Below are 288,358 nucleotides of genomic sequence, written 5' to 3' on the forward strand. Positions count from 1 at the left end.
AATGAATCTCCCTCATTTGCTGATATTTTAACTATATCATCAAACACACAGAGCAAGCAGAAACAGGATTAAGAGTTATTTGCCAAAGTAAATGGTTTGAAATTAATATTTTACATGAATATAATTAATCAACAGAAGTAAAATGGAGTTTGGATTAATAATTTTATCTTTGTTTTGATTAAAATATAAAACAGGAGAAACTGATATTTAACTCACAATTGACATTAAGAATGAATTCAACCTTCAAACTGTTGGTCTGTAGTCTATAATCTCCAGCATGTTTCATTGTGAAGTTTGTGATGGTCAGAGATCCAGTTTGTTTGTCCAGCTTCAGTCTGTCTCTGAATCTCCCATCAAGAACATCATCATATAAAGTGAAGCTGTCGGCCGGTTTATTGATTACAGCGATTAAAGTGTTTTTAAACCTCCAGTGAATCTCATCATCATCATTCAGTTCAGTGAGACAGTCGAGAGTGACTGAATCTCCCTCAAACACTGACTTCAATTCAGTATAATCACCAAACACACCTGAAGAACAGAGTTTTTCACAGATTAAAGCTTTAAAATAACTTGATGTTGGTTTGATGAAGCTTCACTAAAATATTTTTAATCATTTAAATGTCAAATTAATAATATTCTGCAGCAGCACAAAGACAAAAGATGATGAATGAAAAGAGAAATAGATTTATTTATGGAACAATAACTAAATAAAAAAATATTTTCTTCATGTTATTTTAAGTCAGTGTAAACCGACTTAAAATAACAATTATTTTGGCCTCACAGACATGAAAGATGTCTTTACAAAGCTTAAAGTGTCTACGTTTATTTATGTACACTTAAAATAAAAACGAAATGTTGTCCTTTTCGCTAAATTAAAGAAAACTGTAACTCAGCGAATACTTGCCACACACAGACACGACAGATCTCTTTAGAAAGCTTAGGCTGTCTACTTTTAAAACACATAAAAATATATTCTATGTTTATTTAATTCGTATGAAAACAGCGAGAGGTACAGTTCCTCAAGTGGAGCCTCATTATCTTTAATGTGACCACACCCACGCCCGCAAAGCGATTCACATGCAAATCGTCCACCCATCCCCTCAAAACAAAAAATCATCTTCATCATTCTTCTGATTTCATCATTCTTGTGAATTTACCTTGGATTTACCTCAGAAGAAATTTTAACATGACAATTTTTAAGGTAAAACATTTCTTCTTACTTATATTAGCGTCGTTGATGCATAAACTTCACATTGTAGGCTACAAGTTGAACTATTGCCATACTAAAATGTGTGAAATCAATCACAGTTATATGAGAAAAACAGTGAATGTTAATCTTCTGTAACTCAGTTAACCAGTAATTTATCACATGATACCAGAACAGAAACAACTGAAGCCATAAAACACATTTAAAACTCACCAGCCAGACGCCACAAACAGAGCAAAACTAATCTGAGAAACATTTTCTTCATCGGTTCACTGAAAAGCCCTCGATAGTGACTCTTAAAATGACTGAACTGTGATATTTATCTGGTTGTGTGTGAATCCTCCCCTGACCTCCATCACAGTTTACTCTCAGACGTCCATCCTGTTTCACATCATGAAAATCAATGAGCTTTTGCTGATCTTACATTTTCAAACTCAAAACCAGGAACAGTCAAAGTTCAGGCGATCAGCAAACAGGTTTCTGAAGCAAAACACACACACACACACACACACACACACACACACACACACACACACACACACACACACACACACACACACACACGCACGCACACACACACACACACACACACACACACACACACACACACACACACACACACACAGTGAACAAAGTTTAAGTCAAGCCCACTGTAAATCAAGAAGAAATAAACAGGCTTGATTAATGTGTCTCTGTCCACACTAGTGTTTTCAAGTGTTTTCCACAAGTCTGAAAATGCTTAAATAAGCTACTGGTTCTGGTTTCTTTCTAATTTGAAAATAGTATTCAACAGGCATACATTTACTTTAATGTAACATCGTCTATCAGGCTTGTGTGAATTTTATATTATGCATAAAATCATTACTGTGCTCTAAATAATTAATTTCATGCAAAGTACACAGCGGCATGAGTCGCCTAAACTGAAGTTAGCAGTTCTCCCGCTTAACATGCAAACCAGTGGTTGTGTGGAGTATTAGACAAAAGAGAGAGAGGGCAGACTGAACTGGTGTCAGCGTAAGACAGTGCTGGAGGAACTCAGGGCTTTCGGGAGGCTCACCTGAGGAAAATAATCGCACGTATCCAGTCCGTGGAGTGGAATGGCGAGCAAGCAAAGACATCTGAACCTGGTCCATTACCGGCCACTAGTAGAGGCGAGTACAAAGTCGGACACTGGCTCCACTCGGAGATTGTAGAATCTGGCGAATGTGTTAGGTGTCGCCCAGCCTGCAGCTCTGCAGATGTCTGTTAGCGAGGCGCCGTGCGCTAGAGCCCAAGAGGAGGCCACACTCCAGGTGGAGTCGGCCCTAACTCCAAGGGGACACGGTCGACCTTGCTGCTGGTAAGCCAAAACAATGGTGTCTACTATCCAGTGAGACAGCCTTTGCTTTGAGAGAGCTCTACCCTTCCGCTCTCCACCATAACAGACAAAGAGCTGGTCTGAGGTCCTGAACACTGCGTCCTGTCTACGTAAGCGCGGAGAGCGCGTACTGGACAAAGCAGTGCCAAGGCTGGGTCTGCCTCCTCCAAAGGCAGCGCTTGCAGGTTCACCACCTGATCTCTGAGCGGAGTGGTGGGAACCTTGGGCACATATCCGAGCCGGGGTCTCAGGATCACGAGAGAGTTACCCGGCCCGAATTCCAGGCACGCTTCGTCAACCAAAAATGCTTGCAGGTCCCCTACCCTCTTGATGGAGGCTAATGCGGTCAGTAGCCCTGTCTTCATAGACAAGAACTTAATATCGACTGACCGCAAAGGCTCAAAGGGGGACCTCTGCAGAGCATCTAAAACTACTGAGAGGTCCCAAGAGGGTACGAGGGGAGAACGAGGCGGATTTAGTCTCCTCGCTCCCCTCAGGAACTGAATGACCAGGTCGTGCTGACTTACCTTTATGTCCCCCCAAGAGGTCGAGGTGGGCAGATATTGCGGCCAAGTAAACTTTAAGGGTGGAGGGAGACAGCCTTCGCTCCAACCCTTCTTGGAGGAACGAGAGCACAGACCCGATCAGGCATTTCCAGGGGTCTTCTTGGCAAGAAGAACACCAGGTGACGAAGAGGTTCCACTTCAATGCATAGGCATGCCAAGTGGACTCTGCCAGTGATGGTAGCCAACCCTACTCAACCCTGCCGCGTCCAAGGGGTGCCAAGGGGTGCCCCATCTCTGAGTAAGGACGTCTCAGAGGAATGGGCCAGGGAGGGGCTGTCGCAAGGAGTAAGAGTTTGTGGAACCAGGTCCGGCCGTGCCAGTACGGGGCGACCAGAAGGACCTACTCCTGCTCCAGTGAGCCTTCTCGCACGATAACTGCGCGAGAAGGCTCACTGGGGGGACGCATATTAGCGTAGGCCCTGCGGTCAGCTGTGTGCCAGTGCATCCGTGCTGAGCCTCGGACGGGGAATAAAACAGGCAGCAGAGGGAAGAGTCGTGGGAGGCTACAGATCTACCTGTGCGTCACTGAACTGTTCCCAAATCAGCTGGACCGACTGGGGATGGAGTCTCCAATCTCCAGGAAGTGGCTGAGACCGTGAGCTCGTGGGCTGCACGGTTGAGTTCTCCCGGGACATGGACAGCACGAAGGGACCTCAGATGCTTCTGACTCCATAGGACGAGATGGCGGGCGAGTTGAGACATATGGCGGGAGAATATATCTGCTTGGTGGTTGATGTACGCTACTGACCGTGTAGTCTGACCGGACTAGTACATGTTGACCCTTCAGTAACACTAGGAAGCGGTGCAGGGCGAACCATACTGCCAGCAACTCGAGGCAATTGACATGAAGGAGGCGCAGGGGTCCTGTCCAGGAGCCTGCGACAGCACGTCCATTGCACATGGCACCCCAGCCCGTGGAGGAGGCATCTGTTGACACAACAAGATGCCTGGAAACTCGTCCTAAGGGCCACCGGCCCATAGAAATGAGGTTCGGCCACGGGGTGAGGGTCTGCAGGCAGGCCCGAATCACTGGGACCCGGAGCATGCCCGAATGCCATGCCCATCTCGGGACTCGATCGCGAAGCCAAAGCTGAAGCGGTCTCATATGAACAATCCGAACGGCGTTACCGCGGCTGCAGATGCCATATGCCCCAGGAGCCTCTGAAATAACTTCAGTGGGACCGCACTCTTGCTCTCGAACTAGCGAAGGCAAGTCAGCAGTGACTGTGCGCGCTTGCTGGTAAGCAGCACGCACATGGCGACCGAGTCGGAAACCATACTGAGAAAAGAGATCCTCTGCACGGGGCAGAGTCGCTCTTCTCCCAGTTAACCCGAAGGCCCAGACGGGCTAAGTGCCGGAGCACTTGGACTCTGTGTTCGCACACCTGCTCTCGAGAGTGACCCAGTATGAGCCAGTCGTCGAGGTAATTCAGGATGCGAACCCCGTGCTGCCTGAGTGGCGCAAGGGCTGCCTCGATAGACTACGTGGAGTCATGAGGGGACAGAGCTGGCCCGAATGGGAGGACCGCGTACTGAATGTCCGCCCCTCGAAGCAAACCGTAGGAACGGTCCGCGTCGAGGAAGGAGACATGGAAGTAAGCGTCCTTCAGGTTGATCGCTGCAACCAATCTACCGGACGAACGCGTCTGAGGAGGGGTTCGCTACCAACATCCTGAACGGAAGCCTGTGAAGGGATCGGTTCAGGACGGGCAGATCCAGGATTGGCCGTAACCCACCGGTTTCTTAGGGTACAATGAAGTAAGGGCTGAGGAAGCCGGACTTCATTTCGGCTGGAGGGACAGGCTCGATCGCACCCTTCGCCAGTAGGGTGGCAACCTCCGCACGCATGACTGGGGCCTTTTATTGGGCCCCACCATGGAGCGCGGACTCCCCGGAAGCGGGGAGGAGCCTGCGCGAACTGAATCGCATAGCCGAGCCTGATGGCCTTCATGACCCAGCGGACAGTCCCTGAAGCTGTAACCAGGCTCCCAGGAACTGACCAGCGGGGTCACTCGAACCACAGACGTACCCCGGATGGGGCAGCGAGTCAGCGTGACTGGCCCGGACGTGGGAGGCGTAGCGTTCCGGTGTGGGGGCACAGTCAGCAGCTGCGTCCTGACAGAGGAGACCACTGGGATCTGCTCTGAGAGGAGGCTGGCGACAGAGAGGGACGAGAGCGGCGCGGCCCGGGGGGCGGCACACACTGCCATCGCCGGTCTCTGGGACCTCAGAGATGGGGAAACCAGTTCTTTCCAAGTGCCGCCAGCTCGGGGGCCAGCAGCAGAAGGATTTTCCCCCGGCCCTCCACCGGGGGAAGGAGAGGCCCTGCTACCATCCCCTGGAAAGAACTGGGACCCATCTCTGAGTTGTCCGCCTCCAGCCTGGTGTTCATCCTGCAACCACCTCCATGGCGCGGCCCAGATGAAGGCTGCTGCTGGGGCCGGGCGGGAGGAGGGAGGGTGCCCAACCAAGGGAACGTGTGGCCCCCTTCACCGCCCAGAGGGCGGGATCAGTGGCGGCACGCAGCTCATAGAAGAGCCCTAGGTCGGCTCCACCCTTGTGCATGTGCAAAGGGGCGGCGGCCTGTCCCATAGCTCTGCAGGACCACGCCACCGAAGTAGACGAGCCCACAGGCTTTGGGAGGGACAGCCACGCCACGTCAAAGGCCTCTGTGGACACCGTAGTGCGCAACAGAGAGTTCAACAGTGGGGGGGCCCCAGTGTACCCTAGGCCGCAGCCCCATCAAGGGCAGAGAAGGCGGAGGAGGCCACCAAACGGTCGCGGGAAGTACGAGGACTTCCGGGACCGCGTGATCTCCTCATGCACCTCGGGAGCGAAAGGCATTTGGGGCGGGGCCCAACAGCTGTCGGGTGCCGCCCTCAAAAACCGAACACGCAACCACGAGCACTCGCGACAGGGCGGAGTTCCACACCAGCACGAGGCTCGCGGCTGCCCGAGATAACATGGCTGTCAACTCTAGGTCAGATCAGGCAGCGCTGGCACACCCGAAGGCGGAGCACAACCTAATCGTCATCCCCAAAGGACTCTAGCCCACCGTGGGATGCGGCAATCAACATCTCAATGCTATCTGGAGTGTGAATGAAACGAACGAGGCGGCAGAGACGGGCCACTGTTTCAGTCCAGCACTCGCGGGAAGCGATGTGCGAGAGGGGGGCGTGGCCCGAGGAACGTATCATCAGGGTTCTTAATACCACAGCACCGCCCTCAGGTCACCCTGGCCACTAGCCAAAGTACCACCTCACTCAGAGACGGTAGATTGGGGAGTGGCAGAGGGGACTCTCTCCTCACGGAGATCATTGAGTCTCGACCGCGACATCGCGATGGTCACGTTCCCGCTGTGGGAACATGACACATCCACAACCACTGCCCGAACGTTCTGAAGCCCAAACACGTCGAGCAGTCAATGTGCCCATAGACAGCACCGGAGATCGATCGCACCCGGAAGTGCATGGGCGAACCGTCTTGAAAAAGACGTGCCACACGCAAGCTCTTTTTGTGAGAGGAAAGCTCTGCAGAGTGCCGAAGCGCCCAGGGAAACACACACACACACACACACACACACAGCTGTTGCAGATCACTGCACAGATCAGCAGGCAGGCAATGTGAGATGGCTGGAACGCGCCGTTACACCAACACCCTGGAGAACCGCTCGTCTCGAAGACTGAAGAGAGGAGTTCAGAATTCAGGCTTGCAGGAGAAGCCAATCAGTATCACATTTGCAATCATGCTGATGTTCAGAAAAACAGCACTCTTGCGACATAAGTATAAAAAGATATTAAAAACCAACCAGATTTTATCCTCATTTGTTTTTTTCTGGGGGAATTCAAACTGCATCGTAATCATGCAGTGAAAGCGTGCACTCTTAAAGTCGCGTGCAAGACTATATCTAAACACTCCCCAAAACTCCAGCAGAAGCTGCTTATCCACCCAACAGATCAAACCACATTTCTGTGCAGATAACACAAAGAAGAAAACCATTGCAACATTCAGTTTGAGCACGAAACCAGTGAATAACATTTATAATGTTTGCCTGCATTATTAGAACAAAATTCAACATCTAATGTTAATGAGAAAACACAGTAACCTGTAAATGTAATGGTAACTCGTCATAATTTTAACACCAGGCCTGCATCAAAGGGGTGTTTTTTACTTCCTGTTTCGAAAACCAATGCAAAACAACAGACTGTAATGTATAGAGGAAAGGGGCAGTGGCTACTCTTCCTGGGGTCCCAAAAAGTAAAAAATACAACAATTTACTATATATTGTGCCATTAAATATTCCTGTAAAGTCATTTTACTTAAAAAAAAAAAAAAAAAAGACGTAGAGAGGAGAAACATTCACAGACTGTGATGATGTGCAGTTATTAAAGGGATAGTTCACCCAAAAATTAACATTCAGTCATTAATTACACAAATTAAGATATTTTTGATGAAATCCGAGAGCTCTCTGACCCTCCATAGACAGCTATGTAATAAACACTTTCAAGGTCCAGAAAGGTGGTAAAGACATTGTTAAAATAGTCCATTTAACTCCTTTATTCAACAATTTTGTTCTAGCCTGTGTCAGTGTCCTACGCAGTTTCCATTGTAAACGGTGCAGGCGCTTTCCGTACTACGGCAGCTGATGCTGTTCATGTGAGCACCACGACACATGCGTGTGATGATGACGCAGGAGCTGCACTGTATTTAAATAGTCTTGCACCTCCATATCTGTCTGATCTACTCTACTCCTACTGCCCTGCCCGGTCCCTTAGATCCTCTGAGCTTGGTCTTTTGTCCATTCTTCGTTTTCGGTTGTCCACTCTAGGTGGAAGGTTATTTAGTGTTAAAGTGCCTCTATTATGCTATTTTAAAGGAGTAATGAACCGTTTTTTTTGGTGTTTTTTTATACTGTTGTCTGAGGTCAACTTATGACGTCCGCGTGGTTTTTACATTCATAAACCTCATAATGTGAATTCAGGCTTGCAGGAGTGAAGAGATGCTCTTGTCTCCGATGCAGAAACATAATGCGATATTGCCCACGTACTTCCTTATATACCCACACGGTGGGGTGGAGTTACGTATGCAAATTCCGCATGCCCATGGCATTGGCACTGCCATTGGGCGTTTTCTAAGATCTCGAAGATGATTGGCTTCTAGGCGAAACCCCCATTCGTTAGTCACTAACGTTACGTCGTAGTGACTGAATGAAAGGGAACTGGCATTATCATGCTGCAACATAAGGTGATGGTCGTGGATGAATGGCACAACAATGGGCCTCAGGATATCGTCACGGTATCTCTGTGCATTCAAAATGCCATCAATAAAATGCACCTGTGTTCATTGTCCATAACATACGCCTGCCCAAACCCTAACCCCAACGCCACCATGGGCCACTCAATCCACAGCGTTGACATCAGCAAACCACTCCCCCACACAACGACATATACGCTGTCTGCCACCTGCCCTGTACAGTGAAAACCAGGATTCATCTTGATATGCCACACCTGTGAGGTGGATGGATTATCTCGGCAAAGGAGAAGTGCTCACTAACACAGATTTAGACAGATTTGTGAACAATATTTGAGAGAAATAGGCCTTTTTGTGTACATAGAAAAAGTCTTGGCAAAAATGGGGGCAAAAACAAAAGTGTTGTGGTTTTGTTCAGTGTATTTACACAAATTAATGCTCCTCATATATGGCATAAATGCATATGGAAGCTTGTTTCTGCCACAATAAAAATAAATAAAGATAATTGTGAATTTTGATCTTGCAATTCTGACTTTTTTTTTCTTACAATTGCAACTTTATATCACAATAACCACTGACTCATTAAAAAACACAGATTCATTCATTAACAAAACACCGCTGTGTGTGTGTCTCAGACATGTGACTGCTCTTCTGTGTAACTGTTTGGAACTATATTCGCTGTGAAACAGAGCAAAAACAGGCAATATTGTGTCTAAAATGTAACTCAGTGTTGACTTTTTGTTTGTTGAACTCTTGCATAAAATCAGTATCACATTTGCAATCATGCTGATGTTCAGAAAAACAGCACTCTTGCGACATAAGTATAACAAGATATTAAAAACCAACCAGATTTTATCCACGTATGTTTTTTTCTGGGGGAATTCAAACTGCATCATAATCACGCAGTGAAAGCGTGCACTCTTAAGGTCGCGTGCAAGACTATATCTAAACACTCCCCAAAACTCCAGCAGAAGCTGCTTATCCACCCAACAGATCAAACCACATTTCTGTGCAGATAACACAAAGAAGAAAACCATTGCAACATCCAGTTTGAGCACGAAACCAGTGAATAACATTTATAATGTTTGCCTGCATTATTAGAACAAAATTCAACATCTAATGTTAATGAGAAAACACAGTAACCTGTAAATGTAATGGTAACTCGTCATAATTTTAACACCAGGCCTGCATCAAAGGGGTGTTTTTTACTTCCTGTTTCGAAAACCAATGCAAAACAACAGACTGTAATGTATAGAGGAAAGGGGCAGTGGCTACTCTTCCTGGGGTCCCAAAAAGTAAAAAATACAACAATTTACTATATATTGTGCCATTAAATATTCCTGTAAAGTCATTTTACTTAAAAAAAAAAAAAAAGACGTAGAGAGGAGAAACATTCACAGACTGTGATGATGTGCAGTTATTAAAGGGATAGTTCACCCAAAAATTAACATTCAGTCATTAATTACACAAATTAAGATATTTTTGATGAAATCCGAGAGCTCTCTGACCCCTCCATAGACAGCTATGTAATTAACACTTTCAAGGTCCAGAAAGGTGGTAAAGACATTGTTAAAATAGTCCATTTAACTCCTTTATTCAACAATTTTGTTCTAGCCTGTGTCAGTGTCCTACGCAGTTTCCATTGTAAACGGTGCAAGCGCTTTCCGTTCTACGGCAGCTGATGCTGTTCATGTGAGCACCACGACACATGCGTGTGATGATGACTCAGGAGCTGCACTGTATTTAAATGGTCTTGCACCTCCATATCTGTCTGATCTACTCTACTCCTACTGCCCTGCCCGGTCCCTTAGATCCTCTGAGCTTGGTCTTTTGTCCATTCTTCGTTTTTGGTTGTCCACTCTAGGTGGAAGGTTATTTAGTGTTAAAGTGCCTCTATTATGCTATTTTAAAGGAGTAATGAACCGTTTTTTTTGGTGTTTTTTTATACTGTTGTCTGAGGTCAACTTATGACGTCCGCGTGGTTTTTACATTCATAAACCTCATAATGAAAAAGTAATAGGCTATTTTCTACCCTGGTTTTGAGCCTAGCTCTTGAAATGCTTGATTTTTATGGGCGTTAAATTTTTATTTATCTTTCATCCACCTGCAATTAATTGGAATGTTATTTTTTATTACTTGGCTTGATCGGTGGATATCCACGAACCGTGCATAACTAACACATGCGCGCAGGACAATGAACCAACAACACCTCAAATACAAAGGATACTCCAACTTGTGACAACGTGGAAGTTATGTTTAGTTAGACACGTACATAATCCGTAGATATCAAACATAACAATGCAATACTATCACATATAAAAAAAACATTTTTACTCACATAATTGTATTGCATCATTCCTGTCAGATCTAGTAGGGAAAACGTCTCGGTTACGTATGTAACCCTCGTTCCCTGAGGAGGGAACGGAGACGTACGTTAGTGACTAACGAATGGGGGGGTTTCGCTTAGAAGCCAATCATCTTCGAGAATTCAACAGCGCCCAATGGCAGTGCCAATGCCATGGGCATGCGGAATTTGCATGCGTAACTCCGCCCCACCTCGTGGGTATATAAGGAAGTACGCTGGCAACATCGAATTATGTTACTGCTGCAGGAGCCAAGACTGAACTCCGCGTTCCAGGCAGCACAGCTGACGTGGCAAAGGAAACGTACGTCTCCGTTCCCTCCTCAGGGAACGAGGGTTACATACGTAACCGAGACGTTCCCTTTCGTTCAGTCACTACGACGTACGTTAGTGACTAACGAATGGGGGTTCCAATACAACAATGCCACTCAGCTGTCATCCAGTGCCCTGCGTAAGTGAGAGTACCCTGTCGTAAGACTAGTACGGACGAAGGACTCCCACTTATCACAGGATTACCAAGGTACACTGGGAAGCATATCCCAGTGAGGGAATGCCAAGATGCCTACCCGTAGGGAGGGCTTAAGAACACACATATGACCCGCTAAGGGCTGCATATGGAAGATCTCTAGGGTACCAGTCGAAGGTGGATTTTTAACCCTAGGGGTGGCAGGGACTTGCCAAGGGAAAGACACCTGCTCACTGAGGAGGCTTACGGTGGAAATACTCGTGTGGGGGTCGCCGGAGGGGAACCATGCACACGGAGCACCTGGCCGGACATGAGGGTCTGGGCTCGAAAGGGCAGACTGAACTGATGTCGGCGTAAGCAGTGCTGGAGGAGCTCAGGGCTCTCGGGGAGCTCACCTGAGGAAAATAAATCGCACGTATCCAGTCCTTTGAGTGGAATGGCGAGCAAGCGAAGACACCTGAGCCTGGCCCATTACCGGCCACCCGTAGGGGCGAGTACATAGTCGGACACTGGCTCCACTCGGAGATTGTAGAATCTGGCGAATGTGTTGGGTGTCGCCCAGCCTGCAGCTCTGCAGATGTCTGTTAGCGAGGCGCCATGCGCTAGAGCCCAAGAGAAGGCCACACTCCGGGTGGAGTGTGCCCTCACACCAAGGGGACATGGAAGACCTTGCTGCTGGTAAGCCAAAACAATGGTGTCCACTATCCAGTGAGACAACCTCTGCTTTGAGAGAGCACTTCCCTTCCGCTCTCCACCATAACAGACAAAGAGCTGGTCTGAGGTCCTGAAACATCGCGTACTGTCTACATAGGCGCGGAGAGCGCGTGCTGGACAGAGCAATGCCAAGGCTGGGTCTGCCTCCTCCAAAGGCAGCGCTTGCAGGTTCACCACCTGATCTCGGAACGGAGTGGTGGGAACCTTGGGCACATATCCGGGCCGGGGTCTCAGGATCACGTGAGAGTTAGCCGGCCCGAACTCAAGGCACGCTTCGTCAACCGAAAATGCTTGCAGGTCCCCGACCCTCTTAAGCGAGGCCAATGCGGTCAGCAGAGCCGTCTTCATAGACAAGAACTTAATCTCAGCCGACCGCAAAGGCTCAAAGGGAGGCCTCTGCAGAGCACTTAAGACTACTGAGAGGTCCCAAGAGGGAACGAGAGGAGAGCGAGGAGGATTCAGTCTCCTCGCCCCCCTCAGGAACCTGATGATCAGGTCGTGCTGACTTACCTTTTTGTCTCCCAGGAGATCGTGGTAGGCAGATTTTGCGGCAACATACACTTTAAGGGTGGAAGGAGACAGCCTTCGCTCCACCCCCTCCTGGAGAAACGATAGCACGGACCCGATCGGGCATTTCCAGGGGTCTTCTTGGCGGGAAGAACACCATGTGACGAAGAGGTTCCACTTCAACGCATAGAGACGTCGCGTAGACTCAGCTCTAGCGGAAGTGATGGTAGCGACCACCGCAGGTGGAAGACTACTCAAACCTGCCGCGTCCCGTCCAGAAGCCACACGTGGAGCTTCCAGAACGCTGGACGCGGGTGCCAAAAGGTGCCCCGTCTCTGAGTGAGGAGGTCCGGTCTCAGAGGAATAGGCCAGGGAGGGGCTGTCGCAAGGAGTAGAAGTTCTGGGAACCAGGTCTGGCCGTGCCAATACGGGGCGACCAACATGACCTGCTCCTTGTCCTCCCTGATCTTGCACAGTACCCGTGCAAGAAGGCTCACTGGGGGAAACGCATACTTGCGTAGCCCTGGCGGCCAGCTGTGCGCCAGTGCATCCGTGCCAAGGGTGCCCTTGGTCAGGGAATAATATAGGGAGCAATGGGAAGAGTCCTGGGAGGCAAACAGATCTACCTGTGCGTCGCCGAACCGTTCCCATATCAGTTGGACCGTCAGGGGGTGGAGTCTCCACTCTCCGGGGAGAGGCTGAATCCGTGAGAGCTCGTCGGCTGCACAGTTCAGGTCTCCGGGGATGTGGACAGCACGAAGGGACCTCAGGTACTTCTGACTCCACAAAACGAGATGGCGGGCGAGTTGAGACATACGGTGGGAGCGTAGACCGCCCTGGTGGTTGATGTACGCTACTACGGCCGTGTTGTCTGTCCTGACTAGTACATGTTGACCCCTCAGCAACGCTCGGAAGCGGTGCAGGGCGAACCGTACTGCCAGTAACTCGAGGCAATTGACATGCAGAAGGCGCTGGGGTCCTATCCAGGAGCCCGCGGCTGCTTGTCCATTGCACATGGCACCCCAGCCCGTGGATGATGCATCTGTTGATACAACAACATGCCTGGAAACTCGTTCTAAGGACACTCCGGTCCGTAGAAAGCTGAGGTTCGACCACGGGGTGAGAGTCTGTAAGCAGGCCCGAGTCACTTGTACCCGGAGCGTGCCAGACCGCCATGCCCATCTCGGGACTCGATCGCGTAGCCAGTGCTGAAGCGGTCTCATATGAAGCAATCCGAGCGGCGTCACCGCGGCTGCAGATGCCATATGCCCCAGGAGCCTCTGAAATAGTTTCAGTGGAACCGCACTCTTGCCCTCGATTTGACGAAGGGAAGTCAGCAGAGACTGCGCGCGCTCGCTCGAAAGCTGCGCGCACATGGCGACCGAGTCGATATCCATACCGAGAAAAGAGATCCTCTGCGCGGGGCAAAGTTTGCTCTTCTCCCAGTTGACCCGAAGGCCCAGACGGGCTAGGTGATGGAGCACCAAATCTCGGTGTCCGCAAACCTGCTCTCGAGAGTGACCCAGTATGAGCCAGTCGTCGAGGTAGTTCAGGATGCGAACCCCGTGCTGCCGAAGGGGCGCAAGGGCTGCCTCGGCAATCTTCGTAAAGACGCGAGGGGACAGAGATAGCCCGAATGGTAGAACTGCGTACTGATATGCCCGCCCCTCGAAAGCAAACCGTAGGAACGGTCTGTGTCGAGGTAGAATGGAGACATGGAAGTAGGCGTCCTTCAGGTCGATCGCTGCAAACCAATCGTCTGGACGAACGCATTCGAAAAGGCGTTTCTCTGTCAACATCTTGAACGGAAACCGGTGAAGGTAACGGTTCAAGACGCGCAGGTCCAGGATCGGTCGTAACCCACCGGTCTTTTTGGGTACAATGAAGTACGGGCTGTAAAACCCGGAATTCATCTCGGCTGGAGGGACCGGTTCGATCGCACCCTTCGCCAGTAGGGTGGCAATCTCCGCTCGCATGACGGGGGCATTGGCCCAGATCATAGTGGAACGGACTCCCCGGAAGCATGGAGGAACCTGCGCGAACTGAATCGCGTAGCCGCGCCTGATGGTCCGCGCGACCCAGCGGGACAGCCCTGGAAGCTGAAGCCAGACTCCCAGAAACTGTGCCAGCGGGGTCATACAGAGTACAGACGTACCCGGTGTGGGTTTGCAGCGATGCAGCGTCACCGGCCCGGACATGGGAGGCTGAGGGGCGTCCCGGTGCGGGGGCACAGTTGACTGCTGCGTCCTGACAGAGGAGACCAGGGAAGGACGCACATTCCACTGGGGTCTGCTCTGCCAGGAGGCTGGTGACAGAGTGGGATGCGAGTGGCGGGACACGTGGGTGGCGCGCACCGTCATCACCGGACTCTGTGGGCTCAGGGATGGGAGTGTTAATTCTTTCTTTGACCAACATAGGGTGCTGCTGACCCGGGGGCCAGCAGCTGAACAAAGGATTCTCCCCCGGCCCTCCACCGGGGGAAGGAGTGGTCCTGCTACCATCTCCTCGAAAGAATTTCCCATCCCTGAGCCGTCCGTCTCAGGAGCGCCGCTTGGCCTGGCGTTTAGCGGGGCGCGGGGCGGCCTGAGGGGACTTGGACGCCTTCCTACGGCTTCCTCCGCGACCCGGCCCGGGTGAAGGCTGCTGCTTGGACCGGGTGGGAGGAGCGGGAGCCTTAGGAGGGCGTCCTCGGCGTGGAGCAGACTGAGACGACTGTGCCGGCGGCTGGGTGGAGGCAGCAGCTGGCCGCCGGGGCAGTACGTGTTTTATAGCCTCAGTCTGCTTCTGGGCGATTGAGAACTGTTGGGCAAAGTCCTCAACCGCCCCGCCGAAGAGGCCGGCCTGGGATATGGGGGCATCGAGGAACCGGGTCCGCTCGGTGTCCCGCATATCGGCCAGGTTCAGCCATAAGTGACGCTCCTGGACCACGTTTGTGGACATCACTTGACCCAGGGAGCGTGCGGTCACCTTCGTCGCCCGGAGAGCGAGGTCGGTGGCGGCACGCAGCTCATTTAAATGCCCCGGATCAACTCCACCCTCGTGCATGTCCTTGAGGATCCTGGCCTGGTAGACCTGAAGGATCGCCATGGCATGCAAAGAAGCGGCAGCCTGCCCCGCGGCTCTGTGCGATTTCGCCACCAAGGTTGATGTGAATCGACAGGCTTTGGAGGGGTGCTTAGGATCACCGCGCCAGGTTGAAGCGCTCTGAGGACACAGTTGCATCGCAACAGAACGTTCAACTGGGGGGACCCCAGTGTACCCATTAGCCGCCGCCCCATCAAGGACGGAGAAGGCGGAGGAAGTCAACGAACGGTCACAGGAAGACAACGGGGACTTCCAGGACCGCGCGAGTTCCTCATGAAGCTCAAGAAAGAAAGGTATTGGGGGCGGGGACTGACGGTTGTCAGCGCGCGCTCCCAAAAACCAATCATCGAGCCTGGAGCGTTCGGGACAGGGTGGAGGGTTCCACTCTATCCCTAAGCTCGCGGCTGCCCGAGACAACATGGCTGTCAGCTCTGGGTCCGACTCGGGCAATGCTGGAGCGCCCGAAGGCGGCAGCACAGCCGAGTCATCATCCTCAGAGGACTCGAGCCCACCTTGTGATGCGGTGACCGACATCGCATCTTCCTCCGGAGCGCCAAACGAGATGCGCGAGGGGGCAGGAGCCGGCCCCGCGATCTGCGTCTGGACACTCGCGGGTTGCAGTGTGCAAGACGGGGGTGTGGCCCGAGGCATGAGCGTCGGGGCTTTGTTCCACACCGTAACCGTCAGGTCACCCTGACCACCAGCCGAAGTACTGAGCCTCTGGGACTCAGTAGATCGGGGTGTGGTAGAGGGGACTCTCACTTCTTTACAAAGGTCATGGAGTCTTGACCGCAACACCGCGATGGTCATGTTCCCGCAGTGGGAACATGACTCATCCACAAACGCTGTCTGGGCATGCTGAAAGCCCAAACATACCAGACAGTGTTTGTGCCCATCAGAGGAAGATAACAACCGGCCACACCCAGAAGTACACGGACGAGACATCCTGAAAAGGACGCGTCACGTGTAAGCTCTTTTATGAGAGGAAGCTTCGCAGAGAACGCCGAAGCGCCCAGGGACCACACACCAGCTGTCTAGCGGACCACTGCGCAGATCAGCAGGCAGGCAGTATGATGATCACTGGAACGCGCCGTAACACCAACGTCTCTGGAAAGCTGCTCGTCTCGAAGGCTGTTGAACACTCAGATCAGGCTTGAAGGAGTGAAGAGATCCTCTTGGCTCCAAAGCAGAAACATAATGCGATGTTGCCAGCGTACTTCCTTATATACCCACGAGGTGGGGTGGAGTTACGCATGCAAATTCCGCATGCCCATGGCATTGGCACTGCCATTGGGCGCTGTTGAATTCTCGAAGATGATTGGCTTCTAAGCGAAACCCCCCCATTCGTTAGTCACTAACGTACGTCGTAGTGACTGAACGAAAGGGAACCTAGTTTTTTAATCTCATCATGTCAACAAATCCAGTCTCTTGTTTACAAACGAATCCACAGTGAAATGAAGCAAACAAATGCAATGTCTTCCCCACGTAAGCTGGATCTTCAGTAACAAAAAGTTCAACCACATTCCTAATATTTGAATCCGAAGGAAGCTTATGGTATGTTTGAAACATGGAATAAACTTTATTGCTTGGAAGTTTGATCCGGTTTAGCTCCACGTAGGCCTATGTTATTTATCTATAACATATCATGCACAAGTCGGTGGGCGGAGCTACAGAATCAGGCGTTCATCTTGAGGCGATGTTTCACTGCTCTCTGACGTCACAGGGAAGAACATTCGCTGATCGATCATTTGCTGAGCCAGCTGTCAATAAAAGCTTTTCTTTGACTAACAAGGAAGTTTTCAGCTCTGAAACTTACAGGATATTCTTATATTAAGATTACCTTTTATATGACCTTTTATATATCACACTGCATGAAAAGTGGGATTTTCGACGGGATTAAACGCCTGTAGACTCCCGGAAATCTCCCTAATTTTCGGCAGTTTTCGCCAATTTAGAGGCAGCGAACGTCGCATTCGTCTGTGCCACAAATTGTCGTAAACAAACCATGACGTAGGTGGAGAGCCCCCCGCTGAGACCGCGCGGAGGTGTGACACATCTAATTAGCATATGAACAGCAGCGAAACCAGAGAGTCAACGGCCTGTCTTGAATTTACTCACTCAGTATTGGCTGAGGCCACTACTTTTAAACAAGAAAAATCCCTCGTGATTGGTTGGCAGATCACAATTATTATTGGTCCCCCTGGCTCATTATAAATGTAAACCCCAATAATAATAATAATAATAATAAATATATAATTTATGTTGTAATAATTTATGTTTTATATTAATGTTATTGTGCTATGAAGTATTCATACCATAAAGGAATATATGGGAAAATGATACGGACCGTGCCGTTTATTCAAAGAAAGAGCTTCATTTATAAACACACAGCTGTTCATTCAAAGAAAGAGCTTAATTTATAAACATACAGCTGTTTATTCAAAGAAAGAGCTTTATTGTTAAACACACAACTATGTACAGTGCAGCAGTAATGTCTCGTAATGTAATGTAAAGTTCGGCATGCTCCAGGCTGCGAGAGGGCGGTGGCCACACAATCCATCCAGACACCCCGTCAACAATGCCGTCTTCCTCGTCAGATATGAGTTCAATGGTCGCGGACTTCCAAATGTCCACCTCATCCTCAGCCAGCACACTCTCGCTTCCAGCAACTGTAATACAATCCATAAAGACAATAAGCAACCTGAAAAATACTCACATTGACAAAAAACAGATCTAATATAATAAATTTTACCCATTTTCTTCTTGATCGACTCCGAGCTAAACTTTGCAGTTTCCGCCTGCGATGTAAGTTCAGGTTGTTTGTATCTGAAGCTCCGGCATGTCGATTCATAATACATCTTACAGGCAGCTGGAAAACAATTACATGAGACTAGTATTAATAAAAACAGTCACGGTAAAATTAAACAAGGAATGAGAAAAATATTAGAAGTTATACTTACACACAATTTCGTCGTGATCAGTGGTTAAATCTGGACTCGCGGAAATCGCTCCAAGCAGATAAGAGGTCACGGCTTCGTTATGAGGCGAGGATAGTCTGTGTAAACAAAATGTGCAGTTTTAAGCTCAGATCTATTAACGCATCCATTTCCTCATACAGCTAAATAAAAGCATATTCTTTAAAGCGTAACGTTACATTACCCATGCTGTGGTTCATAGCGCCTGAGTTGTGAAGACGAAGACAGCCTCCTGAAAATGAGTCCAAAAAGTTGGTCGCGTCCATGCAGAGATTGAGTTGAAGACGGTGTCCTGTCATTGTTGATCACGAAAAAGGAAAGCAGCAAAAACATAGGAAATGTAAAAAAAAAAATAAGTTTAAAGCTCGTCTTCTACGCGTCATGGCCATGACCTCGACCTCGCACGTGATTGGACTAGGGCTCTACTATGGAACGCGCCCGGGGCCAAATCTCTTTATACGAAACGCGTGACTTTTGACCGTGTCAACGCAGCAATTTTTTACGTGTTTCTTTTGTATGTGTAGACACGCACATTCTGGTCGTATAACAGGCATACACGCACAGTCGACGCACAGTTTTAACATGTTAAGAAGACACATTTGAACGTGTTTCTTAACGCGCACATTCTGTTCATGTCGAAGTGTAATATTTTTTTTTTTTAAAGCAGACTTACCTTTAGATGTAGCCTAGGCTATATTTTAGGCTATATATTAATTAATTGCTTAACTGACTACTGTGCTAGAGTAAAGTAGCCTAATGTTACAATGTATATTAAGTAAATGCTTAATATTATACAATTATTATAATTTATCTATATGGGTTATTGTTTGTTTTTTAAATTTAGGCTATATATAATTTCTAAAAGTATATATAGGCTAATTTACACAGCACATATTTATAACTGAAAACACACACACACACACAACTTTATTCACTTTCACATAATAATGTTTTTGTAATTTGGTGTTTAGTTTGTTGTATAGTTTGTTTATACTGTTCTGTCTCTGTTTTGTTTCCAGGAACATCTGATGAGTGCTATAATAAAATGACTTCATTATATTTAAAATATGTTTTGATATTCATTTTATTTATATTATTAATATTTTATTTACCCATAAACGTGTCTTTAGGAAGCCATAAGTTATAGAGACAAGAATAACTTTTGCCATTTAAATGCCACATTAATTTACTGAGGACCCATACAGCCAATGATCATGTGTGAAAACACTTATACATAAATTGATCACTTAGAAATCAAAACTAAGGTTTGAGAAAGAAAGAATATGCATACAACAAAATATATTGTTTCATAGCAGCTTCAGTAACAAGTTCAAAACAAATTCTGCTGTAAACCGGCTCTAACAAGCCAATATAGTGTCAATATTCAGCTCAAGTGACTTCAGTGTTGATTCAGTTCAGCTGATTTCAGTTCAACTGTAAAATTCCTCAGTTGTGCATATTTGTGTGTAGTTAGATATATGCAAAAACAACATTTTTGAAAGAGTTAAAATAGTTTTGCACAAAGTGTTGCTTTTGCAAGCGATGTCTGATGTTTTGTGTGTTGTGTGTTTTGTGTGTAGAGTTACAAGAAATGGAGCCATATTTTCAGAAATTGTGTGTAAGCAATTAGATAAAACTGTAAATGAATCCAGTTTATTTTAGTTCAGGACTCATAGTCCAGGTGTTAGTAATCTGTGCTTAATTTTTGTTCCAGGCAACAATTTTTTAACTCACGATTAAATAGATTAAGGCCTACTCTTGGCATAATTTAAACCCTGTCCAGGAAACCACCTCTTGAAAATCTGCATTGATAATTCATAAAATGTGGTGTGAGCTCAATTTAAATGACAATTACAGAAAAACACAATCTGACTTAACTATAAACAAACAAACTTGTACTTTTCACATTTATGATTAATAGCCATTTAAAAAATCATTCACAGTGCAGGGTGGAAAAATTAATTTTGGTATGTAAACTGTATGCTTTACTTGATTTATTTGTGTGCTTTGGTTCATTGTCTTGTTGCATCACATAACCTCTCTAAAGGTTGAAGACATGAACTGCTGTCCTGTATTTTTTTTTTTTACATAACATTGGTTATTGCTAATGACATACAGAGTAATTAATCTACACTGTGAGCCCGGACAAGTTGAATCTACTTAAAAAATTGGAGCAAACTGGTTGCCCTAAAAATTTAGTAATGTGAACTAAAACGAGTACATTTAACTTAAATGTAAGTTAACATTTTAACTTAAACTTTAAACTTGTTTTAGTTAAAAAAATTCAGAACCTAGATAAAACCCCCCCTGCTGCTATACTCGGATTTGCATTTGTGTAGCTCATAGCATGTTAATTTACATGTTAAAGCCTCCCCTAGAATTAAGGGGAGGGGGGGGGGGGGGTCATGGGGGGACAACTGCCAAGCAAGGCCCACGCCAATTTCCGCCAATTTCCGGCAGTTTTCGGAGTTGCCTGCAAATTGCCGTGCACAGTCGTAAACCTGAAGTTTCACGGCAATCTTCAGTGCCACATACTGACGAAAATCCCACTTTTCATGCAGTGTCAAAAGCTCAAGGGAAAGTTGATTTCTCAATTCATGACCCTATTGAAGTTTCCTAATTTTCTTTTGGAGGTCTCCAAGAACAGGTTTACATGCACCAAAGGTCAAAAAAACATTTAATTTTCAAAATTACGCGAAGATCAGCGGCGAGTCCAGCTGCTTGCAGGTGAAGGCGGCTTCAATCCGAGTTCCAACGAAGAGATGCTATCTGCGTTGCTGAAGGAGAATTAATCGATTTGCCATGGTGAAACGGCCGCTTTTATAGCCCGAGTCTCCATCCATTTTGGCGGGCTCGAGCGGGCTGGCCGTCATTGGTTCAATTTCTTTAACGTTTTTAACCAATTTACGTGCAGTATTCACTGCATGATCGTATAAAGCAGTCCCTCCAGGATTTAGCGATATTTTTTATTTATTTTTGCGATCAAAATGACTCATTTTGTGATGGTCCTTTCCAGAAATGTGTGAAAAATTTGCAATGCTTTTTAAAAATAATTAGGATAAATCATTTACCATATGATGTTTTATGTTAGATGCACAATACTCATACATGACAATAGGACAAACAAAATGCACAAATCTTTGTAACAGATTTGTATGTTCAGGGAAGAAGGAGGCGGGAACCGGCAACCATTTAAAAGACTTTAATCAAATAAATGAACAAAATGAAAGTAAAAGCGAATCCCGAAAAACTGGAGGGACTGATAAAGGCTTCAGAATCGGAGAAAAAGGAGTTTTCGCCGTAGCGTCTTGTCTTATTTATATTAATAAGACGAACGACACAATTCTCGTGTAGTATCACAAGGGAACTTCTTCTTAAAAGAATGTTTTTAATAATAACAAGCTTATGTGGCACACTGCTGAAATTGTTAGAATATACATCAAGTCTGTATTCCTCCAGGAGGCGCTCATCATAATAAATGTAATAAAAACATGGAGAGACTCTTGAACTTCAGAGTGAGAAAAATTTATTGATAAAGGCAAGCAAATACATATGACAGATATACAGCAGTAAAGTGAGATCTGTGTGACTTACAGATAAATATAAACAATGAAGCCTTTCAAAAAAGATTTTTAAAAATCTGAGACTGAAAGAGCAGAAGCTCAAATAATCATCAGTATTTATTATGACAAAAACACACTTGAAGAACCTTTAAAGTTCAGCGTTCTGCTTTAGATTTCAATACTTTCTGAAAAAGATGAACACATTAAGCCATGAATTGATAAATATCACAAACATTAATATATGCAAAATCAGTATGTGAGAAAACTGTTTGTGAGAAATTACATCATCAATCATGTACCTGATGTGTGAATATGAGCTTGATCTCTTTCAGCTCTTCTGGATCTGATTTCATAAACAACAAGAATGACAGTAGCCACGCCCACCAGAGCAGAGAGGACCAATCGGATCACAGCTTCAGTGGGACCACAGCAGTGGACTGAGGAATAAAAACATCAAACTGAGATCAGCTCAGTCAATAAACGCTAATATCAGCGCTGACATCAACTAATATCAGCCGTGCTGCCGTACCTGCACATGTGTGACAGAGTTGAGTGATGTCCAGATGTTGAGTCTGGTGGCTGATGGGATTGTTCAGCACACAGCTGTAGGTGTTTTTATCCTGATATTCCACCTCCAGAGGTAGAGAGAGACTGATGCTGAGATCAGACGCACTGATGCTGGACAATAAACTGTTTCCTTTGTACCAGGAGAGAGTCACATGACTCACATTCACCGCTGAACACACCAATGAACAATATGATGATGCAGATGATGATGATGAAGAACAGTTTGAAGAGTTACTGCTGATGACAGGAACAGGCAGACGAGCTGGAAAACATGAGAGAATAAAGAGAAATGAGGATGAATGAAGATATTCAAGCAGACGAGTAAGAAGCATTGAGAGGAACCAAGACTGATCAAAAGTAGAGCATTTAAAAACAGTTTAATAGAAAGTTATAAAACTGCTGATATTGTAAAAAAAAGTAAGGTGATTAGACATTTTAACTAATTAGTCATGATGAGATACTTCTTATTCTTATTCTTATTCTTATTCTTATTCTTATTCTTATTCTTATTCTTTACTTAATGACCACACAGCCAGGCTGGTGGAATTTGTTTTCAGTACAGCTCTATGTACAGGTTCCAACATTACATTAAACAGTAACAAATAGGGTGGTCATGCCTACTCCACAGTACTCAGTGTTCGGAGTTCAGTATGCTTATTGCTCTGGGGATGAAACTGTTTTTAAAGCGAGTTGTTCTGGCAGCGATTGTCCTGTAATGCCTTCTAGAGGGCAGTAACTGGAAGGCGTAGTGTGCTGGGTGGTTGATGTCTGAAATTATCTTGTGGGCTCTGCGTAGTGTCCGTTTGTGGTAGAGTGATTCAAGTGATGGTAGAGGTGAACCAATAACTTTGGATGCTCTGTTGATGATGCGCTGTAATTTTTTCTGGGAAAGTGTGTCTAGACTGCCAAACCAAACTGTGATGGATGTGGTGAGGATGCTCTCAACGATGGCCGTGTAGAAGCGGAGCAGGAGATGAAACCTTACTCTAAACCTCTTAAGCTGTCGGAGATGGAAAAGTCTTTGCTGGGCTTTTTTGTAGATATGATCTGAATTGATTTTCCATTTGAGGTTATTGCTGATATGGATTCCAAGGAATTTGAATGTGTCAGTGATGGAGATAGGTTCACCGTCAATGAGCACAGGAGTTTTGGGGGATGGCCGATGTCTTAGGTCGATGATGAGTTCTTTTGTTTTTGATGTGTTGAGTAAGAGATCGTGGTCTGTGCACCAGGTCACTGTTTGATTGATCTGTGCGCGGTATTCGGTTTCTTGGTTGTTGGTAATGAATCCTACGATAGTTGTATCGTCCGCATATTTGTATAGGCTGACAGAATTGTGGTGTGATGTAAGGTGGTTTGTGTAGAGAGAAAATAGCCAGGGTGAGAGAACACAGCCTTGTGGTGCGCCTGTGCTGAGGAACAGAGGGGAGGATGTATTATTTTTAATCTTTACCTTCTGTTGCCTATTACAGAGAAAACTGTGAATCCAGTGACAGATGCATGGGTCGATATTCATGTCCAGTAATATATTAAACAGTTTGGCAGGGTTTATTGTATTGAATGCAGAACTGAAATCCATAAACATGATGCGGGCATATGTGTTTGCGGACTCAAGGTGGTTCAGTATGTGATGTATTGCCAAGTTGACGGTATCCTCAGCTGACCTGTTGGCTCTGTATGCAAATTGGAAGGGGTCCATTAGGGGGGTGGTGACGCTTTTTAGGTGTTTGAGTATGATGCGCTCAAATGATTTCATGACTGCTGATGTCAAGGCAATAGGTCTGTAATCATTGAGGCAAGAGATGGTCTTGGTCTTGGGAACCGGGATGATAATGGATTCTTTAAAGCACTTGGGTACTGAGTTTTCACAGAGGGAGTTATTGAAAATGCTGATGAAGACTCCAGCCAGTTCTGCAGCACAGTGGTAAAGAACGGTGGGGCTGATGTTGTCTGGGCCGGGGGCTTTATTCCTCTTAAGTCCCCTAAAGGTGCTCCTCACCTCCTCCTCATAAATGATATAAGGGGGGTGGTGGAGGGGGTCGGTGGTTGATGGTGGTGTAGCCGGTGCCTGCTCAAACCTCCCATGAAAGGAATTAAGTGTTTCAGAAAGCTGGTTATCGTCATCAGGTATGGGAGCTGTTTTTTTTTTTTGTAATTAGTCATATTTTGGAGTTTTTTCCAGATGAGATGTGTATCATTAGTGGCGATTTGTTCTTCTAGTTTAGTTGCACAGTTGGATTTGGCTCTTCTTATTGCAGATCTCAGTTTGTATTTGGCAGCCATATATTGTTCTTTATTTCCTGATAGATGAGCTGCATTTTTCTCCTTTCTTAGCTGTTTAATGTCCTTGTTGAACCACGGTTTGTTGTTTTTGTAGTGTTTGATTTTCTTGAGTGGTATGCACAAGTCCACGCAGTAGTTGACGTATGACGTTGTTACTTCGGTGACGTCATGGAGATCACCTGCAGCATGGAAAACTTCCCAGTCTGTGCACGCGAAGCAGCCACGAAGTTTCTCAATGGCCTCAGGGGACCAGCACCGGACAAATTTCGTTGGTGACTTGGAGGATTTAACTTTTTGTCTGTATCGTGAAATTAGCAGCAGCATTGCGTGATCGGACCTGCCCAGCGGAGCCCTCGGGAAAGCACGGTAAGCGTCTTTGATGGTAATGTAGCAGTGGTCCAGCGTGTTGGTCCCTCTGCTAGGGCAAGTTACCTGCTGATGGTAGTCGGGGAGCTCAGATGACAGATTAGTCTGGTTAAAGTCCCCGAGGACAATGACTGCCGCGTCCGAGTGTACATTTTCCACTGAGGAGACGTAGTTGGCTAACTCGGCTATGGTGCTAATAGTGTTAGCCTCAGGTGGAATATACACACAGATTATGATTACTGACGTGAACTCCCGTGGGAGAAATTATGGTCTGCATTTGACAGTGAGGTATTCTAGGTGAGGTGAGCATACATGGGTGAGTTCTTTAGAATTTGTACACCAGCGTTCATTGATCATAATGCAAATACCACCACCTTTAGACATGCGCGATAATTTGGGTGATCTATCGGCACGGAATAATGTGAAACCTGGAAGTGTTACCGCTTGGTCCGGTACAGATTGATCCAGCCAGGTCTCTGTCAGGCAGATGGCAGAGCAGTCACTATAGTCTTTGTTGTTTTGTAACATAAGTTGGAGTTCGTCCATTTTATGCCGTAAGGATCTGACGTTTGACAGCAAAAGGGCTGGGAGTGGTGGCCGATAAGGGCGTCTCCTGAACCTGGCAAAGGTTCCTGAGCGGCGTCTTTTTTTGATCGGCAGCCATGATGTTGAATGGCTTGATATGTTTAATTCCCGTAATTTCTCCAGCAAGGACGTAGATAAACCCAGATCACTGTGAGAAGTGTATCTGAGGTTTAAGAGCTCTGATCGAGTATACTGTATTAAGCATGACACTTCACAAACAAATAACGCAGATATTAAAAAGACAGACAGGAACACTGCATGTACTGTGGCAAGCCTCACGGCCGCCATCTTGAAAAATCTGCTATTAGTCTTCCTATACTTCCTATACTGCTATACTTCTTTAGATCTGGCTGTATAAGTAAAAAAGATGAAACTGATATTTAACTCACCGTAGACAGTGAGATGAATATAAGAACGCTGAATGAAAAAGTTGATCAGTTGTTCATAATCTCCATCATGTTCAGTTGTGGTGTTTGTGATGGTCAGAGATCCAGTTTGATTGTCCAGCTTCAGTCTGTCTCTGAATCTCCCATCAGCACGTTCATCATAAACAGTGAAGCTGTCGGCCTGTATAACTATTTCAGCTATTAAAGCATTTTCAAACCTCCACTGAATCACATCATCATCCTTCATTTGAGTAAGACCAGAGTTTAGAGTGACTGAATCTCCCTCCGTCACTGACACTGAATCATCAAACACACAGAACAAATGTCTCGGTTATGTATGTAACCATCGTTCCCTGAGGAGGGAACGGAGACGTTACGTCAATGACTGACGAATGGGGGTTTCGCTTAGAAGCCTATCATCTTCGAGATCTTAGAAAACGCCCAATGGTGATGCAATGCCATGGGCCTGCGGAATTTGCATAGCGTAACTCCACCCCACCTCGTGGGTATATAAGGAAGTACGCTGGCAATGTCGCATTATGTTACTGCTGCGGAGCCGAGATCTGAACTCCCGGCCATTCCAGCGGTACAGCGGAAGTGGCAGAGGGACGTAACGTCTCCGTTCCCTCTTCAGGGAATGAGGGTTACATACGTAACCAAGACATTCCCTTTCGTTAAGTCACTCCGAGTAACGTCAGTGACTGACGAATGGGGGTCCAGTATAATCACGCCACTCGGCTGTCGTCCAGTGCCCTGCGCAAGTGTGAGTTCCCTGTCGTAAGACTAGTACGGACGAAGGACTCCCACTTAACACAGGAATACCAAGGTACACTGGGAAGCATATTCCACATGGACACATGCACCAAGTGCCTGCCCACAGGGAGGACTTAGAGACACACATATGACCTGCGGAGGGGCTGGGAGTATTGTTGACAAACAGGTCACAAGCTGTTAAATTTAATCATGTAACATCTCAATCTTTAGTCTGTGATATGGGCGTTCCTCAAGGCAGTTTTCTTGGACCTTAAATTTTTCTTTTATACATTAATGATCTCCCTCAAGTGTGTAAATACTCAGAATGCTTACTGTATGCTGATGATACGCATTCGAAAAGGCGTTTGGCTGTCAACATCTTGAACGGAAGCCTGTGAAGGGATTGGTTCAAGATGCACAAGTCCAGGATCGGCCGTAACCCATCGGTTTTCTTGGGTACAATGTAGTAGGGGCTGTAGAAGCCGAACTTCATTTCGGCTGGAGGGACAGTCTTGATTGCACCCTTCACCAGTAAGGTAGCAACCTCTGCGAGCATGACAGGGGCAATGGGGCCCACCATGGTATAGCGGACTCCCCGGAAGCAGGGAGGAGACCGGGCAAACTGAATCGCATAGCCGAGCCTGATGGTCCTTGCGACCCACCCCCACGGGGTGGAGGCAGCAGCTGGCCACCGTGGCAGTATACGCTTGATAGCCTCAGCCTGCTTCTGCTGTTGGGCGAAGTTCTCAACCGTGCCGCCAAAGAACCCAGCCTGGGATATGGGGCGTCGAGGAAACGTGTCCGCTCGGCGTCCCGCATATCAGCCAGGTTGAACCACAGGTGTCTCTCCTGTACCACGGCTGTGGCCATCACCTGACCCAGGGATCGTGCGGTCACCTTCGTCGGTGGCAGCACGCAGCTCTGTAGGTCTTCCACACCAAGGATGATGTGAATCTACAGGCTTTTGGAGGGGTCGCCACGCCATGTTGAAGCACAGTTGCATCGTTCAACCGGGGGAACCCCAGTGTACCCTTTAGCCCCCAAAAACCGCGCGAGCCCTCAGGACAGGGCGGAGGGACAGGGCTGCCCGAGAGAGCATAGCTGTCAGCTCTGGGTCCAACTCGGACAATGCTGGCACACCTGAAGGCGGCAGCACAGCCGAATCATCATCCTCAGAGGACTCGAAACCACCTTGAGATGCGGCGATCGACATCTCACCGTCCTCCGGAGCGCCGAACGAAACGTGCGGGGCGGCATGAGCCGGACCCACTGTTTCAGTCCCAACGATTGCGGGTAGCAGTGCGCAAGAGGGGGCGTGGCCCGAGGAACTACCATCGGGGCTTTGTTCCACACCGTCACCAGCCAAAGTACCGCCTCGCAGAGAGACGGTAGATTGGGGTGTGGCAGAGGGGACTCTCGCTCCAGGACGGAGTTCATCGAGTCTCGACCGCAGCACTGCGATGGTCATGTTCCCGCTGTGGGAACATGATGCATCCACAAACGCTGCCTGAGCGTGCTGTAAGCCCAAACACGTCAGGCAGTGATTGTGCCTAGAAGTGCACGGACGAGACATCTTGAAAAAGACGTGCCACGTGCAAGCTCTTTTATGAGAGGAAACTCCACAGCAGTGCTGAAGCGCCCAGGGAAACACACACCAGCTGTATGCAGAACACTGCACAGATCTGCAGGCAGGCAATGTGCGATCGCTGGAATGTGCCGTAACACCAACACAGACTTGAGTTGCTTGTCTCAAAGGAGCTGACAAACTCAGTCTTGAGGAGTGAAGACATACTCTTGGCTCCGAAGCAGAAACATAATGCGACATTGCCAGCGTACTTCCTTATATACCCACGAGGTGGGGTGGAGTTATGCTATGCAAATTCCGCAGGCCAATGGCATTGCATCACCATTGGGTGTTTTCGAAGATCTCGAAGATGACAGGCTTCTAAGCGAAATCCCCATTCGTCAGTCACTGACGTAACTTGGAGTGACTGGACGAAAGTGAACAGGGTTAATCAAAGATAAACAGATTATAATGGTTTATTAAATTAAATAGTTTAACATTTAAAGAATTGAAAGAATATCATAAAACAACCAAAAAAGAAGCAAAATAGTGTATGAATTAATTTTACTTTTGTCATTAAAAAACAGGTACAAATGTTTTTGAACTTACCAATGACAGTGAGATAGAATTCAATACTCATATAGTTGATCTGTAGATTATATTCTCCAGCATGTTCAGTTGAGATGTTTGTGATGGTCAGAGATCCAGTTTGATTGTCCAGCTTCAGTCTGTCTCTGAATCTCCCATCAAGAACATCATTATATACAGTGAAGCTGTCGGCCCGTTTATTGATTTCAGCGATTACAGTGTTTCTAATCCTCCACTGAATCACATCATCATCCTTCACTTCAGTAAGATCAGAGTTTAGAGTGACTGGATCTCCCTTCGTCACTGAAATTTTAACTGTATCACCAAACACACACACACATGGAGAACAAACAGAAACAACATTTTAAATGAATATCATAATTAAAAACAGAAGCAAAATGGAGTTTTGATTAATATTTGTATCTTTGTGCTGATTAAAATATAAAACAGGAGAAACTGATATTTAACTCACCAAGGACACTGAGCCTGAAACTCTTTCTCCCACTGTTGGTCTGTAGTTCATAGAGTCCATCATGTTTAGTTGTGATGTTTGTGATGGTCAGAGATCCAGTTTGCTTGTCCAGCTTCAGTCTGTCTCTGAATCTCCCATCAAGAACATCATCATATACAGTGAAGCTGTCGGCCCGTTTATTGATTTCAGCGATTACAGTGTTTTCAAACCTCCACTGAATCTCATCATCATCCTTCAGTTCATTGAGACGGGGGTTTAGAGTGACTGGATCTCCCTTGTTTACTGACACTGGTTGAAACACTTCTGAAATTTTTTTTCACAGATCAAAGCATTAAAATCTCTTGATGTTAGTTTGATGAAGCTTCACTAAAATACTTTTATTCATTTAAATGTGAAATTAATAATATTCTGCAGCAGCACACACACTAAAAGTTTATGAATGAATAGAGAAATAGATTTATATAGTGAACAATAACTAAAAAGACACTTTTACTTTAATGTTTAATGTCACTCAAACTAATGCTGTCGAGTATCTGAGCTTTATATTTATTTTACATTTTTTAATCAGATTTCATTTGATCTGACAGTAAAATCACAGTTGAATTATTTTTATATGAGACGAACTGTAACGTGTTTGTTCTGTTCAGGTTTAGTTTTCTCTCTGTTTGCTCTGTTTCCATTGGCCTGTGTTCTCTATCATTAGTTCATTAATCCCAGACCTGTTTCTGTTCTTCCCATGATCTCCCTGTTATTTAAACCCTGAGTTCTGTTCAGTTCATCGTCCGGTATCGTCTGCGTTACATGCTTGTGTTTCTCCCCATGATTCTCCTGTGTATTGTGTGGATTATTAGAGTAAAGACTGATCTTTGAGTTATGCTGACCGTTGCTGACACTAACAGTGAATGTTAATCTTCTTGAACACATTTAACCAGTAATTTATCACATGATACCAGAACAGAAACAACTGAAGCCATAAAAACACATTTAAAACTCACCAGCCAGATGCCACAAACACGAACAGAGCAAAACTAATCTGAGAAACATTTTATTCATCGTTTCACTGAAAAGCCCTCGATAGTGACTCTTAAAATGTCTGAGAGATTGATCTGAAACACGACTGAACTGTGATATTTATCTGGTTGTGTGTGAATCCTCCTCTAACCTCAGTTAGTTTCCGCTCACATGTTCGTCTCCTTTAACATCACGAACATCAACAAGCTTTTGCTGGTCTTACATTTTCAGGTAAATTCTGGCCCTGAATGAAAACTAATAGCAGAAGAGTGAAATATTGATATCATATATCTGCATCTACTAGGGGTGGCAGAGACTAGTCGACTTTAATGCCCTGCCATGACACTTTAAGCATGACGTCAACTAGTCGCTGGGAACAAGATAAGCCATTTCCTGACACGCATGCTCCGTTTTCAACAGTTAAAATTACAAATAAATGCATACTCAACAAGACATGTTTGATTATGCCATCTGGAGGATCGAAATTGATCAGGAGAATGCATGTTTTAAACAGCTTATTGTACAGGTCAGTTAATCACCGTTCTAAACTAATGCAGCGCTGCATTGTAAAGCACACACACAGAGATTGTGCACAGCCCACAGAATCATTCAGTAGCATGGAAATGTATTGTCAACACTAAAAAAGCTGTAATGTAGAAGCAATAACTTTATGGGCAGCGCTGTGTTATTTGCCATAGCTGTCCTATGCACAAGAAAACCCGCGTTCACGTCTCAGCTCAAGGTTCAGACTTATTTCTTAATTAATGACAGCGTTGGCGACAAGTTGATGTCGACTTGACGTCATCACATAAATGTTGCAAAAAATCTGAAGTCGTTCAACCCCTACTGGAGTGTTATTTAGTGCTGTGAGGTGTCAATCATATTTGACCTCTTTGACCTGTGACTCTTATTTGACTGTTGATGGATTCACTTTATTTCAGTGTAAATATGTTTTTATGAGCTTCTTATTAGCAGGAGAGAAAATTATGAAACGCTTCACCCACAAACTGCTGACACGCACATCAACCACAGACATCCAGCAGACGCTGTTTATCATCCGACAGATTAAACCAGACACACTGATGTTTGTACTGATAAAATAAAAGAGAAAAACCATTGCAGGATCCCTTTTGACTCAAAAACGAATTAATTACATTTATCTTATATTTTTGCTTGTGTTGCTACAACAAAATTCACAAGTGAGAGTTAAAGATCCCATGGCATAGATTGTTTTTTATTTTTTTATGTTTCCTGAGGTGTACTTACATTGTTAGTATGGTTTTTACTTCAAAAAATTTCATAATTTAGAAATAAAAAGCATTTTTTCTATACTGATATTAGCCCTCTGGCTTAAATGCTGTTTCAATGGGCGGGTCTGATGTGAGACTTCAGTGAAAATGGCCACTGTTGTGATTGGCTGACATCTTTACATTTGAAATGAGTATTAGATTATGTGGCGGAGGGGGTGTGGTTTAGCGAGGTCTGCAAGCGCTGCCGAAGAGAGTGAGAGCGACGAACTGCATGTGGACCAGAGAGACCTGGAGCAAGACAGCTGAGAAAGTTTTATTGTACCGAGTTGTTGAGAGCGCAAGTTTATTTTGTTTGCATCTGAGAGTTCTGAATAAACACGAGTCCCAGTCACACCGACCCTGCATGTCTTCTTCCTCCTTATTCTATGAACTTTGTAACACATGTGAAACCCTCTCGAATACTTTTACTATGTTTTTTTTACCATCACAGCCGTCGAGATGAACGAATCGTCAAAGTGTTGATTATAGCATTATTTTTCGATCTTTTCCCATCACATGAAAGGCTGCAGTGATCAGCATTGAGCACACATGCAGTCTGTTGATCGTGTGAATGCGGTGATCTCATCATTGTAGCGTGTTTTCTCTCACAAAACGCTTTCACCACAACTAACAGCAAACACGACCTCGGCATGAATACAGTAAGAGCTTTGTGCAGCATAACAGTCATTCATATAACGGCAGTTTGGACAAGTGTGCAGATACACTCGCGACGTGTGATTGACAGATCCGAATATTATAAAGAGAGTGTTCTTTGATCGCTAGCGTCTAATCAAATTTGAAATAACAGATTTGTTTCATGCTACTAACAGAAACGATGTGAAGTTGATTGTTTTAGTCACTGGCTTGATTCACTGATGCATTAAGCTTAGGGCATCAAGACAGCCAGCAGCTGGACTGACAGTATTAAACGATTTAGAGAGAAAGTGTGTGTGAACTTGAATAATTAGCTACACATCAGAAATCACTGATCACAGATCAGGCATTAATGAACACTGTTACTCACTGTTTGTGGCAGTACTGTCGAATCCATATGGTAAAAGTCTGTTTGTAAAGCCTGTGCTGACGTCGCGACTGATAAACGGAATCCATTCTCTCCAAATTCTCTGGGCGGGAAAGCATAGGAAGGGGAAGTAACCGTTCCTCGTATGACGACATACAGGGAAGATTCCAGATCGGCTCATCTGAGCTCTCATTTTCTGAAAGGCAGAGCAGGACACCCAGAACTTGGTTTACACCTTTGGTCTTCTGCTCCGCTGTGGGTATTAGTAGTCCCGTCTACTCTGCTGTGGTGGTCATCTGCTCCGCTGTGGGTATTAGTAGTCCCATCTACTCTGCTGTGGTGGTCATCTGCTCCACTGTGGGGATCATTAGTCCCATCTACTCTGCTGTGGTGGTCATCTGCTCCACTGTGGGGATCATTAGTCCCATCTACTCTGCTATGGTGGTCATCTGCTCCACTGTGGGGATCATTAGTCCCTTCTACTCTGCTGTGGTGGTCATCTGCTCCACTGTGGGGATCATTAGTCCCTTCTACTCTGCTATGGTGGTCATCTGCTCCACTGTGGGGATCATTAGTCCCATCTACTCTGCTGTGGTGGTCATCTGCTCCACTGTGGGGATCATTAGTCCCTTCTACTCTGCTATGGTGGTCATCTGCTCCACTGTGGGGATCATTAGTCCCGTCTACTCTGCTATGGTGGTCATCTGCTCCACTGTGGGGATCATTAGTCCCATCTACTCTGCTGTGGTGGTCATCTGCTCCACTGTGGGGATCATTAGTCCCATCTACTCTGCTGTGGTGGTCATCTGCTCCACTGTGGGGATCATTAGTCCCATCTACTCTGCTGTGGTGGTCATCTGCTCCACTGTGGGGATCATTAGTCCCATCTACTCTGCTATGGTGGTCATCTGCTCCACTGTGGGGATCATTAGTCCCATCTACGCTGCTGTGGTGGTCATCTGCTCCACTGTGGGGATCATTAGTCCCATATACTCTGCTGTGGTGGTCATCTGCTCCACTGTGGGGATCATTAGTCCCGTCTACTCTGCTGTGGTGGTCATCTGCTCTGCTGTGGGGATCATTAGTCCCGTCTACTCTGCTGTGGTGGTAATCTGCTCCACTGCGGGGATCATTAGTCCCGTCTACTCTGCTGTGGTGGTCATCTGCTCCACTGTGGGGATCATTAGTCCCATCTACTCTGCTGTGGTGGTCATCTGCTCCACTGTGGGGATCATTAGCCCCATCTACTCTGCTGTGGTGGTCATCTACTCTGCTGTGGTGGTCATCTGCTCTGCTGTGGGGATCATTAGTCCCATCTACTCTGCTGTGGTGGTCATCTGCTCCACTGTGGGGATCATTAGTCCCATCTACTCTGCTGTGGTGGTCATCTGCTCTGCTGTGGGGATCATTAGTCCCGTCTACTCTGCTGTGGTGGTCATCTGCTCCACTGTGGGGATCATTAGTCCCGTCTACTCTGCTGTGGTGGTCATCTGCTCTGCTGTGGGGATCATTAGTCCCGTCTACTCTGCTGTGGTGGTCATCTGCTCCACTGCGGGGATCATTAGTCCCGTCTACTCTGCTGTGGTGGTCATCTGCTCCACTGTGGGGATCATTAGTCCCGTCTACTCTGCTGTGGTGGTCATCTGCTCCACTGTGGGGATCATTAGTCCCGTCTACTCTCCTGTGGTGGTCATCTGCTCCACTGTGGGGATCATTAGTCCCGTCTACTCTGCTGTGGTGGTCATCTGCTCCACTGTGGGGATCATTAGTCCCGTCTACTCTGCTGTGGTGGTCATCTGCTCCACTGTGGGGATCATTAGTCCCATCTACTCTGCTGTGGTGGTCATCTGCTCCACTGTGGGGATCATTAGCCCCATCTACTCTGCTGTGGTGGTCATCTGCTCCACTGTGGGGATCATTAGTCCCATCTACTCTGCTGTGGTGGTCATCTGCTCCGCTGTGGGGATCATTAGTCCTATCTACTCTGCTGTGGTGGTCATCTGCTCCACTGTGGGGATCATTAGCCCCATCTACTCTGCTGTGGTGGTCATCTGCTCCGCTGTGGGGATCATTAGTCCTATCTACTCTACTGTGGTGGTCATCTGCTCCACTGTGGGGATCATTAGCCCCATCTACTCTGCTGTGGTGGTCATCTGCTCCGCTCTGGGGATCATTAGTCCCATCTACTCTGCTGTGGTGGTCATCTGCTCCGCTGTGGGGATCATTAGTCCCATCTACTCTGCTGTGGTGGTCATCTGCTCCACTGTGGGGATCATTAGTCCAGTCTACTCTGCTGTGGTGGTCATCTGCTCTGCTGTGGGGATCATTAGTCCCATCTACTCTGCTGTGGTGGTCATCTGCTCCACTCTGGTGATCATTAGCCCTATCTACTCTGCTGTGGTGGTCATCTGCTCTGCTGTGGGGATCATTAGTCCCATCTACTCTGCTGTGGTGGTCATCCGCTCCGCTGTGGGGATCATTAATCCCTTCTACTCTGCTGTGGTGGTCATCTGCTCCACTGTGGGGATCATTAGCCCCATCTACTCTGCTGTGGTGGTCATCTGCTCCGCTGTGGGGATCATTAGTCCCGTCTACTCTGCTGTGGTGGTCATCTACTCTGCTGTGGTGATCATCTGCTCCGCTGTGGGGATCATTAGTCCCTTCTACTCTGCTGTGGTGGTCATCTGCTCTGCTGTGGGGATCATTAGCCCCATCTACTCTGCTGTGGTGGTCATCTGCTCCACTGTGGGGATCATTAGCCCCATCTACTCTGCTGTGGTGGTCATCTGCTCTGCTGTGGGGATCATTAGTCCCGTCTACTCTGCTGTGGTGGTCATCTGCTCCACTGTGGGGATCATTAGTCCCGTCTACTCTGCTGTGGTGGTCATCTGCTCTGCTGTGGGGATCATTAGCCCCGTCTACTCTGCTGTGGTGGTAATCTGCTCCACTGCGGGGATCATTAGTCCCGTCTACTCTGCTGTGGTGGTCGTCTGCTCCACTGTGGGGATCATTAGTCCCGTCTACTCTGCTGTGGTGGTCTTCTGCTCCACTGTGGGGATCATTAGCCCCATCTACTCTGCTGTGGTGGTCATCTGCTCCGCTGTGGGGATCATTAGTCCCATCTACTCTGCTGTGGTGGTCATCTGCTCCACTGTGGGGATCATTAGTCCCGTCTACTCTGCTGTGGTGGTCATCTGCTCTGCTGTGGGGATCATTAGTCCCGTCTACTCTGCTGTGGTGGTAATCTGCTCCACTGCGGGGATCATTAGTCCCGTCTACTCTGCTGTGGTGGTCTTCTGCTCCACTGTGGGGATCATTAGTCCCATCTACTCTGCTGTGGTGGTCATCTGCTCCACTGTGGGGATCATTAGCCCCATCTACTCTGCTGTGGTGGTCATCTACTCTGCTGTGGTGGTCATCTGCTCCACTGTGGGGATCATTAGTCCCATCTACTCTGCTGTGGTGGTCATCTGCTCTGCTGTGGGGATCATTAGTCCCGTCTACTCTGCTGTGGTGGTCATCTGCTCTGCTGTGGGGGTCATTAGTCCCGTCTACTCTGCTGTGGTGGTCATCTGCTCTGCTGTGGGGATCATTAGTCCCGTCTACTCTGCTGTGGTGGTCATCTGCTCCACTGCGGGGATCATTAGTCCCGTCTACTCTGCTGTGGTGGTCATCTGCTCCACTGTGGGGATCATTAGTCCCGTCTACTCTGCTGTGGTGGTCATCTGCTCCGCTGTGGGTATTAGTAGTCCTGTCTACTCTACTGTGGTGGTCTTCTGCTCCGCCGTGGGTATCATTAGTCCCATCTACTCTGCTGTGGTGGTCATCTGCTCTGCTGTGGGGATCATTAGCCCTATCTACTCTGCTGTGGTGGTCATCTGCTCCACTGTGGGGATCATTAGTCCCATCTACTCTGCTGTGGTGGTCATCTGCTCCACTGTGGGGATCATTAGTCCCATCTACTCTGCTGTGGTGGTCATCAGCTCCGCTGTGGGGATCATTAGTCCCGTCTACTCTGCTGTGGTGGTCATCTGCTCCACTGTGGGGATCATTAGTCCCGTCTACTCTGCTGTGGTGGTCATCTGCTCCGCTGTGGGGATCATTAGTCCCGTCTACTCTGCTGTGGTGGTCATCTGCTCCACTGTGGGGATCATTAGTCCCGTCTACTCTGCTGTGGTGGTCATCTGCTCTGCTGTGGGGATCATTAGCCCTATCTACTCTGCTGTGGTGGTCATCTGCTCCACTGTGGGGATCATTAGTCCCGTCTACTCTGCTGTGGTGGTCATCTGCTCCACTGTGGGGATCATTAGTCCCATCTACTCTGCTGTGGTGGTCATCTGCTCTGCTGTGGGGATCATTAGTCCCGTCTACTCTGCTCTGGTGGTCATCTGCTCTGCTGTGGGGATCATTAGCCCTATCTACTCTGCTGTGGTGGTCATCTGCTCTGCTGTGGGGATCATTAGTCCCGTCTACTCTGCTCTGGTGGTCATCTGCTCCGCTGTGGGGATCATTAGTCCTATCTACTCTGCTGTGGTGGTCATCTGCTCCGCTGTGGGGATCATTAGTCCAGTCTACTCTGCTTTGGTGGTCATCTGCTCTGCTGTGGGGATCATTAGTCCCGTCTACTCTGCTGTGGTGGTCATCTGCTCCACTCTGGTGATCATTAGCCCTATCTACTCTGCTGTGGTGGTCATCTGCTCCGCTGTGGGGATCATTAGTCCTGTCTACTCTGATGTGGTGGTCATCCGCTCCGCTGTGGGGATCATTAGTCCCTTCTACTCTGCTGTGGTGATCATCTGCTCCGCTGTGGGGATCATTAGTCCCATCTACTCTGCTGCGGTGGTCATCTGCTCCACTGTGGGGATCATTAGTCCCTTCTACTCTGCTGTGGTGGTCATCTGCTCCGCTGTGGGGATCATTAGTCCCATCTACTCTGCTGTGGTGGTCATCTGCTCCACTGTGGGGATCATTAGTCCCGTCTACTCTTCGGTGGTGGTCATCTGCTCCACTGTGGGGATCATTAGCCCCATCTACTCTGCTGTGGTGGTCATCTGCTCCACTGTGGGGATCATTAGTCCCTTCTACTCTGCTGTGGTGATCATCTGCTCCGCTGTGGGGATCATTAGTCCCTTCTTCTCTGCTGTGGTGGTCATCTGCTCCACTGTGGGGATCATTAGCCCCATCTACTCTGCTGTGGTGGTCATCTGCTCCACTCTGGTGATCATTAGCCCCATCTACTCTGCTGTGGTGGTCATCTGCTCCGCTGTGGGGATCATTAGTCCCATCTACTCTGCTGTGGTGGTCATCTGCTCCGCTCTGGGGATCATTAGTCCCATCTACTCTGCTGTGGTGGTCATCTGCTCCGCTGTGGGGATCATTAGCCCCATCTACTCTGCTGTGGTGGTCATCTGCTCCGCTGTGGGGATCATTAGTCCCATCTACTCTGCTGTGGTGGTCATCTGCTCCGCTCTGGGGATCATTAGTCCCATCTACTCTGCTGTGGTGGTCATCTGCTCTGCTGTGGGGATCATTAGTCCCATCTACTCTGCTGTGGTGGTCATCTGCTCTGCTGTGGGGATCATTAGTCCCATCTACTCTCTTGTGGTGGTCATCTGCTCCAATGTGGGGATCATTAGTCCCGTCTACTCTGCTGTGGTGGTCATCTGCTCTGCTGTGGGGATCATTAGTCCCTTCTACTCTGCTGTGGTGGTCATCTGCTCCACTGTGGGGATCATTAGCCCCATCTACTCTGCTGTGGTGGTCATCTGCTCCGCTGTGGGGATCATTAGTCCCATCTACTCTGCTGTGGTGGTCATCTGCTCCGCTGTGGGGTTCATTAGTCCCATCTACTCTGCTGTGGTGGTCATCTGCTCTGCTGTGGGGATCATTAGCCCCATCTACTCTGCTGTGGTGGTCATCTGCTCCACTGTGGGGATCATTAGCCCCATCTACTCTGCTGTGGTGATCATCTGCTCCGCTGTGGGGATCATTAGTCCCTTCTACTCTGCTGTGGTGGTCATCTGCTCCGCTGTGGGGCTCATTAGTCCCGTCTACTCTGCTGTGGTGGTCATCTGCTCCACTGTGGGGATCATTAGCCCCATCTTCTCTGCTGTGGTGGTCTTCTGCTCCACTGTGGGGACTATTAGTCCCGACTACTCTGCTGTGGTGGTCATCTGCTCCACTGTGGGGATCATTAGCCCCGTCTACTCTGCTGTGGTGGTCATCTGCTCCACTGTGGGGATCATTAGTCCCGTCTACTCTGCTGTGGTGGTCATCTGCTCTACTGTGGGTATCAGTAGTCCCGTCTACTCTGCTGTGGTGGTCATCTGCTCCACTGTGGGGCTCATTAGTCCCGTCTACTCTGCTGTGGTGGTCATCTGCTCCACTGTGGGGATCATTAGTCCCGTCTACTCTGCTGTGGTGGTCATCTGCTCCACTGTGGGGCTCATTAGTCCCGTCTACTCTGCTGTGGTGGTCATCTGCTCCACTGTGGGTATCAGTAGTCCCGTCTACTCTGCTGTGGTGGTCATCTGCTCCACTGTGGGGCTCATTAGTCCCGTCTACTCTGCTGTGGTGGTCATCTGCTCCACTGTGGGTATCAGTAGTCCCGTCTACTCTGCTGTGGTGGTCATCTGCTCCACTGTGGGGCTCATTAGTCCCGTCTACTCTGCTGTGGTGGTCATCTGCTCCACTGTGGGTATCAGTAGTCCCGTCTACTCTGCTGTGGTGGTCATCTGCTCCACTGTGGGGCTCATTAGTCCCGTCTACTCTGCTGTGGTGGTCATCTGCTCCACTGTGGGGATCATTAGTCCCATCTACTCTGCTGTGGTGGTTTTCTGCTCCACTGTGGGGATCATTAGTCCTGTCTACTCTACTGTGGTGGTCATCTGCTCCACTGTGGGGATCATTAGTCCCGTCTACTCTGCTGTGGTGGTCATCTGCTCCACTGTGGGGATGCATTAGTCCCGTCTACTCTGCTGTGGTGGTCATCTGCTCCACTGTGGGGATCATTAGTTCCATCTACTCTGCTGTGGTGGTCATCTGCTCCACCGAGGTGGTCTTCAGCTCCATTGACATCGTCTTCAGTCCCGACAGCTCCAGTCCAGCCTCACTGGACCTGGCCCACTGTCCCGTCCACGGGTCTGCCTCCACTCCACCTCCCTCCTGGATTTCTGTTAAGGAGCCTCTGGAATACGGAGCCTCTGGAATATGCTCCTTAAAAGGGGGAGGGTGGCATGTCACATCCACCAGATAGAGTGCCCATAATCTCCACCAGAGGGCACACCTCCCGACCCCTGTGTCTGAACTCATTATTTTGTGATTAGGTTCATCTGTGTGTCATTAAAATTGAAAATTGACAGTAGCCACACCCACCAGAGCAGAGAGGACCAATCGGATCACAGGTTCAATAGGACCACAACAGTGGACAGTGGAGTCTGAGGAATAAAAACTTCAAACTGAGATCAGCTCAGTCAATAAACGCTAATATCAGCACTGACATCAACTAATATCAGCCGTGCTGCCGTACCTGCACATGTGTGACAGAGTTGAGTGATGTCCAGATGTTGAGTCTGGTGAATCTGATGATTATAACGATGATGAAGGCCAGTCTGATGTGCTGAGAACAGGAACAGGGAGATGAGCTGGAAAACATGAGAGAATAAAGATAAGTATGAAGAAATCTAATGAAGAAAACAATCTTATTGTCAGTTCAGTGTGTTGAGTGAGTGTTTATACGGTCTGCCATTTCAAACTATAAAATAATCAACAATAAACAAATATGAATATGTTTAATGAAATAAAAATATATTTGATGGACAGGACAAATGATCTCTACTCACTATAGACAGAAACTCTCAATGTTTTTGATGACAATTTTGCGCCTCTTATCAGTACTTCATAATCTCATGTTCATTTCTGGTGTTTGTGATGGTCAGAGATCCAGTTTGATTGTCCAGCTTCAGTCTGTCTCTGAATCTCCCATCACGAACATCATCATATACAGTGATGCTGTCGGCCCGTTTATTGATTAATATTCTGCAGCAGTACAAATGCTAAAATTAAAAAATATGAAACAAATATGAAAAGACAAACTCTTCAAAACGGGTTCAGTAATAAAATGTCAGATGTGCTGATGTGAAGATGTGAAACTCCACCGTGAGCTAAAATAACCGCACATCTTTAAGTGTTAATGCATGTGACGTCTAGATCTTTCCTTCTGATTAATTCACATCCCCTGAACATTGACACTTTGAGCTCCAGTCGCCTCAACTTCCTGTAAGTCAATGGTGTCATTTTCAACAGAAATACACTGATCCATAACATGTTAAAATGTCTTAAAGCAACAGTTTGTTCTTGTCATGAGATCCTGTGAGTGTTTGGCTCTGCTCTCTCCTCTGTCTTCAGGACGATTGTTCTTAATTTCTTATCAAATGTCTCAATAGTTTCTCCTCTCAGACTGATTTCAGAGTTTCTCTAATGGCTTTATGGAGTAGGAACAGATCACCTTCTACAACTGTGTGTATGAAAGTGTTCTCTGATATCTTCATATGATTAATATTAAACCGTTACAGATTATGACACTGCTGTGACCCTCTAATCAGCACTCGCAGGTATTGAGTGAGTGGAGAATATCTCTGATGATATTATTATACTTGCTCCAAACCAAGAGACACATGATCAGAGACCACATGCAGTCTAGGGGAGGCTCATAGACTGTGGATTGACTCTCAACATAATACAATGTGAGCTAGAGTTCATGGGAATGCTGCTTTCAGAAAAGAGGATCGGCCCGACCGCTGAAAGGATTCATGCTGTGGTTGAGGCCAGAGAATCAGAGAAAAACAGAAGTTCAAGTGCCTTAAACCTGGAATATTGAGGAAGGGAGGTGCTGTTCCACTGGTAGTTCTCAAAGCAAGCATTAACACCTTACATTTAAATCTGGCAACAAATGGGAGTCAGTTGAGTGAGATCAGGAGTGCTGTGATTGGTTCTATTGAGGCCTGCACACGATGTTGAATATCGTTTGCGCTTATCGCCAGCGTTTTCTGTGACGTTTTTCGCCGCATCTTGAGTGTCCACACCCAAACGATTTTCACTGGCGATGCGCTGCGAGTGAATGTGCAAATTCAGTAGATAGCGCTCCCGGTACACAAACTGGTGCTGTGGCACTTCACGCTTCTGATACTCGCTTGTCACAGAGAAGAAGAAGAGAGACAGTATTTATGTGCTTGCCAAAATCATTCACACACTTTTTGCTAACTGGCAAGCAGCATTAGCAGCTCATCTTCTTTTTCTACGTACTACTTCTTCGTTGTATCAGTGTGTGCTCGGCAAGTTTTGTGCTTGAGTGCCACCAAGTCCTGTTTTACTGTAACTTCAGCAGCTCCCGGCACGTGAACAAAATCGCTGATATTATTGGTCGACCAGTTTTTAACTCGCCGCGTCAAAATAAAAAAACGAACCAGAGGCCTTTTTTTTTTTCAATTACGCTTTTACGCCTGGGGCCAGTTGCATAAACTTAGCCATTATGTTTAGACTGTGTCTTAGAACTAATTTGACACACTAGCAATTAGTCAAGAGGTAATCGGTCTTACTTTACTGTTTCAAATTAGACCAATCTAACTTTTTATGTAACTGACTTTAAAAAGTTAAGAACAGTCTTGAAGAAAAAAATAGACGACTAACTTTAAAGACTAGTCTAAGCAGTTTATTCAACTGGCCCCTGGAGTTTTGCGCGCCGGTGTTAACACTCACAATGGCGCCCTTTGTTTAGTCACGAGGCGTTAAACGTCAGCAATAAAAGCGCGCGAAAATCGTCCCGGTGTGAAAAGGCCTTTAGGCTGGTTGAAGACCAGACGTGCTGCTGCTTTCTGGATCTTGAGGCACACCAGTAACTAGCTCATAAATGTAACTAGCTTATAATAAAGGCAATAAAGCATGGAGAGACTCTTGAAGCTCAGACTTTAACTTTATTCATGAGGGCAAGCCGAAACAGAGAATTTTTTTTTAATACTAAATAATCTAGCAAAGCGTTCTTTGGTAATCAAGTCAAGTCAACTTTATTTATAAAGCGTTTTTTACAATGCAGATTGTTTCAAAGCAGCTTCACAGGAGAATAATGCAACAGAATTTGATTCGGCCGTACAGCCGCTCCGGAGAAAACGGTGATGTCATCAGTTCATTTCAATTATCATACAGTGACAATGTAGGCAGATCTGTAATTTAGTTTATATAGTTAATTTAGTTTACTTAATTAGATTTATTTGAATATTTAGTTGAAAATTTAGTGTTCCCAACTGAGCAAGCCAAGCCAAAGGCGACAGTGGCAAGGAAACCAAAACCCCATCAGGTGACCTAATGGAGAAAAATAAACCTTGGGAGAAACCAGGCTCAGTTGGGTGCCAGTTCTCCTCTAGCCAATTAACAAACAGCGTATGATTATTATTCTGGCAACTTTACAGGTCAGGGGTCGTATTAGATCGGAATATTCGAAAGATCGGAGTCGTCACACCGGAGACGGGTTTATTGAGGATGACATATCGATTAAACAATTATTAAAAAGGAATCTTTGAAAGATCGAAGTCATTCAGTATGTATTATTCAGGATCACAATAAACTCATTAAGGATCACTTAGAGGAAATATAAATGATAAAACACCACATCAGATGATATTTGACAGTAATAGTGTAAAGACGGATGCAGATGTTGTGGTCAGAACATCATTTGTGAGGAAACAGAATCTCAGAGAGTTTGATCATTGTTCTGTGGTGAAACACGTGTACATCCCCTCCAACATCTCAGATTCCTGTCAGACAAACACAAAGAGTCAAAGGAGAAAAACAACCCTGACATATGAAAATTAATAAATGACAGACATTTGATGCCAATTCAACAAAACGATTGATAATGTACACCTGACCATCATTAGGAAAACAATGAGCAAACTGAGTATTATGGGATATAAATCAGTGAGTAGTATGGGATAAAAAATAAGTGAGTATTATGGGATATGAGTCAGTTAGTATTATGGGATATGAGACAGTAGCCCCTTTTACACATACCGTATTTACTGGTAAACTACCGGTAAATTAGAAATCATGAAAAATAATTTTTTTCAAAAATACCGTTAAATCAGTTCCGGCAATTTACCAGTAAGGGAAGTTATAACATTACCAGAAAATTACTGGTACTCTGTGTTAACGCAGAATGAAAATTAACATTATATTCCGGTTATAACATTATAACATTATATTCACCTATAAAGTCAGAACACGCTGATGTAGGAAGTCTGCTTTGGGCCAGTCATAAAGTTCTTATGGAGAGGATGTGATTACTCTGCGGTGTTTACAGTAAAGGATTTTAATAGTTTTTCTAAATAAATATGCACTAAATGATCATCTTTGACTGTTGCGCCACATCTCACAGCTTTTTCAATGAGTCACGCTCAAGCCTTCTTTTCCATTCATCAGCATTGTGGCTTTGCAGTTGGATACTATTATGCGCATCTCTTTAAGAGAAAAAACGCGGTGTGTTTGATCATCCCCTTATGCCTGTCACTCCAACATCAAAATATTTTGTCAAAAAGTGCATCTTCTCATGCGGGCAAATGAAGACAACGGCACAGCGTGTAAAGATGACTGCCATCACAGAATGTACCAGTATTTTCTTGCTGATGTGTGAACGGTCTTTTACTGGCAAAAAGCCAGATCGCCATTGTTTGTGTGAACAGCATATTTTTATATTTACCGGTAAATATGTAAATAGATGGTAAAACCAAGAATATTTTAACAACATTGCACTTTATCTCTATTCACCATGGATAGAAACCCTGAAAGCTTTCAATGACCATTTTTCTCCAAATAATATAAAAGTTCCAGTTTGTTATAAATTGGTTTTGTTATTTCATGTTTGTGTTTTCCCCCCTCGTGGGGTTTTGTTTTGTACTTTTGCTTGTTTGGTTAATAAATTCCTTTTCCCGCATTTGAGTCCTCACTTCAGTTTTCCTTCCCTGAAAAACTCATCGTAGACAGAGAGATGGATAAAAGAAGGCCTTCTGTAAAAGTTGATCTCTGATCTATAAAGTCCATCATGTTTAGTTGTGATGTTTGTGATGGTCAGAGATTCAGTTTGTTTGTCCAGCTTCAGTCTGTCTCTGAATCTCCCATCAAGAACATCATCATATACAGTGAAGCTGTCGGCCGGTTTATTGATTTCAGCGATTAAAGTGTTATTACATCCAAACCTCCACTGAATCACATCATCCTTCAGTTCATTGAGACGGGGGTTTAGAGGGCGACTGAATCTCCCTCATTCACTGATATTTGAACTGTGTCGCCAAACAGAAACAGAGTTTGAAGTGAAGAGAGACTTTTAAATAACTTTATGATTGTTTATAAAAAGTAAATAATTTGACAATTAAATTTCAAATTAATAATATCATAACACAAAAACAGACAGAAAAGAAGAAAAAGTGTTTGGATTAATACTGTATCTGGTGATTAAAACAAATATTTAACTCACCATTGACAGCAAGAACGAATCTCTTGATCACACTGTTCATCTGTAGTTTATAATCTCCAGCATGTTCAGGTCTGGTGTTTGTGATGGTCAGAGATCCAGTTTGATTGTCCAGCTTCAGTCTGTCTCTGAATCTCCCATCAAGAACATCATCATATACAGTAAAGCTGTCGGCCCGTTTATTGATTTCAGCGATTACAGTGTTTCCAAACCTCCACTGAATCTCATCATCGTCCTTCAGTTCAGTGAGACCAGAGTCTAGAGTGACTGAATCTCCCTCAAACACTGTCATTAACGCTAATCCTGTAACTCCTGAAGAACCTGAAGAACAGAGTTTTTCACAGATTGAAGCTTTAAAATCACTTGATGTTGGTGTTATGAAGCTTCACTAAAATACTTTTATTCATTTAAATGTGAAGCAAATAATATTTTTGCATCAGTACAAAGATAAAATATGCTGAATAAATGGATAAATAGTTAAACAGATTTTTATATAGATCAATAACTATATTAAAAAATAGACCTCAATGGTATCTTGCAGTAAAATCACAGTTCAAATATTTCTATATGAGAACAACAGTGAATGTTAATCTTCTCAAACTCATTTAACCAGTAATTTATCTCATGATACCAGAACAGAAACAACTGAAGCCATGAAAACACATTTAAAACTCACCAGCCAGATGCCGAAAACACAAACAGAGCAAAACTAATTTGAGAAACATTTTCTTCATCGGTTCACTGAAAAGCCCTCGATAGTGACTCTTAAAATTTCTGAGATTGATCTGAAACACGACTGAACTGTGATATTTATCTGGTTGTGTGTGAATCCTCCCCTGACCTCCATCACAGTGTGTCTCAGACGTCCATCCTCTTTTACATCATGAAAATTAACAAGCTTTTGCTGATCTTACATTTTCAAACTCAATACCAGGAACAGGCAAAGTTCAGGCGATCAGCAAAGAGGTTTCAGAAGCAGAACACACACACAGTGAACAAAGTTTAAGTTAAAACCAGTGTAAATAAAGCAGAAATAAACAGGCTTGATTAATGTGTCTCTGTCCACACTAGTTTTTAAATGTTTAAAAACGCTTAAATCATCTTTGCATATGTAAAATGTAATAAAAGCTCACTGATGCTATGTGGGAATCCAAATGCAGCAATAACATTTATTGAAGACAAAAACAGGGAAAATCCAAAAACAAAAGTAAATCCACAACGAACAGGCAGGAGCGACGACCAGCAAACAACAACTTAAGCACTGGGGCATGTTAACACAAAGAGAAAAACCAGATACACCTGGGGAGACTAATCAACATGAAAAACTACAAAGAACTACAAAAAAAAAAGAGCACAGGAAACACTTTGACGTAAAAGTCCAAAGACAGACACAAAGCATATATGACCGGCAACCAGGGGCCCGTTCTTCGTACGTTGCTTATTACATCTGAGATGATTTGACAGATCCCAGATATTTTAATCGTGATAACTGATTTTAGGCTAATTTGGTTCTTCAAACGAATTTGCGGATTGGATTAAAATATCTGGATTAAATGATCTAAAATCACTGCACGTTCTTGTGTTCCCTGAAGAGGGCAGATGCATCAATACTCGAAACCACGATCAGCAATGCAGCGATTGGCTGGCGTCAAGACAGCAACGTAATGACATCATATAATTAAAAAAGCCACCTGGCAAAAAACTTGACAAATTATACAATAAAAACCCCACAAATTTCTGGACCTTTATAAGGAAACAACTAAACAACCAAACCAACATAAAGGTTATAATAGATAAATGATAAATGTTTTTTTAACATAATTACCAATTATTTATATTCACGATTTTATACAGTATTTGTACACCCTTTACATTTTTATTTCAATGTTGTAATTTAATTTTTAAGTCAATGTGGAGCAGATTTGTAACGTGACAGTATTAAAGTTTCTTAAGGGTCAAGATCAAATTATCTGCATCTCTTGCGCTGCATCAAGCCATCCCATAATATCTGTGATCACTTAAATTAATGCACGGCTCAGAGTAACTGTACAACATGTGTGTAAACCTCCAATAAAATTATAAAGTAATTATTCCATCACAAATAAATCGCTCAATCAAGTGGCTGTGTCTATATTATTATATACAACATTATAAAATTATATACATTCTCATATACATAAACAATATAAAATTTTTATATTATTATTATTATTATTTAAAATTATTATTATTGCCCCTGGTTCAGTAATGAACTCTTGTAATAAAGTAGCAGTGGCTGGGACAGATTTTAAGTATCACCTCAAGATGCAATCTAATCCTGTTTACACGAAATAAGCCGCTCATGAGCAGGTTTAAGCTTACGGACCTGTTGCTATGACAGCAAGTCCAGGATGAGCTTCGAAGAACCAAACAATCCGAGATCATGTCAAATCGTCAACAATCAAATCCAGCTAACTGAGTTAGCGACGTACGAAGAACGGGCCCCTGGTCACAGTCAATATTGCCATTCCATGTCCAAAACGCAGATCATGTTTTGCTCATGTTTTCCTTAAATCATTTTCTCATAGCTATATTTATGAATATTTTTTATCTGTGTATATTGTATTTATATGTATATTTTCATCTCTGTTGTATTTTTAATTGTTCTTTTTTTTTCTTTTTTCTTTTAATATTGCACTGTCCATGGAGCGGACCTGACTTTCATTTCACTGCTGGTTATATATGCTCTATATAATTGTGTATGTGACAAATAAATCTCTTGAATCTTGAATCATGTAGGACTTATTTACAGACGCCGCTCCATCTACTGGTTTCTGCAAGCTACTGCTGGTGGTTTCGTTCTCATTTGCTCCTCTAGTTCAACTGGCTTTAGTCTTTTTTTTAAATATTATTCAACATGCATACATTTACTTTAATGTAACATCGTCTATCAGGCTTGTGAGAATTTTGTTTTATGTATAAAATCGTTACTGTGCTGTAAATAATTAATTTCATGTAATGAACAGGGACACGAGTCCTAAACGAGTGTTGCATCAGTCTTTTCACATGATGGAAACACCTGATGCCTTGCATGAAATAAATCTATCTAGAATATGCTCTATCATATCAAACTATAAAATGATTCAACAAATAATAAATATGTAAATAGATGGTAAAACCAAGAATATTTTAACAACATTGCACTTTATCTCTATTCACCATGGATAGAAAGCCTGAAAGCTTTCAATGACCATTTTTCTCCAAATAATATAAAAGTTCCAGTTTGTTATAAATTGGTTTTGTTATTTCATGTTTGTGTTTTCCCCCCTCGTGGGGTTTTGTTTTGTACTTTTGCTTGTTTGGTTAATAAATTCCTTTTCCCGCATTTGAGTCCTCACTTCAGTTTTCCTTCCCTGACAAACTCACCGTAGACAGAGAGATGGATAAAAGAAGGCCTTCTGGAAAAGTTGATCTCTGATCTATAAAGTCCATCATGTTTAGTTGTGATGTTTGTGATGGTCAGAGATCCAGTTTGTTTGTCCAGCTTCAGTCTGTCTCTGAATCTCCCATCAAGAACATCATCATATACAGTGAAGCTGTCGGCCGTTACATTGATTTCAGCGATTAAAGTGTTTCTAAACCTCCACTGAATCCAGTCATCATCCTTCAGTTAATTGAGACGGGGGTTTAGAGGGCGACTGAATCTCCCTCATTCACTGATATTTGAACTGTGTCGCCAAACAGAAACAGAGTTTGAAGTGAAGAGAGACTTTTAAATAACTTTATGATTGTTTATAAAAAGTAAATAATTTGACAATTACATTTCAAATTAATAATATCATAACACAAAAACAGACAGAAAAGAAGAAAAAGTGTTTGGATTAATACTGTATCTGGTGATTAAAACAAATATTTAACTCACCATTGACAGCAAGAACGAATCTCTTGATCACACTGTTCATCTGTAGTTGATATTCTCCATCATGTTCAGTTGTGATGTTTGTGATGGTCAGAGATCCAGTTTGATTGTCCAGCTTCAGTCTGTCTCTGAATCTCCCATCAGGAACATCATCATATACAGTGAATCTGTCGGCCCGTGTAGAAAAGGCCCCGAAGTTATGTTAGTGTTGCTATTATTTAGTACAGTTGACCATAATGTGCTTTATGTTTCACTTTCACTCCCGTTTATTCAGTGCGTGTAATAGGGTAGCGAGAGCGCGCGCTGGTTTGTATACTATATCTGATGTCACGCAGTTAGTATGCAGTATGATAGAGATCATCGGTCGGTTGGATTATTGTGAGTGACATTTTCCTCAGAGTGTGCGTGAATGAAAGAAGTAAGTAAATCTGCTGCATTACTCGAGATATTGTATTTCTTTGTCAGCTGTTATTTTGATATTCGATATGGATGAGAGTTAGGAGTGTAAGGGTCGCTACACGACCGTTGTGTTAATTATACCCACGTTCGCACGTTACTTTCTAGCTTCGGTCCATCAGACTGCGTCGGGTTAAATGGGTTTAGACATGTTTACTTCATTCAATACTTGATGTGATGAATGTTAAGTATTCTGTAGTTGAATAAAATATTAAGTGATGTTAGATATCATTATCTGGACCGCTATTGATGCTTTAAAGTATATCATAGACGACAGTAAGTTCTATCTACATTATTTGTAACTTAATGCATGGTAGAAAATCTGATAAGTATTTGAATCCTTTCTCTCTGCTGACATTTAGAGTTTAAGAGATATAGTTATATTCTGACTACTGTTTATTTTATGTTTGTAATGTGTATTAGTGCTTAAGGAAGAATGAGTGTATGCATATGTTTCCTTTATTCATTTGTATTCGTTCTATCTTTATAGAAACCACACTCGAAATTATACTCACCTTTAAACTCACTTATACAAGAAAGAGGAAGGAATAAACAGAATAAAAAGAACAATCTCTCCTCTCTTCATTTCATACTCTGGAGATTTGGCCTTAAGTGGTGTTCTGGCCGACACACCTGAGTGAACCTGGTAATAAACCCAGAATTAGCACCTAGACTGAACGTCTACCCATTATCTTCACTTCAGCCCGTTTATTGATTTCAGCGATTACAGTGTTTCCAAACCTCCACTGAATCTCATCATCGTCCTTCAGTTCAGTGAGACCAGAGTCTAGAGTGACTGAATCTCCCTCAAACACTGTCATTAACGCTAATCCTGTAACTCCTGAAGAACCTGAAGAACAGAGTTTTGCACAGATTAAAGCTTTAAAATCACTTGATGTTGGTGTTATGAAGCTTCACTAAAATACTTTTATTCATTTAAATGTGAAGCAAATAATATTTTTGCATCAGTACAAAGATAAAATATGCTGAATAAATGGATTTTTATATAGATCAATAACTATATTAAAAAAGAGACCTCAATCGTATCTTGCAGTAAAATCACAGTTCAAATATTTCTATATGAGAACAACAATGAATGTTAATCTTCTCGAACTCATTTAACCAGTAATTTATCTCATGATACCAGAACAGAAACAACTGAAGGCATAAAACACATTTAAAACTCACCAGCCAGATGCCGAAAACACAAAAAGAGCAAAACTAATTTGAGAAACATTTTCTTCATCGGTTCACTGACAAGCCCTCGATAGTGACTCTTAAAATGTCTGAGAGATTGGTCTGAAACACGACTGAACTGTGATATTTATCTGGTTGTGTGTGAATCCTCCCCTGACCTCCATCACAGTGTGTCTCAGACGTCCATCCTCTTTTACATCATGACAATTAACAAGCTTTTGCTGATCTTACATTTTCAAACTCAATACCAGGAACAGGCAAAGTTCAGGCGATCAGCAAAGAGGTTTCAGAAGCAGAACACACACACACACAGTGAACAAAGTTTAAGTCAAAACCAGTGTAAATAAAGCAGAAATAAACAGGCTTGATTAATGTGTCTCTGTCCTCACTAGTTTTTAAATGTTTAAAAACGCTTAAATCATCTTTGCATATGTAAAATGTAATAAAAGCTCACTGATGCTATGTGGGAATCCAAATGCAGCAATAACATTTATTGAAGACAAAAACAGGGAAAATCCAAAAACAAAAGTAAATCCACAACGAACAGGCAGGAGCGACGACCAGCAAACAACAACTTAAGCACTGGGGCATGTTAACACAAAGAGAAAAACCAGATACACCTGGGGAGACTAATCAACATGAAAAACGTCTCGGTTACGGATGTAACCCTCGTTCCCTGAGGAGGGAACGGAGACGTAACGTTAGTGACTAACGAATGGGGGTTTCGCTTAGAAGCCTATCAACTTCGAGTTTTGAGAAAACGCCCAATGGCGTGCCAATGCCATGGGGCATGCGGAATTTGCATACGTAGCTCCGCCTCACTGCGTGAGTATATAAGGAAGTACGAGGCAATATCGCATTATGTTACCTGCTTGAGGAGCCAAGACTGAACTCCTGCGTTCCAGGCAACACAGCTCGATGTGGCAAGGGGACGTTACGTCTCCGTTCCCTCCTCAGGGAACGAGGGTTACATCCGTCTCCGAGACGTTCCCTTTCGTTCAGTCACTACGACGTAACGTTAGTGACTAACGAATGGGGGTCCCAATATAATCCCGCCACTCAGCTGTCTTCCAGTGCCCTGCGTAAGTGTGAGTACCCTGTCGTAAGACTAGTACGGACGAAGGACTCCCACTTAACACAGGATTACCAAGGTACACTGGGAAGCATATCCCAGTGAGGGAATGCCAAGATGCCTACCCGTGGGGAGGACTTAAGAGACACATATGACCCGGAGAGGGTTGCATATGGAAGATCTCTAGGGTACCAGCCGAAGGTGGATTTTTAACCCTAGGGGTGGCGGGGACACGCCAAGGGAAGAAACCCGCTCACTGCGGAGACTTACGGTGGAAATACACATGTGGGGGTCGCCAGAGGGAACCATGCACATGGGGCACCTGGCCGGACATGAGGGTCTGGGCTCGAAAGGGCAGACTGAACTGATGTCGGCGTCGACAGTGCTGGAGGAGCTCAGGGCTCTCGGGGAACTCACCTGAGGAAATATCGCACGTATCCAGTCCGTGGAGTGGAGTGGCGAGCAAGCGAAGACACCTGAACCTGGTCCTTCACCGGCCCCTCGGGGGGGCGAGTACATAGTCGGACACTGGCTCCACTCGGAGATTATAGAATCTGGCGAATGTGTTGGGTGTCGCCCAGCCTGCAGCTCTGCAGATGTCTGCTAGCGAGGCGCCATGCGCTAGAGCCCAAGAGGAAGCCACACTCCGGGTGGAGTGTGCCCTCACACCAAGGGGACATGGTCGGCCTTGCTGCTGGTAAGCCAAAGCAATGGTGTCCACTATCCAGTGAGACAGCCTTTGCTTTGAGAGAGCACTTCCCTTCCGCTCTCCACCATAACAGACAAAGAGCTGGTCTGAGGTCCTGAAACACTGCGTCATGTCTACGTAGGCGCGGAGAGCGCGTACTGGACAGAGCAATGCCAAGGCTGGGTCTGCCTCCTCCAAAGGCAGCGCTTGCAGGTTCACCACCTGGTCCTTGAACGGAGTGGTGGGAACCTTGGGCACATATCCAGGCCGGGGTCTCAGGATCACGTGAGAGTTAGCCGGCCCGAACTCCAGGCACGCTTCGTCAACCGAAAATGCCTGCAGGTCCCCGACCCTCTTGACTGAGGCCAATGCGGTCAGCAGAGCCGTCTTCATAGACAGAAACTTAATATCGACCAACCGCAAAGGCTCAAAGGGAGGTCTCTGCAGAGCAGTTAACACTACTGCGAGGTCCCAAGAGGGTACGAGAGGAGAGCGAGGAGGATTCAGTCTCCTAGCTCCCCTCAGGAACCTGATGACCAGGTCGTGCTGACTTACCTTTTTGTTCTCCAAGAGATCGTGGTGGGCAGATATTGCGGCCACATATACCTTGAGGGTGGAGGGAGACAGCCTTCGCTCCAGCCCCTCTTGGAGAAACTCAAGCACGGACCCGATCGGACATTTCCAGGGGTCTTCTTGGCGGGAAGAGCACCAGGTGACGAAGAGGTTCCACTTCAACGCATAGGCATGCCGAGTGGACTCTGCCCTAGCGGAAGTGATGGTGGCGACCACCGTAGGTGGTAGGCCACTCAAACCTGCCGGGTCCCGTCTAGGAGCCACACGTGGAGGTTCCAAAGGTCGGGACGCGGGTGCCAATGGGTGCCCCGTCTCTGAGTAAGGAGGTCCGGTCTCAGAGGAATAGGCCAGGGAGGGGCTGTCGCAAGGAGAATGAGTTCGGGGAACCAGGTCCGGCCGTGCCAGTACGGGGCGACCAAAAGGACCTGCTCCTTGTCCTCCCTGATCTTGCACAGAAGCTGTGCGAGTAGGCTCACTGGGGGAAACGCATATTTGCGTAGGCCCCGCGGCCAGCTGTGCGCCAGTGCATCCGTGCCGAGCGTGCCCTCGGTCAGGGAATAATACAGGCTGCAGTGGGAAGAGTCGTGGGAGGCAAACAGGTCTACTTGTGCGTCGCCGAACTGTTCCCAAATCAGCTGAACCGTCCGGGGATGGAGTCTCCATTCTCCCGGGAGAGGCTGAAACCGCGAGAGCTCGTCGGCTGCGTGGTTCAGGACTCCCGGAATATGGACAGCACGAAGGGACCTCAGGCGCTTCTGACTCCATAAGACGAGATGGCGGGCGAGTTGATACATGCGGCGGGAGCGTAGACCGCCCTGGTGGTTGATGTACGCTACTACGGCCGTGTTGTCTGTCCGGACAAGCACATGTTGACCCTTCAGCAACGCTCGGAAGCGGTGCAGGGCGAACCGTACTGCCAGCAACTCGAGGCAATTGACATGCAGGAGGCGCTGGGGTCCTGTCCAGGAGCCCGCGGCTGCTTGTCCATTGCACATGGCACCCCAGCCCGTGGCAGAGGCATCCGTCGATACGACAACATGCCTGGAAACTCGTTCTAAGGGCACACCGGCCCGTAGAAAGCTGAGGTTCGACCACGGGGTGAGTGTCTGTAAGCAGGCCCGAGTCACTTGGACCCGGAGCGTGCCAGACTGCCATGCCCATCTCGGGACTCGATCGCGAAGCCAGTGCTGAAGCGGTCTCATATGAAGCAATCCGAGCGGCGTTACCGCGGCTGCAGATGCCATATGCCCCAGGAGCCTCTGAAAAAGTTTCAGTGGAACCGCATTCTTGCTCTCGATTTGTCGGAGGCAAGTCAGCAGAGACTGCGCGCGCTCGCTCGAAAGCTGCGCGTACATGGCGACCGAGTCGATCTCCATACCGAGAAAAGAGATCCTCTGCACTGGGCAGAGTTTGCTCTTCTCCCAGTTGACCCGAAGGCCCAGACGGGTTAAGTGGTGGAGAACCAGATCTCTGTGTCCGCAAACCTGCTCTCGAGAGTGGCCTAGTATGAGCCAGTCGTCGAGGTAGTTCAGGATGCGGACCCCGTGCTGCCAAAGGGGCGCAAGGGCTGCCTCGGCGATCTTCGTGAAGACGCGAGGGGACAGAGATAACCCGAATGGGAGAACTGCGTACTGGTATGCCCGCCCCTCGAAAGCAAACCGTAGGAACGGTCTGTGTCGAGGAAGGATGGAGACATGGAAGTAGGCGTCCTTCAGGTCGATCGCTGCAAACCAATCGTCCGGACGAACGCATTCGAAAAGGCGTTTCGCAGTCAACATCTTGAACGGAAGCCGGTGAAGGGATCGGTTCAAGATGCGAAGGTCCAGGATTGGCCGTAACCCACCGGTTTTCTTGGGTACAATGAAGTAGGGGCTGTAGAACCCCGACCTCATTTCGGCTGGAGGGACAGGCTCGATCGCACCCTTCGCCAGTAGAGTGGCAATCTCCGCACGCATGACGGGGTCATGGTATAGCGGACTCCCCTGTAACGGGGAGGAGCCTGCGCGAACTGAATCGCGTAGCCGAGCCTGATGGTCCGGGCAACCCAGCGGGACAGCCCCGGAAGCTGAAGCCAGGCTTCCAGAGACTGCACCAACGGGGTCATACGGACGACAGACGTACCCTGGGTGGGGCAGCGAGGCAGCGTTACCGGCGCGGACAGGGGAGGCTGTTGGGCGTCCCCGGGTCGGAGCACGGTTAACGGCTGCGCCCTGACAGAGGAGACCAGGGAAGGACTCGCGTTCCACAGGGGTCTGCTCTGCCAGGGGGCTGGCGACAGAGAGGGACGAGAGTGGCGAGACCCGAGGGTGGCGCGCACTGCCGTCACCGATCTCTGGGGGCTCAGGGATGGGTTTGTCAGTTCTTTCTTTAACCACATTAGGGTGCTGCTGACCCGGGGGCCAGCAGCTGAACAAAAGATTCTCCCCCGGCCCTCCACCGGGGGAAGGAGCGGCCCTGCCGCCGTCTCCTGGAAAGAACTGCCCATCCCTGAGCCGTCCGCATCAGGAGCGCCGCTTAGCCTGGCGTTTCTTCGCGGGCTGCGGGGCTGGAGCGGACTGGGACGCCTTCCTGCGGCTGCCTCTGCGCGGCCCGGGTGGAGGCTGCTGCTTGGGTGGCGCAGAGGCGGAGGAAGCCGCGGGAGGGCGTCCTCGGCGGCGAGCAGGCTGAGGCACCTGCGCGGGCGGTGGGGTGGAGGCAGCAGCTGACCGCCGGGGCAGGATGTATTTTATAGCCTCAGTCTGCTTCTGAGCGGCCGAGAACTGTTGGGCGAAGCTCTCGACCGCTCCGCCGAATAGCCCATCCTGTGATATGGGGGCGTTGAGGAAACGTGTTCGCTCGGCGTCGCGCATATCAGACAGGGTGAGCCATAAGTGTCTCTCCTGGACCACATTTGTGGACATCACCTGACCCAGGGAGCGTGCGGTCACCTTCGTCGCCCGGAGAGCGAGGTCGGTGGCGGCACGCAACTCATTGCTGAGCCCTGGATCAGCCCCTCTCTCGTGCATATCGCACAGCAACTTGGCTTGGTAAGCCTGAAGAGTTGCCATGGTATGCAAAGAAGCGGCGGCCTGCCCCGCAGCTCTATAGGACTTCGCCACCAGAGATGACGAAAACCTACAGGCCTTGGAGGGGTGCTTTGGGTCACCACGCCAGGACGAAGCGCTCTGTGGACACAGTTGCATCGCAACAGAACGTTCGACTGGGGGGACCCCAGTGTACCCATGAGCCGCGGCTCCATCAAGAGAGGTGAAGGCGGAAGAGGCCGCCAAACGTTCACGGGAAGACAACGGGGCCTTCCAGGAACGCGCGACCTCTTCATGCACCTCGGGGAAGAAAGGTATTGGAGGAGCGGCCGGACGGGTGTCCGAACGCGCCGCCCCCAAAAACCAATCATCCAACCGCGAACGCTCGGGCTGAGGCGGAGGGTTCCACTCCAGTCCAAGCGCCGCGGCGGCCCGAGACAGCATGGCTGTCAACTCTGGGTCCGACTCGGGCAATGCTGGCGCACCCGAAGGTGGCAGCACAGCCGAATCTTCATCCTCAGATGACTCCAGCCCACCTTGTGATGCGGCGATAGACATCACTTCCTCCTCCGCCGCGCCAAACGCCACAGTCGGGACAGCAGGAGCCGGCCCCGATGTAGACGCCTGAGCGCGGACCGGGTCAAGTGCCTGAGAGGGGGGTGTGGGCCGAGGAACTAGCGTCGGAGCTTTGTTCCACACCGTTACCCTCAGATCACCCTGGTCACCAGCCAAAGTGCCGCCTCCAGAGGAGACCGCAGATTGGGGGGTGGCGGAGGGGACTCTCGTTCCGGCATCAGCACGGAATTCACGGAGTCTCGATCGAAGCACTGAGATGGCCAGGTTCCCGCAGAGAGAACATGAGTCATCCACGAGCGCTGCCTGAGCGTGCTGAAAGCCCAAACACATCACACAGCGCTCGTGCCCGTCGAAAGAAAAAAGCGATCTACCGCACCCAGAAGTGCACGGACGAAACATCCTGAAAAGGACGTGTCACGTGCAAGCTCTTTTGTGAGAGGAAACTTCGCAGTCGATGCCGAAGCGCCCAGGGAAACACACACCAGCTGGATGCAGACCACTGCACAGATCAGCAGGCAGGAAGTATGCGATCACTGGAACGCGCCGTCACACCAACACCGACTGGAAAGCTGCTCGTCTCGAAGAAGCTGACAGAGTCTCAGAAGGCTGTAGGAGTGAAGAGGTAGGTACTCTTGGCTCCGAAAGCAGAAACATAATGCGATATTAAAATATCTGGATTAAATGATCTAAAATCACTGCACGTTCTTGTGTTCCCTGAAGAGGGCAGATGCATCAATACTCGAAACCACGATCAGCAATGCAGCGATTGGCTGGCGTCAAGACAGCAACGTAATGACATCATATAATTAAAAAAGCCACCTGTCAAAAAACTTGACAAATTATACAATAAAAACCCCACGAATTTCTGGACCTTTATAAGGAAACAACTAAACAACCAAACCAACATAAAAGTTATAATAGATAAATGATAAATGTTTTTTTAACATAATTACCAATTATTTATATTCACGATTTTATACAGTATTTGTACACCCTTTACATTTTTATTTCAATGTTGTAATTTAATTTTTAATTCAATGTGGAGCAGATTTGTAACGTGACAGTATTAAAGTTTCTTAAGGGTCAAGATCAAATTATCTGCATCTCTTGCGCTGCATCAAGCCATCCCATATTATCTGTGATCACTTAAATTAATGCACGGCTCAGAGTAACTGTACAACATGTGTGTAAACCTCCAATAAAATTATGAAGTAATTATTCCATCACAAATAAATCGCTCAATCAAGTGGCTGTGTCTATATTATTATATACAACATTATAAAATTATATACATTCTCATATACATAAAGAATATAACATTTTTATATTATTATTATTATTATTATTTAAAATTATTATTATTGCCCCTGGTTCAGTAATGAACTCTTGTAATAAAGTAGCAGTGGCTGGGACAGATTTTAAGTATCACCTCAAGATGCAATCTAATCCTGTTTACATGAAATAAGCCGCTCATGAGCAGGTTTAAGCTTACGGACCTGTTACTATGACAGCAAGTCCAGGATGAGCTTCGAAGAACCAAACAATCCGAGATCATGCCAAATCGTCAACAATCAAATCCAGCTAATTGAGTTAGCGACGTACGAAGAACGGGCCCCTGGTCACAGTCAATATTGCCATTCCATGTCCAAAACGCAGATCATGTTTTGCTCATGTTTTCCTTAATTCATTTTCTCATAGCTATATTTATGAATATTTTTAATCTGTGTATATTGTATTTCTATGTATATTTTCATCTCTGTTGTATTTTTAATTTTTCTTTTTTTTTCTTTTTTCTTTTAATATTGCACTGTCCATGGAGCGGACCTGACTTTCATTTCACTGCTGGTTATATATGCTCTATATAATTGTGTATGTGACAAATAAATCTCTTGAATCTTGAATCATGTAGGACTTATTTACAGACGCCGCTCCATCTACTGGTTTCTGCAAGCTACTGCTGGTGGTTTCGTTCTCATTTGCTCCTCTAGTTCAACTGGCTTTAGTCTTTTTTTTTAAATATTATTCAACATGCATACATTTACTTTAATGTAACATCGTCTATCAGGCTTGTGAGAATTTTGTTTTATGTATAAAATCGTTACTGTGCTGTAAATAATTAATTTCATGTAATGAACAGGGACACGAGTCCTAAACGAGTGTTGCATCAGTCTTTTCACATGATGGAAACACCTGATGCCTTGCATGAAATAAATCTATCTAGAATATGCTCTATCATATCAAACTATAAAATGATTCAACAAATAATAAATATTTAAATAGATGGTAAAACCAAGAATATTTTAACAACATTGCACTTTATCTCTATTCACCATGGATAGAAAGCCTGAAAGCTTTCAATGACCATTTTTCTCCAAATAATATAAAAGTTCCAGTTTGTTATAAATTGGTTTTGTTATTTCATGTTTGTGTTTTCCCCCCTCGTGGGGTTTTGTTTTGTACTTTTGCTTGTTTGGTTAATAAATTCCTTTTCCCGCATTTGAGTCCTCACTTCAGTTTTCCTTCCCTGACAAACTCACCGTAGACAGAGAGATGGATAAAAGAAGGCCTTCTGTAAAAGTTGATCTCTGATCTATAATATCCAACATGTTCAGCTGTGGTGTTTGTGATGGTCAGAGATCCAGTTTGTTTGTCCAGCTTCAGTCTGTCTCTGAATCTCCCATCAAGAACATCATCATATACAGTAAAGCTGTCGGCCCGTTTATTGATTTCAGCGATTACAGTGTTATTATATCCAAACCTCCACTGAATCTCATCATCGTCCTTCAGTTCAGTGAGACCAGAGTCTAGAGTGACTGAATCTCCCTCAAACACTGTCATTAACGCTAATCCTGTAACTCCTGAAGAACCTGAAGAACAGAGTTTTTCACAGATTGAAGCTTTAAAATCACTTGATGTTGGTGTTATGAAGCTTCATTAAAATACTTTTATTCATTTAAATATGAAGCAAATAATATTTTTGCATCAGTACAAAGATAAAATATGCTGAATAAATGGATAAATAGTTAAACAGATTTTTATATAGATCAATAACTATATTAAAAAATAGACCTCAATGGTATCTTGCAGTAAAATCACAGTTCAAATATTTCTATATGAGAACAACAATGAATGTTAATCTTCTCGAACTCATTTAACCAGTAATTTATCTCATGATACCAGAACAGAAACAACTGAAGGCATAAAAACACATTTAAAACTCACCAGCCAGATGCCGAAAACACAAAAAGAGCAAAACTAATTTGAGAAACATTTTCTTCATCGGTTCACTGAAAAGCCCTCGATAGTGACTCTTAAAATGTCTGAGAGATTGGTCTGAAACACGACTGAACTGTGATATTTATCTGGTTGTGTGTGAATCCTCCCCTGACCTCCATCACAGTGTCTCTCAGACGTCCATCCTCTTTTACATCATGAAAATTAACAAGCTTTTGCTGATCTTACATTTTCAAACTCAATACCAGGAACAGGCAAAGTTCAGGCGATCAGCAAAGAGGTTTCAGAAGCAGAACACACACACACAGTGAACAAAGTTTAAGTTAAAACCAGTGTAAATAAAGCAGAAATAAACAGGCTTGATTAATGTGTCTCTGTCCTCACTAGTTTTTAAATGTTTAAAAACGCTTAAATCTAGGGAAGGCAGACGCGAAACAGACGTTTCGGGGCTTTGCCGAGATCCCGAAGCGCAGATGTTTCGAAACACTGCTCCGAACTGTGATTCGAAACACCCATGTCACGTGACTATGGCTAAATGAAGCTTCAAAGTGTTTCATCAGGTGGTGCCTTCCGAAACTGCGTTGATTAAAGAGGGCGGGAACAAACCACACAGTCACACATCTGTATAAACCTAATTCACCACAGTTTAAAAGTGAAGTAAATCCATCTTCACCTCGTGGGTTTTTGTGAGAGGAGAGTGATTTTGCGATAGCAGTGATTTTGTGATAGCAGTGAGATTTATAGTGCGCTTTGGTTAGTTATATTTAGGCTAGATTTAAATTAGATATATTGACTGATAGGTATAGACAGTGACATATAGTTAGGATAGATATAGTGACACATTCATATAGGCTAAGTTAGATAGTGACAGATATATAGCACAGCATAAGTTAGATATATAGAATTATATTGATATAGATTCATAGGTGATATATAGATAGATATATTAATAGAATATATAAAAATGGAGGCTGCACGCAAGAGATGCCGTACATCTGTGGTGTGGGAGCATTTCCATTTGGAAGCACCAAATAAAGTGAGATGTGTGTATTGTGATAGGCAGCTAGCCTTCTGCAACAATACATCATCCATGTATTTACATCATCCAAAAATATTTGTGCATGCCAGCAACAAGTGTCCCTTGTGAGAGGATTTTTTCAAAGGCTGGAGAAATTATATGTAAAAAAAGAAGTCAGCTGAGTCCTTCAACAGCAGAGCAATTCATATTTTTGAATAAAAATGTTTTGTGACTAATGTGACACATTGTGGCTTTATTTATTTTATTAATGTTAATTTTGTATAACAAACAAAATATATATAGTTCTTTACAATGACGAGGCTACAGGTTACAAAACCAAGATCATGTAGTTGTCAGACAGATGTTAAAAACAATTTTTTTTACATGGATCATTGTCAAGGTATTTCAGATCAACACATGGAAATGACCACTAGATGGCGCCGTAGAGAGGGGTGTCAGATTGATTCGAAGCTTCGAAACAATATGACACATTTGCTTCAACTGCTTCAGTGCTTCACGAAGCCTCGGTCTGCCCATCACTACTTAAATCATCTTTGCATATGTAAAATGTAATAAAAGCTCACTGATGCTATGTGGGAATCCAAATGCAGCAATAACATTTATTGAAGACAAAAACAGGGAAAATCCAAAAACAAAAGTAAATCCACAACGAACAGGCAGGAGCGACGACCAGCAAACAACAACTTAAGCACTGGGGCATGTTAACACAAAGAGAAAAACCAGATACACCTGGGGAGACTAATCAACATGAAAAACTACAAAGAACTACAAAAAAAAAAGAGCACAGGAAACACTTTGACGTAAAAGTCCAAAGACAGACACAAAGCATACATGACCGGCAACCAGGGGCCCGTTCTTCGTACGTTGCTTATTACATCTGAGATGATTTGACAGATCCCAGATATTTTAATCGTGATAACTGATTTTAGGCTAATTTGGTTCTTCAAACGAATTTGCGGATTGGATTAAAATATCTGGATTAAATGATCTAAAATCACTGCACGTTCTTGTGTTCCCTGAAGAGGGCAGATGCATCGATACTCGAAACCACGATCAGCAATGCAGCGATTGGCTGGCGTCAAGACAGCAACGTAATGACATCATATAATTAAAAAAGCCACCTGGCAAAAAACTTGACAAATTATACAATAAAAACCCCACGAATTTCTGGACCTTTATAAGGAAACAACTAAACAACCAAACCAACATAGATAAATGATAAATGTTTTTTTAACATAATTACCAATTATTTATATTCACGATTTTATACAGTATTTGTACACCCTTTACATTTTTATTTCAATGTTGTAATTTAATTTTTAATTCAATGTGGAGCAGATTTGTAACGTGACAGTATTAAAGTTTCTTAAGGGTCAAGATCAAATTATCTGCATCTCTTGCGCTGCATCAAGCCATCCCATAATATCTGTGATCACTTAAATTAATGCACGGCTCAGAGTAACTGTACAACATGTGTGTAAACCTCCAATAAAATTATGAAGTAATTATTCCATCACAAATAAATCGCTCAATAAAGTGGCTGTGTCTATATTATTATATTCAACATTATAAAATTATATACATTCTCATATACATAAACAATATAACATTTTATATTATTATTATTATTATTATTTAAAATTATTATTATTGCCCCTGGTTCAGTAATGAACTCTTGTAATAAGGTAGCAGTGGCTGGGACAGATTTTAAGTATCACCTCAAGATGCAATCTAATCCTGTTTACATGAAATAAGCCGCTCGAGCAGGTTTAAGCTTACGGACCTGTTGCTATGACAGCAAGTCCAGGATGAGCTTCGAAGAACCAAACAATCCGAGATCATGTCAAATCGTCAACAATCAAATCCAGCTAACTGAGTTAGCGACGTACGAAGAACGGGCCCCTGGTCACAGTCAATATTGCCATTCCATGTCCAAAACGCAGATCATGTTTTGCTCATGTTTTCCTTAAATCATTTTCTCATAGCTATATTTATGAATATTTTTTATCTGTGTATATTGTATTTCTATGTATATTTTCATCTCTGTTATATTTTTAATTTTTCTTTTGTTTTCTTTTTTCTTTTAATATTGCACTGTCCATGGAGCGGACCTGACTTTCATTTCACTGCTGGTTATATATGCTCTATATAATTGTGTATGTGACAAATAAATCTCTTGAATCTTGAATCATGTAGGACTTATTTACAGACGCTGCTCCATCTACTGGTTTCTGCAAGCTACTGCTGGTGGTTTCGTTCTCATTTGCTCCTCTAGTTCAACTGGCTTGAGTCTTTTTTTTTTAAATATTATTCAACATGCATACATTTACTTTAATGTAACATCGTCTATCAGGCTTGTGAGAATTTTGTTTTATGTATAAAATCGTTACTGTGCTGTAAATAATTAATTTCATGTAATGAACAGGGACACGAGTCCTAAACGAGTGTTGCATCAGTCTTTTCACATGATGGAAACACCTGATGCCTTGCATGAAATAAATCTATCTAGAATATGCTCTATCATATCAAAATATAAAATGATTCAACAAATAATAAATATGTAAATAGATGGTAAAACCAAGAATATTTTAACAACATTGCACTTTATCTCTATTCACCATGGATAGAAACCCTGAAAGCTTTCAATGACCATTTTTCTCCAAATAATATAAAAGTTCCAGTTTGTTATAAATTGGTTTTGTTATTTCATGTTTGTGTTTTCCCCCCTCGTGGGGTTTTGTTTTGTACTTTTGCTTGTTTGGTTAATAAATTCCTTTTCCCACATTTGAGTCCTCACTTCAGTTTTCCTTCCCTGACAAACTCACCGTAGACAGAGAGATGGATAAAAGAAGGCCTTCTGTAAAAGTGGATCTCTGATCTATAAAGTCCATCATGTTTAGTTGTGATGTTTGTGATGGTCAGAGATCCAGTTTGTTTGTCCAGCTTCAGTCTGTCTCTGAATCTCCCATCAAGAACATCATCATATACAGTGAAGCTGTCGGCCGTTACATTGATTTCAGCGATTAAAGTGTTTCTAAACCTCCACTGAATCCAGTCATCATCCTTCAGTTCATTGAGACGGGGGTTTAGAGCGACTGAATCTCCCTCATTCACTGATATTTGAACTGTGTCGCCAAACAGAAACAGAGTTTGAAGTGAAGAGAGACTTTTAAATAACTTTATGATTGTTTATAAAAAGTAAATAATTTGACAATTACATTTCAAATTAATAATATCATAACACAAAAACAGACAGAAAAGAAGAAAAAGTGTTTGGATTAATACTGTATCTGGTGATTAAAACAAATATTTAACTCACCATTGACAGCAAGAACGAATCTCTTGATCACACTGTTCATCTGTAGTTTATAATCTCCATCATGTTCAGGTCTGGTGTTTGTGATGGTCAGAGATCCAGTTTGATTGTCCAGCTTCAGTCTGTCTCTGAATCTCCCATCAGGAACATCATCATATACAGTGAAGCTGTCGGCCGTTACATTGATTTCAGCGATTAAAGTGTTTCCAAACCTCCACTGAATCTCATCATCGTCCTTCAGTTCAGTGAGACCAGAGTCTAGAGTGACTGAATCTCCCTCAAACACTGTCATTAACGCTAATCCTGTAACTCCTGAAGAACCTGAAGAACAGAGTTTTGCACAGATTGAAGCTTTAAAATCACTTGATGTTGGTGTTATGAAGCTTCACTAAAATACTTTTATTCATTTAAATGTGAAGCAAATAATATTTTTGCATCAGTACAAAGATAAAATATGCTGAATAAATGGATAAATAGTTAAACATATTTTTATATAGATCAATAACTATATTAAAAAAAGAGACCTCAATGGTATCTTGCAGTAAAATCACAGTTCAAATATTTCTATATGAGAACAACAATGAATGTTAATCTTCTCGAACTCATTTAACCAGTAATTTATCACATGATCCCAGAACAGAAACAACTGAAGGCATAAAACACATTTAAAACTCACCAGCCAGACGCCGAAAACACAAACAGAGCAAAACTAATCTGAGAAACATTTTCTTCATCGGTTCACTGAAAAGCCCTCGATAGTGACTCTTAAAATGTCTGAGAGATTGGTCTGAAACACGACTGAACTGTGATATTTATCTGGTTGTGTGTGAATCCTCCCCTGACCTCCATCACAGTGTCTCTCAGACGTCCATCCTCTTTTACATCATGAAAATTAACAAGCTTTTGCTGATCTTACATTTTCAAACTCAATACCAGGAACAGGCAAAGTTCAGGCGATCAGCAAAGAGGTTTCAGAAGCAGAACACACACACACAGTGAACAAAGTTTAAGTAAAAACCAGTGTAAATAAAGCAGAAATAAACAGGCTTGATTAATGTGTCTCTGTCCTCACTAGCTTTTAAATGTTTAAAAACGCTTAAATCATCTTTGCATATGTAAAATGTAATAAAAGCTCACTGATGCTATGTGGGAATCCAAATGCAGCAATAACATTTATTGAAGACAAAAACAGGGAAAATCCAAAAACAAAAGTAAATCCACAACGAACAGGCAGGAGCGACGACCAGCAAACAACAACTTAAGCACTGGGGCATGTTAACACAAAGAGAAAAACCAGATACACCTGGGGAGACTAATCAACATGAAAAACTACAAAGAACTACAAAAAAAAAGAGCACAGGAAACACTTTGACGTAAAAGTCCAAAGACAGACACAAAGCATACATGACCGGCAACCAGGGGCCCGTTCTTCGTACGTTGCTTATTACATCTGAGATGATTTGACAGATCCCAGATATTTTAATCGTGATAACTGATTTTAGGCTAATTTGGTTCTTCAAACGAATTTGCGGATTGGATTAAAATATCTGGATTAAATGATCTAAAATCACTGCACGTTCTTGTGTTCCCTGAAGAGGGCAGATGCATCAATACTCGAAACCACGATCAGCAATGCAGCGATTGGCTGGCGTCAAGACAGCAACGTAATGACATCATATAATTAAAAAAGCCACCTGGCAAAAAACTTGACAAATTATACAATAAAAACCCCACGAATTTCTGGACCTTTATAAGGAAACAACTAAACAACCAAACCAACATAAAGGTTATAATAGATAAATGATAAATGTTTTTTTAACATAATTACCAATTATTTATATTCACGATTTTATACACTCCTCCATGGACTGCCACCTTAACGTGGTGGAGGGGTTTGAGTACCCGAATGACCCTAGGAGCTATGTTGTCCGGGGCTATATGCCCCTGGTAGGGTCTCCCAAGGCAAACAGGTCCTAGGTGACGGGTCAGACTAAGAGCAGTTCAAAAACCCTTATGATGACAAAAAGAAGGAGGACCGTGACGTCGCCCGGTATGGCGCAGCCGGGGCCCCACCCTGGAGCCAGGCCTGGGGTTGGGGCTCGTATGCGAGCGCCTGGTGGCCGGGCCTTCCCCCACGGGGTCCGGCCGGGCTCAGCCCGAAGGAGCGACGTGGGGACACCTTCCCGTGGGCCCACCACTCACGGGAGGGACCGTAAGGGGCCGATGCAAAGCGAATCGGGCAGCAGTCGAAGGCGGGGGCCTAGACGACCCGATCCCTGGACACGGAAACTGGCTCTTGGGACATGGAATGTCACCTCGCTGGCGGGGAAAGAGCCTGAGCTTGTGCGTGAGGTTGAGAGGTTCCGACTAGAGATAGTCGGAATCACCTCCACGCATGGCTTGGGCTCTGGAACCACACTCCTCGAGAGGGGATGGACTCTTTACCACTCTGGAGTTGCCCATGGTGAGAGGCGGCGGGCTGGTGTGGGTTTGCTTATAGCCCCCCAGCTCTGCTGCCATGTGTTGGAGTTTACCCCGGTGAACGAGAGGGTCGTTTCCCTGCGGCTTCGGCTCGGGGATAGGTCTCTCACTGTTGTGTGTGCCTACGGGCCGAACGGCAGTGCAGAGTACCCGACCTTCTTGGAGTCTCTGGGAGGGGTGCTGGAGAGTGCTCCGACTGGGGACTCCGTCGTTCTACTGGGGGACTTCAACGCCCACGTGGGCAATGACAGTGAAACCTGGAGGGGCGTGATTGGGAGGAACGGCCCCCCTGATCTGAACCCGAGTGGTGTTCAGTTATTGGACTTCTGTGCTAGTTACAGTTTGTCCATAACGAACACCATGTTCAAGCATAAGGGTGTCCATCAGTGCACATGGCACCAGGACACCCTAGGTCGTAGGTCAATGATCGACTTTGTGGTCGTTTCATCTGATCTGCGGCCGTATGTCTTGGACACTCGGGTGAAGAGAGGGGCGGAGCTGTCAACTGATCACCACCTGGTGGTGAGTTGGATCCGATGGCGGGGGAGGAAGCTGGACAGATCCGGTAGACCCAAGCGTACTGTGAGGGTCTGCTGGGAACGTTTGGCCGAGTCTCCTGTCAGAGAGATCTTCAACTCCTGCCTCCGGCAGAGCTTCGACCGGATCCCGAGGGAGGCTGGAGATATTGAGTCCGAGTGGACCATGTTCTCCACCTCCATTGTCAAAGCGGCTGCTCGGAGCTGTGGACGCAAGGTCTCCGGTGCCTGTCGAGGCGGCAATCCCCGAACCCGGTGGTGGACACCGGAAGTAAGGGATGCCGTCAAGCTGAAGAAGGAGTCCTATCGGGCCTGGCTGGCTTGTGGGACTCCTGAGGCAGCTGACAGGTACCGACAGGCTAAACGGACTGCAGCCCGGGTGGTCGTGGAGGCAAAAACTCGGGCCTGGGAGGAGTTCGGTGAGGCCATGGAAAAAGACTATCGGCTGGCCTCGAAGAGATTCTGGCAAACCGTCCGGCGCCTCAGGAGGGGGAAGCAGTGCCCTACCAACGCTGTTTACAGTGGCGATGGGCGGCTGTTGACCTCGACTGGGGATGTTGTCGGACGGTGGAAGGAATACTTCGAGGATCTCCTCAATCCCGCCGTCACGTCTTCCATTGAGGAAGCAGAGGCTGGGGGCTCAGAGGAGGACTCGTCCATCACCCGGGCTGAAGTCACCGAGGTGGTCAAGAAACTCCTCGTGGCAAGGCACCGGGGGTGGATGAGATCCGCCCTGAGTACCTCAAGTCTCTGGATGTTGTGGGGCTGTCTTGGCTGACACGCCTCTGCAGCATCGCGTGGCGGTCGGGGACAGTGCCTCTGGGATGGCAGACTGGGGTGGTGGTCCCTCTTTTTAAGAAGGGGGACCGGAGGGTGTGTTCCAACTATAGGGGGATCACACTTCTCAGCCTCCCCGGGAAAGTCTATGCCAGGGTACTGGAGAGGAGAATCCGGCCGATAGTGGAACCTCGGATTCAGGAGGAACAGTGTGGTTTTCGTCCTGGTCGCGGAACACTGGACCAGCTCTATACCCTCTACAGGGTGCTGGAGGGTTCATGGGAGTTTGCCCAACCAGTCCACATTTGTTTTGTGGATTTGGAGAAGGCATTCGACTGTGTCCCTCGCGGCGTCCTGTGGAGGGTGCTCTGGGAGTATGGGGTCCGGGGTCCTTTGCTGAGGGCTGTCTGGTCCCTGTATGACCGAAGCAGGAGTTTGGTCCGCATTGCCGGCAGTAAGTCAGACTTGTTCCCGGTGCATGTTGGACTCCGGCAGGGCTGCCCTTTGTCGCCGGTTCTGTTCATAATTTTTATGGACAGAATTTCTAGGCGCAGCCAAGGGCCGGAGGGTGTCAGCCCTACAGTTTATCTCACTTATCATATCCACTTATTTTTTTTAATATTTTTATATTTTAATTTTTATATTTTTATTTTTATCTTATTTCCTATTTTTATCTTTTACTTGATTTATTTATAATTCTACTTATGTTAATACTTTTTATTCTAATTTTATTCTATTTCTATTTTAATTTCTTGTAACTGTTATTTGCACTGTCCATGGAGCGGACCTGTTTACATTTCACTGCCAGTTGTATATTGTGTATATAACTGTGTATGTGACAAATAAAACTCTTGAATCTTGAATCTTGTCAGGTTTGGGGACCACACGGTTTCGTCTCTGCTCTTTGCAGATGACGTTGTCGTGTTGGCCCCTTCTAACCAGGACCTTCAGCATGCATTGGGACGGTTTGCAGCCGAGTGTGAAGCGGCTGGGATGGGGATCAGCACCTCCAAATCCGAGGCCATGGTCCTCAGTCGGAAAAGGGTGGCTTGCCCACTCCAGGTTGGTGGAGAGTTCCTGCCCCAAGTGGAGGAGTTTAAGTATCTAGGGGTCTTGTTCACGAGTGAGGGGAGGATGGAACGGGAGATTGACAGACGGATCGGTGCAGCTTCTGCAGTAATGCGGTCGATGTACCGGTCTGACGTGGTGAAGAAAGAGCTAAGCCGTAAGGCGAAGCTCTCGATTTACCGGTCAATCTACGTTCCTACTCTCACCTATGGTCATGAGCTTTGGGTCATGACCGAAAGGACAAGATCCCGGATACAGGCGGCCGAAATGAGCTTTCTCCGCAGGGTGGCTGGGCGCTCCCTTAGAGATAGGGTGAGAAGCTCAGTCACTCGGGAGGAACTCGGAGTAGAGCCGCTGCTCCTCCACATCGAGAGGGGACAGCTGAGGTGGCTCGGGCATCTGTTCCGGATGCCTCCTGAACGCCTTCCCGGGAAGGTGTTTCGGGCATGTCCAACCGGGAGGAGGCCCCGGGGAAGACCGAGGACACGCTGGAGGGATTATGTCTCCCGGCTGGCCTTGGAACGCCTCGGTGTCCCCCCGGAAGAGCTAGAGGAAGTGTCTAGGGAGAGGGAAGTCTGGGCATCTCTGCTTAGACTGCTGCCCCCGCGACCCGGCCCCGGATAAGCGGAAGAAGATGGATGGATGGATGGATGGATTTTATACAGTATTTGTACACCCTTTACATTTTTATTTCAATGTTGTAATTTAATTTTTAATTCAATGTGGAGCAGATTTGTAACGTGACAGTATTAAAGTTTCTTAAGGGTCAAGATCAAATTATCTGCATCTCTTGCGCTGCATCAAGCCATCCCATAATATCTGTGATCACTTAAATTAATGCACGGCTCAGAGTAACTGTACAACATGTGTGTAAACCTCCAATAAAATTATGAAGTAATTATTCCATCACAAATAAATCGCTCAATCAAGTGGCTGTGTCTATATTATTATATTCAACATTATAAAATTATATACATTCTCATATACATAAACAATATAACATTTTTATATTATTATTATTATTATTATTTAAAATTATTATTATTGCCCCTGGTTCAGTAATGAACTCTTGTAATAAGGTAGCAGTGGCTGGGACAGATTTTAAGTATCACCTCAAGATGCAATCTAATCCTGTTTACATGAAATAAGCCGCTCGAGCAGGTTTAAGCTTACGGACCTGTTGCTATGACAGCAAGTCCAGGATGAGCTTCGAAGAACCAAACAATCCGAGATCATGTCAAATCGTCAACAATCAAATCCAGCTAACTGAGTTAGCGACGTACGAAGAACGGGCCCCTGGTCACAGTCAATATTGCCATTCCATGTCCAAAACGCAGATCATGTTTTGCTCATGTTTTCCTTAAATCATTTTCTCATAGCTATATTTATGAATATTTTTTATCTGTGTATATTGTATTTCTATGTATATTTTCATCTCTGTTATATTTTTAATTTTTCTTTTGTTTTCTTTTTTCTTTTAATATTGCACTGTCCATGGAGCGGACCTGACTTTCATTTCACTGCTGGTTATATATGCTCTATATAATTGTGTATGTGACAAATAAATCTCTTGAATCTTGAATCATGTAGGACTTATTTACAGACGCCGCTCCATCTACTGGTTTCTGCAAGCTACTGCTGGTGGTTTCGTTCTCATTTGCTCCTCTAGTTCAACTGGCTTTAGTCTTTTTTTTAAAATATTATTCAACATGCATACATTTACTTTAATGTAACATCGTCTATCAGGCTTGTGAGAATTTTGTTTTATGTATAAAATCGTTACTGTGCTGTAAATAATTAATTTCATGTAATGAACAGGGACACGAGTCCTAAACGAGTGTTGCATCAGTCTTTTCACATGATGGAAACACCTGATGCCAGGGCCGGCCCGAGCCCTTATGGGGCCCTAAGCAGAATTTTATTTGGGGGCCCCTCGGTGCCACCAATACGATTGACTATTGTCAATTCTTGATAATTCGCAAACCCAGTATAAATTGTATTGGTTGTAGTTGTGTTGGTTACATCATGTCTGCCTGTCATGTTTTTATCCTTATACGGTTTTTAATTGTAACAGTAGCAAACCCACAAGAGTGATCAGGCGTTAATATTCAAAGTCACAGTAAGTCTTACAGTACTACAGTTCACACTGGGATATGTACTTTTTTTAAGTCTCTTATGCTGAATATGCTCATTTTTCCTCAGGATTCTTTGATGAATAGAAGGTTCAAAAGAACAGCATTTCTCTGAAATAGAAAGCTTTCAAAAAAAAATCCTAAAAACGTTTTTCAACACTGATAATAATAGATGTTTGTTGAGCATCAAATCATAATAGAATGATTTGTGAAAGATCATGTGACACTGAAGACTGTTATGATGATAAATTCAGCTTTGATCACAGGAATAAATTACACTTTACTATATATTCACATAGAGAACAGTTGTTTTACATTATAATATTATTTTACAATATTTCTGTTTTTACTCTATTTTTAATCAAATGAATGCAGCCTTGGTGAGAAGAAGAGACTTATTTTAAAAACAAGAAATGTTGATTTCTTTCAAACATTAAACAGAGCTTTTATTTTGGCGGAAATAAAATGTTATTTTTTGTATTCCCTTCGACTGTGTAGAAAGAACCTTTTTATTTTCTAAATAAAAACTTCCAAAATGTAGACTACACAACTTATCATTTCAAGGGAGAAACTGGAAGCTATGCTGTCTACTCTGTCCAAAACATGCAGCACGTCAGACAAGAGATTCGAGCTAAACCATATCACATTCTCAAATCCATCCGTCTATTCATAAAAAGGTTACCGGGCAACTGATGAGTACGTTTTGCGATTTCAATCTTCATAAAATAACTTTGCCGGAGAGTAATTTATTGTGCTCTTGGGGGCCCTCTGGTGGCCAAGTGGGCCCTAAGCAGCCGCTTAGTTCGCTTATGCCTTGGGCCGGCTCTGCCTGATGCCTTGCATGAAATAAATCTATCTAGAATATGCTCTATCATATCAAACTATAAAATGATTCAACAAATAATAAATATTTAAATAGATGGTAAAACCAAGAATATTTTAACAACATTGCACTTTATCTCTATTCACCATGGATAGAAAGCCTGAAAGCTTTCAATGACCATTTTTCTCCAAATAATATAAAAGTTCCAGTTTGTTATAAATTGGTTTTGTTATTTCATGTTTGTGTTTTCCCCCCTCGTGGGGTTTTGTTTTGTACTTTTGCTTGTTTGGTTAATAAATTCCTTTTCCCACATTTGAGTCCTCACTTCAGTTTTCCTTCCCTGACAAACTCACCGTAGACAGAGAGATGGATAAAAGAAGGCCTTCTGTAAAAGTTGATCTCTGATCTATAATATCCAGTATGTTCAGCTGTGGTGTTTGTGATGGTCAGAGATCCAGTTTGTTTGTCCAGCTTCAGTCTGTCTCTGAATCTCCCATCAAGAACATCATCATATACAGTAAAGCTGTCGGCCCGTTTATTGATTTCAGCGATTACAGTGTTATTATATCCAAACCTCCACTGAATCTCATCATCGTCCTTCAGTTCAGTGAGACCAGAGTCTAGAGTGACTGAATCTCCCTCAAACACTGTCATTAACGCTAATCCTGTAACTCCTGAAGAACCTGAAGAACAGAGTTTTGCACAGATTGAAGCTTTAAAATCACTTGATGTTGGTGTTATGAAGCTTCATTAAAATACTTTTATTCATTTAAATGTGAAGCAAATAATATTTTTGCATCAGTGCTAAGATAAAATATGCTGAATAAATGGATAAATAGTTAAACAGATTTTTATATAGATCAATAACTATATTACGAAATAGACCTCAATGGTATCTTGTAGTAAAATCACAGTTCAAATATTTCTATATGAGAACAACAGTGAAAGTTAATCTTCTCTGACTCATTTAACCAGTAATTTATCTCATGATACCAGAACAGAAACAACTGAAGGCATAAAAACACATTTAAAACTCACCATCCAGATGCCGAAAACACAAACAGAGCAAAACTAATCTGAGAAACATTTTCTTCATCGGTTCACTGAAAAGCCCTCGATAGTGACTCTTAAAATTTCTGAGATTGGTCTGAAACACGACTGAACTGTGATATTTATCTGGTTGTGTGTGAATCCTCCCCTGACCTCCATCACAGTGTCTCTCAGACGTCCATCCTCTTTTACATCATGAAAATTAACAAGCTTTTGCTGATCTTACATTTTCAAACTCAATACCAGGAACAGGCAAAGTTCAGGCGATCAGCAAAGAGGTTTCAGAAGCAGAACACACACACAGTGAACAAAGTTTAAGTTAAAACCAGTGTAAATAAAGCAGAAATAAACAGGCTTGATTAATGTGTCTCTGTCCTCACTAGCTTTTAAATGTTTAAAAACGCTTAAATCATCTTTGCATATGTAAAATGTAATAAAAGCTCACTGATGCTATGTGGGAATCCAAATGCAGCAATAACATTTATTGAAGACAAAAACAGGGAAAATCCAAAAACAAAAGTAAATCCACAACGAACAGGCAGGAGCGACGACCAGCAAACAACAACTTAAGCACTGGGGCATGTTAACACAAAGAGAAAAACCAGATACACCTGGGGAGACTAATCAACATGAAAAACTACAAAGAACTACAAAAAAAAAAGAGCACAGGAAACACTTCGACGTAAAAGTCCAAAGACAGACACAAAGCATATATGACCGGCAACCAGGTCACAGTCAATATTGCCATTCCATCTCCAAAACGCAGATCATGTTTTGCTCATGTTTTCCTTAATTCATTTTCTCATAGCTATATTTATGAATATTTTTTATCTGTGTATATTGTCGTGTATGTTTATTTATTTATTTATTTTATTTTTTTATTTTATTTAATATTGCACTGTCCATGGAGCGGACCTGACTTTCATTTCACTGCTGGTTATATATGCTCTATATAATTGTGTATGTGACAAATAAATCTCTTGAATCTTGAATCATGTAGGACTTATTTACAGACGCCGCTCCATCTAGTGGTTTCTGCAAGCTACTGCTGGTGGTTTCGTTCTCATTTGCAAAGTAGAAGAACCTACAGACTGGGTGAATTCTCTCGCCATTGTGGAAAAAAAGAACGGTGATCTGAGACTATGCATCGATCCAAGAGATCTGAATAAATGGATAAAAAGAGAGCACTATACGTTGCCAACTAAATCAGACAGCTGAAGGAATACAGCCAGACCCTGAAAAAATAAGAGCTATAAAAGAAATGCCACAACCCAAAGAAAAGACTGAGCTGCAACGGGCATTAGGCTTAGTCAACTATGTGGGAAGATTTATTCCAAATCTGTCGGCTAACACAAAGGCATTGCGCAGTCTGCTGGAAAGCGGAACCGAGTGGCGATGGGAGCATGAACAAGTGACTGAATGGGACATGCTCAAGAACAGCCTAGTTAAAGAACCAGTGCTGAAATTCTTTGATCCTGAGCTTCCAGTGAAAGTATCTACTGATGCTTCAAAGGATGGACTTGGAGCAGTTCTTCTTCAAAAACATGACTTGGCATGGTTTCCAGTGGCATATGCATCACGAACGATGACTGAGGCGGAAAGAAACTATGCCCAAATAGAGAAAGAGACGTTAGGAGCAGTTTTTGAATGTGAAAAGTTCCATGAATATATTTATGGAAGAGAAGTGGTACTAGAAACGGATCATAAACCACTGATTGCGATCTCAACAAAGGCACTAGGAGATGCTCCTCCTCGCATCCAACGGTTAATGCTCCGTCTCCAGAAGTACAGTTTGACATTTGAGTTCACTCCAGGGAAGCACCTGGTAATGGCAGAAGCACTCAGCAGAGCATCTTTGAGCCATACAGGATCAAGTAACACGGAACATGATGCACAGGTTCATGTAGACTGCATACAAAAACACCTACCAGTGTCTGAGGATAAATGGAGAGAGATTGCTAAAGCAACGGCAGACGACTGTGAGCTACAAGCTGTAATAGACAAAATCCACCTGCCAGGAGATCAGCGGTTGACAAATCCATATCAGAGCTTTAAAGACGAGCTGTCAGTTGTGCATGGTGTGCTCCTGAGAGGGGAACGGATTGTCATACCTACCTCCATGCGCTCACAAATGGCAAAACTCACGCATGAGGGACACTTAGGCATTGAAAAATGCAAGAGACCTGCAAGAGTTTTGATGTATTGGCCACACATGAATAGGGACATTGAAGTACTGGTGCAGCGCTGCGAGACATGTCAGCGGCACAGGTACCAGCAACCTAAGGAACCCCTAATGGCCCACAGTAAACCTGAGGAACCATGGAGAAAAGTCGGAACAGACTTATTTCATCTGGCAGGGAGGGACTACCTTGTCATCATGGACTACAAGTCAAACTATCCAGAGCTGGTGATGCTGACTAATACAACAGCACAGCAGGTGATAAAACACACTAAAGCCATCTTCGCAAGACATGGAATTCCGGTGACTGTGGTGAGTGACAACGGACCACAGTTCAGCAGTCAGGACTACAGAGACTTTGCAGAGACTTATGGGTTTAAACATGTAACATCAAGTCCACTGTACCCCCAGTCAAACGGCTTGGCTGAAAAAGGAGTCTGAAGAAAGCTGCTGAGACTGGAGAGGATCCTTATTTAGCACTGCTAAACTACAGAGCATCCCCTCTTGAATGTGGACGGTCTCCAGGTGAAATTCTCATGAACAGGAAGCTGAGAACACGGCTACCCTCAGCAGAACACCTGCTTCAAAAGAGACACAGAGATTATTCAAAGATAAACCGCCAAAGCAGAGCCTATGACAGGAATGCCAAGCAGTTATGTCCACTGGAACAAAAGGATACGGTACGTATCAGATGCGATGGAAAATGGGGACCTGTAGCGAAGGTCATCAAAGAGACAACACCAAGATCCTATGAGGTACTTACTGAGTATGGGAACACGCTGCGAAGGAATCGTCGTCATCTTCTAAAAGTGCCAGACACCTGTATTGAAAGTACAGACGTAGTTATCAATGATGGACTAACTGAGCAAACACGAGTAGAGGAAAACTCACCAAGCTCTACAGCTGTCACTGAAAACATCACAGAAAACTCACCTTCCACTGAGATGGGTCAGGGAAGACCACGTCGTCACGCAATGAAACCTAAAAGACTGATAGAAGAGTGTTAAGTTTGGTTTGAAATAAATGTTTACTTAGTATTTACTGAGTATTTACATAGTTATATGCAACAAAGTTTTGTGCAGCTAATGCTAGAAATACGCTGCAAGATTGTGTTGAACCTATTTGTTTTTATGTTATTAAGAGTAAGTGCTGTTAAAGTTTACAGACCTAATTTAAGTTATAGTTAAAAAAGGGAGATGTACTGATACTGACTATTGTATCAGTTAACCAACAGAGGGCGCCGTTTAGCTGTGTTCCTTTATGTTGCTTGTAAACTGATGGAGATCAATAAAGCACTCTGAGGAATGGCAGTCTGTGTGAATAGTGCAGTCAATACATCGGTCACAGCATCTGTAGGCCGAAATCTGAAGTTAGTGGTTCCCCCGCTTAACACAATTCCAGCTTCGGCACAAGAACCAGCGGTTTAATTTTTACTTCTGTTGTTTGTTAAACAAGTTTAAATGTAGTAAACACTAATTCATGTAGGAAGTAAGAAATAGTTATTTAATATCTATTTAATTATTAAGAGCATGTCACATAACTGGGATATTTATCAGGTTGAATCTTCTCTCAACAGGATTCAAACTGTTTAACTTCTTATCAGAGGAAGTCATGAAAATCAACAAGCTTTTGCTGATCTTACACTTTATAGTGAATTCTGGCTCTGTGTTACTGAAATGTTGGATTTGAGATCCGTATCTACTAGTGTGTTATTTAGTGCTGTGAGCTGTTAATCATTTTACATGTGAAACATCAACAAAAGAGTTGAAATGTGGCTGCTGGCTCTCTTCACAACAACACAGACACAGGTTGGTTCCTTGAAATGGGCGTTTAATTCTTTGGCTTGTCTTTATACCATGAGAACAGTATTCATAAACTGTATTCATCATTTACATTTACATTTATGAATTTGGCAGACGCTTTTATCCAAAGCGACTTACCTTGCATTCAAGGTACACATTTAAAATTTTTTTGTCAGTTCTTGCTTTCCCTGGGAATCGAACCCATGACCTTGGCGTTGCTTGCGCCACACTCTACTGTACTTTGAGCTACAGGAAAGCGTAATACAAATATACCAGAAATGTATACAATACATGGTCTTAAAGGAAAAGAGATACAAATTATGCTGCCAATACGTTAAACAAGTGAAACAAATACCTCATTGGCAGCTTGCTATGAAAAGGGATCCTTAAGTCCTTATAGTTTTTATTACTCTTTACTATACACTTGACTTGTTAAAACAATTATTTTAAACTTAAATGCAACTTAGCAGAGCCTCGTGAGCGTCTGCTCATCATCATTCCATTGGGGAGTGATTCAGAAGTTTTTCCATTTCCGCTAAAGTTACGCATTCTCAAACCTTTTTTTTTAAAGATCCATGAATTAATTTACATCACAAAATGCACTTTAAATAGCTGAACACATGAAACTGTCAATTATAAATTAATTGATTATGAAACAAATACACAGAACATCTGCCCAACAGCATTAATGAGAAATATTTTAACCATTTTAATACAAGTAGTACATTTTTTTAGTTTATGAAAGTACACCTTGAAATGTACTCTCAGTAAACTACTAGTTACGTAGTAAAGTATACATGTAAGTTTTCTTTAAGCGGACATAAAATTTTACTTAGAGTTTACGATTGATATATTATTTTTGCACTTTCAGTATATTACTATGTTCAAATATAGATATACATTTTTTATATTTGAACTACCTTTAACTGTACTTTAACTAATTTTAAAAACATTTTATTATGGCTTAAAGAGTAAAGTAGATTTTGAGTAAATTCCTATGTACACTACCAGTGGACTAGCCTACACAACAATTCAGATACGCAGAATTAGGATCATATCTGTTTTATATCAATATTTTCAAACAATGTACGTTTAATAAGACAGTATGTAAAACTGTAAAAAAAAAAAGTTCTCAATCAACTCAATCAAAACATTGAACACAGTTACAAGCCAATTATAGTTTGAATACTTAATTATACTTTTAAGTATATCTCGATCAAAATATTGAGTACAAGTATAGACCAAATATGCTTGACCTTTCTGTCAGTATAAATCAAGTACTGTATACTTAAGTGAAATTTTAAGTATATAAAAAGTAGACTGTATACTTTATTATTTTTATATATATATATATATATATATATATATATATATATATATATATATATATATATATATATATATATATATATATATATATATATATATATATAATGTATATTAATAGAACACTTGAATAAACCTCTTTTTCATAAGGGTCAGCAAGGAGTTGGTAGGCCGCTCTGTGTACACACTCAATACAACAGCGATTATACTCTAACACAGATCACTAAACTACGCGGTCCCAGCACTGAGCCCTGAGGCACTCCAGTAGCTAGATATTCTTATTTAGACACCTTACCTCTCCAATTTTGTATTCTACTGCATTTTCAGCTGAAATTCCCATTACTGCAATGCATCCTTGTATGTCTGAATGTTGTGTTCTAACTAAACTTCTAAATAAATTCTAACTTTAGCTCCACACATGGCACGCCTCCTGGAGCTCTGCTTTTTTCCAGAACTGATTGTTATATTGTTTATAATGAATTGAGGAATACTAAGAAGGTTGATGTCAAACTTTAAAAAATGAATGGGGAGGAGGGTAGTAAATGATGTCCCGGCCGGGTCACTAAAGACCCGAGGTATTCATTTAAGGGTTAATACCTCTATTTATTATCACACACGTCCTGCAGTTTAGCAACAGTAGAAACAGCTTTTTACAAAAATCATTGATTGCACTGATTCTGATGTTAAGTTTGGGTTTTAGGGAGGAACGCTTGATTCTGTAGCCCCGCCCACCGACTCGTGCCACTAACATAACACAGGCCTACAGAGAGAGCTAAACCGCATCGGATTTCTAAACATACCGCATAAGCTTCCTTCAGATTCCAATATTATGAATGCATGGATGAACTTTATTTTTAATGAATATCCAGCTCACGTGGGGAAGACATTGCACGTCTGTTCTTTCATTTCACCACAGAGTCGTTTGAGACAAGAGCACAAGAGACTGGATTTGCAGACAGGATGAGATTAACCACACTTATGTGAGTAAAAATGTTTTTCATATGTGATAGTATTGCATTGTTACAGATCGTTTGATATCTATTGATTATGTGTACATGTCTAACTGAACATTAGCATGCTGTCAAAGGCAGAATAATCCTTTATTTGCGGTGTTGTTGGTTTATTGCGAATCAGGATCAGACTCGGACATGTATGGGCCAGGGCTCGCAAAGCCCAACGTCCCAGGGCTATGAGTTTTTCAGACGGGCTACCAAAACGTCTTAAATAGTGAAATAACTCTCTTGACTCGAAGGGCGCTTATATCCATCGATCGGGCAGGCCAAGTAATAAAAAAAAACATTCCAATCAATTGTGGGTGGATGAGAGATAAATCATTGTGTCTGTTTGATAAATACATTTTTGCAAGCTCTGTGGGCGAATCCTTCCGGTTGATGTTTTCCCACACACTTTCACTGACAGGGGAGCAGAAGCTCATTAAAAATGCAAATCTTATCCAATCCTAGCCGTGGGCGTTTACTTCCAAGTCTTCAGTGCGGCACGCTCATCAAAACCCAGTTCTTCAGAGAGCCTCAAAACCAGGGCAGAAAATAGCCTATTACTTATTCATTATGATGTTTTTGAATATAAATACCATGCAAACGTCATAAGTTGACCTCAGACAACAGTATTAAAAAATTAAAAAAGCCAGTTCATGACACCTTTAATAGTTTTACCTCGTATCTTCTTTTTATATTCATTCAAAGCCAAATTAGATTAATATCACAGGCCTAAAGTGTTGTGTTGTGCACAATGTAGCTCAGCGTGAGATCTCTTTCTCATTGGCGGAGCCAGAGGGGTGTCCTGACATCTGACTGGCCACCATGGGTGCCACCCCAAAATTTAGATCGCTACTTCCGTTTCACCTCCTATTGAAAGAAGCATTAATTTTGATGTGCTGCGGCACGGCACATTGTTCAGGTATCATGACTATTAAGAGAATATTAACGTTAGTTGGCAAACAGACGATTAAGAATAAAGGGGGTCGCGCAAGCGCAGAGTTGTTCCAAATCCTGGCCCGTCATTCACATTGTTTTCCATTAAATGACACAATTTGTCTCAAAACGTTATTAATGTATTATGATTTCACCGTAAGCTGCTAAGAGTAAGTATAGGCATTTTTCTGTATTTTACTTTCTGTGTAAAATCTGTGTGACTATGGAAAGATATAGGCTAATATAGATTGCCCTTTCTGTTTCCGTTCGACATCGATGCCACTTTATTAATTCTTGAAGTGATTTTTTTTTGTTGCCTGTATGGTGATTAGATTCATGCATTGCTGGCTTGTGCATGCGTCTGGTGTGCGGCATGGTGCGTCCTGCACTTGAACTGACAAATACACATAGGCCTAAAGGTATGCCAAAAATAGCGTGTATTATAGTTAACACAGTAGGCTATATCTTAACCGAATGTAGGCTAAGCAGTTGACACATTAAAGGATCGCATTTAAAAATAAAACAATCACGTTGTTCATTCTAAATGCAGTATTGTTTCTGCATCTTAATATTCATGATTTTTAAATGCGATCTGCTGAACTCTAAAATTTTTAAATACACATAGAGTCTGTATTCCAATCACTCAACATAATAAATGTAATAAAACATGGAGAAACTCTTGAACCTCAGAGTGAGAAAACTTTATTGATAAAGGCAAGCAAATACATATGACAGATATACAGCAGTATTAGTAAAGTGAGTCTCTATATTATATTTTTTGTATATGAGAGAAATATAATCAAAGCCTTACAAATATAATATATATATTTTTTTTAATCTGACACTGAAAGTGAGCAGGAGCTCAAATAATCATCAGTATTTATTATGACAAAAACACACTTGAAGAACCTTTAAAGTTCAGTGTTCTGCTCAATACTTCCTGAAAAGATGAACATATAAAGCGATAAGTTAATACATTTCACAAATATTAATATATGTAAAATAAGTTTGTGAGAAACGACAATCAATCATGTACCTGATGTGTGAATATGAGCTTGATCTCTTTCAGCTCTTCTGGATCTGATGTCATAAACCACAAGAATGACAGTAGCCACGCCCACCAGAGCAGAGAGGACCAATCGGATCAGAGCTTCAGTGGAACCACAACAGTGGGCAGAGTCTGAGGAATAAAAACATCAAACTGAGATCAGCTCAGTCAATAAACGCTAATATCAGCGCTGACATCAACTAATATCAGCCGTGCTGCCGTACCTGCACATGTGGGACAGAGTTGAGTGATGTCCAGATGTTGAGTCTGGTGGCTGATGGGATTGTTCAGCACACAGCTGTAGGTGTTTTTATCCTGATATTCCACCTCCAGAGGTAGAGAGAGACTGATGCTGAGATCAGACACACTGATGTTGGACAATGAACTGTTTCCTTTGTACCAGGAGAGAGTCACATGACTCACATTCACCACTGAACACACCAATGAACAATATGAGGAGGATGATGATGATGATGATGATGATGATGATGATGATGATGATGATGATGATGATGATGATGATGAAGGACATTGTGAAGAGTCACTGCTGATGACAGGAACAGGCAGACGACGAGCTGGAAAACATGAGAGAATAAAGAGAAATGAGGATGATGAAGATATTCAAGCAGACGAGGAAGAAACATCGAGAGGAACCAAAACTGATCACAAGTAGAGCATTTTAACTAATTAGCCATAATTAGATACTTCTTTAGATCTAGCTGTATAAATAAAAAAAGATGAACTGATATTTAACTCACCATAGACAGTGAGACAAAAAAAAGATGGCCTCCTGAAAGGCGTGCTATGAAGGCTGTTATGTTGTTTATAACATCCAGTGTGTTCAGTTGTGATGTTTGTGATGGTCAGAGATCCAGTTTGTTTGTCCAGCTTCAGTCTGTCTCTGAATCTCCCATCAAGAACATCATCATATACAGTGAAGCTGTCAGCCTGTTTATTGATTTCCGCTAATAAAGCACTTTCAAACCTCCATTGAATCTCATCACCAGCCATTTCAGTACTATCAGAGTCTAGAGTGACTGAATCTCCCTCCTTCACTGGCACTGAATCATCAAACACACAGAACATGGTTTGTCACAGATAAACAGATTATGATGGTTTATGAATTAATTTAAATTTAAATGAAATAAATATCATAAAACAACAAAAAGAAACAGAATGGTGTATGAATTCATTTCACTTTTGTCATTAAAACTTACCAATGACATTGAGATAGAAATTAACAGTCATAGAGTTGGCCCATAGTTTATAATCTCCTTCATGATCAGGTCTGATGTTTGTGATGGTCAGAGATCCAGTTTGATTGTCCAGCTTCAGTCTGTCTCTGAATCTCCCATCAAGAACATCATCATATACAGTGAAGCTGTCGGCCGGTTTATTGATTTCAGCGATTACAGTGTATTCAAACTCCCACTGAATCTCATCATCATCCTTCAGTTCAGTGAGACCAGAGTTTAGAGTGACTGAATCTCCCTCCTTCACTGATATTTGAACTGTATCACAAACACAAACACACACACACACACACACACACACACACACACACACACACACACACACACACACACACACACACACACACACACACACACACACACACACACACACACACACACACACACACACACACACACACACACACACACACACACACACACACACAACACACACACACACACACACACACACACACACACACACACACACACACACACGGAGAACAAACAGAAACAGGGTTCAACACAGATTAAGACAGTCATTTACAAAAGTAAATGGTTTGAAACTAAAATTTGAATTGAATATCATTAAACAACAAAAGCAAAATGGAGTTTGTATTAATAATTGAATATTTGTGCTGATTAAAATATAAAACAGGTGAAACTGATATTTAACTCACCAATGACAGTGAGAGTATAAGACTGTCTCCTTCTGTTGAACTGTCGTTTATAACGTCCAGCATGTTTCATCGTGATGTTTGTGATGGTCAGAGATCCAGTTCGTTTGTCCAGCTTCAGTCTGTCTCTGAATCTCCCGTCAAGAACACCATCATATACAGTGAATTTTTCGGCCCATTTAAAGATTTCAGCTATGTTAGTGTCTCCAAACTGCCACAGAATCTGATCATCATTCTTCAGTTCAGTAAGACAGTCGAGAGTGACTGAATCTCCCTCAATCACTGACTTCATTTCAACATAATCACCAAACACACCTGAAGAACAGAGTTTTTCACAGATTAAAGCTTTAAAATCACTTGATGTTGGTTTGATGAAGCTTCACTATCTATCTATCTATCTATCTATCTATCTATCTATCTATCTATCTATCTATCTATCTATCTATCTATCTATCTATCTATCTATCTATCTATCTATCTATCTATCTATCTATCTATCTATCTATCTATCTATCTATCTATCTATCTATCTATCTATCTATCTATCTATCTATCTATCTATCTATCTACAGTTTCAATGTTGATTTTGAGCATTTGCTTATGACTTTTGTTTGAGGGGGAATTAGTGGAACTTTTGTTGGCCTCTAAGGACTCTTATTATGATGTGCCTAACAATAAGAAGGGAATGGCAGCCATTTTAAAAGTTGTGTGTTTGGGGAGGTGGCATGGGCGAGACACACGGATGGTTTGGAGAAACGCTGGCTATCGTGTATGTCGGATTGCAGTTATTTGTGTGTGTTTTTAATCACATTTCTTTAGTGATGAGCAGACCGAGGGTTTGTGAAACACTGAAACAGTTGAAGCAAATGTACCGTATTGTGTCGAAGCTTCGAATCTGACACCTGTCTCCACGACGACCCCTGCTGGTCAGAACAGTGTAAATGCAACAAACCCCAGGCCAACCATACATTATAACACCTTTTACAAATGCAATTAACTAATCATCTAATAAAATGAAATATTAAAGGACAACTCCAGTGAAAAATGAACCTAGGGGTAATTAACACATGGTTACCGAGTAGATCGTTCTCTGGGATGCGTTTTCATGAAAATCGAATGTAAAGAGTTTTATCTCTAAATACAAATTAGCTTATAACGCTAGATGGGGCATAGAATAAGTAAATCGCTAGGTAATACCACTAACAAGGCTCAAAATAGCCTCACACTAACACGGTAGCATAATGAGGGTCCCTAAATGCAAACCGAAGCATTGAGAACTTTGTAAGTGTACAAACAGTTTAATAAGAAGATACTTTATAAAGACAGTACATTAAGCATATACAGACAGGAGCCATCTTGGAAAACAGTCTCGACAAGTCGAGCCACGGTTAAATAATCCGCCATCTCTTTAGTGTGTATCCATTGAAAGCACTAGTCTCTGTTGCGTTCAGTTTTTAAAAAAAATATTTTTATTTATTTATTTTCTCTGTTGTGTTCAGTGCTTTCTTCCGGAAACAACGGACCATATGAGATTCCAAGTCACAGTTCATTACTTAGCACAGCGTTCGTGGCTCGACTTGTCGAGACTGTTTTCCAAGATGGCTCCTCTCTGTATACGCGTAATGTACTGTCTTTATAAAGTATCTTCTTATTAAACTGTTTGTACACTTACAAAGTTCTCAATGCTTCGGTTTGCATGTAGGGACCCTCATTATGCTACCGTGTTAGTGTGAGGCTATTTTGAGCCTTGTTAGTGGTATTAACTAGCGATTTAATTTGACTTATTCTATGCCCCATATACTAGCGTTATAAGCTAATCTGTTTTTAGAGATAAAACTCTTTACATTCGGTTTTCATGAAAACGCATCCCAGAGAACGATCTACTCGGTAACCATACAACAAACTAAAGCCTGTAAGCAGTAAGAGTATAGAGGGTTTTATTCCTGGATCTAATGGAGAAAAATGAGATATCTATAACATGTCCTATGAAATTTCAGAGGAAGAATAAAAAAAAAAACAATTAAAAGGAGAGAAGGTGATTAAAGCTACCCGCTTATGAAAGACCTCCTTTGAGATGTTATAAGTGTCAGAGGTTTGGGCACATAGCAACAGTATGAAGAGGAAAACCTAGATGTGGAAATTGTAGTGAAGAGTGTGAAAGCCAGACTAAATGCTGTAATTGTGGGGGAAATCATGTGGCTGCATTCAAAGGGTGTCCCTATCATGAAAAGGCTAAGTTAGTGAAGAGAGTAAGAGACGAGAGCAGATGAACACCTGATGATCAAAAAGAAGGCATTTTTAATTTTGGCCTTCTTTTCAGAAGCAGTGTGGAGACTTAAATAGTTGGCAAAGAATAAGTCAGATGTTGCAAGAGAGGGGATTGCAGTAGCAGATAAATCTCTCAAGATTAAAGATATTCAACCAGAGATGTTGTATAAGTATATGCACAGGGCCGGCTCTGTAAATCTGGGGGCCCTAAGCAGGATAATTTTGGGGCCCTGCCTTGCAGTGAATAATGGAGTTTTGCACCGCAAACCAGCAACTGTATACAATCTAACACTTACACATTTCATCTGTATATCTTTTAACATGATTGCCTACAATTATTTTACTGCTTATTAAAGTACACTCACTGAAACAGTAAAAGTAAAGATTATAGATTTGCAAATTTAAGGTCAATTTGTTGTAAACAAATAAATATTAATAATTTAGCATTAACAATATATAGCTAACTTACAACATTAGCCATAGTGGTATGCGGCTCGCTATGCTCTACTGAAGCAGCAGTAGAGTCACCTCCTCCAGCTGTTGAGATTACAATATAATTAATAATAAATACAGTATGCAGAGTAGATAAAACACATTCATTTTAAATTAATATTAAAGTACAATTAGACAACATAGTGAATTATGATTATAAAACTAAATTTTTTATTGGCAAGAGGAAAATTAGCTATGTTGAAGTTGCGCACAAAACTATTCAAAAGAAAGGCAGTGGGAAATATTTACTTGTGTCAGCCTCATGAAATGTTTCTCCACGACCACCAAAATATTTAAGAATGGCTCCTCCTGAGAAAGTGACATTTAGTTTTTTACAATTATGTTAAGGGTAAATTAAAAGAAATCCAATGTTAAATTATATTATTTAATTATTGGTTGATTAACTCTTACATACTGTTCATATTTTAAACCTTCACAGCATGGAGTGAGATATTTTTTTACCTTTTATGATTACATACAGTAATACATTCACTGTAAAAAAAAAAATCAGGTGCCCAATTGAAAATTTTCTAGTGAGCGATCACATCTAAAATTTTCAGTTGGCCAAATTTAATTTCTTGAAATTTAATTGAATTAAAATGCATCAATTCACATTAATTCAATTTGGCCAACTGAAAAATTTAGATGTGATCGCTCACTAGAAAATTTTCAATTGGGGACCTGCTTTTTTTTACAGTGTTCTTTACTAAAATTGACCACAAATCCATTTTGCTTTTAGGTGTCTTGTATCGATCATCATTCAATAATGTTTCAGAGAGGACACTGTGTTTTCTTTAGGTTTAAATGGTCTGGGCGATTTAGCTTAACAATAGCCTATATAAAATATTTCATAATAGTATATAGATTAATATTTATTAATAATCTTTAATTGCCTATTCAATTAAGACCATAAGAAAAAGCTTGTATTTAACCGCTTTATTTTAAACTTCATTTTGATTTTGACTGTCAAATGATTGCTCTTTCTCTTCCTATTACTTTCTTTCTCTCGAATGTTCTTAAACTATTTTTTTATTGTAATAAGCGTCTATTGAGACAAAGATTTTTCGTTTTTTTCTTTCCCAGAACTAGTGTAGGTCATGTAACGTTAACTGTTAAAAAGAAAATACATTCATAGGAGGTGGGTCTGTCTCTACACGTTCTGTAGCCCAGAGCTGGGGCCGACGGCTGGACCATAGCGCAAGCAATGTTGATTCAGCATAATCGACGGACAGCTAACGTTATGCTGCGTTCACACCAAACGCAAATAGAGTGTCTGGCGCGAGTGATTTGATTTCAATGTTAAGTCAATGGAAAGGCGCGTTGACGCGCGTCTAGAGGTCCCGCGGCGCGGAAGGCGCTTTTCGCGCGGTGCGAATGACGCGAATTGAGCGTCTTGCGTGATAAACTGCGGCGACGCTGGCGAGTGCAATCTGTAGTTAGGGGGCCCCCTAGTGGCGGCGGGGCCCTAAGCAGCCGCTTAGTTCGCTTATAGGGAGAGCCGGCTCTGTATATGCATGAAGGATTATCAGGGAGTCAGCAGGTTCTTATCAGGCAGGGGAGGGACTGTTAAGTATATATTTATCTGTATGCTATATGTTTTATGTTCTGCAATGGAATGTTAGAAGACTAGTAGCCAATGTTCAAGAATTCAAGAGATTTATTGATGCATTTGTTGAAAAACCTGACTTGATATGTGTTCAGGAGTCAGGGCATAAACCTTGTTAAGATTTTGTTATACCAGGATATGAAAGTTTAAGAGCAGACCAAATAAATAGGGTTGGAGGTGGGTTTGCCACTTTTTTATTAAAAATGGGGTACATTATAGAATAGTAGAGATCAGCATAGAGCTTGAATGTATGATTGTTATAGTATGGACTGAGCAGGGAAGGATTTCTCCCATTGGGGAAGTGTCCTTAAACGGGGGTACACACGCTGCAAAATTGACGCCGTGTGGACCGCAGTTCGTGATGGGGAGGAGGTCCCGTGCCTCTGGCCCCCTAGGGGCCCCGCAGCGGGGGCCCGACCGTCCCTGTGCAGAACTGCCCCCTGGCGCAGTTCGGGCTGTGGCCACAGGGTGGCAGCACCAAGTCCCAATGCTTGCCTTTTCGTTTGGTGCAGAATAGGTTTTGGCTTGGGGTCCACGGAGTGCGCGTTTTGTCTGCTTTTGGCCTTTTTCGCCCCCACCCCCTGTCCCGCCTCCAGCCTCCAGCCATTGGCCGACGTAGCAGGATGGGGCAGGGATGTCCATGGAGTGCGCATTTGTCCCCTTTCGTCCTATTTCACCCCTTGTCCCGCCTCCAGCCCCCAGCCATTGGCCCCCCTCCATGGGGTCCTTTACCCAGGTCGACCTCCAGGGTCGCAGGCGAATATGACCATGGCTGGGGAGGGTGAGCCTTCCTTGGCTTGGCTGAGAGCGGCGGAGGGGGTGGAAGTCGGACTCTGTTTGGATCTTTGGACTTTTCACATCCTCCATAGGCTCCGAAACTCAAATGGCTATAACTCCGCGACCAAGCTGCTTAGAAGCACTAAACTCGGGTCAAAGTAAGGTCTCTAGGGGCCTCTCAAACACGCCCTAGCCCGAGCTTCTAGCACCCCTACGGTCCGAGATACAGGGCCCAACAGGAAAGGGTGCGCTTCGGAAGGAAAGGTCCCAGAGGGGGTGTCAAAATGTCCTTTCCGAGATAAAGGCAGTTTTGTCCAAAAGTCCCTTATGTATAACCAGGTGTATCTCGGGACTCAAGCTGACTTGGAGCTCCAAACTCCGGGCTTGGAGAGAGGCCATAGGGCCCCTTCTAACCCCACCGTCCCCAGCTCCTGTGACCTTCCAGTTCCGAGATATGACCATTTCCAGTCAAGGTTTGACCGGGTGTATCTTGGAAACCAAGCCGACTTGGAGCTCCAAACTCTGGTGTAGGGAGGTACCCATGGGACCCCCATGACCCCAGAGTATGGAGCCCCAAGACAGCTTGGCTTTGGAGTTATGGAGTTGGTCTACGATGGGTCTTTGACCGGGGGTATCTCGGAAACCAAGCCGACTTGGAGCTCCATACTCTGGGTTCCATATTGGACCAACTGTGGTGCATCCCACCTGTGATCTATTCGACAGGGCCCCTGTATGCAGTCCGTGTACTGTTCAATTTTAGGCTAATGATGCATAATTAATAGCTGTAATGTACATCACTGTGTTGTATTGCGTCCCGTGCGGTGTACAGTTGATTTTACCTCATAAAACCACTGTAAATATGATATTGTCCACTTACTGCATACAGGGACCCTGTCGAATAAGTTACAAGTGTACCTTATGAAGTTTCCTAAAATCAAACAAAAAGTTTATGAGAATTCATCCGCTGAAGATTAGGCAGGAATGGGACACTTTAGGCTATTTGCGGAAAAAAAAGAAGATTAGGTAGTCAGGGGGCACTTTTGGCTACTGATGGACAAAAGGATGAAGATTAGGCAGGAATGGGACACTTTTGGCTACTGATGGACAAAAGGATGAAGATTAGGCAGGAATGGGACACTTATGGCTGCTCGTGGAAAAAAGGATAAAGATTAGGCAGTCAGGGGGCACTTTTGGCTACTCGTGGACAAAAGGATGAAGATTAGGCAGGAAGGGGACAATTTAGGCATTTCATAGACAAGAGGAAGACTACGGTAAGGAATAAGCAGTCAGGGGTCACTTTTGGTTACTCATGGACAAAAGGATGAAGATTAGGCAGGAAGGGGACAATTTCCACGCACTGCTTAGATTCCCTTACTATAGTTTATTATTATAACAGGACTGCAGTTAGAGGAAGAAAACTGGAAGGAATAATGGCTAAAGTTGAGCTACTAGTGATTTGGACTGGGGATTTTAATGCACACAGCGGAATTTGGGGGAGTAGTACTTGAGATAGAAACGGTTCAGTCCTGGAGGATTTTGTAAGGATTTTCGTCGTCCCAATGACGGTTAAGTGGATGAAGGTTTCTGCGTGTTCAGTCTTTTCAGCGTGGCAAATTAATTGTAATTCCATTTTATCATGACCTCGAATTTAGGTTAGAAGGCCGATTGGTATGTATAATAGTTTAACTACACATTTGATCATTCTGATTAACCCTTTGTTGAAATTATCACTGCATGAAAAGTGGGATTTTCGTCAGTATGTGGCACTGTAGATTGCCGTGAAACTTCAGGTTTATGACTGTGCACGGCAATTTGCAGGCAACACCGAAAACTGCCGTAAATTGTCGGAAATTGACGTGGGCCTTGCTTGGCAGTTGTCCCCCCATGACCCCCCCTCCCCTTAATTCTAGGGGAGGCTTTAACATGTAAATGAACATGCTGTGAGCTACACAAATGCAAATCAGAGTAGCAGCAGGGGGAGTTTTATCTAGGTTCTGAATTTTTTTAACTAAAACATTTTAAGTTAAATGTACTCGTTTTAGTTCACATTACTAAATTTTTAGGGCAACCAGTTTGCTCCAATTTTTTAAGTAGATTCAATTTGTCCGGGCGGCATTGTTGACGGGGTGTCTGGATGGATTGTGCGGCCACCGGCCTCTCGCAGCCTGGAGCTCGCCGAACTCTGTGCCACTTTGCAATCCAGATTAGAGGCGATACCGAAATACTGGGCAGATCACCATATACGCCTGTGTTTCCCGAATGTGTTGGGCGCTTCTTTTTGACGTTTTTGGAGGACAACATAAGAGACATTACTGCTGCACTGTACATAGTTGTGTGTTTAACAATAAAGCTCTTTCTTTGAATAAACTGCTGTGTGTTTATAAATGAAGCTCTTTCTTTGAATAAACGGCACGGTCCGGGCACATTTTCCCATATATTCCTTGATGGTATGAATAGTGTAGTTCATAGCACAATAACATTAATATAAAACATAAATTATTACAACATAAATTATATATTTATTATTATTATTATTGGGGTTTACATTTACAATGAGCAACGGGTGACCAATAATGATTGGTTTGCAGTGATCTGCCAACCAATCACAAGGGATTTTTCTTGTTTAAAAGTAGTGGCTTCAGCCAATACTGAGTGAGTAAATTCCCGTTGACTCTCTGGTTTCGCTGCTGTTCATATGCTAATTAGATGCGTCGCACCTCTGTGCTGTCTCAGCGGGGGGCTCTCCACCTACGTCATGGTTCGTATGCGACAATTTGTGGCACAGACGAACGCGACGTTTGCCGCCTCTAAATTGTCAAAAACTGCCAAAAATTGGGGAGATTTCCGGGAGTCTACAGGCGTTTACAGGGTCGAAAATCCCACTTTTCATGCAGTGTATACCTGTTCATCCGGATCCCAATAACACTTTGAGTCTCGCACCGGCCGGATTATGATCTCTTTATCACAAACTCGCCAGTCTTGGTAGACAGAGGCGAATAACTGATATCCTAGACGGCCATGCTATACATTGCTCAATCTAGAATATTTTTTATTCAGTACCCATAGATCTGAACTCACTTAATTAATGCAAGACTATTGTAACGGGGTATGTTCATATGGGAAGAAGGAGGCTGGAACTGGCGAGCGCTCAAAAGACTTTAATAAATAAATAAACGAAATGAAAGTTAAAACGGACGAATGCTGCACACGCATAATAAAATGTAAACCAAACAACATAAAGTCCAGGCCTGTCCTCTCTCGTCCTTCACTGTCGTCGCTCATCCTTTTATGCTTCCGAGCTCCTACGTGAGAGAATTCGAGACTGGTGTGATGCGCAGATGGCGCTCATCTCTAATCACGCACCGGCCTCGCAACGCTCACTCACGGCTCTGGCCCACCCTGCTTGTCACAGTGATTTTAACAGATACAAAATGATTACCATAAAAAGGCCTAACATATAGCATAGTGTTGTATTTTAATATGAATAAAAATGTTTATGTTTAAAATGTGCTTTTATGCTCAAACAAGTCATAGGATCAGTGTTTTTAACCAATCAATGTCAATTAGTTTGTTCAACCAATCCTTTAAGCTCATTACCATGTGATGAGTGAAATAAGTGCTTTCCTCGCTGTCTTTTAATTAAAACAGCCATCAATCATAGAGTAGAGATGGACGTATGAAATTGGTTAACAAGACCCCCATCTAAAATTTTGGTGCATCACTTGACACTAGAACATTTTGCACAGGTGTCTGAGATCCAATTTTCACGATCAGGGAAGTTTGGGACTGGAAACATGCCTTATGAACAGAAAAGGGATTGGAAAAGCATGCTAGGTCAAAAGAGCTCACTAAGAGGAGACCAGGATGCATTTAGTAGCTTGTCCGATGGTGGCAGTGGGCTATTTTTATCCCTCTTCGAGTACATCCTCAGACAAGTGGAACTGAAAAATGCTGTCCAAACAATTCCCTGTAATGCAGCTTACACTTGCCAAGAAATCCAGAATCAGGTCATTGAAATAAGGTGCACTTTAGTTACAGAAGAAAAAAAGTTATTATCAGAGAAGTAGGGGGGTGCATTTTATACAGTCAAAGTTGATGAAACCAGAAACCCAACAGGGGCCTAAAATGTCTGCATTGTGATTCGATATGTTGATGACAACTTTGAGTTTAAAGAACGTCTTGTATCTGTCGCACCGCAGCTCACGGAGACGCTACAAACAGAACAGAAATGATTATCACAGAGCTCACAAAGGCCGCTTCTGTCGGGAAAACATGGAGGCATACAAAAACACTTCCTCACACACACTGTTTTAATCACAAACTACATCTAGTGGTTGCTCATGTGCTGTCGACTCAAAGTGAAATTCAATACTTTTACAGAGTTTGTGATCTACTTTACAAGTTCATCAGAAAGCCCACAATTGCCGTTCCTGTGCGAGATGCTAAAACGTCTCTTGGATCAGCAGCTGTCTAGACACAGTTTGTGTTATTCTGAAGTTCCTGGGAGATATACATTCGTTGTTGGCGGACGTAAGTAATGATCGAGCTCATGGCACAGACATTCATGTTGAGGCTACAGGACTGGTGCGATCAGTGACAGAACCAAACTTCAGCTTTATTGCTTTTATGGTACACAAGATACTGAGACTTCTTGACCAGCAAACAAAACACTTCAAGCTGAAAACACTGATTTACTCGCGGCCATTAAGTTTGTAAACTGCACAGCTGATTGTGTTCAAAATATTTGATCGGAGCAAGAGTTCAATGAACTTCGAAGAATCAGCAACTTGATAAAACTCATTTTTGAGCCTTGAGTTAGAAATGCACAAATGAGCGAAAGCACAGCAGAAGTTCAATGCTGATGTCTCCAACTCTATTAGTTGTACTATTTTTTTGTAAAAATTATATATGGATATATACCTTTATGCAGCATTGTGGTCTGTAGTGAATTCGTAAATTATATTGTGCACTTAATTGCAATTGTTTCCAGGATTACGTGTTGCTGAAGTCTCCCTTATATACAAATTTGATATAAATATGTCACCTGCTGAGTTTGGATTTTTCTGTCAGTGTGAGTTTGCCCACCCTTAGCATTTAAATGCCCCTCTATCAGTATTGGCCTGTAACAGTGAATGTCTGAGTAATTTAACCAGTCATTTATCAGATGGTACCAGAACAGAAGCAACCAAAGCAACCATATAAAAAATATATTTAAAACTCACCATCCAGACACCAGAAACACAAACAGAGCAAAACAGTCCAAAGCATCTTCAATGGATTCAGTCCACAAATATGAAAAAAAACAAACTCTTCAAAACTGCTTCAGTAATAAAATGACAGATGTACTGATGTGGAGTAAAGATGTGCTCTGTAGTAAAGTGAAGTGAAACTCGACCTTCATCTAAAATAACTGCCTATTTATTCAGTTTTAATGCATGTGACCATCCAGCTCTTTATTTCCGATAATTCACCTTCTGAACTTTTGTCACTTTGAGCTCCAATTGCCTCAACTTCTTGTAAGTCAAATGTGTCATTTTCTAACAGAAATAAACTGACCCATGAAGCAACAGTTTGATCTTGTCATGAGATCCTGTGAGTGTTTGGCTCTGCTCTCTCCGCTCTCTCCGCTGTCTTCAGGACGATTGTTCTTAATTTCTTATCAAATGTCTCAATTGTTTCTCCTCTCAGACTGATTTCAGAGTTTCTCTAATGGCTTTATGGAGCAGGAACAGATTACCTGCTACAACTGTGTATGAAAGTGTTCTCTGATATCTTCATATGATTAATATTCATCCACTATGGATAACGACACTGCTGTGATGCTCTAAATGCTCACTTTGTTCAGAGTGAACATCACATTAGTGAGATGCTCACACAAAAACACTGAGAGACTGTGCAACAATTTCTCACACGGCTTCACGAGTTCACACTTACATATAATTTATAGAGAGTAAATTTAAATGCGTATTTGGCGTGCTGTCCGGGGGGAGGGCTTCGAGCTCGGACTTGGCCTGAACCTAGAGTCCCCTCCCCCCCCCCATGTATGTAAGTGGTATAGAATTAAAAGTGTGGAGAAGGGGTGGTGGAGGGATGTGATAAACTGTCAAGGAATGGAGGTAAGACTGCTGCGTATATATACCTCTTATTGTTGATTAGCTGAGTGCTCTCCGCTTGTGTCAATTATCTGAAAGTGCTCCTGCCAAACCTTGTTAATAAAACATAATTTAGACAAGCTGCTAAAGACTGTGACTGTGTTTCTTACGAGTTACGAGAGGCTGTTTTGAGCAAATGCTTGGATATGAGGTGGGCAAATAAAGCAATAATTCGATAATTCACTCAATTTAAAGCACATAAAAAGCTGTCAGTCATCTCAGACTCAGTTCATTGCGTTCTCCAAAGTTTCATTATGTACATCGTGTCTACACTTACGTGATCATACAGAAATCAGCACTGAAGCGTTTTGAGCAGTGAGTGGATTCTGACTAAGTCAAGCACCTCTGCCATTGTGTTCAAGAAATCAACAGATGTCTGTGATTGGCTACATTGCTCAACTCTGCATACATGTTGTACAATAGACACCCTTTGACCGCTTTGAGTTTTTCCTCCGTTTAAAAAAAATCTCTGTCCAAATGAAACCGCTAAAACACACTATGAAGCGCTGTCAAGAGCACGCCAAACCAACATGTGGCCATATAACCCTAACTGTAAAGCCATGTTGGCCAATCAGAAGCCTGAAAAAAGGTTATTACTGGTTCCGGTAGGTGTCGAACAAAGGAGATACCAGCACGCACTCTGACGTCACAAAACAAAATCTCTGGTTTCACTGGCTACACGACAACACCGCAACCAGAGTTTCTGAAAATCTTCACCCTGTCAGGAGTTTACAAAAAGGTTCAGATTCAGTGACCAGATACTGCGTTTGCATGTGGACAGGCGGCCAAACCGCATGGAAAAAGCTGCGGTTTTGAAAATCGTGTGGACAGGGCGATCTCCATGTCTGGAATCTCCATGTCTGGTCCCTGGATTGGATGAGAAGGAACTTTGACGTCTATCACCAGCTGTGGTGAATACATTCACTCAGGCTAGAGCCTCCTCTACAAGGCTGTTATATGCCCTGAAGTGGTGAAATTTTGTTCCTGGATAAATTAAAATCTGAAGCGAATCGACGCGTTTGTGAAAGAAAAATATTCATATTTAAAACTGTGGGGAAACGCTAAATGGCCGCTCTGCAATTCTCCGGTGGTGAAGATAGTCAGTTAGTGGGGGGTAAATGTGTTAGATAGTCAGGGGTATAACCGCTGGCTAGGAGAGCTCCTAAAGGGTGCAAAGAGAACTGTCAAGTAACCCTGAGACCCAGAAACTGAGCTGTGGATTATGCTGAACCTGAAGGACGGATTCTTTCTACTGCAGGATTTAGTTGACAAAGAGTATCTTTCCTGCTGATGTGAGCCCGTCTACGTGTGACTGTACAGGCTGATAAAAGGGGGGGTAACGTGTTTTATGAGGTTGTATTGTATTTTAATAATTAACAAAGCATTGTGTGTAAACTACAAGTTATCTCTGAAAATGTCAAGATTTTGAAATAATCTTCCGGATACTTATTTTAAGAGGCATTTATTAAACTAGGTGTTAACAGCACATTGATAATATACATAACCGTTAGAATCTATGCACTGTTTCAACGTGCACTTCCGGTGTTCAATTCTGCTGTGATAAAGGTCTATTAAACAGCATATAAATCAAAACTGATGTTAGTGAATGAAATGTCGGCACAGGACGAACTATAAGACTGTGAAGATCCTGTAATCAATCTACATTTCTTTCCTTGTTTGGAAAATCGTGGAAATGCTTTTGTGGATTTTGTCTTTTGCTGTTTTATCAAATGAAAACACAAAAAGGATCCCTGCTGCATCTCCCGTTCACCACTGTAGACGTTTTTAGCGGTACATGGAGAGACTCTTGAACCTCAGAGTGAGAAAACTTTATTGATAAAGTCACGCAAATACATATGACAGATATACAGCAATAGTAGTAAAGTGAGGTGTGTCTTATAGAGAAAAAGAAACAATAAAGCCTTTAAAACCGGATTTAAAAAAAATCAGAAATTAAAAATGCAAAGAGAGAGCGCTGAAATATCTGATCTGAAGATTAAAAACACTATGAGACAGGCACAGTCCCTTAAAACCTTATCAAATATTAAGGATTACATTGTAAGAAAAGGGTTTTAAAAAGCCTGGTAATCTTGATGAATCATGTTTTTTCTCATGACAAAAACTTACATTTGATACTTTGAGCATAAATGTTATTGTTGCTTTTTGTTCTCAAGAATCTTTTAGGGTGGAAATGAGGCACCGATAAATGAAAATCAATACCAGCATATGAATAGATGACGTGCAGGTATGATGTATTTTTGTAGGTTGACCCATAGGTTCGCATCACGCTCGTTCCCTCGACATAAACCCAATAGGATTTTTCCATTGGATTATTGCAGAAAATAAACTCTGTGATCAACAAAAGTTTGATTCTTACACGTTTTGTTCATCCTGATGCTCTTCGCCAATAAACACAACTTTTATGAATTTTGAAGTAGGCAATAAATGAACTACACCACAGTCACATGACTTCAACGTCACACCATTAATCTTTAGACAACTCATTCACACTTTGTTTAAAAACATTTTCCCTGGAAGTTCGAGTTATAATAGTTTACAAGAGAGCGATTATATACACAATGAGGCTGTAAAAGCGACTAGTGAGTAGATGAGTTTATCTGTTCGGCTGATGATGTTTAATGTCCCTACAACCTATGTAATACCATTTAAACTTGTTAGCAGCAGCATTTTATGAAAAGTTTTAAAAGCTTAAAAAAAAATCACAAGAGGGTTTTAGTGATTAATTTTATGTCATAATAAAACATGGAAATATCTTGAGCTTGTGTTCACCACAGAGCTTTTCAGGCATTTAACCAAAAACCCATTCAAGAAACCCATTGACTTCTGGACAATGGAACCGGAAAACCTAAAATGCAACTTGTTTCCAGGTTTTGGCCTACAAATGCGCCATCCCTGGAGCACTCTATATATAAAGCCATTCCGAGTCAAATAAGATTAGTAAATAATAATACAAAATATATGTTTATATGAAAAATGTACAATCGTTTAGGTTTTCTATGTGGGAATACGTGATTGATCCAGTTCAGCTCTTCTGGATCTGATGTCATAAACCAGAACAACAACAGCAGCCGCTGCAGCCACGCCCACCAGAGCAGTGGCGACCAATCGGATCACAGCTTCAACTGAGTCACAACCATGGACAGAGTCTGAGGAATAAAAACATCAAACTGAAATCAGCTCAGTCAATAAACGCTAATATCAGCGCTGACATCAACTAATATCAGCCGTGCTGCGGTACCTGCACATGTGTGCTGGTGATTGGGATGATATTCTGATGATGATGAAGGACACTGTGAAGAGTTACTGCTGATGACAGGAACAGGCAGATGAGCTGGAAAACATGAGAGAATAAAGAGAAATGAGGATGAAGGAAGATATTCAAGCAGACGAGGAAGAAACATAGAGAAGGAACCAAGACTTATCAAAAGTAGAGCATTTAAAACAATCTTATTTAGAGAGTAAAAATAATTAGTATTTAAACATTTAGAATTAGATCTACTTCAAAGCTGGAGTAAACATAGCTAACAGGTAAACTGAGCTTTAACTCACAGTTGATAGTTAAAATGTAACTCTTTCTCAAGCCGTTGGTCTCTCGTTCATAAACTCCAGTATGTTCAGTTCTCATGTTTGTGATGGTGAACAATCCAGTTTGTTTGTCCAACTTCAGTCTGTCTTTGAATCTCCCATCAAGAACATCATCATATACAGTGAAGCTGTCGGCCCGTTTATTGATTTCAGCGATTAAAGTGTTTTCAGGTAAAAACCTCCACTGAATTACATCATCATCCTTCAGTTTAGTAAGACCAGTGTTTAAATTGAAAGTATATCCCACCATCAGTAATATTTCATCTGTATCTTCAAACATGCATGAAGAGCAGTCTGAAACAGGTCACAAATCAATAACTTTAAGGTGATTTACTAAAGTGAACAGTTTGAAATTTACAATATCAAAATTGTGTATGGATTAATAATTTGATATTTGTGGTGAATAAAATATGAAACAGGAGAAAATACCAACTAACTCACGTTGGACAGTGAGAATGAAACTCTTCCTCAAACAGTTAATCTGTAGTTCATAAAATCCAGTATGATCAGGTCTGGTGTTTGTGATGGTCAGAGATCCAGTTTGTTTGTCCAGCTTCAGTCTGTCTCTGAATCTCCCATCAAGAACATTATTTACAGTGATTCTGCCGTGTGTTACACACATTTTTGCTATGCTTTTATATCCAAACATCCACTGAATCACATCATCATCCTTTATTTCAGTAAGACCAGAGTTGAGAGTGACTGAATCTCCCTGTGTCACTGACACTGGTTCACCAAACACACCTGAAGAATAAACATTAAAAAAGACTTTTAAATAACCATCTGATGGTTTACTAAAGTAAATAGTTTGGACTTCACATTTCAAATTAATAACATCCCAAACAATAGTAATCTAGCCTTATCTGCGGGCGATTTGATTTCGCCCTGCAACTCAGTCTGGAAACCTGTACATTCATTTCTACTGCTTCTGTTACACTTTTGCGGGAACCAACCAAGCGACGGGTCGTTGCCCGTTTATCACGCCTCTTGTGGTCTGATTGGTTGAAGGACTATCCAACTGCAGTCATTTGAATTATGCTCGTTGATAACGCCTCTTGTGCAGTAGAAAATACCGAGCAGACTCCCAGACCAATGTTCAATCTTAAATTGAGCTTGGTCTGGTGATAGCCAGATGACCCAAACAACACAACAGAATCAAAATTGTCAGTGTGGTGATTTTTGATAAGTTGATTTGAGCTCCACATATCATCAAACACAGAAAACACTTTTACTTCAGACGAGAATCATGTCACAACTGAAACTAATGCTGCCGCTGTTTGTTGCTGCCGCCACTGCCGTTAAGTAATATGAGATTTTGTCCATGTTACCATCTGTGTTTACCCATACGACCAAAGACTGGTGGGTAGCTGAGAAGACGCATGTCAAGTCGTGGACACCATTTAAAACAGTCTTTAACTTAAACATTTCTTCAGTCAGTTTTACCTGAAGACCACAAGGTGGAAGCAGAGAGAATGATTAGAGAAAGAGAGCAGGGGGTGGATGAGAACATTCAGTCTATAATAAGAGTCTCTCTGAAGGGACTGTTCCACAGTATGTTATTCATGCAACTGTCAAACCAAACAAACAAATCGGGATGTGACGTGTTATTAAGGCCTATGCACAAATGCACAAATGAGTGGAAAGAACGCGTACTGTGGAAGTTCAATTAAATGAAATGCAGATGTCTTCAACTCTATTGACTCTAAGTTTTTTTTTTTATTATATATGCATACACTATGCACACACTGTGGTTCTTTTCTGTCTGTAGTGGATTTTGTAAATGTCAGTACTGGCCTGCAACAGTGAATGTTAATCCTCTCTGACTAATTTAGCCAGTCATTTACCACATGGTACCAGAACAAAAGAAACTGAAGTCATAAAAACACATTTAAAACTCACCAGCCAGACGCCACGAACACAACCAGAGCAAAACAGTGTGAAATATCTTCAATGGATTCAGTCCACAAATATGAAGACAAACTCTTCAAAACTGCTTCAGTAATAAAATGACAGACGCCCTGATGTGAAACTGCTCTGTAGTAAACTAAAGTGAAACTCCACCCTAAACTTTCCTCACATCTTTAAGTGTTAATGCATGTGACCATCTAGGTTTATTTTTGGCTGAAAATTCACACTCTGAACATTGTAAGTCAAAGGCGTCAATTTTCAACAGAAGTAAACTGACACATAACGTGTCTTAAAGTGTCTTAAAATGTCTTAAAGCAACAGTTTCATCTTGTCATGAGATCCTGCAAGTGTTTGATTTGCGGGTAATATTCAAGATGCTGCTGTGACACTTTAAATGCTTTCTTTGTTCCAACACCACATTAGTCCTTATAGCTGCTATTAGATTTTGTGAGACAGCTTAGAGGAAGTTTTCAGTCTTCATGGTCTGGGCCCGGTTGCATGAAAGCTCTGTGTGATTGCGTCATGAAGCACGTGTGAAATCCGTCCAATAGTGTGATGAGACGTCAGAGGCGGGGAATGTCATGAACCAGGAAACTATAAAGCCTGCCCAAACAGTGCAACGCTTCAGCAAGCGCTATATGTGAAATCTCTGTCATATTTATTGTTGTCTGTCAAAAACAAATAAAATAGTATTGCAAGCAAACAGCAGCAGCAGTATAGGTTGTGTGTTCATCCCTGTCCCTGTTTCATCACGGATGGGGATACACAAAATCTTTGTGTTGTTTGTTTGGGAGTGGAGCATGCACAGTCTGCATTCAAGGGCAATTTACGAAAATTACAATTTACCTTATCTACCTTATTATTTCTCTGTTCTTTTAATTTGCGTGCTTGTTATTTGTGTTTGATTTGTATTGTTACTGACTGTAATACAAAAAAAATTTCTACATTCTTAAAAAATGCATCTTGCTTTAAAGGAGTCATGAACTGGCTTTAAAAAAAAATGTTATACTGTTGTCTGAGGTCAACTTATGACGTTTGTGTGGTTTTTACATTCAAAAACATCATAATGAATAAGTAATAGGCTATTTTCTGCCTTGGATTTGAGCCTCTCTGAAAAACAATCGGATTTGATGGGCGTGTCGCCCTGAACACTTGGAAGTAAACGCCCACGGCTAGGATTGGATAAGATTTGCATATTTAATGAGCTTCAGCTACGTCTGTCCCAGGAATCGTCAGGGGGAAATGCTCAGAGGACTCGCAAAATATCAAACAAAAGCCTCGTTTCCACCGCAGGAACTTTCCCCAGGAACTTTGGGGTGGTACTCGGTGTGTTTCAACCGCAGGAGCCAGGGTCTAAATGAAGTTCCGGGTAAATATTTCCCTCTCCAAACGGCCCTGCTCCCGGGGTAGTACTTTTTCAAAGTTCAGGGAACTTCGGGGGTGGGACTTGGGTGCTGAACATGCTGATTGGTTGAACTCACGCAGTATTTTATTTCAACCGGCATTTTTAAAATTCTTTTGCGAGGTTCGTTCTGCGTTCAGTAAATATTCGTCGTGCTCTTTCTGTCTGATGGCGCATGTTCATCTCAGCCATCTCACGGTCAATGTCCGTAATAATAGCTGATAACATACGTTGTCTTATTTTAAATCTAGCTTTACGAGCTTTCAGAAAACTCTTTAGTATCAGTGCTCGTCTCTTTTCCGCCGTTTTGTTAATGACCTCTGTGCCGGGGGGGGCGTGGTTTAGCGAGGTCTGTGGCGGGAGAGAGAGTCGGGAAACAGGTGCGCCGTAAGTGGGTCAAGTGCAAAGCATAAACACCTGTGTCTTGTTTCAGTAATGGGCGTGGAGAGACCGGATATAAGCCATCCGGAAGAAGGCAGGGTCGGCGTGTTGGAGACTCGGGGTGCTTTTTTTTTTTTTGAATTTTGAATTTGAATTTTTTTATTTCACACACTTCATCATTTTTAAAGACAAAATTAACAATTAACAATAGTTTCAGAAAGGTTATTGTGTGTAAAAAAGGGAAACCCCAAAGAAGCTACTGAAAGCTTTTAGGAGGGGGCCCAATAACACCATACAACATTTAACATACAATAAAGCTCAATCCATAAACATACATAAATATAAATACAACAAGACAAACACTATAACAAACAGACGATCCCAGCACAAATGTAACACATTCAAAGTGATCAAAAAGTATATGTTAAAATCAGTTTATCCTTAAGGTTTTTCTTGAATACGGAGACCGAATGCAACAATTTAAGGTTTTCCTCAAGCTCGTTCCAAATCTGTGGACCTCTACAGACAACACTCAGGCTTGTACATTTCAATCGTCGTATTTTTCCAGTAATTAAATGTTTTTCCCTTGTGTGATATGTATGCTGGGGTTGGCTGATTGGGACAAGTTCACACAACCTGTAATTTAACTTATGAACAACCTGAAATATCATACAGGCATTTTGAAAAGTATTATATTCAGGAAGTCTTAATAGACCAAGGCGATGAAACAAGGGACGCGAAGGGGTATTTTGCTTAGACCACGTTAATACCCGTATCATTTTTTTCTGTAAAGACTGTATCTTTTTCAAATAACTAGTAAAAGTGTTACACCATATGACATTGCAATAGTTTATATGGGACTCAAACAAGGTTTTATATAAGATGACAAGTGCTGACTGTGGGAGAAAATTTCTTATTTTGAAAAATAAGCCAACGTATTTTGATAATTTTTTTATTAGCTGATCGATATGACATTTAAATTGTAGACATTCATCAATAAAGATTCCAAGAAATTTAGTGGTATTTACTCTTTCAATAATTTGATCATTTATTTTAAGACAAAAATGCTTATTTGCCAATTTATTTTGTTTGGAATGAAATACGATGTAATTTGTCTTGTTTATGTTAAGAGATAATTTACTACACCGAAACCAGATAGCCACATTTCTTAGCTCTCTATTTATTATTTCTTCCATTTCGTCTGGACTCTTATTAGACATAAATAAATTTGTGTCATCAGCAAATAAAACCTTGTGTAAAGACATTGTGGAATTTTCAAAATCATTTATATAAATTAAAAAAAGTAGAGGGCCCAAAATGGATCCCTGAGGGACTCCTTTCCTTACTGAAATTAGTTCATTGATACTTACATACTGTTGTCTACCAAACAAATAACTTCTGAACCAGCTAAGGGCTAATCCTCTAACTCCATAATGCTGTAATTTATACAATAGGATGTCAAATGCGCTTTATTTTCTCTCTTTTCGTTATACAACATAAATCACGCCCACTGGCGTTTCACAATAAACTCAAACTGGTACGGACAATCTCAATGTTTCTCAATGTTTCTCTGTGTTCTCTTGTCTCCTTTGTGCGTGTGTCTCCCGAGCCTCCAGACAGTCTCTCTCTCCTCGAAGCCTTCTTCCGGATGGCTTATATCCGGTCTCTCCACGCCCATTACTGAAACAAGACACAGGTGTTTATGCTTTGCACTTGACCCACTTACGGCGCACCTGTTTCCCGACTCTCTCTCCCGTCACAGACCTCGCTAAACCACGCCCCCCCCGGCACAGCCTCTTTATTAAAACAATACATAACTACCAAAAGCAGCGCTGCTAGCATCTCCTCGTTATTGTTGCGGACAGTGTCGTCCGCATGAGGAGCAGCCGCGCACAGTCCTACATCACCGGACTAATTTGCCTAATCTTCACGGTACTCTTGCCTAATCTTTGCGGACACTCACTCACTCGCGCGGACACTCACTCACTCACACACTCGTGCGGACACTCACTCACTCGCGCGGACACTCACTCACTCACTCACTCACTCACTCACTCACTCACTCACACACTCACTCACTCACTCACACACACACACACACACACACACTCACTCACTCACTCGCGCGGACACTCACTCACACACACACACACACACACACTCACTCACTCACTCACTCGCGCGGACACTCACTCACTCACACACTCGTGCGGACACTCACTCACTCGCGCGGACACTCACTCACTTACTCACTCACTCACTCACACACTCACTCACTCACACACACACACACTCACTCACTCACTCACTCACTCACTCGCGCGGACACACACTCACTCGCGTGGACACACACTCACTCACTCGCGCAGACACTCACTCACTCACGCGGACACACACTTACTCACTCACTCACTCGCGCGGACACTCACTCACTCGCGCGGACACTCACTCACTCACGTGGACACACACTCACTCACTCGCGCGGACACTCACTCACTCACTCACTCACTCACTCACTCACTCACGCGGACACACACTCACTCACTCACTCGCGCGGACACTCACTCACTCACTCGCGTGGACACACACTCACTCACTCACTCGCGCGGACACACACTCACTCACTCACTCACTCACTCGCGCGGACACTCACTCACTCACTCACTCACTCGCGCGGACACACACTCACTCACTCACTCACGCGGACACTCACTCACTCACTCACTCACTCGCGCGGACACACACTCACTCACTCACTCGCGCGGACACACACACACTCACTCACTCACTCACTCACTCACTCACTCGCGCGGACACTCACTCACTCACTCGTGCGGACACACACTCACTCACTCACTTGCGTGGACACACACTCACTCACTCACGCGGACACTCACTCACTCGCGCGGACACACACACTCATTCACTCACTCACTCACTCACTCACTCACTCACTCACTCACTCACTCACTTGCGCGGACACTCACTCACTCACTCGTGCGGAAACTCACTCACACACTCAATCACTCACTCACTCGCGCGGACACTCACTCACTTGCGCGGACATTCACTCACTCACGCGGACACACACTCACTCACTCACTCACGCGGACACACACTCACTCACTCACTCACTCACGCGGACACTCACTCACTCACTCACTCGTGCGGACACACACTCACTCACTCACTCACCCGGACACACACTCACTCGCGCGGAAACTCACTCAATCGCGCAGAAACTCACTCACTCACTCACTCACTCACTCACACACGTGGACACTCACTCACTCGCGCGGACACACACTCACTCACTCACTCACTCACTCACTCACTCGCGCGGACACTCACTCACTCACTCACTCACTCGCGCGGACACTCACTCACTCACTCACTCACTCACTCACTCGCGCGGACACACACTCACTCGCGCGGAAACTCACTCACTCACTCGGACAATCACTCACTTACACATGTGGACACTCACTCACTCACTCACTAACACTCACTCACTAACTCACTCGCGTAGACACTCACTCACTCACTCACTCACGCGGACACACACTCACTCACTCGTGCGGACACTCACTCACTCACTCACTCACTCACGCGGACACTCACTCACTCACTCACTCACTCGCGTGGACACACACTCACTCACTCACTCACTCACACACATGGACACTCACTCACTCGCGCGGACACACACTCACTCACTCACTCACTCACTCACTCACTCACTCACTCGCGCGGACACTCACTCACTCACTCACTCACTCGCGCGGACACACACTCACTCACTCACTCACTCACTCGCGCGGACACACACTCACTTACTCTTTCGCGCGGAAACTCACTCACTCACTCGGACAATCACTCACTCACGCGGACACTCACTCACTCACTCACTCGCGCGGACGCGCGGACACACACACACACACACACACACACACACACACACACACACACACACACACACACACACTCACTCACTCACTCACTCACTCACTCACTCACTCGCGCGGACACACACTCACTCACTCACTCACTCACTCACGCGGACACTCACTCACTCACTCACTCAATCAATTTCAAATTTGCTTTATTAGCATGACTGTGTATCACAATGTTGCCAAAGCATTAACATATTATATATAAATAATAAAAACAAACAAATATATATATACTATATATGTACAGATCATGTCACATGCAGCTCTAGAGAGTTAGCGGTCTCTATGGTTATGAATGGCTAACACATATTGTGCAGCGAGTGTGGCTGTGCTCTCATCTTCTCCAAGCATGAAGGACATTTTCTCATTATCACTCAGTTCAGTGAATGATGGATTCAGAGTTTCAAATCTGGCCAGAAATGTTTCTCTCACATGCTGATATTTAGGACAGATTAGCAGAAAGTGTTTCTCATCCTCTATTTGCTGTAAATCACAGTGTCTACAGATCCTCCGCTCTCTCTCTGTCCATGTGTGTCTGTGTCTTCCTCTCTCTATTTCTAGATCATGGTCACTCAATCTGTATTTGGAGAGGATTTGTCTTTCTTTAAATTCTTTAATTACTAGATAATTGGCCAATTTAGTGGTTCTATTTAGGGTTGAATAGCATTGGAGTTTATTTTTGAGTTCAAAATGTGTTTTTAGTTATTTATCATGGGTGTCTTTTAGATTTTTGTCAATTTCTTTAATAATGGTTTTGGGGTTGTAGCTGTGGTCAATCGGGGCTTGAGTTTGATGGACTAGTTGGAGAGCGAGTGTGTTTAGAGGATGAGACTCTGCTGAGGTTTCATTGGCGAGGAGGGCTTTATATTGGACTGACTCTGGATCAGACTGATGGAGGTGATGCCAGAACTGGACACATCTCTTCTGGATCTCGATGTCCAGCGGGTACAGGCCTAATTCAGCCCTGCAGGCGGCGCTGGACGTGCTTCTGTGGACCCCTAAAATGTTTTTGGTAATTTCCAATTGTAGTTTTTCTATTGAAGTTTTATCCCAATTTTTTAAATTCAGTACTGATCCCCAAATTTCACATCCATATAAAAGAATTGGTTTTATTATTGAATTATATAATTTTATCCAAGTTTTTATGGGTATTTTTAAGTGACCGCATCGTGACTTTATAGCATAGAAAGCCCTCCGAGCCTTTTCACTCAGTGTTTTGACAGCCAGACCAAAGCCTCCCGAAGCGCTGATGTCGATGCCCAGATAGCTGTAGCTCGTGCTGTGCTGGAGGACCTGGCCTTTATAAGTGAACGGGTGTTTGTGTGCCTGAGATCTGGCCTTCTTCTGGAACACCATGACTCTAGTTTTGTCCAGATTGACTGTTAGGGCCCACTCGTGACAGTACTGTTCCAGCAGGGCCAGGCTCTGCTGAAGGCCCTCAGGTGTGCGGGACAGCAGGACCAGGTCATCCGCGTAAAGCAGACATCTGACCTCTGTGGGGCCGGGGACAGTAGAGTGACCTCTGACCTCTGTGTGGCCGGACTGTAGAGTGAGGCCGGGGACAGTAGAGCGCTCCAGCATTGATGCCAGGTCATTAATATAGATGTTAAATAGAGTTGGACTCAGACTGCATCCCTGCCTCACTCCACGTCCCTGCTGGAAAAACGCGGTTCTGTGGTGTTTGATTTTCACCGCACTTTTACTGTTGGTGTAAAGGGATTGTACAATATCAAATGTTTTTCCGCCAATGCCAATTTGTAGGAGTTTGTATAGTAAACCATCATGCCAAATTGAGTCGAAAGCTTTTTTAAAGTCTACAAAACATGCAAATATTTTTCTTTGTTTGTCCTTGATGTTTTTGTTGATTAGAGTGTGAAGAGAATAGATGTGGTCAGATGTGCGGTGTTTTGGTAAAAAGCCAATTTGTGCTTTATTTAAAATGTTGTGTGTGGTGATGTGTGAGACAATGCGGCTGTTTATGAGACTGCAGAACAGTTTTCCTAAAGCACTGCCCACACAGATGCCACGGTAGTTATTGGGGTCGAAGCGGTCACCTTTTTTAAATATGGGGGTGATCAGTCCTTCAGACCAGATCTCAGGGAACTGACCGGACCATAAAACCAGATTAAATAGTTTGGCTAGAGCTTGAATCATGCTGGGACTGCTGAGTTTAAGCATTTCATTATTAATGTTGTCTTGTCCGCATGCTTTCTTTAATTTGAGATTTTTTATATGTTCTAATATTTCAGATATTGATATAGATTTATCTAATGGATTTTGATAATTTTTAATAGTTTTCTCCAAGTCTTCTAGTTTCTCCTTGATTTTAATCTGAGGCTGGTTAAGGTCAGCTGGTTCAATTGTTTGATATAGATTTTCAAAGTAAGATTTCCAGATTGTGCCATTCTGGAGCGATGTCTCTAATTTGGGTTTATCAAGTTTTTTATATAAGTTCCAGAAAGTGTTTTGATCTACTGCTTTATCAATTTCATCAATTTTGGCATTCAAATATTTCTCTCTTTTATTCCACAGTAGTCTTTTGTAATTCTTCAGACAGTCTGAATAAGAAAGGCGTAATGTCTGGCTGGATGGGTCGCTGTGCTTTCGGTTGGAAAGTCTCCTCAGCTCTTTTCTGAGACCTGCACATTCATCATCAAACCACACATCCTTTCTCATTCTCTGATGATTTGTTTTATGATTGTTTTGCTGTTTAATGTTAGATAGAGTCGCCAATGTTTTGAATATATAATTTAAGTTTTTTGTTGCTAGATTTATCCCATTACCATCTAAAGTGAACTCAGTGGACATAAAGCAATCCAGCATTTTTAGTATAGTAGGGCTGTTCATATTTTCTTTGAATTGGTCGGAGCTGGGTTGAGTCCACTTGAGTTTAGGTTTCAAAGGGAACAGTTTTTCAGATTGGAGGGGAGACGTTTTGGTCCTTTCCCGTGGTGGTTTCAGATAAAGCACAGTTTGGCAGTGATCGGAAATCGGAAGCTGAGGTCTGACTGTGAAGGCATTAATAAAGTTTGGATCAATATCTGTTATTGAATAATCAACCACACTGGTTCCTAATCTGGAGCAGTACGTGAATCTGCCTAGTGTATCTCCTCTAGTTCTGCCATTGATGATGTACAGCCCTAACCCTTTACACAGCTTTAGCATTTGTTTTCCGTTCATGTTGACTGAACTATCATAGCTGTTTCTTGGTGAGATATTTGAGCAATGAAACGTGGTGTCATTGAGGATGTGGTCATTTTCTACAATATTTACATAATCAATTTCTCTCCCTGTCCTGGCGTTTAAATCGCCGCATATGAGGATATTTCCTCTGGACTGAAAGTGTAAGATGTCAGTCTGTAGCCTTGGAAAGCTTTGCTCTTCGTAATAGGGAGAGTCGTGAGGTGGAATATAGACGGCACAGAGGTAAAGGTTACACTGTGATATGACGGATTTCACTTCAAGCCAAATAGATGATTTTTCAATTTTAACAATTTTAATTGAATGTTTCAGATTGTCTTTGTGCCATATAAGTATTCCACCTGAGTCACGACCACATTTAATTTTAGGATTTTTTAAAGAAGGAACAACAATTTCCTTGTATCCTATTGGACAATGTAATGTGTCATTACTGCGACACCACGTCTCATGAAAGATACAGATGTCCATATCTGTGACACTGCTGAGCAAGTCTTGGTCTGCCGTCTTGTTACCAAAAGTAGAAGAGTGCAGACCCTGTATGTTCCAACAACTGATTTTAAAAGATTTCATGGATAGTTTTTTCTGTAGTGCGTGTGTGTGTGTGCAGGTTAAGTCCTCAGTCTAGAGCAGACTATGTTCAGCAGATGTCTTATCTGGTTGAGTTCAGCAGCTGCAGGGTTTTGTGGTTGTTGAACTGCTGCTGCATAACTCTGGTGTTGTGATGGAGGTCCTGTGGCCGGTCTGGGCTCTACTGGAGGACGGAGGGTTCTTGTCGTGGTGTAGCTCTGGTGTTGTGATGGAGGTCCTGTGGTCGGTCTGGACTCTGCTGGAGGACGGAGGGTTCTTGTCGTGGTGTAGCTCTGGTGTTGTGATGGAGGTCCTGTGGTCGGTCTGGACTCTGCTGGAGGACGGAGGGTTCTTGGTGGCTGAGAGCTTCTCTTTTGATTGGTGTTTCTGCTGTTGTTTCTTGGTGTGTTTCCAAGGGCTGTGCTTTTCAGCACGCTGGCGAAGACTTTCACTCCTTGTTTGTTGAGATGTACATGGTCATACATATGATGGGGTTGTATGTCTTTGTGATGGGCGAGATGAACATTAGGAATAAGTGCGCAGCTTCTGGAGAGCTCCACATTATTTCCATGGATCACGTGGAATGGCACATCAGAGCGTGGCAGTAGTGTAGACAGGGTTATTTTAGCCTCTGGGAAGCGTTGTGTGGCTCTGATTGCCACCTCTCTGATCACAGGAGCCACACGGCCCTTCATGGCCCTTAGATCGTTTGTCCCTGTGTGGATGATGATGTGCTTATAATTTTCATATGGGTTTCTCTCTGACAGGATCTGAAAAGCGCATCTTGTGTTTGGGCACCAGATTTTCTTGACTCTCATATTTGGGAGTAGAAGTTTCTCACTGATGTATTTCCCATTTGAGTCGGTCAGGATGAGAGCGTGTGTTTCTCTCGGGTCCTCTGCTGCGGAGCTGTGGATCTGGGCTGCTGGATCAGGTGAGCAGTGACACTCTTCTTCCTCTGGTAGCTGCTCAGGTTGAGCATTTTCCATGAGCATCTCTGGATGTATCAAGGGTTTAACAGAAGACTCTTTGGGTGCTGCTGACACAGAACTGAGTTTTTCTCTCAGATCATTGATGAGTTCCTCTTTGCTGTGAAGTACTGACTTCAAGGCAGAGAGCTCTTCCTGCATTTCTGTTCTAACTTCTGCTAGTTGTCTTCCTAGCGTTGCTTTAACTTCACTTAATTCATCTTTAGTTAGCTGAAGTTCCCTTGATATCTCTTCTCTGTGTCTTTGAAGACATTCAACCTCTTGTCTTAAGTTCTTTATGTCGTTTGTCCGCTGTTCCATGTCGTTGTCTTTCATGTGGGACAGTATCAATTCTTTTAGCTCTACTACTTCTACCTCCAGGAGTGAAAAACTGTCTTTCGTTCTTGACATTGGAGATGGAATAATAGTTGCTGAAGCCATTTTCATCTTTTGGACTGATCTTCCAGGAGAGGCATCGGTGTTCATGTCCTTGATGTCATCTTCATCAGACAGTGCCAGTGTTCTTATTAGATCAAAATCCTCAATGAAGACTTTGAGAGCAGACTCTGATCCCTGGACCATGACAGTGCCATTTTGGTACAAGTTCAGGGTTAAAAATCTTGTTTCAGCATTTTTTTCAGCATCTTCGAATGCTAAGATCTGCCTGCCTTTACAGATGCCTCTTTTCTTGGTAAAGGGGAAATGTTGACAGAAGGCAGTGTGCCATAGCGGGCTGTGTTCAGTGTAGAAGAGCAGGTTGGTCATGACACTGTGATGTTGTTCAGCGAACAGTGTTTCAGGCCTTTCCTTCACCTGCTTGTGTCTGAGCAGCTGCCTGGAGTGTTCAGAACTCTTCTGAGGGTAGATGAAGGGGCGGGGCCAGGATGATGATGATGATGCACTGGCCATCGCTGATTTAGAACGTAAACAATCAACCGACTTAACTGCCAGTTTTTTGTTTATTTTTGTTTGTCTTCTCTCAGTGAAGATATTAAGGGATAAAAATTAATAAATAAGCCCAAAAAGGGGAAAAATATGACTTTCACTGATTTTTAGAGAAATGTGTTTCTTTAAAGTTCCAGTTTTGTCTAAAATGTCTCTCTGTCCTGTTCTTCTTAGCAAAACTCAAGGAGAGGTATGACATAGCGCTGTCTGATCAAAATGTCTTTACCTCTATTTTCTTGTAATTTTTCTTCTTAGTTGTTGTTGTTTTGTTGTTTGATGATATCCCTTTCAGCATAAATATCCTCTTCTGCAGAGGGGAATCCTGAGGTTATCCTGTGATTCTCTTCTTGTTGTGAATTTTCCTCAAATTCAGGTGTGACAGTTAAAAAAAAAAAAAAACTGTCCTAATTCAACAAAACCTTTGAAATCTTTGTCTAGATGTTGTTTTATGTTGAATCATCTACTTTTCTCTCATTTGTTAGTAAAATTATTCTCATTTTTTCATCATTTAACTGGAGCTCAACTCAAGTGTGACCATCTCCCACGGAATCTTCTCTCACCAATCACTCACTCACTCAATCACTCAATCACTCACTCACTCACTCACTCACTCACTCAATCACTCACGCGGACACTCACTCACTCACTCACTCACGCGGACACTCACTCACTTACTCACTCACGCGGACACACACTCACTCATTCGTGTGGACACACACACACACTCACTCACTCGGACAATCACTCACTCACTCACTCACTCACTCACTCACTCGCGCGGACACTCACTCACTCACTCGAGTGGACACACACACTCACTCACTCACTCACTCACTCACTCGCGCGGACACTCACTCACTCACTCGAGTGGACACACACACTCACTCACTCAATCACTCACTCACTCACTCACTCACTCGCGCGGACACTCACTCACTCACTCGAGTGGACACACACACTCACTCACTCACTCACTCGGACAATCACTCACTCACACAGACACACACTCACTCACTCACTCGCACGGACACACACACACGCACACACACACACTCACTCACTCACTCGCGCCGACACACACACACTCACTCACTCACTCGCTCACTCGCGCGGACACACACACACACTCACGCACTCACTCGCGCGGACACACACACACTCACGCACTCACTCGCGCGGACACACACACACTCACTCGCACAGACAAACACTCACTCACTCACTCACTCGCGCGGACGGACACACACACACACACACACACACACACACACACACACACACACACGTTTGTTTTTGTGAAATGTGAGGACATTCCATAGGCGTAATGGTTTTTATACCGTACAAACCGTATTTTCTATCCCCTTACACTGCCCCTGCCCCTAAACCTACCCATCACACACACACACACACACACACACACACACACACACACACACACACACACACACACACACACAGCCCCTAAACCTACCCATCACACACACACACACACACACACACACACACACACACACACACACACACACACACACACACACACACACACACACACACACACACACACACACACACACTGCCCCTGCCCCTAAACCTAACCCTCACAGGAGACTGTGCAGTTCACTTTCTGTGAAAAAAACCTTGTTCTGTGTGATTTATAAGAATTTTTAAAAGTGAGGACATGGGGAACGTCCTCATATTTCACCCTCTTTTTGTAATACCTATGTCATACCCATGTCATTATACACATTTGTGTCCTGATATTTCACAAAAACATGCCCACACACACACACTCAGTCACTCACACGGACACACTCACTCACTCGCGCGGACACACACACACACACACTCACACACTCACTCACTCGCACGGACACACACACTCGTGCAGACACACACTCACTCACTCACCCGCGCAGACACACACACACACTCTGGCCCATACCGTTACAAGTCCGATCACGAGTGAACCAATTAATAACAGCTTCTCCACCCTGTGACAGTGCTAAGGTATGTAATCAATAGATTTCAAACGATCTGTAATGTTATGCAAAACTAACACATATAAAAAAACATGTTTTAGTCTACTCATATAAGTGTGTGTTTAGAAGGAAGCTTATGCAAGGATTGCAACGCCATGTTTATAGCTTGGTAGCGATCCTTAGCTCACGAGTCAGTGGGCGGGGCTACAGAAGCATAATTATCTGTAGAGGCAGTGTCTAGGTCCTATTATGTAAGAGATCCGCATATTCTGAGATCTCTCGTTTGTTGGCCCTGGTGTCAATAAAAGCTTTTCTTTGACTAACAAGGAAGTTTTCAGCTCTGAAACTTACAGGATATTCTTATATTACTATGACCTTTATATAGCAAAAGCTCAAGGGAAAGTTGATTTCTCAGTTCATCACCCCTTTAATGTTTATTGGGAAATTCCTGAATAAAGTTATAACATCATTTAACAGATTTCTTGAAGTGCAAGAGACATGAACATGAGTAGGAATGTCACACTGCACACAGCCCATGTCTTTATCCATCAGTGCTTGCAGAGCACATTTCTCTTTTAGTATAAGCGAAGGAGGATGAAGATGGACAATTTAAAAAAATTATAACGCTAATAAAGAGATTAAGGTCTACATAAGGTGAATCTGCAGCTTTAAAGGGATAGTTCAACCTGAAATGAAAATTCTGTCATCTTTTACTCACCCTCAAGTTGTTATTTGTATTTCTTCAACTGAACACAAAATAAGATATTTTTATGAATGTTGGTAACCGGACAGTTTACGGTAGCCATTGACTTCCACTGTATTTTTGCTACTATAGAAATCAATGGCAACGGTCATCTGTCTGGTTACCAACATTCATTAAAATATCTTCTTTTGTGTTCAGCAGAAGAAAGACACTCATACAGGTTTGGAACAACTTGAGGGCGAGTAAATGATGACAGAATTTTAATTTCAGGTTGAACTATCCCTTTAAAGAATTTTTTGTTGAAAAACCTAAGCTCTTTTATTCTTCAAGATTAACTTGTTATTTGAATGCTATGGTTTCACAGAAAATGAACTGAGATTAATGTAATGGTCATGGTGTTTATTCCTCTACATGTTAAGCTCAACACACCTGCCTGAAGTTCTCATTGATCCTAATGACCGATCAGCTTCTTCAGGTGTGTTTAATTAAGGCTGGAGATAAACTCGGTGGGAAAAATCAGACACACTTTCTTTTGATATTGAAGCATTAATAGATTTTAGAAAACTAGAATAAATATACAGAATTTAACGGTACTATAATCATAGTTTGAATATTTTGTGTTGAGCAACTTGTGAAACTCATTTTATTTTTAAAGGTTGTAATGCTTTTGTCCTATTTTTAAAGAAAGATCTTTTATATCTTTTTTGTCACTGATTGTGGTAAACTGTTAAATAAAATAAATTGACTCAACTGCTGAGAAGGTGTCATTTATATTGGAAAAGGTTTTCTCCAAATTTGAAATGGTCCAGTGAAGTGTAGTTGAAATATTATTGTTGTTTCGTCAGATCATCAGATGGCAACATTGTTTTATGTTGTCATTACATTTCAGTTGTATTTTCAGTTTCAACAAAAGTGATTTAGAATCAACATCACATTGTAACCTTGATCAAACAATATTACCAAATATGTTTTTCTTAATTTCAATATTGATCCAACATCAGTGATCCATTATAACGTAACGTTGGTTCAACAATATTATTACCATTGATTATTTTAGTTAAATTCAGTGTTGAGTCGTCCGTGTACTTTTTCGTTCATTCGATTTTCCTTATAGAAACGGTATTAAAAAACAAAAAATGGCTCCTTTTTCGCTTTTTCGTTTTTTAAACAAAACGAAAAACAAGAATTCAACTTTATTTTTTGTTTTTCGTTCAGAGGTGGAAAATTAAAGGTCCCGTTCTTCGTGATCCCATTTTTCAAACTTTAGTTAGTGTGTAATGTTGCTGTTAGAGCATAAATAATACCTGTAAAATTATAAAGCTCAAAGTTCAATGCCAAGCGAGATATTTTATTTAACAGAAGTTCCCTTTCAAAGCCTACAGCGAACGCCCGGTTTGGACTACATCCTGGTATTTCCTGCTTTAATTACGTCAGTAGAGCAGTTTGTTGACTAACCTCCGCCCACAAGGGGGCGTGGTCTTGTTGCTCCCTCGTGGAGAAGAGGGAGTGTTGCGTTCGGTTCGGTTCGGTTGCGTTTGTCGCCATCAGACGCTGTTATTTTCATCCCGGAGTCAAATCACCTTTGTTTGGCCTTCAGGGGCTGTAGTTTGAGTGCGTTCATCTCCCCGTTATGGTAAGAGACCTTCTCGGGGAACGTGCGCTAAGCTGCTGTCAAATCACAACACGGGAACCGCTGGCACAATCAGAACTCGATACGTATTTCTGAAGGAGGGACTTCATTGAACGAGGAAATTCTCAGGCCGTTTTGAGGACAGTGAAAACAGCAGTATACAGATAAGTAAATTGTGTGAAAAATACTGTGTTTTTTTACACATGAAACATTAACACATGTTATATTGCACACTGTAAACACAATCAAAGCTTCAAAAAAACACGAAAAACGGGACCTTTAATAAACGGCTTGAATTTTCGATTTCTAGACGTGGGCGGGAATTATGCGCCCCTTTCTGCTGATTGGTCAGCCGAAGATCAAATTGTTCCATCATTAGTTCTTCCTCAGTAGCCTACGGCACAGCAGAATAACAGTCCTGCGCTTCTACGGATTCTTAACGCGTTTATTGCAGCTACATTTCATATTTTATTCCTAAAACAATCAGATTAACGAATGGCTCGACACAACCCGTCCCGAGGCAGAGCCTATAGACAGCGTTATTCTCCTGTGTAGATATAAATTCACATCAGCTGGGTATGGCAGGATATATGATGGCTGTCATAGCCTACCCTGGTTGTCCAGTAAAAATAAATAAATGAAGATTTAAATTAATTTAATTAGTTGTAAATTAAATAAACACTAATAAAAATAAATAGATTAATCATTAAGATTTAAATTAATATCAATTAAATTTAAATTAAATATTTTAAACTTTAGACTTGGGTATTGGGCCTATTCACGCAAGAACTGTCATTCTGACTAACTGAAAACCAGAGAACAACAGTTCACACAGTTCCAATAGCCTAAATTGCGATGGGTTAATTAAACTGAATGAACTAAATAAGCAGATAAACGCCAAGCGCAGACCAGTAGGCCTAGTGAAGTGTTCAGGAGATACGCGGCAGTTATAGCTACCTTTTGGTTTTGAGTTTATTTCATTAATAGTGAGAAATAATTGATGTCAAACAAAACGGCGCGTGTTATTTTCTCTAAAAAGTAAATTTCCAAAGCACATCATGTGCGTTCTTTCCGCGCTGTTCTGTGTCCCGCAGCTTTCACGCAGATTGTGAGAGTTGGTCATCCAAAAAAAAAAACAGGCCAAATATGTAGCTAATAACAGTTATTCAGGCCAAAATTAATGTGGTCGGGGCAATGAACACAATGTTTTTTGTGTGTCTGTGTGCACAAAAAAAAACTTATTGTAGCCTATTCATTGCCTCCATCCTATGATTTTTATAATCGACCGTTGCTATTTGCCAGAAAATAAGTCGCACCTGAGTGTCATGTTGAGAGAGACGCGCGCGTCGCATCGTTGTTAAAACTGCTTTTTATTATTAGCCTACATTCAGAATTAGTATAAAATACAGGTAAATAAAATACAACAACACTGGGTTATGTGCGTACTTGCCCAACAACAGATCAGTTGCAACCATTGTACAAAAGACCAAGCAGAATATTTTTTTTAAATGTTTTTATTGAACATTATTACTGAAGTTTTATTTTGATAATAATGTACGCGTGAGTCGCCGGCGTCAACGTGATTTTTTTTCCTCAGCAGAGGAAATAAATGTATCATCATACTGATGAGTAGGACATCATAATCATCATCGTAAAATGTATACTTTTATACATTCAAAATGACTACAATATGTAGCCTAATGCCTTTGAAAAATAAAGAAAACACCAGGATGCGCTGCGAGTCTCTGTCTCCTTGAACATCTTCTGGCGCACACAACAACATTAACCAAAATACAATGAATACTTGACGAACCTACTTTTAAAAGTTTAGATTATTTTACGTTAAATGCATTATTTATGTCACTTTGGAATAAATCACAGCATGTTTCATGATAATCTATTTTAATTGTTATTGCATACTCTGAACTGTACCACAATGTCTTATTTCTGTTTTGAAATTTGTAATTGAACTAATTAAAAAAAAAAAAAAAAAAAAAAATCACGATAATAAAAAAAAGTGACGGAAAATGTTGTATGATATAGCAAATTCGCGGACCCCCTGGCACTTTGCGCAGGACTAAAGCCGCTGGTCTACACAGAAGAAAGCCCTGTCTAGGCTCTGCCCCGGTACGGGTTGGGTCGAGCCATTCGTTAGTCTGGTTGTTTGATGAGAAAGAGATGAAATAGGCAAGTTGCAATAGGCTAAACGCGTCAGTCCGCATTTGCCCAGTTGTTTTTTTCAAGCGGATTAAAATGTGTAAAATAATCCTTTGCAACTCATGCCGTAGGTTATATTCCTAGCGTTCTGAAGGTATAGTTACTGTAGGGCTTTCTGGTGAGAAACAAATGGAAATGGCAAGTGAAAATGTTGCAGTCATTTGTGCGTGCGCCGCAGCTCGCTCCGCACGGAAGGGCATCCTTTTGAGATATCAATTATAATACATTTTAATAAAACGCAAGGCCTACATCATAAAACTCAGAAGAGTATGTAGGCCTATTTTAACATATCGGTTGTTCTGTTGTCAGTTAGTCAGAATGACAGTTCTTGTGTGAACGTTACAGGCCTATTACATGTCAACGCGATATTCTTTCCTTTTTGTATTAGTGTTTAAAATATTTAATTTGCAACTAATTATATTAATTTAAATCTTAATTTATTTATTTTTACTGGGCAACCAGGGTAGGCTATGACAGCCATCATATATCCTGCCATACGTACCCAGCTGATGCGAAGTGTATGTGAATTTATATCTACACAGGAGAATAACGCTCAGTCTGCTCTGCCTCGGGACAGGTTGTGTCGAGCCGTTCGTTAATCTGATTGTTTGCGCAGGACTCTTATTCTGCTGTGCGACTGAGGAAGAACTAATGATGGAACAATTTGATCTTCGGCTGACCAATCAGCAGAAAGGGGCGCATAATTCCCGCCCACGTCTAGAAATCGAAAATTCAAGCCGTTTATTAATTTTCCACCTCTGAACGAAAAACGAAAAATAAAGCTGAATTCTTGTTTTTCGTTTTGTTTAAAAAAAAAGGAAAAAACGAAGGAGCCGTTTTTTGTTTTTTAATACCGTTTCTATAAGGAAAATCGAATGAACTAAAAAGTACACGGACCTTGAGTCAACATCAGTGAGGTAGAATCCATCATAGTGTAATGTTGATTCAATAGCATTACCATTGATTTTTATTTCACCATTGATTCAACATTAAATGCGGGTGCAAACATGATATTGAACTAACATCAATTCATAATGTTGATTCAATGATTATTACAATTGATTTTTTGTTGAAATCTCAACATTGTTTAAACAGTAACTGAGGGCTACATGCTATCTGGGAATGTGATTTTCGTTGATCGAGATCTCTTTTTTCCTCTTGGGCGAGCAATCCGCTCACAGCTTACCCTGCTCATGAAATCCAGCATATGCCAGCGAACCAATGAGAACGCGGGACAGTGATGATGATACATAACAACAGAGCGTAGGCGCAAAAGCTGTCCGGAAGTATTAGTGAGTGGCAGATTTGAAGAAACTTGGCAAATAAATAAATGATGGACAGTTACATACATATTACCAACATTTTATCACGTAAGTTTTATGATACACCTTAAACAAGTATTTGTTATTCTATATTATTCTATATGAAAATAACAGTAAATGTTAATCTTCTCTGACTAATTTAACCAGTAATTTATCACATGGTACCAGAACAAAAACAACTAAAGACGTAAAAACACTCACCAACCAGACGCCAGAAACTCAAACAGAAGAAAATTACTTTGAAAAACATTTTCTTCATCTGTTCACTGAAAAGTCCACAACTGTAACTCTTAAAATGTCTGAAAACTCTCACGACTGAACTGATATTTATCTGGTTGTGTGTGAATCCTCCTCCAACCTCAGTTTCCGTTCACACGTCAGTCTCTTTTAACATCACGAAAATCAACAAGACTTTGCTGATCTTAGTCACGTGTAGAAGAAAGGACACCTGACTGTATTCTAGGGTTTTACATATCAAGACATTCTAAACAAGGTCTTAAAATTAGGAAAATACAACCTCAGATGAACAACTACACATGACATATGACACTGTGTCGTTATCTATTTAACACAACTGCCGCTTTTACTTTCATTTTGTGTTTATTTTGGATTAAAGTCTTTTAAATGTTCGCCGGTACCCACCTCCTTCTTCCCATGCTTTGAAACTATAGTCATTGTAAAAAGCGCTATACAAATAAAGGTGACTTGACTTGACTTAACACAATGCCAAGGAGCAGCAATGATCTTAGAAACAATTGTTGCTGCCATCAGTTTGGGAAAGGTGTACAGCCATTTCCAAACAATGTGAAGTCCATTATTCTACAGTGAGGAAGTTTTTCTACAAGTGAGAAATTGTAGTCACTGAGGTACCAACTGACCTTTTTCCAGGATTTACAGGAGGAGAGTGGAGCTTTAATTTTGATAAAAAAATTTCCATAACTGTTTATTTTACACCGACTTAATGAGTTAAGTAAATTGTAGTAAATTGTCCTAACCAATTCTGCGGGAGTGTGGGCGGGGCCTTGATAGTGCGGCTCCACTTCACGCTCAGATGTCAGCACCATATTGGGACATTGGCGGCTCAATGTAGCTTCGTTAAAGGCAGCAGAACGACAGACGGAATTCAACGTCGCCCGACTCCAAGACCCGGTTGGACAAGTACAGAATGTGGCTCTGTCAAGAAGACAGAGTATATGGAACGCGGGCCTCAGACGAATGGAGTCATCGAAGATCTGAAGAAGGCGACTGTGGCGAGGTTGACGAGCGAGGGACATGGGAGGAGCGAGTGAGATCGGTGTGCGTGATTGAGCGTCACCTGCGAGGCACACCGGTCTCGAGTCCACTCATGAGGGAGCACAGAGGCATATAAGGACGAGCGACACCAGTGAAGGACGAGAGAGGACCAGGCCTAGAATTTACGTTGTGTTTTGTTCACGTTTTGTTGTGTGTGTGCGCAGCAGTCGTCCGTGAGGGGCTTTCATTTTGTGTTTATTTTGGATTAAAGTCTTTTAAATGTTCGCCGGTTCCCGCCTTCTTCTTGCCATACGAACAAACCACGTTACAGCGACTATTCATTATCAGCAGCGACGGCAATACCCTCCCAAACGCCAGAGCCTGAGTCAATGCCGCCTGGATGAAATGACGCCGGCATCCTGTGCGATCAGTGAATGACCATTCAAATGAAGGCCAAAATTTATAAGAACGTGGTACGCTCAGTGGCCCTTTACGGATCGGAAAGCGGAATTCCGGCAACATCTTATCACAAGCAGGCCCTCCACGTGATGGAACTGCGAATGCGATCGTAGAGAAGATGCGAGACGGATGGCTCCGGTGGTATGTATGGATCGATAGCGAGAACAGCGCTCTGACTAAGCCCGCACGGCCAGTGACCACGTGGAAAACCAAAAAATTGATGGCTCAACTGTTTGATGGATGATATGCGGCACGTGAACATCGGCCCAGAAGATGCCCTGGATAGAGCCAAATGGAGACGACCGTGCAAAACAGCCGACCCTGGGATGTGGGAAAAAGCTCAGACCGAGAAATTGCTCAGTGAAATTGCAAAGAAATACAAAACAAGAACTACACCTCAGACTCTACAGGCATCAGTTAACATGTTAAATGTTTAAGTTCATAGCAGTACAATTAGATAGACTGTTTGGAAAGGTTGCGAGGAGAAAGCCTCTTCTCTCTAAAAATATCTTGGCAGCTCGTCTTAGGTTCTGAACAAATCACAAGACTTCTGGAAAAATATCCTTTGGACAGATGAGACCAAACACAGCATCTCAGCACAAAAACCCTCAAAACAACTTTCCATCACAGCGGTGGAGGGGTGATGATTTGGGTTTGTTTCGCAGCCACAGGACCTGAAAACATTCAGTTATTGAGTAGCCCATCAACTCTGTCCAACAGCTAAAGCTTGGCCGAAATTGGGTCATGCAACAGGACAATGATCACAAGAACATGAGCAAATCTACAACAGAATGGCTGAAAAACCCGAGAATCAAGCTGTCGCACTGGCCCAGTCAAAGTCCATGCCTCAACCCGACTGACATACTGTGGTGAGAGCTGTGCATAAACAAATGCCCACAAACCTCAATGAACTGAAGCAACGTTGTAAATAAGAGTGGGTTAGAATTTCTCCAGAATGATGTGAAAATGAAGAAACGCTCATGAGAAAATGAAGCCACAAACTACTGCCACACACCAAGACGACAAACATCCAGCAGACAGCGTTTATCCACCCGGCAGATCAAACCAGACACACTGATGTTTGTACAGATAAAATAATGAGAAAAAACATTGCAGGTTTCATTTTGACTTTATAATGTTTGCCTGTGTAACTAAATTCATTAGTGAATGTCAATGAGAAAACACAGTAAACTGTAAATGTAATTGTTAGTTTAGAGTAAAAATCATTTGGTTACCAGAGATTTGGTCTTGGGAAATGTTTGAGTTCAAATTGAGATCTCTTGCGTTTGATTGTAGACTTTGGTATTTTACTGAATCATAGCACAATAACTTTAGTTTTGTAACTCTAGATTACCTTTTACAAATTTTTACCATTGCCTTTTCTTCTGGAGAAAATAAGAAGTGTAGATTTGCTACCAGTGTGTAGAAGAGATAGCAATCTTTCTTTTGAAAGCCACATCTCTGGCATTTGTAAATAATAATAATAATATTAAAATAAATAAATACACTTTTTTAACTGGAACTCTATTTACAGTGCACTTGAATGTCACCATGCAACATTATGAGCAATTTTACTGTATCATTATTGAGTTATGATGCCATGATTCTAAGAGATATGACATACAGTTACATGTGAAATTGCACTATTGGCCCAATTGGAGGTGCTATATCTCCGCTGCATTTGAGGGTACATTAAAATTTTAACTGGATCCTTATTTCTAGTGCACCTGACTGTCACCATGCAACATTATGAGCAATTATACTGTAGCATTATAAAGTTATGGATTTTCTAATTTAACAGATGTGAAAAAACAGTTACATGAGAAATTGCACTATTGGCCCAATTGAGTCATAATCATACACTCCCAAGGTTTTTTTCAGCAATGATCTTAGAAACAATTGTTGCTGCCATCAGTTTGGGAAAGGTTTACAGCCATTTCCAAACAATGTGAAGTCCATTATTCTACAGTGAGGAAGATTTTCTACAAGTGGGAAATATTCAAGGCAGTCATCCCAAGGTCACCCAGACCTAAGTGTGCCGCACAAGTGCTGAAACTGAAGCCAAAATGTTTGAGTCACCCCCAGGTGGCTGGACCCAGTATAGGTCCTAAGCCCGCCCCCTCAGTGTTTTTAAAAATAAGTTTGATTTTAGTTTTATATAAAAACAGGAGTATGACGTCATGATTGACAGCTGTGATTGACAGATTCTCTGAGCGTAGTCACTGAGGCACCAACTGACCTTTTTCCAGTATTTCCAGGAGGAGAGTGGAGCTTTAATTTTAATTAAAACATTTCCATAACTGTTTATTTTGCACCGACTTAATGAGTTGTTCTGCAGTAAACTGTGCTAACCAATTCTGCGGGAGTGTGGGCAGGGCCTTGATAGTGCGGCTCCACTTCACGCTCAGATTTCAGCACCATATTGGGACATTGGCGGCTCAATGCAGCTTCGTTAATGGCAGCAGAACGACAGACGGAATCATACGTCACCCGACTCCTCGTTGAGCGTCACAGAGAGAAGAACAAGCGAGTCCACGTGACTCTCCTGGATCTCGAAAAGGTGTTCGACAAAATCCCGCATGACCTGATCTGGCACACCCTCCAGTCCCAAAATGTCTCCGAGGCCTATGTCCAGTGGATTTAAGCGCTCTACTGTAACGTCATCAGCGTGGTTCGGGCCCCGGCCGGAACATCACTGCCCTTCGCCATCACCATTAGATTCCATCAAGGATCAGCCCTCTCACCGCTCCTATTCATCCTCTCAATGGATACGGTGATGGCCGACTTCCAGACCGCCCACCCATGGTCGCTCCTCTTCACTAATGACTTATTCCTGGCTAGCGAAGACTGTCAACAGCTGCAAGGTGCAACAATGGAAGACCCGGTTGGACAAGTACAGAATGCGGCTAAACATCAAGAAGACAGAGTATATGGAACACGGGCCTCAGACTAATGGAGTCATCAGCATTTATGGCGAAGATCTGAAGAAGGTGACTATTTTTAAGTACCTCAGATCCATTATCAGCAGCGACGGCAATACCCTCCTGGATGCCAGAGCCCGAGTCAATGCCTCCTGTATGAAATGACGCCGGCATCCTGTGCGATCGGCGAATGACCATTCAAATGAAGGCCAAAATTTATAAGACCGTGGTACGCCCAGAGGTCCTTTACGGATCGGAAAGCCGAATACCGGCAACATCTAAGCACAAGCAGGCCCTCCAAGTGATGGAACTGCGAATGCGATCGTAGAGAAGATGCGAGAAGAATGGCTCCGGTGGTATGACCACGTGATAATAAGCGAAGAAGGATCGATAGCGAGAACGTTGCTCTGACTAAGCCTACATGGCTTGACTGTTTGATGGACGATATGCGGCAGTCAACATCAGCCCAGAGGATGCCCTGGATAGAGCCAAATGGAGACGGGTGTGCAAAACAGCCGACCCTGCACCGATGCAGGGAAATCTGCCTATCACAGCAGTGGAGGGGTAATGATTTGGGTTTGTTTTGCAGCCACAGGACCTGAAAACATTCAGTCATTGAGTAGCCCATCAACTCTGGCCAACAGCTAAAGCTTGACCAAAATTGGGTCATGCAACAGGACAATGATCACAAGAACATGAGCAAATCAGAATGGCTGAAAAACCAAAGAATCAAGCTGTTGCACTGGCCCAGTCAAAGTCCAAACCTCAACCCAACTGAAATCAGGATCCATACGGCATTTATGAGCCTCAAAGGTTGAACCGACAGACAAAAAACCAGGGAAACCGCTCAGAAATGCAGTTATACAACAAACAAGACTTCACAATGAATGACAGAATAGACCAGGCTTTTCTAGGGTTAGCTAACAAGGTAAATGAGACACAGATGCATTTAATCAGGAATGATGTGTCCGGGCAGTGAGTATTTTGGGTAATATAGTCTGTGGGGATATGGCAATAGTCTGAGATGGAGTGCCCTCTGGTGGACTAGACAGGTACTCTCACTGGTGATCGTGACACCCAATTATAGTCATTATTAGTTGTGCATTGCTGTTTTAGCTGCATGCGCTGAAGATGATCACAGGCAAGCTTTACTACCGCTCATTCTTAACCAATTGCATCATATATGAGAAATGTATATATATATATATATATATATATATATATATATATATATATATATATATATATATATATATATATATATATATATATATATATATATATATATATATATATATATATATATATATATATACAGGGAGTGCAGAATTATTAGGCACATTGATTTTCTGATCATATTTTTTTTCCAGGCACATTTGACCAAGTCCAAACCACAGTAATCCTAATAACTACTATTAATTTAGTATTTAATAATGTATAAGTGATATATAATAGTTCATGAAGGCTGGAAATGAAAAACACCTTATATTCAGGTGTGCAGAATTATTAGGCATGTTTTCTTTTACAAATAAATTGAGCCAAAAAAGAGATTTAACTCAGACTGAAAAGTCAAAAAGTATTAAATGCCCATGAGAAGGATGCAATACTAATGCAATACTAGACATTGCAGTTAAGGCATGACCATTGGACAGTGAAATGCTCGTTGGGTCAGCAGGGTCAGACAAAAACATGTGGCGGAGAAAAGACACCTGTTAACTGCAAAAGAATTAAGAATTAAGGTGAAGAATTAAGGGTGAAACCATCAGGAACCCTTTAGTCTCCAGCGCCACCATTTTCCAGAGCTGCAACCTACCTGGAGTCTCCAGAAGTGCGAGGTGTCAGGATCTCAGAGACTTCAGTTAGGTAAAGAATCCTAAAAAATTACCCCCACTAGATAAGAATCACAAGCTGAAGTGTTGTAAAATACATGAAGCCTGCTTTTTTATAGGCTTTATAGGTTTTATAGGTTGAGAATGACTCTTGAAGGACCAGCACCACATCCTCTTGTACCACTGTTTGAAGAATTCATCTTCCAGAATCTGGCAGTACGTTTTGGGAGTTCATTTTAGTCCATCCTGAAGTCCGTTTTGCAGAGATGGACTAAAAATGAACTCCCAAAACGTACTGCCAGATTCTGGAAGATGAATTCTTCAAACAGTGGTACTAGAGGATGTGGTGCAGGTCCGTTATTAGGATTACTGTGGTTTGGAATTGGTCAAATGTGTCTGGAAAAAAAATATGATCAGAAAATCAACGTGCCTAATAATTCTGCACTCCCTGTATATATATATACATATATATATATATATATTAGGGCTGGGCAAATTAACGCGTTAACGCGGGCGATTAATTTTTTCAGCTTAACGCATTAAAAATATTTAACGCAAATAATGCAGCGTCCGTTTTTATATCCATTTTTGCTTAGCGTTACATGATCATCACGCTCTTATTCATTTAAATGCTTCCAAGCGTGACAAGATACAAGCGAACGCGCTGTATGCCAATGTCCTGTGTGTGTGTGTGTGTGTGTGTGTGTGTGTGTGTGTGTGTGTGTGTGTGTGTGTGTGTGTGTGTGTGTGTGTCAGTGTCCTGTCTGTGTGGATGCGTCTCATGTCAGCTAACATTAATCAAGGGACGGACACACACACACACACTCGACGCATAGATAGACTCGCGTCAGTTTCCTGCTCACATCGAGTTCTCTTTTGCTCTAGAACAAACAATAACACAGAGGATTTTGAGTATTCTCATATTAGGAGTCTTAAATTAGTTAAATAACGTCTTAAATTAACTTAAAGAGTTGTGAGGAAATGAGATGTGCGGGACAGCGCGTGAGATCCGCGGCTGTTCTTAAAGTGACAGGAGCACTGATGATGATGTCATTAATGTTCATCAAAGAACAACGGGAACAGAGAAAATTGTAGCTTTAATGATGATTCATCTATATTTAATTGATTATTTATGCAGTTAAGAAAGATAACTATTACATTTCTGTATATGTATAACAGGGAAGGCCATGGGTAAATATAACATGTATTATTTTGGGTTTATGTAAAGATTGTTTTAAGTTCACTTAAATTAAAAGTTGTTGTTTTTTTAAAGCCTAGTAAATGTTGAAATTGGGAGCTTTCAGTCATACTGTAATGTAACGTCATTAATGTTTCATAGACACTTTAGTATCAGTGATACTGGCCTTCATTCATAAAAAAATGACAATACAACACATATTTAAAGTATGTTGTCTTTAAATTGTTTATACATTAATTTGGAGAGTAACTGAAATTATTACAATATAAAAATATTAAAAACGTACAATATTAAAAACTTGCGATTAATCGCGATTAATTACAGAAAAAAGTGTGATTAATTAGTTAATTTTTTTTAATCGATGCCCAGCACTAATATATATATATATATATATATATATATATATATATATATATATATATATATATATATATATATATATATATATATATATATATATATATATTAGTGCTGTCAGTTAAACGCGTTATTAACGACGTTAACGCAAACCTATTTTAACGGCGTCAATTTTTTTATCGCGAGATTAACGTTCTTTTTGGTCTAACAAACTTTGTAGTTTTTTCACATGCTGTTGCAGCAACTAGTAACGTTAGAAAAACTACAACACCACTCCGGATGTAGCTAGACCGGAAACAAAACATCAGGCACGCTGCGGCTGCCCACACTTGTTTGGGCCATTAAAAGAGTAGACGTGGATGGCAAGCGTGAGACGCCGAAATGAGAAACGTATTATGCCATGGTTTAACTCAGGGGTCTTCAACTAAAAGTGCTTGTCTTGAGCGCTGCTTTCTGCTCTGATGGTGCATTCACACCGGACGCGAATGAAGCGTTTTGCGCGAGTGATTTAAGTCAATGCAAAGACGCAAATAGACATTCTGCGGCGCGAATTAAGCGGCGTGCATGTCGCGTCATTCGCGTCCGGTGCACCTGCATGCTTGACCGCGCGTCTGGGTCTGAACGCAACAGTGAGCATTGCAACGTTAACTGTTTCATTAGCCTACGTCAAAAGGCTTCGCGGTCCGGATTTGGACCGGAGTCCGCTAGTTGGCGACCCCTGGTTTAACTGCACTATAGGCGGAGTCCTAGTTTACCTTGCATGTGCACTTTGTAATTTTATTTTGTATCACCCTGTTTTGATCCCTTAGAAAGGGCTGTTGAAGGGGCTGTTTGTGCAACAAAGTATTTTTTTTCACCCTTTTATTGATGGACAGTGTTACATTGTGTGAGCGATTATTTGCTCCAAGTGTGAATGACTGCTTCAAGTGAGAATGTTGGTGTGAAATCGAACACTACAGTATGCCAATGTTGTTTTCAATAAAACAAACATTTGAACAAAGCAAGCCGATCCACTTTTCTATGTTGATAAGAGCATTAAAATAAGAAAAAATAATGGGACAAAAAGAAATCAAGGGACATTTAGAATAAATAAAAATGTGCGATTAATTGTGATTAATTGTGAGTTAACTATGGCATTAATGCGATTAATCGCGATTAAATATTTTAATCGTTTGACAGCACTAATATATATATATATATATATACATATATATATATATATATATATACACTCACCTAAAGGATTATTAGGAACACGTGTTCAATTTCTCATTAATGCAATTATCTGATCAACCAATCACATGGCAGTTGCTTCAATGCATTTAGGGGTGTGGTCCTGGTCCAGACAATCTCCTGAACTCCAAACTGAATGTCAGAATGGGAAAGAAAGGTGATTTAAGCAATTTTGAGCGTGGCATGGTTATTGGTGCCAGACGGGACGGTCTGAGTATTTCACAATCTGCTCAGTTACTGGGATTTTCACGCACAACCATTTCTAGGGTTTACAAAGAATGGTGTGAAAAGGGAAAAGCATCCAGTATGCGGCAGTCCTGTGGGCAAAAATCCCTTGTTGATGCTGGAGGTCAGAGGAGAATGGGCCGACTGATTCAAGCTGATAGAAGAGCAACTTTGACTGAAATAACCACTCGTTACAACCGAGGTCTGCAGCAAAGCATTTGTGAAGCCACAACACACACAACTTTGAGGCGGATGAGCTACAACAGCAGAAGACCCCACCGGGTACCACTCATCTCCACTACAAATAGGAAAAAGAGGCTACAATTTGCACAAGCTCACCAAAATTGGACAGTTGAAGCCTGGAAAAATGTTGCCTGGTCTGATAAGTCTCGATTTCTGTTGAGACATTCAGATGGTAGAGTCAGAATTTGGCGTAAACAGAATGAGAACATGGATCCATCATGCCTTGTTACCACTGTGCAGGCTGGTGGTGGTGGTGTAATGGTGTGGGGGATGTTTTCTTGGCACACTTTAGGCCCCTTAGTGCCAATTGGGCATCGTTTAAATGCCACGGCCTACGTGAGCATTGTTTCTGATCCTCTGATGGCCACTTCCAGCAGGATAATGCACCATGTCACAAAGCTCGAATCATTTCAAATTGGTTTCTTGAACATGACAATGAGTTCACTGGACTAAAATGGCCCCCACAGTCACCAGATCTCAACCCAATAGAGCATCTTTGGGATGTGGTGGAACGGGAGCTTCGTGCCCTGGATGTGCATCCCACAAATCACCATTAACTGCAAGATGCTATCCAATCAATATGGACCAACATTTCTAAAGAATGCTTTCAGCACCTTGTTGAATCAATGCCACGTAGAATTAAGGCAGTTCTGAAGGCGAAAGGGGGTCAAACACAGTATTAGTATGGTGTTCCTAATAAACCTTTAGGTGAGTGCATATATGCCTACACAAAATAAACACAATATTACAACTTGCATTTGCACAAAACAAACGGCTGTGAATGCACACGCAAATTTATAGTCATGATGAAGGTGTAACTCCGGCACACTCTTTAATTTTTCCTTGTGTCTGTTTCGCAGTTGAGCAGCATGCGCACATGTCTCTGCTTAATCGAGGATCAATAAGTTTTATCGATTAAATGTATTATCCACAATTAATCGATCGCTGATTAATTGTTAACATCCCTAGTTTGTACACAACAGATGTTTTCCAGATTAAGCACAGACATACAGACAAACCTATGCTATCTTAGAAGCCTATGTGAGAACAACAGTGAACGTTAATCCTCTCAAAACTAATTAATTAACCTTACATGGTACAGTACCAGAACAGAAACAACTGAAGTCATTAAAAAACCAACCAGACGCCACACAAACAGAGCAAAACTAATTTCAGAAACATTTTCTTCATTGCTTCACAAGCCCATGATAGTAACTCTTAAAATGCCTGAAAACTCTCACAAGACTGAACTGAGTAGATATGTATCTGTTTGTGTGTGAATCCTCAGTTAGGTTAACATGGATATCAACAAGCTTTTGCTGATTTTACATTTTCAAATGAATTCTGGCCCTGAATGAAGTGTGAAAGAGTTCGGAAGAGTGAAATATTGCATTCTGTATGATGCAAACTTGAGGAAAATAACTCTTTTGAAACTAGTTGAAGAACACATGAGTTTACCTTGGTCTTTGTTTCCTATAAGTGAGAAGTGTTCAGACCTGGATCGCTGTTTTCTGAAATTCAAGTTTCACGAGTTCACATTTGCATTTAATTTATAGAGAGTAAGTTTAAATGCGTATTTGGCGTGCTGTCTGGGGGGAGGGCTTCGAGCTCGGAATTTGGCCCGAACCCAGAGTACCCCCCGTGTATGTAAGTGGTTTATGAATAAAAAGTGTGGAGAAGGGGTGGTGGAGGGATGCTGATAGACTGTCAATGAACGGAGGTAAGACTGCTGCGTATTTATACCTCTTATTGTTGATTAGCTGAGTGCTCTCCACTTGTGTCAATTATCTGAACGTGCTCCTCCCGAACCATATTTACCATAGTTTACCTTTAACGGTAAAAAAAAAAAAAAAACGGCTGGAAAATGTTTAGTGAACCAACGACTCCAACAAGACAGAAAAGCCTGTGGAGCGCCTCCTGCAGGATGAGAGAGGAGAGACATTCACAGACTGATGATGATGCACTTCCACAATTATTAAAATCCTACATCAAATCAGATATGTACACATGTAACACTATTTGTGTGATATTACCTTTGCATTACCATACAAACATTAGTAAACACTGCAGCGTGAGTGTTAATACAGCTGCTGAGGGAGTGACAGTGAATTTGACATAATAAATGTAATAAAACATAAAGACTCTTGAACCTCAGAGTGAGAAAACTTTAATGATAAACACAAACAGATACAGTACATTTAGAGAAAAGGCATCTTATACTAAATATTTAAAACAGTTTTTGGTAACCTACAGTATTTATCATTCAGGATCACTTAGAGGAAATATAAATGACAAAACCAAATCAGATTATATTTGACAGTAATAGAGTGTAAAGACAGATGCAGATGTTGTGGTCAGAACATTATTTGTGAGGAAACAGAATCTCAGAGAGTTTGATCATTGTTCTGTGGTGAAACACGTGTACATCACCTCCAACATCTCAGATTCCTGTCAGACAAACACAAACACAAAGAGTCAAAGGAGAAAAACAACCCGGACAATTGATAATGCCCTGGACATGAGCATTGTTACAATACTCATATATGCAGATTGAATATTATGGGATTTAAATTGTTTTTTTGTTTACATTTAAAGGTGTCATGAACTGGCTTTTTAATATTTTTATACTGTTGTCTGAGGTCAACTCATGACGTTTGCGTGGTTTTTACATCCAAAAACATCATAATGAATAAGTAATAGGCTATTTTCTACCCTGGTTTTGAGTCTAGCTCTTGAAACGCTTGGTTTTTATGGTTGTGCCGCACTGAAGACTTGGAAGTAAACATCCACTGCTATGGTTTTGCATATTATTATGAGCTTCGGCTCCTTTACACGTGAGGAATTGTTTTGTTCCTCTTCTTCTTTTTCAGAATCCCATGTCTTTTGATATTCTGTATTATTATTTAATAAAAGAAAAAGAGCACCCATCTCATAATTTACTAATCTTTAACTGTTACCAGCGCCTGCATAAGTAAAGAGCAACGGAATGCTGTCCGTCTTGTTTGTTTTTCATTGCAATTATCATATATTATGTTATTATTTGTATACTGTGTTGGGCATTAATTAATCAAATAAAATAAAAACTGACGGCATCCGACTTCCACGTAAGTTTCTTGGACCGCTTACATCACGCTTTACGTCAAACGTGAACTCAACCCACTATGCAGAGATGACTGCTGGTCGGAAGCGATAGTCTACAGTTTAAAATGTTTTTAAATATTGGGATTTTTCTTACAAACACTTATCGTTTCACTTCGGAAGACATTGATTCATCCATTGGGGTCGTATGGATTACTGTAGTTATTGCTGTATGTACTGTTTGATGCTTCAACTTTCAAGAACCCAAAAGAGTTTTCATTAGCAGAGATTAGTTATTATTCTGTGTTCATATGAAGAAATAAAGTCGTATACATCACGGATGGCATGAGGGTGAAAGACGAGTAAATGGTGAGGACATGTCTGGGTGACCTGTATTTTATTTTAATACATAATCTAGAATAGCTAGAGACATAGGATTCATTCTTAAGATTCATCTGTGGCAAGAACAAAAAAGAAGAGGATCAAGAGGAGGATGAAGCGAAGCAAGATAAAACAAATAAGAAGTGTCGTAAATCTGTTTAGAAAGTTATTTTTCCAATAAATGTTTCAGAGTGATATCAGATTTTGTAAGTGTTTTTATTGTACTTACTCTGTAACTACGTGAAACCAGAGGGTAATAAACACCACTTTAATTTTCAGTCCACAGATTCATACTTATCCTGTAACTACACAGATAATTAACCCTTATTTAAAAAATACTTACAGTAATTTGTTAATTTTCCTGGTAGTTACCCCTTTAATCCCCAAATATTACATTTTGTTCCCTTATACCTACACATATGTACTTTACAGTTACATTATAATTACCGAAAGTTATGCAGTAAATTCATTTTACTTACGCAGAGTCATGGTTGATGACCCAGGAACAGGCTGAAGACTCAGAAGATCAATCAAACATAAACTTTAATCTTACTTTAAACTTCATAGGAACATGCAGACAGGCAACAGAAACACAACCTTACATAACAGTGACAAGACAAAGACTGAAGGTGAGGGTGCAACTTAAGTAGTGAACAGAAACAAGATGATTAACTAACTAGACACAGCTGGAAGGTGTGACCTCGCGCCAAAATTAGTTCAAACAGGGAGGGAGGGAGGGCCCCCTGGAGTCCTGGAGGTCCACAGGCAGGTGAGTGGGGTGGTGCTGGCTGGTTGGGAAGCCTCTAGGGGGGGGGGGGGGGGGGGGGGGTGCCTGAAGGCGCCTGAAGCTCAAGGGACCATGGAGGCGGCGGAAGCTCAGGGGATCATGGAGGCGGCGGAAGCTCAGGGGATCATGGAGGCGGCGGAAGCTCAGGGGACCATGGAGGTGGCGGAAGCTCAGGGGATCATGGAGGCGGCGGAAGCTCAGGGGACCATGGAGGTGGCGGAAGCTCAGGGGATCATGGAGGTGGCGGAAGCTCAGGGGACCATGGAGGTGGCGGAAGCTCAGGGGATCATGGAGGCGGCGGAAGCTCAGGGGACCATGGAGGTGGCGGAAGCTCAGGGGATCATGGAGGCGGCGGAAGCTCAGGGGACCATGGAGGTGGCGGAAGCTCAGGGGACCATGGAGGCGGCGGAAGCTCAGGGGACCATGGAGGCGCCTGAAGCTCAGGGGATCATGGCGACGCCGGAAGCTCAGGGAACCATGGCGACGCCGGAAGCTCAGGGGATCATGGCGACGCCGGAAGCTCAGGGAACCATGGCGACGCCGGAAGCTCAGGGGACCATGGAGGCGCCTGAAGCTCAGGGGATCATGGCGACGCCGGAAGCTCAGGGGATCATGGCGGTGCCGAAAGCTCAGGGGACCATGGCGACGGCGGAAGCTCAGGGGACCATGGCGGCTCCAGAAGTACAGGGGACCATGGCGGTGCAGGAAGCTCAAGGGGACCATGGAGGCGCCGGAAGCTCAGGGGACCATGGCAGCGCCAGAAGCTCAGGGTACCATGGCGACGCCGGAAGCTCAGGGGACCATGGCGGCGCCCGAAGCTCAGGGGTCCATGGCGGTGCAGGAAGCTCAGGGGACCATGGAGGCGCCGGAAGCTCAGGGCGGTGCAGGAAGCTCAGGGTGGTGCAGGAAGCTCAGGGGACCATGGCGGTACAGGAAGCTCAGGGGGCCATGGCGGTGCAGGAAGCTCAGGGGGCCATGGCGGTGCAGGAAGCTCAGGGGGCCATGGAGGCGCCGGAAGCTCAGGGCGGTGCAGGAAGCTCAGGGTGGTGCAGGAAGCTCAGGGGACCATGGCGGTACAGGAAGCTCAGGGGGCCATGGCGGTGCAGGAAGCTCAGGGGGCCATGGCGGTGCAGGAAGCTCAGGGGGCCATGGAGGCGCCGGAAGCTCAGGGCAGTGCAGAAAGCTCAGGGGATCATGGTGGTGCAGGAAGCTCAGGGGATCATGGCGGCGCCGGAAGCTCAGTGGCCCAGGTAGCTCAGGGGACCATGGAGGCACCGGAAGTTCAGGGGACTATGGCGTTGCAGGAAGTTCAGGAAGCCATCGTGGTGCAGGAAGTTCAGGGGACCATGGCGTTGCAGGAAGTTCAGGAAGCCATCGTGGTGCAGGAAGTTCAGGGGACCATGGCGATGCAGGCAGTTCAGGGGGCCAGAGAGGCACGGCCTACTGCCACCCTCCATATATATATATATATATTAGTTATAGTTAGATATATATAGTTATTATTAGTGCTGCGAATAGATTAAAAAAATAACTAATTCATCAAAAAAAAATTTTAATTAGTTTAGTTTTTAATATTTTGATATTGTAATAATTTCAGTTACTCTCCAAATTAATGTAGACAGTTTATTTTAAATATATGTTGTAATTGCATCTTTTTATCTCCATCGTTATCTGAATGAAGGCCAGTATCACTGATACTAATGTCTCTATGAAACATTAATAATGTTACATTACAGTATAACTGAAAGCTCCCAATTTTAACATTTATTAGGCTTTAAAAAAACAACTTTTAATTTAAGTGAACTTAAAACAATCTTTACATACCGGTAAACCCATTATAATAAATGTTATTTTTACCTGTGCCTTCCCTGTTAGACATGTAATGGTTATCAAACACCTTTCTTAACTGCATAAATAATAAATAAAATATAGATTAATCATCATTAAAGCTACAATTTTCTCTGTTCCCGTTGTTCTTTGATGAACATTAATGACAGGCATCATCAGTGCTCCTGTCACTTTAAGAACGGCCGCTGACGAACATGACGCGGATCTGACGCGCTGTCCCGCGCATCTCATTTCCTCACAACTCTTTTTGTAAGACGTTATTTAACTAATTTAAGACTCCTAATATGAAAATACTCAAAATTCTCTGTGTTGTTGTTATTGTTTGTTCAAGAGCAAAAGAGAACTCGATGTGAGCAGGAGACTGACGCGAGTCTGTCTGTGCGTCGAGTGTGTGTGTGTGTGTGTGTGTGTGTGTGTGTGTGTGTTTCAGAGTGTCCCTCGATTAGCTGACATGAGATGCAGCCACACAGACAGGACACTGACACACACACACACACACACACACACACAGACAGGACATTGACATACAGCGCATTCTCTTATGTCTTGTCACGCTTGGAAGCATTTACATGAATAGGAGCGTGATCATGTAACGCTAGGCAAAAATGGATATAAAAACGGATGCTGCGTTATTTGCGCTAAATATTTTTAATGCGTTAAGCTGAAAAAAGTAATTGTCCGCGTTAATGCGTTAATTTGCCCAGCCATAGTTATTATATCAGTCCCTCCAGAAAAACGCGATTATGCGATCGCGTGATTTAACGCATAATCAGCCAAAGTCCGCATATTCATGCGGGGGCCGCATTTTTTCAAATACGCCGCACTTTCGCCGCATAAATTGCCTATTTCCGCGTGCAAAATATGCGGGGCTATCATGATTTCATAATCCCCGCATTTTCGTTGCAAAAAAAGTCATATATATTAGCAGAAAGTTGAAAAATTTGCGTTTACTTCACACAAGAGCCGCCATTTCAGCCTATTGCCATGGGAACGTTTTGAAGTGACGTGATTACCCGACGCGAACGTCATCGAAAAGCTTCAAACCCCGTGGAGAAACCATAGATACCGGTGAAACCATGATGCAGCACAAACTCCCATTGGCCAACAAAAATAACAGCAAAAGAGCAAAGCAGTTTCCCTGTGTGCTGACTGATTTCAAAACACAGCATCATGAAGCTTTGAAGCGTTATGAATCAATGAGTCGATTCAGCGGTTTGAAGCGTTATGAATCAATGAGTTGATTCAGCGGTTTGAAGCGTTATGAATCAATGAGTCGATTCAGCGGGTTGGATCGCCAAAGTCACGTATTTCAGCAGTTTGACACGCGATCCGAATCATGAATCGACTCGATGATTCATAGCATCATGATGCTGTGTTTTGAAATCAGTCATCACTATATAAGTCGTTATTTAGTTTTTTTTGCATAATAACTATTATCGTCGCTTCATAAAGTTATTGTAGAACCACTGTAGTGAGATGGACTTTGTAACGACGTCTTTAGTAGGCTACCTTTTATGGGTCTTGAGAGTGTACATTGTGCCAATGGAGGCCTTTCTGAGCCATCGGAATTCAACTAAAATATCTTAATTTGTGTCCAACAACATAAAGGGAAGTCATTAATGACAGAATTTTCATTTTTAGGTGAACTAACCCTTTAAGAGATTGCACTTTGTGCATTGGAAGCACTCAAATGTCTGTTTTGTATAGCGACATCTGTAAAACAGGAAGTTATTTATTAATTTTTTCAGAAGTTGTAGCATATTCCTTTTGTAAAGCTACAGAACTTGATTGACTCAATGTTTTGTAAATTTGAGCCATTATTAAGGTCTTCAATAAAACAAGATGAGAACTTAAATATTCCAGCACTTTCTGTGATGTAGTGCTTTTTTTCTCTTTCTCATCAAACCGCAGTTTTTGCAAGTTCCCGCAATTTTATCGCATAAAATTGCATAAATATCCCGCATTTTTCATCGCATTTTTTAAGAAAACGTGCCGCATAATCAAGGATTTTTGCCCGCAACAATCACAAAAAAAAGCCGCATTTTTCTGGAAGGACTGTTATATATCACTATTTCTATTCTGTGGGCTCATTATTATTTATATATTATATAGTATATTATTATTCCTCCGTATAAATTTCGGCGCGTAATTCGTCCCGCATTGTTTGTTGTGCACCCAGGAAAGAGGTGTCAAATAGTGCGGCTTATTGAGGAGAGGTGTGCTATGACTTTTATAAGGGATCAGGTTTACATTGTTCGCCAGGCAGGCGAAAAAGCGGGCGAAAAAATCCCATGCGCTTTGCATTGCGACGAACTTTGACAAGTCATAGATCTGAGCAAGGATTTCGTAGAATCTTGTGGGTTACCACATTTGAAGAGGCTGGCAGGCTCTGTAAGAACATATCTCGCAATGGGATGTAAGTTGTACCCTTGGGGGGCAAGAGCTGTTCAAATTTGCCCCATAGACATTCTATGGTGAAGGGACGGCCCATGAAACGTATACATGTTTTTCCTACTATGGTAAATTGCATAGAGATTTTGTATTGATCATAACTCTGGATCACAGTGTCATAGAGACAAGAGGGTGGGCTCAATTTACTCAGACAACTAATCACTATCTCAGGATCGTCAAGCCACGTAGCTATAAGCATAGCTATCACATAAAGCTATCAGCTAGCAAACATTTAGAGCCCCCCTAGCAACAAGTTCCATAGACTTCCATTCAAAGAGATCAAAGGGATATCTTTGGACTAAAGTGTCATAGAAACATGAGGGTGGGTTTGTTTAACTCAGGGCATCAACAGTCAATCACAAATCACCTTCAACACTTCCTAGCCACGCCCTGGCAACCGTTATCAAGTTATCAAGCACCCTTGCAACCTAAATCCAAAGAGGGATCTTCTAATCTGAATGTCATAGAGGCATGGGGGTTGTTATCATTCATACTGGCAATGAGCTTTTGGAGTATCGTCATTGGCAGTTGCCAAGCTATTCCCTAGCAACCAAACAGAGTACCCTAGCAACCGTTTTACAAGACCTATATCTCTGCATCAGAACATCATATAGAGATGGGGTTTGGATCTTTTGACTTCTGCAAACTGGACTTTCAACATGCTACACATGTTAACAGTGAATAGCTACATGTTCATAGCAATTAGCTTAATGTTAAAACATGGTAAAAACTAGTCAAGATGTGCTAACATCATACTATCAAAATGCTAATAGTGTTAACATCATTTTAGAAACATGGTAGTTGTGTTAGCATTATGCTAGTAACATGCTAATCACGTTAACATATTTCTAAAAACATGTTTACAACATAATAATCATGTTAGCATAATGATAACAAAATGCTAATTGTGTTAGCATCGTGTTAGCTGCCTTCATCTTCAGGCAGGAACTGCAAGCATCTGCTACCCTCTGGATTCGGACTATGGACGGGGCCTACGCCAAAGAACTTTATCGTTTCATCTACTCGATACTCAATGTATACAAACTTTAAATAAATCTCATTCAAATGTTTTTTCTCGCCTTCTGAGTCTTTCGGGTACAATTTCGGGTTATTTCATCCTTTAAATGAATGTATTTTAATGGTATTGACATTACACAGGAGACACTTACCGTCATTTGTCCAGTGAGTTTGTAGAGTGTTGCATCAGTCTTGTCTTCATGAGTCTGATCTGTAATGTCACACATGTTCAATTAAAACATGAAGAATATTTTTTTTACAGATGTTTAAGCTGAAGGTTTACTTGACCTGCGCCTCTGTAATTCATGCAGATACAAAACAGCCCAATGACAGCCACAATCAGCAGAGATCCAACAATAATAGCAGAGGTCATCACAGAGTCTGGATCTGTAGGAGAAGCTGAAGGAGAGTGTGAACCCAGAAAGCAACTTTGCATTTAAAAGACATCTAATAGCTATCCAAACACAGCCCTGACATCTAAATCAAGGCAAAATTTGGGCTGTCAGTGAATATGTAATAGATGTCTAACCATAGCCCAGCAATTGACTAGTCATCTAGAACATGTCAAAGAAATGAAACCAAACACTGCATCACTGTTGACTCTTCTTACATGATGGAATACCATAGATCTCGCAAGTTATTTTGGCAAAAATTACATGTAACCAAATTGAAGGTTATATTGGATAGAAGTGGGTTACTCATAACCGGACTATATCGGGTCTATAGTTAACCGTGATGGTGAAATGAAAGCTATTGCTTGCTGGGAAGAAGCCATTGAGTCTGAAGTTGGAGTGGCTAAAGACAGTCATTAGTGTGAGTGAATGTGTCTACAACAGAAGACAGAGATCAGATCAATACATAAAGACTATTCACATTTAACAAGATTACACTATCAGAGTAGCCTGAATGCCAGCCAAACTTAGCCCCGCCCACAACATTTGAGCTCGGGCAGTTCGGTCTGGACCAAGCCTGCAGCGCTCCTGTCAGAAACTGAAGCTTCCGCGCCTCGGTCGCCCCCCGGTGGCTGCTCCCAGTATAGCTCCTAAACCCCACCCCTCCATGTATTTGAATGGAGAGCGAGACACACTAAACAATTCAATTACACTTCAAATAATTGTTTCCTAAAGATGGTTTCTGTAATTTTAGGCAGTTTTTATTACGATGATTTCATTTCAAGTGTTCGTTTTTTAAATAAGTTTAGTTTTAGTGAGTTATGTGATGCTATAAAAACGGGGGGTGTGACGTCATGATTGACAGCTGAGATTGACGGCTTCTCTGAGTGAAGTTGTCACTGAGGCACTAACGGACTTTTTTCTGGATTTTTGGGAGGAGATTGGAGCTAGCTTTAATTTCTAAATTTCTATAACTTTTTATTTCACACCAACAAAATGAATTGTTATGCGTCAGTGAGAGTGTGGGCGGGCTCTTGATAATCGCGCCTCTACTTCCTGTTCTCTACTGCGCAACTCCGGTCCCCAGATCGCTACTGCGCAGACTCGGTCCCAAGATGTCAGCGCCGTGAGCGGGCCTACGAAAGCTTCAGCTATGGTCAGCGGAAGTCAATGAAGTCGCGTCGTCCATATTTTTTTACGGTCTATGGTCTGGACTTGATCCGTAGAGGAGTAATTATGCCCGAACAGAAGCTATTCGGACCAATGAAATTGTCAGGGCGGGCTTTATACGATGATGGACAGATGATAAACAGTAGCGTAATCAGCCACGTCATCAAAGGCTCTTGAATTTGTTCTAATCCTAAACGGAGAACTTGTTCGTATATGCGTTCACCTTTACTATTTCTCTCAGAGATGATCGTGTTGGTAAGTACTCTGTGTATCCTTAAATTATTTTTTACAACAATGGCAAATATCGTTATTAAGTTTTTACAACAAAACCCACCCAATTGCTACTCAAAACGAGCCCAAAACAAGCCCAGTAGCTTCCCGGGGGGGGGTTCTCCGGGAAAAAATGGCGTCTGGGGGGGGGGTAGAATATGTGTTATTTTGGAAGGTTTTCCTGGTAAAATTCACATTCCTGGGTCTATAAATCACATATTTGGGGTCACTTCAACCCGCGGTTTTGGCAACACGTTGCAGTTGAGTTCTGTTGACATTTGACAACTAACGTTATGTGTCGCTCCGTTGCTCTGATTGGTTGTAGGTCTATCCAATTGAGGTCAAGTCAAGTCAACTTTATTTATGTAGCGCTTTTAACAATGCAGATTGTTTCAAAGCAGCTTTACAGTGTTAAACAGCAAAATAATGCAACAGAATTTTATTCAGCGGAGAAAACGGTGATGTCATCAGTTCATTTCAATTATCATACAGTGACAGTGTGGGCTTTAGATCAATAATTTAGTTTATATGGTTAATTTAGTTTAATTATTAGATTAATTTGGACATTTAGTTGAAAAAATTAAGAAAAATTTAGTGTCCCCAACTGAGCAAGCCAAGCCAGAGGCAACAGTGGCAAGGAAACCAAAACCCCATCAAGTCTTTCCTGGTTCGGTTGAAACACGCCCCATAATCACAGCCCAATGGAGCAGAATCAGACTCATATTCTGACTAGAATTGAGTATGACAACGTCAGGCTACTATCAGAGAAGAACATGTCATATAAAAATGACCAACTGAAAGAATTAAATAAAAAACAATACAGGTAAAAACAGGTAACGCAAAGAAGGTTTATTTTTTATTTTTTATATTAAATAACTGTAAAACACTAATCAGTTATTGACCGGCAGCACAAATGACTCTGTAATTGTGACTCACCATAGACAGTAACGCTGAATCTGTATGTGATCTCTTTCGTGCCCCTGATGATTATTTTATAAAGTCCAAAGTCTGTGATTCTGGTGTTTTTGATGGTCAGAGATCCAGTCAGATGATCCAGCTTCAGTCTGTCTTTGAATCTCCCATCAGGATCATCATATGTGGAGAAGATTCCAGATTCTTTATCAAGAGCTATAATTACAGTCTCTGAATGCCCAAACGTCCACAATATCAGATCACGTGACTGCATTTCAGTAACACCAGATTCTAGAGTGACTGAATCTCCCTCCCTCACAGACACTGACTTCACTGCATCACCAAACACACCTGAAGAACAAACACAAAAAGATTAAGACTTTTAAATCACAAAAGTAAAACAGTTTGAAATTTAAAATGAATATATACAACACAAAAGCAGCAAACTGCTGTGTGGATTAATAACTGCATCTTTGAGGTGATTTTTAATAAAACTCTCATTTACTGATGAAGTTGATCTGAGCTTCACATCAAACACATTAAACACTTTTACTTCAGACGAGAATCACGTCACATCTGAAACTAATGCTGCCGCTGTTTGAGCTTCAGTGTTTATATCTAACCAAACAAACAGTAAATCTGATGCAGAAAGAACTGAAGTCATAAAAACACATTTAAAACTCACCAACCAGACGCCACAAACACAACCAGAGCAAAACTGTGTGAAACATCTTCAATGGTTTCTGTCCACAAATATGAAGACAAACTCTTCAAAACTGGTTCAGTGATAAAATGACAGACGCACTGAGTGAAGCTGCTCTGTGGTAAAGAGAAGTGAAACTACCATCAACTAAAATAGTCACGTTTTTAGGTGTTAATGCAACCATCTAGCTCTTTTTTGCAGATTAATTCACACCCTCTAAACTTTGTCACTGTGAGCACCAGTCGCTTCGACTTCCTTTAAGTCAATGGTGTCACTTTCAACAGAAATAAACTGACCCATAACATGTTAAATGTCTTAAAGGAAGACACCAACTTTTTGGGACTTTGGCTTATTAACTGTATTCCCCAGAGTTAGATAAGTCCATACATACCATTCTCATGTCAACCCTGTCTGACGCACCCCCCTGCTAGCCCAGCTTAGCACAAAGACCAGAGGTATATGGTTCCAGCTAGCCTACTGCTCAATAAGTGACAAAACAACGCCAACATTTTCCTATTTACATGTTGTGATGCTGACCTGATGAATCGATCGCTACTTGCTCTGGATATAGATCCAAACACACCTGTAGCCATCATCAAGCAACATCGCGTTTGCTCTGAACATTTCACAGAGGACGACTGTTTTGAAAAAATGGAAATTTGCCACACGGACTATGAAATGTGTGCTGAAGGATACGGCCTTCCCATCGATAGTACAGAAGGGATCACCCGCGACTGCGGTAAGTGTTCCGTTATGTTTTTAGATGACTAGCCTACTATAACAGTACCATTAGCTAGATCTAATGTAACGTTTGTGACACTGTTACATGAAGAGGGTGGTCACTACTGTATTGTAGTTTTTCCCGTGCTCCATGTATCCCTTGTAATGTTAGTATTGTGTTGTCACGAACACGCTCTGTCACAGTAACAAATGAGCGGTGCTAGAGGTAATTCTCTGGACTGTAGCATTTACCTTGCTAATGAATTGGAGGGGAGATGGAAAGTTTTAATTTTGGTCTGTGGGTTCATTGTGCAAATCAGCTACCTAGTCACGCTGGTTTTGTTGACGAAAGAAACAACGCTGCTTCTCAGGTGCTGCGAGCAAATCACTTCCCAGAAGTAGAGCAGTATCTAACTAAAGTACGTAATAAATCTATAATTTACTGTGTGTTGATGCTTTGAATATGTTGGAATATGCCCGTTATTTTTTAATCTTGTTTTTCCCAAACAGGCATTGTTAGGCGGAGTTAGTGCGAATGGCACTTGCCAACAAGGCACGCTATATGCACTTGGTGTAAACAGACACACAGTTTTTTTAAACCCACCGGACTCCACTGTTATAGTCAAAGGTTTTTGTGTTACAGTAAATATCAACTCTTTCAAATAAAGCTTAAAATGTAAAATATTGTAAAAGACAGGAAATTAGCATCTTATATCTTGTGATTTTTTTCATATCAAAGGCAGCACATAGTTCAGTAGTGGTAGAAATAACACAGGATGTGAGATCAGCTGTTGCCAAGTGAAATTCATACTGGTACGTTGATACTCAGTGAAAAGATATGGAGAATATAGGCTACCAAGTTTATATTGTCCTTTAGACTGATACACGTTCATTTATCAAAAGCTTTTCATTTAACAAGTCCAACCATATATTTCGTAAAGTACTGTATATTTACAGTACACTTTACAGTATAGGCCTACTATTAAAATCATTATTTGTTGCCATTACCACTGGCTGCCTGTAGCCCACGTTATTCCTTATTCACTCGGGACAGATTTACCCACATGTGACCATTTTAATGCCTCAGATGCCCAGTTTTTTTCATTCACAGCTGTTTCGCCTGAATGAATCACAGCGACTCCTATTGGAGACAAACAGCGTCACAGGTGTTACCTTTACCGCTTTCACGCTCCGAACCGTAGTTGGGAGCGAGCTGGTCTCAACATAATAATTTGGCTCGTGGCAGGTAACTTGCGTCCAGTGATCCGGGCTAACAGAGCCGAAGCACAAACAATGATGCGTCGGTCGACTTCAGCAATGAACTCGGCTTTATTTCTCTCAGTGGTAACTTACACATTTACAGCATAAAGGCACTTTTGCTTTCTAGCATTCAACGGGGAAAAGAATAAACTGCATCACTATATATTCACACTGTCAGACTGATTCACCCGCTATCCTTCTGTTTACACTACGGAAACCCACATAGCCCAACACGTCACACATTCGCGTTTTTCTTTCAGCAAGACGCCAGAGAGAGAGATTGCAACACTACCCCCACTCTGGAGAATGATTAAACCTTTAACATATCTCCAGCATCATTACAATGCACACAGGGACATATTAATAAGACGGTCATTATACAAACACCCCCAACCATAACCCGTATTTCCCACAGTCCTTGAAAGGCCCTTCTCCAGTGGAAAGTTAAGGTGAAGAGGTAATGTCCGTGACAGCATATTGCATACTCCTTCACATGTAAGCAAATATCCTAGGCAATGTAAACATCACACTTATACATTCCCTGCGAAAAATGGGACTATTACTTTAACCACTCAACCCAAAGTTAGCGTAAAGTTACCCAGGGTTGCAGGATTTCAAGTGCAAACTGAAGCAAATATTCTGTTAAACTAAGTGCTTAGCAGTAAACATACCCAGGATGCTATAACATGACTATGTAGCCCATAAGTATCCACATTACCGACTGTTGATAGTAAACAATTATATTAAGCCCAAACCGTGTTCACATTTCTAACCTCAACATAAACAAGTTACTTATGTAATGATACAATACTGGAACTCTTTTGTTTTTGACAACACATGAACTCTTTGGTTTTTGACAACACATGAACTCTTTTGTTTTGTTGTCTTTCTTTTTTTTTACTGGAACTCTTTTCCTCTGAGGAGGGCAGCGATCCGCCTACACCCAACCTCAGGCAGATGTGCTCAATAACCAATCCAATCACCAAACATGTCAGGAGCTCTGCGGACCCTCCGGAGTTGACGCCGAGGGGTGGAGTTCAAAACAGGGCGAGCAGTTTGTCCCCTGGCCTCATGCTGGGTCCCAGCCTCAATTAGTGAAGGCTCAGCGAGGTGGCAAGGGAGCTGGCTGCTGCTCGGTGAAACTGCCGATGTTGGTGGTAGAGAGAAGAGACCCGGAAGGGAACCCACCACAGGGTCCTCTGTCTCTGGTGATTCGCCCCAAAGGTCAAGGGGGCTGATGTTGATTTCTGAAGAACTGGGGTCTGACAACGGGGGTGGTGCCTCCACTGGTGCCCACGTTTCAGCCTCCTGAAAGACCCAGTCATTGTCTAGTGTTGTCCTGGAATGGAAAGTTTTAAGTCTGTCGTGATGAACGACTTTCATCTTCGTCCTCGGGCCCCTTTTAATCCGATAGACCAAATCGTCCAGTACACCAACGACAAAGTATGGGCCCTCATAGGAAGGCAGGAACTTTCGCACTTTATTCTGTACTCTCTTTGTGCCTTTGATCAAGAGCCATACTGCATCACCGACTTTGTGTTGGACTCTGCAAACGTTTTTATCATACTGTCGTTTAGCACGCTCCACAGATTTTCCCAGCGCCTCCCGGGCCAACTGGTGAGATAGCTCGAGCCGTTTCCTGAGCTGTACAACATAAGCTGGAGGGGTAGTAGTGTTATCTGGGTCAGGTGGCAGCCCAGCAACAAGATCCACTGGCTCTGTAATTTCCCGTCCGAACAACATCATATTAGGTGTCAGGCCCGTGGAGCTGTGTTTGGTAGCGCGGTAAGCCATGACTGCATATGGTGTCATAACATCCCAGTCCCAATGGCATCGTTCTGCAGTGGTGGCTATGATTTTCTGCAAGGTGGCATTGAAACGCTCTACTTGACCATCTGACTGTGGGCGAAACGGCGTGGTCCGTGTCTTGTCGATTCCCAGCAGCTCACACATTTCCTGGAACACAGCTGACTCGAAATTGGTACCTTGGTCGCTATGTAGGCACTGTGGAGCTCCGTACCTACACACCCACTCAGAAACAATCTTTTCAGCCACTGTCGTTGCTTGTTCGTTGGGAACAGGATAGGCTTCCACCCATTTGCTAAAGTAGTCCTGAACTACTATTATGTAGCGGTTGTGCCTTTCAGTTTCATTTAATGGTCCCATTAAATCAACTGCGATCCGTTCAAAGGGGGCACCAACTCGCACTGTGCCCATGGCGGCTTGAGGTGTTTTCTTGGGGCGGGCTTTCGCAGCACAACTGGTGCAAGTACGGCACCACAGGGTGACGTCATCTCTCATATTGTACCAGTAGTACCGGGCCTTGAGACGTGCGAGGGTCCTTTCTCCTCCAAAATGGCCACCGACTGGGCCATCATGCAATTGTTCTGTCACTGAGATGCGGTACTCTTGAGGCAGCAGGATCTGTGGATAGAACACCCTTCCATCCGTACAGAAAAACTTTCTTAATAAAACTCCATCTTTCTGGTAGAGCCTTTTCCACTGCGACCAGTAGGCCTTGGTGGCAGGGCTGTAGGGTGCTATGTCAACCCAGGATGGCCTGCCCATCCCTTTGTCCATCCACTTCCTCACTGGTGCTATATCTGGGTCAGCTTCTTGGGCACTGATTAACTTCTCCCTGGTCCAACCACCGAACAGGTTGGTTTGGGCTGGCTCACTGACCCTGTAGACACCTGGACGGAATGAAGAGCCAGCTTGATTGTCACCGTCAGCTTCCACTACCCCCACTGGAAAATACTTAGGCTCGACTGCAGGGCTGCCTCCATAGCTACCTTCAGTCACCACTACCCCCACTGGAGGTTGCTCTGCAGGAGTTTTCCCAGCATACTCTGCAGCTGGACTCTCTGCCATGTTGCACTGGATCCCTTTGTGCTGAAACTGGTTGTGAAGGCTAGGCTCTGGCACTGTGCATGGGCAGGACACCCCGCAAGGTCTTCTGGAGAGCGCGTCTGCATTTTGGTGGTGTCTCCCTGGGCGATGGATCACCTGGAAGTCGTACTCTGCCAGTTTTTCCAGCCAGCGAGCGAGTTGACCCTCAGGCTCCCTCATCCGAGTCAACCAGCGCAGGCTGCTGTGGTCAGTCCGTATGATGAATGATCTCCCTAGCAGGTACTGCCGGAAATGAGAGGTGAATTCGACAGCTGCTAGAAGTTCTCGTCTGGTGGTGCAGTAGTTTTGCTCAGTGGCTGACAATCTCCTACTCCCATAAGCGAGTACTCTCTCCTCACCTTCTTGCACTTGGGAGAGGACTGCTCCAATTCCCCAGTCACTGGCATCCGTGTCAAGGAGCAACTGGCCACTGTCGAGGGGATAGCCCAGCACGGGTGCTGACGTCAGACGGCTTTTCAGCTGCTCAAACGCCTCCTGGCATTCGTCCGTCCAGTTAAAACGTGCATACTTTTTGGTCAGTTCGTGGAGGGGCTTGGCAACGGAGGCGAAATCTTTAACGAAGCGTCGGTAATACGATGCCAGGCCGATAAACTGACGCACTTCAGATACGTTTTGGGGTGCGGGCCACCCAGCCACTTTTTGGATCTTTTGGGGGTCGGTGGCGACACCCTTGGCGGAGACAATGTGCCCCAAGTAAGCCACTTGCTCTCGGAACAGGACACACTTTGATGGTTTAAGTTTCAGGTTGGCTGCGCGTAGTCTGCCGAACACTTGACTCAGCCGCTCCAACATTTCAGTTCCGTCCCGCCCCAGGACAATGATGTCATCGAGGTAGACCAAACAGGTCTCCCACTGCAGCCCCACCAGGACACGATCCATGAGCCTCTGGAACGTGGCCGGCGCGTTGCACAGTCCGAAAGGCATCACGTTCCATTCAAACAGGCCCTTACGTGTACAGAAAGCAGCGGCTTTTCGGGCTCTCGGCGTCATCTCCACCTGCCAGTACCCTGATGTTAAATCTAGCGTGCTGAAGTACCTGGCACTGGACAGTGTGTCTAAGGTGTCCTGGATGCGGGGAAGTGGATAAGCATCCTTTATGGTTCTTTCATTTAGGGGCCTGTAGTCGACACATAACCGCAAGGTCTCGTCCTTTTTTCTAACCATAATGATTGGTGCAGCCCAGCTGCTGTTGCTGGGTTGGGCCACACCAGTGTCCAGGCTCTGCTGCACCTGCTGGTCTGCCGCAGTTTGTTTGTCTCTAGCCATCCTGCGTGGTTGCTGTTTCACAGGCGGACCTTGGGTGGTGAGGATATCATGCTGCACGAGTCCCGTACGGCCAAGGTCAGTGGGCCCCGAGGAAAAAACGTCACTGTAAGACCGTAGCAGGCGGGCCAACCTCTCCTGGTCGCCCTTGGACAGACTACCACAGCTCTCGTTATACAGGACCTGAAGGTGGCTAGGTAAAGAAGCACAGACAGAGTTAGTAGGTTCAAGGGCCGGTGGGGCCAAGGGTGGCTGGGGCTCCACCTTCCCCAACACCGTGGCTGGCTGTAGAATCCCCGCCACAGCACCTCTCTTCAAAGTGACAGGTAAGGCACCAGGGTTAAAGACTCTGATGGGCACATTGGTTGACCGCTGCGCCTGTACGACAATGTGGGCCACAAGAACATGATGCTTTTCTATGAAACCCTTGGTTGGGCTCAGCATCAGGTCTCCCTCAGTACCATGGCGCAGGTGGGCAGTGCCAGGTACTACATACTCACACCCAGACTCCAACACTGTTGTGCGGGCCACTCTGACAATGTGCACCCGGGACTGATGGCTTGGGTTAAGACGAGGTACCTTTTCACCGAAGAGGGTTATCTCACGGCGACCATAGTCCAGCTGAGCACTTGTCTGATGGAGGAAAGGGTGCCCCAGAATAACCTCTGTGTTCTCTGTTGTGTCGGCAATAATAAAGTTCACATTGGTAGCTCTGCTCCCAACTTGTACTGGTAGGTTGACTTCCCCCAGCACTGCCAAACCACTGGGGCCAATACCCTGCAGGACCTGTGCGACAGATGGCTCTATTGGGGTTCGGGACTCTGTGGTAATGGAGTTAAAGACATGGAGGGGCAACACATTCCTCCGAGCACCAGAGTCAAGTAGAGCACACATTTCCAGTTCATATATCAATATTTTAACACACATGTCATCTTCCTGACTGGCAGTACAGGTGACCCATTTACCTGTGTCGGGTGCTGTGTTCTTATTGACTGTCCAGCCTTGCTGTCTGGGTCGACGGGGGGAAGGGCAGTTCCTCTGGATATGCCCCAGACCAGAGCAGTTGTGGCATTGAACATCCCCCATAGGCATTTTAACATTTGTGTCTCTCTTCTGGCGCCACTGCTGATTAAATCTTGGAGCCCTCTCTGGCGAGTCGATGGACCAAACAGCTACCCCCACTGGCTCCGAGCAAGCTGGCCTGCTGTTATTCTCACGTACTGCGGTGGCCCTGGCTCTCTGATTTACGAGACCACGTTGGCCAGGCTGCATGAACTGTGTGACCGTTCTGGCGGCCCTCCTTGTAGTCTCATAGCTGTGCGCGATGTCATACGCTCTGGATAGTGTGCGCGGCTGCTTCTCCAGTAGTTTTTGCACCACTTCAGGGTCAGCCAGGGCGTTGGTGAACACCTCCACACTGATGGCGTCCTGCTCCAACTCTGTACGGTCAGCATACACAATGGACACTTTCTCGTATATGTCATCCCTTAATAGGTGTAAGGCTTCGTTTTGCCCCCTAACCCTCTGTCTCAGTTCAATGCCGATGGCTGCCGCATGGTCAGAGCGCGGCCCGTAGGCGGTCTCTATTTCAGTCACAATCCGCCTGTAGCTCCAGCGGTCAGATCTGGGGTTTTTATGAACGATAGCTCCAGCCGCGCCAGTCAGGCTGAATCTCAGTTGAACTGCCATTGTCATTTCTGACCAATGGTTTGCCCTTGCACAGCTTTCAAACCGGTGAATAAAGTCTTTCCAGGAGCCCGTTCCATCAAAATGGCCTGGCTTTAATATTGGAATTCTCTCTTTATGCCCATAATACTCGTCATCACTAGTGTTCATTATTTCAACATCTGGCTCTTTGTGTGATATACGTGGCGCCGACTTGGCCCTTTCCACAGCTGACGGACCATATTGGTATCGATCATGGTGTGAGGCATAGTCATCATCATAGCTTATTACTCCACTACGTTCCATGGGCCGGGGCAAACAGGGTGGAAAAGGTGTCGAAGTGTACTGGGAGAGCAATGCGTGGGCCGGGGAAAATTGGTTTTGAGCCGTAAAGTTCATGGAAGTGAACGGGTTAGCTAGCTGGTTAGCACTGCGAAGGGCAAGCGTTGGAGTGGGGCTATTTTTCAAACTGTACGGTAGAGCTGCAGCTGAGCTGGATGGCATACGTTTTGAACATTCACATGTTTGCTGATAAAGGTATGCGGACTCACCATCTGTTTTATTCTGGGGTTCCACGGGCATTAGGAACGGGTTAGTCAACCGTGATGACGGTGGTGTGGGGGGTGAAGCTAGGTTGAATGACGGCATCCTGCCGTAAACAATCGCGCCGTCCGCGGCTAACGTTCGTTCGGTGCCATCCGCGAAAGGGTTGGTGATGTCGGCGTATCGGCCGTCCCCGTGATTAACTAGGTCCATATTAATGTCTCTTATATCCGCTAAAAACGGGTTGGTGCTCACATTTGGGGTTTCCATCACAACAGACCTCGTTGTCCCAGCGCTAGCATTAGCTCGAGCCCCGAGCGCCGTCATTGCGCGTCCGACAAACTTTTTTTCTTCTTCTTCTCTTGCTTGTTAAATCCCGGACGGGCCCCCAGTGTTACCTTTACCGCTTTCACGCTCCGAACCGTAGTTGGGAGCGAGCTGGTCTCAACATAATAATTTGGCTCGTGGCAGGTAACTTGCGTCCAGTGATCCGGGCTAACAGAGCCGAAGCACAAACAATGATGCGTCGGTCGACTTCAGCAATGAACTCGGCTTTATTTCTCTCAGTGGTAACTTACACATTTACAGCATAAAGGCACTTTTGCTTTCTAGCATTCAACGGGGAAAAGAATAAACTGCATCACTATATATTCACACTGTCAGACTGATTCACCCGCTATCCTTCTGTTTACACTACGGAAACCCACATAGCCCAACACGTCACACATTCGCGTTTTTCTTTCAGCAAGACGCCAGAGAGAGAGATTGCAACACAGGATTCAATAAGAGCCGCTGTTGAAAGTGAAAGGAACATTTCAATACGGACATTTTGTTGAAACTCATTTCTGACAGAAGACATCTTCGACAGTTTAGTGACCGTCTCTGTAAGTTTAATTAATGTATTCGTGTGTGTTTAACAAACTCGTTGTTCTGAAAGTATGTGAATTAATTTACTAAGGACATGTTACAGAACTTGATGTAGGTTACATATGCTTTGGGTTTGGGTAAACACAACACTATAGAACTTCATACTCGGCCTATTTGACGTATTTTTGTTAGATGTAAATTTAACAAAATGACAATGTTATAAAAGATTGAAATGCACAGTAGGACGTGATTATTATGCCTGAATGCAAATACTGAACACTTAGAATATAGTGCTGCGTCCCAATTCACCTAGGCTACTTACACTACGACCTATGTACTCTTTTTGTGAAGAAAAAGTACATACTTTTGAGTGTGTAGCAAAAGAGTAGCCTACATGCAAGCTTTGGACATACTACTTCGTTATCTTTAACGGACTCTGTTGCTTGCAGCCCGTCACCGTTTAAACCGCCCTGTCAATCATCGTCACTGTTAAAATCGTCCATATTCAGTTTCATTTCCTACTGTATCGGAGAAAAATGTAGTCGCACGTTGATCTGACATTCGTGGGTCTTTAATGCGGAGACTCTCCTCATGTGTTTGCAGTTTAAATATAATGATGCATTTAAAAGTTAATGGCAAAACGTATCATTACAAAAGTTCACAATGCTGCTGCAGGTGAAATATAATGTGGATAACACTGAATAAATATATTTTTGTCAGGTTAAATACTGATAATTGATCACTAAAGCCCCGTAATCTAATGCTGAGTTCCAGGCAGGGTTTTGAGCCCTTAAATTACAACTTCAAACCACGACTCAAGACTTTGTAGCTCCAGGCAAAGTCATGCCAAACAGCCTGAGCACAAGGAATTGTGGTAGCTCAATGTAAACAAAGCATGGCGGACGGGGCTTATGTGATGTCAGAGCGCGTAACTGGGAGTAGGCTACATCAATGATCGATCTAGTACGAGTTCACGGGTGGGAATTCACGGGTTTGACTGCTGTTCCAGTGCACTTTCACGGGTAGAAGGTCGGAAAAACGCGGCCACGGGTTGCCTGGAACGCGGCATATACCTCTCTACTTAACCGTCGGACTCGCACACCCTTCATGTTTGTAGTTTTTAACACTTTTTTATCCGCGTTTGTAGTTCTAATCGAATCCATCACGTCACTTTACCACGTGACAGCAGCAAGTAGGCTCCTGATTGGTTAACGCGGCGCGAATAGACGCAAAGTTCAGATTTTTCAACTCGGGCATCAGACGCGAATTCGCTTCAAATGCGCGAATGCACAAAAAGCACCAAATAAAATCACCCGCGTGCAGTGATGCCAGTAACGCGTTACTTAGTAACGCGTTACTCTAATTTGACCACTTTTTCCAGTAACGAGTAATCTAACGCGTTACTATTTCCAAACCAGTAATCAGATTAAAGTAACTTATCCAAGTCCCTGTGAGTTACTTTTTTTTGTCATTTTCCTTAGTAAAAATATATATTTTTGCTTTCTTGTTTAGTCTCAGCAGGGGTTTTCCTGCATAGAGAATTACGAGGCGGCCGCCTCCGTCTGTCGACAAAACTCAAGACAGGCAGTCACTTGCTCAGATTAGGCATGTCGTGATAATTAAATAATCATCAGAAATATATATTGTCACATTATCCTTCAGCAATCATTATTAGAATATTATTATTTGCTAGTAGCCTACAAAGTCATCTAAAGCCATTCCATAGCTGAATGTCTTTCCTCCGCTGTAGCTGTCAATCATTCTCCGTTCAGCAAAACTGCGCGTCGCGTTCGGTTCCAGCCAGCAGCACGGTAAAGCTCACTCCAATATGATATATTCCCGTTATAATACTTGATATGTTGATAAAATAATTTATCTTCCTGGAGTTTATCTAGCGGTTTCTGAAAGATGTTGTGCTCGCTACTCAGGTGACAACACAAGGACTATTAATTAGCATCACACGCACAATAACCAGAATTAAAAACTGTGAAGAAACAAATAATCAGTGAATGTTTGGACCGATATAGGCTACATGGTAGACTATGATTTGTGGGCTCAACGCTCATCTTCTCTTTATGCCGTGAACTTTTCAATGTGCACTCGCGCTGCACTGCGCCCTCTGACTCCATGTTGCTTTAAGCGCATCATTCTGCACCCGGGATGCGCATAAGCGCTTTGTTGCCGCTCTGTTTTGAAGCGTTTCATATATTTTCATAGTTTTGTGCACTTAAAGATTATTAAAAAATATATTGTTCTCACGGATCGATCATATATTTGTTGTCCCTTTACAAAGCTGCACATCACGTTTACAATAAAATATAAATCTTGTAATTTTATATTATTTGTGTAGGCTCATATCATTATTTACATTCATATATAAATTAAAAATGTTTTTCATAAATGTATTTAATAAGAACACAAAGTAATTTGTACCTTTTCATTAACATGTTTAGGGTTTTATGTTTAGTGTTTTATGTTTAGTGTTGGCAAAAACGGTTGTCATTTTTATGTTGAGGCTGCAGAGGTGTTGTTGGCAACTGATGAATGTAACTAATAAAGTAACTTGTAATCTAACTTAGTTACTTTTAAAATCAAGTAATCTGTAAAGTAACTTAGTTACTTTTAAAATCAAGTAATCTGTAAAGTAACTAAGTTACTTTTTCAAAGTAACTGTGGCAACACTGCCCGCGTGTATCGCGCAAGGCCGATTCGTGTCTGCACGCACGCTGAAAGAAGATGAGTGTAAACCAGGTCTCCAAACTCGGTCCTGGAGGGCCACTGTCCTGCAGAGTTTAGTTCCAGCCCCAATTAAAACACCTCAACCAGCTAATCAGTGTCTTACTTGGGCCTAGTAAGACACTGATTAGCTGTTTCAGGTGTGTTTATTTGGGGCTGGAACTAAACTCTGCAGGACAGTGGCCCTCCAGGAACGAGTTTGGAGACCTGGTTTACACTCATCTTCTTCCAGCGTGCGTGCAGATAGGGTTGCCAGGTTTTCACAACAAAACCCGCCCAATTGCTACTCAATACTAGCCCAAAACAAGCCCAATAGCTTCCCGGGGGGTTCTCCTGAAAAAAATGGCGTTTGGGGGGTAAAATATGTGTTTTTTTGGCAGGGTTGCCTGATAAAATTTGCATTCCTGGGTCTAAATGTAACATAATTGTGACACTGTGTGCAGTATAACACGCCCCATAATCACAGCTCAACAGACCAAGCCTGCAGCATTTCTCTCAGAAACTGAAGCCTCCGCGCCTTGATCGCCCCCCATGGTTGGTCCCAGTATAGGTCATAAACCCCGCCCCTCCGTGGATGCTAATGGACGCGAGACAAACTAAATAATTAAATTACACTTCAAATAATTGTTTCCTAAAGATGGTTTCTGTCATTTTTGGCAGCTTTTATCACGATGGTTTCATTTCAAGTGTTCGTTTTTGAAATAAGTTTAGTTTGAGTTAGTTATCTGATGCTATAAAAATAGGGGATGTGACGTCATGATTGACAGCTGAGATTGACGGCTTCTCTGAGTGAAGTTGTCACTGAGGCACTAACGGACTTTTTCCAGGATTTTTGGGAGGAGATTGGAGCTTTAGCTTTAATTTCTACATTTCCATAACTGTTTAGTTCACACCAACATAATTAATTGTTCTTGAGTGTGGGCGGGTTTTGATATCACGGCTCTACTTCCTGCTCTCTACCGCGCAGATCCCGGTCCCGAGATCACTACTGCGCAGACTCGGTCCCAAATCTGCGCAAGATGTCGTGTGCGGGCCTCCGGAGGCTTCAACTCTCGTCAGTGGAAGCCAATGAATTTGCGTCGTCCATATTTTTTTACGGTCTATGTATCAGACTCATATTCTGACTAGAATCGAGTATGACAACGTCAGGCTAACCATATGCAGTTGAATTAGCACAATTATTATCAACAAAAAAAAAAAGTTACTTTATCCATATATATTTTTTGTCTGCACACTGCAGACAAATTCTGTGACTTCAACATAAGTAAAATATTATTTTTACATATTATTTCTTCCTCTGTTGAGTGTTTCTGTATTTCTTTCTATTTTGATTCATATAATATATTTATATTATTAAAGCATGTATACTATGTTATAAATAATGTTAAGTAATAATGCATAATTTACAGAAACCAAATGTAATAAGTATGTCGATATTTCATGCTTAATTATTTGTACTAAACCAGCAATGTTTTCTATTGTTGTTTAGTGTTGGTGAAAACATTTTGGTGAAAATGAGTGTGATTTATCAGGTGAGCAACATTTACTAATTTAATAAGCATATCTATGGGTTTAAGCTGACATTGTGTTGTTCTGTGCTTTTTTAGAGCTTTGAGAACACAGTGTTGAGAGGATATGATGAAGATCTTCATCTGCTGTTGATGGGTAAAACCGGATCCGGAAAAAGCGCCGCAGGAAACACCATCTTCGATGGTCGAGTGTTTGAGTCACAAAATAGCTCTTCATCAGTGACGAAAACCTGTAAAGCACACACCGATGTTGTTCATAACAGGAGCGTGACAGTGATCGATACTCCAGACTTCAGATTCTCCACTCACACTGACTTTGATTCAGACTCGGAGCTGAAGAGAGCTCTGCGTTTATGTTCACCAGGAGCTCATGTCATCCTGCTTATTCTGCCTTTAAGCACTTTCACTGAACATGAGAAGGGTTTCATTGATTGGTTTGAGCAGAAGTTTGGTGCAGAAGCTCTCAGATTTACTCTAGTCCTCTTCACTCATGCAGATCAGAGACACATGAGATCTCTAGGAGAAATGATCAGGGCAAATCCTCAATTATCTGACTTTATTAACCGGTGTGGGCAGAGATATCATGAGTTTAACATTAAAGCTCCAGCAAACAGACGGCAGGTGACTGAACTCATGGAGAAGATTGATAGACTGGTGACTGAGAACAGAAACTCCCGTTACACACTAGAAAAGATGCAGGAGACTGACAGGAGAAGAGAGGAGAAAGAGAGAGTAGAGGTGGAGAGGAGAGAGAGAGATCATCAGACGACATTAGACAGAATCAGAAGAGACACAGAGATACGAGTGAGGATGGAATATGAGGCGCTGTGTGAAGAGAGAAGAGACAGTGCGTTCAAACGCTTTGTAAAACTACATAAGAACATCATTCTAGTGGTTGTAAGTGCAGTGACTTTAATTATTGTTCTTGCAGTAATATTTTCTCCCTGAACTCAACCTTCACAGAATGTAGTAATATCTGCTGTTTCCACTGAGACGCTCCGTTCACAACAATTTCATACCTGCTAGTTTTGATTGTTGATGTTCCACTCTGCGTTTACTGCATAGTTGAAATATCATAACTGAGCTTTTTTTGTGGCTAAAATTATTTATGTAATCAGTATGATGAAAGAATTATTGATGTAATGAAAAGTACAGAACATATTTATCATATATTAAAACAATAAATGATACAAAACATTATTTCCTAGATGTATTTCCATTGTGTTACAGATCCTGGTAATAGATTATTGTGAAATCCATTGAGGACACTTATATTTGTTCCCCTCAGCAGCCATTCTGCAGGTGTAGCTGGTTCAGAAAATATAAATGTAATGAAATTCAACAAAACTTATTTTCTTGTACTTTTTATATTTGTTTATATATGTTCTTGGTTCAATGTACATAATTAACTCTAGTGGGAACCATTAATGCAGAAATTGTCTTGTTTGGGGCACGTATTGGTGACGCACGATACCTTTCGCGATGTGCGAACAGCGCCATCTTTATGTGGTGTTCACACCGGACGCGATGCGCGCGAATAATTCGCGCTTTACTCGCTTCATTCGCGTGTGAAATTCGCGCGAATCGCGCGTGAAATACGCGTGTGACAACTACACAACAGACGCGAATTCGCGTCATGGGAGGGGCTTCTGCCCTATATGAGCCTATATGAGCTTTTTTGTAAAAAATACTACTATTAATGTGTGACAAAACGTAGTTTAAAGACTTTTTCAGGCGATAATATAGTTGTTTAAAGCTCAAATCTGTGGTTAATTTATAAAAAGAGTGCCTATTTGAGCATTTTATCTGGCGTTCTCGGAGTTGTGAGATCCAGGCGATCAGTGACATTCCGCGCTCGTTTACCCGGCGAGACCCGCCTTTCCTCGGCTAGTCCTTCTCACATTTGCCGCTGGCTCTGGCTCTTTTTTCTGCTCCAGTCTCGTTGTGAAATGGCTGACATAGATTTTGTTGAGAGGGTAGCTGCGCTTTATTTGCTGTGGAAGGCTGAAAAGCGGCGTAGACTCGTTCGGCGCCGTGTCTGGGTCCATCAGATCCTCCAGAAGCGCACCAGCTCGGTGAGTTTTATAAACTCCTCCATTGTTGTTCGGATTTCTGCCTCCGCTTGTAAATGCGTCACTACTAGAGCAAGCTCGTGATTGGTTAACGCGGCGCGAAATATCCACCAAAGTTCAGATTTTTCAACTTGTGCGTTAACACTCAATTCGCGTCATTCGCGCCGCCTCAATCGTGCCGCAGAATGCCATTTCGCGTCTCTGCATTGACTTAACATGTAAATCACTCGTGCGAATCGCGTCTGGTGTGAACGCACCATTAGACGCACATTTGCTGCTGACTGGGTCAGATGTGCTTTCTCTCGCTCTTCTAACGAGCGCGCTGCTTTTCCGTGCTGTACGGTCAGAGTGAAGAGAGACGTGTATTCCAAAAATTAATTGTGCTCTGTATATTTCTGCAGAATAAAAGATCCTGAGACCTCTTCCATCTGCATTGTCTTCATTAAGAACCACCACATTAAACACAACCAGAGTAAAACTGCTACACAGGCAACACGATCACATGAGATGCGTATCAATAGAACGAGTGTGCAATGTCGTGGAATGTATACGCCAAAATGAGTTTGTGCGTGCAAATGATGCGCACTTTATGGCATGTATATGACACGCTCTTGGGTAGGATGGGGGTGGGGTTTGTGCGTATAATTCAACATAAAGTACGTATCATTAGCCTGACATCGTCATGCTCAATTCTAGTCAGATTCTAGAATTTGAGTCTGATACTGCTCCGTTGGGCTGTGATTATGGGGCGTGTTTAAACCGAACCAGGAAAGACCTCAATTGGATAGACCTACAACCAATCAGAGCAACGGAGCGACGCATAACGTTAGTTGTCAAATGTCAACAGAACTCAACTGAAGCGACCCCAATTATGTGATATACAGACCCAGGAATGTGAAATTTAGCAGGCAGTCCAGCCAAAATAACACATATTTTACCCCCCAAAAGGCATTTTTCCCAGACAACCCCCCCGCCCGGAAAGCTATTGGGCTTGTTTTTAACTAGTTTTGAGTAGCAATTGGGCGGGTTTTGCTGTAAAAACTTGGCAACCCTGTCTGTGCGTACGCTGGAATAAGTCACGTTAGAAGAAGAAGATGAGTGTAAACGAGCTTTGCCGGTGTTGTAAAAAAAGAATTTAAGGATACACAGAGTACTTACCAACACGATCATCATTTCTGAGATAAATAGTAAAGGTGAATATACAAACAAGTTCTCCGTTTAGGATTAGAACAAATTCAACCCAAGCGCCTTTGATGACGTGGATGATTACGGTACTGTTTATCATCTATCCATCATCGTATAAAGCCCGCCCTGACATTTTCATTGGTCTGAACAGTTTCTGTTCGGCCATAATTACTTCTCTATGGATCAAGTCCAGACCGAACTGCCCGTGCAAAAAAAATTGTGGGCGGGGCTAAGTTCGTCTGGCATCCAGGCTAACGTAATATATAAGCACGCGAAAAACTGCATACCATATGCTCGCAAAAACTAATTTTGGTGTATACATTCCACGACATTGCACACTCGTATTATTTATACGCATTTCCGTGTGATCGGCTTCTCACATGACTAATTTAGTTGCATCCATAAATGAAAAGTGATTTATTAAAAAAAAACTACATTTCCAAGTATTCTTTCAAGTAAGGTAAAAGGTTGTATAACGGTTGTCTCTGGATGGTAACAAAAAGTTACAATATGATGAATCAGCCATATTAAACGTGTTAACAATCATATTTGTAGGTAACACACAGTGCAATATTCTCCACAGCAAATCCGTACAAATGACCCACCTCAAAACCCGCCCCTAAACCTACCCATCACTGGGGTTTAGACAAACCGACAAATTCGTATGAGTGAGGTCGTAAAATACGTACAAATTGGTTGTGAGATAGTGTTGACCTTTATACAAGAGCCTTCAGGAGCAAGATCATCAGACACCAAAAGATATTCTTTCCTTATTGTGTGTATGATTGTCTTCAAAGTAATCAGGCTTCACACATATCTGATCAAACTGCTTGGATCAAAAAACTGCTTGAAAATCAAGCTCCTGTAGCCCAAATATGGCAATAACTTCCCCTCTTGATCTCCCTATAGAAACTCTTGGAGACACAGAAAACTTAGGGAAAGAACATTGTATCGAGCCACCTGATAAGAAATAATTTACAAGCGGGAGGAGCTGAGGAGGAAAAGCAGCTATCAGATTGTTTATAAATTGGCCCACCATCCTCAGATCTATAGTGGTGCTTGAAAGTTTGTGAGCCTTTTAGAATTGTTATATTTCTATATAAATATGACCCAAAACATCATCAGATGATCACAAAAGGTCTAAAAGTAATCAAAGAAAATATGTATTTTGTAAATTATTTATTGAGAAAAAATATTTTTTTGAAAAAGGAAATTTGTGTGGCAAACGTAAGTGAACTCTTGCTTTCAGTATCTGATGTGACCCTCTTATGCAGCAATAATGGCAACAAAACGTTTCCGGTAACTCCTGATCAGTCCTGCACAACAATTTTAGCCCATTCCTCAGTATAACAGCTTCAACTCTGGGATGTCGGTGGGTTTCCTCACATAAACTGCTTGCTTCAAGTCATATCGTTTTGTGAAGTTCAGACATTGCTAAATCCCTGTTTGTACCGTTTTTCGTGTTTTTTGAAGCTTTGATTGTGTTTACAGTGTGCAATTTAACGTGTTCATGTTTCGCGTGTAAAACACAGTACTTTTCACACAATTCACTTATCTGTATACCGCTGTTTTCACTGCCCTAAAAACAGGCTGATGAGTTCCTTGTTCTATGAAGTCCCTCCTTCAGAAATACGTAACGAGTTCTGATTGTGCCAGCGGTTGCTGTGTTGTGATTCGACAGCAGCTTAGCGCACGTTGCCCGGTTCCTGTGTTGTGATTTGACCGCAGCTTAGCGCACGTTGCCCGGTTCCTGTGTTGTGATTCGACAGCAGCTTAGCGCACGTTGCACGGAAAGGTCACGCCTCTTACCGTAACGGGGAGATGTATGCGCTCAATGATCTCTAAGTACAGCGACCCTGGGAAAGCCAAACAAAGGTGATTTGACTCCAGGATGAAAATAACAGCATCTCGACGACATGGCGACAAACACACTCAAATGCAACACTTCCTCTTCTCCACGTGGGACAGCAACAAGACCACGCCCCCTTTTTCGCATATTCTTGTGGGCGGAGGTTAGTCTGTTCTACTGTTCTACTGACGTAATTAAAGCAGGCTGTACCAGGATGTAGTCCAAGCCGGCCGTTCGCTGTAGGCTTTGAAAGGGAACTTCTGTTAAATAAAATATCTCGCTTGGCATTGAACTTTGAGCTTTATAATTTTACAGGTATTATTTATGCTCTAACAGCAACATTACACACTAACTAAAGTTTGAACAATGGGATCACAAAGAATGGGACCTTTAAATAAAACAGGGCACACACTGTCATCTCAGGTGGAGCCTAATTTCACTTTCAAATTAACTGCTAATCCTAGAAGTTTACATACTTTTTTCCACTCAAAGATATGTAATTTTGTATATTGTTTTGTATAATATTTGGTCTCATTTGTTTTGATTGAGATCTCTTTGACTACATTTAGGACTTGTATGGACTGCTGATGATGTTTTGGGTCATATTTTTGCAGAAATAACAGGTCCACAAAATTTCAAGCACCACTGTACATTTGCCTGTTGACAAAATTCAAAAGCTGGTCTCCATGGAGATTCTCTTGGGGCCATGAAGTTTACATAAGGCGATAAAAGCACACACTGAGCACTCACGTGTATACCACATCCTGTAAAGATGACATACTGTGTGTTGCATTATGTGTGTGGGTGAACATGGGTTCTGGGGAACAAAAACATTGTTGTGTAAAGACATTTAGGAATTAAAGAGAGAAATCTGATAAAATGCAACAGGTGAGTAAATAATCAACAAAATGTGTTCTGGTTCATTTCAGTCAATTCAATTACTAATAATTCTATTCATTAATAGTAGTCAGTCAATCTTATCAGTTGTCACAGATTCTCCTGTTGTCTCCTGTGATCCAAGATCCAACAGATTAATAGCTTCAATTCGACTTGAAGTTTCATGCTCTTCATTCAATGGGGAAAAAAATGTTTGACCAAATTAATTTTGACCGCATTACACTTACATTTATTCATTTTGCAGATGCTTTTATCCAAAGCAACTTACAACTGAGCAATACAGGAAGCGATCAGTCATGAAGAGGCAAAAAATCACAAAAAAGTGCCTGAAATACTAAGTTTTGGACATTGCTTAGAGTAGCATAAGATAGAATAGGAAGTGAATAGAGGAAAATTAAGGGATATATATATATATATATATATATATATGTGTGTGTATATATATATATACACACACTCACCTAAAGGATTATTAGGAACACCTGTTTAATTTCTCATTAATGCAATTATCTAATCAACCAATCACATGGCAGTTGCTTCAATGCATTTAGGGGTGTGGTCCTGGTCAAGACAATCTCCTGAACTCCACACTGAATGTCAGAATGGGAAAGAAAGGTGATTTAAGCAATTTTGAGCGTGGCATGGTTGTTGGTGCCAGACGGGCCGGTCTGAGTATTTCACAATCTGCTCAGTTACTGGGATTTTCACGCACAACCATTTCTAGGGTTTACAAAGAATGGTGTGAAAAGGGAAAAGCATCCAGTCTGCGGCAGTCCTGTGGGCGAAAATCCCTTGTTGATGCTAGAGGTCAGAGGAGAATGGGCCGACTGATTCAAGCTGATAGAAGAGCAACTTTGACTGAAATAACCACTCGTTACAACCGAGGTATGCAGCAAAGCATTTGTGAAGCCACAACACACACAACCTTGAGGCGGATGGGCTACAACAGCAGAAGACCCCACCGGGTACCACTCATCTCCACTACAAATAGGAAAAAGAGGCTACAATTTGCACCAGCTCACCAAAATTGGACAGTTGAAGACTGGAAAAATGTTGCCTGGTCTGATGAGTCTGGATTTCTGTTGAGACATTCAGATGGTAGAGTCAGAATTTGGCGTAAACAGAATGAGAACATGGATCCATCATGCCTTGTTACCACTGTGCAGGCTGGTGGTGGTGGTGTAATGGTGTGGGGGATGTTTTCTTGGCACACTTTAGGCCCTTTAGTGCCAATTGGGCATCGTTTAAATGCCACGGCCTACCTGAGCATGATTCTGACCATGTCCATCCCTTTATGACCACCATGTCCCCATCCTCTGATGGCTACTTCCAGCAGGATAATGCACCATGTCACAAAGCTCCAATCATTTCAAATTGGTTTCTTGAACATGACAATGAGTTCACTGGACTAAAATGGCCCCCACAGTCACCAGATCTCAACCCAATAGAGCATCTTTGGGATGTGGTGGAACGGGAGCTTCGTGCCCTGGATGTGCAACCCACAAATCTCCATCAACTGCAAGATGCTCTCCTATCAATATGGGCCAAGATTTCTAAAGAATGCTTTCGGCACCTTGTTGAATCAATGCCACGTAGAATTAAGGCAGTTCTGAAGGCGAAAGGGGGTCAAACACAGTATTAGTATGGTGTTCCTAATAATCCTTTAGGTGAGTGTATATATACTGTATATATATATATATATATATATATATATATATATATATATATATATATATATATATATATACATATATATATATATATATATATATATATATATATATACATATATATATATATATATATATATATATATATATATATATATATATATATATATATATATATATATATATATATATATATATATATATATACATATATATATGGTGATATGGTGAGATATGGTGCTATATAGCACCAAAAGTGGTTCCTCTATGATTATGAGCCAAGAAAACCACTTTTAGTGCCATAAAGCACCATTTTTTTTAGAGTGTACAACTGCTCTTGTCTCGGTCCACCTTTAAAACATTCCTCCACACATGAAACAATGTCCGATAAAAAGGTGTAATTTCAGACAAATTCATAATCTTCCAATCTCATTAAAAACAAGTGTTTGTCAAATCCAAACCCACTTGCCGTCTTCAAGATGATATATGCTGTATGAGTACATAAAGAGTCTTTATGATAAAGGAATCTTTTTTGCTGCTTGTAATCTGAATGCGTATATGACTCATAACATCCACCAAGTCATTTTTCTTATCCACCAGATCAGTTATAGTTCAATTTGAATGTAGAAGAGGAAATATCTTTTTCTGTTTAACTTTTTTTTTTCTAATTTAAAAAAATAGGAACTAGGAGCATCCATATCTTTAATGGAGCTGTCATTTTCTTCTTTTTCACAATGTTTTCTGCACAGTTCCAGATTATCCATTAGTTATTTTTCTAACTGCACAATGTCTCTATCCAGTCTTTGTACCGTTACTTTTACTGTTACAGAAACAGCTGTTGTGAGCGGGCTGGCCAAGCTTAGCTCCGCCCGCCCGCACTCCTGGTGTACTTTCACTTTCGCCCGTCGCAATAATCGCAGTTTGCTCCACTCAACATATCACATAATGTGCATCATCCTTGAAATCATTTGCGGCAACTATTGCAGTATAAATGTTTACTTTTTCTTTGTCTTGTTATACGTAATAAGAGAAATTGCAGTGTTTGCATGGTCAAAAGACTGTCTATAGTTCCAACCCTTTCTTCCTTTCTGTTCTTCTTCAAAGCTTACGCGTACCACGTAAATAAAGTCACGTGATATACAAATAACCCAAAATATACATGTATCAAAACATAATCAGTCTTAATATAAGGAAACAAATATTACAAAGTATTAATGTCGTTATGGACCTAACAGGGTCCAGTCTCAGTGCTTTGATATTATTGTTTTTCTTTTTAATATTAGGAAAAGTTTGTGTTTCTCTTAAACCACGTGATTTAACCAATACAATCCAAGTAGCCTATGTAATATTAATCAAACTGCTCGTCTTCTTTAGTGAAACATTTAGAATCTGTTGCTGTTTTTCATAGAGTGTTGTAACCGTGGTCAAAGGGAGCTAAAGCCCCAGTTAGTCTGAGGTTAACACTCTATGGTTTTGCTCCGCCTTTGTTAAACTCGTAACATTTGAAATCGAAAGAAATAATCTCGAGCCATTTCTGTCAAGTTCATCAGTGCAAGGCTTTGCGTTTTCACTTGTATCTCGACGTGCATTCTCGGACAGGTAAGGTTAACAACTCCCTTTATTATAGTGGTGGAAACAGTTAAATGAACATTAACAGTGGTTGTGCAAATGAGGCAAACTGGGATTAAGAAGTGTTTTCATAGTTCTCTTCACTGGCGTTTCCTCCTTGAAGCCAAAAAGTACACAAAATTATCTTTTAAAAATTTTTACAATTACAACATAAATTAGGAGCATAGCCTATATATTCGAAAAGAAAACAGCAACATTTTCACATGATTTATTTGAATAAATTTCAAAAATGTAAAGGGTGTGTATCATAGCTGACACCTAGATGAACACTTTCAGTTGGTTTTATGACTGTAAGTCATTCTCTTCTAATGCTATTGTTAGAAACGTGTAAAGGAATGTCGTGTGTAACTTTAGAGACGGTCCCTAAATTTGCAATTGCGCAGTACCAATGTCAAGCCAACTTTATGCCAGTCAGTATGTTCACCAAATGCTTTATTTTACACGTAATTCGAAAACCCCATAAGAAAATCTCGAGGGAACCAGTGGTGAACTTGGCTGGGAATCTGGGGAATACTTTGTTTTCCACTACTGTATGGGACCATCGGAATCTGGTTGAATGACTGCATATGAGAATATGTCCTAATAGAAAAACACCGATAACGTATTGAACTGATACGGAACGCACTTTGTTCCGTAATTTTGAGAATCAATTCAGTGCAAATCCATGACAGACATTTTCACATTTTCGGTAGATAGGCCTACTAATTTCTCCCCGTTTGTCTATGATCAGCGAAGCGCTTTTAACATCTTGGAACATCATTAGAGAGAATGCCCTTTTAATTGGTCGTTTCAGTCGTTGTGAGTCACGTATTGTAGCAACGATGACGACAAGTGACAACAGCGGGAAATGTAAAAATGACTACCTCCGAGCAGCCGGCGAAAAAGAGAAGAGCACAAAAATATAGAATTGAATGGGAAAATGACTACCCGTGGCTGGAATGCGTGAGGGACAATGAATACAAGGCCAATTGTACCATATGCCGTCGCGTTTTTTCTGTTTGTCACGGCGGAGTGTGTGATATAAAGCAGCACGCATCAGGCGATAATCACAAGAGAAGCGAGAGGCTGTTTTTTGTGTCTTTAAGTTTGTATCAAATATGTCAAACCCCCCCCCCCCCCCCCCCCGCCTCGACCTTTAGTTTCGTCATGTTTTAATAGCCAATCGGTTGAAGCATGGTCAAGTGCCTTCCGCGTCGCAACGAAGACGCTAAAGGCACCCCTAGGCGTCACTATTTTTACGCGCTGAATGCTCCATTCATTTCAGTTGTTTACCCAATGCGTCAGATCAGACGCATTTTATTCTTTGCATTTGTAAAAGCATACATGATTTTATTAATATTTTATTCATATTTAAAGGTTACTTTTATATTTTGGAGCAGCTAACCCAACTCCTACCCTAAACCTAACCACTCCTAAACAATATAAAACACATAACAGGCAAATACAAGTACAGTCACAGGTATTTATTGCAAAAACTTACCAACAACAGTATAAAACTATTAAGTCATGTTACATTCCAAGTCTTCTGAAGTCACACGATGTCTTCATGTAAAGAACAGAGTTGATCTTAATGTTTTAATCGCTGAGATGATGATCCCGCCGCCCATTAACGCACTCATTCATATCTCATTCAAATAATACACACGCCTATTTAGCATGACGCATTCGGTCACAAGACACACGAGAACCAATTACATTTTACAATCAAAGCTGACGTAATGACGCAATTAGTCACGAGACATACGAGAGCCAATGAAATCTCACTATGAAAACTGACGTAACCGGCGGCAATATTTGAAATTGTTTGTGTTCGTGATCTTCTGTGGATGGAGACGCTGATCGCTTTTGGGGATTTCCTTCACACAAATCAATCGCTTTGCCTCGGAATATTTGTATTTTTTTAGTAAATTGTGCATGCAGTCGACTCTGCCTGTTATATCTGCGTTTTATACCACACAAATGGGTAGGTTTAGGGATGGAATAGGGTTGGGTTACATGTTAAAACGTGTCTAGATAGCGTAAATAAAATGATGCTGGCTGATTAAATTGAGAATTACAGTCCAACATGTCATAATGGCAAAATCATAACCCAATATATGATCATCATGACGATAACGTTCCCATGCCCAACGCGTCTGTGTCTGACGCCGAAGGTTTCTCATTGAAATGAATGGAGCACTCGGCGCGTCAATATAGTGACGCCTAGGGGTGCCTTTAGCGTCTTTATTGTGACGCGGAAAGCACTTGACCATGCTTCGTTTTTCGACGCTTTGGGAGTGAGAACGGGTTGTAATAGCCTACCTCAACTGTAAGCTGTAAACTATAAGCGGAGAGCCCATTGAGGTGGTGCCGTCCTATAGGTATCTGGATGTGTACATGGATAATAAGCTGGAATAGTCCTTAAACACGGATTCCCTTTATAAAAAGGGGCAGATCTGTCTCTTTTGCCTCAGGAGACTCGAGTCCTTTGATGTCTGTAAGATAATGTTGTGTATGTTCTATCAGTCAGCTGTGGCTAGTGTCCTCTTTTATGCGGCAGTTTGCTGGGGTGGCATATATGATATATGATGGATAGGGACAACAGGCGACTGGACAAGCTGGTGGGAAAAGCCAGCTCGGTGCTTGGCAAGAGTCTAGAGATCATGTGGGAGTGCTAGTGGAGAGATGTGTAAGAAGAAAATTGCAAATGGACAATGCCAATCATCCTCTTTATAATATCCTGAATAATCCGAGGAGCAGGTGTAGTGGCCGACTCATTTCAATGGGTTTTTATTTTACAGATTTGATATTAAAATGTTACTGTAACAACAAAAGCATTTGAAACAGAATTATGTTTTTTTTTTTCCTTTTCTTTTACACCATGTTCATTTTATGTGTTTCTAGGCTACGAAATAAACATGGAGATGACTAATGTGATGCAAAATCTGCGTCTGAATTTGGTCTTGCTGGGAAAACCTGGAGTTGGGAAAAGTGCATCAGGAAACACAATACTGGGACGAGAAGCTTTCCCATCGGAGAAAAGCTCAGTTTCAGTCACTCAAGATTTTGCTGGTGAAGTCGGTGACGTTTGTAAATTACCGGTCACTGTTTATGACACACCGGGGTTTTCTGGTACAGAGAGCGAGGAAGAGCTTGGGAAATATGAAGAGGTGCTGCAGAAATGTGAATCAGGCCTTTGTGCATTTCTCGTGGTTCTCCAGTGTGACAGATTCACTGAAGAAGATCAAGAAACTGTGGAGAAGATTGAGAAGCTGCTGAAAGAAAAGCGCATGCAGAATGTCTGGATCCTCTTCACTGGAGGAGATCAACTCAAAGATGAATATAAGAGCACAAAGCAACTCATTGAAAAGACTGAAGCCTTGAAGAATCTTATTCAGAAATATGAGGGCAGATTCCACAATTTCAACAACAAGTCGAATGAACCTAGTGGTCAAGTGGATTCTCTGATATCTAAAGTTTGCGCGAGGATCTTAGAGAATCGTAAGTTTATTTGAACTAGATTTAATGGAAACAGATTTAGATTCCTTGCTTATTAATAACTTAATTCATCCATTTATCATTATGGCCACGGTAACTTTTTGCCATGGGAGATTATAATACCGCAAACCAGTAAAGGAAAGCCTTTCAGGACAAGAAAATGTGATTTATGCCTTTTCATGTATATTCATACGTCTCTACCCCTTTTATATTTCTCCATCTCCTTATGATGTTGGTTCTAAGTGGACTCAAATTAAATTTGCAGTTTTAATATGTGGGCCAGGAACCAACTGCAGAATATTTCAGTGAAAAAGATGCTTCCAGGATAAAATAAGTGATTGTTTGATCTGTTTTCTTTTCTTTCTTTTTTTGCAGTCCCAAAAAAACCACAGCAAAGAATTCAAATCAACATCCAGGATGTCCCTGTCGACCAACGTTCATCCAGACGGATTGTTCTTCTGGGTAAAAGTGGAGTGGGGAAGAGTGCAGCTGGAAACACAATACTGGGACAGAAAGAGTTTAAATCTCAGAGGAGTGCGAGTTCAGTAACCAGTGAATGTTCAGAGAAACACGCCACTGTTTCAGGCAGATCTTTGTCTGTAGTTGATACTCCTGGATTCTTTGATACGTCTATCAAAACTGAACAGTTAATTACAGAGGTAGCAAAAAGTGTTTATATATCCAGTCCTGGACCGCACGCTTTTCTCATTGTTCTCAGAGTAATTGATAGATTCACTGAACAGGAGCAGCAGATTCCTCAGCTCATTGAGAGGATGTTTGGTCAGGAGGTGCTAAAATACTCCACCATTCTCTTCACTAATGGAGATCAGCTAGAAGGAGAGACCATAGAGGAACTAATTGAAAATAACCCTGAATTAAGACATCTAGTTGCTCAGTGTGGAGGCAGATATCACGTCTTCAACAACAGAGATCAGAATAACAGAGAGCAGGTGAATGATCTACTGCAGAAGATTGACACAACGATAGAGCAGAACGGAGGAGGACACTACAGTAATCAGATGTACGAAGATGCTGAGAGATTCAGACAAAAGGAAGAAGAGCAGAGACGGAGAGAGGAAGAGGAGAGAATACAACAGAAGTTGAAACAAATTCAAGAGGAGATTGGAAAAGTGACAAAGGAGACTGAGGAAAGAGTCAGAGCAGAGATTGAAGCTGAAAGAGAAGCAATGAGCCAAAGGGGATTTTTAAATTTTATTTCCGAGTACAAAAGTTATTTTCAAATGGCAGCTTTTGTTGTGGGTGGAATAGCTATTGGAGCATTGGTTTTAACTGGTGTTGGAGCTGGTGTTGGAGCTGGTGTTGGAGCTGTTATAACAGCTGTTAGTGGTGGAGGAGCTACTGTTACATGTTCTGTTGCTGGAGCTACTCTTTCAACTGCTCTTGGTGCAACTACTGGAGCTGTTGCTACTGGAGCTGTTGCTGGTGGAGCTGGTATCGGAGCTGGTATTGGAGCTGGTCTTGGAGCTGTTGCTGGAGCTGTTGCTGGAACTGTTGTTGGAGTTAGAGTTAGTGAAAATGCCAGTTGAGCTGTCACTGTTGGCACTCTGGTCTTTGATCAGAATAAATGATTTTATAGATACATATTCCACATTTTTAGTTTACTTTATAGTTTGTTGTAGCTTCTCCACAGACTTTGATGTTTGATTGTGATACAAACATAGCTGATTGTAACTTATCAGTTGTCTGGCTATCACCAGACCAAGCTCAATCTTTTAAGATTTGAACATTGGTCTGGGGAGTCTGCTCTGCATTTTCTACTGCACAAGAGGGAGCATTATTCAAATGACTCTGTAAGCAATCGTTTAGTCCTTCAACCAATCAGACCACAAGAGGCGTGATGGCCATCGATCCCTCCCGCCAAAAGCGTGCCAGCTGGATAAGCCAGTCTGTGATTGGTTCCCGCAAATGTTTAACAGGATAAATTATTGTACAGGTTTCCAGACTGAAAACAAATCGCCGGCAGATCAGGCTGGGTTTGCCCGGTCTAACTGATCAGCCTTTCTGAAAATCATCTTGTGTGTTTTATTTGAGAGGCGACTGCAGGGTCTGGTCCATATTATGAGTTTAGTAACAGTCTTTTACAGAGATGGATCTCTGTTTCTCCTTCTTTCTTTGTTTTCCTCTATATTATTTCTTAAAATGTGTACTTGTTTTACTAATCTGTATATTCATTTGTTATATCTGTTTTTATCATGGGCGTCGGAAGCAAAAAAAATGTGGGTGGATCCTCAGAATTTTTTTACTGGAGTAGATGCCAATAAGTACAAATATACCACTTTGCTTGCTAAGCGAATAGTTAGAAAAGACAAAATTACAGGAATCGCCATATCATTGAGAGCGGCAGTAGTGTAGGGGTACGACGCACAACATCCAGTTTTGACACATATCAACCCGCGGTTCTAGTCCGCTTTTCGCCGGGCTCAATCTTCTCGCTTTTCCCATCACATATCAGATCGGAAAGGCATTTATTTTCAATAAAAATGACGAAAACATTAGAAAAGTGGAAATAAAGCGTCTAACATGTGTTTGATAATAAGTGTTTATCGATTAGGGGTAGGTAAACAGACATGTGCTGAATGTTAGAGACGATAAAAGTGAGTGGGTCCAATTTCATTGATCGTAAAAAGTGGGTGGGTCATGTCCCACCCACATACAATGGTTCCGACGCCCATGGTTTTTATATTGTTGTGGTATCAGAAAGAGAGAGAATTTTAAGAGAGAGACATTCTATGTAATCATAAAGATAATCATAGCATAAAGATAATAACTGAACTGCAAAAGTGAGGCATGTGTCATCAGTTTAATGATCGGTTTCATTTCCATTCCCTTTGCTTGTTATATTAAAACTGGTTATAGGATATAAGGATTCTCAAATGTAAACTGTTGCTTCAAGAAAGCAACCATACATTTGTGTTGTTTTACTTTCTTTTATATGCATTTATTCTTCATTTATTCAATCATTTATAATACGTTTTACTATTCCATTTAATCATATAATCATTAATAATAATCATTTAAACAATGTATATACTCATTTCATCCACCGATTAGTCATTTGTGAAGACGGATTTGTACTTTGTGCTTCAATAAAGCTCCTCTTTATCACTTTGTGTCCTGCTTCTGTTCTTTTCTGGCTTTACTCAGTCGACTTCTTGGCTGATAGATACTGTTAATACAGTTTTGGGTACACTGTCACAGCACAGTACAGTTGCAGCAAGTTAAAAAGCAGGATCAAATTGGTCTCAATTTATTCAAAACCTCAATACGAAACAAAAGTACTCAGAGATTAAAAAAACAATGACAACAAAGACTGAACCAAAACTGTCAGAAATCAGGCTCAATTAAAGGTGAACTATGTAGGATTTTTGCAGTAAAACATCCAGAAACCACTAGGCCAGTGTTATATATTTTGTTCAGTTGAGTACTTAGAATATCCCAAATGTTTTCAACTATTTGTAAATCGTGAGAAAATTGCTATTTTAACCAATGAACCGGGACGTGTGAGCTATGCGTGTGAGGGAGTCGCCTGTCGATTGCGTCATATCTGCGTCACCCTCGGTCTCCGGTTTTATTCAGTGAAACACTTTACTCTCACTGCAGTGTGAACAAGTGTCATAGCAGCCGCCGAGCGAACGTCATAACTTCCTTTTCAACACACTCAGATATATCTAATACGATAAACAGAGCTGCGTTACCTCACACTCAGCACTGGAGAAGAGGAAGTGCCGCCGGCAACCGTGTCATAATAAAAGTCCCGCCGGCGACTATGCCATAATAACAGTCCCGCTCTTCAATCGCTCCTGCGGCCTTGCTCAGCTCCACAACACTCGCTCCTGCTCTGCTTCAGACTACAGTAATGTTAATAATCGCATCCATGAACATGATTTCTGCCCGAGTCCTATCCTGACTGTTTCCCACCGGCTGTGAGGTGAAGACCACATGTCCCGAGATTCTGCGCTCAAACGTGGCGTCATCAAACTACGCCTTTGTTTTGAACAGGCGACCTCTAGTGGACGGAAAAGTTACATAGTGTAGCTTTAACAACTAATAAATGCAATGAGAAACAGGTGTGATTAATTAATGAAGCACTGAATAACCATGGTAACAAAATCTAACAAAGGAAAGTCAAAGTCAAACTCAGGCCAAACATGATATACCATGACACTATAAGTTGTGGGTACCAGGTAACAATTGCTGTTAATGAGTTTAGGGCATTTTTACAACTCCATTACTACTTATAGATATTTTCTGACAAGATCTGGCAACCCGGGGCTGGATCTGATATATCTGGCATACTGTGTTTGGAGGTGGTTTATTAATATGTAAGGTTTCTATAACAATGCACTTTCTGTGGTTTGGTGGCTGGGCACACAATCAGTTTCCGTTTTTATTGACATATTGCAGAAACAGTTAGTTCCCTTATAACAGAAACATCCTAACTATAGAAGATGTAATTCTCAAATAGTACAGTATGGGAATCATGAGTAGTTGTCTTTCTTTGCAAGTATATCTATAGATCCATCACAAAATCGGCCTAACCGCTACTGGCTGCATATGCTTTTACTTCACAGTTCATCCCATAAATACAAACCCCAAAGTGGACTATAAATATAGACCTTTTTTATGCAAAAAAAAGATACTATTTGTGACGAATACAATATAACCAAGGGCAACAAAACATACATATCAACAGCCAACGTGTGTGTGTGTGTGTGTGAGAGAGAGAGAGAGAGAGAGAGAGAGAGAGAGAGAGAGAGAGAGAGAGAGAGAGCGAGAGAGAGAGAGAGAGAGATAACAAAAACACATTTCATCAGGAATGAGAAAGAAGGCATGATCTAGCATAATTGAACTTGTTTCTGGACAGATGAACTAGATACAACAAAGTTGATTCAGTGACCCGCACTTGACTCCTGGTTTACTTTCACTTCCGCACGTCGCAATAACCGCAGTTTGCTCCACTCACATATCACATAGTGTACATCATCTTTGAGATCATTTTAGGCAACTATTGAAGCATAAATGTTTACCTTTTCTTTGTCTTGTTACGTAATAAGAGAAATTCAAAAGACTATGTCTTTCAATGTATTATAAAAACATAAATTGCAATTTTTTCACGGTCAAAAGACTGTCTAGTTCCAACCCTTTCTTCCTTCCTGTTCTTCTTCAAAGCTTCTATACACATACGTACCCATGTATAAACAAGTCAAAGTCACTTGACACATGTATGTAATGAATTACAAATAACACAAAATATAAATTTATCACGAACATTTTTCAAAACATAATCAGTCTTTGTATAAGCAAACAATGTTACAAATTATAATTATTAATGTCGTTGTGGATATAACAAGATCCAGTCTCAAGTGCTTTGATATTATTATATATTTCTTTCTCATATTAGGACATTCAAAAGTTTGTGTTGCTCTTAAACCACGTGATTTAACCTATACAATCCAAGTATCCTATGTAATATTAATCAAACTGCTCGTCTTCTTTAGTGAAACATTTAGAATCTGTTGCTGTTTTTCATAGAGTGTTGTAACCGTGGTCAAAGGGAGCTAAAGCCCCAGTTAGTCTGAGGTTAACACTCTATGGTTTTGCTCCGCCTTTGTTAAACTCGTAACATTTGAAATCGAAAGCAATAATCTCGAGCCATTTCTGTCAAGTTCATCAGTGCAAGGCTTTGCGTTTTCAATCTCGACGTGCATTCTCGGACAGGTAAGGTTAACAACTCCCTTTGTTATAGTGGTGGAAACAGTTAAATGAACATTAACAGTGGTTGTGCCAGGGCCGGCCCGTGGCATAGGCGGAATAGGCAAATGCTAGGGGCGCCACTCATCCATAGGGGCGCCAAAATGTATTAATGATACTATTTTATTCATATTAATTTGAAATATTACCAAATAAAGCGCAAAAAAACGTAACCGATTCCCCCGCGTCTTCCCGGTTCACCTCACCAATCTCCCCCGCCGAGCTACTTGAAGTGCGTCAGAAATATAACGCGTGATCGTTTCACACATACTCCGTCTGCAGTGCGTATGCGGTGCGTGTTGCGTTGCGTATGCGGTGCAGGAGCAGCACGCGCTGTTGTGCTTTCATATTGCAGCGCGCAACTGATCCGCGGTTGTACCACAAACACAGCATTTATTCATTATTATTTTCATTTCAAATCCAAAAGTTGTTACTGAACATGGCTTGTCAGAATTGCAATTCTCTTTGTTTACACTTTCATAGATGTCACGTTTTAACGTAGTACATTTAAACAACGTTTTATTCAATTCGTTACTTTATATTTATATAGCCTATATAACTTTATATAGCCTATAGCCTACTTTAGCTCACACAAGTGGCAAAACATTGAAATATAACTTATAGCCTATAAACATTTTAAATTAGAAACTTACAATAGAAACAGCCGACTCTCGTCTTCTCTTTCGTTTTTAAACCCTTTTAAAAGCAGGTCATAAAGACCTTTTTGTTTTTCCACCTCCAGGAACGTACGTGCTCTTCATTATTTCAATTTTTTTAACCTAAATGCCAGGTAAGGTGTCGTTTCCTTGCTTTACCCGAGAAAAAAAAGCCATGTGTTGACTTTGAAACAGAGTATATTTTAAATGACATACATCTGTGGTAAAATTACTAGATTTTCGTGTCAGTACATGTTTATTTTAAAGCGAACATTGTGCTGTCACTCAGTGCCGATCCTGACCTCCCTGGGGCCCAAAGCAAAATTCTGCTAAGGGGCCCTCTAACTGACCCGTGACGCCGTGAGCTATGTAAACCATTTGCCATTGCCACACAGTCACACCTGACACTTCAGTGATCCCAATACAATCCTCCCTCCTTTAAACAAAACAGTCGCAATACAGAATGAGGTTCAAACAAACAATATTTATTGAATAGAGTATTTCCTATAGAATATTAAGATAACAAGTGAATATTATTAAGTAAGTGAATATTAACGTAAACATAAATAAGAAGAAAATAATAAATTATAACTCTGAGCTTTGGCTTTTGGGATTAACTTAGGTTCTCTCTACAGCCTGGGCATTTTCGGCATCAGTATGGGCAACACCAGTCTATTTTATTTAATATTATTAGTATTAGCTATTATTGACTAACTATTAGTAAAAATAATCAAGAATTCACATTGCAAACAGTAAAAAAATGTAATGCTTGATATCAAAAATGCATAAACTGTGAATGAATAAAAGCTAAAATGGCTTGCCATAGCATGTTAAAGTTTTTTTTTATTTTTGTAATACATATGGTGAAGCAATTCTTGATTTATGGTTATTATTAACTGAGGGATGTGCATCCACACATTGACCAGCATGTCCAGCTAATCAACATTTTAAATTCAATATAGCCTATAAATCAAGTCAATCACTGTCAAATTATCAATACATTGCTTTCCATCTTGCATAATTAGTGCAGTGCAGTTGTATAGAGTTTTTAACTACACATTGACTGAGACTAGATAATCAGTGTCTTGTTTTAAAAGTATGTATGTATAATGTGCACTTTTGATGAGGAGTGCCATCATTCACGCCCATATATTGTACAGTCTGTCTGGTCTCCACATATATTTCTGCTTGAAAAATGTGCATTTAATTTCGTGCATATGAATGAACGCATGATAACACACGCGACGCGGTTATCTTTTCCGAGCTGCAGTAAACAAACACCGTTGCACTTTGTCGTTTATCAAAAACAAACGTAATAAATAATTGTATTTTACTCTCACTTTTGTCAGGCACAAAGTGATGCAAGAGATGCACTGCCTGCCTGTACAGCTAGGTTAGCAAGACCGAAAAAACACAACAGAAATGCACATAAACTTTACTTTGCTAACATCAAACTTAGAGAGAAGACAAGTTTACCTGATTGTTGTTCCCGCAGTTCACTTTCATGGTTTTTTTTTTTCCTCTTTTCATTACCAGAAGGATAGTTTCGCTTCATTTTGTCATGGATGTTGTAAACATTAATTGACAGTGACGTGACGCGCTATGACACGGGAGGACGCGGGGCCTTGAGTAATTTGCGGGGCCCTACGCAGCTTGCGTAGTGAACGTATAGGGCTGATCGGCTCTGCTGTCACTTTAATTACGCAGTGCAGCACAGCAAAAAATAGACTCGGTACGGAAACGATCGCCGGACTGCTGCAGACGCAACGCACCTGGAACGGACTGACGGACAGCATCCGCGCGCAGTGTGAAAGCTGTAATCCGTTAACATGGGTACGGAAAAAAATACGCACCGCATACGCACTGCAAACGGAGTATGTGTGAAACGGGCGTAACGTTGGGAATTTGTTGTGTCGCGTCGCCTCTCGCCGCATCTAATGTAGACAGGATTGCTTTCATTTTTTAGGGTGCTTGGCCGCTCGCTCCAGGTGTAGACACGGTGAAAGTTGCCTGATAATTTATGACAGATGGCCGAATTGTAGTGTCATAAAAAACAGAAGCCTTCTGATGCAGGCAAGATAAGGGAAACACTGCAAAAATGCTCTTCTTATTTAGTATTTTTGTCTTGTTTCTAGTCTAATTATCTAAAAACTCTTAAACCAAGATGCATTTAGGCTACTAGATAAGTAAAATAATATTTTTTCTTAAGTGAGTTTATGCTTAAAACAAATAAATTATCTGCCAATGGGGTGAGAAAAATAATCTTGTTTCTGATTGAAATCTTGTTTCTGTCCCTAACAGAAATAAGATAATTTTTCTCACCCCATTTGGCAGATAATTGTGCTAGTTTTAAGCTAAAACTCACTTCTTTTTGATTTTTTCCCCCAGAAAACAAGCAAAACATTATCGAATGTCATTTTAAATACATCTTGATTTAAGAATTTTTTGATGTTTGGACTGGACACAAGAAAAAAGTTACTAAATAAGAAGAGCATTTTTTGCAGTGTAAAGACAGAGGTAAAGTGATGTGATGAATGAACAGTTTATTTAATTGCATAGTAGTAAAATACTAATGTACGCTAATTAATTGCAGTTTTACCTTAAACTATATGCAAGCAGCTGTTCTGGGTTCCCCAGTGGCCACAGACAGTGTATTTTGTAAAAACAAAATCATGTCTGTTTTTAATAAAAGCATGTAATATCATTTTTTTAATAGCCTAATGTTTTTACTCTACAGTTGTGCAGTTTTAAGGGGACAAATTGACATTTTAAATTGTATTTGCCGAAATTAGTAATGATATTTATATACAGGTTTATTTAAAATAGCAACATTTTATGTAAATTTCACATTAAATATCTAAATTTCTCAGTTTAATTCTTGGTGAAAAAACATTAGTAATGATATTTATATACAGGTTTATTTAAAATAGCAACATTTTATGTAAATTTCACATTAAATATCTAAATTTCTCAGTTTAATTCTTGGTGAAAAAACATGAATGTGCATATTAGTGGAAGTTTGCTGCCATCTATTGGAAAACAAACACTTTTGCTAGTTCTCAATAGTTTGTGCATGAATGCTAGATGCAATTACTTGTTATTTGTGTTTAGGCTATAATGTGGCATAGGTGCTATTTTTGTATAGTTTAACTATCATCAGCCTTTTAAAAAAAATAATAATAATAATATCATGAACATAATGATGGGATAGAATGGACTGGACATCATATAAAACAACAACAATAAAAAAAAAAACATCAATGCATTAAAAAAAGAAAACAGTACCAGTGTTTCTGCAACTTAGACTGAAAACATGTAGTGCTAAACCTTGATACAAGGGGCACCAAGTAAAATCTTGCCTAGGGCAGCAAATTGGTCAGGGCCGGCCCTGGGTTGTGCAACTGAAGCGTAAGTGTATTCTCAGTTCTCTTCACTGGCGTTTCTTCCTTGAAGCCAAAAAGTACACAACATTATATAAAGTAGACTCATTTATAGCCGTGCAAATATGCAAACTGAGGAGTTCTCATAAAACATAGAACAATTTCGGACTCCGTTTCTATAGAGACAGAGCGACACGGCACGCGTCATAATCTGAAAACCAGTAACAACACCAGTAGGGTCCGTGTACGTTTTGATAGTTTGTTTTCCAATTTGAAATGAAATAGTACATAGAAACGAGAAAACGGTCGTTTTCCCGTTTTTTCGTTTGTTAAAAAAAACGGAAAACGAGATTTGGCTCGATTTTCGTTTTTTTGGGTCACGGATAGAAAACAGAAACACAACAAATCTCGTTCTCCACATGTGGGCGGTCGTTATAAGCCCCTTTCAGCCGATTGGTGACTCAAATCTGAGACAGTGACGTCATCATCAGTTCGTTCACCAAAATAACAGTCCTCTGCCGCTATATCAGAATATCGCCTTTCTTCTGTGTAACCTAAAGCCAGTCCTTCCAGAAAAATGCGGCTTTTTTTTGTGATTGTTGCGGGCAAAAATCCTTGATTATGCGGCACGTTTTCTTAAAAAATGCGATGAAAAATGCGGGATATTTATGCAATTTTATGCGATAAAATTGCGGGAACTTGCAAAAACTGCGGTTTGATGAGAAAGAGAAAAAAAGCACTACATCACAGAAAGTGCTGGAATATTTCAGTTCTCATCTTGTTTTATTGAAGACCTTAATAATGGCTCAAATTTACAAAACATTTAGTCAATCAAGTTCTGTAGCTTTACAAAAGGAATATGCTACAACTTCTGAAAAAATTAATAAATAACTTCCTGTTTTACAGATGTCGCTATACAAAACAGACATTTGAGTGCTTCCAATGCATAAAGTGCAATCTCTTAAAGGGTTAGTTCACCTAAAAATGAAAATTCTGTCATTAAAGCTACACTATGTAACATTTCCGTCCACTAGAGGTCGCCTGTTCAAAACAAAGGCGTAGTTTGATGACGGCACGTTTGAGCGCAGAATCTCGGGACATGTGGTCTTCACCACAGCCGGTGGAAAACAGTCAGTATAGGACTCGGGCAGAAATCATGTTCATGGATGCGATTATTAACATTACTGTAGTCTGAAGCAGAGCAGGAGCGAGTGTTGTGGAGCTGAGCAAGGCCGCAGGAGCGATTGAAGAGCAGGACTGTTATTATGGCATATTCGCTGGTGGGACTTTTATTATGACACGGTTGCCGGCGCTACTTCCTCTTTTCCAGTGCTGAGTCTGAGGTAACGCAACTCTGTTTATCGTATTAGATATATCTAAGTGTGTTGAAAAGGAAGTTATGACGTTCGCTCAGCGGCTGCTATGACACTTGTTCACACTGCTGTGAGAGTAAAGTGTTTCACTGAATAAAACCGGAGACCGAGGGTGACGCAGATGACGCAATCGACAGGCGACTCCCTCACACGCATAGCTCACACGTCCCGGTTCCTTGGTTAAAATAGCAATTTTCTCACGATTTACAAATAGTTTAAAACATTTGGGATATTCTAAGTACTCAACTGAACAAAATATATAACACTGGCCTAGTGGTTTCTGGATATTTTACTGCAAAAATCCTACATAGTTCACCTTTAATGACTTCCCTTTATGTTGTTGGACACAAATTAAGATATTTTAGTTGAATTCCGATGGCTCAGAAAGGCCTCCATTGGCACAATGTACACTCTCAAGACCCATAAAAGGTAGCCTACTAAAGACGTCGTTACAAAGTCCATCTCACTACAGTGGTTCTACAATAACTTTATGAAGCGACGATAATAGTTATTTTGTGCAAAAAAAACTAAATAACGACTTATATAGTGATGACTGATTTCAAAACACAGCATCATGGTGCTATGAATCATCGAGTCGATTCATGATTCGGATCGCGTGTCAAACTGCTGAAATACGTGACTTTGGCGATCCAACCCGCTGAATCGACTCATTGATTCATAACGCTTCAAACCGCTGAATCAACTCATTGATTCATAACGCTTCAAACCGCTGAATCGACTCATTGATTCATAACGCTTCAAAGCTGTGTTTTGAAATCAGTCAGCACACAGGGAAACTGCTTTGCTCTTTTGCTGTTATTTTTGTTGGCCAATGGGAGTTTGTGCTTCATCATGGTTTCACCGGTATCTATGGTTTCTCCACGGGGTTTGAAGCTTTTCGATGACGTTCGCGTCGGGTAATCACGTCACTTCAAAACGTTCCCATGGCAATAGGCGGAAATGGCGGCTCTTGTGTGAAGTAAACGAAATTTTTTCAACTTTCTGCTAATATATATGACTTTTTTTGCAACGAAAATGCGGGGATTATGAAATCATGATAGCCCCGCATATTTTGCACGCGGAAATAGGCAATTTATGCGGCGAAAGTGCGGCGTATTTGAAAAAATGCGGCCCCCGCATGAATATGCGGACTTTGGCTGATTATGCGTTAAATCACGCGATCGCATAATCGCGTTTTTCTGGAGGGACTGTAAAGCTATTTCACGTAAATATTTATTTCAGAAAAGTTAATCAGGCAGCTGTAATGCCGTTTGTTGTTTAATTGTTGCATTTTTAGCCTTTCCTTTTGGTAATAGGCCTAATTAATTAAGTAAAATAAATTTCACGCACAGATATAGGCTATTTGTTCCTTTCATATAATTTGATCCTATTTTATTTCCTTCACAGCGCAGCAGGTGATGATGATGATGATGATGATGATGAAATGTGATGTGATTTTTTTAATGATTTACAGACACATATCAATTCTAATTTAATCTTGTCGGTGAAGATGATCGTGTCAGTTGAGAGTCAGGGGAAAAACCCAGAAAATGATATTAAAAAGGCAGGCAACAATAATTTTCGTTTAAGTTTTTCAACTAATATTTATATTTTCATATGTTTTAGGTTTATTTCGATTAGCATAAATGTTTTAATAATTAACTATAATAACTAACTATAACAATAATAATCCTGTCCGGGCAAAACATCTACAGAACTGCATTACAGTACATTTTCACGATTTATATTATAAGTCTATTAATATTTACAAAGATTCACGAATTATTTAATTCCGTCTGTGACAATCTCAGGACTGAGAGTCTGACGCTCATCGAGGCCAATAAACCTACAATATTGTTGAAAACATAATTTACATTAATTTTAAGAATAATGCTGGAAAGTGATAATAGTGATAAGTGCCTCTTTTGCCAACTTTAATTTATCAGTTTTATCTTGATAATAGGCTACGACAGTATGCTGTAGCAGTAATGTTATATGAATAGTTTTTAAAAAAGGCACGATTTTGTGAGCACTAGGCGAACTGAATGTGAATAGCCTATACTCCTCTCCTCATCCCCACAGCGCCAGGCCTGCTCTACAGCGTGGCGTTTTTGTTCATTATGTTAATAACAGTTCTATGTTTAATATAGGCCTACGAGAGTTTGTGTTTTGCTGTTTTACATTGAAGCAATTGATGCAGAATCGCTAATTGCCATTAAAATTTGAAAGTAAAATGTTCACGGCCAATTCATTTAAAAGCGAAGGAAAGACAACAAAAGTGAGGATAGCAAATAAAGTGTGACATAGGCTATAATAATGTTCATTATGTTAATTAAATTTCTAGGGAAATGTTTAATTTAAGAGATGTCAAATAGGAATAACTTTTCATTAGCCTTATTATATTATATTTCAAATTTTTATATTTTCAAATTTTGTTTTTTGTTTTGGTCTATAGCCCAGATAACAATTGTTGGTTCCCAGAACGTTCTGGGAACGTTAGTTTCTGGTTCCCAGAACGTTCTCAGAACGTTCCCAGAACAGGCATCCTAACGTTCTCTATTGGTTAGCCAGAAAGTTTTCTTTACGTAAATAGAACATTCCCCTAACCTCTTTACTCCGATATAATTTACCCTGCTGTAGCTATAGTAATCGTCCAGCAATGCCCGCGTCCCATAGGGTATAAGCGGCATGGAAAACGAATGAATGGACGTCAATAATCAGCCTACAACAAACCAGTCTTGTTTTGAACTTATTTAATCAATAGAAATAATTCAAGCACATAAACCTTAATATGGAGGATTAAATAAGATTGAATTATGCATTAATATGTACATTTCGTAACTTGTATCACTGACACGTTACTCAGTTACCACAACCAGGTTTTACGTTTAAGTGCCAAATAACAATGACTTTAACACAATATGTGGTTTTAAAAATATGAATTTTATTCACAGACATTAATAATGTATAAAGATTACTTTAACTGGGATAACATTGCATTATTTTCTTACCACTGAATTAACGGAACGTAGCTTCTCTCTTTTGGTCAGGAAACCAAAACTGCTCGGTTAACATCATGTTGTCTTCAATTCCGTGTCAAATCTCTCTGATATCACACTATTTACACTGGTATATTTATTAAGTATAACCCATTATTCAATAAAGATCGATAAAATAATCCCAGCCAGCACAGTCATGTGGGGCCCATATGGGTGTCACCTGGGCTGTCTAACTGGGGCCCAGCCAGTTTTGTCCTCAGTTTCCATGTAGGCCCCACATGGGCTAGCCCAGATGAACTGAACACTGCTCAGTGTGCACACTACAGGCTGTTAAATGTAACTGAATCAGTGTTGGAGTTAATGAGATAATTAAGTGATTAATAGAGTAAAGACTGAATATTATTGAAGACTCCTGATGATAACAAGCAGAATCACTGAAGGACAGAGAAACACAACAGACTTCAGACACAACTTCACAAAAGCATTATCAGCTTCCCTTTTTACCTATTAGATTGACTTTCTGTTATCTTAGTTTTTATTGATAATTCCCACTGAGCAAAGGCGTACGTTGAAAAGACGTCCACTGAGGAGCCAGAATTTAAGTTTTTATGACGTCTGTTTTTGACGTGTTCTGCACGTCCGATATAGACGTTCATGGAACCTCAGGGTTAAAAACTAGTTCAAATTGTGGACATATTTTCCATTTGTAATTGCAAAGCAACTCACAGAGAGTGTGTGTTTGTCCAGAAATCATGAAAATAAAAGAAACTTAGCTCACACCTTTAGACACTTTAGAAAACGTATCATCTGTAATTCACACATCTTTGGATCGAGAGAGAATCGTGGGATTCAATCCAGGATCTTCTTGCTGTGAGGAGACAGTGTTTCCCACTGAGACACTGGAGCTGCCCTTAATCACAGACATAAGACACACTTTGACTATTTCTGTCAGACGTCTACAGAAGCTCTTACTGAGAATTAACAGAGCTTTAGATGTTGATGTTTATGGTTAATTTGAAGTCACCATTGTGGTGGGAAGCGTTTGCTTTAGTTGGGCTCTTGGTCCCTGTATTTGTGTTAGCTTTTCTTTGGCTGCTCTAACTGTGTGTGTGAAACACAATAGTTGTGGCTGAGAAAGCAAAGATAAAGTGACTTCAGGTGTTGTCAGCTCCTTGTTGATGACTAAATCATCAGAAGTCTAGAATCTGATGTTATGCTTTTGAGTTTTATGTTCTTGTTTGGCAAATAATAATTGGTTTGTATACTATAACCTTGTGAATCCACTGTATCGGGACTAATAGCAATAAAATAATCACTTATCCTGAAAGATGATAAAACAGCAGGTGCACATTGTTTTGAGAAAATATTTCACATAGTCACACGCAGACATCAAGATTTTGCATATGATTCACAACAACGGTGACAATCATAACAAAAAAAACTTCATACTGCAATGCATGATGGGTAGCTTCAAAGTACAAAACTCATGCTTGATTGTCACCGTTGTATTGCTTGAAGCGGCCTCATTGTCATTTCAGAAATCAGAATCAGAAAGAGCTTTATTGCCAATTTACCCCACACAAGGAATTGTTCTTGGTGCTGAAGCTTCCAGTGCACATATACAAAACAAACACAACAAGAACATAGTAATACAAATTCTAAGAATAAAAATATGAAAATTGCAAAAAATTAGATCACAGTTAGTCAGAATAAACATTTACAGATTATAAACATATTTACAGTATGTGAGTAGTATGAATAAATATAAATATCTCCTGAGTTTAGAAGATATTCCACTAAATAGTGACGCGTCCGCAAGAGCGCAAGAGTGCGCGCGGCAAAAATTACGTCAACGCGGAGTTGGCGGTTGTGCGCGTTCGTGCGTGTTGGGTGCGCAAGACCCATCGCCTGGCGGTGTGCACAAGGGGGTAATCCAGCCCCCGGAAACCATACCTTCCATAGGCGCGGCCATTGCTAACCAAGCCATCACCTGCTGTTAGCATCGCATTGACTCCCATTCATTTTGGCCTCACTTTGACAGTGAATATCTTTACATGCTCACTGAGGAGGCTTACGGTGGAAATACTCGTGTGGGGGTCGCCGGAGGGGAACCATGCACACGGGGCACCTGGCCGGACATGAGGGTCTGGGCTCGAAAGGGCAGACTGAACTGATGTCGGCGTCGACAGTGCTGGAGGAACTCAGGGCTCTCGGGGAAGCTCACCTGAGGAGAATATCGCACGTATCCAGTCCGTGGAGGGGATTGGCGAGCAAGCGAAGGCATCTGTTGATACAACAACATGCCTGGAAACTTGTTCTAAGGACACTCCGGTCCGTAGAAACCTGAGGTTCGACCACGGGGTGAGCGTCTGTAAGCAGGCCTGAATCACTTGTACCCGGAGCGTGCCAGACCGCCATGCCCATCTCGGGACTCGATCGCGTAGCCAAAGCTGAAGCGGTCTCATATGTAGCAATCCGAGCGGCGTCAACGCGGCTGCAGATGCCATATGCCCCAGGAGCATCTGAAATAGTTTCAGTGGAACCGCACTCTCGCTCTCGATTTGACGGAGATTCAGCAGAGACTGCGCGCGCTGGCTCGTAAGCTGCGCGCACATGGCGACCGAGTCTATATCCATTCCGAGAAAAGAGATCCTCTGCACGGGGCAAAGTTTCCTCTACTCCCAGTTGACCCGAAGGCCCAGACGGGCTAAGTGATGGAGCACTAGATCTCTGTGTTCGCAAACCTGCGGTCGAGAGTGACTCATTATAAGCCAGTCGTCGAGGTAGTTCAGGATGCGAACCCCGTGCTGCAGGAGGGGCACAAGGGCTACCTCGACAATCTTCGTAAAGACGCGAGGGGCCCACAGGCAACAGGGTGTTCAACAGTGGGGGGACCCCAGTGTACCCTTGGCCGCGGCCCCATCGAGGGCAGAGAAGGCGGAGGAGGCCACCGAACGGTCACGGGAAGCACGGGGACTTCCAGGACCGCGTGATCTCATCATGCATCTCGGGAGCGAAAGGCATTGGGCTGTCAGCTGTCAGGTGCCGCCCCCAAAACCAATCGTGACAGGGCAGAGTTCCACACCAGCCCGAGGCTCGCGGCTGCCCGAGATAACATGGCTGTCAACTCTAGGTCGGAACCGGCAGCGCTGACACACCCGACGGCGGAGCGCAGCCGAATCGTCATCCCCAAAGGACTCTAGCCCACCTTGAGATGCGGTGATCGACATCTTGTGAACAAAACGAACGGGGCGTCATAGACGGTCCCGCCGCTTCAGTCCAGCACTCGCGGGAAGCGATGTGCGAGAGGGGGGCGTGGCCAGAGGAATGATCGTCGGGGTTCTTAATACCACAGCACCGCCCTCAGGTCACCCTGGCCACCAGCCAAAGTACCACCTCTCTCGGAGACGGTAGATTGGGGTGTGGCAGAGGGGACTCTCTCTCCACACGGAGATCACTGAGTCTCGACCGCGACATCGCGATGGTCACGTTCCTGCAGTGGGAACATGACACATCCACAAACACTGCCCGAACGTGCTGAAGCCCAAACACGTCAAGCAGTGAATGTGCCCATAGACAGCAACGGAGATTGATCGCACCCGGAAGTGCACGGGCGAACCGTCTTGAAAAAGAAGTGCCACGCGCAAGCTCTTTTTGTGAGAGGAAAGCTCTGCAGAGTGCCGAAGCGCCCAGGGAAAACACACAGAGCTGTTGCAGATCACTGCACAGATCAGCAGGCAGGCAATATGAGATCGCTGGAACGCGCCGTCACACCAACACCCTGGAGAACCGCTCATCTCGAAGACTGAAGAGAAGACTTCAGAATTCAGGCTTGTAGGAGTGAAGAGATGCTCTTGGCTCCAAAGCAGAAACAAAATGCGATGTTGCCAGCGTACTTCCTTATATACCCACGATGTGGGGTGGAGTTACACATGCAAATTCTGCATGCCCATGGCATTGGCACGGCGCTGTTAAATTCCTCGAAGGTAATTGGCTTCTAAGCGAAACCCCCATTCGTTAGTCACTAACGTTACGTTGTAGTGACTGAACGAAAGGGAACATGTTTTCCCCACAGCCAGTGCCGGCCCATGGAGTTGTGGGGCCCTAGGCGAGATCATGAAAATAGGCCCCACTGGAGTAAACACGATCATAACAATTTTACATGTTGAGAGAAAGCATATAAAATGGCAATTTAATTATTTAAGTGTATAAATGTATTCAACATAAGTGTAGCTATAAAATATATTCAACATACATATGAACAAAAATATTTGATTGAAAAATATTGATTTAAACAAGAGTGCAAGTGAGCTTGAAAAATGAATTTAAATAAATAAAATGTGTGAATAGTACATGACGTCACAATGTACAATGAATTTGAGTACAATGAAATCAAATAAAACATAAATTATATTTTTAAAAAATTTTTATATACATATATAAGGCTACAGATCAGTCAATAAGTGTATACATGTGTAGTAAGTGTAATATTCAACATACATACGTAAAAATAATTAAACAGATTTAAACAAATGCAAGTTTAGAGTACAAGTATGTAATCGATCCTGCTCAGCCCGCTCCGAGTGAGATTCGAACTGGTGTCTCCGGCATTACGTGTTCTTTACAAACCTGTCTGCACTCCACCTTCATTTAACCAGATAACTTCCTCAGACAGTAAATCAATACAAAATGGACGAGTAGATGATTCTTAAATGTGGGCCGCTTAAATACACTTAAATACAAAATCGCTCATAGCGCTTAGAATCCAGCGCAATATTCCGCTTTTTCAGGGAACTCGTGTAACCTGTGACGTTTTTTTTTTTAACTAGCATGTTTCTTGGAAATCCTCGCTCTAAGCTATGACTCATCAAAGTTCGTCGCAATGCAAAGTCTATGGGACTTTTTCGGCTACTTTTTCGCCCGTTGGGCAAACATCGTACACCCGATCGCTTCGAAAAAATAGCACACCATTCCTCAATAATTTGCACGATTTGACACCTCACGGGTCTATGATAAACGGTGCGGGAGAAGTAGCGCGCCAAAGTTTTGTGTGGAAGAATAATAATAAGTATGCAAGATAACAACAGTGATGCCTTGGCTTTGGCAAGCACCACTAATTAAGTTTATTTAGTATTTCAGTAAGTTGTCTCTCTCAAGCCAACCTAATAAACATTAGACAGACTGAACCACCGACCGTAACATTAACATTCCTCACTCCTGTTTGTTATTTGCCTTATAAATGACAGTAACATTATTAGTTTTAATATCATTTTTGACAGGTTGGTAAATATTTGTGATTTCTCTTTATTATGACAAGGGGTCTAATATAGGCTATTTGTTAAGCACTATATATTTAAACATTTAATTTAATGTAGGTCATTTTTGGCTTTTATTTCGTACTTTAATCCTAATTTTAAATCATTTGTAAAAAGCACCACAGGATGTGTACTGTGAGTGTCAATGTGATAACTAATAATGTAATAACTAACAAATAAATGTGAACTCTCACATCTAATGAAAAATAAGAACAAGGACCAGCAATACATCACATATTTTCACATTTTTAAGATGCTAATCACGTCAAATCTTAACCTTTATTTTACAGATTTGATATAAAAATTTTACTGTAACAACAAAAGCATATATTTTGAATGGAAACATTTGAAACAGAATGTTTTTTTACATTTATTTTTTACACCATGTTCATTTTATGTGTTTCTAGGCTACGGGATAAAAATGGAGATGACTAATGTGATGCCAAATCTGCGTCTGAATTTGGTCTTGCTGGGAAAATCTGGAGTTGGGAAAAGTGCATCAGGAAACACAATACTGGGACGAGAAGCTTTCCCATCGGAGAAAAGCTCAGTTTCAGTCACTCAAGATTTTGCTGGTGAAGTCGGTGACGTTTGTAAATTACCGGTCACTGTTTATGACACACCGGGGTTTTCTGGTACAGAGAGCGAGGAAGAGCTTGGGAAATATGAAGAGGTGCTGCAGAAATGTGAATCAGGCCTTTGTGCATTTCTCGTGGTTCTCCAGTGTGACAGATTCACTGAAGAAGATCAAGAAACTGTGGAGAAGATTGAGAAGCTGCTGAAAGAAAAGCGCATGCAGAATGTCTGGATCCTCTTCACTGGAGGAGATCAACTCAAAGATGAATATAAGAGCACAAAGCAACTCATTGAAAAGACTGAAGCCTTGAAGAATCTTATTCAGAAATATGAGGGCAGATTCCACAATTTCAACAACAAGACGAATAAAACTAGTGGTCAAGTGGATTCTCTGATATCTAAAGTTTTCCTGAGGAACTTAGAGAATTGTAAGTTTATTTGAATTAGATTTAATGGAAACAGATTTAGATTCCTTGCTTATTAATAACTTAATTCATCCATTTATTATTATGGCCACGGTAACTTTTTGCCATGGGAGATTATACCAGTAAAGGAAAACTACTTTTTTGTTTTTTTTTGTTTTTTAGTTTTAACAAATGGAACAATCCCAAAGTTTTGGAATATAAAGCAGCAGCGATAGAGTCAGATATTATCTGTCTGTATAATTGGTATACTGTATGTTAACTGTAAAATATAGTCATATAAATTAAACACAACATTCATGCCTTTTCATGTATATTCATACGTCTCTACCCCTTTTATATTTCTCCATCTCCTTATGTTGTTTGTTCTAAGAGTACGTTCAAGTCATGTCGTAAAGATCGTATTTACGAGTTGAACGCAAATGAACGCAACCACAAAGTCGTAAATACCAGTTGGAAGTTCGGGATTTTCTTCGGGAAGCCCCGATCTGGGGTGCGTTTCCCGTACAACGATGTAACTCCCTGCTAGACTACCATAGTATGATGCATCGTTGAAGAAATCAACTAGCTAGTCACGACTGTTTCCCGAAACTATATTGTCGCAAATCTGTCGTTCAACCACGTTGGTTAATGATGTCACACAGGTGGTGGAGTATTAACTTAATGGATTTAATTAGTTTGAGATCAAATTAATGCTAGATTTTTTGCGATAAATTACAGACATGGCATCTCAGGATTAATTCTTATTTTTCTCAGTTATTTTGTTTTATTTTCAGATTCAATCACAAGCTCGATTTTATATAGGCCTACTAGTGCTCGTCCGCACAAAACGGAGCTTTAAATCTCTTGACAAACTAAAAGACATAATTGACATTTGTATGTATTCTAAATAAAAGATATAGGTTGGACTGAGTGTCAGCTTGCTTATTTTGCTCAAGGTAAGGATTTATTAAGTCCACATGTCATGTCATGGTAGAGAGCTGTTGTTCCAACCTCGCTGTTTGCGAACGTTCGTTGGAACGATGGTTTCGGGAAACACCGACTGGTTGAACTATGTTGATAACGACGGAACTTGCGACCATAGTTGGCTAATGATGCTTTTGGGAAACGCACCCCTGTACGATTTGGGGGCAACGGATGCAACGTCTGTAGTTGAATATAACGGGTATTTAGCAGTGACACTGACAGTCTTGGTCATTTACAACAAAGTAAGCTATCCTTGTAATATAACAATTAGCCTAATATATAACAATACTGTTTACAGTGGCTTCATAGATTCATTAAAAACGTAAAAGATTATAACTCAGCTGATGCACATTCTTTGTTCTTCATTTTCTATAAGCAGAGATAACAAACCTTGATGAATTTTCGTGAAATTCATTAAAAGAAGGTACACCTCCATCTTGCACCGACCAAAGAGACTTGAACGCACATGATGTCTTAAACACGTCTTCTCACCTCGTAAATACGAACTGGACCCAGTTTAAATTACATTAAATTTGCAGTTTTAATATGTGGGCCATGAACCCACACCAGAATTTTTCAGTGGAAAAGTGCCTTCCAGGATTAAATATGTGATTGTTTGAACTGTTTTCTTTTTTTTTGCAGTGCCAAAAAAACCACAGCAAAGAATTCCAATCAACATCCAAGATATCCCTGTCGACAGACGTTCATCCAGACGGATTGTTCTTCTGGGTAAAAGTGGAGTGGGGAAGAGTGCAGCTGGAAACACAATACTGGGACAGAAAGAGTTTAAATCTGAGATGAGTGCGAATTCAGTAACCAGTAAATGTTCAGAGAAACACGCCACTGTTTCAGGCAGATCTTTGTCTGTAGTTGATACTCCTGGATTCTTTGATACAGAGGTGAAACATGAAGACATAATGACAGAGATAGCGAGAAGTGTTTATATATCCAGTCCTGGACCGCACGCTTTTCTCATTGTTCTCAGAGTAATTGATAGATTCACTGAACAGGAGCAGCAGATTCCTCAGCTCATTGAGATGCTGTTTGGTCAGGAGGTGCTAAAATACTCCACCATTCTCTTCACTAATGGAGATCAGCTAGAAGGAGAGACCATAGAGGAACTCATTGAAAAGAACAGTAAATTAAGACATCTAGTTGCTCAGTGTGGAGGCAGATATCACGTCTTCAACAACAGAGATCAGAATAACAGAGAGCAAGTGAATGATCTACTGCAGAAGATTGACACAACGATAGAGCAGAACGGAGGAGGACACTACAGTAATCAGATGTACGAAGATGCTCAGAGATTCAGACAAAAGGAAGAAGAGCAGAGACGGAGAGAGGGAGAGGAGAGAATACAACAGAAGTTGAAACAAATGCAAGAGGAGGATGAAAAAGTGACAAAGGAGACTGAGGAAAGAGTCAGAGCAGAGATTGAAGCTGAATTAGATAGAGAAGCAACGAGCCAAAGGGGATTTTTAAATTTTATTTCCGAGTACAAAAGTTATTTTCAAATGGCAGCTTTTGTTGTTGCTGGAATAACTATTGGAGCATTGGTTTTAACTGGTACTGGAGCTGGTCTTGGAGCTGGTCTTGGAGCTGTTGCTGGAGCTGTTGTTTGAGTTAGGGTTAGCAAAAATGCCAGTTGAGCTGTCACTGTTGGCACACTGGTCTTTGATCATATTTATATATATATATATATATATAGGTGCTGGTCATATAATTAGAATATCATCAAAAAGTTGATTTATTTCACTAATTCCATTCAAAAAGTGAAACTTGTATATTTTATTAATTCATTACACACAGACTGATATATTTCAAATGTTTATTTCTTTTAATTTTGATGATTATAACTGACAACTAAGGAAAATCCCAAATTCAGTATCTCAGAAAATTAGAATATTACTTAAGACCAATACATGTACTTCTTTGTTTTCCTCTATATTATTTCTTAAAATGTGTACTTGTTTTACTAATCTGTATATTCATTTGTTATATCTGTTTTTATATTGTTGTGGTATCTGAAAGAGAGAGAATTTTAAGAGAGAGACATTCTATGTAATCATAAAGATAATCATAGTCATAAAGATAATAACTGAACTGCAAAAGTGAGGCATATGTCATCGGTTTAATGACCGGTTTCATTTCCATTCCATTCCCTTTGCTTGTTATATTAAAACTAGTTATAGGATATAAGGATTCTCAAATGTAAACTGTTGCTTCAAGAAAGCATCCATACATTTGTGTTGTTTTACTTTCTTTTATATGCATTTATTCTTCATATATTCAATCGTTTATCATTTTCTTATTTTATTTAATCATATCATCATTAATAATAATCATTTAAACAATGTATATACTCATTTCATTCACTGATTAGTCATTTGTGGATACGGATTTGTACTGATCAGACAAAGTATGACCATTGTAACACACACAACTAAAATTATTCAATAAACCTCCACTTTTTTACTATCATCACTTTGTGTCCTGCTCCTGCTCTTCTCTGGCTTTACTTGGTCAGCTTCTTGGCTGATAGATACTCTTAATACAGTTTTGGGTACACTGTCACAGCACAGTTGCAGCAAGTTAAAAAGCCAAAAAAGGTCTCAATATATTCAAACCCTCAATATGAAACAAAAGTACTCAGAGATCCAAAAAATAAAAGCACAAACACAAACAAAACAACCAGCAAATGACAACAAAGACTGAACCAAGACTGTCAGAAATCCGGATCAATTAGTACCAACACAAACCAATAAATGCAATGAGAAATAGGTGTGGTTAATTATTGAAGCAATGAACAACCATGATAAAAAAAATCTAACAAAGGACACTGTAAGGATTACCCTTCAGCCCAACGACGGAATCCAATATTAGCCAGAGGATTCAGAGTGAACTATTTTACCTTTAAGTGTCAAATCAATCAATCAATCGCTTGGCCTTGGAACACTTGGAATATTTGTACTTTTTGAATAAATTGTGCATGCAGTCGTATCTGCCTGTTATATCTGTTTTATACCACACAAATGGGTAGGTTTAGGGATGGAATGGGGTTGGGTTACATGTTAAAACGTGTCAAGATAGCGTAAATAAATTTTGCTGGCTGATTAAATTGAGAATCACACTCCAATGTGTCATAATGGCAAAATCATAACCCAATATATGATCATCATGAAGATAACGTCCCCATGCCCAACACGTTTGTGTATGACGCCAAAGGTTTCTTGTTGAAATGAATGGAGAACTCGATATCGTCGATATAGTGACGCCTAGGGGTGCCTTTAGCGCCTTTATTGTGACGCGGAAAGCACTTGACCATGCTTCGGACTTTGACGCCTTGGGAGTGAGAACAGGTTGGTTACATGTGTAACCTGAGACGTTTATATGAAAACTCAACTTGGCATTTTGATATATTTCTGTTTATTTGGCTGTTTAGGCGCGCAACCAAAGACAAAGGCTACTATGTTTGTCCATGTTGCGCTTGGAGAGCGTGCACAGCATCCTGTCAGAAGGCTAATTCAGTCGTATTTAAGATTTATTTTCATCAACTGAAATCTGCGGCAAAAGCGAAAAGTACCAGCCGGTAAAATGTTTCGAAATGACTCTTCACACAGCAAAGCACAGTTTCAATAAAAGGATAGGCCTATATTAAAGTTTATATAGCATACTTTCACGTTTTCGCTGTTGTTCTAAAAATGGTTTTCGGTTACTTTAAACAAGCTACAGACGCTTGAATCCCAGTGCAGGAGCTGTTACCACAGAAACGTAAGTTGGTTTGATTGTTATCGCGAACAACACGCGCCGCCGGTACAACTTGAATATTATTATCATACATTTTTCATTAACTTCGGTAGGCTGTACAACAAGGGAATTGTAATTTATTTTTAATTTTTTTCTGCAGAGAGCGGATCTCTGTTGATGTGTCAAATTTTTTTTTATCAATCATTTGTTGGTAAAGGGTGAGAGACCTGGCCATATGTTCCAGACCATTGATGTATGAGGTCATAAAGAGTGGAGTTTCTTTTATCGGCATTTCTCCCTGCTTGGTTCAGGGGTTCAGAGTATTTATTTTTCCCACATTAATTTCACACATGACTAGTAGCCTACAATTATGTGGTTTTGTTTCATTAATACAGTGTATGTCGATAACAATGATAAACTCTGGACATGTTTGCTCGATATGGATTAGGCTACTCTAACAACCAATCACACAGAAGAAATAAAAGCGACAACAGCCAGTCAGCATGCAGCTTTTAGCTTGCAAGTCAAAGTAGCCTACACGCTCTACTGGCAAAGAAAACTAAAATTAGTGGAAGCGACGACGAACGTTAAATCGAAAGTGAAACTAACATTGCGCTATCATCAAAAAAGATGATGAAACTGACGATAAAAGGTAGCACGAATTCAGTTACTCATTCGAACCGCGCCACACTGATCATTTATCCGCTCGGGTCAAAGTCCAAACACCAGCGCAGAGCGAGCTCGCTAGAGCAGCAGATCCGTTTACTCTGATCGGCCTCGGTCACGGGACAGCGCTGTGAGATCCAGTGAGAAGCGCGTGAATTCAGCGGAAAACAAAAATGTCTCATACATATATAATATTATATCACATCAACGTGAAGAAATGAAAAAAAAAAAAAAAAAAAAAACGTACATAAAGTCCAGTACTTTCAAAGCATTATGTTAAGTTTGTTCCAAAAGGTTTACGTATAATTGAAAGTAATTTACAAATTGTGAAAAACTTGATGTTTTCCTAATAAAACCAATAACTGTATAATATGTTGTTATTTGCATTCCAAATTATCATTCTGAGAATAAAAAAGGACATTGAATACACAAATTTCATCATCATACACTATCATACAGTTTTCTATTAATAAAGGTTTCCATATCTTTCCAAAATATTCTTGAGTAAATGCAGTGAGGGAAAAAAAACAGATGCAGAATAGTTTCTTTTTAGTGTACAAAATTCACAGGTAGCCTATATGAAATATTAAGCTTAAATCTTTCCAAAAAAATGCTTAGCAGAATACATTCTGTGAAGTATTTATTAAGACACTTCCTTAATTTTAACACAACACTTATTTGGCCATTTCCATGCTTTGACCCAAGAGATATCACCACATAAAGACCAAATAAATCTTGCTGCAGGAAAATACACAAAACAAATAGCATTTCTTATATAATTTTTGCAACATCTTTGTTTTAAAACATTAACATTATCAATGAAAATGTTACCACAAACATTGTCCACGTTGATTTCCACTGACTTAGGGTTCTTTAAGAGTAACGTTAGCACTTGGAATCGCGTCAAGAAAAATAGCAAACTCTCCTGGTTTAACTCATTATTGAATTTTTTGTAGAATTTCAGCGTATGATAACAAATAGCCATTGCAATTACACTTAATAACCTTGGTAAACTTGTATTCGCTCGTATGGAGCTGACAGAGTGCATCGACAAACAGGGTCACGTGACTCCGTTTAAAGTGAAAGTAAAATTATATTCCGACATTTTGTGGAAGCTCACTGCTAACAGAAAGCATTTTACCTCCTCGGTGTTGTGTGATTCCAAGTAAGTGTAACGTTTAATACATCTGTATTTGTAGTTTATGTCTAACAAATATATGTTGCACTGGAAATGTGTAGGCTACATTGCATTTACATTAACATGAGCGATGCTCAGCTTTAGAGGTCTCGGTAAGACATAACATTACCACAGTTTGATACTAGGTATGTTTGGCGAGGGTCAAGTTAAGTTTTTGTCTCTCCTAAGCGCTCAAAATCGCCATGTTGGTGTATTGGAGCATATAAATAAGCTGCCTTATATAAGATAGTGAATGTTGAAGCAGCTGTGTGTGATCAGATCTGTTCAACAGTGAATCTGACAGGACTGAAAAAGAACAAACATATTCTTCAAAATTATACTGCTGTATTGTTTTAACACCAGACTCTTTTTGAAGTAATAAATCAAATAAAGAATTTACATAAATGTAATTCATACATATTTCATGCAGATTTGTATAGTGTATATCTAAACTTTTTTTTTTTTTTTTTTAGATTGAACTCTTGTTTTCTTGGTGAAATTGTGTTTAAACAAGAGAAAATAGACCTCGACATGGCATATCAGGTAAATATGTTAACATCTCTCTCTTCCACCCCATTCTTTTGTTATTGTAGCAGACAATAATTTATGAGTCTTTTAATTGACTGTATGCTGCATTGTTTTATGTATTTTAGAGGTTTCAGAGCCCAGGGCTGATGAGAAATGGAGAGGATGAAGATCTTCATCTGCTGTTGATGGGTAAAACCGGATCCGGGAAAAGCGCCGCAGGAAACGCCATCTTCAATGGTCAAGTGTTTGAGTCACAAAAGAGCTCTTCATCAGTGACGAAAACCTGTAATGCACACACCGATGTTGTTCATAACAGGAGCGTGACAGTGATCGATACTCCAGACTTCAGATTCTCCACTCACACTGACTTTGATTCAGACTCGGAGCTGAAGAGAGCTCTGCGTTTATGTTCACCAGGAGCTCATGTCATCCTGCTTATTCTGCCTTTAAGCACTTTCACTGAACATGAGAAGGATTTCATTGATTGGTTTGAGCAGAAGTTTGGTGCAGAAGCTCTCAGATTTACTCTAGTCCTCTTCACTCATGCAGATCAGAGACACATGAGATCTCTAGGAGAAATGATCAGGGCAAATCCTCAATTATCTGACTTTATTAACCGGTGTGGGCAGAGATATCATGAGTTTAACATTAAAGCTCCAGCAAACAGACGGCAGGTGACTGAACTCATGGAGAAGATTGACAGACTGGTGACTGAGAACGGGAACTACCGTTACACAATAGAAAAGATGCAGGAGACTGAGAGGAGAAGAGAGGAGGAAGAGAAAACAGAGGTGGAGAGGAGAAAGAGAGAACATCAGGAGAAATTAGACAGAGTCAGAAGAGACACAGAGATACGAGTGAGGATGGAATATGAGCAGGAGAAACAGGACAAAGCTGGGAAGAAGGAGAAAGATCCGTTCTTTAATCAGATAAAGCTGAAATATGTCTATGTAATTATGTTTTTTGCTGTAGTGACAGGAGGTGTTTCGGTGTGGAAGGAAGACTCTTCACATGGGTGGATGTTCACTAAGGGTTTCTTTACAGGAGGATCAGCAGCAACTGCAGGAGTTTTGACAGGGAATCTCTGGAGATTGATGTTGAAGAGTCAGTTGATCCGTTCATCTTCTTATGAGCGTCCCAACGATGTTAGACAGTCTGTGATGAAAGCAGCAGGTGTTGTGTGTGGTTTATCAGCTGGTGCAGTGATTGGTCACTTTCTAGGAGGAAATGAACTTCCTGTTACAGCATTAGCAGGATTAGCTGGAGCTGCTGGAGGTTTTGCAGCAATATGGTGATGAGTTAATGATTTACAACTCATGATGAAACATAGTTTAAAATGTTGCAATGACTCTAATCTCTTCAGATGTTTTGCAACATCCACATGAAGAAAAATAATAATAATAATTCAGATTTCTGCTATAGACAAGTCAATTTCTTTTTCTGCTTTTTGTATATTTTATTCTTAAGTAATGCATAAGTGTTAAAATGTCACTTTTTTAATCTTCGCTTCTGTGTGAATATGTTTAAACAGGCAACTCTTTATTTCTGATTTCATTTGTAATTCTGACATGTCTGTCAGTTGTTGGACTGTTCTGACATTGTGTTGTTTTGCGTTTCTAGAGGATTCAGAACAAATGATTGATGAGAGAGGGATATTATGATATTGAAATATAACAATGTGTTTTTCTGTACTGTGGAATAAGAAAGTCCATTGTGAAATGATCTCTCCAGATGGGCATCTTAAACTGGAGCAAGACTGATGTAAATTCACACATGACTCTGTATGTGAGATAACTTCTCAATGATTCCGTTTAAAAAAAACAGAAATATCACTATTAAACAGAATAGTGTCAGTCCGTCTTTGTCAGTCATTGTTTTTGCATTCCTGTTTCCTGAGTTGATTATCTTTGTTTTTTTTTTTGAATAAACTTATTCCATTATAAAAGTACTCCACACGTCTCCAGGGGTTAATAAAGGCCTTCTGAAGCGAATTGATGGGTTTTATAATGGATGGATGCAATTTTTTGGTTTTCAAATTATGGGCTGCCATTCACTGCCATTATAAAGCTTGGAAGAGCCAGGACATTTTTTAATATAACTCCGATTATATTTGTAAAAAATAATGTCATATACACCTAGGATTACTTGAGGGTAGGTAAAACATGGGCTTGTGGAAATTGCAGTAAATAACAAGTAACAATAACATTCACTACAGGGTCATTTTTATTTTTGGATGAACTATCCCTTTAAGGTCATGATGATGGGGTAATATTTGTTGTGGCATCGTGCAGGCAATAAACAATGTGACTGACATGACAAATACAATCTGTGATGTGGAGTTTGGTCTGAACTGGTTTGGGCAAAAAAGTCAAGTCACCTACATTTATACAGCACAGATTGCTTCAAAGCAGCTTTACAGTGATGTAAAGCTAAAGCAAGTTTTTGATTGATTAATTTCAGTTGTACAAACTGATTAGTTATTTAATTTGACGCCATTTAAAGGAACACGCCGACTTTTTGGGACTATATCTTATTCACCGTATCCCCCAGAGTTAGATAAGTCCATACACACCATTCTCATCTCTGTGCATGCCATAACTCTGTCTGACGCACCCACCGCTAGCCTAGCTTAGCACAAAGACTGAAGGTAAACGGCTCCAGCAAGCCTACTGCTCAATAAGTGACAAAATTACGCCAACATTTTCCTATTTACATGTTGTGATGTGAATAGTTACATCGTGTACTAAGATCGACAGAAAATGAAAAGTTGTGATTTTCTAGGCCGATATGGCTAGGAACTATATCCTGCGTAATAATCAAGGAACTTTGTGCCGTACCATGAGTGCAGCAGCACAATGATATTACGCAGCGCCTGAAAATAGTCCCCAGCGTGTAGCAGGTTGTAACGTTGGTTATGTTTAAGGAAGTTAGCCTATTTTCAGGCGCTGTGTATTATCATTGCGCCATTGCACCCATGGTATGTCTCAAAGTTCCTTGATTACTACACAGGAATGAGAGCATAGTTCCTAGCCGAACGAAACCATGAAATAGGTTTGAAACTATACCATCATCGTCGCGCTAACCCCAAAAAAGGCGAGTCCGTGAAAACGGAAGGGAAGGGAAGGGAAGGGAAGGGAAGGGAAGGGAAGGGAAGGGAAGGGAAGGGAAGGGAAGGGAAGGGAAGGGAAGGGAAGGGAAGGGAAGGGAAGGGGGCCTTACACGGGGAGAGTCTAGTTGACATCGTTGCTGGTTGTGGTCGTGGCTAGGCGCAGGGCCACCATCTGATCTGGATATGGCCCGGATCCGGCTGACTACAGTAAACCTCGGGATAAACAGACAGACTAACATTAGTGTAGATGCCATTCTTTTTATGATGTAATGAGAACATCAAGTGCAGTGAGTTCAGTGGGGTGTCAGAGTGCAGTGCCTGTTTGGGGCTGTGTATTCATCCTCTACTTGGGTCCTTCACAGAAATGAGTATGTGCCATGATCTAAAAAAATATATAAAAATGAGGCCTCAAATGCAAGATATTTCTATTTGCTATTACAAGAAGCCAATTTATTGTGGACACAAATGTGGTTGCCATAGCATGTCTCGTGTATGTTGGTTCTAAAAGTTTTTTTTAAAACAGTCACAGTAGCCAAATATGTGTCAAGTGCCAAAACTCATAAAAGGAAAGATGACATTCTTTGTGTTACATCAATGGAGGACAGGTGAAAATCCAAGCGCAGCATAAGTTTATTAAAAAAACACAACCAAAGATGATCAACTCAGGAAACAGGAATGCAAAAACAATGACTGAAAAAGACGGACTGACACTATTCTGTTTAATAGTGATATTTTTGGATTGTCTGTTTGTTTTAACGGAATCATTGAGAAGTTATCTCACATACAGAGTCATGTGTGAATTTACATCAGTCTTGCTCCAGTTTAAGATGCCAATCTGGAGAGATCATTTCACAATGGACTTTCTTATTCCACAGTACAGAAAAACACATTGTTATTTTTCAATATCATAATATCCCTCTCTCATCAATCATTTGTTCTGAATCCTCTAGAAACGCAAAACAACACAATGGCAGAACAGTCCAACAACTGACAGACATGTCAGAATTACAAATGAAATCAGAAATAAAGAGTTGCCTGTTTAAACATATTCACACAGAAACGAAGATTCAAAAAAGCGACGTTTCAACAGTTATGCATTACTTAAGAATGAAACATACAACAAGCAAATGTAATTGGATGTATTTTTAATGCCATGAGAAATTGACTTGTCTATAGCAGAAATCTGAATTCAGATTTTGTTTGTTCATGTGGATGTTGCAAAACATCTGAAGAGATTTGAGTCATTGCAAAATGTGTTTCATCATCAGTTGTAAATCATTAACTCATCACCATATTGCTGCAAAACCTCCAGCAGCTCCAGCTAATCCTGCTAATGCTGTAACAGGAAGTTCATTTCCTCCTAGAAAGTGACCAATCACTGCACCAGCTGATAAACCACACACAACACCTGCTGCTTTCATCGCAGACTGTCTAACATCGTTGGGACGCTCATAAGAAGATGAACGGATCAACTGACTCTTCAACATCAATCTCCAGAGATTCCCTGTCAAAACTCCTGCAGTTGCTGCTGATCCTCCTGTAAAGAAACCCTTAGTGAACATCCACCCATGTGAAGAGTCTTCCTTCCACACCGAAACACCTCCTGTCACTACAGCAAAAAACATAATTACATAGACATATTTCAGCTTTATCTGATTAAAGAACAGATCTTTCTCCTTCTTCCCAGCTTTGTCCTGTTTCTCCTGCTCATATTCTCTCCTCACTCGTATCTCTGTGTCTCTTCTGACTCTGTCTAATTTCTCCTGATGTTCTCTCGTTCTCCTCTCCACCTCTGTTCTCTCTTCCTCCTCTCTTCTCCTCTCAGTCTCCTGCATATTTTCTATTGTGTAACGGTAGTTCCCGTTCTCAGTCACCAGTCTGTCAATCTTCTCCATGAGTTCAGTCACCTGCTGTCTGTTTGCTGGAGCTTTAATGTTAAACTCATGATATCTCTGCCCACACTGGTTAATAAATTCAGATAATTGAGGATTTGCCCTGATCATTTCTCCTAGTGATCTCATGTGTCTCTGATCTGCATGAGTGAAGAGGACTAGAGTAAATCTGAGAGCTTCTGCACCAAACTTCTGCTCAAACCAATCAATGAAATCCTTCTCATGTTCAGTGAAAGTGCTTAAAGGCAGAATAAGCAGGATGACATGAGCTCCTGGTGAACATAAACGCAGAGCTCTCTTCAGCTCCGAGTCTGAATCAAAGTCAGTGTGAGTGGAGAATCTGAAGTCTGGAGTATCGATCACTGTCACGCTCCTGTTATGAACAACATCGGTGTGTGCTTTACAGGTTTTCGTCACTGATGAAGAGCTCTTTTGTGACTCAAACACTCGATCATTGAAGATGGTGTTTCCTGTGGCGCTTTTCCCGGATCCAGTTTTACCCATCAACAGCAGATGAAGATCTTCATCCTCTCCATTTCTCATCAGCCCTGGGCTCTGAAACCTCTAAAATACATAAAACAATGCAGCATACAGTCAATTAAAAGACTCATAAAATATTGTCTGCTACAATAACAAAAGAATGGTGTGGAAGAGAGAGAAGTTAACATATTTACCTGATACGCCATGTCGAGGTCTATTTTCTCTTGATTAAACACATTTTCACCAAGAAAACAAGAGTTCAATCTAAAAAAAAAAAAAAAAAAAGTTTAGATATAAACAATACAAATCTGCATGAGATATGTATGCATGAATTACATTTATGTAAATTAATTGTTTGATGTATTATTTATTTGATGTATTACTTCAAAAGGAGGCTGGTTTATAAAACAATACAGCAGTATAATTTTGAAGAATATGTTTGTTCTTTTTCAGTCCTGTCAGATTCACTGTTGAACAGATCTGATCACACACAGCTGCTTCAACATTCACTATCTTATATAAGGCAGCTTATTCATATGCTCCAATACACCAACATCGCGACTTTGAGCGCTTAGGAGAGACAAAAACTTAACTTGACCCTCGCCAAACATACCTAGTATCAAACTGTGGTAATGTTATGTCTTACGGAGAGCTGAGCATCGCTCATGTTATTGTAAATGTAATGTAGCCTACACATTTCCAGTGCAACATATATTTTTTAGACATAAACAAATACAGATTTATTAAACGCTACACTTACTGGGAATCACACAAGAGCGAGGAGATAAAATGCTTTCCGTTAACAGCGAGCTTCCACAAAATGTCGGAATATCATTTTACTTTCACTTTAAACAGAGTCACGTGACGCTGTTTGTCTCTGCACTCCGTCAGCGCCACACGAGCGAAACCCAAGTATATTTTCCAAGTACAGCTTACTATTACGCTAGATAATTGTATGATTATAGAATATAGCGTGTAGAAATGCTCTGATGTACTGAGATATGTCTTAATCATGCTGCCATGCACTTACTGTAGTCTTTTTCCCTCTCTTTTTCGCTGCAAACCAGACCACAGACAATGCATATAGGCTTATATTAATTTTAGAAAACAAGTATAAAAGTTTTAAAATTATGAGAGTTAGAGTATCAGCAGGTAGCCTACCTTCTTGAGCCGCGGCACAACATTCAGTTAAAATGGGCCAATATAAAAAGAGAACAACACAGGTAATATCGGCATTTTATTTTCAATAGTAACTATTTGTGTACACTATTGTCTTAAGTGAGCCACAACAACACCATAAATGATTTTCATTAAATAGAAAGTTGAACGAATATTTAATTAACCATGCAATTAAAATGAACTGATCATGCTGTGTAGGTGTGTGTTTCTGTGCTTTGGTGTCTTTTGCGTGCATGTGTGTGTGTGTATGTATGTACAAAATAAAACTAAACAAAATAATTCTCCCCTGGTTGTCCTGACATCTTCATATCTTTTCATTTCTCTTCTCTCTTCTCTCTTCTTTCTTATTTCCTTTACTGTCTGCAATGCAATTTTTTTTTTAAAGTCTTAAGATTTTGTATGGGTAGATATCTAGGATAAACTATTTTCACCCTCAATTTCTGTGTAAATTCTGTGTAAAAGTGTGTGTGTGTGTGTGTGTGTGTGTGTGTGTGTGTGTGTGTGTGTGTGTGTGTGTGTGTGTGTGTGTGTGTGTGTGTGTGTGTGTGTGTGTGTGTGTGTGTGTGTGTGTGTGTGTGTGTGTGTGTGTGTGTGTGTGTGTGTGTGTGTGTGTGTGTGTGTGTGTGTGTGTGTTTGGGAGTGTGTGTGTAGTAGAGCTGCAACTAACGATTATTTTTTCTGTCGACTAATCTAACGATTATTTTTTCGATTAGTCGACTAATCTAACGATTATTTTTCCAGATTAATCTTATTATTCTTTTTTACTGATTATTGTATTTCAAAGAGGGTAGTGAATTTGTATATTATTTTAACATGAAATCAATGAATGATGACAATATTAATTGTATTTCAGGAAGGGTAGTGTACATAGTATGCCATTTTATAATGAAATATATGAACAAAAGAAGCTTTTTAAACATAATATATAATGATACTATTCATCATAAAATGTATACAGAGTAGGCCTAATTAGGAAAAGTTGTTTACTATAGTAATTGAGTATGATTTACTTATTGATTTGTGTCAATAGTAAACGAAAATGCACTTGTATTTATCTGCAAAAGGTTCACATACAGGAGCTTTCAGCATAGTGTTAATGTATAACTAGTCGTCTATTTTGAAGATACATGTGCATAAACAACGACTAAAGCTGCCAGAAGTTTTTGCCCAAACTTCAAAGACACATTTAAATTATTAAAGCTAGAGGCATATCTTAACTTTAATGTTACTTTAATCATGTAAACTACCTATATACAACAAGTTATTATGCATATGTGTTTGGGACAGAGCGGAACCAGGTCGCATTAACAGCAGATATATGCAGCCCATAATAAATAAAAGCACGAGACGTACTGGGGTCGAGAAGAACCCCGGAAAATGTGACCGTCTGTTGCAATACACGCGCCACGGTTCAGCTGCGCGAGAGAACACTGGCAGCAGGGTTGCCAGGTTTACACAACAAAACCCACCCATTCGTTACTCAAAACTAGCCCAAAACAAGCCCAATCGCGTTTCGGGGAGGTTCTCTGGTAAACATCGCGTTCGGGGGGTTAAATATGTGTGTTTTTTTTGCTTCAACCCGCGGACATGAGACACAGCCCGCGGCAACAGTGTAGAAGTAGCCAAATTCCGCGGAAAAAAGCGGACTTGGCAACACTGACTGCAGTGTGAAAGCTCCCGCTCTCCACGCGCACAGCTCCTGCTCTGCCACCGCGCGCAGTGTGAAACCGGCGTTACAGAGCGAACAAAGCACAGTTTTATTCGGCTTCTGTTTAAAGTACTCCCACACTTTTGAATGTCGCGGTCTGGCTTTATATGATAAACGATCATTTTCACTATGCCCGGGAGCAGAAGCTGCCATTATTCTAGATCTTCTGTTCCATTCTAGAACGTAAATAATGTGCCGCCGACGCGTCGACGCATTTCACGCACGTCATTGCAGCCCTAGTGTGTAGCCCATTTTAGCAATCAAAGTTTCTTTTTAAATTAAACTTTTTATTTGAAAGAGCATGTCAAAACATTGTTCATAAACATTTGCGTTGTTGGTAAGCTTACATATAATTACTTTAGTACACTGTAAAATATTGCTGTACATTTTACAGTAAATATTTACAATTAGTTACTGTACTTTTGCCATTTACAGTATCACTGTATTTTATGCTATGAATTGTGGGAGCATAAATAATTGCTGTAATTTTTACTAATTGTTTAATAAACAAAACTTAAGTGTGCATGTACTCCATAAAATCAGTCATAATGTTACTAAACACCGGAGTCTGCACAGGAGCCCATACAGAGTCAGCTGGCATTGGTGTTGTTGCAGATGAACACGCACTTTTAGCCATTCAGCGATCAGCAGGCAGACGCGCTTATAGCAACTTATACAACTTATAGCTGTGTATTCAAGTGATCGCCATCCAAAAGTGGCATAAATAAACAGTAATTTATCAACGGTAAAGAGTGGGTGAATAACCCAACTCTCAAAACATGGATTACACCTGTGGGAGATGATGACTTGAAGGCTGGTGTGAATGACTTAATTGAAAATAGTGAATGACTTAATTGAAATCGAATATGGGACTATATGATCCTGTCTATCGTCATGTGCACACCGATCACGACATCTGCAACTTATAAACCGCCTAGACTGCACTCATACCCTACCTAGTGCAAAAAGTACGCTATGCCCAACCTAACGCTTCTGACTGTCTCAGTTTGTGTAAATCCACTTGGCGGTCAGATTTATTTTTTCACACATTCATTTCACACGTCTAGTACAATTGTGTGGTTTTGTTTCATTAATACAGTGTATACTTTTTTCTTGATGTACCCGGAAAGAATGGAAATTAAATGTGACAACATGCCCCATAGGTCGGGTTCATTGAAACATGACCAAATGACAGCTTAAAATATTATCTGATACAATCAAGAAAATATCCGAGACAAACTAAACTATTTTGTCCATAAAATACAATTATTAACCTTTTAAAAAAAAAAAAATAATGGCATTTTTTAATCATTAAAAATATACTAATTTTTGAGTTTGACAACAAACACATTGCTAAATACAGCAGCATAGTTAAAAAAATTATAATAATTAATAATTTCATTGACTCTCAGGTTTTTATTCACCAGATGAAAAATGGTTGGGGTCCTACTCGCCCCACAATGCGCAAGCCTTGAACCCTGGTCTCCGGTATGGGAACTCATTTGTTTTTGTACATTTTCAATGTATATGAAATGAACACTAAATCATCAAGTTTGTTAGATCCACTTGTTTTATTTTTTTTTAGAACTTTCACCATAAGGAAATTTGCATTTATTGTCTCATGTCCAAAAAATCAGGTCATCGATAAAACGTGTATGCATGTTCAATCTCTGGAAGCCAGACTGAATGAGTAAAACACTTTTAACAAGAATCAGACACATCTCAGATAACACATTATGTGTGATACATAAACTGTGGGACTACTACAACAAACAAATATATACACATATATACACAGAATCTCTTAAATGATAACTTATTTAGAAGGATGTACTGTTACTTCATCCGCTACAGTTAAAGACCTGGGTGTTATATTAGACAGCAACTTGTCTTTTGAAAATCATATTTCAAACACAACAAAAACAGCCTTCTTCCACCTCAGAAACATCGCTAAGCTACGGAACATGCTATCTGTCTCTGGTGCAGAAAAATTAGTTCATGCATTCATGACCTCTAGACTAGATTACTGTAATGCTGGCTGTCCTGCCTGCTCAATAAACAAGCTACAATTAGTCCAAAATGCAGCTGATAGAGTTCTTACTAGGTCAAGAAAATATGATCACAAAACACCAATTTTATCATCTCTTCACTGGTTACCTGTTAAGTTTCGTATCAATTATAAAGTATTGCTACTGACCTATAAGGCCCTAAACTGTTTGGCTCCAGTGTATTTAAATGATCTTCTATCGCCTTATAACGCATCACGATCTTTAAGGTCTCTAAACTCTGGGCATCTGCTAATACAGAGGATATATAAGTCAACTAAAGGAGGAAGAACGTTTTCATATTTGGCACCTAAACTATGGAATAGTCTTCCTAATAATGTTCGGGGCTCAGACTCACTCCTCCAGTTTAAATCTAGATTAAAGACGCATCTCTTTAGCCAGGCATACACATGATGCTTCTCCTAACCTTGTACTCTATAGTTATATCAATGCACATGATTGTCTTTACTTAATGCTTTGAACAGCAGCAACGCTAATTATTTTTCTGTTCTGTTTTATCTCGGGACGCCCATCCCGAGGTAACTAGAGAGTCCATCAGGACCCAGGCTGGATCCAGCTTCTCGTAAAGACTTCAGATGACCATCACCTGTGAAGAGACGACTCAACTCCTGCGAGGACTTCAGATGACGCAGCTCTGCATCAACACGCACTCATGCTCACCTATATACCTATTCATTAACAACATGTATTCTTATTTCTGTGCCATAGTTATTATATTGATTAATAATAGATAGTAAGCTAATCTGTGTGCTTTGTATATGTGCAATTCTGAAATGCATAACATGTACAAATCAAATTAAATTGTAATGTAGATGCATTTTCTGTGAAGCTGCCTTGAAACGATATGTATCATGAAAAGCGCTATACAAATAAATTTGAATTGAATTGAATTGAATATATATTTAGACTGGTGATACATTCTTGCCTAAAGCCCGGATGGCTCCAGAATGACACAACACTACAGAGGATAAGCAGTTTGAAGGATGGATGGATGAATGGAAGTTAATGGTTAGGTCAACCAGTGGTTCCAGCAGCATTTCTTGCAACCACTCCAATAACAGCATGTCCAGCAGCTCCACCAAGAGCTCCAACAACAACAGCTCCACCAACAACAGCTGCTGCTCCACCGATAACAGCTTTAGCAACAAATCCACCAGCAACTCCACCACAACCAATGCCAATTGCAACAGCTGCCAGATAAAAATAGCGTTGATGCTTTAGAAAAAACTGATTAAATCCACTGCTCTTGTCTGCCTCCTTTTTCAGTCTATCTTGTCTTTCTTTCTCCTCCAACTCTGCTCTGACTCTTTCCTCTGTCTCCTTTTTCACTCCCTCAATCTCCTCTTGTCTTTGTTTTGCTTCTTGTTGTTTTCTCTCCTCTTCCTTTCTCAGTCTCTGCTCTTCCTCCTCTTGTCTGAATCTCTCAGCATCTCTCAGCATCTGATTACTGTAGTGTCCTCCTCCATTCTTCTCTATCGTTGTGTCAATCTTCTGCAGTAGATCATTCACCTGCTGTCTATTATTCTGATCTTTGTTGTTGAAGACGTGATATCTGCCTCCACACTGATCAACTAGATGTCTTAGTTTACAGTTCTTAACAATGAGTTCCTCTATGGTCACTTCTTCTAGCTGATCTCCATTAGTGAAGAGAATGATGGAGTATTTTAGCACTTCTTCACCAAACATCATCTCAATGAGCTGAGGAATCTTCTGCTCGTGTTCAGTGAATCTGTCATTTACACGCAGAACAATGAGAAAAGCGTGCGGTCCAGGACTGGATTCATAAACACTTTTTGCTACCTCTAAAGCTAACTCCTCAGGTTTCATGTGTGTGTCGAATAATCCAGGAGTATCAACAACAGACACAGATCTGCCTGAAACAGTGACATGTTCCTTTGAACATTCACGGGTTACTGAATTCATTCTCATAGCAGAGATAAACTCTTTCTGCCCCAGTATTGTGTTTCCAGCTGCACTCTTCCCCACTCCACTTTTACCCAGAAGAACAATCCGTCTGGATGGGAGACTGTCAGCAGGAGGGTCTGGTTCAATGTCTATTGGTATTTTTCTCATCAGTGGATTCGGCTTCAGTATCTCTGCTACATCTTCTGTATAATATGGAAACAACAACAATAACAACAACCAAAATTAATAAAAAATTTAACACACTCACTGCAAAGAATTGAGATTAAACAGTGTCTAGAATATTTAATATTGGTATACTCACCCAATGTGACAAAATATGACTTAAGTATTTTTATAAGCAGTGTTTGAACTTGCTCAGCATTTCCTTTTGCCTTGTTGTTGAACACGTGATATCTCTGTTCATATTTCTGAACGAGTTTCTTCAGTGGTTCAGTGTCATCTAGGAATTCTTTTATGGTCATGTTTTCTTCCTCCAGTTCATCTCCTTTGGTGAAGAGAATCCAGGTTTTCTTCAGGCGCTTTTCTCCCAAGAGCTTCTCAATCTTCTTCACCATTTCTTTCTCCTTTTCAGGAAATCTTTCAGCTTTGATGACCAGCAGAAACACACAGGGACCAGATTCACATTTCTGAAAAACCTTTTCAAGTGTCCGTTGAATCTCCTCTTCATTGATATCTGTGTCATACAATCCTGGTGTGTCATAAACATTGATTTGAAATTGACCAACTGTTCCAGATTCAACAGCAACATCTTGTGTGACAGATCTGGAGCTTTTCTTTGATATGAAAGCTTGTTGTCCCAGTATTGTGTTTCCTGATAAACTTTTCCCGGCTCCTGTTCTTCCCAACAAGACCAAATTCAGACTTTCTGGCATTTGTTCCATTTTTAATTTGTGCCCTAAAGATGAAACGTGTCGTAGGACAAAAATGCACATGTGAAACTCATATCCCATAGATATGATAAAATATTATACAATAAGGTTATAAAACATGCTGTTCAGTGAATATATTGTAGTAATCAACAGTTATGATAAATCCATCTATTTTCCAAAATGCTTGTCCTATAGAGTCTGGGAAACTAAGTCATTGCGCATTGCATTATGGGTAGTCACCGCCATGTTTTAGGACACGCTCAGGAGCGTACAATGATAACAAATGCGAATCACCTGAGGAAAAAACGACTGTATTTACTTTAATACTTTTTAAGAACTCTTGCTTGCACTCACTTATAATAAATGGACTAATATTTGAATCTCTTACATACATGAGCGCTCAGTCGTGCGGCCAGGATACTGCACATATTCATCACGTTTCATACAATCAGATATCAGACCGCCTTCTATCGCACCACACATTGGTTTGTCTTTTGCAGTTTATTTTTTAATCGCCTAACTAAAAAGTCTGTATCTGATATATAAAATAATAAATATACTTATAGCTTGATCTCAGCCAGTGGATAATTTATTCAATCAACATAGCCATATCGCCCTAATTCCTTGACGTTAAAGCATTAAAGGATAACAGATTATGGCTCGTAGTGCAGGTTTGAAATAATTTGTATTTGAAAGCGCTTTAGCCTACAGTACTAAAAAGTTTTACTGGACTTAAATGGAACAAGTACAATATTTCCTTCTACTGAGAGAAGCTGAACAATGAAGCATTTCCAGACGCTTCATGCATTATTTATGGTGTGAGCACATTCAAGCGGTTCAGAAAATATTCATCTGTAATATATCTGTTATAAATAATAAATACAAATTATAAAGACACATTTTGGCTAAGTTGTTTATTTCCGAGTGTTATGCTGCCTTCACGTGCTCTCGGAATTATCGAATATGAATGGGATGAGCTCGTAATCACGACTTTAGAAGTGGGAATTGTCAAATTTCCGATAGCACGTGAAGGCAGCATTACTTTCACTTACTTTTGTTATTTCCAAGCTGGTAAACTGAAATATTGCGCGTGATTTGAGATACGATTTCCACGCAGGTTGTAAGAGCGGCTATGGCAGTTCATAACACAGCAAGCGTTCACCATTCTAATGTGTTTTTAACATGTATAATACAAGTTTTAAAGTCTACCTCCACTACTACTCATTCTCTAATGTAGTGTAGTGTCCTAAAGTCCACGAATGCATTGCGTTGCTGACGTCACGTTCCCATTCTCTATAGAGGTTTGTGGGAACGCTGGAAATTCTGACTTTGCCAATTTGTGTCTTCATATTTATGATTCTTGAAAAAAGAAACCCATTTACATTGAAAGCACTTAAACTCGTACTAAAACTTTTTTTCCCACATTTATCCAAAACTTGGCTTGGGTTTAGTTATACGCGTCAAGTGTCACAGGGAGAAAAGACATAAAAACATAATAATAATGTCTCAGTTACATATGGAAACCCATACATTCACTTCTACTGCTTCTGTTACACTTTTGCGGGAACCAATCACAGACTGGCTTATCCACCTGGCCCGCTATTGGTGGGATTATCACGATGACGGATAGAGAAGCGATGGGTCGTTGCCCGTTGATCATGCCTCTTGTGGTCTGATTGGTTGAAGGACTATCCAATTGCGTACAGAGACATTTAATTTATGCGCGTTTATGCTCGCGTGTGCAGTAGAAAATACAGAGCAGACTTCTCTTCTGTTCAATCTTAAATTGAGCTTGGTCTGGTCATAGCCAGACAAATGGTAACCCTCATTCCCTGAGGGATGGAATGGAGAATGTGTAAAGATAGATAGATTAGGGTTGATCTTGGGAGCACCAATCACCTCCGAGTTGTTCAAAAAAGGCCAATGAAATTCAATGAATTTGGTGAGCAGAATTTGCATGTTCGGGCCCCACCCCCAACATACGAGTATGGACCCAACGTGCATTGCTTTAATAGTTCAGTTCTGCGGAGTCAAGGTATCTGCAGTGTGCCGATGTTCATATTCTCGCAATGGCATCCCATGGCATGGTAGTGCTTTAAATTTTATCCGTATGATGGGGAAAATCATGTTTGAGCATTCAATGTTTCTGCCGTTGATTTGTTGGAGCTCAAAGTTTACTAGGCTACTACATGCAAGTTTACAATTTAACAATTTGATGTCAATGTCCAAACACAGTTATAGGTAACAGCAGGTGAAATGGACTGGTAATGTTTTAACCCAATGGGCCTCTTTTATAAAACGTTGCAGAAACTGTACGTTTGATCTAAGATATTTCTCAAGTGTGCCTAAGTGTAATTCCGAAAAATCCTTTTATAGTCTAGATTACTCTAAATCATTTTCACGTGTGGAATCAAAGAAGCTAGGCCTATTACATGCCAAATAATTCAACTTTAATGCCGTGTAATTATGCTAACAGGTTTTTTTTTTTTTTTTTTTTTTAAAGCAGGCTATATGTTTCATTTTAAACAAGTAGCCTATGGTATTCTTTTAATTGATTAATTTGTAAAACTCACGAAAAAGTATTTTTTTCAGGCTATGTTTAAAACATTTGCTGCATGGTTAAGGTACGCTAAATATTTTTTTTAGAGTGTACAAAATTTCCTTTAACTTGTGGAGCGAGTCAGTCTGTGTAGCCTAAACTTGTCGCACAGTTTTTTTTCTTTCATTTTGTTAATGTGTTAATATAATAAAATGAACAGGCTTACATAAATTATATATAATTATGTATATATAAAAATTGTTTTTCTTATACATTTTCTATTTTTCTCCTTTCACAGAATCGTTGCATGTGCGTAATGTTAGGATATTTGAAAACTCATGTTCTGTTGTCCATGCTGATACATGTAAAAATAATAATAATGTTTTTGTTTAATGTAATTTAATTAGAGTATATTTATCTGTCAGGATAAATAAACTATTATCGGGATAATAATAATAATAATAATAATAATAATAATAATAATAATAATAATAATAATAATTATTATTATTATTATTATTATTATTACTACTATAAATATTTTTGCTACTGCTTATAGATTTCCAAATACCTGCAGTACTCCGACTCTTCCGCAAGGAAAAGTGCGTACATCTGCTCCGACCCTGACGTGGCGGCAAGTAATTTTCCACGTCAAAGACCATTTTTATAAATATGAACTCATAGGCAAAGATCAAATCTGTGCGTACACGCATTTTATAAATGAGGCCCAATGCCTTACTCACAGAAATCGTCCTGCTCGTCACAGAACATTTCGCTACATAAATAAAAACCTCATTAATATTAAATCATGAATTATAAAGTAATGATGGTTGGCAGGGGTGGACTGGGGCTAAAATTCGGCCCTGGACAAACCCAGCCCAACCGGCCCGTGAGTTCCCCCGTGAATGTTTTTGCTGAGTTAAGGGCCTTAAATTCGAGTAAATAAATAAAACTAGGACAGGGACAAATAATGATGGATATTATTGAATTTACTGCAAATACAGCTAAGAAATGTAATATTGCACTTTTGTCACACAGAAATGCACTTGACAATAAATAACTGATTTTGAGCTATAGGATGCATTAAAGTAAATCTACTGCTATTAAATTTTGTCCTCATTTACTCACCCACAAGTTGTTCCAATCCTTTTTTGATTTACCCTCTTCTGTAAAAACACAAAATAAGATATTTTAAAGAATGTTTGCAACCAAACCATTTTGGTTTCTCTACCATTGAATATCGTATGGACTAAAAAGACAAAACAAAAAAACAACCAGACTCAAATGATTTTCTTTTATGTTACACAGAAAGAAATTAATTCAGGTTTGGAATGACAATGAGTAAATTATCACATTTTGGGTTTGGAACTATACCCTTTAAAACAATAATATTTTAGAGTTAACACCTAATTTATGTAAGACACTGATATCTATATTTCATGGGGCTGTCATTAAAATAATATTTAATTACATTTCATTAGAACTATTAAAAAGTTCATAAAACATTTAAAGTGAAAAAAGCTGTCCTTAATTCATGGGATCCAGGCTTTAAAGCTGTTTTGTTGAATTATCCTTTAATTACCCTAATGAAATTGTATTTATAGTTTAATTGTAGTTTCATGTAGTTTTAACTGTAGGATCATGGTAGTCACAGGTAAAACCATGCTCCTTATTACCATGGGTATGGTTTCTAAAATAAATGAACAATAATAAACTATTGAATTTAAAATAATAATATTGTAAACACGTGTAGAAAATACGAAAACAGTGATGTATATTCTGCAACATAATAATAGCAACATTTTTTTTATAAATACATTTGTCAAAACACCATATTTCTTCACTTTAAGTAGCTGCAAGGTGGTGGGGTGGTGCTAGATTGACAAGTTTGTAGTTGTGTGTTCTGGCGTTTTCCAATTTACCTCGTCGTGTATGTGTTTACATGATATCAGCTGTTTTCAGCTGTTCCCATATCACATGACTGTATAAAACAAAACTCGGAGTCAAAGTGCCGTTCATCACTTCATAGAGCAGCAGAAACGTAGCGCACGTTCGTCTGCGGCAACGCTGTGCGGATATTCGCCTAATATGGAGAGAAGGTCTCTCTTGCTTTGACCTGTCATTTCAGAAGACAACCCAATGGGCCGCTGTCCCTGCATGATGGGCCAGTCCGTGGCAATAAATAAATAAATAACCTTGTATCGGCCACAAAGTGCGGTGGCCCACCGGAAAAATGCCCGGTATGCCCGATTTGTAGGCTATATGTGGATTAAATGAAGACATGCAACAGAGGATCAAATCGAAAGATTGTACAAGGAAGTTAGCGGTCAAAGACTGTAAGATAAAACAGAAAGCATCTAGTTCTTAAGCTTTTTTTTTTTTTTCGCTTTAAAACTTCCAGAATCTGGTTTTAAAATAAACATATAGTCATATTTTTAAATTTATTTTAGTTCCTGGAAATGTTTACTTTAAGTAAAATAAAAGTAATTAAAATTATTTAAACATAAAATATTAGAGTTTGAGATTAATCGGATTCAGACTTCTTCCAAACTTACCTCACGAAAGAAGAACTCTGAGATAGGTATGAATTTTTCGATCTGAATTCGAGCTTTGAACTGCCTGTCTTTACTTTCGTTTTTGTGACTGGCGAAAGGCGGAGCGAATGCAAAATGGAGTAGGAAATTATAGAAAAAGCACACTATGTTTGGGGACACCAAATTATATAAAGGCTATAGCAACCTGTTCATTTAGGCATAGGTAAAATACTTAACTTAGAACAATAGGTAAAATACCAAACCAAAAGTATAGGCTATCATAAACATATAAACACGTCTTCATGTTCTGATATTAGACTCAATTATTATAAAGATATTTAGAACAGCATTTCAGTAAACGTACCTTGTTACAAAGCAATTAAGAAATTGAAAATTTCCCAAATTTTCACTCATAATTTGTCATATTTATGAAAATAATTATCATAATTTACTCTCCCTCATGTTGTTTCAAACCTGTACAAACGTCCTTTTTCTGAGACACGTGATATAGCCTATGCTTGGGTGAAAAAATGATGGAGTCTGTTTCAGCCCCTGGGCACTTAAGCTGCTTTAAAACAATTTCATTGTATAAGCGTTAAAGACGCTATAAAAACAGGCAGACAACTTTCATTTTCAGAGAGAGAGAGAGAGAGAGAGAGAGAGAGAGAGAGAGAGAGAGAGAGAGAGAGAGAGAGAGAGAGAGAGAGAGAGAGAGAGAGAGCGTTCCATGAAAGACAACAATCTGCGTTCCATGAAATCACGTGACATAGCAGAAAGGGAACATATTTCGTAATCGTACTCTCTACTTATTTATGCACATGCACTTGTGAATATGACAAAAATCTTACAATGACAATAATATTTGTATATAATTACATACTCTCAATCTCTCCTGATGTAAATGAGGAAGCTGAACACATGGTGCATGTACATCTCCAAATCATGTACATAGAGACTTTCCACACACCTTCTCTGTGTAGCTACAGCCATTCCTCACTTTCTAAAAAATCTCTAAATCTTCTAAAAAAAGCTCTCTAATGAAGATATTTATATGACCAAATGTGCAAATACCAATATAAATGAACTCCTTCTATATACATTTGTATATAGTTTTAAAGGTCCTATGGCATTTAAAGGTCCTATGACATCGCGCTCTTTAAGATCACTAAACTCTAGGCTTCTGGTCATTCCTAGGATATCTAAGTCCACTAAAGGAGGGAGGGCTTTTTCACATTTAGCTCCTAAACTCTGGAATAGTCTTCCTGATATTGTTCGAGGTTCAGACTCGCTGTCCCAGTTTAAAACTAGATTAAAGACGCATCTCTTTAGCCAAGCATTCACATTATAATTATCTTTTTATACTACAGTTAAATCGGATCAAAAGCATTAATATAATATTCTGAACAGCAGCTACGCTAATCATTTCCCATCTGCTTTTCTGTTGTTATCTCGGGACACTAGTCCCGAGGTAAATAGTTCATCAGCTCCAGTTTGTATCCAGCCTCTCATGGAGACTTCGGATGCCCCGACACCTGTGATGAGACGACCCAACACCTGTGATGAGACGACTCGACGCCTGTGAAGAGACGACTCAACGCCAGCGTTGTTATGGCCTAAATTAATACACGATTGATTAACTTTTTCGAACATTATTCTTTAACATTGTCTTTCTAACATTTTTACTGTACATCTATGAAATGCACTTTCTGTAAAGCTGCTTTGAAACAATGTGTATTGTGAAAAGCGCTATACAAATAAATTTGAATTGAATTGAATTGAATTGAATTGAATTAAATGTTCATTTTATGAGGTTTTATAACATTAATATGGGTTCCCCTACCCTGTATATGGTCCCCAAGTGGCTAGAAATTTCGATAGGTGTAAACCGAGTTCTGGCTGTTCTGGGGTGCGTTTCCCGTACAACGATGCAACTCGCTGGTTTAACTACCATAGTACGATGCATCTTTAAAGAAATCAACTAGCTAGTCACTACTGTTTCCCGAAACCATGGTACCTGTGTCGCAAAACCATGGTTTGAACCACATTGGTTGGAGCTGTCGTTATGACGTTCTTCTTCTTCTTCTTCGATCTAATGGCGGACTGGTGCTATGAGCACATATCGCCACCTGCTGTAAATTTGGTTCTTTTCTCTTTTCGACTGCGCTTTCTTAGTGACGATGTGGAGTAATTACGTTAACAACTCAACATTCATTCTTTGAACAATAAAATATAAACATATATAAACACAATGTTGTCTTCTCTGATCCCAAAAATCTATAACTATTAATTTCACAATTTCATATTTATTAATTTCTTATTGAATATTGATAGATCAGCACAATTAAAATGAAAATAAATGATGGGTTTTACTGTTGATCAATGATCACTCTGATTGTTATACTATTGTGTACACCTGTTGCATATTTTGCTTAAGATCATCAGCTATTTAAGTCCCCTTGCCATACAGCTATGTGTTCATATGACCTATATGAAAATGACGCGAAAACCACAATTTTCAAAAAATTAAGTTACAGTTCTTTTGGAGGAGGTGGAGAATAAAAAAACAGCTATTTTCAAAGCTGAAAAATTGTGTAACAAATGCTGATAAAAAAAAAAAATCCTGGGCAGAAATCACCCAAAAAATAAATGCTTCTGCCTATTCCTTTTCAGACTTTATGTTGATTTATGTCATCATTTGTTAAATGTTTAAATGTCAGAATAAAATAAATCTGAATCTGCCTACGTTTCCTTAGCGCTAAGCACTGCATGTGTTGCGTAGGCCTATATGTGTAATGCTACAGTACAGATACAATTTAATATTTAAGGGTAAACCCCTTTTTGTAAAATATTGTTATATGACAATTTGTCTTTGGGAATTTAACAAAGCCACTTGCACACTCGTTTCTTCGCACAAACGAAACCAAGACTGCGTCCCAACCAGCATAAATAATCCTTTCGGAGGGCACTTCGAAGGGAGAATAATTGCGATCGTCACGCTATTATATCGTTTCAAATAATTTGTAATGAAGAAAGCAAATTGTGTAAAACCTAGGCACCTCGACTTTAAGTCATCCAAATTACTTAAAGTGGATGGTGAAACCTTCGAAAGAAATAGGCTATAGGGTCGATAGCTCTGAATAGAACACATCCCAGCTGCTGCGAAATCAATGACGTCGACACGACAAACTAACAAGGAACTATAGGCTACTTCTAACCACAGGTCAAGAGCTGTCGTTCCAACCACACAAGTTTGCGATGCAATTTGCGAACGTTCGTTGGAACAATGGTTTCGGGAAACACATGCCCCCTCCACCACATAATCTAATACTCATTTCAAATGCAAAGATGTCAGCCAATCACAAGTGGGCGTTTTCAGTGTTAAGTCTTACAGCAGACACCTCTTCAAACAGAGCATTCAAGCCAGAGGGCTAATATCAGTATAAAAAAATGCTTTTTATTTCTAAATTATGACATTTTTTGATGTAAAAACCATACTAACAATATAAGTACACCTCAGGAAACATAAACTAATAAAAACAATCCATGCCATGGGACCTTTAAATTAGACATAAGCTACACCCTAATAATGAAGCCCAAGTTCAGTTGCAATGCATTATTTTATCATTCTGGACAACTTTGTGATTCTAGACCATCTTATTCCAGTTTGTAACAGTATATGCTTGATACATTTATTAAGCCTACAACACCTGTCATAATAAAAAGAAAATAAATCTGTCAAGAACTTGTTTAAAACGAAACATTTTATTGTCATTTAGGAAATAACAAATTGAAACAACTAAACTGGCTTTATTCACTCATAACTCGTGTGTTTCTTCTTCTTCTTAGTAGCCTACTTAAATTACATTTTATAACATTTTACTTAAATTAAATTACAACATTCTTTCACGTGGGTTCATTTTGACGATTGTCGCTATAGAAATGGATAATCCCCAGTTCGCGGACATGAAAAGCTCCGAATACAAAGTCATATGTGTTGTCATCTCAATTTTCCGGTAAATACCAGGTGGCGTGAACGCAGCATACTCTCAGAAAACTCCCAGCCTACAAGCTGTAATTACGAGCTCTACGAGAACGTGAACACTTAAGATAGATTCTCGGAATTACGGGAATTGGGCGGACGAGAGCCGCGAGAGAGCGTCGCGAGGAGCGTCATCTGCGCGTCACACCGGTCTCGAATCCTTTAACGAAGGAGCTCGGAAGCATTCAAGGAGGAGCGACGACAGTGAAGGACGAAAGAGGACAAGGCCTTTTTATGTGTGTGCGGACGCCATCCGCGAGGCTTCCGTTTTTACTTTCAGTTTGTGTTTATTATTGATTAAAGTTTGTTGAACCGGTTCCCTCCTCCTTCTTCAAATTTGTTTCATAACCTAATAATCTTTTGAAAATGACATATCAGTTTTTCGCGTGCATATGATACGCACTTTATGCGTGTATATGACACGGTCTTGGGTAGGATGGGGGTTGGGGGTTTGTGCGTATACGCCAAAGTGCGTATCATGTAGCCTACGCGAAAAACTGCGTACCATATGCATGCCAAAACTCATTTTGGCGTATACATTCCGCAACATTGCATACAATCGACACAAAACCCGGATTTTCATAGTCGTGGTGCACGCGCTCAACTCAGAGTCAGTCTACTCAGAGTTAAACTACTTTCAGCTGTTCTGAAACCAAAAACTCAGAGTTTCCCATCTCAGGGCAAGTCAACTCAGAGTTCAAGTTAAAACTCAGAGTTGGTTGACCTCATTATTGAAACTGGCCCCAGTCTCTTGTTCAGTGTCTTACTTGTAAAACAATAAATTCGAAAATTCATGGATAACAATATTTTAGCATTAGAAATGCTGTGACTAAAGAGCTTACATTTACTGGTGGATTAACCATTACTGAAACATCAAAAAAAAAAAAAAAAATTGGTAATAATCACCATAGCCTACTGTTAGTTTAGGGCAGCTGTGGCACAAGTGGTGGTCTAATACATTTGTTAAGCACTATATGTATAAATTAATCCATAGTAATTTAATACAAACATTAGTATGATTGACAGAACTGTCTATAAATATAATAAACGGAGTGCTGTCACCACTGCTATTGTTGTAATTGAAGCAATAATTTCTATCATTTGAAGCTTTTAATTAATTAAGAGAAGCTATTGGTTAAGAAGTTTAGGACACAGACTTTTATTTAATCAATTAAGCTAAGAATTTTTTTTTTTTTTTGTAGGAATGTAGGCCTAAATGTAAATTTGATTGTCTTGTGATGCATAATTTTACTGTTTATGCCATTTCCTTTTACCATATAGTTTGTTCAGTAGTTCAGCTGACAAAAAGAAAAGCCCAAGACAACCACAAAATGAGATGGAAGAAAATGTTTTAATTTTTAATTTAAAATATAACGTGAATTGGAAATAAATAACTATCAGATCGAATAGCCTACAGCTTTCACTCTGTTTACTCACGGATCTGTAACTGAACTGGGCTACGTGTCTACGTGTTTATTAGCCTACTTTTATCGCGTTCCTTATTGTTGAAATGGAGAATCTGTGTGTGTGTGTGTGTGTGTGTGTAAGCCTTTTTTTCATTTCATCGTTAGCCTACGTCACGGTCAGCCACTTTACTTTCGGTTTTGTAGGCTACGTCAACGTGTTGAACATAAAATGGCGTATACGGGTAAGATTTGTCTTATTTTTTGTTTGTTTTATTAAGTTGTTAAGTAACTGATAATACCGCTTATTGTATTAATATTCGTGATATCGTGTATTTCATGATTAGCATTTCAAAAGCTAAAACGAGTTGGTCTAATAGGCTGCATAAAACACATTTTAAAACTGGCAGACACATTTTGTATAACATTTCCAAAAAGAAAAAGTTCTGTATGATGCTCTTATTTAACGGGAAAAGCTACAGTTGCGTCCCCAAATGAGGTACTATACAATATGCACTTATACACTTAGTGTACTGTACTCAACCGTGTAGTGTATGCACTTGATATGGTTGCGTTGTCCTTCACGTCACAAGTCTGTTAGCCCCGCTCCCTCCGCTACGCAATTAAGCTGCGACAGTTGACTGCGTGTGTGGTCCTTTATTATTATTATTATTAGTTTAGTTTAATCGCAGTCAAGAACAAGGCGAAATGTACAAGGCAAATATAAGGCAGTTCAGAGTAGGCAATGTGAAACAGAGAATAAATAAATGGACAAAAGAAATGTTCTGTAGTCTATCTTCAACTGTTACAAAAAGTACATTTATCACAAACAGTATGAATATCTACTAATGGTTGTATTTGGTTATATTTATATTATGTCCAAAGTCTTTGCCAAGATGCACCGATGAGGTTTAAGCCATTTTGATGTAGCCTACATCATGGAGGTTTGGATCTGACATTAAAGGAATTTCTTCCTTTTATTAAACTGTATTAAAATGTTTATAAAAAAAGAGAGATTTACAAAAAGTCGGGGATTTTGTAAGGTTGTCTTATTAATATTGACATATTATGCCACGCTGGGGATAGCCCTGATTACATTGTTATATTCTTTATAGTTTTAAACAACACCACTCCATAAAAAATGAGTGTAATTTTAATTGTTAAATAGTGTAAAAATGTTAAAGGTGGGGTAAGCAATATTTTAAAAATGTCTGACAGACACAACAACAAACGTTAGCGCTGGAAACAGGAGAGAGCTAAGCAGGGGTGCGCTTCCCGAAAGCGTCGTTAGCCAACTATGGTCGCAAGTTCCGTTGTTAGCAGCATAGTTCAACAAGTCAGTGTTTCCCGAAACCATCGTTCCAACAAACATTAGCAAACAGCGTCGCAAACTTGCGTGGTTGGAACGCTCTCGACCTGTTGTTAGAAGCATAGTTTCTTGTTTGCATGACATGTGGATTTAATAAATCCTTACCATGAGCAAAATAAGCAAGCTTACATTCAGTACAACCTATATCTTTTATTTAGAATACATACAAATGTCAATTATGTCTTTTAGTTTGTCAAGAGATTTAAAGCACAATTTTTGAAGAGTGCGCATGTGCGGACGTGCACTAGTAGGCTACGTAAAATAGCTTGTGATTGAATCAGAAAATAAAGCAAAATAACTGAGAAAAATAAGAATGAATCCTCAGATGCCATGTCTGTAATTTATAGCAAAAAGTCTAGCATTAATTCGATCTCAAACTAATTAAATAAAATAAGTTAATACTCCACCACCTGCGTGACATCATTAACCAACTTGGTTGAACTACAGATTTGCGACAATACGGTTTCGGGAAACAGTCGTAACTAGCTAGTTGATTTCTTCAACGATGCATCGTACTATGGTAGTTAAGCAGTGAGCGTCGTTGTACGGGAAACGCACCCCAGGAAGGTTGTGGCTAGAAGGGATACAGCAACAGCCGGAAGTGAGGCAAAATCTCATGATAAAACAAATGAAATTTACTATCACAAGTTACTATCACATTGTGTTTCATTCATGTCTACACCTACCCCAACCCTACCCGTAATATGTAAATACAGTAATTAAATAATGCTATATTGATGTGTGCATGCCCAGTGGCCGTAGCTGTATCCCTTCTAGTCTTTACCAAGCGGCGAAGGCCTGAAAACAGATGCAGAGTTTGCGTTGTTTATGCTCCATATGTGAGTAACACTGGTTTTGAGTATCATTGTTTGTCAGGAGCTGCTGTGCTGTTGGCCCTTTTTTGTGCTTCGTTCACTATCTTCGCTTTATTTTTCATGAAACATTATTTGAACACGCTTTTGTTACGATAAATTGACATCCACTTTTGCATTGCGTGTGTAACGGAGGCCAGCTAGTGAGTTTTGCAGGCTAGATGACTGCTAGAGAATGTGGTGTTTACTGTTTAGCGTCCTTGTTAGTGCGCCTCGCATGCCAGCGATCGGGGTGCAAGACCGACTTGGAGCAGGGCGGTTAGGTTTGGAAATAAATCACGTTATGAAATAAATGTTTCTCTCCAAAACACATTGGGAACAATTATCCAGATCCTTCAGATTCCCAGATCCATGTTGGCGCTTCTTTTCTTCAGGTCACCCTCTCATTTTCTATGGGGTTCAGGCCAGGGACTGGGATGGCCATTGCAGATGCTTGGTTTTGCGCTCAATGTCACATTTTTGTTTTGATTTTGATGAGAGCAAGACAAAGAGAACGCGCTGTCAACACACACACAACACACATAAAGACGCGCGCCAGAATCGTGCGCACAGACAGCACGGCGCGCCGAAATCCGGTTCTCTTTCACGCTTGAACAAACAATAACACAGAATTATGCCAAAATGTCCTTTTGTCGAATATCCTCATAAGAGCATTCATGAGTTAAATAACGCCTTAAACGATCGTAAAGAGTTGTGAGGAAATGAGACCCGTGTGAGATCCATGTGCAGCAGCAGCAGGTCTTAAAGTGACGATGACCACTTATGTCATTTAATGTAAAGAACAAAAGTAATTATTCACAAAATTACTCAATTCTCTTTTCTACAGAACTTTTGTAGCTTTAATAAGGATATATATATAATTTATAATTTATGCAGTGCAAACTGATTAATAACTTTATTCAATGTCTGCATATTTTCTTCTTGTTATACAGGTAGGTGAGCCCGATCTCACGAAAATGTGTATGGGATGTATACACCAAAATGAGTTTTGGCGTGCATATGGTATACGCAGTTTTTCGCGTGCATATGATATGCTTTTTATGGCGTATTATACGCACGAACCCCCCACCCCCATCTTACCCAAGAGCATGTCATATACACGGCATAAAGTGCGTTTCATATGCATGCGAAAACCTGCATATACCATATGCACGCAAAACTCATTTTTGCCTATACATTCCACGACATTGCACACTCATACTATTGATAAGCATTCTCATGTGATCGTGTAGGGCGCAGGTAAATATACAATTTATTATGGGTTTATGTGAGGATTGTTTTTAAGTTCACTTAAATTAAAAGTTGTTATATTTTTTGAAGTCTAATAAATATTAATTTGTTATTTAATTGAAGTATCAATCACAGAGACATGTATTAGTATCAGTGATATTACATTTAAAATATACTGTCTAAAAGTTGTTTCTACATTATTTTGTTGTTTCTAAATTAACTGTGAAATTATTACATTATGTATGCGTTTAATAATGATTAATCTAAAAAAATGAAAAATTGATATCTGCGCAATTGTGTATTTAGCCTGCCTCTGCCATCCAACACCTCCCATAAAATACAAATGAAATGAACAGTTAAGATGAACTTATAGTGGTGTTCAGATAATTAATAACCTACAACAGAAATTTAATAAAGTAATCAAATGTAATATTACACTTCTGTATACATTAAATATAGACAAATCCTTATTTAAAACTACAAAAGATAGTCATTGTCTTTTCTTGTTAGATTAACAATGACAACAGCAGTCATTCATGTTGTCTACAGTCACTTTAAGAGCTGCACGGACCCAATAAACTGTTGCACATGCGCTCTTTCTCAGTGTTTACATTCACGTAAAAGGGATAGTTTACCCAAACATGAACATCCTGTCTTCATTTACTCAATGAAGTTGTTCCAAACCTGTATGCATTTATTTCTTCTGCTGAACTAGGCTTGCTACGATAGTCGGTGTTGCCGGTGTTACCGGTGTCCAGACTCAACACCGGCTACATCACTTGCCCACCGTGGCACCGCCCACCGTCTTTTAGATTTTTTTTATAGTAATAAAATAATTTAGTTCAGTTAGAGAACAGACAATACAAATACAAACTGAACGTATCTGCTTAATAAAGCAGTATCCGACCGTGAGTCTCGGCAGCGGCAGGAGTCATTCATCAGATTTTAAGAGTGAGGAGCTGACTGAGATGATCGCGGAAGATTTGGTTTCAAAGCGAAACGTAAAAGCGCCTATTTAAGGGAGTTTGTCATTTGTTTTGTTGTTGTGTTTTTCATTAAAAATAATAGGCTAATGAACCCACAATTCAAGCAACCCGCAGCCGAATTGGCGCTATTCAAAACCGAAAGTAAAATGTGCACGGCCGCACAGAGCGCGCATTGTTTCATTTCGCCTGGCTCCGCAGTGCAAGCCTCCGCTACGCTGACTGCGCGCATTTATGTTTGCCGCGTGCACCGAGTATAAACAAGGCTTTACGGATGAACTGTTATTCATTTGTGGCGTGCATCTCAATCATAAACTGATCAATGCTTGATCAGTGCCCTGACTACTGACCTAGGGAACTGACTGAGACGCACCCATGGCCTCACAGAGCGCGCATTTACTGACGAGCTGCCATTCACGGTGTGTGCGCACTGGCGCGTTTCAGTTCAGAGCGGTCGTGTGCATGTTACTTTCGGTTAGATAGAATTAGTGATTTAAAAGCCTCCGCCGGTGATACCGGTATTACCGGTGTTGTCACACATCAATTAACCGGTGGGAAAATTTCCTCACCGTCACATCCCTATGCTGAACACACAGGAAGATAATTAGAAGAATGTTTTTAAACAATAAGATCTCAGCAGCCATTGACTACAATAGTATGGTAAAGTAGCCAATGTGTCAAAGTAAAAAAAGTGATTCTGTGATCTGTTTACTTTTTCCTGCAGTGACAAATAGTCTCTCATCCAGACGGATTGTTCTTCTAGGAAAAACTGGTGTTGGGAAAAGTGCAGCCGGGAACACTATACTGGGACAGAAAGAGTTCAGATCTGAACTAAATACAATTTCAGTAACCAGTGAATGTTCATATTCTCATGCCACTGTTTCAGGCAGATCTGTGTCTATAGTTGATACTCCTGGATTAATCGACACACAGATGAAACCTGAGGACTTAGCAGAGGAGATAGCCAGAAGTGTTTATATATCCAGTCCTGGACCGCACGCTTTTCTCATTGTGTTTCCTTTGATTATGAGATTCACTGACCATGAGCAGCAGATTCCTCAGCTCATTGAGAGGATGTTTGGTGAAGTAGTGTTAAAATACTCCATCATTCTCTTCACTCATGGAGATCAGCTAGATGGAGAGACAGCAGAGGGACTCGTCGAGGAGAATGAAGCTTTAAGACATCTAGTTCAGAAGTGTGGAGGCAGATATCACGTCTTCAACAACAGAGATCAGAATAACAGAGAGCAGGTGAATGATCTACTGCAGAAGATTGACACAACGATAGAGCAGAATGGAGGAGGACACTACAGTAATCAGATGCTTCAAGATGCTGAGAGATTCAGACGAGAGGAAGAAGAGCAGAGACTGAGAGAGGAAGAGGAGAGAATACAACAAGAGGAGAAACAAAGACAAGAGGAGATTGAGAGAGTTGAAAAGGAGACAGAGGAGAAAATCAAGGCAGAGATTGAGGAAGGAAAACTACAAGAGACTGAGGGAGAAGAACCAAAGGGAAGTCGATGCACAATACTTTAAAATTTCACATATTTTTTGGAAAATAAATAAAAAAATAGAACAGAATATAATAGACATTAAATTATTTGTAGTTGTTTACCACAATCATCTCTGTTTCCTGCTTTTACTTTGAATCAAAGCTTCATAGATTCATTGCTAGGAGCAAGAAAACAAAATAGTTGTTGGCCACGATCATGTCTGCCATGTATGTCATATTTTCAGCTGCTTTTACTTTAATTGAGGCTTCATAGTTCTATTGGTAGGTTAAAAAATGTAGTAATGTCTGCATGTAAGTGGTCTCTCTTCCTTCACATCTGACACCAATTGAAGCAATAAAATTATCTTTGTTTTTCTAGCATGCTTGTATGTGGTGTGTGTGTGTTGTTTTTTGTGATTTATGAGCCTGATTACGCACCAGCATTACGGGGACATTTGGGTTTATGAGGACAGAGACCATGTCCTTATAATTCTGGCAATGTAGATGCCAGAAGTCCTCTCCAATTTTCGCCCCATGCAACAAAAAAACGTATTTCTTACAGACAGGCTGCACCCGAAAACCTAGGCAGCTGACTTGTTGCCTTGCTGCCTTATCAGGCAATGACCTGGTAGGCAGCATTTGCGCACAAAGGTACCTCACGAAACTGATATCGGATAGACTTCTGAGGCAGCGTAACGATTTAATGATCGATAACAAAACAGAGAGAGCTTTAGTGACAACAAAGTAAAGATTAAAGGTGCACTATGTAACTTTTACGTCCACTAGAGGTCGCCTATTCAAAACAAAAGTGTAGTTTGATGACACCAAGTTTGAGCGCAGAATCTCGGGACGTGGACTTCACGTCACAGCCGGTGGGAAAGAATCGGGATAGGACTCGGGCAGAAATCATTTTCATGATGCGATCATTAACGTGACTGTAGTCTGAAGCAGAGCAGGGCCCTCATTTATAAACGTTGCGTACGCACAAAAGAAGGCGTACGCCGCTCTCAACGCAATAATTGGTATTTATAAAAAGCAAACCTGACGGGAAAATGTGCGGTCCTTCACGCAAGCTCTGACCCAGACGTACGCACAAAAACGGGTGAAATGAGAAATGGCGACACCGTCGGCAGATGGAAGAAACACGTGAAAGTGTGTGAAACTGCAGACCGTTGTGTAAAAGAAATGGCAATACTGCCTCTCAAATAACTTGAAGACTTCACAAAGCAAGTCTTAATATTAACAGCCTACATGAACACCCGATCGATCTGCAGTGTAAAACAAACAAAATCAAACGAAAATTAACAGAAACACATAACACATAATTAACACATATTTGAAAAAAGAAAAGTGAAATATGTTCTGCAATAATATTGGCATGTTATGCAATTCATCCTCATAAATATGGTAAACAGAACGAAATAGCTAATGTACAAAACGTCTCGGTTACGGATGTAACCCTCGTTCCCTGAGGAGGGAACGGAGACGTAACGTTAGTGACTAACGAATGGGGGTTTCGCTTAGAAGCCTATCAACTTCGAGTTTTGAGAAAACGCCCAATGGCGTGCCAATGCCATGGGGCATGCGGAATTTGCATACGTAGCTCCGCCTCACTGCGTGAGTATATAAGGAAGTACGAGGCAATATCGCATTATGTTACCTGCTTGAGGAGCCAAGACTGAACTCCTGCGTTCCAGGCAACACAACTGATGTGGCAAGGGGACGTTACGTCTCCGTTCCCTCCTCAGGGAACGAGGGTTACATCCGTAACCGAGACGTTCCCTTTCGTTCAGTCACTACGACGTAACGTTAGTGACTAACGAATGGGGGTCCCAATATAATCCCGCCACTCAGCTGTCTTCCAGCGCCCTGCGTAAGTGTGAGTACCCTGTCGTAAGACTAGTACGGACGAAGGACTCCCACTTAACACAGGATTACCAAGGTACACTGGGAAGCATATCCCAGTGAGGGAATGCCAAGATGCCTACCCGTGGGGAGGACTTAAGAGACACATATGACCCGCTAAGGGCTGCATATGGAAGATCTCTAGGGTACCAGCCGAAGGTGGATTTTTAACCCTAGGGGTGGCGGGGACACGCCAAGGGAAGAAACCCGCTCACTGCGGAGACTTACGGTGAAATACACATGTGGGGGTCGCCAGAGGGAACCATGCACATGGGGCACCTGGCCGGACATGAGGGTCTGGGCTCGAAAGGGCAGACTGAACTGATGTCGGCGTCGACAGTGCTGGAGGAGCTCAGGGCTCTCGGGGAACTCACCTGAGGAAATATCGCACGTATCCAGTCCGTGGAGTGGAGTGGCGAGCAAGCGAAGACACCTGAACCTGGTCCTTACCGGCCCCTCGGGGGAGCGAGTACATAGTCGGACACTGGCTCCACTCGGAGATTATAGAATCTGGCGAATGTGTTGGGTGTCGCCCAGCCTGCAGCTCTGCAGATGTCTGCTAGCGAGGCGCCATGCGCTAGAGCCCAAGAAGAAGCCACACTCCGGGTGGAGTGTGCCCTCACACCAAGGGGACATGGTCGGCCTTGCTGCTGGTAAGCCAAAGCAATGGTGTCCACTATCCAGTGAGACAGCCTTTGCTTTGAGAGAGCACTTCCCTTCCGCTCTCCACCATAACAGACAAAGAGCTGGTCTGAGGTCCTGAAACACTGCGTCATGTCTACGTAGGCGCGGAGAGCGCATACTGGACAGAGCAATGCCAAGGCTGGGTCTGCCTCCTCCAAAGGCAGCGCTTGCAGGTTCACCACCTGGTCCTTGAACGGAGTGGTGGGAACCTTGGGCACATATCCAGGCCGGGGTCTCAGGATCACGTGAGAGTTAGCCGGCCCGAATTCCAGGCACGCTTCGTCAACCGAAAATGCCTGCAGGTCCCCGACCCTCTTGACTGAGGCCAATGCGGTCAGCAGAGCCGTCTTCATAGACAGAAACTTAATATCAACCGACCGCAAAGGCTCAAAGGGAGGTCTCTGCAGAGCAGTTAGTACTACTGCGAGGTCCCAAGAGGGTACGAGAGGAGAGCGAGGAGGATTCAGTCTCCTAGCTCCCCTCAGGAACCTGATGACCAGGTCGTGCTGACTTACCTTTTTGTTCTCCAAGAGATCGTGGTGGGCAGATATTGCGGCCACATATACCTTGAGGGTGGAGGGAGACAGCCTTCGCTCCAGCCCCTCTTGGAGAAACTCAAACACGGACCCGATCGGACATTTCCAGGGGTCTTCTTGGCGGGAAGAGCACCAGGTGACGAAGAGGTTCCACTTCAACGCATAGGCATGCCGAGTGGACTCTGCCCTAGCGGAAGTGATGGTGGCGACCACCGTAGGTGGTAGGCCACTCAAACCTGCCGGGTCCCGTCTAGGAGCCACACGTGGAGGTTCCAAAGGTCGGGACGCGGGTGCCAATGGGTGCCCCGTCTCTGAGTAAGGAGGTCCGGTCTCAGAGGAATAGGCCAGGGAGGGGCTGTCGCAAGGAGAATGAGTTCGGGGAACCAGGTCCGGCCGTGCCAGTACGGGGCGACCAAAAGGACCTGCTCCTTGTCCTCCCTGATCTTGCACAGAAGCTGTGCGAGTAGGCTCACTGGGGGAAACGCATATTTGCGTAGGCCCCGCGGCCAGCTGTGCGCCAGTGCATCCGTGCCGAGCGTGCCCTCGGTCAGGGAATAATACAGGCTGCAGTGGGAAGAGTCGTGGGAGGCAAACAGGTCTACCTGTGCGTCGCCGAACTGTTCCCAAATCAGCTGAACCGTCCGGGGATGGAGTCTCCATTCTCCCGGGAGAGGCTGAAACCGCGAGAGCTCGTCGGCTGCGTGGTTCAGGACTCCCGGAATATGGACAGCACGAAGGGACCTCAGGCGCTTCTGACTCCATAAGACGAGATGGCGGGCGAGTTGAGACATGCGGCGGGAGCGTAGACCGCCCTGGTGGTTGATGTACGCTACTACGGCCGTGTTGTCTGTCCGGACAAGCACATGTTGACCCTTCAGCAACGCTCGGAAGCGGTGCAGGGCGAACCGTACTGCCAGCAACTCGAGGCAATTGACATGCAGGAGGCGCTGGGGTCCTGTCCAGGAGCCCGCGGCTGCTTGTCCATTGCACATGGCACCCCAGCCCGTGGCAGAAGCATCCGTCGATACGACAACATGCCTGGAAACTCGTTCTAAGGGCACACCGGCCCGTAGAAAGCTGAGGTTCGACCACGGGGTGAGTGTCTGTAAGCAGGCCCGAGTCACTTGGATCCGGAGCGTGCCAGACTGCCATGCCCATCTCGGGACTCGATCGCGAAGCCAGTGCTGAAGCGGTCTCATATGAAGCAATCCGAGCGGCGTTAACGCGGCTGCAGATGCCATATGCCCCAGGAGCCTCTGAAAAAGTTTCAGTGGAACCGCATTCTTGCTCTCGATTTGTCGGAGGCAAGTCAGCAGAGACTGCGCGCGCTCGCTCGAAAGAGATCCTCTGCACTGGGCAAAGTTTGCTCTTCTCCCAGTTGACCCGAAGGCCCAGACGGGTTAAGTGGTGGAGAACCAGATCTCTGTGTCCGCAAACCTGCTCTCGAGAGTGGCCTAGTATGAGCCAGTCGTCGAGGTAGTTCAGGATGCGGACCCCGTGCTGCCAAAGGGGCGCAAGGGCTGCCTCGGCGATCTTCGTGAAGACGCGAGGGGACAGAGATAACCCGAATGGGAGAACTGCGTACTGGTATGCCCGCCCCTCGAAAGCAAACCGTAGGAACGGTCTGTGTCGAGGAAGGATGGAGACATGGAAGTAGGCGTCCTTCAGGTCGATCGCTGCAAACCAATCGTCCGGACGAACGCATTCGAAAAGGCGTTTCGCAGTCAACATCTTGAACGGAAGCCGGTGAAGGGATCGGTTCAAGATGCGAAGGTCCAGGATTGGCCGTAACCCACCGGTTTTCTTGGGTACAATGAAGTAGGGGCTGTAGAACCCCGACCTCATTTCGGCTGGAGGGACAGGCTCGATCGCACCCTTCGCCAGTAGAGTGGCAATCTCCGCACGCATGACGGGGGCATGGGCCCCGGTCACGGTATAGCGGACTCCCCTGTAACGGGGAGGAGCCTGCGCGAACTGAATCGCGTAGCCGAGCCTGACGGTCCGGGCAACCCAGCGGGACAGCCCCGGAAGCTGAAGCCAGGCTTCCACAGACTGCACCAACGGGGTCATACGGACAGTAGGCGTACCCCGGGTGGGGCAGCGAGGCAGCGTTACCGGCGCGGACAGGGGAGGCTGTTGGGCGTCCCCGGGTCGGAGCACGGTTAACGGCTGCGCCCTGACAGAGGAGACCAGGGAAGGACTCGCGTTCCACGGGGGTCTGCTCTGCCAGGGGGCTGGCGACAGAGAGGGACGAGAGTGGCGTGACCCGAGGGTGGCGCGCACTGCCGTCACCGATCTCTGGGGGCTCAGGGATGGGTTTGTCAGTTCTTTCTTTAACCACATTAGGGTGCTGCTGACCCGGGGGCCAGCAGCTGAACAAAAGATTCTCCCCCGGCCCTCCACCGGGGGAAGGAGCGGCCCTGCCGCCGTCTCCTGGAAAGAACTGCCCATCCCTGAGCCGTCCGCATCAGGAGCGCCGCTTAGCCTGGCGTTTCTTCGCGGGCTGCGGGGCTGGAGCGGACTGGGACGCCTTCCTGCGGCTGCCTCTGCGCGGCCCGGGTGGAGGCTGCTGCTTGGGTGGCGCAGAGGCGGAGGAAGCCGCGGGAGGGCGTCCTCGGCGGCGAGCAGGCTGAGGCACCTGTGCGGGCGGTGGGGTGGAGGCAGCAGCTGACCGCCGGGGCAGGATGTATTTTATAGCCTCAGTCTGCTTCTGAGCGGCCGAGAACTGTTGGGCGAAGCTCTCGACCGCTCCGCCGAATAGCCCATCCTGTGATATGGGGGCGTCGAGGAAACGTGTTCGCTCGGCGTCGCGCATATCAGACAGGGTGACCCATAAGTGTCTCTCCTGGACCACATTTGTGGACATCACCTGACCCAGGGAGCGCGCGGTCACCTTCGTCGCCCGGAGAGTGAGGTCGGTGGCGGCACGCAACTCATTGCTGAGCCCTGGACCAGCCCCTCTCTCGTGCATATCGCACAGCAACTTGGCTTGGTAAGCCTGAAGAGTTGCCATGGTATGCAAAGAAGCGGCGGCCTGCCCCGCAGCTCTATAGGACTTCGCCACCAGAGATGACGAAAACCTACAGGCCTTGGAGGGGTGCTTTGGGTCACCACGCCAGGACGAAGCGCTCTGTGGACACAGTTGCATCGCAACAGAACGTTCGACTGGGGGGACCCCAGTGTACCCATGAGCCGCGGCTCCATCGAGAGAGGTGAAGGCGGAAGAGGCCGCCAAACGTTCACGGGAAGACAACGGGGCCTTCCAGGAACGCGCGACCTCTTCATGCACCTCGGGGAAGAAAGGTATTGGAGGAGCGGCCGGACGGGTGTCCGAACGCGCCGCCCCCAAAAACCAATCATCCAACCGCGAACGCTCGGGCTGAGGCGGAGGGTTCCACTCCAGTCCAAGCGCTGCGGCGGCCCGAGAGAGCATGGCTGTCAACTCTGGGTCCGACTCGGGCAATGCTGGGACACCCGAAGGTGGCAGCACAGCCGAATCCTCATCCTCAGATGACTCCAGCCCACCTTGTGATGCGGCGATAGACATCACTTCCTCCTCCGCCGCGCCAAACGCCACAGTCGGGACAGCAGGAGCCGGCCCCGATGTAGACGCCTGAGCGCGGGCCGGGTCAAGTGCCTGAGAGGGGGGTGTGGGCCGAGGAACTAGCGTCGGAGCTTTATTCCACACCGTCACCCTCAGATCACCCTGGTCACCAGCCAAAGTGCCGCCTCCAGAGGAGACCGCAGATTGGGGGGGGACGGAGGGGACTCTCGTTCCGGCATCAGCACGGAATTCACGGAGTCTCGATCGAAGCACTGAGATGGCCAGGTTCCCGCAGAGAGAACATGAGTCATCCACGAGCGCTGCCTGAGCGTGCTGAAAGCCCAAACACGTAACACAGCGCTCGTGCCCGTCGAAAGAAAAAAGCGATCTACCGCAACCAGAAGTGCACGGACGAAACATCCTGAAAAGGACGCGTCACGTGCAAGCTCTTTTATGAGAGGAAACTTCACAGTCGATGCCGAAGCGCCCAGGGAAACACACACCAGCTGGATGCAGACCACTGCACAGATCAGCAGGCAGGAAGTATGCGATCACTGGAACGCGCCGTCACACCAACACCGACTGGAAAGCTGCTCGTCTCGAAGAAGCTGACAGAGTCTCAGAAGGCTGTAGGAGTGAAGAGGTAGGTACTCTTGGCTCCGAAAGCAGAAACATAATGCGATATTGCCTCGTACTTCCTTATATACTCACGCAGTGAGGCGGAGCTACGTATGCAAATTCCGCATGCCCCATGGCATTGGCACGCCATTGGGCGTTTTCTCAAAACTCGAAGTTGATAGGCTTCTAAGCGAAACCCCCATTCGTTAGTCACTAACGTTACGTCGTAGTGACTGAACGAAAGGGAACTGATATTCTCGTCAATGTGTCCGTCTGGCGGAGCAGATATAGATGCAATTAGATAGACAGATAGATAGATAATCAGGGAGATAGATAGATAGATAGATAGATAGATAGATAGATAGATAGATAGATAGATAGATAGATAGATAGATAGATAGATAGATAGATAGATAGATAGATAGATAGATAGATAGATAGATAGATAGATAGATGTATTAATTGTCCACTGGGGAAAGTTGTTTTCATAGTAAAATTTCTTCATCAGCTACGGAATCATGGTATTCATGCACATTCCTTTAGTTTTATTTTTGATAAAATAACGTATGACGTATGTCTTAACCATTCAGAAAGCTGCAAGAAATTACATTTGCACTGAATTATTTCCCATTTCCACGTAGATGATAACCGACATCTGTGGCTTGTCAGATTCAATTAAATGGATGGAAATAAAATGCCCCATCACAATGCGTAATGACGCACAATAGCTGATCTTGCGCTCTTAGAAGATGTGGCAAATGGAAGGATTCGAAGTGAACGCATCTTCAGACAGCAAGAAGACTTGCTGGCAAACGAGGACACACTCTGGTGATCGAGCACTAGACGCTTTTTTGCCTCGACTTTGTTGTCCGACCATTTCTTTTTTATTTCGGCCACGGTCCGAGATTGTGAGGCTACAGCATTTACGGCGTCTGAAACCTTTTGCCACTCAAGTGCCTTTTTGGCATTAGTAATGCCCACATTGTGCCCTCCAAAACAACATTTTCCTCCTATTTTCCACCTTGCCAACGATAACTTCTACTCCACATTGAGTGAAGTTACGTTTTTTTTATTTCCTCTCTGTGTTTGCCATGATTTCGCAATCGATGAATATTAACTTGCGGGCGTTTCACGGACTATTTATGGGCAACTATGGGCATGACATGAAGCCGCAAAAGCTGCGCTACATTTAGAATTGATTGTGATTTATTAAGGGAAAACTACGTAGGATGTGCGTGCGCACGGTTTTATACATACGAATATTTCTGTGCGTACGCACGTCCTATGTTTCATCCGTACGCCACTTCTGACGCAAATCCTACGCAAAGTTTTTTAAATGAGGCCCCAGGACCGAGTGTTGTGGAGCCGAGCAAGGCCGCCGGAACGATTGTTAATAAGATGAACGCAACACACGCCTCGCGAGCAGCGGGACTTTTATTATGGCATAATCACCAGCGCCACTTCTGCTTTCCCGGTCATGAGGTCATGCAGCTCTGTTGATCATATTAGACACATCTGAGTGTGTTGAAAATTAAGTTATGACATTACTCTGTGCGTTCTCTCGGCGACTGCTATGACACTTGTTCACACTGCAGTGAGAGTAAAGCGTTTTTGCAGAATAAAACCAGAAACCGAGGGGAACGCAGATATGACGGCATTGACTGGCGACTCCCTCACACGTCCCGGTTCCTTGGTTAAAATAGCAATTTCTCACGATTTACAAATAGTTTGGGATATTGTATAGCCTGACGTCGTCATACTCAATTCTAGTCAGAATATGAGTCTGAGACCGCTCCGTTGGGCTGTGATTATGGGGCGTGTTTCAACCGAACCAGGAAAGACCTCAATTGGATAGACCTACAACCAATCAGAGCAACGGAGCGACGCATAACGTTAGTTGTCAAATGTCAACAGAACTCAACTGCACTGTGTTGCCATGTCCGTGGGTTGAAGCGACCCCAATTATGTGATATACAGACCCAGGAATGCGAATTTTAGCTGCCAGCCCTGCCAAAATAACACATATTTTACCCCCCAAATGTTTTTTTTCCCGGAGAACCCCCCCTGGAAAGCTATTGGGCTTGTTTTTGGCTAGTTTTGAGGAACGTTAGCAATTGGGCGGGTTTTGTTGTAAAAACTTGGCAACCCTGTCTGCACGCATGCTGGAATAAGTAGCCTAACGTTAGAAGAACAAGATTAGTGTAAACGATCTTTGCCAGTGTTGTAAAAAAATTATTTAAGGATACACAGAGTACTTACCAACACGATCATCATTTCTGAGAGAAATAGTAAAGGTGAACGCATATACGAACAAGTTCTCCTTTTAGGATTAGAACAAATTCAACCCAAGCGGCTTTTGATGACGTGGATGATTACGTTACTGTTTATCATCTGTCCATCATCGTCTAAAGCCCGCCCTGACAATTTCATTGGTCCGAACAGTTTCTGTTCGGGCATAATTACTCCTCTACCGATCAATTCCAGACCGAACTGCCCGAGTAAAAATGTTGTGGGCGGGGCTAAGTTCGGCTGGCATCCAGGCTAGATATTGTAAGTAATCGACTGAACAAAGTATTTAACACTGACCTATTCGTTTTTGGATATTTTACTGAAAAAATATTACATAGTGCACCTTAAAATTACTACAATACTAATTTCTCGCTAGAAATGTAATCAAAAGTGTAAAAAGTTGGTCAAAATGTACATTTGACACACACTGACCAACAACCTCTAATTTCAGATACAATATAAAAAAAAAAAAATTGCCATGGAATGGATTTCGCAGGATTGTGGGATATGAAAGGTAGGGAAGGATACATCTATGCTGCTTTCAAAAATCGATCAGATGATTTCAGATATTTCAGGAGACAGATTGTTGAACGATCACTGGATTCAGACGTGCCTTCTTAACTTCCCTTCCTATCCTGTCTGTTGAGGCAGCATTTTTCAGTTTTCGGACGCAGCCAGTGTATTCTTTGAGTTTGAGAGTGCACCCCTACAATTCTACAGGTAATGGGTTTGCTTCAAGTTATTTGATTTTGTTTGGTTCTAATCCAAAACTGAAATGTGAATACATTTTATATTTATAAACGGTCAGGGGATCTCTGGATAATCCGTAATTCGTTTGGAGTTATAAAACGAAAATACCGTTTTTCTGTTTTTTATTTCAAAACGAAAAACCAAATAACCGTTTTTGGTGTCAGAATCAAAAAACGAAAAACCAATTAAAAACGGTCCGTTTTTCGTTTTGAACTTCAGTCAGTTCGTTTTTCGTTTATAAACCAAAAACGGAAGTCACGTGGTCTATTCCTTTTTTGGAAGCGAAAGTTACCGGTAACACTTTCAAAATAGAAGTAACTATGGTTAACGAGGTGATTGTAGACTAACTATAACGTTTTTTAGTGCCACTAAAGTAGCACTGGGTGTGAGAAAAAAAAAAACACTTAAGTTAACTGAAATAAAAATTAAAACTAATAAAATAATAACTCTGGCTGTTAGGGAGAATTAAACATTTGTAAGAACATTGGTGACCTGTAACTTCAGATTAAGACAAGTGAACTAATTTTATATGTAGCTTAGGATAGCAGGAAGCCTATTTATTTATAAGTTTCTATTATTTAATTCACATTTTAGTTTTGTAACATATGTCTTGCTATGTGGAAGCTCAACCAGCAGAGGTCACTCTACCCCCTTCTGCGCACCGACTCTTTCTGTGGGACAACAGGCAACAAGGGTTTGACCTTTTGACTTGACTGTTTATATCAGATAGAAGGCAAGCACTGCTACCAACAGAAGCTAATCACTGAGTTTGAAGGGTGTGCAGAACTTCACGTGCCTTCCAGCTCCTCCTTCTATGGCACTATAGCTGTTAAAAACTCTCAGCTTCCACCATCTACTGTTACCCCTTCTGTGTCAAAACAAAACTCTTCCAAAACAAATCTATAAAGTTGTATACCTTTTATTTTCATTCGCATTTTTCTCCAGTGTAATATACTTATTATGTTAGTAAAGTAGATGAAATATTTTTTATGCAGCTTGTAGTTCTCATTAGTTATGTAGACCTACTTGTGTGTGAAACCTAGCCTTACTCAGTCAAAAATTATATCTAGCCCTGGGACTTTCAGATCTTTTAGTCCTTTTTGGGTTTAATTCTGTTTGATGAACCACCAGGGAAAGGCAGTGCTCTGTACTCTTGGTACTTGTGTAAAGTAAAATAAAAGTGAAGTTAAATTATTCAGTTTTGGTACTCTGGTACTACCCTGGTACTCGTGTCAGGGCCTCCCAGAGTTTCCCCAATACCTAGAGGATGTGAGCCTGTGCACTGTGTGCTGGGTTTAAGGACTGATGATAGTAGCAAGACTGGCCCCAGTCACCTACCATCACTCTCTCTTCAAATAAATGCTGGACTGGCAGGACACCACTCCTTCCTCCGGCACCATAAAAGGGCCTTTGTTGTCACTTTCAGATATTTACATCATGGTTTATGGTAAGCCACATCTTTGAATTGTGGCACTAATTTTGTGGAATTGGATGATGTCAACTTATGTCTTTAAATACAAATGTACATCATAATGTACAAAGGTACAGTGAAGCAGGGCTCTGCATTGCAACTCTTTCACTTGCATATATGCCCTTAAATGATTTACAAGCATATTGGGTCAGTGAAGACTAAAACCTAGGCAAGGCAAGGCAAGGCAAGTTTATTTATATAGCACATTTCATACACAGTGGCAATTCAAAGTGCTTTACATAGAAGAAATTAAAAAAATAATAAAAAGAAATAAGAATAATTAAAACAGTTAAGAAAAAAATAAAATAAAATACAGTACAGTACAGTCGGACGAACATTGGCACAGTGCTCATTCATTAAATGCATAGCTAAACAGATGTGTTTTGAGTCTGGATTTGAAAGTGACTATTATTGTAAAACGAGTAAAAACCATGTGAAAATCACCCATTAAATGAAGCCTCTTCTAAAGATGTGTTTTTCATTTATAGGCCTATGCAATGTGAACATGGTTGTACAGTGGTGGTCCAGACACAAAAAAATCTCCGTAAAGCTGCTTTGAAACAATCTACATTGTTAAAAGCGCTATATAAATGAAGATGACTTGACTATAACATTTACAGTAGGTTTTAGTCTTCACTGACCCAATATGCTTGTAAATCATTTAAGGGCATATATGCAAGTGAAAGAGTTGCAATGCAGAGCCCTGCTTCACTGTACCTTTGTACATTGTGATGTACATTTGTATTTAAAGACATAAGTTGACATCATCCAATTCCACAAAAGTAGTGCCACAATTCAAAGATGTGGCTTACCATAAACCATGATGTAAATATCTGAAAGTGACAACAAAGGCCCTTTTATGGTGCCGGAGGAAGGAGTGGTGTCCTGCCAGTCCAGCGTTTATTTGAAGAGAGAGTGATGGTAGGTGACTGGGGCCAGTCTTGCTACTATCATCAGTCCTTAAACCCAGCACACAGTGCACAGGCTCACATCCTCTAGGTATTGGGGAAACTCTGGGAGGCCCTGACACGAGTACCAGGGTAGTACCAGAGTACCAAAACTGAATAATTTAACTTCACTTTTATTTTACTTTACACAAGTACCAAGAGTACAGAGCACTGCCTTTCCCTGGTGGTTCATCAAACAGAATTAAACCCAAAAAAGCACTAAAAGATCTGAAAGTCCCAGGGCTAGATATAATTTTTGACTGAGTAAGGCTAGGTTTCACACACAAGTAGGTCTACATAACTAATGAGAACTACAAGCTGCATAAAAAATATTTCATCTACTTTACTAACATAATAAGTATATTACACTGGAGAAAAATGCGAATGAAAATAAAAGGTATACAACTTTATAGATTTGTTTTGGAAGAGTTTTGTTTTGACACAGAAGGGGTAACAGTAGATGGTGGAAGCTGAGAGTTTTTAACAGCTATAGTGCCATAGAAGGAGGAGCTGGAAGGCACGTGAAGTTCTGCACACCCTTCAAACTCAGTGATTAGCTTCTGTTGGTAGCAGTGCTTGCCTTCTATCTGATATAAACAGTCAAGTCAAAAGGTCAAACCCTTGTTGCCTGTTGTCCCACAGAAAGAGTCGGTGCGCAGAAGGGGGTAGAGTGACCTCTGCTGGTTGAGCTTCCACATAGCAAGACATATGTTACAAAACTAAAATGTGAATTAAATAATAGAAACTTATAAATAAATAGGCTTCCTGCTATCCTAAGCTACATATAAAATTAGTTCACTTGTCTTAATCTGAAGTTACAGGTCACCAATGTTCTTACAAATGTTTAATTCTCCCTAACAGCCAGAGTTATTATTTTATTAGTTTTAATTTTTATTTCAGTTAACTTAAGTGTTTTTTTTTTTCTCACACCCAGTGCTACTTTAGTGGCACTAAAAAACGTTATAGTTAGTCTACAATCACCTCGTTAACCATAGTTACTTCTATTTTGAAAGTGTTACCGGTAACTTTCGCTTCCAAAAAAGGAATAGACCACGTGACTTCCGTTTTTGGTTTATAAACGAAAAACGAACTGACTGAAGTTCAAAACGAAAAACGGACCGTTTTTAATTGGTTTTTCGTTTTTTGATTCTGACACCAAAAACGGTTATTTGGTTTTTCGTTTTGAAACAAAAAACAGAAAAACGGTATTTTCGTTTTATAACTCCAAACGAATTACGGATTATCCAGAGATCCCCTGACCATAAACTATGTGTCAAGTCAAGTCACCTTACAATACAGATCGTTTCAAAGCAGCTAACAGGAAGATAATGCAACATAATTTGATTTGGCTGCACTCTGCTTATTACACACACAGGGACGCGCAGCAGCACACAAACTTTTGTAAATATTAAAAATAAAAGGATTCCTCTCTGGAGAGGCGTTCAGTCTTTCCTCTCGCAAGAATAACAAGATTGCGATGCTGCTCCTGGCTGTGGAAAAACATAATCTTTGCATAAGCTGGCGAAGGATCCCAATGTCAGGCTTTACAACGTGCATTGTGTACCTGCCTATAGGCGCATAACACAAAAAGTACTTGTTTTCAGTTCCTCAAAATAGCAACGCGCCAACAATGCGCCTGAACACGCCTGGTTTTCAGACCAGTTTCAGACCTATCATGGGTGAACAGATGGGCACGAGTGCATTTTCTATTTAAACAACATGGCGCTGGATGTGAAAATGATAACTGTCAGGCTCAAGCTAGCAAAAAACACTTGCGTCGCATTGTGCCGGGTGTATGATAGTGCCCAAGGAGGCTTTGCAAATTTTTGTAGTTGTATTTCAACAACAACACGTGTCGTGCTATAGTTTTGTGAATAAAACAAATATAAACTTGTTCTTTTAGGAACCAGTAAAGAGACACACATCCTTTAAAGTTGAGTTAGAATACTTATCTGTGTTCAATTAATGCATGTATTTCTTTGAAAATCAATATCAATATATTATTCTTTGAATGCTTTGTACTACAGTTCTGTGAATGAAGCCAACCATAAAATGTTATTTAAGGTACCAGCAACAACACAGCCTATATTCGAAAAAGTCTATATGTATTTTATACAAATGTATTATCACATCTGAATCCCAATAGCATGGTTTTTGCATCACTTATGATAGCAAAACCAACCGAAAGCATTTATTTTAAGACCTAGTCACACTATTTGAATTTGGGATTGAATATTATTATGGTTTTTAGTCAAAATGTAAAACTTATTTAATAACATTACTATTACCACTACTTTTAATATTTCCAATATGTCACATTTACAATGTTTTTACCAAGTGAGTTTGTGTGTGTGTGTGTGTGTGTGTGTGTGTGTGTGTGTGTGTGTGTGTGTGTGTGTGTGTGTGTGTGTGTGTGTGTGTGTGTGTGTGTGTGTGTGTGTGTGTGTGTGTGCGTGTGTGCGTGCGTGCGTGCGTGCGTGCGTGCGTGCGTGCGTGCGTGCGTGCGTGTGTGTGTGTGATTCAAGGCTTTGTGTGCACAGTTTGTTCGACCTTTTTCAAGAGAGCAAATATGTATGGAGCAATTGAGCGTTTTTCCTCTTCGGTTTGTACTTTGTAGATGGTCCCTATCAATTAATTTCGCCTACCTACCTTACAAAAATACACATACACTACATTGTGTGTTCTCTTCTACATTTTAAACACATGATTTTACTGAAGTGTTTCGAAGCTGAATCTCTGACAAATATCAAACGTCCAGCGTCAAACCAATTTTATATCGGTCACGTGACTCTGTTTAAAGTGAAAGTAAAATGCTATTCCGACATTTTGTTCAAGCTCACTGTTGACGGAAGGCATTTTACCTCCCCGCTATTGTGTGATTCCCAGTAAGTGTAACGTTTAATAAATCTGTATTTGTTTATGTTTAACAAATATATGTTGCACTGGAAATGTGTAGGCTACATTACATTTACATTAACATGAGCGATGCTCAGCTTTAGAGGTCTCGGTAAGACATAACATTACCACAGCTTGATATGTTTGGCGAGGGTTGTTTACCTCTCCAATGCGCTCAAAATCGCCATGTTGGTGTATTGGAGCATACGAATAACCTGCCTTATAAGATAGTGAATGTTGAAGCAGCTGTGTGTGATCAGATCTGTTCAACAGTGAATCTGACAGGACTGAAAAAGAACAAAAATATTCTTCAAAAGTATACTGCTGTATCGTTTTAACACCAGCTTCCTTTTGAAGTCTTTCTTTCTTTCTTTTTTCTTTCTTTCTTTCTTTCTTTCTTTCTTTCTTAAAACATTTAATAAAATAAATAATTTATAATAAAACATTTTTATTTAATAATTAATAATTTACATAAATGCAATTCATGCATATACATATTTCAAGAAGATTTGTATTGTGTATATCTAAATAGAGCCCTGCACAGGCCTCAAACCTAGGCCCTAGCCTGGCCCGTTAGAATCGGACTGTTTTTGTTGTTGTTTTTTTTATCCTCCCTATTTCTCACTACTGTTGCAGCCATTAAAATAGCAAAGTAATTATATGTCTTTTCGTTTCTGTATTCAGGAAAATATTTGGAGCATTTTTTGTTTGTTTAATTTAATTTTTTTAAAGTGACTACCAAGCGGGCATTTAGGGGATTTTGCATTTAGACTCACAGGTAGGACACTTAGGATTGCATTTTCATCAACATACTGCATGATAATTGTAGCAAAATGCAGTGTGATTTTCTAAATGCATGGACCTGGTCAGCAACTCAGGTAGACTGGCGTTTAAACGAGGCCCTATTGGTACTAAGAGGCCCAAAGTGTGCCAAGAAAATATCTGTCACATTCACACCAGCCTCAGCACCTGTTCACATCAGACCAAAACAGATGTCTAAAATGTGAAAGATGGGTTTACACAACACCAGAGTTATTTTTTGGGAACAGAAATTATTATTATCATTACTATCATCATCACTATTATTGTTATAAATAACACCCATTAAAATCCAGATGGACTACACATCGTTTTATAATTGATGCATAAACAACAATCAGAATGGTAAAAAGAAAAAAAACATACAACCATACAGATAGAGTAAGCAATAATGTCGGACAGCTTAGCCCCTTAACTGTCACCTTTTTGAACATAGACGTGAAAATGCACTTTCCGAACTTATACTATGGGGCTGTTGAATGCTTGAATCTGATCACACAGCAAAAGTAGTTCAAGGCAGTCTTGACCGCATTACAGTTCCATTTCACTTCGCCAAATGATTTCAGTTATTACAAATGTCTTTACAGCATAAAACAGCAAAAGAACCAAAACCAACAGCGAAACTGACCAAGCAAAGAAATGTAGTAATAGGACTCATGACCGCATTACCATCTCGGATGTGCATTATTTTTTGAATAATTCAACGGCCCGTCATCAATTATTCCTTACTTAAATTGTTGTAATTAATGAATACTTTGTAATACAGACCTAAGGTTGGTCTCTTGAAATGAAAGTATGAAAAACTTATAGAAGTTTGTTTACAGTAAAGAAAATGAACTGTACTATAAAGTATATATTTTATAAGAAATATTTTACAATATGTTTTACTCTGAAATTGCTATATAAATTAAAGCCATAGGTCTAAATAAGTTATGTTCCAAATTTGAAGTTAATATTAAAAAACTTAGGTTCCTGTGAGATTTTATTTAGGTGTTATATCAAAAACAGCCACCAGGTGAGACCCAAACTCCATTTTTTTAATGCACTTTCCTGTCATTAATCTATAATCCAAATGTATAAATATATAACCACCAAATATGGAATCTTGAGACTCAAACCTTTGCAGACAATATTTATTTTGTTAAGATTATAAGGGGGGGGGGGGGGTATACTAAAAGATTTTAAAGCACCGTTTCCATGGTAACACAATGTCAATTTCAAAATGGTTTTCACAGGATGAATCTTGAATTTCGACGTACGTCAGAGATGCTCTGAAAAAATGGGATCTCGCTTGAGAGCCCAATCCACTTTGAGTGAAACTAAACAAACTTTGGCATGCAAACTTTGCATTCGCAGCTGACAGCTGTCAGTGTGCCGCGCCTTCAGTGTGAGAGCACGCAGCGGCCTGTCTGGCATGCTGTGGCCATTTCCCTGTGCGTCTCAGCACTGAGAGAGTGTTTATTTCCCTAAAAGAGCTAACACGGGTGTGACACTGCATCTTTTTCAAGATGTCATTCTGCCCGTGTGTTTCTGGATGCAGTCACTATCTGGCTTCGGTTGATGGTCACGATCGCTGTCTCTCGTGTCTGGGTGTTAAGCACGCTGAGGCAGCTTTTGTGGATGCGTCATGTTCCCACTGTGGAACATGACCATCGCAGCGTTACGATCAAGACTCCAATATCTTGTCTTCTCTGCTACAAATTGATTACACGTCTAATCCAGGTCTATGTCTTCTCAATGATGATTCTGACTCCTGTATTAGTTCTTTACAAAAGAGAATGCTGTTTGCTGGGTTTACAGCGGCAAAGAAGACAATAATACAGAACTGGTTTACTCCGCACATGTGTGCAAAAACTTACTGGATTCATAGCCTCCTAAAAATTATGACTTGTGAATGTACAACGGTACGAATTAACAAGGCTAAACCTAAGACCATTGATGCATGGCAATGTTTTTCCTCCAGCATATTGGAATATGTAAAGGAATGATCATGTGAAGTAGCTTTATTATTATTCTTATTAGTAATATTTTTTTTATTTTTTTTTTCAATTTATTTCTTCTTCTTCTTCTTCTTCTTCTTCTTCTTCTTCTTCTTCTTCTTCTTCTTATTATTATTATTATTATTATTATTATTATTCTATATATATTTATCAAATTTTATTTTATTTTATTTTTTTCTCTCCAGAGTGTTAAATTATTGATGACTCATCTGTTGCTCCCCGCTTCCCTGTTTGTTTGGTTGAATGGATTTTATTTTGTTTTATGTAAAACAATAAAAAGTTGATCACAAAAAAGAGACTCCAATATCTCAACCAGGGCGGAGTCCCTTTTAGGGATGGGCATTTTTGTCAATTTCTCATTTCGATCATCGATAGGTCTCAAAAACAAGTACTCGAGTACTCGGGGGCGGGGCATGTGCAGGGGGCGGGGCATGTCCGTCATTGCGATAATGAAAATACTGTTATGAAAATGGTTGTTGACAAATACAAACGTGACATGAAAACAGTTAAATGAAAACATGAACATATAAAACTAAAAATAACTGCTAGATTATAATGCATAAATGTCTTTGAAAAAGAAACATCTTTATAAAATGACGTCTCAAATAACCAAGTCAATAATATCGAGCATCGCATTTGAACTGAAACTGTGAAATAACACCACCCTGCAGAGCTTGCTAGCTAGTTAATAAACTCAACCTAACGCACCCTATATCAGATTATTATGAACCTATTAGAACTTAAAGCAACACAAAAGGACGTGAACTTCAGCGTGCTAGATTTTACAGGCTATGGTTTGAAACGGAACATTTTGAATGCGCTCTTCCCTTAACAACGCTGATACACGGACAACGAATTCACACAGAAACAACATTTTATTAAAAACGTGTTCTCATTATAATGCTATGACAGATTGACTCTGCACATCATGCACTTAATTTTATTATTCATGATCGCAGTGTTTACAGACATTACTGCGCATTTTCGAACTCACAACGAAAAACAACTTTAAATAAACTAGGTCTGCTGTTAAAAAAAATACGAGAACAGTATAGCACTGCTGCATTACTAATATCAATGATTCTGAGAAAGAAATAGCCTATCTAACAAGAAGACCGTCTCTAAACCATGATGTCGAGCATTAATGCATTTGAGCTGAAACTGAAGAATGAACACAGCCGGTATAACGGCAGTGCTTTGCTAGCTTATTAAGCTCAACCAAACGCGTTTTATATTAGATTAATCAGATATAGACAACATAAAAGTAAACGTGCATCTGCAGAAAAGGACGCGAATGCGCACATGAACTTCACGCGCTAGTCTTCTCGCTAGTTTCTCTGTGGATTTCCTTTAACAGCTGATACACGGGGAACTAAGCACAGATCATTTACAGCATTCTATTTCCATCGTGTTCTCATTATAATGCTATGTAGGCTATGACAGATTGGCGCTGCACATCTTGCACTATCCATTTAGTGATCACAGTGATTCCAGACATCACTGCAGTGCACGCCTCAGTTTCACTTTGTTTCACCGCGGTCTGGAGGCGTGCTGTATAACGCTAACCAATCAGACCTCAGGTACCGCGCAAAATGACACAATAACCAATAAAAAAAGACACAAATATATTTTTTTAAAGTCAGGGCGATCATCGTTCCCATGATCGATGGTCGCTGTCACGTTCGAGTACTCGATTACTCGACCACTGTTGCCCATCCCTAGTCCCTTTGCCTATTCCCTGATCTAGTTCAGGTTCTGGTGACCATCAGACCAGGTCTACTTCGGCTAATAGCACTGGTGATCTGAGGATTACAGAGAGGGCTTCCCCGATGAGTCAGCCTCCTTGGGCCCCTCACTCCTGCACTCCGCAGCCATTGGTGCTTCCAGAGGATCGTGCTGGCCCCACTCAGGAGTTCCAGTCGTTTCCTTCGGTGCTCCCTCGGAGGATAGTATGTTGATCGATGCATCAGAGGGTGAGCGTGAGTCATCTAGGGATGAGGATTCGGCTGCTCTGCCCCCTTCGGGGACCGTAGCGTTGCCCGAGTCAGACCCAGAACTGACCGCGATGCTCTCCCGGGCTGCCGCAAGTGTCAAGCTTTAGTGGAACCCTCCACCGTGTCCCGAACCCTCAAGGTTGAACGACTGGTTTCTTGGGGTTGCCCATGCTGGTTCTTAGCGCCCCGCCCCAATGCCATTCTTCCCCGAAGTGCATGAGGAGGTGACCTAGATCATGGACGGCACCTTTAACTGTCCGAAACCGGTCCAGTTCCTCCTCCCCCTCATACCCTCAATGGCAAGACAGCTAATGGGTATGTAGAGACCCCTAGTGGAGCAGTAGGTTGAGATGCAGCTGTGTCTTAAGATTGATAACACTTGGCGGGGTAATCCGCGTCTCCCCTCCCAGGCCTGCAAGTTTTCATCTGCTCTCGCAGGTAAGGCTTACAGAGCCTGTGGGGAAGCTGCTTCCACCCTGCATGCCATGGCACTCCTGCAGGTCTACCAGGCCAAGGGTAGTCCCTGACCTTGATGGACAGTCCTTGCTCTAAGGGCAACGAAAGTCACTGTGCGCCTCCTGAGTCGGGCAGATATGTGGGAGGCCGGGCTCTTTGGCAATAGAATCTGGCCTAGAAGTTCTCAGCGGCCCAGAAGCAAATGGAGGCTATTAAGCACATCCTGCCCCGGAAGCAGCCAAAGGCGACTCCCTGCTTCCACCTCTGCCCCTGCTAAGCCTCAGCAGCCAATACCCAGGCAACCGCAGTTTGCGTGTTGGCTTGCTTTAGAGATACTCATCTACTCATCTGCGGCAATGCGTGTTGCAGTAGCGCCTTCACATCAGGCTACAATATGTCATATAGCCTATAACACGCTCACATGTTGCTGTTTTTTTTTTTCAACATTTTGCAAGGAGTAAAATTACATATGTGGTTTAAACAATCAGATGCATTTAGGCCTACACTTGTCCAGTTTCGTCTGGAATGTGTCCCAGACCACCTCCTAAAGTAATTTGAGTGATCAGAAATAATATAAAAAAGGCGTAAATAATTTGGGCTGAAATACAGGGCTCTATATCTAAACTTTTTTTTGTATGTAGATGGAACTTGTTTTCTTGGTGAAATTGTGTTTAAACAAGAGAAAATAGACCTCGACATGGCATATCAGGTAAATATGTTAACATCTTCCATCTCATTCTTTTGTAATTGTAGCAGACAATAATTTATGAGTCTTTTAATTGACTGTATGCTGCATTGTTTTATGTATTTTAGAGGTTTCAGAGCCCAGTGCTGATGAGAGATGGAGAGGATGAAGATCTTCATCTGCTGTTGATGGGTAAAACCGGATTCGGGAAAAGCGCCACAGGAAACGTAATCTTCAATGGTCGAGTGTTTGAGTCTCAAAAGAGCTCTTCATCAGTGACGAAAACCTGTAAAGCACACACCGATGTTGTTCATAACAGGAGCGTGACAGTGATCGATACTCCAGACTTCAGATTCTCCACTCACACCGACTTTGATTCAGACTCGGAGCTGAAGAGAGCTCTGCATTTATGTTCCCCAGGAGCTCATGTCATCCTGCTTATTCTGCCTTTAAGCACTTTCACTGAACATGAGAAGGATTTCATTGATTGGTTTGAGCAGAAGTTTGGTGCAGAAGCTCTCAGATTTACTCTAGTCCTCTTCACTCATGCAGATCAGAGACACATGATATCTCTAGGAGAAATGATCAGGGCAAATCCTCAATTATCTGAATTTATTAACCGGTGTGGGCAGAGATGTCGTGAGTTTAACATTAAAGCTCCAGCAAACAGACAGCAGGTGACTGAACTCATGGAGAAGATTGACAGACTGGTGACTGAGAACAGAAACTCCCGTTACACACTAGAAAAGATGCAGGAAACTGAGAGGAGAAGAGAGGAGGAGAAGAGAGCAGAGGTGGAGAAGAGAGAGAGAGAACATCAGTTGATATTAGACAGAATCAGAAGAGAGACAGAGGAACGAGTGAGGAGAGAATATGGGAGGGAAGAATGGGAAATACTGGAGAAACCAGAACAAGAGAGTAAAGAAGAGGAGAAAATCAGAGCAGAGTGTAAACCTGAACAGATGAATTCACCAGAAACACCTTGGTACAGTCAGTATTTGTATATGGCTTTTGGAGCTGCTAGTGGAGCAGCTGTCAGTGGAGCAGTTGTCGGTGGAGCTGCTGTTGTTGGTGGAGCTGCTATTGTTGGTGGAGCTGTTGGATACAGCTATTTTTATGGAGGTGTTAGTGGAGCTGGTTGTGGTGCCATTGCTGATAGAGCAAAAGACGGGACATGTTCTGGTGCTGAGAGCCCCTCCAGTCTGATTAAAATTGAAGAGGAAAATCATGAGGCCTAGAATCCCAAGTGTTTGTTGGGACAATAATCTTTGATCAGCAACATCACATGTATACATAAAATCATTTATAAAATAAGTTAGAGGTATTATAAAATTTAACCACAATTTAAGATGATACAATGTGAGAAATTATTTACTGTAACAAGGAAAAAATCCAGAAATGTAAATATTGCTTTATTTTCTATCTGTAGCTTTTTCACAGATTTTGATTCATGTGGTTTGATATATGAATTATAATCTGATTTGCATCTTTTGTGTGTTATCTCTGGTAACTGAGGGTCTGGTTGATGTCAGGAGTGCAGTAACTTCTAATACAATCAATAAATGGTCCTGAACGTAAAATGGATTTTATACATAATTTGTTGTCATGGGCCGTTTCTTGGTAGCCTGACAAGCCAGACTCACATCAAGATGTTGGGTCTGGGAACCAGAGGTGTCAAAAGTATTCGCATTCATTACTCAGGTAGAAGTATAGATACTGGGGTTTAAAAAGACTTCTGTAGAAGTTGAAGTATCAACTCAAGCTTTTTACTCAAGTAAAAGTGTAAAAGTACTGGTTTCAAAACTACTTAAAGTATAAAAGTAAAAGTAATGTAAGGGGAAAAAATGCCATTAAAGGGGTAGTTCCCCCAAAAATGAAAATTCTGGCATCATTTACTCACCCTCAAGTTGTTCCAACCGATATGAGTTTCTTTGTTCTGAAGATTGAAGAATGTTTGTAAACAAGCAGATTATATGCAATCATTGACTGCCATAGTATTTTCCCCAACTATGGCAGTCAATGGTTGCATATAATCTGCTTGGTTACAAACATTCTTCAATCTTCAGAACAAAGAAACTCATACAGGTTTGGAACAACTTGAGGGTGAGTAAATGATGACAGAATTTTCATTTTTGGGTGAAGTATCCCTTTAAGGACAAAAGATTAGGCCGCACCACAGTGCATACATTTTTCTAAAGGCCATAATGACTTTAATGTTATATTAAAAAGTTAATGTTGAAAATTTTTAGATGCACTTGGCTACGTGTTTCAGCCGCATATATTCCCATTGAAAATGAATGCATTTTAGGACAATGCAAATACATTAAAGAACCATGGGCCCTATCTTGCACCCAGCGCAATTGACTTTGTACACCGACGCATGTGTCATTCCTATTTTGCACCCGCGCAAAGCGCGCTTTTCCCTCCACAGAAGCACGTTGCTAAACTAGTGAATGAACTTGCGCTACCTGGGCGGTTCAGCGCAAAAAAGGAGGCGTGTTCCGGCGCAAACAATCCCTGGTGCTATTTTGCTGTTCCATTAAACAATTGCGCCACTGACCAGAAAAAACCTAGTCTAAAGTCAGTGGCTCGTTGCGCGTTGTTCATTATGCTATTTTAAGGGCGCATGCTTGACCATAATGTATAGCGTGCACAACGCGCATACACTTTGCTCATGTAATCTACACAGATGCAACAGTTATTTTTGCAAATCATAAATTGTTACACTAAAAAAATATTAACACATGAGATGACGGAAATCATTGTGGTGTGCCACGAAGATGTGAAAAAATAGGCATAAATCTAGCTTACAAATGATTCAGGCTAATTGTAATAATTAAGGATAAGACCTGTTTGCCCAATAGTGGCAAGACATATATGTATATAAGGACATCTGACAAATTGGTTTGTCCGTCAAGAACCAGGAAAAAAAATCGACTGAAAAACTGAACAAACTGAAAGACTGAAAAAAAAAAGACTGTGAAATCACCTTTACCATAATGTACAACATTACAACTTCACTTCTCTGTCTTTCACTGCTCTTACAAGAACATCAGTCTCCTCGGCTGTGAACCGCTCCTGGCGTGCGCCTGGTAAATACGCCATAATAATAGCAATCCATAATGGAACTTGCGCACCTGCTTTTAAAGGGAATGTTGGATGACGCTCGGATTGGTTTATTCACGTTACGCCCAAACCACACCTATGAATAATGAAGCTACTTCAGACCAACCCATTTTAGATTTGCGCCGGGCGCAAGAGCCATTTATCCCGCCGGGAAAATAGCAACAGCGCCGAGACCCGCCCACTAAGTTACTTGCGCTTCGCGCTTTGACACTTGCGTTTCAGATCGTTAAAATAGGGCCCCATATGTGTACTACTGAGCATTAACGTGTTTCATGGAGCGGAAGATTTGATGACTAGTTGCCTATAAATATTGTAAAGGTGCAAAAAGTCAAAATTCAGAGGCATGTTATCAATAACCATTTTTTGAATGTGTGATTAGTGTGGCCAGATTTGGTAGACAATTTCCAGCCCAAAAACCTCACCAAATGTACATTTATATATATAAAAAAAATGGTTATTGATAACAATTTTGACTTTTTGCACCTTTACATTACTTATAGGCAACTAGTCACTCCAAGAAAAAAAAAAAAAAAAAAAAAATTAACACCTTTAACTGCCAAAATAATTTGATATTATTTTATTGCCATACCAATCAATGTTGAGAAGTAAGTTACCATTTTATCTCCTTAAAACATAACATTGATGATAAAAAAAAAATAAAAAAAAATCCCAGTAAAACGGATCAAATATGACTATATGTCCAGGTAGAAACTGTCAAACGGCTATCCCTCAGAAAAACACATACATCATTTTCAATGTCAACAGTAAGAAGCCAATTTACGTGCAAAAAGTGCCCAATATAGAGATTGGAAAAAGCTATTTAATAAACAGGCATTTCACACGTTAATGCACACACCACTGCCAAAATGCATAATTCATTGATACTGTACAATAATCCGTCAACAAATAAATAACAACAATGCGCTTACCTTTGTGTTGCACTTTGCTTTGACAAAACTACAGTATGTCTTTCGTGAAGTACATTGCACATGCACTTAGCACAGTCAGAACGGATTAATCGTTGATTTTAACATCTTTCAGCAGCTGTCGGGGTTGAGTTGCAGATGTCCTAAGTGTGTGTATATATGATGATGGACTGGAGTCACAGTTATATTTATAAAGAGTCTTCGAGTCACAGGTGTAATTCACGTTTGAGAGTTGAGTCAATCTCCCACTCTTTACTGTAGATACAACTTACTGTATATTTATGCCACTGGCATAGCGATCACTGGAATATACAGCTACGAGTCATCGCGCTAAAAACCCGGCTAAAGTCATGAATGAGCACGTCTGCCTGCTGATGGCTGATTGGCTGAAAGTGCGTGCTCGTCGCGAGAACCCGCCCTATCTGGCCAGATGGTGTGTGATTTGTGCAGGTGCAGGCGTGATTGATCGCCTACAACCCAATAGGGTGTCGGAATGGTTTGAGCTTATCCTTCTCATCCAACCACAATCAAATTCCCTCTGTCCGGATGGCGCGATTTATCTGGATAGTTTCTTTTTATGACAAGCCGTAATGAAAACATGCCGAAATGGAATAGGAGTAACGAGGCTATTTTTAAAATGTAAGGAGTAGAAAGTACAGATAATTGCTTGAAAATGTAAGGAGTAGAAGTAAAAAGTAGGCTGAAAAATAATTACTCCAGTAAAGTATAGATACTCAAAATTTCTACTTCAGTAAGGTAACAAAGTATTTGTACTTCGTTACTTGACACCTCTGCTGGGAACTCACCATTGGCAGGGCTCTATCCGAGGGGCGGGATAAACGGTTGTCTTTCAGATTCGCTCTGCACGCAATAGGATAGCGCTACAACCAACCAGAGCAACGAAGAAGGTGAAGTGGAGCTAGTTGATGGATTAAACTTTCGCCGTATCCGGCCAGCAAAACTCTCAACACATCTTCCTTTTTAAAGAATGACTTCAGTGCCATTCTTTGTTCTTTTTTCAAAGAAAAGCTTAACTCCAAGTCTTCCAGAGAAGCGGCCAAAGCCGATTCGAATGACTGCTCTTCGCCAGCTTCTTTGTTTACGAGTAGCACGCGGAACCATCGCAACTCTGCCGTCAATATGTTAAGCCCGCCCACAGACTCTAAACACAATGTTGGCGTGACTAGAGTTTGGTTTTTCAAGCTCTTTTGTGCATTCATGCGTTTGAAGCGAATTCGCGGCTGATGCCCGAGTTGAAAAATCTGAACTTTGGCGTCAATTCGCGCCGCGTTAACCAATCAGGAGCCTGCTTGCTGCTGTCACGTGGTGATAAACTAATGGCAAGTCAATAGTGGATGAGAAACTCAAACTACTAAATTAAAACTCAAACTACTCAAACTACTCATCCAGGTGATCAGCGGCGCTCTGCGCTTGTTAACCCCGTCGAGAACAGTCTTTCCTCGGCCAGTCCTTCTGCCGTTTGCCGCTGGCTCTGATGTCTCTGTAGTGGTTAAACATGAGATATAATTCCTCTTGTGTTGATCTAATGGCTGATCTTTGGTCTCATGCATCTATAATTTGTTGCCTGCCAAATCGTTTTGACTGAGAGCAAAGTGAAGTTTCATAACTTTATTTTTGTAGGCTATTTAACTTGACCGTTGTAGCCTACTAATGCTGACTTTATGTTTGACTGAATTGTTTGCTTTATTTCTTGTATAGCTTCTTATACCAGCTTTTTACTTTACTTTTATTATGGCTATTATTGATCACACATAAACTGACATTTAACAAAAAGAGACTGGGTTGTGTTTTATGTGATAAATATATATGCACACTTATTGTCTGAACCACATATTAATGTGTTTTTATGTAAACAAAATGGTTGTGTTTTATATTTTGTTTGTTATAAATATACATTGCCTGAACCACATTTGTGTGGCTATTAGGGATGCAACAATACAGTTAGTCCACGGTTCAATACATACCTCGGTTTTTAACCAAGGTTCTCGGTTCGGTTCGGTTCTGATGGCTTGTCTCATAATTTTTTGGTTATTCTATTCTTAGGCGACAGGAACAGCAAGAGGTTAAGAAGAAAAAAGACCATTTTTTTATTGCAATACTCTTTCTTTATTTTACTTAAAAAAACTGAAAAAACTACCTTAAACTCAAAACTTTACTTAAAAAAAACCTTGTATTCCTAATGTATTGTATTAAAAAAAAAAAAAAAAAAAAAAAAAAAAAAATATATATATATATATATATATATATATATATATATATATATATATGATTTACACTGGCAGCTCAGAGCTGTACAGCAGCTTTAAAGTATGAAATTGAATGAATGTAAAATAAAACACTACATAGACTTAAAAAAAATACATTGATTCTTATTAAAGCTACTGTATTAGTTTTTCAGTCAAGAGCAGTGAGTGATTTACTCTTTGTCTTTTGTTGTTGTATTAACATTAAAGGGATAGTTCGTTCAAAAATGAAAATTCTGTCATCGAGAAATGAATACAGGTTTGAAACAATATTAGAGTGAGTAAATAATGACATAATTTTAGAGGTGAACTGTCCCTTTAAGGATCGCGTGTTCACTATAGGCTGCACTGTTGTCAATTTAAGACCTCCGTGCATCTAATATACAGACACACACGATTTTACTTTCACTTTAGACATAACCGACTGTGTTTATGTTAACCTTGTGTGTATTTGACAGTATTAGCGCAGTAAGACGACTATTTAGTCCAGTAATCACGTGTTTGACAGGCGTTTAGTGCGCGCGCTTGGAAAAGCACATGTTAAAACCGCGCACGCGAATGAAACCGGCAAGGCTTTAAAACGCATGCAAATAATGAACTTTTGTGATTGTGAGTAACTATAGTGTTCCGTGAGTATAACTCTACCACTAACGTTTGATGTGAATGCATGTCGCATTGTTCAGTATATTGGGATGGAGGCAAATGATAGAATTTGTAGAAAAATAAATAATTAAATGAAAACCGAAAAAAACACAATTCACAAGCGCGTATTGGACCGTGAATGCCGTACCGAACGGTTCAATATTATATTGAGTATTGTGGCATCCCTAGTGGCTATTAATGTTAAATATTTGTTTTCATGAAAATGAAAAGCGGCAGAGACTGGTGTTTTGACATATTTCGTATTATTGTAGCCTAAAATATACATACAGGAGTGAGAACAAGCTGTCATCCAGGCTCAGCTCATGGAGCACCTTGAATGCGCGTCTATTTTGTTCAAACATATATATATATATATATATACACTCACCTAAAGGATTATTAGGAACACCATACTAATACTGTGTTTGACCCCCTTTCGCCTTCAGAATTGCCTTAATTCAACGTGGCATTGATTCAACAAGGTGCTGAAAGCATTCTTTAGAAATGTTGGCCCATATTGATAGGAGAGCATCTTGCAGTTGATGGAGATTTGTGGGATGCACATCCAGGGCACGAAGCTCCCGTTCTACCACATCCCAAAGATGCTCTATTGGGTTGAGATCTGATGACTGTGGGGGCCATTTTAGTCCAGTGAACTCATTGTCATGTTCAAGAAACCAATTTGAAATGATTGGAGCTTTGTGACATGGTGCATTATCCTGCTGGAAGTAGCCATCAGAGGATCGGGACATGGTGGTCATAAAGGGATGGACATGGTCACAAACAATGCTCAGGTAGGCCGTGGCATTTTAACGATGCCCAATTGGCACTAAGGGGCCTAAAGTGTGCCAAGAAAACATCCCCCACACCATTACACCACCACCACCAGCCTGCACAGTGGTAACAAGGCATGATGGATCCATGTTCTCATTCTGTTTACACCAAATTCTGACTCTACCATCTGAATGTCTCAACAGAAATCGAGACTCATCAGACCAGGCAACATTTTTCTTCAAGTCTTCAACTGTCCAATTTTGGTGAGCTCGTGCAAATTGTAGCCTCTTTTTTCTATTTGTAGTGGAGATGAGTGGTACCCGGTGGGGTCTTCTGCTGTTGTAGCTCATCCGCCTCAAGGTTGTGCGTGTTGTGGCTTCACAAATGCTTTGCTGCATACCTCGGTTGTAACGAGTGGTTATTTCAGTCAAAGTTGCTCTTCTGTCAGCTTGAATCAGTCGGCCCATTCTCCTCTGATCTCTAGCATCAACAAGGCATTTTCTCCCACAGGACTGCCGCATACTGGATGTTTTTCCCTTTTCACACCATTCTGCTTCTGATTCCTGCTTCCTGCTTTGCTACTGTTCGGACGCTCTTGCTTACTGCTCCACGCTTTGCTCTATCGCTTCTATTTTTTACAACTTCAGCAAATCAGCACAGTGCTCAAACAACAAAGCTTGACTCCAATGATAAAATTAGGAACTCTGGTGACTGAATTCCTAAACAAAAAGCGGAATATTTCAACCGTCCAGCCTCCCACTGCCTTCAGCTTACATTCCGGAGAAGGGAAAACACAGCTGCCTACATTCAAAAGGATAAGAAAATGCCTCTTCTAGAATCTACTTGCTGCACAAACTGGCACAGACTTTTACAAAGGATTGCAGTTCTTGAAACAAAGTTATTTGCGGAACCATCCAACCAGACGAATCACACAGCAGAGCTTCATCATGATCGCCCTCTGCACACTGCCGGTGAGTCCCATAAATGTAGTGCTACTCAACATGTAGAGAAACAAGTAACTGATCAACACACTAATCGATGGCACAAACAGGGAGCAAGACCCAAAGGCACTCGAGACATCAGATTGTCACGAGCATCACATATTGCCGCAGTAGCAAGCTCTACCCCAGACACAAGGATTGCAAACACTAGTTTCCTACCACCAAATATACATCTTGAAAACAGATTTGAAGTGCTAATGAATGTGGGTGAGGAATCCCCAAACATGATGAATGTGACCGAACACATTGAATCAGCCCGTAGCTAACACTAATGCTAACAGGCGCTCAAGGTCGAGCAGACAGCGGCCCTCAGCTCAGAGCGCAGCCGAGCCCAGGACTCTGATAGTGGGCGACTCCACAATCAGAAACATTAGCAGCAGGGATACAACTACATGCTGCCTTCCACAAGCAACAGTCTCTGATGTAAACAGGGAACTTAAGAACATTCTGATGAAACATAAGACTGCAAATCGTCTTATCATTTATGTGGGAAAGAACGATATTCAGAGAGAGGAGTCAGAACTCCTTAAGAGGGATTTCAATTAACTTTTTGAAACACTTAGAAAACTGAAAGTTCAGCCGTTCATCAGTGGACCACTTCCAGCAAAAGGAACAAATAGGTTCTCACGGCTACTTGGGCTTAATACATGGCTGCAAAATACCTGCAACATGAAGGGAGTGAACTTTATCGACAATTTTAATCTCTTCTGGAGTCAGAGACAACTGTTTACATCAAATGGCCTCCCCCCAAACAAACTCGGTGCAAGAGTGCTAAAGGACAATATTTATTTTTCCCTTCATCATCCTTCAGCTGTGTGTGCTAACTCACTCAACCTTGATGGCACACACACACCAGTACAGAGTATGGACGATCGCAGGACTTCATTTCAGCATCTGAATGGACATGCGGTTGATACTGTCAGGATCCTGCCCTGACAGTCTTGTCTGTTTTGTCCTTGTTTAGTGTTTCTTTGTTTGTCTTGTGCTTGAGCACATGGCTGTGTCTTTGTTTGTGTGTTCCTCTTGTCCTGCCTCCTTGTTTTCCTTTACCACGCCCCCTTGTTTAGTCCTTGGCTGTTTCCGAAATCGCCCCCTATACCCTCATTCATTATTCCCTACATTAGTCCACTGATATAGTCCACTTCGAAAACGAGTGAGTGATTTCGGACACTAAGTCGCCGGAAAGGCAGCCGTTTTTGCAGTTTGTGCTTGCTGTTTGGCAGCTCCAGTAATAATGAAAAGATTTATCCTGAACTCTGCTACGGAAACTAGCATGTAACCTTAATCAAACAATATAATAATCATCTTAAAAAGGATCATTTATACCTGTATGCATGATATTGGGCTGGACCAGTGCGGTTCGGAAGATGGATGGATGATTGATTCAGCTGTCGGCACTATTTGAGGGAACAGCCATTTAGTGGTGTCCGAAACCATAGTGAACGTTATTAAGTGCACTCATACAATCCCACAATGCACCACAATAACGAGTTTGCAACCGATGTATGCTCGACAGCTAGAGAATACCCATAATGCACTGTGAGAGTCGCGCCGTGCATTGAATGAATTCCCGCGTTTCGCCAGGAGATGGCATCGACTCACACACTTTTTAAGACCAATGATATTGGGCCCACTCACTTATCGTCTCTAATTGAGCACGTCTGTTTACATACCCTGATAAACACTGATTAAACGCGTTAGTAGCTTTATTTTCACTTTTCTAATATTTTCTTCATATTCATAGAAAATAAAATCCTTTCCGATCTGATATATGATGGAAAAAAGGATCAGTGCGAGTTTGGCAAAAGGCGAATTCGAACCTCTGATCGATTTGCGTCAAATCTTATCGTCAAGCCTCTTACCCCTACACTGTTGCTGCTGATGAAGATTGTGTATTCCGTAGGTGTGTCTTCCTCAACCAGACGTTTAAACAAGCCGATATATTTAAATATATTTTTTGTAAATTGCATCTACTCCAGTAAAATGTTTCTGTTAAAGGACCCACCGACATTTTTTTTGCTTCTGACGCCCATAATATTAATAGTAGCCTACTATAAAGTATGAAATATATAGGCCTACTACAAATATTATTATTATCTTTTTTAATTAAATGCTTATAGTTACTTTATTATTCCCCTTTCCAAGTAAGTTCAGTGCCACACAAGTAAAGAGTTATAGGGTTAACTTTAAGCTTGTTGGCTCGTTTTTGGAGTAGTGGAGTAATGGAGAATGAGGGTACATAGGGCGAATCGGACAGCGGTAAGTTCATTCATTCAGTGCGCGACTCTCAGTGCGTTGAGAGTACACCGTCTGGTTGAGTGAGAGAACGTTTCAAACGCATAAGGAGTTGTTTCTCGTTTGCTCTCGAAATGCTCTCGCGGGACTTTGCTGTCATACGCCGATCGGGCATCGAACAAGCATATTCTCCAGCGCGTACATCTAATGTACACTCGTTATTGCGGTGCATGGTGGGATTGAATAAGTGCACTCAAAGACGTCCACTATTGTTTCGGACACCATTAAAAATGGATGTTCACTCAAATAGTGCCCTATTTAAGGGTATAGGGGGCGATTTCGAACACAGCCCACGTCTAGTCCTCATTTCACTAATTGTGCTCACCTGATCCTCATGCGCTCTGGTCCCTTTTTATTGTGCTACTTTCCCTCGTGTCCTTGCTGGTTCGTTGCGTTTGTGTGCATTCATTTTCTGGCTTAACTTGTCCTTGTTACTGCTGTTGATATCTTGCCAAGTTATAGTTCTTCGCTTTGTTTTTCCCTAGCTTTATTTTTTGCTTTTCTCTAGCTTTGATTTTGTTTCTCTCTAGTAGTGATGGGCAGACCGAGGCTTCGTGAAGCACTGAAGCAGTTGAAGCTAGTGATGGGCAGACCGAGGCTTCGTGAAGCACTGAAGCAGTTGAAGCAAATGTGTCATATTGTTTCGAAGCTTCGAATCAATCTGACACCCGTCTCTACGGCGCCATCTAGTGGTCATTTCCATGTGTTGATCTGAAATACCTTGACAATGATCCATGTAAAAAAAAAATTTTAACATCTGTCTGACAACTACATGATCTTGGTTTTGTAACCTGTAGCCTCGTCATTGTAAAGAACTATATATATTTTGTTTGTTATACAAAATGAACAGTAATAAAATAAATAAAGCCACAATGTGTCACATTTGTCACAAAACATTTTTATTCAAAAATATGAATTGCTCTGCTGTTGAAGGACTCAGCTGACTTCTTTTTTTACATATAATTTCTCCAGCCTTTGAAAAAATCCTCTCACAAGGGACACTTGTTGCTGGCATGCACAAATATTTTTGGATGATGTAAATACATGGATGATGTATTGTTGCAGAAGGCTAGCTGCCTATCACAATACACACATCTCACTTTATTTGGTGCTTCCAAATGGAAATGCTCCCACACCACAGATGTACGGCATCTCTTGCGTGCAGCCTCCATTTTTATATATTCTATTAATATATCTATCTATATATCACCTATGAATCTATATCTATATAATTCTATATATCTAACTTATGCTGTGCTATCTATCTGTCACTATCTAACTTAGCCTATATGAATGTGTCACTATATCTATACTATATGTCACTGTCTATACCTATCAGTCAATATATCTAATTTAAATCTAGCCTAAATATAACTAACCAAAGCGCACTATAAATCTCACTGCTATCGCAAAATCACTGCTATCGCAAAATCACTCTCCTCTCACAAAAACCCACGAGGTGAAGATGGATTTACTTCACTTTTAAACTGTGGGGAATTAGTTTCATACAGATGTGTGACTGTGTGGTTTGTTCCCGCCCCCTTTAATCAACGCAGTTTCGACAGGCGCCACCTGATGAAACACTTTGAAGCTTCATTTAGCCATAGTCACGTGACATGGGTGTTTCGAATCACAGTTCGGAGCAGTGTTTCGAAACATCTGCGCTTCGGGATCTCGGCAAAGCCCCGAAACGTCTGTTTCGCGTCTGCCATCCCTACTCTCTAGTTTAGTGGTCTTATTTTTCTCTCTCTAATTTCCTGCAAGGTTGCAATTTAGTTTTATTTTTTATTTTTCTTTGTTTCTAGTTCCAGTCTTTTATTTCTAGTATTTATTTAGCTCCTCGTTTGTTATAGTTTATTTTGAATTATTTATTTATATCTCTTTTGTTTTCTTTTTAGATTTCTGATAGTTAGTTGCAGTTTCCCTATTCTTAGGTTTTATTTTTGCTCTTGTTTATCTCTTGTTGTCTTGTCGTGTGTGTCTTGTGTTGGTTCCTGCCCTGTGTCCTGAGTCTCCCTTGGCCACTATCTCCATATCCCTGGAAGTCCAGACTGGAGCTGATTCTGGGAGAGGACATCAAGTCTCAGGTTCCTGGTGTTCCTGCCTGGGTTTTCCCACCATCTGCCTGGTGTTGGCTCCCAAGCAATCCTCTTCATGGTCTCCCTGGACTGGTCTCAGTGGTCATCCTCCCTGCCTGTCATGTGGTGTCTGTCCCCTGCCCTGCTGTTTAAACTCACACCTTGTCACTTACTTGTTGTGCCCTGTCTAGAGTCTTGTTATTAAAGTCTTCGTTGTTCACTCTGCATCTGGGTCCGCAGTTTCAGAAACCCTGTGTCACATGCCTGTCCTGTCTTGTGTGCACATGTGGGTTTTGTTAGTGTGGCCATGTGCCTCTGTCATTGTTTGATCCCTCCCCCTTGTTATCTGATTAGTGTTTGATTTCCTCCACCTGTTCCCTCCTGATTCTTCCCCTTTATATAGTTCCCATGTGCTCACAGTCTTTGTGGTTACGTTGTTATGTCTACGTCTCCCGTTTCCCCCCGTGATTTCTTGTGGTATGTTTTTTGTGTTATTTTATGTTTTATTATGTGTTTTGCCCCCTCGTGGGTTTTTGTTTTGTATTTATGTTTGTTTTTGTTAATAAATCCTCTATCTGCACTTGAGTCCTCGCACCTCAGTTTTCTTTCAGCGTAACGTGACAGAACGTAACCACCACTATGAGGACTCAGCAGAGAAGGAGGTCACCGCAAGGACCTTCCTCTTTTGTCTCCTGTCCCCTCTGGGACCGCATAGTCCAGTTCAGTTCCCTGAGCACTATGCGGCAAGAGGGAACTGAGATGAGAGAGTTTGCACGGGAGTTTAAGAGGGCTGCTAAAGGACTGGGATACAGAGATGAGTCTCTTAAGGAGCTCTTCAATTATGCCCTCGACGAACCATTTGATTGGATCATAATGAGAGCGCTGGAGGGGACAACATTCGAGGAGGCGGTGGATTATTTCACTGGCCAGAGGAAAAGGGCCCCTCCCCTGAGTCCGGTGGCTCCATTTCCGGTGGTTCCTGTTCCGGTGGACCCAGTTCCAGTGGTTCCGAAACGAAGGAGGAGGAGAAAGGTTCCCTCCATCCCGGTTCCGGCGGACCCTGTTCCGGTGGTCCCTGTGCCGGTGGTCCCTGTGCCGGTGGATCGTGTTCCGGCGGACTCTGTTCCGGTGGTCCCTGTGCCGGTGGTCCCTGTGCCGGTGGTCCCTGTGCCGGTGGTGCCTGTGCCGGTGGTCCCTGTGCCGGTGGTCCCTGCGCCGGTGGTCCCTGCTCCGGTGGCCTCCACTCCAGTGGTCTCAGCTCCGGTGGACCCCCTTCCAGTGGTCCACGCTCCGGTGGTCCCCATTCCGGTGGATCCTGTCCCTGGGGTCCGTAAGCGGAGGAGGAGAGGGAAAGCACGCTCCGTGACTGTTCCAGTGGTCCCTGTGCCGGTGGATCGTGTTCCGGTGGTCCCTGTTCCGGTGGATCGTGTGCCGGTGGTCCCGGTGCCGGTGGATCTTGTTCCGGTGGTCCCTGTGCCGGTGGATCGTGTGCCGGTGGTCCCTGTGCCGGTGGATCGTGTTTCGGTGGTCCCTGTTCCGGTGGATCGTGTGCCGGTGGTCCCTGTTCCGGTGGTCCCTGTTCCGGTGGATCGTGTGCCGGTGGTCCCTGTGCCGGTGGATCGTGTTCCGGTGGTCCCTGTTCCGGTGAATCGTGTTCCGGTGGTCCCTGTGCCGGTGGTCCCTGTGCCGGTGGATCGTGTTCTGGTGGATCGGGTTCCGGTGGATCAGGTGCCGGTGATCCCTGTGCCGGTGGTCCCCGTGCCGGTGGTCCCCGTGCCGGTGGTATCAGGGACGGCGGACTCTGCTGTGCCGGAGGTGCCGATCGGGCGCCCCGCGCCGCCCCGGCGCCCTGCTCTTCCCGTGCCGCCCCGGCTCCCTGCTCTTCCCGCGCCGCCCCGGCTCCCTGCTCTTCCCGCGCCGCCCCGGCGCCCTGCTCTTCCCCCGCCGCCCCGGCGCCCTGCTCTCCCCGCGCCGCCCCGGCGCCCTGCTCTCCCCGCGCCGCCCCGGCGCCCTGCTCTTCCTGCGCCGCCTGAACTCTGCTGGCCGCCTGAACTCTGCTGGCCACCCTGGCCGTCCCGGCCGCCTGAACTCTGCTGGCCGCCTGAACTCTGCTGGCCACCCTGGCCGTCCCGGCCGCCTGAACTCTGCAGGCCGTCTGAACTCTGCTGGTGTCCCCGGCCCCCCCGGCCGCCTGAACTTTTTGTGATCCCCGTCTCTCCCTTGTTTTCCCCTTCCTTTTCTGTTTCTCCCTTGTCTGTCCCTCCCGTCCCGTCCTGGTCAGTCCCTCCCGTCCCGCCCTGGTCAGTCCCTCCCGTCCCGCCCTGGTCAGTCCCTCCCGTCCCGCCCTGGTCAGTCCCTCCCGTGCCGCTCTGGTCCGTCCCTCCCGTGCCGCTCTGGTCCGTTCCTCCCGTGCCGCCCTGGTCAGTCCCTCCCGTGCCGCCCTGGTCAGTCCCTCCCGTCCCGCCGTGGTCCGTCCCTCCCGTCCCGCCCTGGTCCGTCCCTCCCGTCCCGCCCTGGTCCGTCCCTCCCGTGCCGCCCTGGTCCGTCCCTCCCGTGCCGCCCTGGTCCGTCCCTCCCGTGCCGCCCTGGTCCGTCCCTCCCGTGCCGCCCTGGTCCGTCCCTCCCGTGCCGCCCTGGTCCGTCCCTCCCGTGCCGCCCTGGTCCGTCACTCCCGTGCCGCCCTGGTCCGTCACTCCCGTGCCGCCCTGGTCTGTCCCTCTTCGTCCCTCCCTGGTCTGTCCCTCCCGTCCCTCCCTGGTCTGTCTTTCTTGCCCCGCCCTCGGCTGATGGAGCGTCTGGTAGCCGCTCCGTAGAGAGGGGGTTATGTCACATGCCTGTCCTGTCTTGTGTGCACATGTGGGTTTTGTTAGTGTGGCCATGTGCCTCTGTCATTGTTTGATCCCTCCCCCTTGTTATCTGATTAGTGTTTGATTTCCTCCACCTGTTCCCTCCTGATTCTTCCCCTTTATATAGTTCCCATGTGCTCACAGTCTTTGTGGTTACGTTGTTATGTCTACGTCTCCCGTTTCCCCCCGTGATTTCTTGTGGTATGTTTTTTGTGTTATTTTATGTTTTATTATGTGTTTTGCCCCCTCGTGGGTTTTTGTTTTGTATTTATGTTTGTTTTTGTTAATAAATCCTCTATCTGCACTTGAGTCCTCGCACCTCAGTTTTCTTTCAGCGTAACGTGACACCCTGACAGATACACCCCACAAGGACAATAATAACACCACGCAGCCACAACAACCATTTCTCATGGACACACTCCCAGCTGAGCCCCGCCCTCAGAGCTCACCACAGACAGACTGTGACGGATTAGAACTACTCCAAGTGACACAGATCAAGGCACTAAACAGTAACATCTTAGCCCAGACTGTCGAGTCTGTGGATGCACTCGTAAAAATGGGGACCATCGGGGGTGAGACTGATGAACTCTTACAACTTATATGTGGTATAAACAATAAGCTGGATGTAATGTCTAAGTCACTCCTTGAACAGGACGATAACATATTTCAGCTTACTTACTTGCTTACTTCAGATTCTGGAGCGCATTTGATTGGACAGAAGATTTTGATGAGAAGGTGAAGTCTGCGATGTCATCAAAATCTGTAATTCGTTTTAACGGAAGTGAGAGACTAAGTTTTGAATGCTTATATCAGCCGTCCTACCTCCATTTTGTTGACAGTTTTTCAGCATCCCTCCACCACCCCTTCTCCACATCTTGCCCTATCTTTTAGTTCTAAACCACTTACATGCGGGGGGTACTCTGGGTTCGGGCCGAAGTCCGAGCTCGAAGCCCTCCCCCCCGGACAGCACGCCAAATACGCAATTCAATTAACTCTCTACAAATTATATGTAAGTGTGAACTCGTGAAGTGCCTATAGGCGGTGCACAACACGCGTACACTCTGCTTATTACACACACAGGGCAGCAGCACACAAACATTTTTAAATATGAAAAATTAAAGGATTAAAATGTAAAAGATTATTATTGTGTACATAAACATACAAATGCCTACATGTCATATTGGATAGTCATTGCATGTATCAGAATGACCTGTTTGCAGTAATGATGAGCAAGCAGGCGTCATTGGATGAGCAGATCTGTTTCCTCACTAGCTAGAGAAGCATTACATTTTTCTGCTTGCAGATTCCACCATGTGAATACTGGCAGGGAAGGGAAGGGGAGATGAGACTCTGATTGGTTTATTACGCCCAAAACACACCCATGACACATTAAGAGACTAGGGACAACCCTTTTAGACCATGCGCCGGGCGCACCAACCATCATTAAACTAGCAAAAGTGGATTCGGACACGCCCTAAATGCACCTGCGCCGTGCGCTTTAGATGAAAAATCTTTATTCATCAGCGCAGGCAGAAACAGCTGTAAATACTGTCAATTATCAAAGAACGCTTTCATTCATCATTATTTAGTATATTTATAATTCAGGATCACAGTAAACTCATTAAGGATTACTTACAGGAAATATAAATGATAAAACACCATATATTTGACAGTATTTGACAGTAATATTTGTCAAAATATGCTGAAAATTCAGCTTTGCCAACACAAGAATAAATACAATTTTAAAGGGGTGGTAAAACACATTCTTTCGAAGGCTTGACTGTGTTTGTGGGGTGCACTGTAACATGTGTTCATGCTTTGTTTAAAAAAAAAATTCATTATTTTTCATACTTTACCTTTATTCTACACTGCTCTGTCCCTCTTTGTAAAAACATTCTGATGGTTTCCAGGTTCTATGAAGCAGGGCCCTCAAAAATACGCAATGGGCTCAGATTGGTTAGCTGGCCCAGTGTGTTGTGATTCGCTAACCGCCTAGTGCACGTTTTTTCGGAAACGTCACGCTCCTTACCTTTACCGGTAGACTGTGCTTTGGTAGCATTAGAAACAATGGCGTCAATAAAGCCATACAAATTTGAGCCCGAATCGGACCCAGAAAATTTTAGCGAAGATGATCGAGCAGAACCTGTTCAAGAACGGCTGTTAAACGACGTTTCAGAATGGTTTGTTTTTTGTTGTTGTTGTTGTCTCATACTTTTTAGATACGTTGTAACGTTGTATGTAAGTTAAGTTTGTAACGTGAGGTGTTTGTCGGATAACGTTAAGTATGAATGAGCATTTAACAAACTGGTTTGCAGAGCCAAACAGCGTTGTCATTTGTTTACTTCCTTGCTACAACGTACAATTAACAATACGGACTATTACAGGAAAACACATCGACGAAAAATAAATCACATTTACAGGTTGTGGCCCGTAAAACAGCTTCTGTTTTTAAAGTTGGAATTGCTCCATCTTTCAGGACCAGCCGTTGTGCGAATCCTGCATTGAACTCGCAAAGATTGTGGAAGCTATCCCCCGTAAAATGTGCAGTACAGAGAGCGAGATTTGGGTAATAATTATGAGGGACTGAGTTAAAAATACATTTTAACCATTGATCCCTAACTCCCCGTCCCTAGGAAGGCTGAACAAAGTGGACGTTCAATCCGGATGAAAATAACAGTGTTTCGTCGGCATTGCGGCAAAAACACTCCAGCCTACTAACCAGATTTGCTGTTCACAGCCCACAGCACAGCAGATAGACGGCATGTTGCAATTCAGTCCTATAAATGGCGCCCACGCCACTGTGTGACGTCACATGAAATCTAGAAGAATACCACAACAACGTGTAATCGTGTTTTACCATCCCTTTAAATGATTTCAAATAGAAAACAGTTATTATAAATTGTAATAATATTTCACAATATTTCTGTTTTATGTGTCCAAACTTTTTTTTACTACATGTAAAAACCACACCGAGATACAAAGTAAAGATAATCTCACCTTACACAGTCTGTTGTAGAATTTCTGGGTTTTCGAAACTCCATTTCTCCAACTGGGCCTGGCCTAACACCCTAACATCAGAGACACATTCAACATGGCATCACAATAGCTACAATATGCACAGTAATAGTACAGTTCACATGTTACATGACTTACCAGTGTCCTTGGTTTATGCCAGATCTGCTCTGTGTCTGTGTAGCTGTGCACCGGCGGGAGAACAGCAGGAATGTTTAGCTGTGAAAAATGGGCAGTCTGATAAAGAAGTGCAACCAAATGATTGCATAAGGCACAGCCCGCCACACAGGAACAATGGCTGCTCACCAAAACAACAGGTTTGGAGTGCTTTAGCATCATCTAGGGAGAAATAGAAGCTTAGATGAGATATCGCTTGACAGATAAAGCATTCATAAATAATGCTGTATTCTGAGGCTCACAGACAAAATATGAAAATGTATTAATTGGTAACAATTTTTAAACAATTTGCTTGGATAATTTTAATTTCGTTAACCATTGCCCTAACAATAACCCTACTCTCAAGTCGTGTGGCTTTTCACTTTTCTTCATGGAGCTATGACAGACTGCCCTCACGCTGACCTCTCCTGTCACCTTGTCTTTCATTGACACTGCGAGGAAGGACGACGAACACACAATTTGAGACTGTAACGTTACACTTTTACACAGTATCTTGACAGTATCTCTATAAAAGAAAACTCACAAACTCACAATTGAAAGATAGCTATTAAGTCTGTCAGTCATAGTCGAACAAAACAGCTAGCGTTAACATTAATGCTAACGTTAGCTGCTACAATAACATTTCAACGTAATGACTTACCCTCGTAATTATCAGTTTTGGGGGTAACGCATTACAAGTAACTTGAGTTACGTAATAATATTACTTTTTCCAAGTAACTAGTAAAGTAACGCATTACTTTTCAAATTTACAGCAAAATATCTGAGTTACTTTTTCACATTAATTTGACTGACAGCTCTCCTGTCCCCATGTTGAGAAAAATAAGTGCAGAGGCGTTGTGTGTAAACATGATGGTTATTGTAGTTCTAGACTAAATGTGAGCATTTATTTATCTCACAAAGATTATGTAGGCTACTCCTTAAAATGAATAAAATCAGTCAAATGCAAAATCAGAGTACTATGCAAACCTCCAATAATTAAATTTTAAATAAAACAACTATTTTTATGCATTCTACCTTTATATTTAATTTACCAATGTCTTGCTACTGACCTTTGATGATGAAAATTACTAGATTTTTTGTTTTTATTGGTAAAACTTTTTTCTCCTGCCTCCTAATCTACCATTATCCAGAATGGCAGCAGAGCTGCGCCCTCTACTGTTCATGCGTCAATTTGCATTTTTACCTCAGCCTGGGGCTTATTATTTAAATTTTGGTATGAAGAGGTCTTTATCGTTGCACAAAAATATAACTTTTTTGTTAAAAAAAAACTAAACAAAAAACAAGTCCAGCCCAGGTGAGAAAAAGTAACGCAAAAGTAACGTACCGCATTATTTTTCTTAAAAAGTAAATAAGTAACTCAATTAGTTACTTTTTAAGGGAGTATCGCAATATTGTAATTCATTACTTTTCAAAGTAACTTTCCCCAACACTGGTAATTATCGATGTAGCTGGCGATATACATCTTAAATCCCTTTTCCCGTTTGCTATAGGGAGTGGTACATGACTTCTTGACAAGTCGGTCCACATCATTGATAGTCAGACGAGGTAGGTCTTGAAGACAGCGAGTGTAAAAGAGAGCCATGTTTGCCGGTTTGTCTGTCAGTCAAGTGAGCAATAATTATACATTTGTCAACGAGATAATTTAACTGCCATAAGGACCAAATGCTGAACTGTCACACTCTGGAATTTAATATTGGTTTGGGTAAGAGCTAATTAGAAAATAAATAACTTGAATTTTTAAATTAAGTAGAGCATGATCTCATACATTTTGGATACATTTTTAATGTGTGATGAGAAGTTTTTAAGTCATTTTTAAAAATGTGTGTGGTGATGGAAATGACGGTGTTGTGGAAATTACAATTAATTAACGTAAATGTAGAGAAACAATACATAAATATAAAAAGTATTGTAATATATTATAATATAAACTCTGGCAATCCATATCAATCGTACTTATAAATGTAATTTCCACCACACTGCCCTCTGTGGTGGAAATTACATTTCTGTAGTTTTTGGTGAAAAAAATGGAAGATAGCTTCACTGATTAGCTTTGAATTAATACTTAGCATTTCATGAATGCAAAATAGCCTACTCTTATTTAACTTAAACTGTTTAGCTTTTTAAAAACCCCTGAGAAGGTACAGCATGTTTGGAAATGATGTAGAATAAATATATTAACTGTTCAAGCAATATTTAGCTTGATTTTTCTTAATTTGTTGTTGATGTGCTCTGATGTCACTGAATATTTCCATAGAAACCACCAAAACAATCTTTCACCCAAACTTTTTAAAGTGACATTACTGTGTTGTGGTGGAAATGACACCAATACTGTGTGACAGCTATATTTTGTATAAAAAGTAATATTGATAGTGGTCTCACATTCAATATTATAACGTATCTTAATTCGTTTACTAGTGCTTAATTCAGGTGCGTTAATAGTTACCAGATAAGTTATATTTTTAAACTGTATTTTCATCTCACAGAAAGGGGAATTTGTCCAAAATGATATGTATTTTTAAAAATATGACCAAAGAACATAAAATTGCCCATAGTCTAAGAATCACTCATAAGCCAATCCGGAAGTTCGACGTGCATTAAGTTTATTGCCTGAACGCAGCATCCCTAATCAAACACACCTGGACAGCTCATCAGGGTCTTCAAGATTAAGCTGCTAGAAAGCTTCAGGCAAGTGAGTTTAATCAGGGTTTAATTTGCTTCAATTTGTTTAACATGCGTTTTTGCTTTAAAATCCCCCTGACCCTCCAATTCAGTGCATTTCCCCACAGGTTCAGTGTGAGCTCGCTGGTTGAGAAGATGGCCGCTGGTTGAGAAGATGGCCGCTGGTTGAGAAGATGGCCGCTGGTTGAGAAGATGGCCGCTGGTTGAGAAGATGGCCGCTCGACTGTTCTGCTCGTTGATTGTTGTTTTATTGTGTTCCTCTGGATGCTGGAGCGCAAGAGTCGAACGATCCACAGGTAAGGTCTTTTATCATCTTTACACAGCGCGAAGAAAATATATCAATAAGTACAAAATATGACTTTAGGCAGTCAGGGCATTGGTTTGTAAATATACAGTAGGCCTAGACGTCCAGTGAAAGTTGAACAACTTTGTATTTCTGTTTTGTGTCGCTCTGTATGCTTGTGCACAACAGATGCTGAAGGAGTAGAAACAGGTGAGGTCTTTTAAATGGATAGTTCAAGCTGCGAATAAAAGTTGAGTTGTTCAGCATTCAGTGATCTGCTATTATACAAACCCATGACAGGGAAACCAAAGCCAGGAGTGTGTCCAAAAATCAAACCTGGAGTAGTAGGAGTGTGTGTAGAGATGTGTTCCCATGACAGCGACTGTCCGAAAGCTGAGAAATGCTGCAGCAATGGATGTGGACATACATGTACAGCTCCATATGAAGGTATGTTATACTGATGCATGGGCCAGTAACCCTTCAATATATGATATAATATAATAAATCCCATGCTGGCAAAAAGTCGTAATATGCACAGGAAACATGACACAGACAGACATACAGTACTTTTTTTTGTTTGTTTTTTTCTCTCTTCCACACAAACATCTGTTTTGTCTGAGCGTTTGGTTAACCGTTGTGGAAAACCATCTGATGTTTAACATTTATTTTGGATCCGTGCGGTACAGGTCTTAATATAGTAATATAGTCAGTTTAATTTAATATTAATCAAACAATTGTGTATCTGGGAAAGTTGAATATTTTCCCTATAGATATTTGGTTTTGACTTGATGTGCTAAATTTGGTGTTACCAGTGAGTTTAAAGTATATTTGCTACATTTTGAAGGGTTTTTTAATAGAGACTGAAAACAACACCATTTAGAAAATTTGTTCGTGACTCATTTTGCCTGCACTGGTCTCATGTATGTTTTAAATGCTGAGAGGCATTCAGTCATATACTGTTCTACAAACACATGACAGAGAAACCAAAGCCAGGAGTGTGTCCAAGCTATAAACTTGGAATAGTAGCACTGTGTGTAGAGATGTGTTCCCATGACAGCGACTGTCCGAAAGCTGAGAAATGCTGCAGCACTGGATGTGGACAGATATGTACAGCTCCATATGAAGGTATGTTATACTGATGCATGGGTCAGGTGTTTGTTTTTCTTCTCCTATTAAAGAGACTGAGGCATTCAGTGATCTGGTTTGTATAACCGCAAAGCCAGGAGTGTGTCCAAACAAATTCGTTGCACGTGCAACTTGTGCTGAGTTGTGTGTCGATGACAGCAACTGTCCGAAAGCTGAGAAATGCTGCAGCAATGGATGTGGACATCAATGTACAGCTCCAAAATAAAGGTATTTGTTATATTCTCTCACTCACACACTTTGTCCATGGACATCCCTGTGCCCCCTCTGGACCGATGGAGAAGGACTTGATGATGGCGTGTAATTTTCTCACTCAGACCACTGCTGCTTCTGCTACTGATTGCATTTAGATGGAAAATCTGCCCATAACTGCTGCTCTAGGGTCTTTTCTTTGTAATCGCATATTAGTGAAAAGGAGTAGGCAAAAGATCCTGTGTGTATCTGTCTTTGCGTTCGTCAAATAATTCAATTTCCAGCGTTTTTTCCCTTCGTTGAGTAATGTAGCCAATCACAGACATGCGTGTTGATTTCTAAAACGCAATGGCCAATCACAGGTGATGAAGTTAGAATCCTTTCATTGCTGGAGTTTGTCCAGTGTTGAGTTCTGCGCGCTCGCTAATCCTCTCTAAGTGTAGACCAGGGCCGTGCAGAGAGTTCGTCAGGGGCAGGGGCTCAAATGTAAAAAAGGGGCAATATGTAAATATGTATGTATATAGATAGATAGATAGATAGATAGATAGATAGATAGATAGATAGATAGATAGATAGATAGATAGATAGATAGATAGATAGATAGATAGATAGATAGATAGATAGATAGATAGATAGATAGATAGATAGATAGATAGATAGATAGATAGATAGATAGATAGATAGATAGATAGATAGATAGATAGATAGATAGATAGATAGATAGATAGATAGATAGATAGATAGATAGATAGATAGATAGATAGATAGATAGATAGATAGATAGATAGATAGATAGATAGATAGATAGATAGATAGATAGATAGATAGATAGATAGATAGATAGATAGATAGATAGATAGATAGATAGATAGATAGATAGATAGATAGATAGATAGATAGATAGATAGATAGATAGATAGATAGATAGATAGATAGATAGATAGATAGATAGATAGATAGATAGATAGATAGATAGATAGATAGATAGATAGATAGATAGATAGATAGATAGATAGATAGATAGATAGATAGATAGATAGATAGATAGATAGATAGATAGATAGATAGATAGATAGATAGATAGATAGATAGATAGATAGATAGATAGATAGATAGATAGATAGATAGATAGATAGATAGATAGATAGATAGATAGATAGATAGATAGATAGATAGATAGATAGATAGATAGATAGATAGATAGATAGATAGATAGATAGATAGATAGATAGATAGATAGATAGATAGATAGATAGATAGAATCGAAAAAACAGTAGCCTAATATTATGAAAAATTACTACATTGTATTCTTTTTAACCTTTTATTAATCAAATAATCTTGAAAGGAGTATCACAGTTTCATTCATTGACATTAAATCCTCATATTAGAATGATTTCTGAATGATCATGTGACACTGAAGAGTGGAGTAATGATGCTGAAAATACAGCTGTGATCACAGGAATAAATTATATTTTAAATTATTTTAAAATATTAAACCATTATTTTAATATATTTCGCAATATTGCTGTTTTTTATCAAATAAATGCAGGCTTGATGAACATAAGAGACTTATTTGATAATGCTGCATAATATTCAAAAATAGTGTATAATAAAGTCCTTTCACGTAACCATTTCGCCAGCCTACACGTCATATAATAGGCCTGTAGGAGCTGGTGGCACTTGGGTTTTGTTAACTTTGATAGTTTCATGAAATAGTAAACGGTGTATCAATATAGGATACATAACTACTTACCATTAATGCGACTTTTGCTGCTGTGGTTTTGTGCAGGGATTTGTTTGTTGTCTGTTAAAATCCATTTTGTCAGTGATGCAATTTATAAAATGAGCCAAACCGCAGGAAATTGTTCCACAAACGTTAGTTCGTCTGTTCATGTAATTTACAACCGATTTATGAATAAGAACAGAAAATTACCGCTTCACATCGCCCAATGGAATTTGAACTTGCTTTGCCAGATCACGATTGGTTGGTGTATATACATGACAAACGGGCATTGGTGAACTGTGTAATACTTTAAAATATATAGCTAATATATAGCTTTGTAATTAAATCAACACATTAGCTCTGATTATGGATGAAAAAAAATATTGGTTTACTTTTTTCCCGTGAGGCCACACACTCTCTGAAAGGACCATATTTGGCTCGAGAGCCGTTTCCGAACAGAGGAAAATCAGCAATCAATCAAAACGCACGCGACCCATAGCAACACGTTATGACAACGCCTCAACAGAAATTCTCCGACTTTTGAGCCGTTCGTTACTATTGTATGCATTGTCATGTCATAATAATCACATTTATTTAGTTTTATTGACCACGATATATTATCATTGATATTTGTCTGAAAGGGTCACTTTTGATTCATTTTGAAAAAGGGCAGGGGCTCGAGCACCCAAAGCCCCCCCCCCCCCCTCTGCACGTGCCTGGTGTAGACATGATGTAAATAAGAGATTCATTGTGCCGTCGCTTCACAGATTAATATAACGGAACTGCGAGATCGCGTTCATTGAATGAGTGACAGCTTTTAGTGACTGTAAAGGGAGCGATCTTTGCGCGGTCTAGGTGACGTATAAAATAATTAATAGGCTTGTAATATATTCAGAATTTGATTAAAACATTTGTTTTCCATTCTTGACAAGCGGCCACACGCTTCAATACATAGACCCATATCAGCATATGCATGCGGGATTCACTCTTGAAACTGATGACTGACAGTGATTTACATATTTATAATCGGGCTCATAAATGTCAGGAAACACGATTCCTGGCTGCATGTCAATATCCATGGATCACTGGATCTTTGGTAAGTTGTAAAGAACACTATATCAAGGCCAACCTTTCGTTTAAACAGAACGTCTATTTTACTCGTGTTTTCCCCTGTTAAATCCACTCGTGCAGCCGCTCTTCTGCCACTCAGTCCGGCTGAGGCGGTTTGTGCCGGCGGGAAAATGCCGTCGATGCAAACCCTCTATAATACTTGAATACAATTCGCTCTATAAGCAAAATGTTTTGGGCTCTGTATCTGAGATTGAATGCTGACATATGGACCGACTAAAGCTGTGAAGCCTGGTGAACGCCTCAATCCGACTGCCGAGAACCGTTGCCATGATGGCCGACGTGTTGCCCTGGACAATGCATGCAGTTAACGTTGCTGATATAACCACCAGAAAGAGTCTTCAAGAGATTGATTGAGCTCTCGCTTTCACCAATAAATCACATTGTTTCTATCTTCTGTGTGGGTTTTTTTTTTTTTTTTTTTTTTTATGCAATACTCACTGTTTGGATTTAATTTGGCAAAATACTTTATTACAAGAGTTCATTACTGAACCAGGGGCAATTTTAAATGTAAAAATGTGTATAATACTATAGACACAGCCACTTGATTGAGATTTTGTGATGGGATTACTTTATAATGTTATTGCAGTCTATACACATGTTGTACAGTTACTCTGAACCGTGCATTAATTTGAGTGGTGATGGATATTATGGGATGGCTTGCTGCAACTTGACCCTTAAGAAACTTCAATACTGTCATGAAACAAATCTGCTTCAAATTGAATTAAATGAATTGCTAATTACAACATTGAAATAAAAATTAAGGGTTTACAAATACTATAAAATTGGGACTAAAATGTGTTTTTGTTTTACCTGGTGTCTTTTTAAAATTGTCATTACATTGCTGTCTTCCGCCAGCCAATCGCTGCTTTACTGATCGTGGTTTTGAGTATCGCTGGATCTGCCCTCTTCAGTGAACACACACAGTAATCTTATATAACTTAATCCAGATATTTTAATCCAATCTGCAAATTAGTTTGAAGAACCAAATTAGCCAGAGATCAGTTATCACGATTAAAAGATCTGGGATCTGTCAAATCATCTCAGATGTATTAAGCGAGGTATGAAGAACAGACCCCTGAACCAAAAATCGATGCATCTCTTGATGGAAATAACATTTATTTTAATCAAGAGGTGCATTAATATTTGGGTCAAGATGTATTGACAATGCAAGAGTCCTGGGGCCTGTTCTTCGTACGTTGCTTATTACATCTGAGATGATTTGACAGATCCCAGATCTTTTAATCGTGATAACTGATCTCTGGCAAATTTGGTTCTTCAAACTAATTTGCGGATTGGAAAAATCCCATGAATTTCTGGACCTTTATAAGGAAACAGCCAAACCACCATAAAAGTTATTATAGATAAATGATAAATGTTTTTTTAACATGATTACCAATTATTTATATTCACGATTTTATACAGTATTTGTACACCCTTTACATTTTTATTTCAATTTTGTAATTTCATTTTTAATTCAATTTGGAGCAGATTTGTAACGTTACAGTTTTAAAGTTTCTTAAGGGTCAAGATCAAATTATCTGCATCTCTTGCGCTGCATCAAGCCATCCCATAATATCTGTGATCACTTAAATTAATGCACGGCTCAGAGTAACTGTACAACATGTGTGTAAACCTCCAATAAAATTATAAAGTAATTATTCCATCACAAATAAATCGCTCAATCAAGTGGCTGTGTCTTATATACAACATTATAATATTATATACATTCTCATATACATAAACAATATAACATTTTTATATTATTATTATTATTTAAAATTATTATTATTGCCCCTGGTTCAGTAATGAACTCTTGTAATAAAGTAGCAGTGGCTGCTGGGACAGATTTTAAGTATCACCTCAAGATGCAATCTAATCCTGTTTACACGAAATAAGCTGCTCATGAGCAGGTTTAAGCTTACGGACCTGTTACTATGACAGCAAGTCCAGGATGAGCTTCGAAGAACCAAACAATCCGAGATCATGTCAAATCGTCAACAATCAAATCCAGCTAACTGAGTTAGCGACGTACGAGGAATGGGCCCCTGCACTCTGTGAAGTCTCCTCCAGCACATCCCAAAGACTCTCAATGACTTCAAGGTCTGGTCTCAGGCCGATTCATGTGTGAAAATGATCCCTCATGTATGGAAGCTTGTGTAGCAGAATTCAATTTCCAATGTAATATGCAAAACTCTTAACACCATTTCTCTTTAACTCTTTATAAGTTGCAAAATTAAAATAAATGTATTACACAAATGATTTAATGCGTTTAACATGTTCAAGCAAAAAATTGTAGCAAAATTATCATTTAAATGTTATTTTTCTTAATTGCATTTACACTCACACACTGAAAAAAATGGTGTGTTGGATTTACATGATTTTATCATGTACATCGGTTCCACATGATTCAATTAAGTTAAACAAACATAATTTGTTCACATAATTTCAACATAATGGAATTAAGTCATTTTTAAGTAACTGAATTGAGTAGTCTCACAATGATTTTAATATGGCTCCCTAACAACAGTGGTGCACACGGGGGCTTGAGACTCTTAAACAAAACATGTTTAATTTTGTATATTTTTGTTGTCACTTGACTGATCTATATTACAGTACTCAGTAGCTTTCATTATATTTGCCAGCAATAGCACATCATATATGTGCTAAGTGTGAAATGCTCTTTAATGACATGTGCTGAGTCAGTCCACAACCTAAGCAATCTCTCCTCTCTTCTCCACTACGGTAACCCAGTGTAATTTAAATGGTTCGAATAATTCCAACATAATTAAACATTGAACACTAATAAACAATATAAAGTCTCCCCCTTTTTCTCATTTTGCCCAAAAACACATAAAATAACACTTAATTTCAACAATTTTACTCTAGTCGTCAAGTCCCGAGCAAAGCATGCTGGGAACTACAGTTTCAGCAAAAATCATTTTTGAGTACTTAATTGGTTCACATTCACCCCAAATAATTTAATCTAGTAGATTGCACATTTTAGAGAATTACATTAATCGAAAGCAATGAAATCATGTTTAGAAGAGAAACACAAATTTGTTGCGTAGATCACAAATAATACGATTAAGTAAATTGGACAACATGTGTTTTCCTGTTTTTTCAGTGCAGTTAAGATACTTGCGATTGCATTTCCATTATATGTCCCGCAATGAATGTAGCAAAATTCAATGTGGAATTGAAAATGCAATCCGAGCCGATCAAGTCTCCGCCCCGCCCTGTCAATCATCGCATCAAGGCGGGGCCAGGTGTTGAAAACATGGCGGCAGCAGAGCTATTAAAGCGATGGGTTTACTGGCAGATGAAGTGGAGCAAGAACACAGAAATTATCACGCGCGTCTGTCAGTGACTGTTCTGTTAGACCAGCACGTTATTACAACCATAGATATTTATGGTTAGAAGAACGTCTCACAGAGAATTCGCCTAGGGCTCTCACGTGTCTGCTGAAGTGAGCGCTGGTTTACAACAGGTTATTTTACTCTCAAACAATCTTAGACAAGCTGTCCATGAATACTGTTTGCATTATTATCAGTATGGCTGATTGTTGTTTCATGCATCAAATATATTAATAAAATGATGTGTAGTCCATCTGGATGGTGATGGGTGTTATATATAACAATAATAGGCCTAATAATAATAATTTATGTTCCCAAAAATAACTCTGGTGATGTATAAACCCATCTTTCACATCTAAGCATTTTGGTCTGATGTGAACAGGTGCTGGTGGTGTGATGGATATTTTCTTGGCACACTTTGGGTCTCTTACCATTTGAGCATAATTTAAACGGCACAGCTAGTATTGTTGCTGGCCATGTCCATGGCTTTATGACCTCTGATTTTTCGGTCTCACTCCCGCAAAAATATAGGTTATGTTAACTTCTCCCGCCCGCAACATTCAAATTTTGTCGTGCTCACGCCCGCATAAACGTAGGCTATAAATAGATTATTTTCTGTATGTCCATGAAAAATCCATGAAATAGTTTCAAGTTACTAGCCTACACATTCCCGCATAAACGCCACCGATAAAATACTTGTTATTAAAGCATCAATTTTCACAAACTACTTTTAACAGAAAGCAATAAGCTTTGTTTAACTGAAGAAAGTTATGGCACGTCCAGTTGTTAACTTCATCAATGCATTTGCACAGAGAGTCAATGGGACTGTGTTCGCTAGGCGATAGGGCTTAGTAGATCTGGGTGTCGTCAGCATAGCTGTGGTAAGCCATTTTGTTATTTTTCATTATTTGGCTCAGTGGCAGCATATACAGGTTGAATAGGAGTAGGAAGGAAGGAACCCCAAAAAAAGAAAAAAACATAACCAATCAAAACAACAATTTAAATCACAATTAATAATATTTACAATCATTCAAACTGCTTCAGTGCATCAAGATAGAAGCGTGTTAATTTAATGTAATAGTACAAGAGGCAAAAATGTCCAATACTTCATCTGATATCACACAGACGATAGGGCAGAATAGTCTTGTCCAGCTTCAGTCTGTCTCTGAATCTCCCATCAGGAACATCATCATATACGGTGAAGCTGTCGGCCCGTTAATGTTTAATTACACACTCAGAGTATCGGAGCTTTATATTTATATTATTTTATTGAATCAATCCCTAATAACTGAGCTTAGAGCTGAACTCAAACTTGATTCTTTCTAAAGGATTTGATAATACTTGAGTCATTACTAGTGGGTTACCTTCACTTTAGAATGAATTATACATTATTGAGCAAAGCGATTAGGATCCGACTTGCTGTCAACAGGTTTTTTCAGAAATTGCTTGAGAATATGGACTCTTTTCTCAGCCTTGCCGTTTAACTGAGTATATTCTGGACTAGAAGTGGCATGCTTGAAGTCATAGTGCACTGTGTTATTACACACTTTGTAGACATACTTGAGAGTAAGGTCAGTTCATGGTAATTTGAGTATTAGTCAATCATCACTAGATCATTTGGTAAGTCTGGTGTTATCATCGACTCTTTGGTTTGCTTATTTTTTCATTTTTTGACGTGCGTCAGACTGTCTCACAAGATTTTTGATGTCGTTGTTGATTCCAGGCCAAAAGACTTCTCACTAGCTAGCTGTGTTTCCACCGCAGGAACTTTCCCCAGGATCTAGGAACTTTGGGGTGGTACTCTGTGTTTCGACCGCAGGAACCAGGGTCTAAATAAAGTTCCGGGTAAATATTTCCCCCTCCAAACGGCCCTGCTCGCGAGGTAGTACTTTTTCAAAGTTCCAGAACTTTCGGGGGTGGGACTTGGACGCTGAACATGCTGATTGGTTGAGTTAATGCAGCATTTTATTACAACCGGCATTTTTAAAAGTCTTTTGCAAGGTTCGTTCTGTGTTCAGTAAATATCAGTCTTGCTCTTTCTGTCCGATGGCGTGCATTCGTCTGAACCATCTCATGGTCAATGTCCGTAATAGCTGATAATATCACACGTTGTCTTATTTTAAATCTAGCTTTACGAGCTTTCAGAATACGCTTAGTATCAGTGCTCATCTCTTTTTGTTAATTACATCTTTAGTAAGCCAATACATAACCAGCAAAAACAGCGCTGCTTGAATCTCCTCCACTTGTTATTGTTGCAGACAGTGATTACTGTCCGTCGCTGACTTGGAGGAGCAGTCGCGCGCAGTCCTACATCACCGGACTAATTTGCCTAATCTTCACGGTACTTTAGACCGCAGTGGAAACGCAGATGGTAGCAGGTCTGGGGGAAAAAAATTTCCTGTAAAAAAAGTTCCTGGTACAAATTGTTCCGGGTAATTTCGGTGGAAACGGGGCTTATGTTTCCATCCACCTATTTTTATGCGCATTTTGGGATATCGTTAGCCTGAATTTGTCAGAATATGAGTCTGATTCTGCTCCGTTGGGCTGTGATTATGGGGCGTGTTTCAACCGAACCAGGAAAGACGTCAATTGGATAGACCTACAACCAATCAGAGCAACGGAGCGACGCATAACGTTAGTTGTCAAATGTCAACAGAACTCAACTGCACTGTGTTGCCAAGTCCGCGGGTTGAAGCGACCCCAATTATGTGATTTACAGACCCAGGAATGCGAATTTTAGCAGGCAGCCCTGCCAAAATAACACATATTTTACCCCCCAAATGCTTTTTTTCCCCCTGGAGAACCCCCCCTGGAAAGCTATTGGGCTTGTTTTTGGCTAGTTTTGAGGAACGTTAGCAATTGGGCGGGTTTTGTTGTAAAAACTTGGCAACCCTGTCTGCACGCACGCTGGAATAAGTTAGAAGAAAAAGATGAGTGTAAACGATGTTTGCCGGTGTTGTAAAAAAAAATTTAAGGATACACAGAGTACTTACCAACACGATCATCATTTCTGAGAGAAATAGTAAAGGTGAATGCATATACGAACAAGTTCTCCGTTTAGGATTAGAACAAATTCGACCCAAGCACCTTTGATGACGTGGATGATTACGTTACTGTTTATCATCTGTCCATCATCGTCTAAAGCCCGCCCTGACAATTTCATTGTCCGAAGAGTTTCTGTTCGGGGATAATTACTTCTCTACCGATCAAGTCCAGATTGAACTGCCCGAGTTAAAATGTTGTGGGCGGGGCTAAGTTCGGCTGGCATCCAGGCTAGGATATCGCATCAAAAAATGCTGAATGGAAACGCCAAGATGCACATAAATTCTAAAACTGCGCATAAAAAACGAATGCACTCGTTTGAGTCAGATACATTTTCTATCCGATACGAAAACATGCGCATAAACTACGATGGAAATGGATTTTCCGAATAAATTCCTTGGAAAAATCATGTGACTTTTGCGATGTAACAGCATAACTGTACTAACCAGCGGAAAAATCTTGACTCCATTGACTTTGTTTTGTGTGAAGCGCCTCCTTGTCATTTCGGACAAAAAAAAAAAAAAACGAACAATGTCTAAAAGCTGCTTTGTGACAGGGTGTACAGCAAACAAGTAAAAAAAAAACCCACAGAAATAAGTTTTTATAAGCTGTCGACCCAAAAAAACGAGCGTTTAAGGAGACAAAAGTGGATACAGGCATTAAGACGTGAAGCATCAGCAGGAAGAATGGGTCAATTTTGGGATCCTGACACTCAGTATGCCTCAGTATGCCTATGTGTGCAGTAAATATTTTGTCACTGTTAAGTCAAATATCCAAATGTCAGTTTTATATATTAAATTTCCTGTCGCTGATCACGTTCCCCTCCAGTGGGTGTAGTTCTCAGTGTCTCGCTCGGTCTCAATGGCCTGTATCCACTTTTGTGTCTTTAAACGCTCTGTTTTTTTTGGGTCAACAGCTTATAAAAACTTCTGGGTTTTTGGTTCTGGGTTGTTTAGCTTGTTTGCTGTACACTTTGCCACATATCAGCTTTTAGACATTGTTCTGTATTTTGTTATAAGTCCGAAATGGCAAGGAGGCTGCTTCACTCAATACAAAGTCAATGGAGACCGTTTTACAAACACCCTGTAAAGTACGTTTGTATTAGTCTCCATACGAGCGCTTTGTAAAGCTTAAAAACTTCGAAAACTTAATTTCTTTTCGATTGAAGAAAGAAAGACATGAACATCTTGGATGAGATGGGGGTGAGTAAATCATCAGGAAATTTCCATTTTGGGGTGAACTAATCCTTTAAAGACTTTATCATCGCCTGTTGGAGGAAATGGAGCAGCGATGTGTTGTGTTTGTGTTTGACTGTGATCTCAAAGTATATTATAATGTGTCACGAATCAGTGTTTTCTCAGGTTAAAGGAGAAGCTGGAGGAAGTGTGTGTTTATTATTGTGGACAGAAAAACAAAAACAAAATTAATGAACTAATAATAATGTACACATTTACAAATTATATTTTAAATAATGTTTAAAAAATGTAAAGCTTTATATGTGACGCACTGCTGAACATAAAGTCTGTTTTCCTCCTGGAGGCGCTCAACATAATAAATGTAATAAAACATGAAGAGACTCTTGAACCTCAGAGTGAGAAAACTTTATTGATAAAGGCAAGCAAATACATATGACAGATATACAGCAGTAAAGTGAGATCTGTGTGACTTAAAGAGAAATATAAACAATAAAGCTTTTCAAATTGATTTTTTTTTTAAATTCTGCACTGAAAGAGAGCAGAAGCTCAAATAATCATCAGTATTTATTATGACAAAAACACACTTGAAGAACCTTTAAAGTTCAGCGTTCTGCTCAATACTTCCTGAAAAGATGAACATATAAAGCGATAAGTTACTAACTCTCACAAATATAAATGTGTGTAAAATCAGTTTGTGAGAAATGACATCTTCAATCATGTACCTGACGTGTGAATATGAGCTTGATTTTATTCAGCTCTTCTGGATCTGATTTCATAAACCACAAGAATGACAGTAGCCACGCCCACCAGAGCAGAGAGGACCAATCGGATCACAGCTTCAGTGGAACCACAGCAGTGGACTGAGGAATAAAAACATCAAACTGAGATCAGCTCAGTCAATAAACGCTAATATCAGCGCTGACATCAACTAATATCAGCGTTGCTGCCGTACCTGCACATGTGTGACAGAGTTGAGTGATGTCCAGATGTTGAGTCTGGTGGCTGATGGGATTGTTCAGCACACAGCTGTAGGTGTTTTTATCCTGATATTCCACCTCCAGAGGTAGAGAGAGACTGATGCTGAGATCAGACACACTGATGCTGGACAATAAACTGTTTCCTTTGTACCAGGAGAGAGTCACATGACTCACATTCACCGCTGAACACACCAATGAACAATATGATGATGATGATGATGATGATGATGATGATGATGATGATGATGATGATGATGATGATGATGATGATGATGATGATGAAGGACAGTTTGAAGAGTTACTGCTGATGACAGGAACAGGCAGACGAGCTGGAAAACATCAGAGAATAAAGAGAAATGAGGATGAATGAAGATATTCAAGCAGACGAGGAAGAAACATCGAGAGGAACCAAGACTGATCAAAAGAAGAGCATTTAAAACTCTGATAGAGGATGTTAAATATAAACCTGCTGTTAATGTAAAAAAAGAAATTGGCAATCTTAACTATTTAGTCATAATAATTAGTCATAAGAGACGTCTTTAGATCTAAATGTAAAAAATAAAAAAGATGAAACTGATATTTAACTCACCGTAGACAGCGAGACGAATAAAAGAAGGCCTGTTGTAAAGCTTGATCTCTGGTTTATAATCTCCAGCATGTTCAGTTGTGATGTTTGTGATGGTCAGAGATCCAGTTTGATTGTCCAGCTTCAGTCTGTCTCTGAATCTCCCATCAAGAACATCATCATATACAGTGAAGCTGTCGTATCTGATTTCAGCGATTAAAGTGTATTCAAACCTCCAATGAAACACATGATAATCCTTTATGTCAGTGAGACCAGAGTTTAGAGTGACTGAATCTCCCTCCTTCACTGACACTGAATCATCAAACACACACACACACACACACACACACACACACACACACACACACACACACACACACACACACACACACACACACACACACACACACACACACACAGAACAAACAGAAACAGGGTTTGTCACAGATTAACAGATTATAATATTAAAATAAATAGTTTTTAAATTTAAATTTGAAATAAACAATATCATTACTTTTTTTTTAAATAACCAAAATGGTGTATGAATTAATTTCACTTTTGTCATTAAAAACAGGTTCAAATGTTTTTGAACTCACCAATGACAGTGAGAATGAAATTAACCAACATAGAGTTGATCTGTAGATTATAATGTCCAGTACGTTCAGTTGTGATGTTTGTGATGGTCAGAGATCCAGTTTGTTTGTCCAGCTTCAGTCTGTCTCTGAATCTCCCATCAAGAACATCATCATATACAGAGAAGCTGTCGGCCGTTGCATTGATTACAGCGATTAAAATGTATGCAAACCACCACTGAATCTCATGATAATCCTTCATTTCAGTAAGACGGGAGTCTAGAGTGACTAATTCTCCCTCCGTCACTGATATTTTTACTGTATCATCAAACACACACACACACGGAGAACAAACAGAAACAACATTTGAAATGAATATCATCATTAAAAAACAGAAGCAAAATGGAGTTTGGATTAATAATTGTATCTTTGTGCTGATTAAAATATAAAACAGGAGAAACTGATATTTAACTCACCAAAGACAGTGAGACTGAACCTCTTTCTCACACTGTTCATCTGTAGTTCATAATCTCCAGCATGTCCAGTTGTGATGTTTGTGATGGTCAGAGATCCAGTTTGTTTGTCCAGCTTCAGTCTGTCTCTGAATCTCCCATCAAGAACATCATCATATACAGTGAAGCTGTCGGCCCGTTTATTGAGTTTAGCGATTAAAGTGTTTTCTTCATATCCAAACCACCACTGAATCACATCATCATCCTTCACTTCAGTGAGACCAGAGTTTAGAGCGACTGAATCTCCCTCCGTCACTGATCTTTGCTTCACTTCATCAGCACGCACTCTTGAAGAACCTGAAGTTTTTCGCAGATTAAAGCTTTAAAATCTCTTGATGTTGGTTTGATGAAGCTTCACTAAAATACTTTTATTCATTTAAATGTGAAATTAATAATATTCTGCAGCAGCACAAAGACAAAAGATGATGAATGAAAAGAGAAATAGATTTATATATGGAACAATAACTAAAGACACTTTTACTTTAATGTCACACTCATGCTGTCGAATATCTGAGCTTCATATTTATATTATTTTATTTCATCAATCCATAATAACTGAGTTTAGAGCTGAACTCAAACAGTAAAATCACAGTTGAATTATTTCTATATGAGACGAACTGTAATGTGTTTGTTGTGTTCAGGTTTAGTTTTCTCTCTGTTTGCTCTGTTTCCATTGGCCTGTGTTCTCTATCATTAGTTCATTAATCCCAGACCTGTTTCTGTTCTTCCCATGATCTCCCTGTTATTTAAACCCTGAGTTCTGTTCAGTTCATCGTCCGGTATCGTCTGCGTTACGTGCTTGTGTTTCTCCCCATGATTCTCCTGTGTGTGTGGATTATTAGAGTAAAGACTGATGTTTGAGTTATTTCCTGAGTCGTGCGCTTCTCTACAGCCACCGTTGCTGACACTAACAGTGAATGTTAATCTTCTCGAACTCATTTAACCAGTAATTTATCACATGATACCAGAACAGAAACAACTGAAGCCATAAAAACACATTTAAAACTCACCAGCCAGACGCCACAAACACGAACAGAGCAAAACTAATCTGAGAAACATTTTCTTCAACGGTTCACTGAAAAGCCCTCGATAGTGACTCTTAAAATGTCTGAGAGATTGATCTGAAACACGACTGAACTGTGATATTTATCTGGTTGTGTGTGAATCCTCCTCTAACCTCAGTTAGTTTCCGCTCACACATCCGTCTTATTTAACATCACGAACATCAGCAAGCTTTTGCTGATCTTACATTTTCAAATGAGTTCTGGCCCTGAATGAAAATAGCAGAAGAGTGAAATATTGCATTAGATATCTGTATCTGGTGTGTTATTTAGTGCTATGAGCTGTCAATCATATCTGACCTCTGACCTGTGACTCTTATTTGACAGTTGATAGATTCACTTTATTTCAGTGTAAAGAAGTTTTAATGTTTTTATGAGCTTATTATTAGCAGGAGATAAAGTAAAAAAATGCTTCAGCCACAAACTGCTGACACACACATCAACCACAGACATCCAGCAGACGCTGTTTAACATCCGCCAGATTAAACCAGACACATGTTTGTACTGATTAAATAAAAGAGAAAATCCATTGCAGGGTCCCTTTTGACTCAAAAACTAATTAATTACATTTATCTTTTATATATACACTCACCTAAAGGATTATTAGGAACACCATACTAATACTGTGTTTGACCCCCTTTCGCCTTCAGAACTGCCTGAATTCTACGTGGCATTGATTCAACAAGGTACAGAAAGCATTCTTTAGAAATGTTGGCCCATATTGATAGGATATCATCTTGTAGTTGATAGAGATTTGTGGGATGCACATCCAGGGCACAAAGCTCCCGTTCCACCACATCCCAAAGATGCTCTATTGGGTTGAGATCTGGTGACTGTGGCGGCCATTTTAGTTCAGTGAACTCATTGTCATGTTCAAGAAACCAATTTGAAATGATTTGAGCTTTGTGACATGGTGCATTATCCTGCTGGAAGTAGCCATCAGAGGATGGGGACATGGTGGTCATAAAGGGATGGACATGGTCAGAAACAATGCTCAGGTAGGCCGTGGCATTTAAACGATGCCGAATTGGCACTAAGGGGCCTAAAGTGTGCCAAGAAAACATCCCCCACACCATTACACCACCACCACCAGCCTGCACAGTGGTAACAAGGCATGATGGATTCATGTTCTCATTCTGTTTACGCCAAATTCTGACTCTACCATCTGAATGTCTCAATAGAAATCGAGACTCATCAGACAAGGCAACATTTTTCCAGTCTTCAACTGTCCAATTTTGGTGAGCTCGTGCAAATTGTAGCCTCTTTTTCCTATTTGTAGTGGAGATGAGTGGTACCCGGTGGGGTCTTCTGCTGTTGTAGCCCATCCGCCTCAGGGTTGTGTGTGTTGTGGCTTCACAAATGCTTTGCTGCATACCTCGGTTGTAATGAGTGGTTATTTCAGTCAAAGTTGCTCTTCTATCAGCTTGAATCAGTCGGCCCATTCTCCTCTGACCTCTAGAATCAACAAGGCATTTTCGCCCACAGGACTGCCGCATACTGGATGTTTTTCCCTTTTCACACCATTCTTTGTAAACCCTAGAAATGGTTGTGCGTGAAAATCCCAGTAACTGAGCAGATTGTGAAATACTCAGACCGGCCCGTCTGGCACCAACTACCATGCCACGCTCAAAATTGCTTAAATCACCTTTCTTTCCCATTCTGACATTCAGTTTGGAGTTCAGGAGATTGTCTTGACCAGGACCACACCCCTAAATGCATTGAAGCAACTGCCATGTGATTGGTTGATTAGATAATTGCATTAATGAGAAATTGAACAGGTGTTCCTAATAGTCCTTTAGGTGAGTGTATTTTAGCTTGTGTTGCTACAACAAATTTCAAGTGAGAGTTAATGAGAAAACACAATAACCTGTAAATGTAATTGCTCATTTAGAGAAACTTCTCTGCCTCTGATATTTGGTCTTGGGAAAATTTGATAAGAAATGCTTGAGCTCATAATGAGATCTCCGGCTTTTGATTGCAGATTTTGGCACTTTGGCGAATCTGAGAAAAATAAAGTTTTCATGAATAATGGCCGCCACGCCAGAGACTCTTCACATCATGGACGCTGCACCCACTGGCTTCTAGTTTGGTGGACCCACCACTGATGTTCCCAACATCGTCCTTGAGCCCAGAGCACACAAGTTTAGTGGTTCCTAGCCCGGTCATCTCAGCGACTTTAATCTGATGGTGCCAGACCCTTCAAGTCTAGTGGTCCCGAGTCCAGGGGTCTCAGAGGTCCTTCCACCGTCAGCTGTGCTTCCTGTGATTGCAACCTCCATCTTTTTTTGTGGGCCTTTCACACTTTATCTACTCCTCCTGAGGCGGCAGTGTCCACTCATGAACTCCATTATGACACGACCACAGAGATCATCCCTGTCCCTGAACTCTCTATCGGCCCTGATACAGCCACAGAGGTCACCCCTGAACTTCCTGTATGCTCTGATACAACCATAGACAGTAAAAGAAATGTACACAGCAACCAGCAAAAGTGAAGTAAATTAGAAGCACTCACTTCCTGATGGCTGAGCGTACTGCGCAGCCTCAGACTGAGCTCGACGATGTAGATGTGACATGAGCAACCTGTCTGACAGTTGTAAGTCATCTAGTAGTTGTGCAAAGTGAAATCTGAATCACCGAATCTTGCAGAGACGGAGAGCGTGAGCAGGAGAAACTTTTGGTAAGTATTCTGATTAATTATTTTGTCATAGGACTTTATGCCTCCACGTCCCGGCGCCCCTCCTGTCTATACGGGTCTATGCGGTAATTTCTCTACTGTGCGCCGGTTGTGGCGTGGTTATGATGCAATCGTGAGCCTATTTTTACAAAAATGGCTTCTACGGGGCGATAGTGTAAGATACAAGGTAATGGAGCCTTTTATACATTGTCGTGTTTCTTTAGAAATAAACACTGGACAAATGGAGTCTTTAAACACCTCAGATGTAAAGTTATTCGCTGTCAAAATAACGGCAAAATGAATGGGATTCAATGGGATGCTAACAGCAGGTGATGGCTTGGTTAGCAATGGCTGCCCCTATGGAAGGTACGCTTTCCGGGTGCTGGATTACCCCCTTGGATACAACCAGAGAGGTCACCCCTGAACTTCCTGTATGCCCTGATTCAACCACGGAAGTCACTCCTGAACTTCCTGTTTACTCAGATACGACCACGGAGGTCACCTGAACTCTCAGTTTGTTCTATAATGACCACAGAGATCAATCTGGAATGTCCTGCCTGCCCTGTTATGGCCACTGGAGCCATTAGTTAACACAGTTTTGACAC

At 41.8% G+C, this 288,358-nt stretch overlaps 14 protein-coding genes across 17 annotated transcripts in view; 6 read left to right on the forward strand and 8 right to left on the reverse strand.

Annotated features, from left to right (window-relative positions):
- The window catches only part of LOC307120254 (uncharacterized protein), a 2,814-nt gene extending 1,202 nt beyond the window's left edge, over window positions 1-1,612 (reverse strand). The window contains exons 1-3 of the mRNA XM_079807182.1: window positions 1,421-1,612; window positions 217-528; window positions 1-31 (exon numbers count right to left, since the gene is read on the reverse strand). The exon at window positions 1-31 is cut by the window's left edge and continues 263 nt beyond it. Coding sequence (XP_079663308.1) covers window positions 1-31; window positions 217-528; window positions 1,421-1,472 — 395 coding nt within the window. The 5' untranslated portion in view covers window positions 1,473-1,612. The remainder of the gene's footprint in view (window positions 32-216; window positions 529-1,420) is intronic.
- Window positions 1,613-42,889: 41,277 nt separating this feature from the next.
- On the reverse strand, window positions 42,890-46,276 carry LOC307120263 (uncharacterized protein). The gene is made up of 3 exons (XM_079807196.1): window positions 46,133-46,276; window positions 45,460-45,777; window positions 42,890-43,744 (listed from the first exon to the last, which is right to left on the reverse strand). Exons 1-3 carry the CDS (start codon window positions 46,188-46,190, stop codon window positions 43,737-43,739), a joined length of 384 nt encoding a protein of 127 aa, XP_079663322.1. The 5' UTR covers window positions 46,191-46,276; the 3' UTR covers window positions 42,890-43,736.
- A 17,021-nt stretch (window positions 46,277-63,297) lies between these two features.
- LOC307120260 (uncharacterized protein) lies at window positions 63,298-65,383 on the reverse strand. Its single transcript, XM_079807192.1, has 3 exons — window positions 65,205-65,383; window positions 64,532-64,849; window positions 63,298-64,337 (listed from the first exon to the last, which is right to left on the reverse strand). Exons 1-3 carry the CDS (start codon window positions 65,260-65,262, stop codon window positions 64,006-64,008), a joined length of 708 nt encoding a protein of 235 aa, XP_079663318.1. The 5' UTR covers window positions 65,263-65,383; the 3' UTR covers window positions 63,298-64,005.
- Window positions 65,384-81,321: 15,938 nt separating this feature from the next.
- LOC307120110 (uncharacterized protein) lies at window positions 81,322-94,135 on the reverse strand. The gene is made up of 7 exons (XM_079806977.1): window positions 93,959-94,135; window positions 83,597-83,908; window positions 82,899-83,192; window positions 82,440-82,742; window positions 81,906-82,256; window positions 81,670-81,813; window positions 81,322-81,573 (listed from the first exon to the last, which is right to left on the reverse strand). The coding sequence occupies exons 1-7, from the start codon at window positions 94,002-94,004 to the stop codon at window positions 81,545-81,547; spliced, it is 1,479 nt and encodes a 492-aa protein (XP_079663103.1). The 5' UTR covers window positions 94,005-94,135; the 3' UTR covers window positions 81,322-81,544.
- Window positions 94,136-96,341: 2,206 nt separating this feature from the next.
- Window positions 96,342-119,965, reverse strand: LOC307121182 (uncharacterized protein). 2 transcript variants are annotated; one of them, XM_079808673.1, is made up of 5 exons: window positions 119,872-119,965; window positions 98,936-99,238; window positions 98,459-98,788; window positions 98,148-98,240; window positions 96,342-98,055 (listed from the first exon to the last, which is right to left on the reverse strand). In XM_079808673.1, exons 1-5 carry the CDS (start codon window positions 119,927-119,929, stop codon window positions 97,904-97,906), a joined length of 936 nt encoding a protein of 311 aa, XP_079664799.1. In that variant the 5' UTR covers window positions 119,930-119,965; the 3' UTR covers window positions 96,342-97,903. The 2 variants fall into 2 exon arrangements, with proteins under 2 accessions (XP_079664799.1, XP_079664800.1); XM_079808674.1 differs by lacking the exon at window positions 119,872-119,965 and adding an exon at window positions 100,394-100,540.
- An 11,542-nt stretch (window positions 119,966-131,507) lies between these two features.
- Window positions 131,508-142,591, reverse strand: LOC307121184 (uncharacterized protein). Its single transcript, XM_079808677.1, has 5 exons — window positions 142,360-142,591; window positions 141,699-142,025; window positions 139,219-139,329; window positions 139,083-139,141; window positions 131,508-131,816 (listed from the first exon to the last, which is right to left on the reverse strand). The coding sequence occupies exons 1-5, from the start codon at window positions 142,403-142,405 to the stop codon at window positions 131,766-131,768; spliced, it is 594 nt and encodes a 197-aa protein (XP_079664803.1). The 5' UTR covers window positions 142,406-142,591; the 3' UTR covers window positions 131,508-131,765.
- An 8,918-nt stretch (window positions 142,592-151,509) lies between these two features.
- Window positions 151,510-157,206, forward strand: LOC307120630 (GTPase IMAP family member 9-like). The gene is made up of 3 exons (XM_079807750.1): window positions 151,510-151,622; window positions 155,831-155,873; window positions 155,949-157,206. The coding sequence occupies exons 2-3, from the start codon at window positions 155,856-155,858 to the stop codon at window positions 156,816-156,818; spliced, it is 888 nt and encodes a 295-aa protein (XP_079663876.1). The 5' UTR covers window positions 151,510-151,622; window positions 155,831-155,855; the 3' UTR covers window positions 156,819-157,206.
- A 7,514-nt stretch (window positions 157,207-164,720) lies between these two features.
- Window positions 164,721-171,775, forward strand: LOC307120439 (GTPase IMAP family member 8-like). Its single transcript, XM_079807471.1, has 3 exons — window positions 164,721-165,142; window positions 168,056-168,652; window positions 169,025-171,775. Exons 2-3 carry the CDS (start codon window positions 168,070-168,072, stop codon window positions 170,194-170,196), a joined length of 1,755 nt encoding a protein of 584 aa, XP_079663597.1. The 5' UTR covers window positions 164,721-165,142; window positions 168,056-168,069; the 3' UTR covers window positions 170,197-171,775.
- Window positions 171,776-174,250: 2,475 nt separating this feature from the next.
- LOC307120942 (GTPase IMAP family member 8-like) lies at window positions 174,251-191,874 on the forward strand. The gene is made up of 3 exons (XM_079808227.1): window positions 174,251-174,388; window positions 188,552-189,148; window positions 190,751-191,874. Exons 2-3 carry the CDS (start codon window positions 188,566-188,568, stop codon window positions 191,728-191,730), a joined length of 1,563 nt encoding a protein of 520 aa, XP_079664353.1. The 5' UTR covers window positions 174,251-174,388; window positions 188,552-188,565; the 3' UTR covers window positions 191,731-191,874.
- A 3,719-nt stretch (window positions 191,875-195,593) lies between these two features.
- On the forward strand, window positions 195,594-198,543 carry LOC307120944 (GTPase IMAP family member 4-like). Its single transcript, XM_079808229.1, has 3 exons — window positions 195,594-195,686; window positions 196,172-196,241; window positions 196,352-198,543. The coding sequence occupies exons 2-3, from the start codon at window positions 196,230-196,232 to the stop codon at window positions 197,519-197,521; spliced, it is 1,182 nt and encodes a 393-aa protein (XP_079664355.1). The 5' UTR covers window positions 195,594-195,686; window positions 196,172-196,229; the 3' UTR covers window positions 197,522-198,543.
- Window positions 198,544-199,947: 1,404 nt separating this feature from the next.
- LOC307120943 (GTPase IMAP family member 7-like) lies at window positions 199,948-202,586 on the reverse strand. The gene is made up of 3 exons (XM_079808228.1): window positions 202,468-202,586; window positions 201,902-201,971; window positions 199,948-201,791 (listed from the first exon to the last, which is right to left on the reverse strand). Exons 2-3 carry the CDS (start codon window positions 201,911-201,913, stop codon window positions 200,622-200,624), a joined length of 1,182 nt encoding a protein of 393 aa, XP_079664354.1. The 5' UTR covers window positions 201,914-201,971; window positions 202,468-202,586; the 3' UTR covers window positions 199,948-200,621.
- Window positions 202,587-206,143: 3,557 nt separating this feature from the next.
- LOC307120941 (GTPase IMAP family member 8-like) lies at window positions 206,144-214,651 on the reverse strand. Of its 2 annotated transcripts, XM_079808226.1 has the most exons (4): window positions 214,550-214,651; window positions 213,123-213,160; window positions 208,888-209,481; window positions 206,144-208,768 (listed from the first exon to the last, which is right to left on the reverse strand). In XM_079808226.1, exons 3-4 carry the CDS (start codon window positions 209,465-209,467, stop codon window positions 207,675-207,677), a joined length of 1,674 nt encoding a protein of 557 aa, XP_079664352.1. In that variant the 5' UTR covers window positions 209,468-209,481; window positions 213,123-213,160; window positions 214,550-214,651; the 3' UTR covers window positions 206,144-207,674. The 2 variants fall into 2 exon arrangements, with proteins under 2 accessions (XP_079664352.1, XP_079664351.1); XM_079808225.1 differs by lacking the exons at window positions 213,123-213,160; window positions 214,550-214,651 and having other exon boundaries at window positions 206,155-208,768; window positions 208,888-209,666.
- Window positions 214,652-220,156: 5,505 nt separating this feature from the next.
- On the forward strand, window positions 220,157-227,255 carry LOC307120945 (GTPase IMAP family member 9-like). The gene is made up of 2 exons (XM_079808230.1): window positions 220,157-220,215; window positions 225,149-227,255. Exons 1-2 carry the CDS (start codon window positions 220,203-220,205, stop codon window positions 225,958-225,960), a joined length of 825 nt encoding a protein of 274 aa, XP_079664356.1. The 5' UTR covers window positions 220,157-220,202; the 3' UTR covers window positions 225,961-227,255.
- Window positions 227,256-235,978: 8,723 nt separating this feature from the next.
- LOC307120755 (GTPase IMAP family member 9-like) lies at window positions 235,979-251,276 on the forward strand. 2 transcript variants are annotated; one of them, XM_079807926.1, is made up of 3 exons: window positions 235,979-236,212; window positions 247,466-247,533; window positions 247,638-251,276. In XM_079807926.1, exons 2-3 carry the CDS (start codon window positions 247,522-247,524, stop codon window positions 248,745-248,747), a joined length of 1,122 nt encoding a protein of 373 aa, XP_079664052.1. In that variant the 5' UTR covers window positions 235,979-236,212; window positions 247,466-247,521; the 3' UTR covers window positions 248,748-251,276. The 2 variants fall into 2 exon arrangements, with proteins under 2 accessions (XP_079664052.1, XP_079664051.1); XM_079807925.1 differs by lacking the exon at window positions 235,979-236,212 and adding an exon at window positions 241,132-241,545.
- Window positions 251,277-288,358: the final 37,082 nt, after the last annotated feature.

The sequence above is a fragment of the Gobio gobio genome, assembly GCF_949357685.1.
Source record: "Gobio gobio genome assembly, chromosome: 24".
NCBI classification, from domain to species: domain Eukaryota; kingdom Metazoa; phylum Chordata; class Actinopteri; order Cypriniformes; family Gobionidae; genus Gobio; species Gobio gobio.

Coding starts and splice junctions, on each gene's coding strand:
- LOC307120942 (XM_079808227.1), top strand. CDS start 188,566: ATGGAGATGACTAATGTGATGCCAAATCTGCGTCTGAATTTGGTCTTG. Junction 189,149..190,750: donor CCTGAGGAACTTAGAGAATT/GTAAGTTTATTT, acceptor TTTTTTTTGCAG/TGCCAAAAAAACCACAGCAA.
- LOC307121182 (XM_079808673.1), bottom strand. CDS start 119,929: ATGAAGAAAATGTTTTTCAAAGTAATTTTCTTCTGTTTGAGTTTCTGG. Junction 99,239..119,871: donor GAGTTTCTGGCGTCTGGTTG/GTGAGTGTTTTT, acceptor TTTATTCTTCAG/GTGTGTTTGGTGAACCAGTG. Junction 98,241..98,458: donor TTACATTTTAACTATCAACT/GTGAGTTAAAGC, acceptor CATGTTTTCCAG/CTCATCTGCCTGTTCCTGTC.
- LOC307120941 (XM_079808225.1), bottom strand. CDS start 209,536: ATGGGATATGAGTTTCACATGTGCATTTTTGTCCTACGACACGTTTCA. Junction 208,769..208,887: donor GTCATATTTTGTCACATTGG/GTGAGTATACCA, acceptor CATATTATACAG/AAGATGTAGCAGAGATACTG.
- LOC307121184 (XM_079808677.1), bottom strand. CDS start 142,405: ATGTTTCACACAGTTTTGCTCTGGTTGTGTTTGTGGCGTCTGGTTG. Junction 139,142..139,218: donor CATGAATTACAGAGGCGCAG/GTCAAGTAAACC, acceptor GTGACATTACAG/ATCAGACTCATGAAGACAAG. Junction 131,817..139,082: donor AACTCACTGGACAAATGACG/GTAAGTGTCTCC, acceptor TTTGTCTGACAG/GAATCTGAGATGTTGGAGGT.
- LOC307120263 (XM_079807196.1), bottom strand. CDS start 46,190: ATGAAGAAAATGTTTCTCAAATTAGTTTTGCTCTGTTTGTGTTTTCGG. Junction 45,778..46,132: donor GTGTTTTCGGCATCTGGCTG/GTGAGTTTTAAA, acceptor TCTGTTCTTCAG/GTTCTTCAGGAGTTACAGGA.
- LOC307120439 (XM_079807471.1), top strand. CDS start 168,070: ATGGAGATGACTAATGTGATGCAAAATCTGCGTCTGAATTTGGTCTTG. Junction 168,653..169,024: donor CGCGAGGATCTTAGAGAATC/GTAAGTTTATTT, acceptor CTTTTTTTGCAG/TCCCAAAAAAACCACAGCAA.
- LOC307120110 (XM_079806977.1), bottom strand. CDS start 94,004: ATGCTTTGGACTGTTTTGCTCTGTTTGTGTTTCTGGTGTCTGGATG. Junction 83,909..93,958: donor GTGTTTCTGGTGTCTGGATG/GTGAGTTTTAAA, acceptor TCTGTTCTTCAG/GTGTGTTTGGTGATTATGTT. Junction 83,193..83,596: donor TTATACTCTCACTGTCATTG/GTGAGTTAAATA, acceptor TTTGTGATACAG/TTCAAATATCAGTGAAGGAG.
- LOC307120260 (XM_079807192.1), bottom strand. CDS start 65,262: ATGAAGAAAATGTTTCTCAGATTAGTTTTGCTCTGTTTGTGTTTTCGG. Junction 64,850..65,204: donor GTGTTTTCGGCGTCTGGCTG/GTGAGTTTTAAA, acceptor TCTGTTCTTCAG/GTTCTTCAGGAGTTACAGGA. Junction 64,338..64,531: donor ATTCGTTCTTGCTGTCAATG/GTGAGTTAAATA, acceptor TTGGCGACACAG/TTCAAATATCAGTGAATGAG.